This window comes from Mustelus asterias, chromosome 14 (assembly GCF_964213995.1).
Source record: "Mustelus asterias chromosome 14, sMusAst1.hap1.1, whole genome shotgun sequence".
Taxonomy (NCBI): domain Eukaryota; kingdom Metazoa; phylum Chordata; class Chondrichthyes; order Carcharhiniformes; family Triakidae; genus Mustelus; species Mustelus asterias.
Genome location: NC_135814.1, coordinates 94,482,966 through 94,771,323, shown reverse-complemented (window position 1 = coordinate 94,771,323; position 288,358 = coordinate 94,482,966). Strand labels below are relative to the sequence as shown.

The following is a 288,358-nucleotide window of genomic DNA, read 5'->3' as shown; positions in this document are numbered from 1 at the left end:
CTGCACCGACTCTCCGACAAGAGCACCTTAGCCAGGCCCTATGCCCGTAACTCCGCATATTTACCCCGCCAACCCACCTAACCTACGCACCTTTGGACTGTGGGAGGAAACCGGAGCACCCAGAGGAAACCCACAGGGAGAAGGTGCAAACTTCACGCAGACAGTCTGATGCACATCAATTTAGACACGAGGCTCGAACCTTCAGCAAATGAAGGCTTTTATTAACTATTAATGAAGCTATCAGAACTTTAGTACACTATCCCAGACTGAAGGGGTCCCGGCCAGAGCAGGGACTCTTATACCTCTCCCAGGAGGCGGAGCCCGACTGGGATGTGCCACAACAGTAACAAACACAGGTGTAACAACCCCACCCTAACCCAACAGCAACAGCAGTACAATCCAACAGTAACATATGTACATCCTTGTAGTACTGGCCAGCCCTGGCTCAGTACTATCCAGTGGGAACCAACGATGGTTCACCACACAGTCACCTGAAGCTGGAACTGAACCTGGGTCCCTGGCATTGTGGTGCTAATCACTGTGCCACTGTGCCACCCTAAAAAAAAAGCAACGCGGCTCCAGGAGTGATGCTGATGTTCAGGACAGGTGGTGGGGCGGGGGGTTTGGGGGTGGGGGGGGGGGTGGGGGGGGAGGGGCGGGGGGGGGGAATGTGTGGAGGGAGGAGGGGGGAGGGAAGAGGATTAGAGGATAGGATGCCAAAAGAGTGAGGGCCTGAATTGGTGAGCAGGGAGTTGTAAGCCACGGGGGTTTCCACAGTGAAAATTGTATAAACAGAAGAAAGCGTGCATTTAAAATAGTGGAAGTACATCGAATGCACTGCACAGAATCAGGCCATTTGGCCCAACTATTCTGTGCTGGTTTTCATGCTCCACACACGTCCTTCTCCCATTTAATTCACCTCATTTCAGCCTCCGAGTAGATCCCAGAAAGAGAAAGAACAGTAAAACAGGGAAATGAGAATACTGGTCCCAACAGCTCTTGTATACTTTAAATTGGAACACCAGTAAAACGGGGAAATCTGCCGCAATTCTCCCAAAAGCGCTGAATTGGCGGGAAAACTGTTCTAAATCCCAACTGTTTTGTCAGTTCAGCTTCTCACTCGAATCTCCGCACTCTGCGCACTGCAGAGGTCCCAGTCGTGAGTCTCGTTAAAAACCCAGGGGAGATGGGGCCTATTCGCGTCGGAGTTTGACAGTTCTGGAACTCTGCGCATCCGCAGTGGCCCCGATCTGTCAGACTCCCCGTTTGCTGCCAGCTCAATCGCTGGCCAGCCCAGGACCCCCGCAGGGCTGCCCCTCCAGCACCCCCGCCCCCACGGCCCAATCGCAGCTCCCGCAGCAATTCCTGGCCAGCCCTCACCCACCCCCCCGTTCCAGAGCGCCCCGATGTACAGCCCACCCACCCCCAGCAGTGGCAATCCCCCCACCCACCTCACCCCGGCAGACCCCCCCCCCCCCGCCAACTGATCCCCCCCCCGTGGTCAGACCTCCCCCAGAGGCAGACCCCTCCCGGCAGACCACCCCACCCCCAGCCCTCCTTCCATCCCAGACCGATCCTGTCTGTGGAGTGGCAGTGGGACCCCCCCACCCTCACCGATCGCCCCTAGGCCCCACCCACTATAGGCCCCACCCACCCCCTTGGTACTGCCTGATGCCCAATGGGCAGTGCCAAGGTGCCCCCTGGGCATGGGCACTTTGCCCCTTGGGCAGTGTCAGGGGACCCAGGCTGCCACTGCTAGGGTGTCCATGCCCAGGGGGCACCACCCCCCGCTGCCTGGCCCCCTGGGAGACCCCGATTGCCCTCTCCTTCATTCCGGCGGGGTCTCCCGGTAGTTCCCCGAATGTGGGGAGCTAGTCTAAACCCCGCCGGAATGAAGTACTCCTGGCGGGGTGGGAGATTCAAACGGGACCCAAAAGTTCCTGATAATTAGATTTAAAACATATTTTAAATACATTTATAAAGATTCAAATTACTTACCTGCTTTCCAGTCGGTTTCCAGCGTGGTCTGACCGGCGACTGTTCGCCGGCTCTGGAAGATGTGCATGCGTTCCCAGCACATGCGCAAATCCCAGTTCAATGCCAGCGACGCACATCTTCCACCCCGACCCGCCAGAAAAGTTGCAGCTCGCGATGGGCGAATCACGGTACTGGTCCCAACTGGTCTTGTATACTTTAAAATGGAACGCCAGTAAAACAGGGAAATGAGAATACTGCTCCCAACTGCTTTTTTCCTTCTGGGATCTTTCTATTCTTCTTTCTCTTTGGTACTCATCCAGCTTTCTTCTGAAATCACCTGAGCTATGTCCTCCAGCCATGTCCTGTGGTATAGCACCTCCGATGACTTCAGGATGTCCCCAAAGCAATACTTTATCTCTGTGTAATAACTCAGGAAACCTGAACAAGAAGGAACAACATTTATTTGCAGAACATAAAGTGAAGCCCCAACTGGTTTACACGCTGGTCCCTTTATGTACTTTACGTTTGCATTTTTCAGGTTACGGATCAGCTTCCTGTACATACATTGCAGCTGTGACAAGGACACTGAAGATGTTGATAGCTCCAGTCCCCACAACCCTGCTGCTGATCGGTTTAACAATATTCTATTTTTTATCTAATAAATGAGGCACGAATATGTTTAAGTTTATTTATTAGTCACAAGTAAGACTTACATTAACACTGCAATGAAGTTACTGTGAAAATCCCCTAGTCGCCACACTCCGGCGCCTGTTCGGGTTACACTGAGGGAGAATTTAGCATGGTCAATGCACCCTAACCAGTACGTCTTTCAGACTGTGGGAGAAAACCGGAGCACCATGCAGCCGGAGTTTGCATGTCCTCCCCCATGCAGACACGGGGAGGACGTGCAAACTCAGCACAGACAGTGACCCAAGCCGGGAATCAAACCCGGGTCCCTGGCGCCGTACGGCAGCAGCGCTAACCACTGTGCCACCGTGATGCCAAAAGAATTAATGGCAGAGCTTGCAGGAGTTGTAAAAAGCTGGGAAATGGAACTGGAAGAAAATAGACTTCGATGACAAGAGCGTCCATTGTAGCATTAAACCTAGGCCGCATCCTGTCCTCTCAGGCGAATTCGAGAGACCCCCATGCTATTTTGTTTCAAAGAAGAATTGGATCCTGGCCAAGATTTATCCTTCAGCCAACATCAGTGAAGCACATTATTTGCTCATTATCACATGTTTGTTGGGGCCTGTATTTGCAAATTGGCTGCCACATTTCCGACATTGCAACATATCACCACAAGACGTCAGAGAGACGGTACGTTATAGACAGTAAAACTACACGCCCTGAGGTGATGAAAGTGCGATCTCGATGCAAGGCTGTCTTTATAGAGGGATGCGTTTGCAATTTATGCATTTTATCTCGGAATGGAAGATTAATTTAATCCCTGTAGTTACTGTGATTTAATTTTCCGCATCTTTTATTGCTGGCATTCACTAATTTCACCAAAGTGGAGATGAGCCATGAAAACTGGGCAGCAGTCACGAATGAGCTGTCAGTGAGTTATGAGCTGCTGTGTTTTTATGTACACGGAGCCATTAACACCGTGGAATTAGAACCTTGCCCTTGCAGGACAGTGCACCAAGCGGCAATAAGTCTATTTACTTGTCCACTCGATTTTGTATCAACAATGTGATGCCAATTGAATTGGTTAATTTAATGCAGTGCAGAGTCATCACTTATACCAAAGATTATGTCCTGTGCAACCCCATCCGTTCGAGTACAGATATACAACCCAGCTAGCACCCAGCTAGGATAGTTTGGCATCAAATATATGTTGACTAGAACTACAAAAATCCCAGTTAGAACATAGAACAGTACAGCATAGGAACAGGCCCTTCAGCCCACAATGCTGTGCCGAACATGACACCAATTTAAACTAATCCCTTCTGCCTGCCCTTGGCCCATGCCTCTCTATACCTTGCATATTCATGTGCTTATCTAAAAGCCCCTTAAACACCCCTATCCTATCTGCCTCCACTACCACCCCTGACATAAGACCATAAGACATAGGAGCAGAATTAGGCCACTTGGCCCATCGAGTCTGCTCCACCATTCAATCATGGCTGATATTTTTCTCATCCCCATTCTCCTGCCTTTTCCCCATAACCCCTGATCCCCTTATTAATCAAGAACCTATCTATCTCTGTCTCAGTGACCTGGCCTCCACAGCCTTCTGCGGCAAAGAGTTCCACGGATTCACCACTCTCTGGCTGAAAGAATTCCTTCTCATCTCTGTTTTAAAGGATCGTCCTTTTAGCCTGAGGTTGTGCCCTCTGGTTCTAGTTTTTCCTACTAGTGGAAACATCCTCTCCACATCCACTCTATCCAGGCCTCACAATATCCTGTAAATTTCAATAAGATCCCCCCTCATCCTTCTAAATTCCAACGAGTACAGACCCAGAATCCTCAACTGTTCCTCATACGACAAGCTCTTCATTCCAGGGATCATTCTTGACCCTTTCTAAGGCCAGCACATCCTTCCTTAGATACGAGGCCCAAAACTGCTCACAATACTCCAAATGGGGTCTGACCAGCGCCTTATACAGCCTCAGAAGTACATCCCTGCTGCTCTTGTATTCTAGCCCACTTGACATGAATGCTAACATTGCATTTGCCTTCCTAACTGCCAACTGAACCTGCAGGTTAACCTTAAGAGAATCTTGAACAAGGACTTCCATGTCCCTTTGTGTTTCTGATTTCCTAAGCATTTTCCCATTTAGAAAATAGTCTATGCCTCTATCCCTCCTCCCAAAGTACAGAACCTCACAGTTTCCCACATTGTATTCCATCTGCCACTTCTTTGCCCACTCTCCTAACCTGTCCAAGTCCTTCTGCAGCCCCCCTGCCTCCTCAATATTACCTGTCCCTCTACATATCTTTGTATCATCTGCAAACTTAGCAACAGCGCCTTCAGTTCCTTTCTCCAAATCGTTAATGTATATTGTGAAAAGTTGCGGTCCCAGCACTGACCCCTGAGGCACACCAGTAGTCACCGGCTGCCATTCTGAAAAGACCCCTTTATCCCCACTCTCTGCCTTCTGGCAGCCCGTTCCAGACACCTACCACTCTCTGTGTAAAAAACGTGCCCCTCGCATCTCCTTTGAAGTTTCCCCTCTCACCTTAAGTGCCTGCTCCCCCTGATATTAGACATTTCAGCTCTGGGAAAAAGATTCTGACTGTCCACCCTATCTGTGCCTCTCATCATTTTCCACCAGGTCTCCCCTCAGCCTCCGCCGCTCCAGAGAAAACAACCCTGATTTGTCCAGCCTCTCCTGATGGCCCACAACCTCTAATCCAGGCAGCATCCTGGTAAACCAAAAGAGAAAATGCTGGAAAATCTCCGCAGGTCTGGCAGCATCTGTAAGGAGAAAACTTTGACAAAGGGTCACCAGGACTCAAAACGTCAGCTCTTTTCTCTCCTTACAGATGCTGCCGGACCTGCTGAGATTTTCCAGCATTTTCTCTTTTGGTTCCAAATTCCAGCAACTGCAGCAATTTGCTTTTATCCAGCATGCTGGTAAACCTCTGCAAACTTAGCAACAGTGCCTTCAGTTCCATCCTCCAAATCGTTAATGTATATTGTGAAAAGTTGTGGTCCCAGCACTGACCCCTCAGGCACACCATTAGTCACTGGCTGCCATCCTGAAAAAGACCCCTTTATCCCCACTCTCTGCCTTCTGGCAGCCCGTTCCAGACACCTACCACTCTCTGTGTAAAAAACTTGCCCCTCACATCTCCTTTGAAGTTTCCCCTCTCACCTTAAGTGCCTGCTCCCCCAAAGCCTCCACATCCTTCTTGTAATGTGGTGGCCAGAATTGAATGCAATACTCTTAAGTGTGGCCTAACCAAAGTTGCCAATAGGACTAAGCCATCCTATTTTTGTCCTTTTCATTAACCTGGTCTTTCTGCATAGAAATACATACAGTAAGAGTTTCAACAACACCAGGTTAAAGTCCAACAGGTTTATTTGGTAGCAAATGCCATTAGCTTTCGGAGCACTGCTCCTTCGTCAGATGGAGTGGAAATCTACTCTCAAACAGGGCACAGAGACACAAAATCAAGTTACAGAATACTGATTAGAATGCAAATCCCTACAACCAACCAGGTCTTAAAGATACAGACAATGTGAGTGGAGGGAGCATTAAGCACAGGTTAAAGAGATGTGTATTGTCTCCAGACAGGACAGCCAGTGAGATTCTGCAAGTTCAGGAGGCAAGCTGTGGGGGTTACTGATAGTGTGACATAAACCCAACATTCCGGTTTAGGCCATCCTCATGTGTGCGGAACTTGGCTATCAGTTTCTGCTCAGCGACTCTGCACTGTCGTGTGTCGTGAAGGCCGCCTTGGAGAACGCTTACCCGAAGATCAGAGGCTGAATGCCCATGACCGCTGAAGTGCTCCCCCACAGGAAGAGAACAGTCTTGCCTGGTGATTGTCGAGCGGTGTTCATTCATCCATTGTCGTAGCGTCTGCATGGTTTCCCCAATGTACCATGCCTTGGGACATCCTTTCCTGCAGTGTATCAGGTAGACAACGTTAGCCAAGTTGCAAGAGTAGATACCGTGTGCCTAGTAGATGGTGTTCTCACGTGAGATGATGGCATCCGTGTCGATGATCCGACACGTCTTGCAGAGGTTGCTGTGGCAGGGTTGTGTGGTGTCGTGGTCACTGTTCTCCTGAAGGCTGGGTAGTTTGCTGCGGACAATGGTCTGTTTGAAGTTGTACGGTTGTTTGAAGGCAAGAAGTGGGGGTGTGGAGATGGCCTTGGCGAGATGTTCGTCCTCATCAATGACATGTTGAAGGCTCCGGAGGAGATGCCGTAACTTCTCCGCTCTGGGGAAGTACTGGACGACGAAGGGTACTCTGTCCGCCGTGTCCCGTGTTTGTCTTCTGAGGAGGTCGGTGCGATTTTTCGCTGTGGCGCGTCGGAACTGTCGATCGATGAGTTGAGCGCCATATCCTGTTCTTATGAGGGCATCTTACAGCGTCTGGAGGTGTCTGTTGCGATCCTCCTCATCTGAGCAGATCCTGTGTATACGGAGGGCTTGTCCATAAGACCATAAGACCATAAGACATAGGAGCGGAAGTAAGGCCATTCGGCCCATCGAGTCCACTCCAACATTCAATCATGGTTGATTTCAACTCCATTTACCCGCTCTCTCCCCATAGCCCTTAATTCCTCGGGAAATCAAGAATTTATCCATTTCTGTCTTGAAGACGCTCAACGTCTCGGCCTCCACAGCCCTCTGTGGCAATGAATTCCACAGACCCACCACTCTCTGGCTGAAGAAATTTCTCCTCATCTCTGTTCTAAAGTGACTCCCTTTTATTCTAAGGCTGTGCCCCCGCGTCCTAGTCTCCCCTGTTAATGGAAACAACTTCCCTACGTCCATCCTATCTAAGCCGTTCATTATCTTGTAAGTTTCTATCAGATCTCCCCTCAACCTCCTAAACTCCAATGAATATAATCCCACGATCCTCAGATGTTCATCGTATGTCAGGCCTACCATTCCTGGGATCATCCGTGTGAATCTCCGCTGGACCCGCTCCAGTGCCAGTATGTCCTTCCTGAGGTGTGGGGCCCAAAATTGCTCACAGTACTCCAAATGGAGCCTAACCAGTGCTTTATAAAGCCTCAGAAGTACATCCCTGCTTTTGTATTCCAAGCCTCTTGAGATAAATGACAACATTACATTTGCTTTCTTAATTACGGACTCAACCTGCAAGTTTACCTTTAGAGAATCCTGGACTAGGACTCCCAAGTCCCTTTGCACTTTAGCATTATGAATTTTGTCACCGTTTAGAAAATAGTCCATGCCTCTATTCTTTTTTCCAAAGTGTACAACCTCGCACTTGCCCACTTGTCCATAAGGGATGGCTTCTTTAACGTGTTTAGGGTGGAAGCTGGAGAAGTGGAGCATCGTGAGGTTATCCGTGGGCTTGCGGTACAGTGAGGTGCTGAGGTGACCGTCCTTAATGGAGATGCATGTGTCCAAGAATGCAACCGATTCCGGAGAGTAGTCCATGGTTAGTCTGATGGTGGGATGGAACTTGTTGATGTCATCATACAGTTGTTTCAGTGATTGTTCACCATGAGTCCAAAGGAAGAAAATGTCATTGATGTATCTAGTGTATAGCATCAGTTGAAGGTTGAAGCAATGCCATCATCGTGGGGGATGCTGGTGTAGAGTGCCGAGACGTCCATTGTGACGAGGAGTGCTCCTGGTTCAACTGCTCCATGTGTGTTGAGTTTCCGTAGGAAGTCCGTAGTGTCGCGACAAAAGCTGGGGGTTCTTTGTACAATGGGTTTCAAGATGCCCTCGACATAGCCGGAGAGGTTCTCGCACAGGGTCCCATTGCCTGATACGATGGGATGGCCGGGTGTGTTTGCCTTGTGTATCTTTGGGAGGCAGTAGCGATCTCCAACGCGGGGAGCACGTGGGATGAGAGCACGGAGGGTGCTTTGAAGGTCCGGATCAAAGGTCTTGATCAGAGTGTTGAGTTGACGGGTGTGTTCTTTGATCGGATCTGTGGGTAACTGTCTGTAATGTTCCTCGTTGTTCAGTTGTTGGTACACTTCTTTGCAGTAATCCGTTCTGTTCAGTATGACGATGGCCCCTCCTTTGTCTGCTGGTTTGATGACAATGTTGCGGTTGGTCTTGAGAGTGTGGATGGCGTTGTGTTGTGCTTGGGTGATGTTCGGTGCTGTCTTGTGAGTGCGGCTGATGAATCTGGTGTTGACTCACCTCCTGATGGCTTGGGCATACATGTCAAGTCGAGGGCAGCGGCCTTCTGGAGGAGTCCAATTTGACTCTTTCCTCTTCGGATGCACTGCGGATCTCTGTCGGCTGTTCCGGTTCATTGGCTGGCTCATTGTGTTCACTGTTGGCCTCTTGGTGTTTGTGGAAGAACTCCCGCAGCCTCATTCGCCTGATGAATTCCTCTGTGTCTGCTGCGAGACTGATGGGGTCTATTTTGGTGGTGGGGCAAAAATTGAGCCCTCGGCTGAGAATTTCGATTTCATCTGGTTGAAGTGTGTAGTCTGAAAAGTTGACAATGGACTTCCCTGCAGTGGATCTTCATGCACAGGTTCGAACAAGACTTCTTCACCGCACAAGATCTTCAACCGATGCTATACACAAGATACATCGATGACATTTTCTTCCTTTGGAGTCATGGTGAGCAATCACTGAAACAACTATATGATGACATCAACAAGTTCCATCCCACCATCAGACTCACCATGGACTACTCTCCGGAATCGGTTGCATTCTTGGACACACGCATCTCCATTAAGGACGGTCACCTCAGCACCTCACTGTACCGCAAGCCCACGGATAACCTCACGATGCTCCATTTCTCCAGCTTCCACCCTAAACACGTTAAAGAAGCCATCCCCTACGGACAAGCCCTCCGAATACACAGGATCTGCTCGGATGAGGAGGATCGCAACAGACACCTCCAGACGCTGTAAGATGCCCTCATAAGAACAGGATATGGCGCTCGACTCATCGATCGACAGTTCCGACGCGCCACAGCAAAAAACCGCACCGACCTCCTCAGAAGGCAAACACGGGACATGGTGGACAGAGTACCCTTCGTCGTCCAGTACTTCCCCAGAGCGGAGAAGCTACGACATCTCCTCTGGAGCCTTCAACATGTCATTGATGAAGATGAACATCTCGCCAAGGCCATCCCCACACCCCCACTTCTTGCCTTCAAACAACCACGCAACCTCAAACAGACCATTATCCGCAGCAAACTACCCAGCCTTCAGGAGAACAGTGACCACGACACCATACAACCTTGCCACAGCAACCTCTGCAAGACATGCCGGATCATCGACACGGATGCCATCATCTCACGTGAGAACACCATCTACCAGGTACACGGTACCTACTCTTGCAACTCGGCCAACGTTGTCTACCTGATACGCTGCAGGAAAGGATGTCCCGAGGCATGGTACATTGGGGAAACCATGCAGACGCTACAACAATGGATGAATGAACACCGCTCGACAATCACCAGGCAAAACTGTTCTCTTCCTGTGGGGGAGCACTTCAGCGGTCACGGGCATTCAGCCTCTGATCTTCCGGTAAGCATTCTCCAAGGCAGCCTTCACGACACACGACAGCGCAGAGTCGCTGAGCAGAAACTGATAGCCAAGTTCCGCACACATGAGGACGACCTAAACCGGGATGTTGGGTTAATGTCACACTATCAGTAACCCCCACAGCTTGCCTCCTGAACTTGCAGAATCTCACTGGCTGTCCTGTCTGGAGACAATACACATCTCTTTAACCTGTGCTTAATGCTCCCTCCACTCACATTGTCTGTATCTTTAAGACCTGGTTGGTTGTCGGGATTCGCATTCTAATCAGTATTTTGTAACTTGATTTTGTGTCTCTGTATGCCCTGTTTGAGAGCAGATTTCCACTCCATCTGACGAAGGAGCAACGCTCCGAAAGCTAATGGCATTTGCTACCAAATAAACCTGTTGGACTTTAAACTGGTGTTGTTAAAACTCTGACTGTGTTTACCCCAGTCCAACGCCGGCATCTCCACATTAGAAATACATAGACAGTGCTGTGCCTATCGTCCAACCAATTAGTAAACAAATCATCTTAATCTCATTTACTCACCCTGTTCCCATCTCTTTTTAACCCCTTTCCCTTCGTTGACCCATTTGATCCCATCTAGAATGTTGACACGGTTCCCACCTCAACCATTAACCCTGGACGTGAGTTCCACACCCTCACAACCCTCTATAAAAAGATGGTGGGGTGCGGATGGGATGAGATTTTCACTGAGGTTCCTTCAACTGCGCTTTGAGCACCCATGACCACTAGCATCTGGAAGGACAAGGGCAGCAAGCTCACTGGGACACCGCTACCTGGAAGTTTCCCTCCGAGCCCCACCCATCCTGACTTGGAAATATATCGCTGTTCCTTCACTGTCACTGGGTCCAAATCCTGGAATACCCTCCCTAACAGCACCGTGGGTGTACCTGCACCACACAGACTGCAGCGGTGCAAGAAGGCGGCTCACCATCACCTTCTCGGGGCTAATTAGCGATTGGCAAGAAACACTGGCCTAGCCAGCAACGCTCATCTCCTTAAAAGACTAAAACAAAAGGGGCGGGGCCTGTGCGGATAGCTGCCAAGATAATGGGCGGGGTTTATCGGCCATTCCCACTGGCATGATCTTCCGCATAATCCGGCAATCGGCCATCTGCTGCCTCAAAACATGTTGTGCGGATGTGTGGGGGCGGTCAGGGGGTCAGGGGGCAGAAAATTCCACCCAGTACTTGCGGTGGGGTGGGGTTCCCAAGCAGCACTCCTGCCTCTTTAGGTCCCACAGAAATAATTTCGAACCTACCTTACTTGGGGTGAGGTGCACAATCGCTCTGCTTAACTCAGCCCCAAAATGGTAATGGGGTGTCCTGTTTGTGTCACGGGACTCTATAATTTCCATGTGAGCAAGTCCTCTGAAGATAGTGCTGGGGGATCGCTGACATTTCGGGGTCAGCAGGTGATGGTTTTGACCCCGCTAGCTGCCCTGGTCGCTACTGGGGAGGACCCCTCAAGTTAAAGTCCGACCAGCTGCCTGACTTCATACCTGATGGATGGCCACCTCAGCAAGGTGCTGAAGGCCTCCTGTTACCCATGGTAACCATCCTACATGCTCCTCCTCACCAACAGGGAGCACAAAGAAGAAGTTTTATTTGGTTTCCAGTAAGATAAACTAAAAAATAAATCTTCTCAAATCGAAACAAGGATTGGGGTTCAACGATATTCAACGATATTCAAGGGTGTTGGTGAGGCCGCAGCTGGAATACTGTGTGCAGTATTGGTCCCCTTATTTGCGGAAGGATATATTGGCCTTGGAGGGAGTGCAGAGAAGGTTCACCAGGTTGATACCAGAGATGAGGGGTGTTGATTATGAGGAGAGACTGAGCAGATTGGGTTTGTACTCGTTGGAATTTAGAAGGCTGAGGGGGGATCTTATAGAGACCTATAAGATAATGAAGGGGCTGGATAGGGTAGAGGTGGAGAGATTCTTTCCACTTAGAAAGGAAGCTAGAACTAGAGGGCACAGCCTCAAAATAAATGGGGGTCAGTTTAGGACAGAGTTGAGGAGGAACTTCTTCTCTCAGAGGGTGGTGAATCTCTGGAATTCTCTGCCCACTGAAGTGGTGGAGGCTACCTCGTTGAATATGTTTAAATCACGGATAGATGGATTCCTGATCGGTAGGGGAATTAGGGGTTATGGGGATCAGGCGGGTAAGTGGAACTGATCCACGTCAGATCAGCCATGATCTTATTGAATGGCGGGGCAGGCTCGAGGGGCTAGATGGCCTACTCCTGCTCCTATTTCTTATGTTCTTATGATATGCATTATTCATAGAATCATAGAATCCTACAGTGCAGAAGGAGGATATTCGGCCCATCAAGTCTGCACCAACCACAATCCCACCCAGGCCACATCCCCACAATCCCATATACCCACCCTAGCTAGTCCCCCTGATACTAGCGTCAATTTATCATGGCCAATCAACCTAACCCGCACATGTTTGGACTGTGGGAGGAAACCGGAGCACCCGGAAGAAACCCACGCAGACATGGGGAGGAAGTGCAAACTCCATACAGACATTGAACCAAGGCCGGAATTGAACCCAGGTCCCTGGCGCTGTGAGGCAGCAATGCTAACCACTGTGCCACCGTGCCGCCTCCATTGTATGCAAATCGCAGGATTTGGCACCATTCATTCTTTGGATCAAAGTTAAAATCGAACAACTTTAATTTAACAACAACAATTGAGGTAATGGTAGAGGCGGGTACAATTTTGTCTTTTAAAAAGTATTTAGACAGTTACCTGGTTAAGGTGGGTACAGAGGGATATGGGCCAAACGTGGGCAATTGGGACTAGCTTAGTGGTAAAAACTGGGTGGCATGGACAAGTTGGGCCGAAGGGCCTGTTTCCATGCTGTAAACCTCTATGACTCTATAACTCAATTCTGTTATCAGTGTTTTTGGAATTACCTGACCCGAGGTCACACTGGATCTCAAAACAAATTTTGTTCAGCTCAGAGACGGCCAAATTATATTTTGATTTCCTTTGTGTGACTGAAGTGTTGAAAATGTTATTAGTCTTCAATTAATGAGTGTTAAGCATTCCTGGCTCGTTTCCGGGAGACCAAAGCCTTCTGAGTTTGGGTCGTCGTGGTTTTTTTTTAGTGAATGATTTATTTGAAGTTACTGTGTTGTCTCAGTATCGCGGCATTTGGAGATAGAAGTGGTGGCTCTGAAGTCATCAAAGCAATGTTAGCATGGCTCTCTCTCTCTCTCTTATTAATTTGTGAGACAAGACTATCGCTGGCTGGCCAGCATTTATTGCGTATCCCCAGTTGAGAGTCAACCACATTGCTGTGGCTCTGGAGTATATGTAGGCCTGACCAGGTAAGGACGGCAGATTTCCTTCCATGAAGGACATTAGTGAATCAGATGGGTTTTTCCGACAATGGTTTCATGGTCATCAGTAGATTCTCAGTTTCAGATTTTATTTTTCATTGAATTCAGATTCCACCATCTGCCGTGCTGGGATTCGAACCTGGGTCCCCAGAACATTAGCTGAGTTTCTGGATTATTGGTCTAGTGATCATACCACTAGGCCATCGCTGAAATGGCAGGATATGACCCATTGAATGTGGAGACTGTTGGGATGGAAGGTGAGAATAAGGATGTTCCCCATAACGGTTCAGGACGGAGGGAGAGTTGCAGGAACAATAGGAATCATAGAATCATAGAATCCTACAGTGCAGAAAGAGGCCATTCAGCCCATCAAGTCTGCACCGACCACAATCCCACCCAGGCCCTATCCCCATAACCCCATGCATTTACCCTGGCCAGTCCCCCTGGCACCAAGGGGAAATTTAGTATGGCCAATCCACCGAACCTACATATCTTTGGGCTGTGGGAGGAAACCCACTCAGGAGCTCTGCTGTGGAAAGCTGCATCTTCAGATCAGATGTGAACGGAGACAGAGAAACTGGGAGAACGGGAAGAGAGATGGATGAGAGGAAAGTGAATGGGATAAAGGATTCAGAGGGGAATTCATATCCGAAAGTTATTGAAGCTTTGCAGTCCATCCACCTAAAAGAAGAACGAAATCACCAGGTGAAGTGAAGGATGGGGTGAAACCACGGACTGAGACACCTTTCAAATAGAGGGAGTTGGTGCTGTTGCAATGCTGCTGGAGAGAGGTCGGGAGACTGCACTCTGTTCTCTATCATTTGACTAAATTGGTGGAATTCTTCGAGGACATTACGAGCGTGGTGGACAATGGGGAACCGGTGGATGCGGTATACCTGGATTTCCAGAAGGCATTCGACAAGGTGCTGCACAAAAGGTGATAAGATAAAGGTGCACGGCGTTACGGGTAATGTATAAGCACGGATAGAGGATTGGTTAACTAACAGAAAGCAAAGAATGGGGGTAAATGGGTGTTTTTCTGGTTGGCAATCAGTGACTAGTGGTGTGCCTCAGGGATCAGTGTTGGGACCACAATTGTTTACAATTTACATAGATGATTTGGAGTTGGGGACCAAGTGTAGTGTGTCAAAGTTCGCAGATGACACTAAGATGAGTGGCAGAGCAAAGTGTGCAGAGGACACTGAAAGTTTGCAAAGGGATTATAGATAATCACAAAAAATTGGTTTGCGGATGCAGCAGGTAATTAAGAAGGCAAATGGAATTTTGTCCTTCATTGCTAGAAGGATGGAGTTTAAAAACAGCGAGGTTATGTTGCAGCTGTATAAGGTGCTGGTGAGGCCACACCTGGAGTACTGTGTATTAGGGAGTGGGATCTTGTCCGAGCTTGCGCACTGCTCCTTATTAATGCTTCACTCTATCGACATGGAAGTAGCTTAGCAAAAGCGAATTCTCTCGAACAGAAACACAGAGAATAATGGAAAATCTCAGCAGGTCAGGCAGCATCTGAGGAGAGAGAATAGAGCTGACGTTTCGAGTCTGGATGGCCCTTCCTCAGAGCATCCACAGTACTTTGCTTTTATCTTGGAATTCTCTGAATTCTGCCCCAATGTCGTGCCTTGCTTAACTTCCACAATATGACTCTTTCCATTTCCCTGTGCCAGTTGTCCTTCCAGCCTCTTAGACTGGGATCACCTAAAGTTTATTTATTAGTCACAAGCCGGCCTACATTAACACTGCAATGAAGTTACTGTGAAAATCCCCTTGTTGCCACACTCCAGTGTTCGGGTACACTGAGGGAGAATTTAGCACGGCCAATGCACCTAACCAGCACGGCTTTCGGACTGTGGGAAGAAACTGGAGCACCCGGAGGAAACCCACGCAGACACGGGGAGAACGTGCAGACTCCACGCAGGCAGTGACCCAAGCTGGGAATTGAACCCGGGTCCCTGACGCTGTGAGGCAGCAGTGCTAACCACTGTGCCACCGTGCTGCTCGTTAAAGTACTCAACCAAATCGCCACTTAGTGTGAATAATAACCTCTAGCTGCAGAAATTGAAATAAAGAAATCCAGGAGGGAAAAAAAGCAACTTACATTAATGGAGACCTCTCGCTACCACTGGCTGTCTCAGAGCTCTTTCAATGAAATATGTTCAGAGAGTATCATTACCATGGCAGCCAATACACAAACTGTAAAGTCCCACAAACAGCATTGTGATAAATAAGCAGAGAATCTGTTTTGGTGATGGTGACTGAGGGTTAAACAGAGGCCATGGAGCCAGAGATACCCCCCTCCCCACCCCCTCCCCACCCCCAACCACCCCCCTCCCCACCCCACCCCCAACCACCCCACCCCCAACCACCCCCACCTCCAATCACCCACCTCCCCACCCCACTCCTAACCACCCCCTTCCCACCCCACGCCCAACCATTCCACTCCCCACCCCACCCCCAACTACCCCTGTCCCTACCCCACCCCCAACCACCCACCTCCTCACCCCACCTCCAACCACCCCTCCCCCAACCACACCCTCCCCACCCCACCCCCAACTACCTCCCTCCACACCCCACCCCCAATCACCCACCTCCCCACCCCACTCCTAACCACCCCTACTCCACGCCACGCCCAACCATTCCACTCCCCACCCCACCCCCAACTACCCCTCTCCCCACCCCGACCACCCCACCCCCAATCACCCACCTCCCCACCCCACCCCCAATCATCCCCCACCCCACCCCCCACCCCCACCAGTCCCACCCCACACTCTTCTTCAAAATGGTGCCATGAAACTTTAATATCCACCTTAAGGCGATGGGGCTCCGATTTAATGTTCCGGAACCACCGAAGTGCAGCACTCCCTCAGCACTGCACTGGGAGTCTCAACCTTGATCTTTATGCTCACCTCATATCACAGAATCATAGAATCCCTACAGTGCAGAAGAAGGCCATTTGGCCCATCGGGTCTACACCAACTCTCTGCTAGAGATTCTTACCCAAGCCCTATCACCGTAACCCCACATACTTACCCCACTAATCCCCTAACCTGCACATCTTTGGACTGTAGGAGGAAACTGGAGCACCCGGAGGAAACCCACGCAGACATGGGGAGAACGTGCGAGCTCCACACAGATAGTGACCCGAGGCTGGAATTGAACCCGGGTCCCTGGCGCTGTGAGGCAGCAGTGCTAAACGACACTAAGCTGGGTGGCAGTGTGCGCTGTGAGGAGGATGCTAAGAGGCTGCAGGATGACTTGGTCAGGCTGGCTGAGTGGCAAATACTCGGCAAATGCAATATCATAGAAACATAGAAATCATAGAAACCTTACAGTGCAGAAAGAGGCCATTCGGCCCATCGAGTCTGCACCGACCACAATCACACCCAGGCCCTACCCCCATATCCCTACATATTTTACCCACTAACCCCTCTAACCTACGCATCTCAGGACACTAAGGGGCAATTTTAGCATGGCCAATCAACCTAACCCGCACATCTTTGGACTGTGGGAGGAAACCGGAGCACCCGGAGGAAACCCACGCAGACACAAGGAGAATGTGCAAACTCCACACAGACAGTGACCCAAGCCGGGAATCGCACCCAGGTCCCTGCAGCTCTGAAACAGCAGCGCTAACCACTGTGCAACCGTGCTGCCCTAATATAATGTGGATAAATATGAGGTTATCCACTTTGGTGGCAAAAACAGGAAGGAAGATTATTATCTGAATGGTGACAGTTTAGGAAAAGGGGAAGTGCAACGTGACCTGGATGTCATGGTGGGATAATCACTAAAGGTCAGCATGCAGATACAGCAGGCGGCGAGGAAAGCTAATGGCATTCTGGCCTTCATAGCAAGAGGATTTGAGTATCGGAATAAGGATGACTTGCTGCAGTTATACACGGCCTTGGTGAGGCCACACCTTGAGCATTGTGTGCAGTTTTAGTCTCCTCATCTGAGGAAGGACCTTCTTGCTATTGAGGGAATCCAGCGAAGGTTCACCAGACTGATTCCTGGACATATGAAGTGAGGCTGGATCGACTGGGCTTGTACTCACTGGAATTTCGGAGAATGAGAAGGGATCTCATAGAAACATAAAATCCTGATGGGACTGGGCAGGCTGGATGTGGGAAGAATGTTCCAGATGTTGGGGAGGTCCAGAACTAGGGATCAGAGTCTAAGAATAAGGGGTAAGCCATTCAGGACTGAGATGAGGAAGAACTTCTTCACTCAGAGAGCTGTGAACCTGTGGAATTCTCTACCACAGAAAGCTGTTGGGGCCGGTTCGTGAGATATGTTCAAGAGGGAGCTGGACGTGGCCCTTGTGGCTAAAGGGATCAAGGGGGAGAAAGTGGGAGTGGGATACTGAAAGTGCATGATCAGCCATGATCATATTGAATGGTGGTGCAGGCTTGAAGGGTCGAATGGCCTACTCCTGCACCTATTTTCTATGTTTTTATGTTTCTAACCACTGTGCCACCATACCACCTCAAATGTCCGCAGTGGGGTTTGCTAACCAGAGGCAGGAACTAAGTGTTTTTATGTGGAGTTACAGACGGTGGCACAGTGGTTGGCATTGCTGCCTCTCAGTTCCAGGTTCACTTCCAGGTCACTGCCTGTGCGGAGTCTGCACATTCTCCCCGTGTCTGCGTGGGTTTCCTCCGGGTGCTCCGGTTTCCTCCCACAGTCCAAAGATGTGCGGCTAAGGTTGATTGGCCATGCTAAATTGCCCCTAGTGTCAAGGGGATTAGCAGGGTAAATGCATGTGTTATGGGGACAGGGCCTGGGTGGGATTGTGGTCGGTACATACTCGACGGGCCGAATGGCCTCCTTCCAAAATGTAGGGATTCTATGATTCTAGGTGCAAAAGGGATCGTTTAGTTGCCTTCCCTGTAACAATCAGCTAACTGAACTGCAGGTATTGTGTAATGTTATAATATAATGAGCAAATCTTTCTTCCTGTCATGAGGCAGAGCTGCACGGGAACTCTGCCAACATTATGGTGAAGATTGCTGTTGATAATCGAGGCCTCACGAAGCAAACACCTCTGGAAAATTATTGAGGTGAGACTGGAATAGATGGTGAAAAATGATGCAGGAGGTTGAGATGGTTATATGAATCACTGGAGCTTTGCTCTCGCTATTATTGATGTTGCCTGAATCTCGTCAGCATCCTATTGCCTTGCTCTAAGTGTCCAGCCTTTAGCTATTCTCATGGAAGTTTAGTGTCTCTGTAATCTCCCTCCCGCCCGGCAGAGCACAGAGCCCCTGCAATTCTGAGCTGTGGGCACCCCCAGTTTCCTCCTCTGCAATGTCCAGTGGGGAGAGGAGAGGGGAGAGGTGGAGCAGAGGGGGAAGTTTGATTTGATTTGAATTAATTTATTGTCGTCACATGTATTGGGATACAAAGAACAACAAAGAACAAAGAACAATACAGCACAGGAACAGGCCCTTCGGCCCTCCAAGCCCGCGCCGCTCCCCGGTCCAGGATTGAATCCTGAATCCAGGATCCCCGCCCAATTTTCCAGCCTATCTACATACTAATATCCTATCCACCGAGCTGTCCCTCACAGCTATGATGCTTTGTTCATCACAACCTATTAACTCACCCCAACCCCCCCATTCCAGACCATGTGATCTCCAGGGAGAGGCGAAAACCCAGAGTGAAAACCCCAGGGCCAATATGGGGAAAAAAAAATCTGGGAAATTCCTCTCCGACCCCCTGAGGCGATCGAAACGAGTCCAGGAGATCACACTGGCCCTGATCGGAAAATGCTTCCCAACCCTATTCATTTCCACTTCCACGAACACCATATGAATTCCCTGCCCCCGAGACAGGTTCCCAACTATCCGCAGTCTCGCTCTGTACTGGCACCAGCAATCATAGAATGAAGCATAGAATGATCATAGAATGAAGCCTTGAAACGAGAAACAAAGAACAATTAGCCCGCGCCGCTCCCTGGTCCAAACTAGACCACTCTTTTGTATCCCTCCATTCCCACTCCGTTCATATAGCTGTCTAGATAAGTCTTAAACGTTCCCAGTGTGTCCGCCTCCACCACCTTGCCCGGCAACCCATTCCAGGCCCCCACGACCCTCTGTGTAAAATATGTCCTTCTGATATCTGTGTTAAACCTCCCCCGCTTCACCTTGAACCTATGACCCCTCGTGAACGTCACCACCGACCCGGGGAAAAGCTTCCCACCGTTCACCCTATCTCTGCCTTTCATAATTTTATACACCTCTATTGAGTCTCCCCTCATCCTCCGTCTTTCCAAGGAGAACAACCCCAGTTTCCCCAATCTCTCCTCATAACCAAGCCCCTCCATACCAGGCAACATCCTGGTAAACCTCCTCTGTACTCTCTCCAAAGCCTCCACGTCCTTCTGGTAGTGTGGTGACCAGAACTGGACGCAGTATTCCAAATGCGGCCGAACCAACGTTCTATACATCTGCAACATCAGACCCCAACTTTTATACTCTATGCCCCGTCCTATAAAGGCAAGCATGCCATATGCCTTCTTCACCACCTTCTCCACCTGTGACGTCACCTTCAAAGATCTGTGGACTTGCAATACATTGCAAAGTATTGTTTCTTGCACGCTTTACAGGCAAAACATATCATTAATAGAGTACATAGGGGAGAAGGAAGGGAATGGGTGCAGAATATAGTGTTACTTCATAGTTAGTGTGTAGAGAAAGATCAACTTAATATGAGTTAGGTCCATTCAAAAGTCTGATGGCAGCAGTTCTTGAGTCGGTTGGTACGTGTCCTTAGACTTTTGTATCTTTTTCCTGATGGAAGAAGGCGGAAGAGAGAGTGTCCGGGGTGCGTGGGGTCCTTGATTATGCTGGCTGCTTTTCCAAGGCAGCGGGAAATGTAGGCGGAGTCAGTGGATGGGAGGCTGGTTTGCGCGATGGACTGGGCTTCGTTCACAACCGTTGTAGTTTCTTGCGGTCTTGGACAGAGCAGGAGCCATACCAAGCTGTGATACAACCTGAAATAATGCTTTCTATGGTGCATCTGTAAACGTTGGTGAGAGTCGTCGCAGGCATGCCAAAATTCCTTAGTCTTCTGAGAAAGTCGAGATGTTGGTGAGCTTTCTTAACTATAGCGTTGGCATGGGGGGACCAGGACAGGTTGTTGGTGATCTGGACACCTAGAAATCTGAAGCTCTCGATCATTTCTACTTCATTGATATAGGGGCATGTTCTCCACCATGCTTCCTGAAGTCGATGACTATCTCCTTCGTTTTGTTGACATTGAGGGAGAGATTACTGCCATCACACCTGTTCACCAGATTCTCTATCTTTTTCCTGTACTCTGTCTCGTCATTGTTTGAGATCCGACCCACTACGGTGGTGCCATCAGCAAACTTGAAAATCGAATTGGAGGGGAATTTGGCCACACAGTCATAGGTGTACAAGGAGTAAAGCAGGGGGCTGAGGACACAGCCTTGTGGGGCACCGGTGTTGAGGATGATCGTGGAGGAGGTGTTATGGCCTATCCTCACTGATTGTGGTCTGTGGATTAGGAAGTTCAGGATCCAGTGATCCAATGGTGTCATGGAAATACAGGCAAAGATATGATAAATAACAGCCATTTGTTAATGTATTCTAGACACAGGGAAATAAAACAGATCACAACACAGATGATTAATAAAAAGGATAAGAAATTTATGCTGAACTTTAACTTTTCTTTACTCTCTCATTTGAGTTTATATCTGGAAAGATATTGAGTGTCTGTCTGCATGTTTGCTTTGCATTAAACATCGGCTGTGTGAATATTTTCATCACAGTATGCAATTTAAACTAGTTTTAATTTTAATATTTATTGGCAAACATCAGGAAGGTACTGATCGGACTGCCTATCCCCCCGTGTCGCTGTTTGCCTCATCGCAGCTGTTAACATACTGAAGAGAGTTGGGATCAACAGAATGAATGTCTGCCTGTCAGAGGCAGACAGGAAAGTTATCTCTCGCATAAATGAGGCAAAGAATGGGCACCTTGCCATGAAGTGCAAATGAAAACCACTTTACGTCTTGCAGGCAGGTGCAAAACAAACTTCTATTTTTGCTCTGACAAGTTTTTAGTCTAATAAAAAGACCTACCCACGAACGTATCTAAAACCCGGCCTTCTCGTTGCCATAGTGATGAAGCCTTTGCCACCCACTGTAATGGGGTTACAGGCTAATGTTGCACCGTACATTTTCACAGGAGCGATTAAACCATTTGATTTAACTTTACAATTCTCCAAACGCGCTAGACTTTTACTCCTCTATGCATTTATTGTTTTTTTTCATTCATTCGTGAGACATCAGCATCGCTGGCTGGCCAGCATTTATTGATGTGGAGATGCCGGCGTTGGACTGGGGTAAACACAGTAAGAGTTTTAACAACACCATGTTAAAGTCCAACAGGTTTATTTGGTGGCAAGTGCCATTAGCTTTCGGAGCGCTGCTCCTTCGTCAGATGGAGTGGATATCTGATATCTGATATCAGGTGTAAGAGAGAATGTCCGGGGTGTGTGGGGTCCTTAATTATGCTGGTTGCTTTTCCAAGGCAGCAGGAAGTGTAGACAGAGTCAGTGGATGGGAGGCTGGTTTGAGTGATGGACTGGGCTTCGTTCACGACCCTTTGTAGTTTCTTGTGGTCTTGGGCAGAGCAGGAGCCAGACCAAGCTGTGACACAACCAGAAAGAATGCTTTCTATGGTGCATCTGTAGAGGTTGGTGAGAGTTGTAGTGGACATGCCAAATTTCTTTAGCCTTCTGAGAAAGTAGAGGCATTGGTGAGCTTTCTTAACTGTAGTGTCGGCATGGAGGGACCAGGACAGGTTGGTGGTGATCTGGACACCTAAAAACTTGAAGCTCTCGACTATTTCTACTTCATCCCCATTGATGTAGACGCATGCCCTCCACCATGCTTCCTGAAGTCGATGACTATCTCCTTCATTTGACATTGAGGGAAAGATTATTGTCGCACCAGTTCACCAGATTCTATGTCTCTTTCCTGTACTCCGTCTTGTCGTTGTTTGGGATCCAGCCCATTGCAGTGGTGCCATCCAAACTTGAAAACTTCCTTATTGCAACTCACTGCTTCTTGTTACTTATCCAATCCTGAAGAGTTCCAAGTTGTACTTGGGGTAAACATGTCCCCTCATGCTTTCTCCCCACCCGCCCCCCCCCCCCCCACCACCCACCCCTTCCACAACCTTACCCAAGTGCCAGTCTCCAGAGGGCAAGTTGACGCACGGGTTCTGTTTCACAGGATTTAACTGGATTTTAGTTACGTTCATGGGTAGTTCATGGGTAGGATTCAAATTGGGGTGGTTTAAAGGGAAAGGTTGTTGAGCATGCATACAGAGATGTTTGGTGCATTGACAGGTTTGCCAGAAAGTCTATGCCACTCTCAAAGAGGGTGGAGGAGTCTGGCTCCAACTTGACACCAAACTCAGAGCCCATCCTTTCCAGGGCACAGCCTGCTGCATGGGAATACCTGTGGACCCAGCCACGATGCAGCATGCAGGTGCGCTAATGCCTCTGCTTCCATTGCAGACCAGGCAGAAGACACCTAGGCTGGAATTTTACCGGCCCACCCGCCATGGGGATCGGAGCGGGCAAGGGGTGGACCATGGAAAGGCCCATTGACCTCAGGTGGGATTTTACAGACTGAGGCCATTAACTCTCAGGTTGTTACTGTGCAAGTCTATTCTTTTTGTACAATGCAGGTTCAGACTGGTGCCATCATGGCTGCAGCTACCAGCACTTGGTGGGGATCGCAGGCTCTCCGGACAATGTGTGCTCCAGCAGATTCCTGGAATTGCAATGCCTTGGGGAGTGTCAATGACTCCTTCTGAACACAAACCCACTGATCTACCTCAGGGTGACGACATTCGTGCTCCCACCACTTCCACTCCGCCAGTGCCTCAGCTGCGTCTGTGTGTCAACCAGTGGCTGCTGCCACCTATGCTGAGGTGGTAAAGCCCAGCTCCAGGGCCTCTAGGCTCTGATCTAGTCTGGGTCGTACTGCAAAGCTGTCTGCCTGCCATCTGCTCCAAAAACCCCAACCGCATCCTCCAACCATACACCAGCCACTGGGGTGGCTCCGCAGAGAAGCAGTAGACCGGGCAAAGGCAGGTATTAAGAGAATGGAAATTTGCACATTCTCCCCGTATCTGTGTGGGTTTCCTCCGGGTGCTCCAGTTTCCTCCCACACTCCAAAGATGTGCAGGTTAGGTTGATTGGCCATGTTAAATTACCCCTTAGTGTCGGGGGGATTAGCAGGGCAAATATGTGGGGTTACGGGAATAGCGGCTGAGTGGGATTGTGGTTGGTGCAGATTCACCACCTTCTGCACTGTTGGAATTCTATGATTCTATAAGAATGTCACCTGCTCTTCATCACAATAGTACCAGACGGCAGGTGGTGCCTCAGTCAATCATCTCACCTGAAAGGTGACGACGGAATGTTACCACCATTCACGCCGACGGGATGTTCCCCATTCTGCTGCAATGAACGGAGATTTGGCCGGGTGCCAAATTCTCCGACCGCACTGCAGCGGGAGCGTGGGGTGAACGGCCGGTAAGGTAGCACCCGGCATCACCAACAGTGCAGCATCCTCTCAGTACTCCGCAGGGGAGTCTGCCAGCCTCCATCTTGATGCTCAGGAGTGGAATATGAGCACACGGCCTTGTATCTCAGAGGTGAGAGTGCCACTAACTGAACCGTGACTGACACGAGCCATGAACCATTATCTCCCTGCTAGGGTGCAGGGAGGGGCTTCAGAGGCATGTTGGCCTCGTTGGCATTCTTTGCAGGATATCTGTGCCCAACACCCAGTGTAAATGCAATCGATAACAGGGCACGTCTCAGTTAATCCAAGGCATTAATGAAGTCCATCGTAAGGTTTCGCTCCCCAAAAGCACTTGGAGGATTTAGTGTGCTTTGACTTGTTTGCTTTAGTCTGTTATGAAATAAATCTGAACAGTCTGTATGAAATTGGAATCTGATGGTCAAGGGAAACCTTCTGACTCTTTTGTCATCTCCATGGCAATAGCTGGAGATAGTTGTTGACTGTACTTGTTGTAATAATTCTTGTTCACCAGTTAAAGGAAAAACAACACATTTATTTACAGGTAAAGGCTATACAGAGGCTTGCAGCCTCATGGCTGCAGCCAGCTCCTGAGAAGGTTCTAGAATAGAAACCCGAGCTCACCAGGGTGATTCCCCTACCCTGCACCCTGATTGGCTCCCCGGGTCATCTGACCCTCACTCTGCAGGCTGATCCTTGAAGGGACAATCACCACAACGGAACCTCAGACCAATCTACTTCAATGCTTGTACAAAGGAATAAAATAAGAACATTTAACTTTGCTGGGTGTTTTCTACAGGCCGTCCAATAGTAACAGGGATGTTGAGGAGCAGATAGGGAAACAGATCCTGGAGGGATGTAATAATAACAGGGTTGTCGTGATGGGAGACTTTAATTTCCCAAACATTGATTGGAATATCCCGAGGGTAAGGGGATTGGATGGGGAGGAGTTTGTTAGGTGTGTTCAGGAGGGTTTCCTGACACCGCATGTGGATAAGCCTACAAGAGGAGAGGCTGTACTCGATCTGGTACTGGCTAATGAGCCTGGACAGGTATCGGATCTCTCAGTGGGGGAGCATCTTGGGGATATTGATCATAACTCTATCTCCTTTACGCTAGCATTGGAAAGAGATAGGATCAGGCAAGCTAGGAAAGTGTTTATCTGGAGTAAGGGGAAATATGAAGCCATCAGGCAGGAGATTAGAGGCGTAAATTGGAAGGAGGTATTCTCGAGGAAAAGTACCGAAGTAAGGTGGCAGATTTTCAAGGAATGTTTGTCTGGAGTTCTGCATGACAATGTTCCAATGAGACAGGGAGGTTTTGGGAGGTTACGGGAACCGTTGTGCACGAAAGCTGCGCAGAACCTAGTCAAAAAGAAAAGGAAAGCATACAAAAAGTTCAGAGAGCTAGGCGATGATAGGGATCTAGATGAGTATATGGCTTGTAGGAAGGGACTTAAGAAAGAAATTAGGAGAGCCAGAAGGGGTCACGAGAAGGCCTTGGCAGGTAATATTCAGGAGAACCCTAAGGTGTTCTATAAATATGTGAAGAGTAAAAGGATGAGATGTGAAGGAAGAGGACCTATAAAATATGAAGGTGAGAAAGTCTGTACAGAACCGGAAGAAGTAGCAGAGGTGCTTAATGAATATTTTACCTCGGTATTCACGGTGGAAAAAGACCTGGGTGGTTGTACTACAGGCTTGAGGTGGACTGAAAAGATTGAGTATGTGGACATTAAGAAAGAGGATGTGTTGGAAATTTTGAATAGCATCAAGATAGATAAGTCGCCGGGACCGGATGGGATGTACCCCAGGTTACTGTGGGAAGCGAGGGAAGAGATTGCAGAGCCTCTGGTGATGATCTTTGCATCGTCGATGGAGACGGGAGAGGTTCCGGAGGATTGGAGGATTGTGGATGTGGTTCCTATATTCAAGAAAGGGAATAGGGATAGCCCAGGAAATTACCGACCGATGAGTCTAACCTCGGTGGTTGGTAAGTTGATGGAGGAGATCCTGAAGGACAGGATTTATGAACATTTAGAGAAGTTTAGTATGCTCAAAAGTAGTCAGCACGGCTTCGTCACAGGCAAATCGTGCCTTATGAGCCTGGTGGAGTTCTTTGAAAATGTGACTAAACACATTGACGAAGGAAAAGTGGTAGATGTGGTTTACATGGACTTCAGCAAGGCATTCGATAAGGTCCCCCATGCAAGACTTCTCGCGAAAGTGAGAGGGCATGGGATCCAAGGGGCTGTTGCCTTGTGGATCAAGAACTGGCTTGCCTGCAGAAGGCAGAGAGTGGGTGTAGATGGGTCTTTTTCTGAATGGAGGTCGGTCACCAGTGGAGTGCCCCAGGGATCTGTTCTGGGACCCTTGCTGTTTGTCATTTTCATAAATGACCTGGATGAGGAAGTGGAGGGATAGGTTGGTACGTTTATCGACGACACGAAGGTTGGTGGTGTTGTGGATAGTTTGGAGGGATGTCAGAAGCTGCAGCGTGACATAGATAGGATGCAAGACTGGGCGGAGAAGTGGCAGATGGACTTCAACCTGGATAAACGTGTAGTGGTCCATTTTGGCAGGTCAAATGGGATGAAGGAGTATAATATCAAGGGTAAGACTCTTAGCAGTGTAGAGGATCAGAAGGACCTTGGGGTCCGGGTCCATGGGACTCTTAAATCGGCCTCGCAGGTAGAGGAGGTGGTTAAGAAGGCATATGGTGTGCTGGCCTTCATCAATTGAGGGATTGAGTTTAGGAGTCGGGAGATAATGATGCAGCTTTATAAGACCCTCGTCAGACCCCACTGTGCTCAGTTCTGGTTGCCTCATTTCAGGAAGGATGTAGAAATTATTGAAAGGGTGCAGAGAAGATTTACAAGGATGTTGCCTGGATTGGGTGGCATGCCTTATGAGGATAGGTTGAGGGAGCTCGGTCTTTTCTCCTTGGAGAGACAAAGGATGAGAGGTGACCTGATAGAGGTGTACAAGATGTTGAGAGGTATAGATTGGGTGGATTCTCAGAGGCTTTTTCCCAGGGCTGAAATGGCTGCTACGAGAGGACACAGGTTTAAGGTGCTGGAGCGTAGGTACAGAGGAGATGTCAGGGGTAAGTTTTTCACTCAGAGGGTGGTGGGTGAGTGGAATCGGCTGCCGTCAATGGTGTTGGAGGCAAACTCGATAGGGTCTTTTAAGAGACTTCTGGATGAGTACATGGGACTTAATAGGATTGAGGGTTATAGGTAAGCCTATATATAAGCCGAGGTAGGTAGGGACATGACCGGCGCAACTTGTGGGCCGATGGGCCTGTTTGCGCTGTAGTTTTTCTATGTTCTATGTCTCCCATGGAGACCACAATGCCACAGATACTTTATATCCCTGTGAGGTGGGCAGTATAAAATCTAGCGCTCAGGAGAGCAATCCTCAACCAAGAAAAGGCCCCACCTCAAATGCTTTCAGCATGCTTAGTCTGCTCATTCAAATGAGCATTGCTGCAGTCACTGATGTACTAACTGCTAAACAGAGACTCTGATCAGCTGCAGCTTTTAAACCCACCCTGACAAGTGTGCCCATGACAAAACGGATTCCCCATATGGGGGTGATCCTGACTCAAAAGGTGTATTATTGCCTTCAGAGCATATTATGGCCATCAAGCAGGTCGTTAATACTCTCTATTACATCTGTAATGGCACAGTGGCACTGCTGCCTCACAGGGACCCGGGTTCCATTCTGGCCTTGGGTCACTGTCTGTGTGGAGTTTTCACCTTCTCCCCACGTCTGCGTGGGTTTCCTCAGGGTACTCCGGTTTCCTCCCACAGTCTGAAAGACATGCTGGTTAGGTGGATTGGCTATGCTAAATTGCATTTAGTGTCCCAAGATGTGTAGATTAGGTGGATTAGCCACACTAAATTGCCCCTTAGTGTTCAAAGATATTTAGGTTAGGTGGATTTGCCATGCTAAATTGCCCCTTAGTGTCTAAAGACATGCAGGTTACGTGGATTGGCCATGCTAAATTGCCCTTTAGTGTCTAAAGACATGCAGGTTAGGTGGATTGGCCATGCTAAATTGCCCCTTATTGTCCAAAGACATGCAGGTTAGGTGGATTGGCCATGCTAAATTGCCCTTTAGTGTCTAAAGACATGCAGGTTAGGTGGATTGGCCATGCTAAATTGCCCTTTAGTGTCTAAAGACATGCAGGTTAGGTGGATTGGCCATGCTAAATTGCCCCTTATTGTCCAAAGACATGCAGGTTAGGTGGATTGGCCACGCTAAATTGCCCCTTAGTGTCTAAAGACATGCAGGTTAGGTGGATTGGCCATGCTAAATTGCCCCTTATTGTCCAAAGACATGCAGGTTAGGTGGATTGGCCACGCTAAATTGCCCCTTAGTGTCTAAAGACATGCAGGTTAGGTGGAGTGGCCATGCTAAATTGCCCCTTATTGTCCAAAGACATGCAGGTTAGGTGGATTGGCCACGCTAAATTGCCCCTTAGTGTCTAAGGACATGCAGGTTAGGTGGATTGGCCATGCTAAATTGCCCCTTATTGTCCAAAGACATGCAGGTTAGGTGGATTGGCCATGCTAAATTGCCCCTTAGTGTCTAAAGACATGCAGGTTAGGTGGATTGGCCATGCTAAATTGCCCCTTAGTGTCTAAAGACATGCAGGTTAGGTGGATTGGCCATGCTAAATTGCCCCTTAGTGTCCAAAGACATGCAGGTTAGGTGGATTGGCCGTGCTAAATTGCCCCTTATTGTCCAAAGACATGCAGGTTAGGTGGATTGGCCACGCTAAATTGCCCTTTAGTATCCAAAGATGTGCAGGTTAGGTGGATTGGCCATGCTAAATTGCCCCTTAGTGTCTAAAGACATGCAGGTTAGGTGGATTGGCCATGCTAAATTGCCCCTTAGTGTCCAAAGACATGCAGGTTAGGTGGATTGGCCGTGCTAAATTGTCCCTTAGTGTCTAAAGACATGCAGGTTAGGTGGATTGGCCATGCTAAATTGCCCCTTAGTGTCTAAAGACATGCAGGTTAGGTGGATTGGCCATGCTAAATTGCCCCTTAGTGTCCAAAGACATACAGTTTAGTTGGATTAGCCATGAGAAATGCGTGGGGTTATGGGGATAGGGCCAGGGTGGGTCTGGGTAAAATGCTCAGTCAGAGAGTCAGTGCAGACTCGATTGGGCCGAATGGCCTCCTTCTGCACTGCAGATTCTCTGAATTGAGATTACCAAAGCACGGGTGCGGATCCGGCCGTTAACCCTGTCCGTATACCGTATTATTTGAAAGTGGCGTGAGGACGACAGAAACACTGCCCGTCAGCATCAGGTCTGTGTCCAGATGCGGAAATCCCTCCTGTTCTTGGGAGCGTATCATTCAGCCCAAAGAGTTACATCCATCGATACTGTTTTAAACGCTCGGATCTGGGCACACGGAGAAGGAACACTTTGCACAAAGTCGGTACCTCTTTAATCAAAAATATCTTCAGGGTTTACGGTGAAATTCAAATTAATTCCCTGGGCATCGTAAATATAAAGTAACGTTACCCAGCGATAAATTGTCTTTGGAATATCCGGTACATCTTTTATACACAAGTGAGAGTGACTCCTCGCGAGGATGATAAATTTCCTGCCATAACCACTTGATGTGCTCCAGTAATTGCATCCCATAAAACAGGATTTCTTTAACGCGGTTTTTAAAAAAAATCATGTCGTAAAACCCACAACCCGTGAACTTGAACTTTCACGCATTCCCTGTTGCTGCGCCAAAGATAATGGTTAGTGAAATGTCAGCACTGAGCTAAAATTGATGAATGCCAGAACCAGTCGGCCTCTTCAGCGAAAAGCTCCAGTCTAACTTTGAAATCATTTTTATTGTATATGTTGCAGAACTTCTGACCATGAAATAAGGAGATAATCTGTTACTCCTTGACAACTGGGATCCCTTTATTACACATCATTCTTTGGATTTAACACATCCTGTCCTGGACGCTAAAGCATGAGTTAAGTAGTTATTCTTCTACCTGCGAATCGTTGCTGTAATATGGAATAAATTATTTCCAGTGGGTATTGAATCCTAAATGATTAAGGACTGAAAAAGAAAGGCTTGCATTGCAAGATGTAGACCGGTTGGAGACTTGGGCAGAGAAATGGCAGATGGAGTTTAATCCAGACTAGTGTGAGATAATGCATTTTGGAAGGTCAAATGCATGTAGGAATTATACAGTGAATGGCAGAACCCTTGGGAGTATTGACAGGCAGAGAGATCTGTCCACCAATCACAAAGTGGCAACGCAGATGGATAAGGTCGTCAAGAAAGCATACGCCATGCTTGCCTTCATCGGTTGGGGCATTGAGTATAAAAATTGGCGGGTCATGCTGCAGCTGTACAGAACCTTAGTTGGGCCTCATTTAGAATATTGAGTACAATTCTGGTCGCCACACTACCAGAAGGATGTGAGGCTTTGGCGAGGATACAGAAGAGGTTTATCAGGATGTTGCCTGGTATGGAGGGTATTAGCTATGACGAGAGGTTGGATAAACTCGATTTGTTCTCACTGGAACGACGGAGGTTGAGGCGTGACCTGATAGAGGTCTACAAGATTATGAGTGGCATGGACAGAGTGGATAGTCAGATGCTCTTTCCTAGGGTAGAAAGGTCAAGTACTGGGGGCATAGGTTTAAGGTGCGTGGGAAAAAGTTTAGAGGAGATGTGCGAGGCAAGTGTTTTACACAGAGGGTGGTGAATGTCTGGGACGCGCTGCCTGGGGAGGAGGTGGGAGCAGCTACGAAAGCGGCATTTAAGGGGCAACTGGACGAATACATGAATAGGATGGGAATAGAAGGATACGGACTCTAAGTGCATACAGTTTTAGCTTAGGCAGGCATCATGATCGGCGCAGGCTTGGAGAGCTGAAGGGCCTGTTCCTGTGCAGTACTTTTCTCTGTTCTTTGTTCTTTCTGTGGCTCCTTTCAGAACCTCAGGATGTCCCACTTTACAGCCAAGGAAGTATTATCTGAAGCATAGTCACTGTTGTAAAGCAGAAAGTGTGGCCGGCAGTTTGTACACATCAAGGTTCCCACAATCAGCCCATCGACAAAGGTCAGGTCATCTGTTTCTTGAGGTGGTAGTGAGGGATACCTATTGGCCACGAGCCAGAGGAGAACTTCCCTCCTGTCCCTAGAAATTGTGTTGGAGGATTTTCATGCACGTGCCCGGGGCAGCACAGAGGCCTTAGTTTAATGTCTGACCCAGATTAAACAACACCTCACACTCATCTCCCATGGTACTGCACTGCAATGTCAGCTGCGATTTTACACACAAGTTTCTAGACTGGAGCTTGAGATCACGGCCGGGATCCTCTGATCTCGGATGCCTCCATCACCGCTGCCAGTGAGAATGGAGAATTTGACGCTCAACCAAATTGTCATTCACCGCAGCGGGACTGGAGAATCCCAGCCGCGGGCGAGGTGGGAGAATTCCGACCCATAACTCAGAGGTGAGAGAGCTACCCACTGACATGTCCTTCAATCAGCCAGCAAGTAGGGTCAGAGGATATATTCCACATCACCAGTTGTTCAGAATGGCAGATGAAGATTGAACGATAATAATTAAAGTTTGTTGTGTGAATGGGCAGGACTTTACTGCTGCTTTAGCCCATTCTGTGGCGGGAAAATGCTGTAAAATCAGCCGTAACGCAGCTAGCGTGAGTGGCACTGGTTTTGGCGACTGACATGATTTTATGACACCCGCATTTCCGGTGCAGTCAGTCTCTCGACAGAAATGGGCGAGAGGCTGGTTAATTTATTTAAATTTCTGTGTTTGTTGATTTCCATGTGTTTAGCGAGCGCAGCATTGAATTGTCCGGGCTCACTTACCTTTATGGCCTCGCTGGGAGAGGTTCTCTCCGGCGAGGAAAACACCTCCCCATTAACGGGGAACATTCGTGTTGGCCTCACCGGTGGAACTGGAGGCCATTGAGGCTCCCCACCCGCCCTCCCCCCCCCCCCCCCCACCCCGGAGAGACTGAGGGCAAGGTGGGGGTACCCCTTGGGCAGTGCCAGCCTGGTACCTGTGCAAATCAGCTAAGTTTATTTATTATTGTCACAGGTAGGCTTACATTAACACTGCAATGAAGTTACTGTGAAAGTCGCCACACTCCGGCGCCTGTTCGGGTACACTGAGGGAGAATTTAGCACGGCCAATGCACCCAACCAGCACGTCTTTCAGACTGTGGGAGGCAACCGGAGCACCCGGAGGAAACCCACATAGGGAGAAGGTACAGACTCCTCACAGACAGTGACCGAGCCGGGAATTGAACCTGGGTCCCTCGCGCTGAGAGGCAGCAGTGCTTACCACTGTGCCACCGTGCCATCTAGCTGCTGGCAATGGCATAAACTAATATGGGTGGCGGGGTGGGGGCGAGGGGGTGCATTAGAGTGAGTGCCCCGCTCGAGTTGTACTGGAAAAATGCAAGGTTGGCAGCCAGTGCTCGCTCGGAACATTATCAGTGGCACAATTTTGACAGTGGGAACGAATGAAGCAGACTTAATCGTAGCATTTCTGGTAATTATTCTGTTTGGACTGATTTCAATTCAAAAGTGGGCTTTTGACAACAAAATGGCTGGGTTTCACTGTGAGCAGTTGTTGTTTGCACTCAGCACAGACAAGGCCATAACTTGATCACAAAGTGCTGAAGGAAATATCTGCCTCTGCTAAACTCGTGACTGAGGTAAACATTTCTCCCGTCCAGTCTTTAATTAGCTCCTTTGCTTGTTCGCACCTGTGGCAGAGTGGGTGCCCGCTTTACAATGGCGGGGCGTGACTGCTGATTGAGCTGTAATCTTGTGCTTTCCGTGAGACCAGCACCACTATTATTAATGTGACATCTTCTCCACAGAGCGCAACAGGTACTGAAGCTGTGATCTTTGGAGCAACCCCACCCACCCAGCACACTGCACAAAGTCTTTCCACACTGCTGGCAACAGTCTTCAGCCCACACTCACTCATCCTTCCCGGAGCTATCCTCATTTTCCAAGTCTCATATGTGGTTTCACCTCGATCACCAAGATGCCGCAAAATCCTGAGATTCCAGAGTCCTCTCACAAGATCTTAAGTGAGACATCAAAGGACAAAGAACAGAGAACAGTACAGCACAGGAACAGGCCCTTCGGCCCTCCAAGCCTGCACTGATCATGATGCCTGCCTAAACTAAAACCGTATGCACTTAGAGTCCGTATCCTTCCATTCCCATCCTATTCATCTAGTTGCCCCTTAAATGTCGCTATCGTACCTGCTCCCACCACCTCCCCGGGCAGCGCATTCCAGACATTCACCACCCTCTGGGTAAAAAACTTGCCTCACACATCTCCTCTAAACTTTTCCCCATGCACCTTAAACCTACGTCCCCGAGTACTTGACCTTTCTACCCGAGGAAAGAGCATCTGACTATCCACTCTGTCCATGCCACTCATAATCTTGTAGACCTCTATCAGGTCGCCCCTCAACCTCCATCGTTCTAGTGAGAACAAATCGCGTTTATCCAACCTCTCCTCATAGCAAATACCCTCCAGGCCAGGCAACATCCTGGTAAACTCTTCTGTACCCTCTCCAAAGCCTCCACATCCCTCTGGTAGTGTGGCGACCAGAGGGATGTAATCGGCCATTATTCTCCCGAATTGGGACTGAGGACCCATGCCAGCAGGAACACCAGAGTGTTTTCTGCTGGCACTGGGAGCATCTGTCAGGTGGGATTCTCCCAACCGATGGGTGCAAATTCAGGCATCCTAATCAGGTCACCGGTCAGACCGGCTTTTCAGTGATCAGGCCACCAAGGAAATAATTAGTTTCACTTCATCTTTTGCAGACAGCTTATTCCCATTGAAGAAACCACAAGCTGTTGATCAGGCTTAGAGTTTATGTAAGCATTGCAGTTAGGAACAATGGGGTACTTGAGATGCATTCAAGCGTGAAGAGAAGGGTAAATAAACACTCCAGGCTGAGTGGAAATCCATTAAGCTGTCAATGCGAGTCTATTTCAAAGCACTGCACTATAAAATTGACATAGATCATAATTTTTCAATGGAGAGTTTCAAAGGTTTCAGCTTGCTAGGAAGGCTCAGAGGCTTCAAATAAAAGCTGTGTGCATACATTAAGGCTGAGTGAGTACATAGCTGTGCAGAATGGAACCCCTCCCAGGTGAAATTGACATTTCCTCTCTGTCAGAGGACTTCATAGGGGATTGCTCACACCTGCAGCTTCTGACAAGGAGAAAAGAAAATCTCTGCTGCAGAATGGAGGGTTGCACTGGGGGGATGGAGATTAAATGGACCTGGCCACTTCAGCATTTTAACAGCTGACAGGCAGGAATGCAGATGTTGATCACAGGGCTGCCTGAAATCACCATGCCAAGGTGATTTTCAGGTCAGTCAGGGCTAGCAGGGGCAGTCCCACCATGACACCTCCATCCCCAGAGAGAGTGGCAAGGTCAACCCCTTGCCTCAGCCTGAGTCCACCCAACCCCCAGGACCCATGAGGGACCCTCCCTCTGCAGCCTGGCACCGGGGCAGAGGGGCAAATGGCCACTGGGGCTACCTCCTCGACCCTCCTCAGGGCTCAAGGTGCCAGGCCAGGTTGTCAGTGCCAGAGTACCGGGCGGCAGTGCATCATTGGCACTGCCAAGGCATGTGGCCTGAAGGGGGGAGGGACCTGAGGAGGGAACGGGGCCTGAGTAGAGGTCTGAGGGGGGAACTGAGTTGGGGTCTGAGGTAGGAGCGGGGTGAGGGGAATCGGGTTGGGTCAGCCTCATGCCTGCATGGTGTGGAGGGCGGGGGGGAGGGGTGATCTGTTATTTGGGGTGCAGGATGCCCTTCTTTGCTGAAGGATTGGGGTGCTCCTCTGGACCCTCGGGGTTCAACACGTCCGGTCCACCAGTCAGGATTGGTACCAAAGCCCGCCCAAGGCAGCTCTCTCTGGGGAGATGCATGAACGGTGGGAGGGAACTGAATCGGGTCCAAATCAGATGGTAAAGAGTACATTTGGATATTTATCCGGTTCCCTCCCACTCTGGCTGGGAACCCAATCAGGGCCGGTGTGGCGGACCCGGAGCATCGGAACGCATTTGGCGCATGGTGCAAAGCCCCTTTTCCGGCCGACCCCCGATTCTCTGGGCTAACCCGATTCTGGTCGGGAGTTAGTGGGCCCAGAGGATGGCGGGCGTAATTTTACCCAGAAGTTGCATCTCTGGCCATCGGTTCACAAGGGTTGACATGTCTGCTTCCTCGATTAAACACAGGTACAAACTGCTTACTCAGTATCTCAGCCCTGACTCCTGTCTCCACTGACATCTCCCAACCAGCCCCACCTCTCTTCTGACAATCTTTTAATAAAAAACTCATCCAAAATTGGCACCTCTGACAGTGCAGCACCCCCTCAGTATTGCACTGAGTGTGTTAACCCAGAATACATGCTCAAATCTTGGAAGTGGGAGGTTATATGAACATACGAACAAGGAGAAGGAGGAGGCCATTCAGCCCCTTGAGACTGCTCCACCATTTAATAAGATCATGGCTGATCTGATAGGAACCTCAGATCTGCATTCTGCCCAAACCCTGATAACCTATCATCTCCTTGCTTACCAAGAATCTATCCACCTCTGCCTTAAAGATATCCAGAGAGTCTGCTTCCACCCCTTCTCGGGCACAGAGTTCCAGAGACTCGCAATCCTCAGAGAAAAACTTTCACTCCATCTCCATTTTAAATGGACGACCCCTTATTTTTAAACAGTGACCCCTAGTTCTAGATTCTTCCACATGGGGAAACATCCTCTTCACATCCACCCTGTCAAGACCCCTCAGGAACTTTTTGATTTGATTTGATTTATTATTGTCACATGTATTGGTATACAGTGAAAAGTATTGTTTCTTGCGCGCTATACAGACAAAACATACCATTCATAGAGAAGGAAAGGAGAGAGTGCAGAATGTAGTGTTACAGTCATAGCTCAGGTGCAGAGAAAGATCAACTTAATGCAAGGTAAGTCCATTCAAAAGTCAGACCGCAGCAGGGAAGAAGCTGTCCTTGAGTCGGTTGGTACTTGACCTCAGACTTTTGTATCTTTTTCCCGAAAGAAGAAGGTGGAAGAGAGAATGTCCGGGGTGCGTGGGGTCCTTAATTATGCTGGCTGCTTTGCCGAGGCAGCGGGAAGTGTAGACAGAGTCAATGGATGGGAGGCTGGTTTGCGTGATGGATTGGGCTACATTCACGACCTTTTGTAGTTCCTTGCGGTCTTGGACAGAGCAGGAGCCATACCAAGCTGTGATACAACCAGAAAGAATGCTTTCTATGGTGCATCTGTAAAAGTTGGTGAGAGTCGTAGCTGACATACCAAATTTCCTTAGTCTTCTGAGAAAGTAGAGGCATTGGTGGGCTTTCTTAACTATAGTGTCGGCATGGGGGGGACCAGGACAGGTTGTTGGTGATCTGGACACCTAAAAACGTGAAGCTCTCGACCCTTCCTACTTTGTCCCCATTGATGTAGACAGGGGCATGTTCTCCTTTACGCTTCCTGAAGTCGATGACTATCTCCTTCTTGTACGTTTCAATCATGTTACCTCACACTCTTCTAAGTTCCAGTGGATACAAGCCTAGCCTGTCCAACCTTCCCTCATAAGACAATCCAGTCATTCCAGGTATTAGTCTGGTAAACCTTTTCTGAACTGCTTCCAATGTATTTATATCCTTCCTGAAATAAGGAGACCAGTATTAAAGTCATAGAGTCATAGAGGTTTACAGCATGGAAACAGGCCCTTCGGCCCAACTTGTCCATGCCGCCCTTTCTTTTTTAAAACCCCTAAGCTAATCCCAATTGCCCGCATTTGGCCCATATCCCTCTATACCCATCGTACCCATGTAACTATCTAACTGCTTTTTAAAAGACAAAATTGTACCCGCCTCCACTACTACCTCTGATAGCTTGTTCCAGACACTCACCACCCTCTGTGTGAAAAAATTGCCCCTCTGGACACTTTTGTATCTCTCCCCTCTCACCTTAAACCTACGGCCTCTAGTTTTAGACTCCCCTTTGGGAAAAGATATTGACTATCTAGCTGATCTGTACCCCTCATTATTTTATAGACCTCTATAAGATCACCCCTCAGCCTCCTATGCTCCAGAGAAAAACGTCCCAGTCTATCCAGCCTCTCCTTATAACTCAATCCATCAAGTCCCGGGTAGCATCCTAGTAAATCTAATACTATACTGTATTCCAAATATGGTTTCACTGGTGTCCTGTACAACTGAAGCATAACCTGCCTACTTTTGTATTCAATTTCTCTCACAATAAATGATAACATTCTATTAATTTTCCTAATTACTTGCTGTACCTGTATACTTTGTGATTCATGCATTAGGACACCCAGATCCCTCCGCACCTCAGAGCTCTATAATCTCTCCCCATTTAGATAATATGCTTATCTTCTGCTTATGCTTATTCTTCCAGCCAAAATACTCCATTTGGTGGACCTTTGCCCACTCATTTATCCTTAACTTTTTGTAGCCTCCTTATGTCCACTTCACCACTTACTGTCTATCTGTTTGTCATCAGCAAATTTGGCAAACATCCCTTCAATCCAAATCAATTGTATAAATTGTAGAGTTAAGGTCCTAGCACTGAGTCCTGTGGTACACCAACCTGAAAAATACCCATTTATGCCTACTCTCTGCTTCCTGTTAGCCAGCCAATCTTCTATCCTTGCCGATATGTTGTTCCCCATACCATAAGCTTTTATTTTCTGCAATAACCTTTGATTTATCAAATGCCTTCTGGAAATCTAAGTACAGTACATCCAATGGTTCCCCTTTATCCACATCATGTGTGACTCATATAATCATAGAATCATAGAAACCCTACAGTGCAGAAAGAGGCCATTTGGCCCATCGAGTTTGCATCGACCACAATCCCACCCAGGCCGTACCCCCATATCCCTACATATTTACCCACTAATCCCTCTAACCTACACATCTCAGGACACTAAGGGGCAATTTTAGCATGGCCAATCAACCTAACCCGTCCATCTTTGGACTGTGGGAGGAAACCGGAGCACCCGGAGGAAACCCACGCAGACATGGGGAGAATGTGCAAACTCCACACAGACCGTGACCCAAACCGGGAATCGAACCCAGGTCCCTGGAACTGTGATTCCTTCAAAGAACTTGCCTCTCAGCATGGACCCGGTTCTGAGCGCTGACTCTGGGTCCTAGTGCTGGCAGCAGCAAGCACTGTTGCTGGTGGGGGATGTTCTGGAAACTCTCAGAACTGGCAGTGCTGCAGCCTCAGGATTTGTCAAGCAGCACTGTCTGGGGCTACTGCTACATGGGTTCTGGGTGTATGTGTGTAGGTAGTGAGGGGGGAATGGGGGGGCTGTGTTGCCATTCCGGGGGGGGGCGGCTGTGGGGGGGATATGGAGAGTGTGTGTTGCTGGAAGGCTGTGGGCGGGATACAGGGAGTGTGTTGTTGGGCTGGGGGCAAGTAGAGTTCCCCAGCTTTTCCATCTGTCTCTCCCCTTGCCCCAGCCTCCACCCCCGCCCCTCCCCGCTTCTCCAGATTGACGAGATGGCTTTTGCACTGGAACCCATTGATCTTGCTGTCCTTTTGGTTGCTGCTGGAGCTGAGGAGGAGGAGCAGGAGGATGAATTGCGGGCAGAGGAGTCACAGGCCTTACCACTCACAGGAGGAAAGGGAGACGGCCGCTGGAGGCAGGATGTGGCTGCCAATCGCCCCGGGGGGTGGGGGGTTGGGCGTGGGGCAGGAGAAGGAGGGAGCGGAGACCCCGGCAATTCCGCACGCAAGTGTCCTTTGAGCAACGTCGGACATCACATGCTGCCGATGGCTCCGGCTCCAAAAGGAGACAGTGCGACACCTGTGCCATTTGCCACAAGACCTGGCAGCACGGGGCACAGCCACCTTAAAGTTTTATATCACCAGGTCCTTCCAGGCCACCGATGGTGATCTTTGCGGCATCTCACAATCATCCGTCCACAAGTGTGTGAAGGAGGTCACAGATGCCCTGTAAATTTGACCGGGGCCTAGGCCCAACAGGAAGCCGGGCTGCAGGATTTGAGGCCATCGCGGAGATGCCAAATGTGCAGGGGGCGATAGACGCCACCCACATCGCCCTCAAGGCCCTGGTGAAAAATCCTGGAAGATTCATGAATAGAAAGGGCTCACATTCCGTCAATATGTGACCATCAACTGCATGTCTGCATCAGACACCCTGGCAGTGTACATGACAGCTTTATATTGAGGAGCTCAGATGTCCTGGAGGCCTTCAAGGAGGAGCCTAGGGTGCAGGGATGGCTCTTGGGGGTCATGGTGTACCCGCTTCGGACTTGGCTGATGATGCCTGTGTGGAGGCTTGAGATGGAGGCAAAAACCCGATGTAATGAGGCCCACCCAGTCAATAGTGGAGCACCCCATAGGACTCCTCAAAATGTGGTTCAGGTGCCTGGAGCGCTCTGGTGGGGCCCCCCAATATAGCCCCCTGATATCGCCCTGCATTGTGGTGGTGTGCTGTGCCCTACACAACCTGGCACAGCAGCGAGGAGACCTTTTGGACGAGGAGGAGATGTAGGCCGATCAGCCGGGCGTCGCTGGAGAGGAGGCCGCCCAGGAGGAGTTGGAGGAGGTAGAGAATGACGACCACCAACCCCACCCAGGTGCTGGAGGGCTGGTGGCAGCAATGATTAGACATGCGAGGGCGGCTAGAGAGGCCGTGATCAACATACAGTTTAGCAAAGAGAGGCCTGTGTTGCTGCACATTGGTTCCAGCAAGTGCCCTCTGAGACTGGGTGACGCTCTACAGCCCCTCAGCCATGACCCTCTGTGAGTGGGCCATGTTCTCTAGGACTTTTGCCATAGCCCGCTGTGTCTCAGCACTTTCCCGCTGGGTCTCCTGCAAGCTCTCGAGCCTCTCGGCCATGAGCCGCAGAATCTTGAGAAGTTTGTTGAGTCCCTCTGTTGTGGCCTGCTGTGACTAGGCCATCACTTGGAGCCTGCCACTCACGGTGAGGATCTCCTGCCCCAGGCTTTCCACTGCAGAAGCCACCCTTGCAGTGTTGGCCTGGGAACTCCGCAAGACAGGCAATAGCTGGTCCACCTGAAAGCTTTGGGACTCCTCCCAACAGCCTCGCAGTCGGTCCAGTGTGGCCCCGTCAGCCCCTCCTGCATTCCTTGGCTCTGTTGCTGCATCTCCAGCAACTGAGGGAGAGGTGATCTCAGAGGCCCAGCATGTAGCTTGGGGCCAGCTGAGTCCTCGCCTCCAGCAGGCTCCCGCTAGCCAGAGTTCGCAGACGTTCTCTCCTCCACCCGATGTACACCAGCAGATGTATCGTACTCACCAGAGAGTGACCCAGATGCCTCGCCACTAACCTGACCCACAACGTGAGAGTCTCTGGGATGGTGAATTGCGAGGTGGAAGCTGACGCAAAACTGGTGCCAGCCTCGGAGATCCCTTCACCGGCTTCCTCCGAGCAGTCTTCCGAGTTGCCATTGGGAGGATGGGTGGGAACAGCAGTGGGGGCCGCAATGTCAGATGGTCCAGGCGCGTCTGGGTTCCCTTCCTGCAACACAGGGCACAGAGTTAAGTGCAAGGGAGGGAGAGGAATCTGGGCTGCATCCAACTTACTTCAGATATCTCAAACGAGCGGAGGATTGGCAGGTGCTTACTTCTATGATCCAGCCCGACCATGCTGTCTGCATCCTCTCCTCTTCTCTCAAGCTCCAGTGCCCGCTCTTCAAAGGGGGTGAGGACCCAGATCTCAGGCACGCCACCCCTGTCTTCGCCCTCTCCTAGTGATTATGGCCATTCTTCTCCTGTGGGGAAAGAAGGAGTCATGTAAAATCTGATGGCATAAGTCCTGGATGGTATCCGGGGGTGGCCCTCAAAGGGGTGGGGGGAGGGAGAGAGAGGGCCATGTCACTCAGCAATGGGGGCCAGGAGGTGATGAGGGGGCTATGTGCGAGCAGGTCCCGGGTGGGGGGAGGGTGTTGTGCAAGGGGGTCGGTAACATTGGGGGGAGTCCCTGATGTCTGTGGGGGAGAGGAGGAGGTTGTATCTGCCCAGGGAGGGTCGGAGGGGTGGGGGGGGAGGGGTGGTATCTGTATGGCGAGCCGCTGTTTTTGAGCTTCTTCTGTACATGCACAGTTTGAGGCTCCGATCTGAGTTGCTGGCTGTCTGGTGAATTAAGCCCCGCCCACTGCCTCTAGTGGCTAGAAACAATCCAACCCATTTTCTCAATGTCTAAATCCATAAGATTGGGAGTAAAAACTCATCCGAAAAACACACCTGGAACTCTCCCATTTCCACGATAGCTTGACACTGAGAATTATTCTCGTGACCCTCTGTGAGTGGGCCACGTTCTCAAGGGCTATTGCCATAGCCTGCTGTGTCTCAGCACTATCCCGCTGGGCCTCCTGCAAGCTCTCGAGGCCCAGCCTTTCCACCGCAGACACCACCCTTGCTGTGTTGGCCTGGGAACTACGCAAGACAAGCAATAGCTGGTCCGCCTGAAAGCTTTGGGACTCCTCCCAACAGCCTCGCAGTTGGTCCAGTGTGGCCCCGTCAGCCCCTCCTGTATTCCCTGGCTCTGTTGCTCCAGCAGCTGAGGGAGAGGTGATCTCAGAGGCCCGGCATGTAGCCTGGGGCCAGCTGAGTCCTCTCCTCGCCACGCCCCCTCGATCTACGCACCCCCCTCAACCTCCTCACCTCCCTTAGCCTCTTCGCCTCCCTCAACCTCCTCAACCCCCTTAACCTCCTCAACCCCCTTAACCTCCTCAACCCCCTTAACCTCCTCAACCCCCTTAACCTCCTCAACCCCCTTAACCTCCTCACCCTCCTTAACCTCCTCACCCCCCTTAACCTCCTCGCCCCCTCCCACCTCCTCGCCCCCTCCTCGCTCCCTCCCACCTCCTCGCCCCCTCCTCGCCCCCTCCCACCTCCTCACCCCCTCCCACCTCCTCGCCCCCTCCCACCTCCTCGCCCCTCGCAATGTATAAGACATTGGTAAGACCACACTTGGAATACTGTGTACAGTTCTGGTCACCCTGTTGTAGAAAGGATATTATTAAACTAGAACGAGTGCAGAAAAGATTTACTGGGATGCTACCGGGACTTGATGGATGGAGTTATAAGGAGAGGCTGGATAGACTGGGACTTTTTTCTCTGGAGGGTAGGAGGCTTAGGGGTGATCTTATAGAGGTCCACAAAATAATGAGGGGTATAGATCAGTTCGATAGTCAACATCTTTTCCCAAAAGAGGAAGTCTAAAACTCGAGGGCATAGGTTTAAGGTGAGAGAGGAGAGATACAAAAGGGTCCAGAGGGGCAATTTTTTCACACAGTGGGTGGTGAATGTCTGGAACAAGCTGCCAAAGGTAGTAGTAGAGGTGGGTACAATTTTTTATTTTAAAAAGCATTTAGGCAGTTCCATGGGTAAGATGGGTATAGAGGGATATGGGCCAAACGCGGGCAATTGGGACTAACTTAATGATAAAAACTGGGCGGCATGAACAAGTTGGGCCAAAGGGCCTGTTTCTATGCTCTATGATCTCCCTCAACCTCTGCACCTCCCTCAACCTCTGCACCTCCCTCAATCTCTTCACTTCCCTCAACCTCTGCACCTCCCTCAACCTCTGCACCTCCCTCAATCTCTTCACTTCCCTCAACCTCTGCACCTCCCTCAACTTCTGCCCGGTCGCTATCTCTCTCCTCCTTTTGTAAAGCACCTTAAACCCGATATCCTTCTGAGCAAGTTTGCCACTTAACCCTCCCAATATGCAGTTACGTGGCAAATTTCCACCGTTAGTGTTTGCCTGCTCAGCATTGTGAAGCACCCTGGGACATGTTGCTACTTTTGAAGTTGCTATCTAAATGCAGGTGCTGTTGTTTTTGACAATGCGGGTCGGGATGGAATTCCACCCCGGGATACGAGTCTAATTAAAGGCAGTGATTACAAAAGGGTGACTTAATTCCTGGACATGATGTAACACTGCAGCAGGTTGCACTGTGAATGAAGGGCAAATACACAAAGCATCAGGTTTTTTTGTGCTGACCTGGCATTTGCCTGAAGATGAGTAGCTGAAACCTGTGACATGCCCCATAAGGAGCTGGCGAATGGAACTCGAATGGAATCTCAATTCTGCAGAACCTGTAGTTCAGCAAATTTCATCTTGTTTTATTGAATAGTTGACTGCACAACCTCAGGCAAAAGGAAGCAGTGTAAAGGTTACACGGCGAGTAGGAAATATTGTGAACTTAACACAATTAATTTATATTCATCAGGAATTGTTCCTTGATGTTACAGCCTGCGTCAGTAGAGCACTTTCAACGTGGCAAAATGCACTCCACGGGAGCAGACACCAACGGAATCTGACACAGAAGAGGTGACCCAAAGCGTGATCAAAGAAATAGGCTTTAAGGGTCATCTTAAAGGAACAGAGAAGCCAAGTTGTGTATGAAAGGAGGTTTAGGTTTTGTAGAAACAGAGTTACATAGAAACTAGAAGCAGGAGTAGGCCATTTGTCCCTTCGAGCCTGCTCCGCCATTCATTTTAATCATAGCTAACCATCAAATTCAATATCCTAGAACATAGAACATAGAACAGTACAGCACAGAACAGGCCCTTCGGCCCACGATGTTGTGCCGAGCTATATCTGAAACCAAGATCAAGCTATCCCACTCCCTATCATCCTGGTGTGCTCCATGTGCCTATCCAATAACCGCTTAAATGTTCCTAAAGTGTCTGACTCCACTATCACTGCAGGCAGTCCATTCCACACCCCAACCACTCTCTGCGTAAAGAACCTACCTCTAATATCCTTCCTGTATCTCCCACCACGAACCCTATAGTTATGCCCCCTTGTAATAGCTCCATCCACCCGAGGAAATAGTCTTTGAACGTTCACTCTATCTATCCCCTTCATCATTTTATAAACCTCTATTAAGTCTCCCCTCAGCCTCCTCCGCTCCAGAGAGAACAGCCCTAGCTCCCTCAACCTTTCCTCATAAGACCTACCCTCCAAACCAGGCAGCATCCTGGTAAATCTCCTCTGCACTCTTTCCAGCGCTTCCACATTCTTCTTATAGTGAGGTGACCAGAACTGCACACAATATTCCAAATGTGGTCTCACCAAGGTCCTGTACAGTTGCAGCATAACCCCACGGCTCTTAAACTCCAACCCCCTGTTAATAAAAGCTAACACACTATAGGCCTTCTTCACAGCTCTATCCACTTGAGTGGCAACCTTTAGAGATCTATGGATATGAACCCCAAGATCTCTCTGTTCCTCCACAGTCTTCAGAACCCTACCTTTGACCCTGTAATCCACATTTAAATTAGTCCTACCAAAATGAATCACCTCACATTTATCAGTGTTGAACTCCATTTGCCATTTTTCAGCCCAGCTTTGCATCCTATCTATGTCTCTTTGCAGCCTACAACAGCCCTCCACCTCATCCACTACTCCACCAATCTTGGTGTCATCAGCAAATTTACTGATCTACCCTTCAGCCCCCTCCTCTAAGTCATTAATAAAAATCACAAAGAGCAGAGGACCCAGCACTGATCCCTGTGGCACTCCGCTAGCAACCTGCCTCCAATCCGAAAATTTTCCATCCACCACCACCCTCTGTCTTCGATCAGACAGCCAGTTACCTATCCAATCGGCCAACTTTCCCTCTATCCCACACCTCCTCACTTTCATCATAAGCCGACCATGGGGGACCTTATCAAACGCCTTACTAAAATCCATGTATATGACATCAACTGCCCTACCTTCAACACACTTAGTTACCTCCTCAAAAAATTCTATCAAATTTGTGAGGCACGACTTGCCCTTCACGAATCCGTGCTGACTATCCCGGATTAATCCGCATCTTTCTAAATGGTCGTAAATCCCATCTCTAAGGACCTTTTCCATCAATTTACCAACTACCGAAGTAAGACTAACCGGTCTATAATTACCAGGGTCATTCCTATTCCCTTTCTTAAACAGAGGAACAACATTCGCCATTCTCCAGTCCTCTGGCACCATCCCCGTGGACAGCGAGGACCCAAAGATCAAAGCCAAAGGCTCTGCAATCTCATCCCTTGCCTCCCAAAGAATCCTAGGATACATTTCATCAGGCCCAGGGGACTTATCGACCTTCAGTTTATTCAAAACTGCCAGTACATCCTCCCTCCGAACATCTATTTCCTCCAGCCTATTAGCCTTTAACACCTTCTCTTCCTCAAAAACATGGCCCCTCTCCTTGGTGAACACTGAAGAAAAGTATTCATTCATCACCTCGCCTATCTCTACTAACTCCATACACAAGTTCCCACTACTGTCCTTGACCGGCCCTAACCTCACCCTGGTCATTCTTTTATTCCTCACATAAGAGTAAAAAGCCTTGGGGTTTTCCTTGATCCGACCCGCCAAGGACTTCTCATGTCCCCTCCTAGCTATCCTAAGCCCCTTTTTCAGCTCATTCCTTGCTAACTTGTAACCCTCAATCGAGCCATCTGAACCTTGTTTCCTCATCCCTACATAAGCTTCCCTCTTCCTTTTCACAAGACATTCCACCTCTTTCGTGAACCATGGTTCCCTCACTCGGCCATTTCCTCCCTGCCTGACAGGGACATACCTATCAAGGACATCCAGTATTTGTTCCTTGAAAAAGTTCCACTTTTCATTAGTTCCTTTCCCTGACAGTTTCTGTTCCCAACTTATGCCTCCTAATTCTTGCCTAATCGCATCATAATTACCTCTCCCCCAATTGTAAACCTTGCCCTGCTGTACGGCCCTATCCCTCTCCATTGCAATAACAAAAGACACCGAATTGTGGTCACTATCTCCAAAGTGCTCTCCCACAACCAAATCTAACACTTGGCCCGGTTCATTTCCCAGTACCAAATCCAATGTGGCCTCACCTCTTGTCGGCCTATCCACATATTGTGTCAGGAAACCCTCCTGCACACACTGCACAAAAACTGCCCCATCCGAACTATTTGACCTACAAAGGTTCCAATCAATATTTGGAAAGTTAAAGTCCCCCATGAGAACTACCCTGTGACCCCTACACATATCCATAATCTGCTTAGCAATTTCTTCCTCCACATCTCTATTACTATTTGGGGGCCTATAGTAAACTCCTAACAACGTGACCGCTCCTTTCCTATTTCTAACCTCAGCCCATATTACCTCAGTGTGCAGATCCCCCTCGAAGTGCCTTTCCGCAGCCGTTAAACTATCCTTGATTAACAATGCCACTCCTCCACCTCTTTTACCAACTTCCCTACACTTCGTGAAACATCTATACCCCGGAACGTCCAACAACCATTCCTGTCCTTGTTCTACCCACGTCTCCGTAATGGCCACAACCTCGTAGTCCCAAGTACCAATCCACGCCCCAAGTTCATCTACCTTGTTCCGGATGCTCCTTGCATTGAAGTAGACACACTTCAACCCACCTTCCTGTCTACCGGTACCCACCCTTGACCCTGATACTTTTCCCAATACCTCACCACCCTCACTGACTTCTGGACTACAACTCCTTTTCCCACTCCCCTGACAAATTAGTTGAAACCCCCCTGAAGAGCCGTAACAAATTTCCCTCCTAGGATATTGGTGCCCCTCTGGTTCAGGTGCACCCCGTCCTGTTTGTACAGGTCCCACCTTCCCCAGAATGTGTTCCAATTATCCACGTATCTGAAACCCTCCCTCCTACACCATCCCTGCAACCACATGTTTAACTGCACTCTCTCCCTGTTCCTCAACTCGCCATCACGTGGCACCGGCAACGTACCAGAGATGACCACATGTTTTGTCTTGGCTCTCAGCTTCCAGCCCAGCTCCAGAAATTCCTGCTTTAAATCCCCGTCCCTTCTCTTACCTATGTCATTGGTACCAATGTGTACCACGACTTGTGACTGTTTCCCCTCCCCCTTCAGAATCCGGAAAACACGGTCTGAGACGTCACGGACCTTGGCATCCGGTAGGCAACATACCATCCGTGAGTCTCTTTTGCTGCCACAGAACCTCCTATCTATCCCTCTAACTAACGAGTCCTCAATAACTATTGCCCTCCCGCTCTGCCCCTTACCCTCCCGAGCCACAGAGATGGACACAGTGCTGGAGATCCTCTCACTGCGGCTCACCACTGGTATGTCATCCCCCTCAACCGTATCCAAAGCGGAATACTTGTTGCTAAGGGGAACAACCACCGGGGATCCCTGCACGGACTGCTTCCTCCCAGCCCCTCTCACCATCACCCACCTATTTTCATTCCTCAGAGTAACTGTATCCCTAAAGCTTCTGTCTATGGCCATCTCTGCGTCCCTAATGATCCTAAGTTCATCCAACTCCAGCTCCAGTTCCCTAACACGGTTTTGGAGGAGCTGCAGATGGGTGCACTTCCCACAGGTGTAATCAGCAGGGACACTGTCGTCGTCCCTCACCTCAAACATAGTGCAAGAGGAACATAGCACTGCCTGCACACCCATCCCCTCTAGATACCTTGCCAGTACCAGGTAGAAACAGCAAAAATGAATTAAACTCACCCCTGCTCACCCTTTCTGCCCAAGCCCTGTGAGCTAAAGCCTTATAGCTCACACTCTGCTTCCCACGCACTCCACTGCCCGCTCCCGACGCTGCCTGCTGTATACTGCAGCCTACCTTTTATACTTCGCGTGCTTAAAAAACCCTTCCCAGGCTCCTTAGCAGCCCACTTCCAGTTTTCACTTTAAACTTAAAATACTGCTGCAAAAGTAAAGGCCAAAAAATCCTGATCCCCCCCTTCCCCCCATATCCCCTTGATTCATTTAGCCCCAAGAGCGATATCTAATTCCTTCTTGAAATCAGACAACGTTTTGGCCTCAGCTACTCTCTGTGGTAGTGAATTCCACACATTCACCATTTCTGGGTGAAGAAATTTCTCACCTCGGTTCTAAAAGGTTTACCCCTTATCCTCAAACTATGACCCCTAGTTCTGGACTCCCCCACCATTGGGAACATTCTTTCTGAATCTATCTTATCTAACCCTGTTAGAATTTGATAAGTTTCTATGAGATCCCCTCTCACTCTTCTAAACTCTTTCTCCACACCCTAGCTATACTACACCCTCTCCTTTCCTTCTCTATGAACAGTATGCTTTGTCAGTATAGCGCGCAAGAAACAATACTTTTCACTGCATACTAGTACACGTGACAATAATAAATCAAATCAAATCAATGAATACAATCCTGAAGAAGGGAAAGGGTTAATGTTTTTTGTACTCAATGTATTTTGTACCTAAAAGGTTGAACTTTGTACCTGGAATGTATCACAAACCTAACGTTTCCTTGTGGCGAGTCATCCCTTTTTTATATTGCTCCTGGTAGTAGTATAAGCCATTTGTTCATGTCTTTCATCTTTTACTTTAGTATAAGCCATTTGTTCATGGTTCTCTCGCTTGTTTATATCATTCTGATAAAACAGACAGTTGAATATAGATGTTAGTCTTTCTTTCCCGGAGGCTTGTCTGTGATTTAAGCAGAGGAAGCAGCGGCCAAATGGTAGAGTGCGAGAATGGCCGTTTGAAGGAGGACTCCCACTGGGACAGTTGCACTCAGTCACTCAGTCACTTCAAAGGAAACGCTGCGGGAAGAGCAGGGGACCAGAGGTGACACCTTGACTGCAACGACCAGAAGAATTGTGCTTTATGACCCAAGGATACCAGATGGTCTCTAACCATGATCCAAAGACTATCAGAAGCTGTTAAAGGAACTATAATTTACGATCAAGGACTGTTAACTGGACTTTGCTTCATGACTTGTATTGGGAACCCTGATGTATAAATATCCATGCTTCTTGTGTTCAGTGAGAACTTTGGCTTCCGCTTTCAAGGGGTCAAGTTCTCCCATAAGCTTGTGAGAATAAAGTCTGACTGTATTTTGACTCATACCAGCCTATAGAGGTATATTTTCCGACTTCAATCCTAACCGACTTAATCTCTCTTCATATGCCAGACCTGCCATCCCAGGAATCAGCTGGTAAACCTTTGCTGTACTTCCTCTACACCAAGGACATCCTTCCTCAGGTAAGGACCTCAAAACTGCACACAATACTCCAGGTGTGGCCTTACCAATGCCCTGTACAATTGAAGTAAAACATCCCTATTCCTGTATTCAAATCCTCTTGTTATATAGGTACAGAATCACAAAACTATTATGGCGCTGAAGCAGGCCATTTGGCCCATCATGTCTGTACCGGCTCTCCAAACCAACATGATGACTTAGTGCCCCTTCCCTGCCTTTTCCCCCAGTACCTCCTGCATATTGTTTACAGAATTACAGAATTGGCACTGAGGGAACACACCGTGGAGTTAGGATTACGCAAGGTGCCAGAGTTGTATGGATGCAGAGTTCTTGGAGGATTGTCGGTGCTGGAGGTGGTTCCAGAGAGAGTCGGGTGAGGTCAGGGAGACCTTTGAAAAACAGGATCAGAAAAATCAAACGCAGTCTGAGCAGATACAAAAAAAGGTCTCATCCTTACTGCACAGGAAGAGTTAATAAATGCACACCCTGCCATTTATCCCCCTAAATAACTTAACGATAAGTTAAGGCCCAGAAAGTTATCAGAGTGAGGCACTGAATACTCGTAGCTGAGGCTTTGTGGAGATGGCTGGTTAACTCAGTTGGTTAAACAGCCAGCATATGGATCAGAATAATACCAACAACATGGGGTTCGATCCCTGTTCTGGCTGAAGTAGTCATAGGATCTGCCTTCCCGCCTTGTGCCATGGTAAAATCATGATGTACGTTGTGGGTCTCCCCGTGTCTGTGTGGGTTTCCTCCGGGTGCTCCGATTTCCTCCCACACTCCAAAGATGTGCAAATTAGGTGGATTGGCCATGCTGAATTGCCCCTTAGTGCCAGGGGGATTAGCAGAGTAAATACATGGGATTGCAGGGATTGGGTCTGGGTGGGATTGTAGTCAGTGCAGGTTCAATGGGCCAAATGGCCTCTTACAGCACTGTAGGAATTCTATGATTCTAAGCATCACCTTACTGAAAGCAGGTTCTGTTACGTTGTGTCTGCAGTGCCAGACAATGTGTTTCTTGGTGCAGAACCTGATACGCACATTGGAAAAACATCTACCACCTTTGATCAACTCACAAGATGTGCATGGAGTAACATTAAGTTGACTCTTCAGATGGAGATGCTGGTTCGTGAGGCACAGAAACATCTGAATTAGCAGCAGGAGTGGGCTGCTTTGCCCCTCGAGCCTGCTCTGCTGTTCAGTAAGAGGCCTGTGTCCTCAGCTGCTGGCTGGATGACTGACAGCAATCAAGAAAAGAAGCTCAACAATGTTCACCTTTGCTGTTTGTGGCTCCTTCACAGAAGGCCAGCATCGTGAATGTGACAGTCCCCTCAAAGGCAAATCTCTCCAACATGTTGGTATTCCTGAAACAGGGAGACTTTGCTGGCTTAGGGATGGTCGCAAACCTCAGGATTTTCGGAATGGTGAGGTCATCGGAACCAGACAACCAGCAAGACACCCGAAGTTCCACTCCGAGGATGCTCGCCGAGTATGTAAGGTGCTAAACGCTGATTATCACACCGGGGAAACAATAAAGATATTTTTTTTTAAAGTTTAGTCACAAGTAAGGCTCCTCTAGTAGCCACACCCCGGCACCTGTTCGGTCAAAGCACCTAACCAGCACATCTTTCGGACTGTGGGAGGAAACCGGAGCACCCGGAGGAAACCCACGCAGACACGGGGAGAACGTGCAGACTCCACACACACAGTGACCCGCGGTCGGAATTGAACCCGGGTCCCTGCCGCTGTGAAGCAGCAGTGCTAACCACTGTGCCACCGTGCCGCCAATAGTAATGACAGAGGAAGGTGGCAAGGTCACTTGCAAGCTGGCAAGCACCAACGTGATGATCAGTGGCTCATGAGGCTTGGCAACACGTGCCAAAGGTGAAAACAACAGCCCACAATGCCTGAAAACCATTCCATGTGCGGAACCCTGTGGCAGAAACGACCTCTCACCAATTGGCCTGCGTAGCCATCAGCACCAGAATGAAGCTGCCCCATCACCAGTGGATTGGATTCGCTACCCGTCCACCATCTTGCAACGATAGAAGGATGCTGACAATGTTGACTTGGTGTGTTTTTGATATTGACCGAGAGAAGGGAGAATCCTAGATGCATAACGACAATTAGCTGCTGAATATTTCATTTAAAGAGTTTATAATGATCTCACTGAGGCCCATGAGGTGGACCTCTTGGAGTATGAGCTCCCTGATTGAGGTAATGATTGGCTGCCCAATCAGGGAGTCTGACCTGTGTATATAATGAGGAGTGTCAGGTCTGCTGACTCTCCCGATTCAGACTCTGTACCTAAAGCGCTCTTAGGGGTGGAGGTATGTTTGTAAATAAAGGGGATCTGGTGAAGGGACACTGGCCTCTGAGGAGTTATTTCAGTGGCGACAAGGATGGGATCCAGGAGGTGCTGGTCTCTGACAATGGGATGTGTTTTTCCAGCCAGGAGCCAGGAGCTTACCGAGTTCATGAAGTTGAATGGGATTCGCCATATCAGGATGGCACCATCCATTGTCGAATGGTCTCGTGGTGAGTGGTCTAAACTTTCAAAGCTGGTTGAAAGAAACAACCTCAATGGACACCAAGTGCTCCCACTGGTTATTTGATGGTAGGAGAACACCCTATGCCACTACAGGAGTAGCATCCACAGAACAGTTCATGAGCAGACGACTCCGCACTAGATTGAGTTTGATCTTCCCGAACCTAGGGGGGGGGGGGGGGGGGGGAAGGCAGCAAGAAGTCCAGTGCAGAGGCCATGGCAACAGGAGCTGGGAGAGACAATTGGAGGCTGGTGAAAAAGTACTGGTAAAGAATTACGCCAAGAGTCCTGCTTGGCTCCCAGACTCTACGACAGGGCCGGTATCCTTCAAAATACACGGGGGGCGGGGGTGGTGAGACCATCCAGATAAAACATCTGGACTAGGTGCGGGATGCGGCCAAATGGGCCATCTAAAATGGCGATTTGTAAAGCACTCTGGGACAATTGGGCAAGAACTAAAACAGCAGGCTGCCGTCTAAAAGACAGAGATAAACAAGCTGCAACCCAGACAAGTGAATACACAGGATATGGGCCATCTCCAGGACAAAAGGGGACTTTCTGGTCAAACTGGGTTGTTTACCAGACATAAGGGCGCCGTAACCCCTTATTTGGGAGGGAGGTAAGTGTCCTACGTGCCCCCAGCACCTGCAGACATGGCCGTTGGAGACACACCCAGAGATTGGTGTGGCAGCACCCGATTGGACTTTATCGATCAGGGTGATCAAGTCCTGATCGATTGATTGGCAATGGCCAAAAGGAGAGCGAAACCCAATGGGGTATAAAGGGTGCTGCACAACCAAGAATCTCTCTCTCTGATCCCACGAATGAGCTACAACACCGGTGACCATCGCCAGCGACGACCAGCACAAGGAAAGCCGAGAAGGAAGGAAGACCAGAGCCAGAGTGCCAGACCAGACCAAAGGACCAGACTACATAGAGGACGACCGAGACCAGCGCACAGATAAAGGCCAATATCTGCTTGGGTACTTACCAGTCACGCAAAGTTGAGTCAAAGTCTAGTATTGGACTTGAACTTTAGTATTTTCTGTAAGATAACTTATTGTCGGTTGGGTGGGTGATAATTGATTGTGTGTTTAAATAAATATTGTTGTACTAACAAGAAGTCTACTCGCAATTCTTTGTCCACTGTATAAGGGTTAAAACAGACCGTGCGGCAGGCACAACAGGGCCTTGAATTTAATTATAGTTCATCCAAGAGCCAACTATGCCCAGTGGACCGAAAACCAAGGAGTGACCTCTTGGATTGGCCTCCCCGGCTCTCCGTAGCTCCTTAGTTATGACGTCGGAGTCTGAAATGGACACTGCGAATGAAGACACGGCTACTCCTTTGGTTCCTGAGGAATGGAGCGAACCGGAACTCTATCACTCACGCCGGAATAGACAAGCACCTGTTTGATACAGCCCATCCACGTCGGACGCTGAGTTGGAGGAACAGGATCCGGTGCTGAAACATCGCAAGAAACCCATGAGGCACAGGAACCGCCGAGGTTCCTCGGACTTGGGGGCGGAGGGGTTTAATTACCTCAACGTGGCCCATGAGGTGGACCTGTTGCCTGCCCAATCAGGGAGTCTGGCCTGTGTACCGGAGACTCTGCACCTAAAGCACTCTTAGGGGTGGAAATAAGTTTGTAAACAAAGGGAATCTGGTGAAGGGACACCGGCCCCTGAGGAGTTATTTCAGAGTTAAAATGTAAGCAGCAAGTCTTTGTTGACATTTTATTTTGTATTTTGTGGTCTCTGTCTTGCCTAATTTGTCCCATTTAATGGTAAAAAGGGACAACATTGCTAAACAAATCATCACCTCGCTAACACCTACGTAAATCTGTTCCGGGTGGAATGTGGGCCTTCTGGATTGGAGAATCCGTCTCTGTAAACAAATGAGAACATTGCTATTTTATTGCTGACTCTAACTAGGCAGAAAGCAGTCTTTGCTTCAGATTTTAATGTTCTTTTTTAACTTGTCATTTGGGAAATTGAGACAGGAAACGCATCCAAATTACCCGCACTGACACTAGAGGCTTAATGTTAAGATGTGTTTATAATTGGATAATATTGTCACTGCCAAGGAGTGAACATTTAAACTGGTTCCAAGACAAATTTTGGATTATAGCTTCCTCATTACTGCTTATAGTTTCACACTAAAAGTCTAAATTGGTGAGTTCACAGGGTGGCAATCAAACAGTTTACTCTCAACAACAACTTGCATTTACACTCCACATGGTAAAACATGCCAAGGCGCTTCACAGGAGATTTCATAGAATCCTACAGTGCAGAAGGAGGCCATTCGGCCCATCGAGTCTGCACCGATCACAATCCCACCCAGGCCCTATCCCCATAACCCCATGCATTTATCCTGCTAATCCCCTGACACTAAGGGTCATTTAGCATGGCCAATGCACCTAACCCGTACATCTTTGGACTGAGAGAGGAAACCGGGGCACCCGGAGGAAACCCACGCAGACACAGGGAGAACGTGCAAACTCCACACAGACAGTGACCCAAGCCGGGAATCGAACCTGGGTTCCTGGTGCTGTGAGGCAGCAGTTAGGAATCCAAAGTAATTACCCGCTAAAGCAGCTAGGATTTGGGTATTGGAGCAACAAATTAAGCAGAGCGGAACTTCCCATCCAAAGTGTAATAAACCGTCGAGAATAAGTTACCAGGTGCAGGATTTTAGACAGTTGAAAGTAAAAGACAGTTTTACGGAAACTCAAAGAATTAAGGTAGAAATTTTTTAAAAAGTTTATTTTTTAATTTATTTATTAGTCACAAGATTTACATTAACACCGCAATGAAGTTACTGTGAAATTCCTCTAGTCGCCACAGTCCAGCACCTGTTCGGGTTAATGCAACTAACCAGCACGTCTTTCAGACTGTGGGAGGAAAGCGGAGCACCCGGATGCAGACATGGGGAGAACAAGCAGACTCCGCACAGACAGTGGCCCAAGCCAGGAATCGAACTCGGGTCCCTGGCGCTGTGAGGCAGCAGTGCTGACCACTGTGCCACCGTGTGGGTTAGGTGGATTGGCCACACTAAATTGCCCCTTAATACCAGAGGGATTAGCAGGATAAATACATGGGTTTATGGGGATATTGGTGCTGGACCACAGAAGGAAATACTGAGGACAGATGACCAAAACGTTTGGTCTAAGAGGCAGTTTTCAAAGAAGTAAAGAGAGGAGGAGAGGGGCAGGGCCAAAGAGCTTATTGCCTAGGCTTCTGGCGACACAGTTTCAATGATGGGACAAAGAAAATCAAGTATGCACCAGGGAGCAGAATTGGAAGCATGGTCTTGCGCGGTTGGAGAGCAGAAGGGGATGACAGAAGGCAACACCCGTGGAGGGGGTTTGAACAGGAGAAAGAGAGTTTGAAATTCTCAGCGTTGCAGGACCAGGAGGTCAGCATGCACGTGGAACTTGCTGAGAGTCAGGATGGTGAACTTTCCTCAATCTCTCTTACGGTACTGAGGTTCGATAGCCAGAGATTCAGTTCTGAATACAATGGCCCTGGCTCGAACCTAGTCTGGCCATAAAGTCACGGTCATTGCAGCACAGAAGGAGACCACTCAGTCTGTCGAGTCCATGCTGGCCCTCTGTAGAGCAATCCAATCAGTTCCATTCCCCACTTCATTCCTGTAGTCCTGTCCTGGGGAGTGGGGGTTGGGGGGGGGAGGTGCTGGGAAGGGTGGGGGGGAGGAATAGCCAGAAAATCCCCCCCAATATTTTCGAGTGATTCAAAGTTGAGTAAGACACCAGCAGAAGGGGATGTAATCCAAAGAGACCAATCAAATGGATCAGTGAATGTCAGGATGCTTAACGCTCCAGTCATATTGTGAGACATTTCTTTCTGAATGACCCCCCGCAAGTAGACTTTGAGGAAGACCTTCAGTTTATCAAACTAGGGTGCACCCATCATAATATTTGGATTTTTGACATTTTAGTCAATGGTTTTTTGAAGCTTTGGGTAAATATTTTATGATGTTCCGCTCCCTCGCATGGCATGAGTCAGGGTTAGAGGGAATACATCCTGTCTGGGTGGGATGAAACAGGTATAATATCCAATCATGTACACTATGGCCATCTATTATTAATATACTTACAAATTCAATTTTCCACAGCCCACTCCTTCACTTTCTTTGATTCCTGCTTCTCTTGGCTTCCGCTCACCTGGGACATTCATTTTGTACTGGAATGCATCCTTTCCTCCCAGATGTGGAGATGTTGGACTGGTGTGGGGCACAGTAAGAAGTCTCACAACACCAGGTTAAAGTCCAACAGGTTTATTTGGTAGCACAAGCTTTCGGAGCGCTGCTCCTTCGTCACCTAATGACTTCATCACTCGTTTTTTTGGCAGTGCCAATTTCTCCCCGTAATAAACCGGATGGACAGAGGGTGAAACCCCAAATTCTTCCAATAATTTAGTGAAAAAAACACAGCCTGATCTTGAGAGTCCCTTTAATGAAAAATAAGCCAGAGGATTTTAAGGCAATGCACTGTAACCATGGTTACAGTTTGTAATATATATAAATGATTTGGAGGAAAATGTAACTGGATTGATTAGTAAGTTTGTGGACGACACAAAGGTTGGTGGATTTGCAGATAGCGATGAGGACCATCAAAGGATACAGCAGGATATAGATCGGTTGGAGACTTGGGCGAAGAAATGGCAGATGGAGTTTAATCCGGACAAATGTGAGGTAATGCATTTTGCAGGTCTAATACAGATAGGAAATATAGAGTAAATGGCAGAATCTTAAGAGTATTGATAGGCAGAGGGATCTGGGTGTACAGGTACACAGGTCACTGCAAGTGGCAATGCAGGTGGAGAAGGTAGTCAAGAAGGCAAACGGCATGCATGCCTTCATCGGCCGGGGCATTAAGTTTAAAAATTGGCAAGTCATGTTGCAGCTTTATAGAACCTTAGTTAGGCCACACTTGGAATATCGTGTTCAATTCTGGTCGCCACACTACCAGAAGGATGTGGAGGCTTTGGAGAGGGTACAGAAAAGATTTACCAGGATGTTGCCTGGTATGGAGGGCATTAGCTATGAGGAGAGGTTGGAGAGACTTGGTTCGTTCTTACTGGAACAACAGAGGTAGAAGTCTACAAGATTATGAGGGGCATGGACAGAGTGGATAGTCTGAAGCTTTTTCCTAGGGTGGAAGAGTCAATTATCAGGGGGCATAGATTTAAGGTGTGAGGGGCAAGGTTTAAAGAAGATGCACGGGACAAGTTTTTTACACAGGGGGTGGTGGGTGCCTGGAACCCGCTGCCGGGGGAGGTGGTGGAAGCAGACACGATAGTGACGTTTAAGGGGTATCTGTACAAATACATGAATAGGATGGGAATAGAGGGACATGGTACCTGGAAGGGTGGGAGGTTTTAGTTCACATGGGCAGCATGGTCGGTGCAGGCTTGGAGGGCCAAAGGGCCTGTTCCTGTGCTGTAATTTTCTTTGTTCTTTGTTTCTTCTTTGTTCTAGCCCATCTACTGGCTTTGCAGTATGTTTGAAGAAACATGGGGCACTTCTGGTGTTCCACCAAACATTGAAATCCCTAAACCAACATCATTAAAGGAATATCTGGAATTAGGAATCTACTGATGACCATGAAACCATTGTCAATTGTCGGAAAACCCCATCTGGTTCACTAATGTCCTTTAGGGAAGGAAATCTGCCGTCCTTACCTGGTCTGGCCTACATGTGACTCCAGAGCCACAGCAATGTGGTTGACTCTCAATTGCCCTCTGAAATGGCCCAGCAAGCCACTCAGTTTCAAGGGCAACTAGGGATGGGCAACAAATGCCGACCCAGCCGGCGACACCCATGTCCCACGAATGAATAAAAATAATTAGTTGGTCATTATCACATTGTTGTTTGAGGGATCTTGCTGTGCCCACTTGGCTGCAATTGCAATGAGATTTTAACGTTGAGCGGGTGATCAGATGCCATATGATCAAATGGACAGCATTTCAATAATACATCATATCTCATTGTCAAATTTGGGGAGCCAGCCTATGTTTTATGGCAAGGCTGTTCTGGTGGCCATGAAGGACATGGAGCATCATCAATAGATTACCCCGTGGGAGAACGAGTTTCCCTACTGAGTGAGTATCAAATGAGAGATGAGCAGAGGGAGCTTAAAGAGTGTGCTCTCAACGCAGACAGGTGTATTGTAGGTCTGGAGCGGTAAGCCATGGACGTGGCCTTTTCTTTGTGTTAAATTAAGGGGTGTGACACCAGAAGATAGGCCTTGGCAAGATTATTACATTGGGCGGCATGGTGGCTAGCACTGCTGCCTCACAGCGCCAGGGAGCCAGGTTCAATTCCCAGCTTGGGTCACTGTCTGTGTGGAGTTTGCACATTCTCCTCGTGTCTGCGTGGGTTTCCTCCGGGTGCTCCGGTTTCCTCCCACACTCCAAAAGATGTGCTGGTTAGGTGCTTTGGCCATGCTAAATTCTCCCTCAGTGTACCCGAACAGGCGCCGAAGTGTGGCGACCAGGGGATTTTCACAGTAACTTCATTGCAGTGTTAATGTAAGCCTACTTGTGACACTAATAAATAAACTTTAATTTTACTTTTTGGTGATGAGAGTAAGCAGGATTTCTTTCCTCCTTCTCCTGGCAACCTTCATCCTTAAGGACCTCTCTGATAAGAGAAAAAAGCCTCTCTTCAGTAGACTTGAACCCTATGGTGTAAGTGGAGAAGAGTGGGCTCAATATGTGGAGTTCATGTGATACTTCTTCCGGCTAATAATATTGAGGGAGATAAAAAACAGGAAGTGGGTGTGGAGGCTGGTGTAATTGTCTGGTGGTCCCGAGTAGTTGTCCCTCATTGAGAGTGGTGTCTGACACTCATGGAGCTACAGAATGGCTATCCTGGAGTATTGAAAGTGAGAATGCTGGCCAGGAGTATACTGCTGGCCTGGCCTTGACTCGGATTCACGGACATGGACTTAATAAGACCTTAGAACAATCAAAAGCTCCCTCCCTCAGCCTCTCTGCACCCATGGGAGTGGCCTGGCAGCTCATGGGTGCGAGTGCACGTGGACTTCATCAGGTCTTTTGTGGGCTCCATGTTTTTAATCCTGGTAAATGCACACTCAAAATGATTGGAGATACACAACATGAGCTCCACTGCCTCCCACAGCACGATCGAGAAGTAGCAGCAGAGTTTCTGTATGCACGGGATACCAGAGACGTCCTGCTGTCCAACAATGGAGCTGCCTTCACCAGTAACCAGTTCCAAAATGTCATGCTTTCCAATGGCATCAAACATATTAAAACAACACCTTATCACCTGTCATTAAAGGGACTGGCGGAACGGGCAGTGCAAACATTTAAAACGGGCCTGATAAAACAGCCTGTGGCATCCATAGAGACCAAACTGGCAGGTTTTTATTTACTCGAGAACCACCTCACAATAACAGGAATGGTTCCAGCAGAACTGTTACTGAGATGTTGGCTTAGTACGAGACTAAGCCAACTATTCCCAAAGCTGGCGGGGAGAGTGCAGTCCAGACATGAGGAGCAGAAAATAAATCACAACTCTGCAAGAACATGAGAGGACATACAGAGCGGGTGTGCTAGTTTACGTGAGCAACTTTGGGGTTGGTCCCAGATGGGTCCCTGGCATCTTAATGGAAAAAATGGGGCCTGTATCCCACAGGATGCAGGTCCAGGGTAAAGGTTGTAAAGAAACACCTGGATCACCTCAGGAGCAGAGAGTCCAGCCCGGAGCAGGGAGCCCACCCCAGAGTAGGGAGCCCACCCCAGAGTAGGGAGCCCACCCCAGAGTAGGGAGCCCACCCCAGAGCAGGGAGCCCACCCCAGAGCAGGGAGCCCGCCCCAGAGCAGAGAGCCCGCCCCAGAGTAGGGAGTCCACCCCAGAGTAGGGAGTCCACCCCAGAGTAGGGAGTCCACCCCAGAGTAGGGAGCCCACCCCAGAGTAGGGAGCCCACCCCAGAGTAGGGAGTTCACCCCGGAGCAGAGAGCCCGCCCCAGAGCAGAGAGCCCGCCCCAGAGTAGGGAGTCCATCCCAGAGTAGGGAGTCTACCTCAGAGCAGAGTCCGCCCCAGACTAGAGAAGGCCCCAGAGTAGGGAGCCCACTCCAGGGCAAGGAGCCTCCCCCAGAGCACCCCAGAGGCGAGCCTTGGGGAGATTATTACAGGTGGGTATCATAGAATCATAGAATACCTACAGTGCAGAAAGAAGCCATTCAGCCCATCGAGCCTGCACCAAACAGCAATCCCACCCAGGCCCTATTCCCATAACCCCACATATTTACCCTGCTAAACCCCCTGACACAAGGGTCAATTGCTCCAGCTACAAGTGCCAACCTAGGAGCTGATGGCCAAGTAAGGTGTGTTTCTAACATGTTGGAAATCATTCATGGACATGCCAATATCAGCCACTCACAAGCTGCTGCCTGTCCAAAGCTGACACATCCTGGGGCAACGCTTCTTCCTGCCTCTATGGGGCAGTGTGGAGCCACCTGTCTCCGCAACGCCCGTCCCTGGCTGTCAATCATCTTGAGGCCACGCCCCAGACAGCAGGCCAGCAGCCGGGCATCGTCGCTGCCTGTCAATCATTCAGACCCCTCCCCGGGCTGTCGATCATCCAGAGGCCCCGCCCCCTGGACTGTCAATCACCCAAGGCCCCGACCCAGCTGCCAATCATTATCAGACCACGCCCAGACAACAGATTCGGTCCGGCATCGCCGCTGCCTGCCACCCAGAGGCCCCGCCCCCGGGTCTACCATCCACCGCCACGCCCACCCCGGTTGTCAATCATCCTCAGGCCACGCCATCGGTTTGGCATCGCCAGTGCCGAGCAATCACCTGAGGCCCCACCCCCGGTCTGTCACTCACACCGATGCCCCGCCCCCGGCTGTCACTCGCCAGTGGGCCGCACGCGGGCTGTCACTCACACGGAGGCCCCACCCCCGAGCTGTCACTCACGCCGGTGCCCCGCCCCCGGGATGTCACTCACACTGAGGCACCACCCCCTGCTGTCACTCACCCTGAGGCCCCGCCTCCGTCTGTCACTCATCCAGAGGCCCCGCCCCAGGATGTCACTCACCCAGAGGCTCTGCCCCCAGGTTGTAACTCACCGTGGCCCCGCCCCCGGGCTGTCACTCACGCAGTTTCCCCGCCCCTGGGATGTCACTCACATGGAGGCCCCGCCCCCAGGCTAACACTCACCCTGGCCCCGCCCCCGCTTCCTCTTTGATGTTTTGGCGGGAGTGCCGGCGGCCCGGGTCAGGGAGTCGGGATGGCGGAGCCGCGGGGTCGGGGTGAGGGCTGGAGTCGCACCGCCGGGGCTCTGGCCGCGCTGGAGGCGATGCTGCAATGCTCAGCCTGGTAACTGCACAACTCCGAGCGGCGGCTGGGAGAGACAGTGGGACATAGGGGAGGGGGGGTCGGGGGGGGACATAGGGGAGGGGGGGGTCGGGGGGGGACATAGGGGAGGGGGGGGTCGGGGGGGGACATAGGGGAGGGGGGGTCGGGGGGGACATAGGGGAGGGGGACATAGGGGAGGGGGGGTCGGGGGGGACATAGGGGAGGGGGGTCGGGGGGGCATAGTCGGGGGGGGGCATAGTGGAGGGGGGGTCGGGGGGGGCATAGGGGAGGGGCATCGCGGGGGGACACGGGAGAGGGGTGTCGCGGGGGGCATAGTGGAGGGGGGTTCGGGGGGGACACGGGAGGGGGGGTCGGGGGGCGCGTAGTGGAGAGGGGGTCAGGGGTGCGTAGGGGAGGGGGGTCGTGGGGGCGTAGGGGAGGGGGGGTCGTGGGGCCGTAGGGGAGGGGGGGCATAGGGGAGGGGGGGCGTAGGGGAGGGGGGTTCGGGGGGGCCGTAAGGGAGGGGGGTCGGGGGGTGCGTAGGGGAGGGGGGTCGGGGGGGAGTAGGGGAGGGAGGGTGGGGGGGAGTAGGGGAGGGGGGTCTGGGGGGTGGGGGGGGCATAGGGGGGTGGGGGAGGGGGGGTCGGGGGCATGGGGAGAGGGGGGTCGGGGGGGCATGGGGAGAGGGGGGTCGGGGGGGCATAGGGGAGGGGGGGTCGGGGGGGCATAGGGGAGGGGGGGTCGGGGGGACATACGGGAGGGGGGGTCGGGGGGACATACGGGAGGGGGGGTCGGGGGGGGCATAGTGGAGGGGGGGTCAGGGGGCGGGGAGGGGTGGGTGTGGGGGCGTAAGGGAGGGGTCGGGGGGGCGTAGGGGTGGGAGGTCGGGGTGGAGTAGGGGAGGGGGTGGGAGGGCATGGGGGAGGGGGGTTTGGGGGGACGCAGGAGGGTTGGGTGGGACCGAGGGGGAGGTTGGGGGGGACATCGGGGAGGGGGAGGTGGGGGGGGACATGGGGGAGGTTGGGGGGGAGGGGGAGGTTGGGGGGGACGGGGGGTTGGGGGGCATAGGGGAGGGGGGGCATAGGTGAGGAGGGGTCAGGGGGCATAAGTGAGTGGGGTTTGGGGGGGACATAGGGGAGTGGGGCATAGGGGAGGGGGCTGTCGGGGTGGCATAGGGGAGGGGTGATTGGGGGGGCACAGGGGAGTGGGGTTTGGGGATATAGGAGAGGGGGGGGGTCGGGGGGCATAGGGGAGGGGGCAGTCGGGGGTTCATAGGGGAGGGGGGAGTCGGGCGGGCATAGGGGAGGGGGTAGGGAGGGTTGTGGGGGAGGGGGGACATTAGGGAGGGGGTCGGGGGGGACATAGGGGAGGGGGGTTTGGGGGGGACATAGGGGTTGGGGGGGACGTAGGGGTGGGGGGTTGGGGGGGACATAGGGGAGGGGGGTTGGGGGGGACATAGGGGTTGGGGGGGACATAGGGGAGGGGGGGTTGGGGGGGACATAGGGGTGGGGGGACATAGGGGAGGGGGGGGCTGGGGGGACATAGGGTAGGGGGATTGGGGGAGATGGAAGGGAGGGATGTTGGGACAGAGGTGTGGGAGTGTTGAGGGGAGGGAGGGGACGGGAGTGGTTGTGGGGGGGAGGGAGGAGAGGTGGTTGGAGGGGAGGTGGGTGTTGTGGGGACCGGAGGGAAGTGGGGGTGTTGGGGAGGACCGGAGGGAAGTGGGGGTGTTGGGGAGGACCGGAGGGAAGTGGGGGTGTTGGGGAGGACCGGAGGGAAATGGGGGTGTTGGGGGGGACCGGAGGGAAGTGGGGGTGTTGGGGGGGACCAGGGGGGAGGGTGGGTGTTGGGGGGGACCGGAGGGGAGGGGAGTGGGATGGAGGGTTGTGCTGGTGTTGGGGGGGAAACCAGAGGGGAGGGGAAGGGGGGGTTGTTGGGGGGACCGGAGGGGAAGAGGGGTGTTGGGGGGACCGGAGGGGAAGAGGGCTGTTGGGGGGAGTGGGGGGTGTTGGGGGGACCGGAGGGGCGTGGGGGTGTTGGGGGGACCGGAGGGGAGTGGGGGTGTTGGGGGGACCGGAGGGGTGTTGGGGGGACCGGAGGGGAGTGGGGGTGTTGGGGGGACCGGAGGGGAGTGGGGGGTGTTGGGGGGACCGGAGGGGAGTGGGGGGTGTTGGGGGGACCGGAGGGAAGTGGGGGGTGTTGGGGGGACGGAGGGAAGGGGGGCATTGGGGGGGACGGAGGAGTGAGGGTATTGGGTGGGACGGAGGAGGGGGGTATTGGGGGGACGGAGGGGAGGGGGTTGTTGGGGAGGACGGAGGGGAGGGGGTGTTGGGGGGGACGGAGGAGGGGGGTATTGGGGGTTGGAGGAGAGGGGGGTGTTGGGGAGGACGGAGGGGAGGGGGGTGTTGGGCGGGAAGGAGGGTGTTGGGGGGGACGGAGGGCAGGGGGGTGTTGGGGGGAGGGGAGGTGTTGGGGGGATGGAGGGGAGGAGGGCCTGATGGAGGGGAAGTGGGGGGACGGAGGGGAGGTGGGGGTGTTGGGGGGGACGGAGGGGAGGTGGGGGTGTTGGGGGGGACGGAGGGGAGGTGGGGGTGTTGGGGGGGACGGAGGGGAGGTGGGGGTGTTGCGGGGGACGGAGGGGAGGTGGGGGTTTTGGGGGGGACGGAGGGGAGGTGGGGGTGTTGGGGGAGATGGAGGGGAGGGTGGGCTGTTGGGGATGAGTGAACATACATGATAGAATTCTTTATCAAGATGAACAGTGATTCTGAGACCAGGGTCCTGACTTTCAATGAAGGTAACTGATGGTATGAGGCATGAATTGGCCATGTTGGACTGGGAAACATTGCTGAAACAGCACTGAAGGGAAGGACAGTGGACAGGCAATGACAGGCATTCAAGGAATGAATAGGTGAACTCCAAAAGAGTGGAAAGGGAACTGTGACCAAACCATGTCTTACAAGGGAAATTAGAGATAGTATTAGATTCAAAGATGAAACATGCAAATTGGCAAGAAAAAAACAATAGACCTGAGGATTGGAAGCAGTTTAAAATTCATCAAAGGGGTTTTACATCAAGGTATTGATTAAGGGGAAAATAAGAGTATGAAAATAAGCTAGTGCTGAACATAAAAACTAACTGTAAAAGTTTCTGTAGGTATATAAAGAGAACAAGGATGACAAAAATGAATGAAGGCCCCTTACGGTGAGAAACGGGAGAATTCATAATGAGGAACAAAGAAATGGCTGAGGAATTAAATCCATCTTTTGCTTCTGTCTTCACAAAGGATGACATGAATAATTTGCCAGTGAGGAGCTTTTCTTTGGTGAGGAGCTGAAGGAAATCAGCATTAGTAGAGAAATGGTTTTAACATAGAACAGTACAGCACAGAACAGGCCCTTCGGCCCACGATGTTGTGCCGAGCTTTATCTGAAACCAAGATCAAGCTATCCCACTCCCTATCATCCTGGTGTGCTCCATGTGCCTATCCAATAACCGCTTAAATGTTCCTCAAATGTCTGACTCCACTATCACTGCAGGCAGTCCATTCCACACCCCAACCACTCTCTGCGTAAAGAACCTACCTCTGATATCATTCCTATATCTCCCACCACGAACCCTATAGTTATGCCCCCTTGTAATAGCTCCATCCACCCGAGGAAATAGTCTTTGAACGTTCACTCTATCTATCCCCTTCTTCATTTTATAAACCTCTATTAAGTCTCCCCTCAGCCTCCTCCGCTCCAGAGAGAACAGCCCTAGCTCCCTCAACCTTTCCTCATAAGACCTACCCTCCAAACCAGGCAGCATCCTGGTAAATCTCCTCTGCACTCTTTCCAGCGCTTCCACATCCTTCTTATAGTGAGGTGACCAGAACTGCACACAATATTCCAAATGTGGTCTCACCAAGGTCCTGTACAGTTGCAGCATAACCCCACAGCTCTTAAACTCCAACCCCCTGTTAATAAAAGCTAACACACTATAGGCCTTCTTCACAGCTCTATCCACTTGACTGGTAACCTTTAGAGATCTGTGGATATGGACCCCAAGATCTCTCTGTTCCTCCACAGTCTTCAGAACCCTACCTTTGACCCTGTAATCCACATTTAAATTAGTCCTACCAAAATGAATCACCTCACATTTATCAGTGTTGAACTCCATTTGCCATTTTTCAGCCCAGCTTTGCATCCTATCTATGTCTCTTTGCAACCTACAACAGCCCTCCACCTCATCCACTACTCCACCAATCTTGGTGTCATCAGCAAATTTACTGATCCACCCTTCAGCCCCCTCCTCTAAGTCATTAATAAAAATCACAAAGAGCAGAGGACCAAGCACTGATCCCTGTGGCACTCCACTAGCAACCTGCCTCCAATCCGAAAATTTTCCATCCACCACCACCCTCTGTCTTCGATCAGACAGCCAGTTACCTATCCAATCGGCCAACTTTCCCTCTATCCCACACCTCCTCACTTTCATCATAAGCCGACCATGGGGGACCTTATCAAACGCCTTACTAAAATCCATGTATATGACATCAACTGCCCTACCTTCATCAACACACTTAGTTACCTCCTCAAAAAATTCTATCAAATTTGTGAGGCACAACTTGCCCTTCATGAATCCGTGCTGACTATCCCGGATTAATCCGCATCTTTCTAAATGGTTGTAAATCCCATCCCTAAGGACCTTTTCCATCAATTTGCCAACCACCGAAGTAAGACTAACCGGCCTATAATTACCAGGGTCATTTCTATTCCCTTTCTTAAACAGAGGAACAACATTCGCCATTCTCCAGTCCTCTGGCACCATCCCCGTGGACACCGAGGACCCAAAGATCAAAGCCAAAGGCTCTGCAATCTCATCCCTTGCCTCCCAAAGAATCCTAGGATATATTTCATCAGGCCCAGGGGACTTATCGACCTTCAGTTTATTCAAAACTGCCAGGACATCCTCCCTCCAAACATCTATTTCCTCCAGCCTATTAGCCCGTAACACCTTCTCTTCCTCAAAAACATGGGGGAATTGGGGAAATTGATGGGATTGAAGGTGGATAAATCTCCAGGTCCTGATAATCTTCATCCCAGAGTACTTAAGGAAGTGGCCCTAGAAATAGTAGACCCATTGGTGGTCAATTTCCTAAATCCTTTGGACTCGGGAATGGTTCCTAGAGATTGGAGGGTAGCAAACGCAAGCCCGCTATTCAAAAAGTGAGGTAGAGAGAAAACAGGGAACTATAGACCAGTGAGCCTAACGTCAGTGGTTGGGAAGTTCCTAGAGTCCATTATCAAGGATTTCATAGCATTTGGAAAGCAGTGGTATAAGCAGACAGTCAGCATTTGATTTACAAAAGGGAAATCATGCTTGACAAATCTACTGGAATTCTTTGAGGATGTCACTAGTAGAGTTGAGCAAGGAGAACCAGTGGATGTGGTTTATTTAGACTTTCAGAAGGCTTTTGACAAGGTCTCACATAGTAAATTACTCTGTAAAGTTAAAGTGCCTGAGATTGTGGGTAGTGTCTTGAGATGGCTAGAAAGCTGGTTAGCAGACAGGAAGCAAAGAGTTGGAAGAAACTGATCTTTTTCTGATTGGCAGGCAGTGACTAGTGAGGTAGACCCCAACTGTTCACATTATGTAATGATTTGGACGAGGGAACTAAATGTATTATCTCCAAATTTGCAAATGATACAAAGTTGGTGGGAGGGTGAGCTGTGAGGAGGATGCAGAGATGCTTCAGCGTGATTTGGACATGCTGTGTGTGTGTGGACATATACATGGCGGATGCAGTATGATGTGGGTAAATGAGGCCGTCCACTTTAGTAACAGACATAGGAAGGCAGATCATTTTTTGAATGGGTGTAATTTGAGAGAGGTGGTTACTTTGGAGTCCTCCTGCGTCACTCGCTGAAAGTAAGCGCGCAGGTATAGCAGGCAGTAAAGAGGGCAAATGGTATGTTGGCCTTCATAGCGAGAGGATTTGAGCATAGGGATGGGATGTTTTACTGCAACTGTGTAAGGTGTTGGCGAGGCCACACCTGGAATATTGTGTGCAGTTTTGGCGTCTTTATCTGAGGAAGGATGTCCTTGCTTAAAAGGTTATTCACTTTGGAAGAAATAATAGCAAATTGGATTATTATCTAAATGGTAAGAAATTACAACATGCTGCTGTGCAGAGGGATCTGGGGGTCCTTGTGCATGAGACGCAAATACCCAGTCTGCAGGTGCAACAGGTGATCAAGAAGGCAAATGGGATGTTGGCCTATATCGCAAGGGGGATAGAATATAAAAGCAGAGATGTCTTGCTGCATCTGTACAGGGCATTGGTGAGGCCGCAGCTGGAATACTGTGTTCCGTTTTGGGCCCCCTATTTGCGGAAGGATATATTGGCCTTGGAGGGAGTGCAGAGAAGGTTCACCAGGTTGATACCAGAGATGAGGGGTGTTGATTATGAGGAGAGACTGAGCAGATTGGGTTTGTATTCGTTGGAATTTAGAAGGCTGAGGGGGGATCTTATAGAGACCTATAAGATAATGAAGGGGTCGGATAGGGTAGAGATGGAGAGATTCTTTCCACTTAGAAAGGAAACTAGAACTAGAGGGCACAGCCTCAAAATAAAGGGGGGTCAGTTTAGGACAGAGTTGAGGAGGAACTTCTTCTCTCAGAGGGTGGTGAATCTCTGGAATTCTCTGCCCACTGAAGTGGTGGAGGCTACCTCGTTGAATATGTTTAAATCACGGATAGATGGATTCCTGATCGGTAAGGGAATTAGGGGTTATAGGGATCAGGCAGGTAAGTGGAACTGATCCACTTCAGTTCAGCCATGATCTTATTGAATGGCGGGGCAGGCTCGAGGGGCTAGACGGCCTACTCCTGCTCCTATTTCTTATGTTCTTGCTATAGAGGAGTATTGCCAAGGTTTACCAGGCTGATTCCTGGGATGGCAGGTCTGTCATATGAGGAGAGATTAAGTCGGTTAGGATTGTATTCATTTGAGTTTCGAAGGGTGAGAGGAGATCTCACAGAAACTTATAAAATTGTAACAGGTTTAGACAGGGTCGATTCTGAAAGAATGTTCCTGATGCTGAAGGAGTCCGGAACTAGGCGTCATAGTTTGATGATAAAGGATGAACCTTTTAGGACTGAGATGAGGAGAAATTTCTTCACCCAGATGGTGGTGAATGTGTGGAATTCACTACCGCAGAAAGTAGTTGAGGTCAAAAGGTTGTGTGATTTCAAGAAGGAATTAGGTAAAGCTCTTTGGGCTAAAGGGATCAAGGCAGGGTGAAGGCGGGATCAAGGTATTGCATTTGATGGTGAGCCGTGATCAAAGTGAATGGTGGGGCAGGTTCGAAGGGGTGAATGGCCTACTTCTTTTAATTTCTATGTATGTTTCTGTGCACTAAGATAGTCTCATGGATTGGAAGATAGCAAATATATATTCAAGAAAAGAGGGAGGGAAAAATAGTGAACTGCAACACCGAAGAGGGAAATGCTTGAGCCTCTTAAGTATGTGATAATAGGGCACTTAGAAAATCATATAATTAGAGCCAACACGGATTTATGAAAGATAAATTGTGTTTGGCAATTTTTTTTGCGGGTATAACTTGAAGAATAGATAGGGGGGAACCAGCTTGGTGCAGTGTACTTGGATTATCCGAAGACATTTGATAAGGTGCCATACAGTAGCTTTGTTACACAGGATTGTAACTCATGGGATTGGGGGCAATTTGGCATGGATAGAGCATTGTTTAACAGACTCAAAACACAGTAGAAATAAATGGATCATATTCAGGGTGGCAGCACGTCATTGGTGAGTTGTTGTAAGGACTCCAGGCTTGCTGACTGTACGTAGCTTAGCAAAGTAAGATGGGAGGAGTACACACAGAGGTTGCAGAGGAATACAGACAGGTTAAACGAGTGGGCAAGGAGGTGACAGATGGAGTATAATGTGTGAAAATACCTACTTTTGTAGAAAATTGGGAAAGCTGAATATTTTTAAAAGGTAGGAGTTGAGAAATATTGATATTCGGAGCGGTTTGGGCATCCTCTTATAAGCCACAAAAGTTAACATGCAGGTACAACAAGAAATTAGAAAGGCAAATTGTGCACCAGGTTTTATTACAAAATGGGTTGCAATATAATTAATTATCAGCAAGTGTTCAATTTGATAAGGGTTTTGGTGATTCCACACCTGGCACAGTGTGCATAGTTTTAGTCTCCTTAGTTAAGAAAAAAGATACTTGCTTTCGAGGGGGCAGCATGAAGGTTCACTCAATTGATTGATGGGATGAGAAGGCTCTCCTGTGGGGGAGGATGGAGTAGTGGTGGATCTGCATACTGTTGAGTTTAGAAGAATGAGAGGTGACTAATTGAAGATCTTAAGTTGTCCGGGGCTTGACAGGACAGATGTGAGATACTTGTGTCACTTGGCTGGAGAGTCTAGAGTTGGGGGGGGGGGGGGGGGGGGGGGTCACAGTCTCAGGATAAGGAATTGACTATTGAGCTGAGGTGAAAGTTGTTATTCAAGAGGCTTTAGCATTTTCTACACCAGAGAGCCAAGAATACGCAGAGATTGAGTATATTTGAGATAGACATCAGTGGATGTTTGGGCACCAAGGGAATCGAGAGATATGGAGATAGGATGCTTAAGTCAAGCTAATGCAAGAGTTGAGGCATGACCTTACTGAATGGTGGGGCAGACTCGTGGGATTGTGTGGCCTATGTGGAAGGAGGCCCTTCAGCCCATCAAGTCTGCACCAACTCTCTGAAAGTGCATCTTACCAGGCCCCTCCTTTCCACCCTAGCCCTGTGCATTTACCATGGCTAGTCACTCCAACTTACACATCTTTGGACACCTAAGGGGCAATTTAGCATGGCTAATCCACCTAACCAGCACGTCTTTGGACTGTGGGAAGAAACCAGAGCACCCGGAGGAAACCCACACAGACACGGAGAGAATGTACAGACTCCACACAGACAGTCACCCGAGGCTGGAATCGAACCCGGGTCCCTGGTGCTGTGAGGCAGCTGTGCTAACCATGGTGCCACCCAATTCTTGTACAGATCCTTGTGTTAAATTACCACGGCCGGAACAAAGAACCCGTTTGATCTGTGTTCTGGAGCTTGCTGCAAGTCCTGTAGCTTCTCTGCATGGTTTAATTTCCCCTCCCAACAAATACTTAAAAAAAACTCCAAAGCATAATTTATTGTCAGATTTTTATATGCGTTTCCTGTGGTGTATTTTCTGCTTTTGATAGCTGTTTGAGTCTTGCACGTGGAGAGCAACAAATATGTCATTTATTTTACAGTATGTGTCTTGATTATTCTCCCTTTCAGCTGCAAACTCCTGCAGGAGCCTGTCTGTCTTGGAGGCTGTGAGCATATATTTTGCCGGTAAGAGCATTAGTGTAGGTGGGGTTGTCAAAATCTGACTTCTGTCAAATAAAATTGCTACGAAGAATGCTGTTGTCTTTTTCACGTTATTTTGTAACACTGGGTGGAATTTTACCGGCACAACCGCCCGAGGTTCGTATGATCCCACCCGAGGCCAACGAGGAATGCAGTTCTCCGAGCCTCGCTGGCCCCCGGAATCGGGGCGGGCGTGCCAATAAAATTCTGCCCACTGTGTAGGACAGCACGGTGGCACAATGGTTGGCACTGCTGCCTCAGCGCCAGGGACCTGGGTTCGATTTCCCCGCTTGGGTCACTGTCTGTGTGGAGTCTGCACGTTCTCCCCGTGTCTGCGTGGGTTTCCTCTGGGTGCTCCGGTTTCCTCCCACAGTCCGAAAGACGTGCTGGTTAGGTGCATTGGCCATGCTAAATTCTCCCTCAGTACTCGAACAGGCACCAGAGTGTGGTGACTACGGGATTTTCACAGTAACTTCATTGCAATATTAATGTAAGCCTACTTGTAACAATAACAAAATAAATTTTAGGAGCTGCTATTAGCAATGACAGTGAGCTAAGTGATCCCACAAACGACGGATCAGGACAAAGCTCTATAACCCTGGCGTGTCCAGTCACACATGGTGGACAATTTAGTAACTAACAGAAGGAGGGGACTCGGTGAACATGCCCCATCCTTAGTGACTGCAGAGCCCAGCAAAAGAAAAGGCTGAAGTATTTGCAGCCATCTTCAGCCAGAAATGCTGAGTGGATGATCCATCTCAACGGGCTGAGGCCCCAGGATCATAGATTCAGACAATTCATTTCATTCCACATGACAACTGAGTGCAGAGAATGCAAAGGCTGATAATATCTGGCTGTCGTGTTGAAGAATCATATTCCCGAACTAGCTGGATTTTTGCCCATGCTGTTCATCTTTGCCCAAGTTGATCCAGTTTATGGCTTTCTGACAATTCGGAAAGGTGCTCAGGTATGTACCTGCTGTCCACAAGATGCTGGGCAAACGCAATCCGGCCGATTACCACCCGGGAAGTCTCCTCCCCCTTATCAAAAAAGTTGTGGAAGTTGTCATCAAACAACATTTACTCAGCAATTACATGGTCATCAGTGCTCAGTTAAGGTTATTTTTTAAGGACTACTCATCTCTGGACCAGAGGTGAGACTGACTACTCCTGACGTTAAGACAGCATTACTCCCAAGTGTGGCACTAAGAAGTACTAGTAAAATTGAATCAGTGGAAATGAGGGGGAAATTTCTAAAGTGGCTGGAGTTGTACCCAGGGCAAAGCAAAATGGACGCCAATCACCTCCGCCCTAGAACATTGCTGCAGGACTTCCTGAGGGGTTAGGTGGCTTGGTGTGGTTGATAAAAAATGTATTGAGTTACTTTGAATATGTTATAGAATCATAGAGTCCCTACAGTGCAGAAGAGGCCATTCGGCCCCAGAGTCCACACCGATTCTCTGACCCAGTATCTTATCCAGTCCCTCTTCCCTGTCCTATCCCTGTAACCCCACACACTTATCATGGCTTATCCATCTAACCTATACATCTTTGGGTAGAAACCGGAGCATCCGGAGGAAACCCACGCAGACACGGGGTGAATGTGCAAACTCCATAGAGACTGTCACCAAAGGCCAGAGTTGAACCCGGGTTGCTGCCGCTGTGAGGCAGCAGTGCTAACCACTGAGGCAGCAGTGCTAACCACTGAGGCAGCATGGTGCCACCGCCTTTGAGTCTATGTAGTTCCTGCTGCCCTCATAAGGGACATGTCAACTCGTGAAATAGATTTATTTTTCTGTGAATTCATGAATACTTGCAGTTTTCAACTTGCGAAATGTATTTTCACAACAGTCTGCCTCATTCCTTTGCCTAATCACCCGTGTTATCTCTGTTTCTGCTGCATCTTGAAGCTGGCATGCTGCTTTGGGGATCTGCAAGGAATAAAATACATATTACCTCGATTTGTATTAAGCCAGGAATCTTCAAAATTTTCTGTGTGGAAAACCTCGATCAATATTGATGCAAATGTGACCCTTTGCCATGATCCGCACGCACATCTAATGCTCAAAGACAGGCGACTTTAACTTAGCAGCTGCGAGACATAAACCTTGGGTGGTGACGACTCTTTAGCCAAGGGTGGGAGTAGGTACGTGAAAGGCCGTTTCTCATCTCCAGAGGCCTATATCGCCAATGGAGGAAACGTGCTGGCAAATCAAAAGATGTATCACGGTTATTTAAAGTATTGTCAAAGTGCAGCCATCTTTGCCATTGCCAACACTTCTATATTTGAAAAGTAGATGGACATGCGCTTCTATAGTACCTTTCATGGCCTCAGAATCTTGTAAAGATCTTTACAGCCAATTAAGTGCTTTTGATGTGCAGTCGCTTGTACTGTAAAAATAATGAATTGATATTGATAAATGGCTTTGATTTTATGGAACTATCTGGACTGTAGCCATTTATTGCTTTTATTTCAGCATTACTGGGGTGGGGAGGAGCTGGAATAGCCTAAGCCTGGGGATAGCGAGATCGATTAACAGCTCTGTCTTGGACCTTTGATGAAGGGGATGTATCATTGATTGGATGGAATCTTCTTTGTCAGTCACGATAATTGTAGCTACAGAAAGATATTCAATGCCTCTTTATCTATCCATCCATAATAACCCGAAAAACCCCATATGGCAGTGGCCAGTTAATTCTTGATTTTATTTGTTTGCTCTGAGGATATAGACAACAGTGACAAAGCAGTAATTATTATCGCATGAAGGGTCAGTCGCAGCGAGCGAGACTGGGATCATGTTGCATGCTGGTGATTTGGTTGTTTCACGTTTCAGAGAGAATAAAGTAATGGATATTTCACTGTTTCCTGCTCATCTGTTTGGTATAAATGAAAACAGTTGTTTTGAAGGCTGGGTACTTGATAGGAATGATAATTCCGTCCGTTGCAGAAGGGAGGTTAATCGTGTAGCCAGTGTTTAGAGCCATGCTCCCTTGTGTATTGCTATTACTTACCGAGATGGTGAGAGAAATGTGCCCTTTGATTTGCAGGGGCCCTGAGGTGGAGTGTCCAATGACACTGATTCCAAGAGATATCTCGCTTATAATCTCAAAAATGTGATCATCAGAATTGTGAAAGCAAGCTACTCTTCATTCAGCTGACTGACCTTAAAGTGAAACATTATAGATTACTGTGCCATACCTGATCAATTTGACATTGCCACTTCAGCTGTATCGTGGTATGTTGCCCAGTAAAAGCACGTGGTTCTGTAATGAGGACGTTGGTTTGGTGCTCTCTCCAACATTCCTCAAACAAAAAGGAATGATCTGATTGCGTAGAAGGCAGTCATCACTTTTCCATACAGTCATCCTCTGATATGAAAACCTTTGAGATGCTTCTGAGACTTGATAAGGTGCTATACAAATGCAAGCCTGTCTTAACATTGTTATAATTAAACATGGTTTAGAACAAAGAAAATTACAGCACAGGGACAGGCCCTTCGGCCCTCCAAGCCTGCACCGACCATGCTGCCCGACTTAACGAAAACCCCCTATCCTTCCAGGGACCACATCCCTCTATTCCCATCCTATTCATGTCCTTGTCAAGACGCCCCTTAAAAGTCACTACCATATCTGCTTCCACTACCTCCCCCGGCAACGAGTTCCAGGCACCCACCACCCTCTGTGTAAAAAATCTGCCTCGTACATCTCCTTTAAACCTTGCCCCTCGCACCTTAAACCTGTGCCCCCTAGTAATTGACTCTTCCACCTTGGGAAAAAGCTTCTGACTATCCATTCTGTCCATGCCTCTTATAATCGTGTAGACTTCTATCAGGTCTCCCCTCAACCTCCGTCGCTCCAGTGAGAACAAACCAAGTTTCTCCAACCTTTCCTCATAGCTAATGCCCTCCATATCAGGCAACATCCTGGTAAATCTTTTCTGTACCCTCTCCATAGCCTCTACATCCTTCTGGTAGTGTGGCGACCAGAATTGAAGACTATATTCCAAGTGCGGCCTAACGCAGGTTCTATAAAGCTGCAACATGACTTGCCAATTTTTAAACTCAATACTCTGGCCGATGAAGGCAAGCATGCCGTATGCCTTCTTGACTACCTTCTCCACCTGCATTGCCACTTTCAGTGATCTATGTACCTGTACACCCAGATCCCTTTGCCTATCAATACTCTTAAGGGTTCTGCCATTTAATGTATATTTCCTATCTGTATTAGACCTTCCAAAATGCATTACCTCACATTTGTCCGGTTTAAACTCCATCTGCCATCTCTCCACCCAAGTTTCCAACTGATCTATATCCTGCTGTATCCTCTGATGGTCCTCATCGCTATCTGCAAATCCACCAACCTTTGTGTCGTCCGCAAACTTACTGATCAATCCAGTTACATTTTCCTCCAAATCATTTATATATATTACAAACAGCAAAGGTCCCAGCACTGATCCCTGAGGAACACCACTTGTCACAGCCCTCCATTCAGAAACACATCCTTCCACTGCTACCCTCTGTCTTCTTTGACCGAGCTAGTTTTGTATCCACCTTGCCAGCTCACCTTTGATCCCATACGACATCACCTTCTGCACCAGTCTGCCGTAAGGGACCTTGCAAAGGCCTTATTGAAGTCTATGTAGACAACATCCACTGCCCTACCCTCATCAATCATCTTCGTCACTTTCTTGAAAAACTCGATCAAGTTAGTGAGACACGACCTCCCCTTCACAAAGCCATGTTGCCTCTCGCTAATACGTCCACTTATTTCCAAGTGGGAATAAATCCTGTCTCAAATAATCCTCTCCAATAATTTCCCTACCACTGATGTAAGGCTCACCGGCCTGTAATTACCTGGATTATTCTTGCTACCCTTCTTAAACAAAGGAACATCATTGGCTATTCTCCAATCGTCTGGGACCTCCCCTGTAGCCAGTAAGGATAAAAAGATTTCTCTCAAGGCCCCAGCAATTTCCTCCCTTGCCTCTCTCAGTATTTTGGGGTATATCCCATCAGGCCCTGGGGACTTGTCTACCTTAATGTTTCTCAAGACCCCCAATACCACCACCTTTTTGATTTCAACATGGCTCAAACTATCTACACATCCTTTCCCAGACTCATCATCCACCAAGTCCTTCTCTTTGGTGAATACTGACGCAAAGTACTCATTTAATTCCTCGCCCATTCTCTCTGGCTCCAGGCATAGATTCCCTCCCTTGTCCTTGAGTGGGCCAACCCTCTCCCTGGCTACCCTCTTGCTCTTTATATATGTACAAAAAGCCTTGGGATTTTCCTTAATCCTGCTGGCCAATGCTTTTTCGTGACCCCTTTTAGCCCTCCTTACTTCTTGCTTAAGTTTCTTTCTACTTTCCTTGTATTCCACACTTGCTTCATGTGTTCCCAGCCTCTTAGCTTTGACAAATGCTTCCTTTTTCTCTTTGACTGGGCTCACAATATCTCTCGTTATCCAAGGTTCCTAAAACTTGCCATACCTATCCTTCATCCTTACAGGAATGTGTTTATTTATCATTTAAATCCGATTCCTGTCTGTGTAGGCAATGTGCGTACTCCGATGACAAAGTTAGGATGGTTTATTCTGCCCTCAGTAAGTTCCTCAATACCAGAAGGACAGTTTTAAAAAGCCCATTACTTTATTTAACCTGAATAATTCCATTGGGGATTCCTTTATTTTCCTCCTTGTCCATCTGTCTCTCCCTCACTTGTTTCAAGCACGCACACGTGTATATTTGCCTCCCACTTGTTCTTCAAATTGTGATGCTATACCTGTCCACTTACTACTCCAAATATTGTCCACACTGCGAAGGCTAATGCATCTGTCCTCCCACTGACTGACTTGCCGAGTATTCCTTGTGTTTTCTGTTTTTAAAAAAAAAAGATTTCCAGCATCGGCGATGTTTTGCTATTGAATATTTTATGTGAATGGGCATGAACTGAAGTCTGTTTTGTTTTGCAGAGTTTGTGTTGCTGATTCCTTTGGGAAGGGCTGTCCAGAATGTCACACTCCAGCCTGGGTGAAAGACCTGCAGCCAAACAGACAGCTACACAGCATGGCCAACCTGTGCAGCCAACTTCGAGCTCTACTGGATGACAGAGGCTCTCCAGGTGAGGCTAGAACTCAAGAATGGTGTTTTGCCATTGACAGTGTGTCTGACAGTTTGCCACTGACTTATTACTGAAATAAAACAAAGTGTTGGAAAGGTTTAGCAGCATTTGTGGAGAAAGTTAATTTTTTCAGTCAACTATGACTCCTTCCGTTCCGAAGAATTGTCAATTAGACTCAATGTTAACCCTGTTTCTCACTCCACAGATGGTGTTTTTTTTTTTCCAGTGCTTTGGGTTGAAAATCCCCTGTTCATCCCCTCTCCCCGCGCACACCATCACCCCCTCCCCGCACGCACTCGCCCCTCCCTCCGCACACGGCTGCCCCCTCCCTCAGCAACAGTACCCCCCTCTCTCACCGTGCACACTGACCCCTCTCTCTCTCTCTCTTTTACCAACTATTGAAGGCTGAAGAAAAGTAGGAAAGGGACCACCTCTTCGGCCCTGTGCACCGAATTCCAGCTGTACCTAATCCCCAGCTACTCACTTTGTCCGTGTCTCACTTCGGCATAACCTCACCATTTGTCCCATACTCCAGAGGGACAAGATTCCCTCAGAATTATTTAAACCCTTTTGTTCCATTCTTCACTGCAACTGCAAGGAATTATCTATTGGAAACATGTTGGTGGAGGCAGGGGTTTGGGGTTAGACAGCTAACTGAGAGTGACGCTTGAATTATTTATCCCGATTATCTTAGCTTATGGGCGTGTTGTGTGAGAACATTCCAACCTCTCTGTTCCAGTGGGGACTGGTCTATTCGGCATTGTGGCGTTTGCTTTATTTTCAGTGTTTAGCTGGTTATGAGTATCACGCTGGACAGTGATGAATGGTGGACTGCCATCGTCTAATTATGTGTCCTGAGCTGATGGGTGGTTGTGTGAAATGATGTGACACGAGGTTTCATTTCACCTCATGTTACAAGAAATGAAAATACCCCGAGTCTGTGTATGGATTATGTACATTTCCTGTAAATGAGCAAACATTTCCTGTGTCCCTGTTCCTTCCAGTCAGGGAATATGTTGTACATGAAGACATTTATCACAGTTGCGTTTGAAGAGATATGGCACTGATTTTATAAGGGATTCAGGAATGATGGCGATGAGCCCCAAAGTGGCTGATCTTAACGTCAGCGATTCATTTAATTGCCAGCTTCTGGACTCCCCCTCCTGACACCTGGCTGAATTGAAACCCAGGCCAGCTAGCTGGCAGGGATAGGACTTGTGCAGTTGGAGGCTGCAGTTGGGGATCTGTGGGAATCGCCCCTGCCAGTCCAGAAACTGGAAGTGATCTGGGTGGGTGCAGATATGTTTGGGGTGGGGGAAGGTGGAGAGGCCCTACTGGAGATTCAATGGTGATAGGGTCAGGGGAGGCTGGTGCTGTGGAAGCCCATGGACTCCTTGTGGAGCCTGGGGAGCGCTCCTGCTCCTGTCTGCAAGGAGTTCAGATATTTGGTTTGACCTAAAAAGAGGGCAAGGAGTTCAGACGCAAGTGTATTTTTGAAATTTACCAAAGCTCAGCTGCCGGGTTGCAGACAGTACGAATCTCCCTCTATCGTTCAGTTAAGGTCATGTCAAGACACTGATGACATCATTGGGCCACTACTTTTGAATGTTAAGTGGGAGTATTACCCGACTTGAAACTCTGCAAAGATAAGATGACAGGGTAGAAATGTCAATTACGAGGGGACCTCGGTTTAAGGTAAAAGGGGGTAAGTTTAAAGGAGATGTGAAAGGCAAGTTTTTTTTATACAGAGAATGGTAAATGCCTGGAATGCACTGCCAGAGGAGATGGTGGTAGCAGAATCAATAGCAATATTTAAGAGACATCGTGACAGATACATGAATAGGGCAGGGAACAGCGGGATATGGGTCATGTAGAGGCAACAGGTCTTTAGTTCAGAAGGGCATTGTGTGTCTGCACAGGCTTGGTGGGTCGAAGGGCCTGTTATTGTACTGTCCTGTTCTTTGACACTGGAGAGTGACCTCAGCTGGTTGGTGGTTTTGACTCAATGCCTCCTTTGCATCATTTTCGCTGGGTGAGAGATGTTAAGGTTAAGTCTTATGTTTCTGTGTTGAGTGCCCTACTGCAGACAGGGCTGTCAGAAATTCACATCGCAATCAGTTCTCTACCTCCTCTGGAGCACAGTTTTTCTCTCTCGATACATTCTGCCTTCCGATTTAAGTTTAAAGTATCGGCAGTGACTATTGTGACGGAAGATGGATCATATCATTGTTCCTTTTCCCACCAATGATTGGCCACGGCTGCTGTAGAAAACTAAAGCTCGGCTCTGTTTAAGCAAAGCAAGGAATGGAAGGCAGAACGTTGGAGCTGAGCGCTGTCGAAATGATTTAAAGTTTATATGTAGTGGAACCTCTAAACAATGTTGTTCTTCATTAGATTTTATTAACAGCTTGTAGCCTTGAATAATTCAGAACTGACTACTTGGAGTAATTGTTGTACATGGAATATAGATTTGTTTTTAATGTATTCCAGCATGGCAACCAGAAACTCCAATCATCTTTTAATAACATAGATAGCACTTCAGGCATTATTCTCCCCCGATCATTTCCTTCCTCCCTTGTGGGAAAGAACATTCAATTTTTGTTCTCTTTCCTGCCCATAGCCCACATCTGATATCAGCATCTCTTGTGGAATGAGAGAAATGGACAGTATTGCTTGGAGCATTGTTCCAATCCCCATAGAGATGGGTAATTTTTAAAAACGAGATCAATTTCCAAATGTGTGATAAAAAGAACTGAAAGATAAGATTTCATCTTTTAAGACTTTTACTGTAACAGACAAACTAAAATCGACACAGATCAATCATTCAACAGGTAATTAACAAACCAGACTAAAGGAAAAGTAATTTCGTGTTAACTAACTAACTAACCAACCAACCAAATTATACTTTTACTCTGTGCCATTCTGACAGATGTGTAACATTACTGGAACAGTCCCACAGTCACTTCAGTTCTCCAGCAAAGGTTAATTTCTCCCAGGTTGAAACTTCCATTGTCCTTCGACAGTCGTTCTGCTCCGCCCGAGTTTTCCAGGCTATGACCAGCAAAGCATATCTCAACAACCCCCCCATTCCCTAAATCTTAAAGAACTCTGCCTGTTTTGTTCCCTTCCTCGTGAACAGAAACCAAACTCTCACCAGCATCCTGCGTGGCCGTTAACACAAAGCAGTTCCCCTGTTTTTCTGCAACTTCAGCTTATTTGTTTTTGCGTCTCAGACGGCAGCTGCCCATTTCCTGTGGGAATCAGGTACTAAAACTGTCACCCCACCTCAATGGGCTTATATTTCAGTTCCTCGCTCTAAGACGGAGAATGAGGGGAGATCTAATAGAGGCGTACAAGATTATGAAGGGGATAGATAGGGTGAACGGTGGGAAGCTTTTTCCCAGATCAGAAGTGACGATCATGCGGGGTCACGGACTCGAGGTGAGAGGGGCGAAGTATAACTCAGACATCAGAGGCATGTTTTTTTTACACAGAGGGTGGTGGGGGCCTGGAATGCGCTGCCAAGTAGGGTGGTGGAGGCAGACACGCTGACATCGTTTAAGACTTACCTGGATAGTCACATGAACAGCCTGGGAATGGAGGGATACAAACAATTGGTCTAGTTGGACCAAGGAGCGGCACAGGCTTGGAGGGCCGAAGGGCCTGTTTCCTGTGCTGTACTGTTCTTTGTTCTTTGGTAACTGGGTCACATAGACAGTCCTCTGAATTCAGGTGTTTAAAAGGGACATTTTAAAACATGAACGCCTTGTAAAGTCCAGTATTCATGGCAATGTAGCAACAAGAATAGACCTTTGAACATGTTCTGCCATTCATTTGCATCATTGTCAGTTTGTACCTTTGTTCCATAGCCCATAGTTATCTATAACTTTTTAAAATGATCAATTTCAGGCTTGAAAATTTTGATTGACCCAGCATCCGCAGCGTTTTGGGGAATGAGTTTTCAGATTTCTGCTGCCCTTTATATGAGAAAACGCTTCATGATTTCATGCCTGAATAGACCAAGGCTAATTTTAAGATTGTGCTCTCTTGTTCTGCACTCCCTCACTGGAGGGAATAGCTTCTTTCTATCGGTCCTATTGAATCCTTTTTATCATTTTAAACGTCTCGATTCGATCATCCCTCACCTTATAAACACAAAGGAATACATGTCGTGTCTATGCAACCCATCCTCGTAACTTAACCCTTTCAGTCATGGTACCATACAGGTGAATAAACTGTGCTATACTCCTTCCAAGGCCACTATATGTTTTCTGAGATACATAGTAACCCTACCGTGTCTGCACCGACCACAATCCCACCCAGGCCCTATCCCCGTAATCCCACATATTTATCCCGCTAATCCCTCTAACCTACGCATCCTGGGACATTAAGGGGCAATTTAGCATGGCCAATGCACCTAACCCGCACATCTTTGGACTGTGGGAGGAAAGCGGAGCACCCGGAGGAAACCCACGCAGACACGGGGAAAACGTGCAGACTCCACACAGACAGTGACCCGAGGCCGGGAATCAAACCCAGGTCCCTGGAGCTGTGAGGCAGCAGTGCTAACCACTGTGCTACCGTGCTGCCCTCATTACCCAAAACTGTTTGCAGTATTCAAAATAGGACTGAACAAAATGCACACAGCTAAAGCCTCACTTACGAATTGGAGCCCCCCCTTTTGAGAGGAAGACCAACATTTCATTAGCCTTTTTCATTACTTTTTACACTGGTGCACTCACTCTAAATGATCTCTTGTGTACAGACACTGAAATCTCTTTGTTCTCACACAGTTCCCAGTCTCTGACCATCCCAATATTTTGCTGCTTGGGTCTGAAGTAGAGGGCATCACACTCCCTCTCGCTCTCTCTCTCTCTTTTCTTCACATCCCCCCCCACCCCACACACACACACACACACACACACACACACTGAACTGCAAATACACAGCTTTGTTCACTCACTCTATTTCCTTTTCTAACTTCTTGCTCTTATTTACTGTACCTTGTACCTTGATGTCTTCCACCAAACTCAGCTATCCAGCTCTGTGTTCCTTCACCTGCGGAATTTGATTTTATCCTGTTGCATTTCAGTTGAATTTTTAACTTTGCCTGCGGAGTATTCTTATTGAAGCTGCATGTTTGTGTCTCGGTTCCCTTCTGCCTCCCTGCTTTAGATTGTTCAGCACTTGGAAGCACCCTCCAATTCCCCTGTGGGCTCGCCAGCCTTGATGTTTGGGTAGGCGTTCAGCAACACTCAGGATAACAAATAGAACAACTTTTCTGTGAATTCCCTTTCATCTCCTGGAACTATACTTTAAGCTGCTGATATTGTAGCATGCCATCAAAGGCTTTTTCATCCTTCCGAGAGTGGCAGAGAATAGCACAACAGTAGACCATTTTTGTTTAAAGTTTGCTCTGTGCAGAAGATGTAAAGTAAAGTTTATTTATTAGTCACAAGTAGATTTACATTTACTGTGAAAATCCCCTAGTCGCCACACTCCAGCGCCTGTTTGGGTACACTGAGGGAGAATTTAGCACGGCCAATGCACCTAACCAGCACGTCTTTTGGACTGTACAAGTGAGTAACTAATATACATTTATTTATAACAATCCAAGATTTAAATGGTTGAGTTCTAATGCTAATTCTATTCTTTGGAATCATTTTACATATATTCATGTAATTAAAAATATGTTTCTTACCTTGTTTAAACAATTTTCTGGAGAATACGAAACACGCTCAATTTCACATAGCCCAACTCCAGTCACAGCCTTTCTTCAAAATACCCCGAGAAACAAAAGCGGTTGCTGCTATTCCATGCATATTTTGAGTAGCTATTGATTGCATTGAAAAAAGTAATTGGCAGGCACGTGTGTAACTGAACATATCGCAGTCTGCATTCGTTCAAAAACAGCTGATTCCTGTCCTGACAAGACTGATATATCAACTAAAATGATGTTGAATCAAGCTTGTCTCGAGGTTCGGACTGGAGTTTAAATCCACCTTGAGGTGAACAGTTAAAGGGTGGGGCGGGGTTGTTGCATTGGGTAGGTAGGGCGTTGGGGGTGGGGTGGTGTGAGGTGAGGATGATATAGAGAGGTTGCCAGCAGCTGACGAATGCATGGCCCATTCCCATCTGCTGCCTTCCAAGTCAGTGGTGGGAAGGTAGTTTTGGGAAGGTCTCACAAGATACTGGAGTTGTTGATTTGATTTGGTTTATGATTGTTACATGTATTAGTACACAGTGAAAAGTATTGTTTCTTGTGCGCTATACAGACAAAGCATACCGTACATAGAGAAGGAAAGGAGAGAGTGCAGAATGTAATGTTATAGTCATAGCTAGGGTGCAGAGAAAGATCAACTCCCTTATGCTCTGTGACTGAATGTAGAAGGCTAGCCACCCAACCTAACCCCAGAAAACAAAACACTTGCAGCTTTTTTTTTGAATGAGCAGAAATGCAGCCCTGGCATCTAACTCCGTTCACCAACTATGGTCTCCATCCTTTTCCACTGTGGCCAACCATTCCAGAGATGTGCAGGTTAGGTGGACTGGCCATGCTAAATTCCCCCTTAGTGTCAGGGAGATTAGCAGGGTAAATTCATTGGGATACGAGATAGGGCCTGGGTGGGATTGTTATTGGTGGGCCGAATGGCCTCCTTCTGCACCATAGTGATTCTATGAACCTTCCCAGCGCGTTTCCTTGAACAGTACCTTTAGCAGTTCCTTTGTCAAATTAATGCTTCGACCCAAACCCTAGCTGCTTTGGCGGGTAATTAATTTGGATTCTTAACTGCTGCCTCACAGCACCAGAGACCCAGTTCGATTCCCGGCTTGGGTCACTGTCTGTCTTGGGTCTACATCTGCAGAAATGGTGATACAGTTGCTGCAGACATGGCTAAGCACTGCAGCACACAGAGGCTTGCACACTCTCACAAGGCCATTTGGGGGTTTGGCAATGTGAAGTGGAGCTGTAATTACCGAGATGTTTAATGTTCTATGTACCAAATATCCCAGAGTCATGAGATAGCTTGTAAAAAAAGATAACTTAACCTCTACAATATCTTGCACAGGGCAACACGGTGGCGCAGTGGTCAGCACTGCTGTCTCACAGCGCCAGGGACCCGGGTTCAATTCCCGGCTTGGGTCACTGTGTGTGCGGAGTCTGCACATTCTCTCTGTGTCTGCATGGGTTTCCTCCGGGTGCTCCGGTTTCCTCCCACAGTCTGAAAGACGTGCTGGTTAGTTGCATTAACCCGAACAGGTGCCGGATTGTGGCGACTAGAGGAATTTCACAGTAACTTCATTGCAGTGTTAATGTAAGCCTTACTTGTGACTAATAAACTTTTTACTTTAATTCTTTGAGTTTCCATAAAACTGTTTTTTACTTTTACTTTCAAAAGTCTAAAATCCATCACCTGATAACTTATTCTTACCGGTTTATTACACTTCGGATGGGAAGTTCCGCTCTGCTTAATTTGTTGCTTTCACTTGTGAGCACCACTATTTGACTGTTCTGCTATAGTGAAGCATTTGCCTGGATCAGTATCGGCCTGGCTCCCTCAATCTTGCACACTTCAATTCGATCTTCTTCAAAATCTATTTCTGAAACCGAGATGATTAAACCTTTCCTGGGAGAAGGTCAGTTGCGGTGTGTTTTAACGTGGCTTGTACTCAGAATTTCCACACATCCCTGCATTAAATGTAATTTCCACATCAGCCGATTTGTTCCCATTTGTTTTCTAATTGGATATTTTCTATTATAAGACGCAGCGAAGCGTGGAACTGCGAGGTATTAAAAAAAAACTGAATTTAAATTCTTGTTCAATTTCTTTTTAATCGAAATGTTATTAATTTTGCAGGCAACAAGACTAAGTGAGACTAACATTTTTTTTGGGAGGCAAATAGGGGCTAAATTATATTTTGTCTACGTTTTCCACTGTGTGTCTGCAGAGCCAAATGCTTTTGCATCTCAGTGCTACCAGTTGGATTCGTCATGTTCATTCAAATCATTTCTTCTGTGGTATCTGTGTCAGCGCCACCTCAGTTATGAAAGCACTAGTGAGCAATGATGTGGCACTGCTAAAGGGTGTAGAGGTTCTGGGTGTGTGACAAGTTTTTGAGGCACGGGCAGTAACATTTTTGTTTTGTTACTATGGCTGCACCTCGGTGTCGCATGGAGAAAATTATTGTTGTTTCTCGTGTACCACTGCGCAATTAAATGGATTACTCTTTCAGCGCTCTGGCCTCCAAAAGTCTCTCCACCGATGATGTCTCCACAGATAATCATAGAATCCCTACAGTGCAGAAAGAGGCAATTTGGCCCTTCGGGTCTGCACCGACCACAGTCCCACCCGGGCCCTATAACCCCATGCATTTACTCTAGCTAGCCCCCCTGACACTAAGGGGCATTTTAGCATGGCCAATCCACCTAACCCGCACATCTTTGGAATGTGGGAGGAAGCCAGAGCACCCGGAGGAAACGCACGGGGAGAACGTGCAGACTCCACACAGACAGTGACCCAAGCCAGGAATCGAACCCGGGTCCCTGGCACTGTAAGGCAGCAGTACTAACCACTATGTCGCCCAGTGCTCTCAGACCCGCTGAGATTTTCTAGCATTTTCTGTTTTTCTTCCATGGGTCTGTGGTTCAGTTCTGCCACAGAATGGTCAGCAATTTTTGAATGTGTTCTAACTACCCACACTGATCAGAATGAGTTTTTCCCATGCAGGTACAAGGCCTTTCACCACCCAATTTGAACACTTTTTAGCGTAATCCAATTGCTGGATTATCTCACAAATGTGTACAAACCCTTTACCCTCAGAGTAGGGGTAGGAACTATACTGTAGCAAGAGGATTAAATGATGCCATCATTTTAGTAGCTTCTACAAAATGTGATAACATTTTGTCACAAAGTTTTGAATTCAGGAAACGTATGGTATTGTATGTTGAATAGCAGATGACCGAGGGGGAGTTTGTGTGATGAGGGCTGGTAAATTTAGTTGGCGAGCAGTGGTGTGAGTTTTAGTTAACACATCACGGTGGAGCTCTCCTTGAATGGCTCTTCCCTCCTGAGTATTTTCTATTAAACTGACATTTCGTGTACATCTGCAGAAATGGTAATACAGTTGCTGCAGACATGGCTAAGCACTGCGGCACGCACAGGCTTGCACACTCTCACAAGGCCATTTGGGAGTTTGACAACGTGAAGTGGAGCTGTAATTACTGAGATGTTTTATGTTCTGTGTACCAAATATCCCAGAGTCATGGGACAACGTTGTTTATAAAAAAAAAAGAACTTAATCTCTACAGTATCTTGCACAGGGCAACACGGTGGCGCAGTGGTTATCACTGCTGCCTCACAGGGACCTGGGTTCAATTCCAGCCTTGGGTGACTGTCTGTGTGGAGTTTGCACATTCTCCCCATATCTGCATGGGTTTCCCCCGGATGCTCCGGTTTCCTCCCATAAAAAGATGTGCAGGTTAGAATAACTGGCTAATACAAAATTAGAATAATTGCCCTTCGTGTCCAAATATATGTAGGCTAGGGGGATTAATGAGGTAAATATGTGGGATTACGGGGTTAGGCCTGGGTAAAGATGCTCTTCATGTGGAGATGCCGGAGTTGGACTGGGGTGAACACAGTAACAGTTTTAACAACACCAGGTTAAAGTCCAACAGGTTTATTTGGTAGCAAATACCATTAGCTTTCGGAAAACAGCGCTCCGAAAGCTACTGGTATTTGCTACCAAATAAACCTGTTGGACTTTAACCTGGTGTTGTTAAACTTCTTACTGTAAAGATGCTCTGTTAGAGAGTAGGTGCAGACTTGATGGGCCAAATGGCCTCCTCCTGCATTGTTGGGGGATTCTATGATTCTGTGATCTCAGGATTACCTTAAGTGCTTAAAACCAATGAAGTACGTTTGAAATGTTATCAAATGTTGCAATGCAGGAAACATGAGAGCAAGGTTCCCCAATCCGCAGTGAGATAATGACCAGATAATCTCTTCCAGTGATGTTGGTTAAGAGATAAATGTTGACCAGGACGCAGTTCTGTGGGATCTTGGGCATACGCCCGAGAAGCCAGATGAGGCTCATCCGATTAAAAATTTGACAGTTCTGTTTTTCAGGTGTGGGGATTGCAAAGCTTGATTACCTCATGCTCGTTTGGGGTGATGGAGGCAGCAAACATCCTGCTGCATGATTGCGACATGCAGCCCAGTGCTGAACACGCAACTGGCTGACTGCATGTTCAGTAGAGGGCTGCATGTGTGGGAGTAGCTCGCATGTGTCTTCCAGCCTGCACGGTGTAAAAACAGTCTGCACCTCTTGAAGAAGTGGTGCATTCAGGCTGCAGCAGCTGCTTGAATTGTCTAAAAGTATTTCGGGGAAAAATAGAAGGCCACCTAGAAGGCTGTTGAGTTTTACTTTTGGGGAGAATGCAAATGGATTCGCAGGATGACATCGAGCAACTCTGGATCTTGATGAACCAACCTTGGACCACAGTGACAATATTAGAAATTCAGGTCCTTTTAAGAGTAAACCAGTTCACCCTTCAGAGTTAAGAAAGCCCACCAGTGCCTCTATTTTCTCAGAAGACTAAGGAAATTTGGTCTGTCCACTACGACTCTCAACAATTTTTATAGATGCACCATACAAAGCATTCTTTCGGGTTGTGTCATATCTTGGTATGGCTCCTGCTCTAAGACCGCAAGAAACTACAAAGGGTCGTGAATGAAACCCAGTCCACCACTCAAACCAGCCTCCCATCCATGATCTGTCTACACTTCCCGCTGCCTCAGAAAAGCAGCCAGCAGAATTAAGGACCACACGCACCTCGGACATGCTTTCTTCCGTCGAGAAAAAGATACAAAAGACCGAGGACGCGTACCAACCGACTCGAGAACAGCTTCTTCCCTGCTGCCATCAGACGTTTGAATAGGCCTACCTCGCACTAAGGTGATCTTTCTCTACACCTTAGCTATGACTGTAACACTACATTCTGCACTCTCTCCTTTCCTTCTCTATGTACGGTATGCTTTGTATAGTGCGTAAGAAACAATATTTTTCACTGTATCCCAATACATGTGACAAATCAAATCAGAATGCTCGTTGGAACCTGTGTTTAAGAGCTGGGTTTTTCCCCAGTAGAGAGTTGTTTCTGGAGAGGGAGAGGATCCAGAAGAGAAGAGTGGAAACTGATATTTGTACAGGACTGCAGTATCAGAATAAAACAGTTGTGAATCAGAATGTCTTCTGCTGCCTTAATTCGATAACTGGAGGTGAAATAGTGGGTGGGCTAGCAGACCAGAGCTTCCAGGTTCTCTGATATGGCATTGGAGACCTTAATACAGCAGGTGGAAATAAGGAGAGGAGCTCATGTGTCTGCAGAAGTCCAGGCAATCTGTGAGGCAGACGGCAGAGGAAATGGGAGCAGGTAGCTGAAGGTCAGTTCACGGAGTCTAGACTCAAGAACCTGGCTGCAGTGCAGCAAAATGTTTGCTGACGTCACAGAGGTGGTCAAGGTCAGTGAATCCATCTTCAGTTGCCATTTCCTATCCACTGCACCACCAGCTTCACACGCTGCTCAATATATCAGCCACCCATCAGCAATATCTAGCATCCAGGGCTTGTGCTGAACATTCAGCATGCTTCACCTCTCCCTTGCAAACTTGTCAATGTCGCTGGCCTCATTAACACATTTTTCTCAGCTTTCACAAAAATCCAGCTACAGGCACGTTTCAACACACTGCTGCATCTTTTCCCACTCTCCTGTAGGATAAGGTGGTCCATAATGTGGGGGGGGGGGGGACATGCATGGCTGCATCACCCTTGGAGAGGGTGGTGTTGCAAATTATTGGGCTGATAATGACTGAGGTCATTGGAAGTGATGAAGACATCCATACTGATGATATGTTCCTGCCTTATGGACCTTCTCAAATCCCACTGCACCCCCACGCTGCAATCTAAAATGAAATGGAAGCTGTAAATTTACTCAAACCCACCTTCTCGAGGAGAACTGGGGATTGGCACCCCTGTGCGCTCTCAGTGACTTGTGGGGTTCCGCAGGGATCTGTGTTGGGACCTCAACTGTTCACATTATACATTAATGATTTGGACGAGTCAATTGAATGTATTATGTCCAAATTTGCAGATGATACAAAGTTGGGTGGGAGGGTGAGCTTTGAGGAGGATGCAGAGATGCTTTAGCGTGATTTGGACAGGCTGTGTGTGTGGGCATCTGCATGGCAGATGCAGTATAATGTGGATAAATGTGAGGTTATCCACTTTGGTAGCAATAATAGGAAGACAGATTATTACTTGAATGGGTGTAAATTGAGAGAGTTGGATACTCAACGAGACCTTGGAGTCCTTGTGCATCAGTCGCTGAAAGTAAGTGCGCAGGTACAGCAAGCAGTAAAGAAGGCAAATGGTATGTTGGCCTTCATAGCGAGAGGATTTGAGTATAGGGATTGGGATGTTTTGCTGCAATTGTACAGGGTGTTGGTGAGGCCGCAACTGGAGTATTGTGTGCAGTTTTGGTGCCCTTATCTGAGAAAGGATGTCCTTGCTATCAATGGAGTGCAGCGAAGGTGTACCAGGCTGATTCCTAGGATGTCAGGTCTGTCATATGAGGAAAGACTAAGTCGGTTAGGATTATATTCACTGGAGTTTAGAAGAATGAGAGGGGATCTCAGAGAAACTTATAAAATTCTAACGGGGTTAGACAGGGTAGATTCAGAAAGAACGTTTCCGATGGTGGGGGAGTCCTAAACTAGGGGTCATAGTTTGAGGATAAGGGGTAAACCTTTTAGAACTGAGATGAGGAGAAATTTCTTCACCCAGAGAGTGGTGAATGTGTAGAATTCACTACCACAGAATGTAGCTGAGGCCAAAATGTTGTCTGATTTCAAGAAGGAATTAGATATAGCTCTGGGGGCTAAATGGATCAAGGGGATATGGGGGGGAGGAGGGATCAGGATATTGAATTCGATGATTAGCCATGATCAAAATGAATGGCAGAGCAGGCTCGAAGGGACAAATGGCCTACTCCTGCTTCTAGTTTCTATGAGCAGCAAATGCTTGGCCTTGTCAGCAATGCTGTCATCCCACGAAAGAATAGAAGAGACTTGACATGAGGCTTTATGCGGTGCTCTGAGCTCATTCTTTCCAGAGTAGAAGTGGAGACTACTTGTGGACCCAGCCATGATGCAGTGTCTGATGGCTGATTTATTTGCTTCCATTGCAGTTCAAGTAGATGTCCGGCTTCTCAGTGCTGTACTGGAAGCTCAGACTGAGGCCTTGTGCCATCCAGCCCAACTTTGTGTCTTACAGGCTCAGATTGCTGGCATCATGGCTGCGGATCCTAGTGCTGAAGGGTGTTTGCAGAGCAGTCCATCAATCTGTCCTCTTAACAGATTATTAGGATTACTGAGGGGCACTGCTGCGGGGACTTTGTGGAGCAATAAACTCTCAGAGTGCGCTCTGAGTGACAGCATTTGTGCTCCCACCACTGCCATTTTGCCAGTGCACCTGCTGATGTCTCTGCAAGCCAGCCCAGACAGTGTCAGTCCATGCTGTGTGTTATTGAATTACAGTGGAAGACATTCTGACTCGTAACTGTTTTATTGTGATTCTGTAGACCTGTACAACTACCAGTTTCCACTCTTCCCTTTTGGACCCTCTCCCTCACTAGAAGCAACTCTCTATTGAGGAAAATCCCAGCTCTTAAATACAGGTTTCAATGGTATTACACGCTCTCAACTCACTCTGAAGCATGAACCTGGTTTTCTAAAGTGACCTGAATTTCTAACACTGTCACTGCAGTCCGAGGGTAGTCCATCAAGGTCCAGAGCAGCTCAATGTCATCCTGCAAGGCCGTTTGCATTCACCCTCCCCAAGTGAAACTCAACAGCCTTCCAGCAGGTATGCTGTAGCCATAGCCACTCTCAGCTGATAACATTGGACAAGTCAAGTCAGATGCCAGAATGAAACCTGGCTTGATAAAGCCTTCCTTTTTTTTTAGAAACCGTGGACGGAAGTTACTGAACAAGTTCACAGGAGTCTGCTGATGAACTTTTAACTCAACAAAGAAAATATTACAAAACAAAATGAGCTATTTAACACCAGACAAAAGTTGTAAAAATCTCAATACAAACACAAGATGATCATTCAGATATTCACTTCCTTCACTACAGCAATATCTTTATAGGCACAAACATTCAGAAAGATATAACAATTTACAATATCTGTTTTATGCTCTAATATTCAGGGTATCCTTTGACAATGTAACAAGCAAAGGAGATGATGGGTGTCCTGTAGATGTAATGTATCTGGATTTCCAGAAGGCATTTGATAAGGTGCCACATAAAAGGTTAATATACAGTGTAGGATTCAGGGGGTTGGGTGTTAATATATTAGCTTGGATAAAGAATTGGAGATAGCTAACCAAAGAAAGCAGAGAGTGGTGATAAATGGGTCTTTTTCTGGTTGGCAAGGTGTAACTAGTGGCGTGCCACAGGGTTCAGTCCTCAGGCCCCAACTACTTATAATCTATATTAATTACTTGGATGCAGGAATAGAGGTACTATAGCCAAATTTGCAGATGGCACTAAAATAGGTGGGAAAGCAAGTTGCGATGAGGAAATAGAAAATTTACAAATGGATATGTGAATGGGCCAAAATTTGGCAGATGGAATTTAACGTGGATAAGTGTGAGGTTATCCATTTTGACTGGAGGAATAAAAAGGCAACTTGTTGTCTAAATGGAGAGAAACTTCAAAATGCTTCAGTGTAGAGGGATCTGGGTGTCCTTGTGCATGAATCAAAGGTAATTAGTATGCAGGTGCAGCAGGTAATAAGGAAGGCAAATTGAATTTTGGTATTCGTTGCTAATGGAATAGAGTATAAAAGTAGGGAAGTGCTGTTGCAACTAGGGCATTGGTGAGACCATGTTTGGAGTACTGCGCCGGAACACTAAACAAATTTGAAGAAGTGATAGGTTTTTAATTAGTAGCAGGATGAGGGGTTATGGGAAGTGGGCAGGAAGATGGAGATGAGGCTGGGATGAGATTAGCCTTGATTGTATTGAATGCCGGAGCAGGTTGAATTCCTTACCCCTTACCTCTTATGCCCGGAGTAAATATGAGATGCATGTGATTTAGGCAATCTGCGGTCAGGCACACACACTGCAAAGGAAATGACAGATGTGACCAAAGCAGATTCCATAGATTTTTCAGCACCTAGATATTGTGAGCCAACCAGTCTCCCTGAAACCTTGTCGTTCTCACAAAGGTTTCCGATTCTCCATGTTTGGAGGTCCTGCCTCGGAATTCTCTCCAGATGTCGCTAAACATGGCTGGCTTTAACAAGCATCCACTTCCAGGGTTTCACCCTCACCTTCTGAGAATTCTTTCCCCGGATGTCCGAGTACACTCAAGCTTCACCTTTCAAGCACTATTTCAGAATCTTGGGCTAGCCAAGCAGAACAACACTGCTGTAAAAGGCCAGCAGTAAGGGCTCACCAACCTTCAACTGCCTCTTTGGATCTTCGGGGCTTTTCTCAAGCCCACTTCTCTTCAGGTTTGCTCCTTGTAGCTCACTCTTCAACACAGGGCCTACTCTCTGTTCCTTTCTTTCAGCTTGACTTCTGGGACCTCTTTCTGATCTCTGTTTTTGTTCCTGCCTGAGATTTCTTTCTGTAAATGGTGCTCTGGGTCAGGTCACCTGAACTGCATTTTGAGCCGTTTTACTTCTTTCCTAATGTGCAGGTAGGGGCAGTACCTGGCTTGAAGACGTGAGAACCCAGAACTGTGCATAGGTGGCCATTTCCCAGCCTGCGCCACATGCGCAAAAGGGTTGATGGGAACTGGAGTTCCTGACTTCCAGCTTCAGATTTCAGATAAAAACAATTAAGATAATTCAGTTTCCTGCATGACGGGCATTAAGGCTGTGGAATTCAGTTTTGTAAATGTTGGATAAAGTTTTGTTGGAGTGGCTTTTTGGAGGGGTCTTTTATTTCAAGATTTTCATAGAATCATAGAAGCCATTTGGCCCATCGAGCCTGCACTGAAAACAATCCCACCCAGGTCCTATCTGTAACCCTGCTCGTCCCCCCCTGACACTAAGGGGAAATTTAGCAAAGCCAATCCACCTAACCCACACATCTTTGTACTATGGGAGGAAACCCACGCAGACACGGGGAGAACGTGCAAACTTCACACAGACAGTCACCCGAGGCTGGAATTGAACCTGGGTCCCTGGCGCTGCGAGGCAGCAGTGCTAACCATTGTGCCGCCGTGCTGCCCTGGCTAAGAGAATGTGATGGATAAAAAGTGTGCGGGGGGGAGGGGGTGGTTTGTGAAGGTATGGGCATGTTTCTGGAAGAACTGAAGTCAAATCAGTAGCTAACAGACAGCCCTGCTAGAGGTATGCAGTCCTCTCTTCTCTCCTCATCCCCTTCCTTCTTGCTGGACGCCCCTTCAGTCCTTCTGGTCACCTCCTCCTGTCATGCTGTAGATCAGAAGGGACGGCAGCAATAGTCTCCATTATTAAAAGCAGGCTGAAAGTTTCTTTTAGAATTCATTCAAAGGATGTGGCTATCGCTGGCTGGGCCAGCATTTATTCTCCATCCCTAATTGCCTTTGAGAAGGTGGCGGTGAGCTGCCGCCTTGAACTGCTGCAGTCCATATGGTGTGAATGTTACTACGTGTCAGCCCAAGCCTGGATGTTGTCCAGGTCTTGCTGCATTTGGACGTAGGTTGCTTCAGTATCTGAGGAGTTACAAGTAGTACTGAACACTGCAGTCATCAGCAAACATCCCCACTTCTGACTTATGATGAACGGATGATCATTGATGTGCAGCTGAAAGTGAGTGGGTCTAGGATGCTACCCTGAGAAACTCCTGCAGTGATGCCCTGGAGCTGAGATGATTAACCTCCTTTGTGTCAGGTATGACTCCAACCAACAAAGGGTTTTGCCCTCTGCTTCCCACCGATTCCAGTTTTACTAGGGTTCCTTGATGCTACGCTTGGTGAAATACTGCCTTGATGTCAAGGGCAGTCATTCTCTGGTGTTCAGCTCCTTTGTACATGTTTGAACCAAGGCTGTAATGAGGCCCAGAGCTGGGTAACCCTGGCTGAACCGAGATAGGGCATCAGTGAGTAGATTACTGCTAAGCAAGTGCTGCTTGATAGCACCTTTGATGACCTTGCATCACTTTATGGGTGATCGAGAGTAGACTGATGGGGCGATAACTGGCTGGGTTGGATTTTTCCTTTTTCTTGTGTGAAGAACGCACCTGGGCATTTTTCCACAATGCAGATGCTAGTGTTTTAGCTGTACTGGAACAGCTTGGATAGGGACTCAGTCTGGAGCACGAGTATTCAATACTATTGCCGAAATGTTGTCAGGGCCAGTAACCTTTGCAGTATCCAGCACCTTCAGCCATTTCTTGATATCACATGGAGTGAATTGAATTGGCTGAAGACTTGACATTTCTAACACTGAGGTCCTCCAGAGGAGGCCAAGATGACTTATTCACTCGGCACCTCTGGCTGAAGATTATTGAGAATGCATCAACCGTATCTTTTGCACTGATGCGCTGGGCTCCTCCACTATTGAGGATGGAAATATTTATGGAGCCTCTTCCCCCAGTGAGTTGTTTAATTGTCCACCATCACTCACAACTGGATGTGGCAGGGCTGCAGAGCTTGGATCTGATCTGTTGGTTGTGGAATTGCTTAAATCTGTATTTGTTGCTGCTTACGCAATTAGTCATGTGTTGTAGCTTCATCAGGTTGACACTCGGGCTTGGTAGTTATGGTAGAGTAGGGGATGTGTCAGGCCAGATTCATGGCCCACTGTGCTTCATGGATGACCAAGTCTTGAGTTGCTAGATCTGTTCAAAGTCTATCCTTTTTAACACAGTGATAGTACCACGCAATGCAATGGAGGTTATCGATGTTTTCTTTGTAGCGGTTGGATACAACTTGCTAGGCCATTTCAGAGGGTGTTTTAAGAGTCACATGTCTGGAGTCGCATGTAGGCCAGACCAGGTAAGTGCCATTAGTGAACCAGATGGGTTTTTACAACAGTTCACAACGGTTTCATGGTCATCATTAGACTTTTAATTCCAGGTTTTTCATCAAATCTGCAATGGTGGGATTCAAACCCAGGTTTCCCAGAGCATTGTCCTCGGTTTCTGGATTACTAGTCTAGCGACAATACTACTGTGCCACTGACTCCCACATGAAGTATTAACATTCCTTTCAGCATACAAAGTAGAAACTCGCAGGCCTACAAACGCCACTGGCCTCTTCAGAAAAGTGCAGCACCAATCCCTCCAACTTCAGCAACTTTTGAGAGCTCTTTCAGCAATGTGGGAACAAAAGAAAGATGAAAGCAGGTCACCTGTAAGTCCCGCAGCCATGCTGTTAAATAGGGCTGGTGAGGGGAGATCTCTTGTGTTCAGCTGAGTATGTTTGGGAGGAAGATAAAAGCCACCTGCAAGATCCAAAATGGCAAGTGGGGCATCAAATCAGTGTTATGCTTATGATTTGCCCATTTTGCTTCAGGCATGGGCATAGCTTGTCCACACTCTAGCCTTTCCAGATGTGGCACGCTCGTGGAGCAACCCATCAACCACCAGTTTTGAGACTGTAGGCTCCTGTAGTGCCAACTCCCATGAATCCCAATTTTGCTGCCAGCACTCCAGTACTGCCCTGGAGTGTCAGCCTAGATGAGGATGTGTGTGTCTTTGGGTTTGAACCCTCGGCCTGAATCAGAGGTGGAATTGCTACTTTTAAAGTCCTGGCTAATGCCTTTTTCATTTTACGAAAAAATTTCCTCCCATTGATTACAATGTAGAGTTATATCGAACTCTCTATAGTGTTTGAGATTCAAAATCCTTATGGCCTTACTGCTTGACCCCTGTCTTTACGTAGCTGCTATATCGAAGACTTCCTTAGATGTCTCTAGCAGCTGCTTCTTCAGCTCTTGATGGTTCAGAACGGTGTTCACAGCTTCCTTTATGCTTCGTCAGTTTATTCCGAGACTGCAAACAGCCAAACATAATATTCTGAGCTCAATGCTGAGCTAGTCCCAGAAAGCACGAATGAGGATCTGAATGACATTTGAAGATCATGTAAGTTCACGTGCTCTAATAACTGACCAAAGTGTACAGTTGTAACTGTGGACTAAGCAGTATCTTTTCATGGAAATGGAGTCCTTTCTATCTGTTTCAATTTAACTTTTTCCGAGAATGTCCCAATAATGTATATAATCTGCAAAAATATGGTTTCTGTCTGGTAGAACAAGGCCCTGAGAGCATGGGAGAGTATCATAGAATCTCAACAGCGCAGAAGGAGGTCACTCGGTCCAGCGAGTCTGCACAACCACAATCCCTCCCAGGTTCCATCCCTGCAACCCCACATATTTACCCTGATAATCCCCCTGATACTAGGGGCAATTTAGCATGGCCAATCCACCTAATCCGCACATCTTTGGACTGTGGGAGGAAACCGGAGCACCCGGAGAAAACCCACGCAGACACGGGGAGAACATGCAGACTCCACACAGACAGTGACCCAAGGCTGGAATTGAACCTGGGTCCGTGACGCTGTGAGGCTAATCACTGTGCCACTCCACGATTAAAACTAATGCTGCAAAGGACTTCGGGAAGTTTGAATAATTTGCTTTATTTTAACCAGCGCATGTATTATGAGTTTGATTATTGTACCGTTATCTTGTACCATCTCTGTGCTGTTTTTTTCTTTTGCCTGTAAATGCATCTGATTTCATAGATTTAGCCTGTTCTTGTTAGCCTGGTGATAATTTTGATTGTGGTGGCGATTCTACATATTCTTCACCAGGTATTTTACTCTGATCAAGGGTTAGTTATTAAGTCTGCACAGAGTGAGTAAGAATCCAAGTCTAATTTTGTAAAGGGCCTGATGCACTTGTGGAACAGTTATAAATATGTGTGTTGGTAGGTGTGGCAAGTCTGAAGAGACCATTTGAGCGTCTTGTGTTTCTTCTGTTGCTTAGATGTGTTGCCCTCAGTCATCCGATTGGTTTGATTATGTCAGACACATTGGGCTCCATTTTAACTACGTGTAAGTAGGTGTGTTGAGAAAGAGTTAAATTTAATCTCTCCTCCTTCTTGTCCTTGTATTGTTTCTTGCGTGCTATACAGACAAAGCATACCGTTCATAGAGAAGGAAAGGAGAGAGTGCAGAATGTAGTGTTACAGTCATAGCTAGGGTGTAGAGAAAGATCAACTCAGTGCAAGGTAGGCCTATTCAAAAGTCTGATGGCAGCAGGGAAGAAGCTGTTCTTGAGCCGGTTGGTACGTGACCCCAGACTTTTGTATCTTCCCGACGGAAGAAGGTGGAAGAGTGTGTGTGGGGCCCTTAATTATGCTGGCTGCTTTGCCGAGACGGTGGCAAGTGTAGACAGAGTCAATGGATAGGAAGCTGGTTTGTGTGATGGATTGGGCTACGTTCACAACCCTTTGTAGTTTCTTGCAGTCTTGTCATTTTCCACAGCTGAAGAATGGTGGAAGTTAAGAGCCCTGTGAATATTGCAAATCTTTCTCAGGTTGCTGGGGGATGGGGCAGCGGAATGCTGCTTTGTAAGGAAAACAAATTTGAGCTAAAATGCTAAAGTAAAAGCTAGCCTGGCTTATAATACTCCAGGGAAGCTCTCGGGTAGCGGTGTGAATCAAGATAATTCGGATTGTCACTTAGTCGCTGAGCAATTGCACAGAATCAATGGTACAGCCGCAGAACAGTTTATCATTTTATTTTTAACGAGTTTGCCACAGACCTTTTCTACATGTGGAACTCGGCTTCTGTCATTTTCATTTGATCCCATTTTGATGCTTTCGAACTAGCAGAAATTGCACACCACAGGATTGGGTCTTTGCCAGAACTTGATTGCAGGCTAGGATTTGATTTTTCGCCATGTTCCGTTTCACACGCCGTGCTCACCTGAGGAACACGCAGTAGTTTTCCACAGCCGATTGTGTTGTGACAGTGAAATGCAAATGTGTCCCGCTCCACTTATTGTTCAGAACAGTCGCTGCACAAATCTTTTGCATCTCTTTACAGAGTTACAGAGGGAACAAGTGTGTCATTAGTGATAACTTGTCTAGTTATCAAGGTGATTTTCATTGTTACTCTGCTATTCTTCTCTCTTGTTGTTGCTGGCTTTGTGCGCTCTTTCAGTGAAGGAAACAAATTATGATGGGTTTGAGCAAAGTAATTTAAGTTTGAACAATTGATGTACTCTAAGCTCCATTTTGACAGTCAATTTTTTTTTTAGTCCCATGACGCTGTAAACTCTCAAAAGATGAAAATAAAAAGCCACAATATTGACATCTCGCTGAAATGCCGAAATCTACTTGATTTTATTCATTGCTTTAAACTTGAGGGTTTCGACATACCATGCTACCATGGAATCTCATTTGATTTACTGTCACATGTATCAGTATACAGTGAAAAATATTGTTTCTTGCACTGCACAGACAAAGCATACCGTTCACAGAGAAGGAAAGGAGAGGCTGCAGAATGTAGTTTTACAGTTATAGCTAGGGTGTAGAGAAAGATCAAAATATAAGAGAGGTCCATTCAAAAGTCTGATGGCAGCAGGGAAGAAGCTGTTTTTGAGTCGGTTGGTACGCGTCCTCAGAATTTTGTATCTTTTTCCCGGCGGAAGAAGGTGGAAGAGAGAATGTCCGGGGTGCGTGGGGTTCTTGATTATGCTGGCTGCTTTGCCAAGGCAGCGGGAAGTGTAGACGGAATCGATGGATGGGAGGCTGGTTTGCGTGATGGACAGGACTTCGTTCACAACCCTTTGCAGTTTCACGTGGTCTTGGTCAGAACAGGAGCCATACCAATCTGTGATATATCCGGATTGGATGGTTTCTGTGGTGCATCTGTAAACGTTGGTGATAGTCGTAGCAGACGTGCTGAATTCCTCTGCATGCTAAATTCCTCTACAGACGTTTAATTTCCTCTCCACAACTTGCTCTCCTACCTATCTTTGTGTCATCAAATTTACCATTCCATTTGCCTTCTGAATTGCTTGCTGCACTTGCATGATTGCTTTCAGTGACTGGTAAACAAGGCACCCAAGGTCTTTTGTATGTCAACATTTCCCAATCTACCATCATTTAAATAATACTCTGCCATTCTTTTTCTCTGTCCCAAGTGGGTAACTTCACACTAATCCACATTATACTGTCATGCATTTGCCCACTTAATCAACTTGTCTAAGTCACTTTGAAGCCTCTTAATATCCTCTTCACCACTCACATTCGTACCTGGTTTTGTGTCGTCAACAAACTTGGAAATATTACATTGATTCCATCATCCAAATCATTGATGTATATTGTGAATAGCTGGGGCCCAAGCACTGATCCCTGCGGGACCCCACTAGTCACTGCCTGCCACTTAAGACCCATTTCTTTCTATTCTCTGTTTCCTATCTGCTACTCAATTCTCATTCCGTGCCAATATATTACCCCCAATCCCATGTGCTTTAATTTTGCACACTAACCTCTTATATGGGACTTTATCAAAAGCTTTCTGAAAATCAAAGTACACCACATCCACTGTTCACCCTTATCTGTTCTGCAAGTCACACCCTCAAAACGTTCCAGTAGGTTTCCTTTGATTTCCTGGATGATTTCCCATTTCATAAATCCCTGTTGACTTTGTCTAATTCTGTTGATATTTTCTAAGTGTCCTGTTATCACTTCCTTTATCAAAGACTAGTGTTTTCCCTAGTGGTGACATTAGGCTAACCGGCCTATAATTCCCTGCTTTCTCGCACTCTCCTTTGCCAAATAGCAGGGTTACATTTGCCACACTCCATCTGTGAGTTGAATCTAGAATCTACAGACTTTTGGAAGATGATAACTAACACGTCCACTATTTCCATGACCACCACCTGTAGTTCCCTGGGGTGTAGATTATCAGACCCTGGGGATTTATCGGTTTTCAGCCCCATTAATTTCTCCAGCATTTTTTTTTAAGCAATGCTAATTTTCCTCAATTCTCCTTTCTGACTGGACCCCTGGTTCCTTAGCTTTTCTGGAGAGTTATTTGTGTCTTCCTCCATGAAGACAGAACCAATATAGTTGTTTAATGGCTCTGCCATTTCCTTGTTCTCTATTATAAAATCTCCCATTTTGGACTGTAAGACATTTGTCTTAACTAATCTTTTTTTTAAATATACTTAAAGAAGCTTTTACAGTCCTCTTTTATGTTACTTGCAACTTCATTCTCATACTTCATGTTTTCTGTCTTAATCTCTTGGTCCTCCTTTGCTGAATCCTGAACTCCTCCCAGCCATCGGGCTTGCTACTTTTTCTAGAAACTTTATATGACTCTTCTTACGATCTAATACTATCCTTCATTTATTTTATTCACCATGGCCGAACCACTTTTCTCTGTGTTTTTGTGCCAGAAAGGAATGTACAGCTGTTGCGATATATGTTTGGTGCTATAGTTGTTTAGAACCTTTGTGAGATCACACCTGGAGTACTGTGAAGAGTTTTGGTCTCCTTACTTAAAAATATATAATTACATTAGAAGCAGTTTAGAGAAAGATTCACATGACTGCTTCCTGGGATGAAGAGGACATATTGGCTCTGTATCCATTGGAGTTGAGAAGAACGAGTGCTGATCCCGAGGAAACGTGACAGGGTGGATGCTAGGAGAATGTTCCCCCTTACGGGAGGCATTAGAACTTACGGACATGGTTTAATAACATGGGATCTGCTACTTAAGGTGGAGATGAGAATATTTTTCTCAGGCGGTTGTTGGTCTGTGGAATTCTCTTCCCCAGGGGGCAGTGGAGGCCGGGTGTTTGAATATTATTTTGATTCTTTTGATTTGATTTATTATCGTCACGTGTATTAGCATAAAGTGAAAAGTATTGTTTCTTGTGCGCTATACAGACAGAGCATACCGTTCATAGAGAAGGAAAGGAGAGAGTGCAGAATGTAGTGTTACAGTCATAGCTAGGGTGTAGAGAAAGATCAACTTAATGCAAGGTAGGGCCATTCAAAAGTCTGATGGCAGCAGGGAAGAAGCTGTTCTTGAGTCGGATGGTACATGCCAACTGTGATACATCCAGAAAGAATGCTTTCTATGATGTATCTGTAAAATTTGGTGAGAGTCGTAGCTGACATATCAAATTTCCTTAGTTTTCTGAAAAAGTAGAAGCGTTGGTGGGCTTTCTTAACTGTAGTCTCGGCATGGGGGGACCAGGACAAGTTGGTGATCTGGACACCTAAAAACTTGAAAACTTTTCCACTTCGTCCCTATTGATGTAGACAGGGACATGTTCTCTCCTATGCTTTCTGAAGTCGATGACAATCTCCTTCATTTTGTTGACGTTGAGGGAAGATTATTGTTGCCGCACCAGTTCACCAGATTCTCTACATCATTCCTGTACTCTGTCTCGTTATTGTTTGAGATCTGACCCACTACGATGGTGTCATCAGCAAATTTGAAAATAAGGCTGATTTAGATTTTTGATTGTTAAGAGAGTCAGGGTTTATGGAGATAGACAGCAAAGCAGTGTTGAGACCATAATCAATTCAACCACGGCCTTCTGACATGCAGGCTCCAGGGACGGCTTACTCCAAGTCTTGTGTGTTCTTGGTGCTTTTTATGTTGGTATCTTGTGCTGGCTCTTGAAAGTGCAATGGTAAAAGGTAAAGAAGCAATTGCGAAATTATCTTTTGAGTGAGACATTAAACTGAGGCCTCATCTGTTTCAAATGGGCAAAAAAGATCCTGTTTAGAAGAAGAGCAAAGAGTTCCCCTAGTGTACAGACCAATATCTAGTCCTGAAACCAATGCTACTTTAAAAAAAAACAGAATGTGGACAGTTATCTCTGCTATTTGCAGGACATTTGCTGTGTGCAGATTGACAACATTCACATTACAACAGTGCCTACACCTCAACAGTAAGTTTATTTATTAGTGTCATAAGTAGGCTTACACTAACACTGCAATCATAGAATGCTACAGTGCAGAAGGAGGCCATTTGGCCCATTGAATCTGCACCGACCGCAATCCAACCCAGGCCCTATCCCCATAGCCCCATGCATTTACCCTAGCTAGTCCCCCTGACACTAAGGGGTAATTTGGCATGGCCAATCCACCTAACCCACTCATCTTTGGAGTGTGGGAGGAAACCGGAGCGCCCAGAGGAAACCCATGCAGGCACGGGTAGAACATGCAAACTCTATACAGACAGTGACCCAAGCAGGGAATTGAACCCGGGTCCTGGCACTGAGAGGCAGCAGTGCTAATCGCTGTGCCACTGTGCCGCCCTTAATAAATTTTCATTTCCTGGCCGGGTATCAAACCTGGGCCGTGGTGGCGAGAGCGCCAAATTCTAACCACTAAACCACCAGGGAAGATCGGGTTGTAACGTTTTTTTTTAAGTGCGCCCTGCGGTTGTAAAAGGTGCCTTAGAAATGCGAGTTCTTTGTTTCCTTCCATGGAATAATTGCCTTCGTTGCCTTTTCAAATTGAAATGTTGCAACAGTTGCGGGGGTGAATTGTGGGAAGAGAAAGGGATGGATATCCCAATGGGGTTTCCTGCATCTTGGCACAATCACTGATCACTGCCCAGTTAGGGACATTGGGAGAGTGGTTGGATGTGATTGTGATTGATTAAGCACTTAGTTCAAGATGGCAGTTAAGCACTAATTGCTGTGATGCATCTCGTGTTTGAACGCTCTGTGTAAATGTGTGATTAGCTCGGGTACGAGGCAACATCCAACAGGGTTTTTAGGGCATGTGAGCACAATTCCCCCAGGGCAAGCCATACAGGAGAGAAAATGGGAAGGAAATGAATTTGAACTGTAAACAATATTAACGCTACCCTCACTTGAGTTTCTCTCATAGTGGGTGGTTTAATGAAAGCTTAGCTAAAAGCTGAATCTAACATTTGGAAGATTAAGGGGTGATTTGGTCAAAGTTTTCCCCGATATCGGGAACAGATAGGGCTGATAGAGACTATTTCTACTTGTTGGGACTGTGGGAGGGGGGGGTGCGCACAGTCAAGACATTAGAGGCAGACCCTCAGGAGTGAAATGGGGAAACATTTCTACGCACAGAGGTTGGCAGAAGTTTGAAACTCTCTTCAGCAAATGGCAATTGATGTGAGATCAATTGTTGATCATTTTAAATCCGAAATGGATAGATTTTTATTAACTAAAGGTATTGAGGGATACAAGACCATGAGGTTCGGCTGCAGATTATCCACAATCTCATTGAATAACGGGAACTGTCCTGAGTGGGTGAATGGCCGACTCCTGTTCCTGTCTTCCTCGTTTGGTTGTAAGTTGCTGCTAAACGCATTGCAAAAGAAAAAAAAACGCCCCCGCTCTGCTTTCTTAGTTGATTGCAAACGGCAGCTTGCTGACAGCTGCTGTTTTTTGTCATCTGAAAGTGCAGCAGAAAAGGGGGGGCTCTGTACAGATCCCGGTTAGGTTTCCTAGCCGCGGAAGCGCAGCAGCTGGAATGAGCTAGCTCAGAAAGACCAGAGTGAGCTATTTATGCAGCGGCACCGAGTTTAGGCATCTGTGTACCCATGGCACAATTTATTTTATATTCGTGCGCCAGAACAATGAATTGAGGTGAAGGCCCCTCCTCCTACATCCAGTTCACTGCTTCCATTGTGGCAGCTCCCTGATTGAGTGGAAATGATAACTTTGTCGGGTTGTAGTTGGGCAGAGAAGTGTTGGTTTAATACAGGTGTTGGTTTAATTGGACTCCTTTCCTTTGTAGGCACGAGCCACCCCAGCAACTGATCTCCTTTCAAACCCCATTGTGAGAAATGACCCGTATCGCGTTTTAATTGTTTAAAAAAAAACGCGATTCACTTCAGCTGTGCTGATCTCATCTTTATCTGCTTGAGAGGCTAAGCAGTTCATATTTTTGAAAAGATCTTTTATTTGTGCGTTATTATTTAATGTGCAGAATTACTGTAATTATTGTAAGTAATTAGCAGGACTTGTCTGCTCAAAGCCAAGCATTTAGTGCCTGGGACAATGATGATACAAGTTGCCGATTTAAAGCCAGCCTTTCAAGATTGGGCTTTCAGTGTGTAGTTGAAGCACCTTTGTTTGATGTAAGATGTCATTTGTTGGAAGAGAATTGAATTCAGTAAAGCTGTCTGCGAGCCTGTTTCATATTTTTGCCTCACTTTTTGAAATTGAGAGACAAATGAGATTACTTCAATGTATTGAATGTTCGTTTTCTTTACTTTGATAGCAGCAAAAATTTTAGGGATGGTTATAACGTGAACAGTTCATTTTCCATTCTCCCTCACATAAAGCCTTCGAGTGCAGTAATTTTGGGACATAATTATCAGTTTTGAAAATGAAAGGTTGCAGTCTTTCCAATTTGAGTGTTTTTCTTTTGCGTGTGAATCAATCCAGAACAAGTTATTATAGTTGTAGCACACATTGGCAGCATTTCTCCATGGTTTACTGGACAAGGGTATGTACGACATTTAAAATGTGAATTTCTAAGGGAGAGTGCAGTAATTGCCCCATTCTTCTTCTTGATGTTCCTTTTGTGATTGCTTTTGTTAAGTTGCATTGTTACTTTCACTGATCTGTGATTGTGCACCCCTTAAATTCCTTTGCTGCTTTACCCCATTTAGGCTGTTCCTCTCCCCCCCCCCCCCCAAGGCCTCCTTATCCAAGGGAGTGAGAGAATAAAAGCTTGACACAAATGTGATGGAGAGAGAATAGCTTCTTTACCTTTCAGCTGGGATGAGTTGAATGCTTCAAGTGCTATTTTCTGTTGTCTATTCTACTTGTGAGGCAACCTCTTAAGCTGGTGAAAATTTTCTACTGTTGAAGCAATGCTAAAATAGCAAAGAACACAAGCAGGAGGGTCAAGCAAGCCAAGGAGAGAAAAAAGGGGGCAAGGTTTGACGCAGACAGAACAAAATACAAACAAACTTTTTTTTAAAAAGACCAAAATAAATGGCAGTAAAGAGGGTTATTTGCCCTACCACGTTGCAAAATTTCACGCACCACCTACTCAGAGAAAAAGGAAAGACTGAGTGAGGAGTCGGGCTCCAACTAAAATATAGTGACCCCCAACTTTGGAGAGAGTTTAGAGTGAACCTGGGTTGTTCATTGAAACAGTTAGCAAATAAAATTTATTGTTTACTTATTAGGGCCACAAGTTGGCTTACGTTAACACAGTAATGAAGTTACTGTGAAAATTCCCCAGTCGCCACACTCTGGCGCCTGTTCGGGTACACTGAGGGACAATTTAGCATGGCCAATGCACCTAACCAGCACGTCTTTGCAGTGTGGGAGGAAACCGGAGCACACGGTGGGTTTCCTCCCACAGTCCCAAAGCCATGCTGGTTAGGTGCATTGGTCACGTTAAATTCTCCCTCAGTGTACCCGAACAGGTGCCGGAGTGTGGCGACTGAGGGATTTTCACAGTAACTTCACTGCAATGTTAATGTAAGCCAACTTGTGACTAATAAATAAACTTCCAACGCATGCAGACCCCGCACAGACAGTGACCCCAGCCAAGAATCGAAGCTGGCGCTGTGAGGCAGCAGTGCTAACCACTGTGCCACCCGATCAAAGCTCATAAATTGTGAGGCAAAAGCTAGATATTCTGTTGTACGTGAATACTGGGAAAATTAGCTATCACTCTCTCTAAGACTACATTTGGATCACACACAATTTGACTCCACTGCCCTGTTGGTGCATTGTGGAATAGTGCAGATTGTGTTGACTGCTAATTACTGGGTATAATCATAGCCTTCAGGTTGCTTTTCAGGTTGAGTCTTGCAGCTAAAAGTAATTGAGAGATATAATTTCACTATTTTAAATAATGGAACACTCACTTATTATTGTTAAATGTGGTAAGGAATACACAGTCCCTAATTTGAATTTTTAAATCCTGTTTTAGACATGTGGACTTGATTTATGGATCAAGTTCAGCATGAAATAGGAAAGGCAGGAGGAACTGTTTAACTAAAATGTGGTAACTATACTGAACATGCCTGTGGCATGTGCGGTGGACAAGAAAGCTTAATTGGCTTCAAGAAGCAACAAGATGAATTCTTGCCAACATATAGGATTCATGCTTATTAAAACACTCAGCAGGAACATGCAGTGGAAAGACTGGATTTATAGACCTACGGTTTTCTTTCATACGATGCTATGGTACCACTCTTTTTAGGTTCACTTACTGTCAACAAAAAAATAAAACAACACACTAATACTAGCATTTTGCATTTTTGTCCTCTCCACTTTGTCAAAAATTGTTTTTGGTCCTCTTCCCCTCATCCTTTACCTGGTGAATTTAAAGATTCAATATTCTTCGGGCGGCACAGTGGTCAGCACTGCTGCCTCACAGCCCCAGAGACTCAGGTTCGACTCCCGGCTTGGGTCACTCTCTGTGTGGAGTCTGCACGTTCTCCCCGTGTCTGCGTGGGGTTCCTCCGGGTGCTCCGGTTTCTCCCACAGTCCAAAAATATGCAGGTTAGTTGGATTGGCCATGTTAAATTGCCCCTTAGTGTCAGGGGGGGGGACTAGCTAGGATAAATGCATGGGGTTATGTGAGATTGTGGCCAGTGCGGACTCAATGGGCCGAATGGCCTCTTTCTGCACTGTAGGATTCTATGAATATTGGCTTAGATCAACATAAAGACAGTTAAATGATCAAGTGGCTGAGTCAATGCAGAGAAAAAAAAACTTGGTATATTTTAACCTCACTGATTTTTGATTTTTCAAAATTGCTTGGATCCAAGAACGGTCCCAGCAGATTTGAAGTTAGTGAATGTAACACCACTATTCAGGAATGGAGGAAGAGAGAAAGCAGGGAACTACAGGGCCAGTTAGCCTGGGCCAGTTGTCAGGAAAACACTGGAATTTATTGTTCAGGAATTATTAACAATTCGTTTAGAAGATCATAATATGATCAGACAAAGACAACATGGTTTTATGAGAGCAAAAATCGTGTTTGCTAGGTTGATTAAAAATTTTGAGGATATAACTAGGAAGGTTGGTAAAGGGCAAGCATAGATGTAATGTTCTTGGATTTTCAAAAGACATTTGTTCAGGTGCCATAAAAGGTTAATAAGCAAGGTAAGATAGAATTGGAGGTAATATATTAGCATAAATAGAGGATTCGTTAATAAATAGGCAGCATAGAGTAGGGATAAGTGGAGCATTTTCAAGTCAGTCTGTAATAAGTCAAGGATTAGTCCTGGGGCCTCAGCTATTTACAGAAAGGGACCAAGAGTTTGCCACCGATACAAAGCTCGGGTAGGACCAAGGATGTACCAATGCAAAGCCCTGTCCCCCACATCCTCAGGATAAGGGGCCAATCATTTAAAACTGAGATGAGAAACTTCTTCACTCAAGTGGTTGTGAATCTTTTGGAATTGTTGACCCTAAAGGGTTGAGATTTTTGATCTCTTAGGGCATCAAAAGGCATGGGGAGCGGGCACAAATTGAGGCAGGAGATCGGCCAAGATCGTACTAAGTGGCAGAGCAAGCTCGAGGGGCAGAATAGTCTACACTTGCTCCTATTTCTTATGTTCTTGTAGCACCTTTCACAACCTCAGCATGTCTCAAAGAGCTTTACAGCCAAACAAATACTTTTGATGTAAACTCATCGTTGTAATGTAGGAATACGCAGAGGGACCTGGGTGTGCAAGTCCACAGATCCTTGAAGGTGGCGTCACAGGTGGAGAAGGTGGTGAAGAAGGCATATGGCATGCTTGTCTTTATAGGACGGGGCATAGAGTATAAAAGTTGGGGTCTGATGTTGCAGATGTATAGAACGTTGGTTCGGCCGCATTTGGAATACTGCATCCAGTTCTGGTCGCCACACTACCAGAAGGACGTGGAGGCTTTGGAGAGAGTACAGAGGAGGTTTACCAGGATGTTGCCTGGTATGGAGGGGCTTAGTTATGAGGAGAGATTGGGTAAACTGGTGTTGTTCTCCCTGGAAAGACGGAGGATGAGGGGAGACTTAATAGAGGTGTATAAAATTATGAAAGGCATAGATAAGGTGAACGGTGGGAAGCTTTTCCCCAGGTCGGTGGTGACGTTCACGAGGGGTCATAGGTTCAAGGTGAAAGGGGGGAGGTTTAACACAGATATCAGAAGGACATATTTTACACAGAGGGTGGTGGGGGCCTGGAATGCGCTGCCAGGCAAGGTGGTGGAGGCGGACACACTGGGGACATTTAAGACTTATCTAGATAGCCATATGAACGGAGTGGGAATGGAGGGATACAAAAGAATGGTCTAGTTTGGACCAGGGAGTGGCACAGGCTTGGAGGGCCGAAGGGCCTGTTCCTGTGCTGTTTTGTTCTTTGTTCCTTGAATACAGATTGAGAAGAAACCTTTTTTTCCCCCTCAGTGCAGTAGTTTTCTCTGGCCTTGTGTTTAGGCCTACCGTAGACACAATTACACCTTTAAGTGCTGCAGTGGAGAAGGCTAAAATTGGACTGACTAGAAAGCTGGACTCTCTGGCATTGCAAAGGGAGGAGTGGGATATAGAGACCTTGAGGTAATGATTCCTTTTGTCCTAACCTTGCTTCTGGGGAAAAGGGGATTCCTCAGTGCAAGATGCAGGAAACTTGGAGTTTTGTGTCTGAAAGTAGGTACTAGATTTTGTTTTGGATATACCACTTATTGAAAATTACATGCAAAGTATTTGTTTTTTTAAATCATTTTCTAATTTCCTTCTTGATTTTAGCTGCTAAATGTGATCCAGCTGGACCAGAAATTAGGCCTGAAGGAGTAACTGGTAAAAAATGGCAAATGAGGACGTGGTTCAGTCCACGCAGTAGAAAAATGAGGTATGTGCTGGATATGAATGTTACGAAGAAGGATCAGAAAGCGAATCCAAGCTCCAATTTCAACGGGGCATCACCTTCTGTGTTTGAATTCTTGTCTTCGCCTTCCCCTCCACATGACTCTCCAAAGAGGAAACCTCCGGCCAAGTCAAAACAGGCAGTGCGGAAAAGATTGGCTGATGCCAATAAAGATTGGGGCTTTGGAAAGAAAAGAGGCAAGAAAATGGGACGGGAAAATGACAGCCCTGGAGAAATGGATTGTGATCGAGTTGTCTCATTTTACAGCCAGCCAGTGGTCTTCAGCAGTCAGGGACAAACAGGTCCAGCTGAGATGGCTGAGGATTCGCTTGCAGTTCCACTGGCTGGCAGTCTGATTGGCACCAGTGCAGAGTCTTCAATCAAAAATATGATTGACGATCCTCCTGAAGCATCTTCCACTGTGAAGGATTCCAGTTGCAAGGATGTTTCTCTTGGACAGTTGGATCAAACTGTCAAGAAGAAAGGGGACACTTTTTCTCTCGTCCCTGTGCCAACAACCATCTTCAATGCTAAGAGATCAAGGACATCGTCAGATTCAAGCAGCAAAACTCCTTCAAAAAGGAGCAGAAAAGAAATCCAGCGTTCTTCTTGCTTTGAAAGACCACCCACAAGTCATAGTGCGAATGTATGTGAGCCTGCTAAATTCTCACAACCGGGATCTCCAGCTACTCCAGGGCTTAGATCAGAGTTGACTGAGAATATTAATGGGACGCAAGCCTTCTCTTCAGAAAACAACTGTAGTACACCATCCAGCGGACGCAATAGTCAGAGAAAGCAATGTGCAAAACAGAAATCTCCTCGAACTCCTCGAACACCACTACCTACCTTTAAAAACCAGCCGCCTGGAAGTTGTGCAATGACTCCGATCTCTCCTCTTACTCCCACGATGAAGAGAAACCACAAGGGTGAGACTCCACTTCACGTCGCTGCCATAAAGGTACAGTACACCAATAAAAGCTGACACTTGGCAAAAGCATTCATTTCAGAATTGCTTTCATTTTACTTCTGTTCTGAACCTCCCATAGCAGATTGTCAGTGCGTCATTCCAGATCATCTTTGGGTTTCTGCTCAAACTCTGAACACTGGCATAGAATCTACAGTGCGGAAGGAGGCCATTCGGCCCATCGAGCCAGCATCAACAACGATCCCACCCAAGTCCTATCCCTGTAACCCCACATATTTACCCTCCTAATCTCCCTGACACAAAGGGGCAATTTAGCACGACCAATCAACCTAACCCGCACATCTTTGGATTGTGGGAGGAAGCCCATGCAGACACGGGAAGAACGTGCAAACTCCGCACAGACACTGACCCGAGGCCGGAATTGAACCTGGGTCCCTGGCGCTGTGAGGTAGCAGTGCTAGCCACTGTGCCACCATGCCGCCCTGGCATGAACCAGTTGGTTCAGATAGCCTGTCTCTCTGCTGATTACAGCAGAATTACAGAGGGCACTGAAAAGTCAGAAGTGAGGGGAGGACTGCTGTGGCCTGGAAACGTGGGAAGGGAGATGATTAGACCCCGGGGTTCGGACCATCCTGCTGGCTATGCATCATTAGAAAATCCACTCTACTTTAGTCTCTAACATCATCCAGTTCCCATAATAGGACACTAGACCTGAAACGTTAACTGTTTGTCTCTGCACAGATGACTTGCCCAATTTGCTAAGTGCCTCCAGCACTTTCCATTTTTATTTCAGATTTCTAGCATCCACAGCATTGAACTTTTCTTTTTAAATATATTGGTATCTACTTGGCCATCGGGCAGTACCTTTCATTAGGATTTTATCCAATTTCTGTGACTTGACAATTTAAATTTGCAATTTGTTTAAATTTGACAGTAGTCATATATTTACAGATGGATGAAGAAAATTTGGTTAATTTGATGTATGCCACGGGTGTGTGGCTGAAAGGTAGTGTAGATAATTTAAAATGGAATATTACAGCTTTAGGTCGCTGTGCTTTGTCACTGTCTTTGTGACTAGTGCGCTGAAGCAGCTTCCATTTGGAATAGCGACAGTAGAAGAAAGACTTGTATTGTTTTTATTTATTCGTGGGACATGGGTGTCGCTGGCTAGGCCAGCATTCATTGCCCATCCCTAGCTGTCCTTGAGAAGATGGTGGTAAGCTGCCTTCTTGAAATGCTGTAGTCTAATTTTCAGTAGCACCTTTCAAGACTGCCCACCCAATGTGCTATATAGCTAATTAATGTATATTCACTGTTGTCATGTGGGAAACAAGGCAACCACAAGCACAGCACGATTCCACAAGCAAATCAATAAACAACCAGATAATTTGCTCTCCGTATTGCTTGAGGAATTAGCCAGCGCACAGTTGTGAATGCCCCGTTCTTCGAAAAGGTATCACGTGATCTTCAACTTCCACCCGAGGGCAAACAGTTGCTAGAATTTTACTGGCACGCCCGCCCAAGGCTCATAAAGCCCCGCCCGAGGCCAATGGAGAATGCCGTTCTGTGAGCCTCGCCTGCCCCGATTTCGGGGTGGGCGTGCCGGTAAAATCAGGGCCAGTGTCTCTTGGTTTAAAGTCTCATCCAAAAGTTAACACCCTCCCTGTCAAAGCAGAACTCCTTCAGGATGCCGCTGGAGTAAGATAGCACTGGGCTGTGCGTTTGAGGTTTGCGGCAGGTCTGTTGGTCAACCGCGGTTAGGTCAGGTAGGGTCAGATACGTCGCCCAGTAACATAACCTCATCCTGAGCTCGGTGACAGACGAGCGGAGAATTGTAAAATTGTGAATTCACTGAATGACATTTAGTGAAATGTCAGCAAATTCCTGAACTGCCTACATGGGGGAGGGGGGGTGACATTTTATTGTTGAAGAAATGAAAAGAAAATGACCCCCCTTCAGTTGCCTAGGAAGCTGATGCGTTCACAAAGTAAACTTGTCCCAAATTCCCTGCAGACACTTAGAATCTTTGAGCAGTTCTGCTACTCATTCAGTTTATTGTTATTCATTTATTCATGGGGTGTGGGCATCATTGGCAAGGTCAGCATTCAGTGCCCATTTCTAATTCCCTCAGAAGTGGTGGTGAGCTGCCTATTTGAATCGCTGCAGTCTGTATGATGAAGTTACTCACTCGCAGTGACGATAGTCGGGTGGTCCAGGATTTTCACCTGGCAACACTGAAGAAAAGGCAGTATATTTCCAAGTCAGGATGGTGGGTGACTTGGAGATGGTGTTGTTCTCAAGATTCTGCTGCCCTTGTCTTTCCAGGTGCTGGAGATTGTAGGTTTGGAAGGGACTGACAAAGGAGCTTTGGCAGGTTGCCACTCTGCACCTTGTAGAGTTATGTATGCTGAACCCGTGTTATATTAGTTTTGCAGGGAATCAATAATTAAGGTGGCAGATGGTGTGGCAATCAAGTAGGTTGTTCTGTTTTGGATAGTGTTGAGTTTCTTCAATGTTTTTAGAGTTGTATTCAAACAGGCAAGTATTCCAACACATTCCTGACTTGTGCCCTGCAGGTGGCGGAGCGGCTTTGAGGGATTAGAAGGTAAGTCATTAGTTATAGAATATCCAACCTCTGACTTGCTGTTATGGCCACTATATTTATCTGCCGGGCGGCACGGTAGTTAGCACTGCTGCCTCACAGCACCAAGGACCCTGAGTTCAATTCCGGCCTTAGGTCACTGTCTGTGCGGAGTTTCCACGTTCTCCCCATGTCTGCGTGGGTTTCCTCTGGGTACTCCGGTTTTTCTCCAACAAAGTTTAAAGTTTATTTATTATCACGAGTAGGCTTATATTAACACTGCAATGAAGTTGCTGTGAAAATCCCCTCGTCGCCACACTCTGGCGCCTGTTTGGGTACACTGAGGGAGAATTTAGCTTTGCCAATGCACCTAACCAGCGCATCTTTTTTGGTCTGTGGGAGGAAACCGGAGCACCCAGAGGAAACCCATGCAGACACGGGGAGAACATGCAAACTCCACACAGACAGTGACCCAAGCAGGGAATCGAACCCAGATCCCTTGCGCTGTGAGGCAGCAGTGCTAACCATTGTGCCAACGTGCTGCCCGAAGTCCAAAGATGTGCAGGCTAGTTGGATTAGCCATGGTAAAATGCACAATGGTAATGTTAGTGATCATGAAGGGAGATGGTTTGACAGCCCCTCGTAGGAAATGGTCATTGCTGGCATTTGTGTGGCATGAATGTTATTTGCCACTTTTAAGCGTGTATATCATCCAGGTCTTGGGTGAGAGCACAATCTTTTCATTGTTGCAAATGAACTGAAAACTTTGCAATCATATTGAATCTTCTGACCTTTGATGCAGGAGAGGTCATTGATAAAGCAGTTGAAGATGTTTGGGACTGGAATATTTCCCTGAAGAACTCTGCAACGTCCTGAGGTTTTTGTGCTGCATAGGACCCCAGTCAGTAAATAGGATCCCCCCAATTCCAATTGCAACTGTTTACACCCCGGTATTGGAGCAGGAGCGAGGGGCCATGAAGTTGTCTCCTGCTCCTATTTCTCATGTTCTTATGTGGACGGCATGGTGGCACAGTGGTTAGCACTGTTGCCTCATAGCCCTAGGGACCCAGGTTCAATTCCCGGCTTGGGTCACTGTCTGTGTGGAGTTTGCACGTTCTTCCCATATCTGCGTGGGTTTCCTCCCGGTGCTCCGGTTTCCTTCCACAGTCGAAAGATATGTAGGTTAGGTTGATTGGCCATGCTAAATTGCTGCTTAGTGTCAGAGACTAGCAGGGTAAATACGTGGGGATGGGGCTATGGGGATAGGGTCTGGGTAGGATTGTTGTCAATGCAAGCATGATGGGCTGAATGGCCTCCTTCTGGACTGTAGGGATTCTCTGGTAAGGATTAAAAAGCTGAATGGATCTGAGAGCTGAAAACAACAGGTGGATTTTGTTTAATATAAAATCTTTTAAATGACGTTACAGTTTGCTAAATTATTCACTGTATATTACCTTACCAAATGTGGGGTATTAAAAATGCATCTGTGTACAAACAGATTATGTACATAAACGGAGTGTGCTGTATTATTTAACCAGTGTAATGCTAGGGGATTTTCACGGTAGCTTCATTGCAGTGTTAATGTAAGCCCTAGGCATTAATTAATCAACTTTAAACTTTTAAAGCTGATCCAGCCATTTTACTGTCTTTTAGGGTGACATTACGGCGGTGGAGCAGCTATTGGAGAATGGAGCTAATCCAAACATCAAAGACAATGCAGGGTGGACACCATTGGTATGTACTTATTATGTGTTTTCTGCATCTGATTTAAAAATCTAAACTAGTTCAAACAACTTGTCAACTAAATGTGAACCGTGAGTTGCCAGTCAGATAGGTAAGTATCTTTTCTCATCAGAATTGCTGTAACTTACGGCTTAGATGCCTGTGAATTACCTGTCTGCTGTTTTAAGGGAGATGCTTATGTCTCAGTGCAAGCCATGATGATTCTGTTTCAGTCTCACTACCTTTCTCAGGTGGAAGCAGTGGCAAGTTTCCCTGGATTGCGATACCTGACACACAGCTTCAAACCTTTTATAATGGGTTAACCTGAGGCTTATCATTTTAACTCCACTTTCAAATGGGCAGCATGATGGCACAGTGGGTTAGCACTGCTGCCTTGCAACGCCAGGGACCCGTGTTCGATTCCCGGCTTGGGTCACTGTCTGTGTGGAGTCTGCACATTCTCCCCGTGTCTGCGTGGGTTTCCTCCGGGTGCTCCAGTTTCTGTCCACAGTCTGAAAGACGTGTTGGTTAGGTGCATCGGCCGTGCTAAATTCTCCCTCAGAGTTACCCGAACAGGCGCCAGAGTGTGGCAACTAGGGGATTTTCACAGTAACTTCATTGCAGTGTTAATATAAGCCTACTTGTGACACTAAAAATGAACTTTAAAACTAGGAACTAAGTCCAGACTCCCCGCCTCCCTTGAGCAATGTTCTCCCCGTTTCTAACGGAGTTTGAGTCTGCAGGCACTGTTGCAGCTTTTGCTAAATGAGAAAAGTATATGAATGCAACACCAACAATTGCTCGAGTTAAGGGATGAATTCAGTGTTGTGGTTGCTGTTCGTCAAAGAGCTACAGAGGGTGATGTACCATGACAGGTCACTAGCTGGTGGTAGCCAAGCAAGGCAAACATTTTTTTGCTGCATTGGATTCTGCTTTTTGTAGATCTGGGTTTAATCAGTGCTTGAAAATGCATGTTGCACTGTGTAAATTACTGTGCCCTTTTTTTGCACAGGTTAAATTGTGTCCTTCACAATTTGATTAATTGGCTTTTACAATTCATTTGCATTTGACTGCCTCAAAATACAGTAATTTGCAGAACTTTTCAAAGATTGTACTGTTAATTATACAAATTATTTCAATGGAAACCTTGCTGTTAAATAACAAATGCATTAACATTTAGCTGGGAACTACTTAGTGTTCCTGAAGCTTTACTGTTAATGCCAATCAGATATTATTTGGCCCCTAATTCATCTTCTGAACTCTCATTTTTCTTTCACGCAGCGAGTTTATAAAATTGGGACAGTTGCATTCAGAGTAATGTGTGAACAGGTGTGTGTCGGCAGGTTCTCCAGGGGGAAGGAAGCCACAGTATTCCTGTTCTTCCCGCAGTGCAGTGCAGTGGATAGCTGTGCCTGGAGTGTTGAGTAGGAATTGGCAGCAGATCATAAATTGCACGGAATGAAGTGACAGATTTTGTGACCCATCAGAAATCCAAGTAAAGTTAAAGTAAAGTTTATTTATTAGTCACAAGTAAGGCTTGCATTGACACTGCAATGAAGTTACTGTGAAATTCCCCCTAGTCGCTACACTCCGGTGTCTGTTCGGGTCACTGCACCTAACCAGCACATCGTTCAGACTGGGAGGAAACCAGAGCACCCGGAGGAAACCCACGCAGACACGGGGAGAATGTGCAAACTCCACACACTGAATCAAGCTGGGAATCGAACCCAGGTCCCTGGTGCTGTGAGGCAGCAGTGCTAACCACTGTGCCATCGTGCCGCATATGATGTTACATATGATATTACATTATATTCTGCATTCCCATTAAGCCCAGATCCGTATCCACTAGCATGAAGTGTGAAGAGTAGCAAAGTCTTGAAATATAAGGAAAATTACAATATAGTCCCAAAAAAATAAATTTTTGTTAAATTGCACAACCTGCAGCAAAAGGTAATCACTTCAACATCATTCAGATTGTTCATCAATGCCTGGATGTCATAAAAATAAAAGATATTTATTTCACACAGTGCTGTCAAAGGAAGATAGAACTCCTTTCAATGCAGGTGGTGGGAACATATGAGAACAAGGGGTTTGTTATTGAGGCTCAGCTTGGTTCCACATTTTACTGCATGCCTATCAGCAACGGCTGCATCTAAATGAGTTTGATGTCTATCTTGATATAGGTGATTAGCTTATTGAGAGCACTCTGGGCGAGCAAGCCACACTCAGCTTTCTTTTAATCCTCAAAACATTTCCATTTGCAACAGAATCACGTGAGAGACCAACCTGATCAAAAGCTGATCAAAAAAAATGTTTGTTAAATATTGTTTTGCATCATTCAAGCCACTTGAAAGTTGGAAGGTGCTTAAGAATCATTTTTGCCAATTGCTCTTCTACATGCAGAGAATGAGTCTGCTTCCGGCAGGCCTGTGGTGTTTCCTCTGTACATTACAGTATAATTAAGCAGAATGTATAGCATGGTAAAGGACCATTCAGTCCAGCTGACTTATGCTGGTGTTTATGCTCCACATGAGGTCCTCCAAACTGTCCGTCACCTAGCCCTTCGCAGCATATCCTCCTGTTCCTTTCTTCCTTATACTTATCGAGCTTTTTGGTTAAAGAAGTTCATTTAACTATTACAGATTCTACACTGAAGTCTGGCAGTGTTTGTCCCTGTGTTTCGCGCCGACCAACCATGTCTGTGAAAATGCCCAGGTTTTTATCCTGGACTCCTCCGACCGAGATGATGGCGAGCAGGAATTAAGACCATAAGAATAGGAGCAGGAGTAGGCCATTCGGCCCCTTGAGTCTGCTCCACCATTCAGTAGGATCAGGGTGGCTCAGTGATTCGCACTGCTGTCTCACAGCGCCAGCAACCCAGGTTCGATTCCCAGCTCTAGTCACTGTCTGTGCGGAGTCTGCACATTCTCCCCGTGTCTGCGTGGGTTTCCTCCGAGTGCTCCTGTTTCCTCCCACACTCCAAAGGTGTGCAGGTTAGGTGGATTGGCCATGCTAAATTCTCCCTCAGTGTAACCGAACAGGCGCCGGAGTGTGGTGACTAGGGGATTTTCACAGTAACTTCATTGCAGTGTTAATGTAAGCCTACTTGTGACACTAATAAATAAATCTGATCAGACATTCTTCACGTCCACTTTGCTGCCCTTTCTGCATAACCCTTGATTACCGTACTTCATTTGAATGTATGCGTGGATTGCACAGATTGCCCCATTACCCAATGGAGCTCTGATCCAACTTGCTGTCCCTGCTGGTTTAGCATTAGAAAATTTTATTTGCTACGTACCTCTGCATCTTGTGAATGTTAACAAAATTTATGTACTTTGTAGCTCCAACGTGTTCTAGTTGAACATAAATAGTGCTTTTCTCTCAAATGTTTGGGAACCTTCCAATGGAAGAGTCTTTAATCCATCGCTTGGCTGCTAAGTTCATTCATCTGGCCCCATGTTTTACTTATCTGACTTGATGTTGACATTGTGATCTTTACGCACATCTTTCTTCAAGCTTTTAATGAATGGCTATGTGTTTGCAGCATGAAGCCTGTAACCATGGACACTTGGAAATTGTAGCGCTGTTGCTGAAGTTTGGCGTTCTGTTGAACACGCCGGGATACCAGAACGATTCTCCCTTGCACGATGCTGTCAGGAATGGGCATGTGGATGTTGTCAAGCTGCTGATCTTGCACCGAGCCTCTCAGGATGTGATGTGAGTAATCAACACTCGGTCCAATCAGCAGCCGCGGGTTATATCTAGCTCAGTATTGCCAAAGAAAGTATTTCGTCTTGATTAAATAATGCTGTTAAAGGAAATTGCAGAATCTGTAATCAGGAATATACTTCATAATCGACTGAAAGAATTTGCAAAGGAAATTGTCCTAAAGATTAAACCACCTTATTCTAAGAGGTTTGGTGATGAATTTACAGTAACACTATTCTAATTCCAGAATATTTCTTGCGTTCAGAGGTGCATCATTGTGCAAAATGAATGAAGGTGGAATTTTGGGTGTTTTGCGATTGTAATTCAGCTGAGGAGCTCTGTTGTTGCCCTCATAAATCTGCAGAGCAGTTTTGAATGCTTTCAGCAGAATCCTGACACAGGAATTACAATGTTAAATTGTCTCTCTAATGTCTATTAGTTTATGTAATGCTTTTAGACATAACTTTCACTTTCTGGTCATCGAAAAATAAATTGTTGCATTACCCTTGCCCTGGCGAGAGTTTGAATTCACTTATTCTAATTACATTGTCAGTGGCAGCTACAACAAACGGGGATGGTAATAGTTGGCCATTGCATTGTCTGTGATGTTGTTTAATGTGTGATAGATTCAGTCTCGCTTCATTAATTTGCATTTTGATAGGTGAATTTGTAGCCACGTACTAGAAGCTCAACGTTATATATAAATATATGGTGGGAGGAACCATGCCAAGTTAAATGTTGGGCGGCTAATTCTTTCTCTCTTGAGACCATAATCTCAAACACCAAACTACCTCTTGAGTCTTCCTATCGCTTATTTTCAACCTTAATTCTCAAACCCACACAGTCGGGAGGACAGGGTGGGACTGCTGTCTCTCAGCGTCAGGGGCCCAGCTTCCATTGCAGGCTTGGGTCACTGCCTATGTGGAGTCTGCACTTTCTCCCCGTGTCTGGGTGGGTTTCCCCCAGGTGCTCCGGTTACCCCTCAGTCTGAAAGACAGGTACATTGGCTGTGCTAAATTCTCCCTCGGTGTACCCGAACAGCTGCTGGAATGTGGCGACTCGGGGATTTTCACAGTAACTCCATTGTAGTGTTAATGTAAGCCTTACTTGTGACAATAAATAAACTTAAAACTGAAACACTTCAACAGTTAATGTTCTCTGGCACTAATCCTCCTCTTCTTACCATTTATTTTCATTTCCGCTCCACCTCCAGCATACTCAGGGATGATCTCTGAGCCGAGGAAGTAAGGAAGCACGAAGACTGCAACAAGGGCAGCTAGTCGCAGAGAGTGAGCTTGGGAATTTGTTGAGTGAGGAAATTTGAAGGGTTAATCTCTTTCTAAAATCTGGTCTAGTTTGTGTTTTGAATTTAAATATGATTTACTGTTAAAGTTTCTTTCTGTCTCAGGGATAAACAAGCTCAGTACAGGAGAGGCAGTTGAAGTTAGTTAATTAGGAGGCTAGTTTGAACTAGATTCTCCAGCTAGCAGCACTGACTATTCTCTGTAGAATTTCAGTTAGTATAAATAGAGGTGGCCTTGCTACTTTTATTCTGCATCATTCACCAGCAAATCAGAATGTTGGACTCACTTTCCCTGGGTAGCATTGTCTGAGTCACGTCACACGCAGCTGAATAACCCAGGCTCAATCCCTTCTCAGCATTGCCTTGTGTAATGTATGTTAGTTAACTAGCACTGTGTGGCTGCAGCTCAAGTTCTGTCCTCGGGCTGCAGTCCTCGTTTTAGTAAAATGGATCTTTGGGCCACGTTATCCAGATGATTTTCCTAGAACTTCCTCCTTTGCAAACTTTGTTGCGTTGCCACATTTGTTGTTTTCTTATCCTTTTCCAATATTCCCAAGATTCCGGGCCCAGTTCAACTAGACTTTTTGGGGGGGTCCAAGGTTCAGTGTAAACAACCACTCGGGGTATTTGCTGTCTGGCTGCAGTTCTGGATCTTTGCCTTGCTTGTAAATGTTAACTGCCACAGCATCCATGGTCAAACTGACAAGGTCCTTACAGACCTCGGGACCTTGCAGTGCATCTTTAGCTCCCATCTTACCCTTCCCTTTAACAGCTGCTTTCTTAGCATACCCCCGTTCACAGTGGCTGTGCGGACTGGGTCACACTGCAGCAATGTGCCGCTCACCGAGCGACAAGCCAGTAAGCAGCCGCTCGTGTGTGAAATCAGCACTTGTGAAGACAGCAGCTCGTCACTGAGTGCAGCAAGCCACAAAGTGTGAGCTTGGGAATTTGGTGAGTGGGGAAGGTGCTGCTGTTCACATAAGTAGCCACCTTAACTTTGCATTTAAAAGAGTGCAGAGAACGGCAAACCAAAGTTTAAAAGAGCTAGGGGGCTCAGTTTGTGGACCAACTGCGTTCTGAGAAAAATTCTAAATGTTTCACTTCAGGGAAACAGGAAAGTCATTGAAGAGTATTTTGCTCATTTATCTTTCAATTCAGGATTAATTTAATAATGACTAAGGTTTTATTATGAGCACTAAGGTTTACTACTGTTGGTAAACCTTAACAGGCTCAAGGTTTCTTGTCTGCAGTTTGTAATAAATAGGCATGTTAGTGCAGCTCGGCAAGAGTGATGGTTCATCAGAGGTATGCAGCTTAAGCCAACTCCATGGCACCATGAGTGGCTCAGCTGCACAGGAGGGGAGGAAGAAGAGTGGAAGAGCAAAAGTGGTAGAGAATTCAGTAGTTAGGGGAACAGACAGGCGTTTCTGCGGCTGTAGACATGACTCCAGGGTGGCCGAGTCATGGATGTTACTGAGCAGCCACAGAGCATTCTTGTGGGGGAGCCTGAACACTGAGGTTTTGCACTGAGAATCATAGAATCCTACAGTGCAGAAGAATCGTAGAAACCCTACAGTGCAGAAAGAGGCCATTTGGCCCATCGAGTCTGCACCGACCACAATCCCATCCAGGCCCTACCCCCATAGCCCTACATATTTTATCCTCTAATCCCTCTCATCGACGCATCTCAGGACACTAAGGGGCAATTTTAGCATGGCCAATCAGCCTAACCCGCACATCTTTGGACTGTGGGAGGAAACCGGAGCACCCGGAGGAAACCCATACAGACACAGGGAGAACATGCAAACTCTGCACAGACAGTGACCCAAGCCGGGAATCGAACCCGGGTCCCTGGCGTTGTAAGGTGGCAGTGCTAGCCACTGTGCTGCCCCTTGTAGTCAACATTGGTACCAATGACGTTGGCGGAAATACGTTCTGAAAGGAGATTTTAGGGAGGTAGGGAAGAGATTAAAGCAAAGGACTTCAAAGGCAGTATTTCCAGGATTACTTCCAGTGTCATGTGCAAGTGAGTACAGAACTAAGAAGATGGAGCAAATGAGCACGTGGCTGGAAAGCTGGTGTGGAAGGAAGGGCTTTGGGTTTCCGAGGTGCTGGGACTGGTTCTAGGGTAGGTGGGACCTGTACAAGGCAGGTGGGTCACACCTTAGTTGGAATGGGACCAATATCCTCACTGGGAAATTTGCTCGAGCCGTTGGGGAGATTTTAAACATGTTTGACAAGGGAATGGGAACCAGAGAAGGAATTCATCTAGGAGAGAAACAGAACTGGTATTGGTAGGAAGAAAAGTAGTAAGCAAAATCGGAAGGCAGTGGAAATGAAGGCCAGCATTAAATAGCGTCAACATACTAAAATAGGAATTAGGAGGAGCAGTAGGCCATTCAGCCCCTCCGGTTTACTACTACTGTTAGTAAGATCATGGCTGATCTGATTTTGGCCTCAACTCCACTCACCTTCCTGCCCCATGACTCTTTTGTCATTCAAGAATCTTATGCAACTTGACATTAAGAAATATTCAGTGACCCAGCCTCCACTGCTCTCTGAGGAAGATAATTCCACAGCCTCAACTCTGAGAGAAAATAATTCTCCTCATCTCTTAATTGGCGGATCCTTTAATTTTAAACGGTATTCCCTAGTTCTAGTCTCCACCACAAGAGTAAACATCCTCTCAGCATCTACCCTGTCACGTCCTTTTGGGATCTTGTATGTTTCACTAAGATCACCTCTCATTCTTCTAAACTCCAGTGGTTATAGGCCCAACCTTTCCTTCTAGGATAACCCTGGAATCAGTCGAGTGAATCTTCTCTGAATTGTTTCTAATGCAATCTGTCTTAAAGTAAAGAGACCAAAACTGTATACAGTACTCTAGATGTGGTCTCACCCATGCCCTATACAACTGTAGCAAAATATCCTTACTTCTATATTCCATTCCCTTCGCAATAAGCAATAACATTCCATTTGCCTCCATGCTAGCTTTTTGTGATTCATGGTACCATGTCACCAATATCCCGCTGTACCTTAGAATTCTGCAAACATTCTCAATTAAATAAAGTACCGTTTTGCTTATTTTTCCAGTGAAAGTGGACAAATTCACATTTTCCTGCATTATACTACATTTTCCAAATTTTTGCCCTCACACTTCATAGAATCCTAAAGTGCAGAAGGAGGCCATTCGGCCCATCGAGTCTGTACGGACCACAATCCCACCCAGGCCCTATCCTGTAACCCCATGCTATTCCCCCTGACATTGTGGCAATTTAGCACGGCCAATCCACCTCACCCACATATCTTTGGACTGTGGGAGGAAACTGGCGCACCCGGAGGAAATCCGGGGAGAATGTGCAAACTCCACAGACACTGACGTAAGCCGGGAATTGAACCCGGGTCCCTGGCACTGTGAGGCAGCAGTGCTAACCACAGTGCCACCATGCCATCTTAACCTTCCTATATCCATTTATGGATTCCTTGTGTCCTTTTCACATCTTACTTTTCTATCTATCTTTGTGTCATCAGCAAACTTAGCAACCACACATTTGATCCCATCATCCGAGTCATTCGTCTAGATGGTAAATAATTGAGGCCCCAGCTCTGATTATTGTGGTTCTCAACTCATTAGATCTTGCCAACCTGAAATTGGTCCATTTATGCCTATTCTCTGTTTCCTGTGAGCTAACTAATCCTCTACGCATGCTAATATGTAACTATAAGCTCCTATTTTGTGTAGTAACCTTTGATGTGATGCCTTTTGGAAATCTGAGCACATTCACAGGTTCCCCTTTATCCACGCTGCTTGTTACTCTCTCAAAAAAACTCTAATAAATTAATCAAACAAGGTTTCTGTTTCGCAAAACCATGTTGACCTTGCCTGATTGCATTGAAATTGTCTTTTAAATGCCCCACTATAACCTCCTTAATAATAGATTGCTGGATTTTTCCTATGACAGATGTTAAGCTAACTGGCCTGTGTTCTCGTGCTTTCTGCCTTCCTCCTATCTTGAATAGTGGAATTATATTTGCTATTTGCCTAATGGAACTTTTTTTTATCTGATGAGAGTTTTCCAAAATCTGGGGAATTTTGGAAAATTAAAATAAATGCATCTACCATCTCAGCAGCTATTTCTTCTAAGAACTTAAGATGAACTCCGTCAGGACCTGAGAACTTGTTTTTAGTTCTAATAATTTTCTGAGTATTCTTTTCCCTTGCGATTGTAATCGATTTAAGATCCTCCTTCCCTTTCACCTCTTGATACACAATTTATTTCTAGGATGTTATTTGTATCCTCTACACTTCAGACTGGTGCAAAATATCTGTTCAATTCATTATCCACCTCCTTATTTTCCACGATTAATTCCCCAGATGCACCTTTAGAAGACTAACATTCACTTTACTTTTTTCCTGCATAAATATCTGTAGAAACTCTTACAATCTGTTTTCATATTTCTCGCTAGCTTTCTCTTGTGCTCTATTTTCTCCCTCATTTTAATTTGGCCATTCTTTGTTGGTTTTTATATTCTGCCCAACCTTCTGATCTGCCACTAATTGTTCTATGCATTTTTTTTCAATTTAGTACTATCCTTACTTTCTTAATGAGCCACGGATGGTACCTCCTTCCCCTGGAATCTTATATTCTCACTGAAATGTATGTTTGCTGAGTGTTATGAAATATCTTGGCTGAGTGTTACGAAATGTCCACCAATGCATCTCTACTGACTTATCCCTTAACCTAATTTTCCAGTTGACTTTGGCCAACTCTGTCTTCCTAATTTTGTAATTGCCCTTATTTAAGTTCCAAACACTAGTTTTAAGCCCACTCTTCTCTCCCTCAAATTGAATGTGAAATGTTATGATCACTATTACCTAAACCTTTACTTTGAGGTATTTAATTAATCCTGTCTCGTTGCACATTAACAGATCTAAAATAGCCTGCTCTCTGGTTGACTTTAGTATGTGCTGTTCTAAGAAATTGTCTCAAATTACAGAATACAGAAAAATGTTCAAAAGACAACTCTTCTGTTTGAAATATACTTGCTTGTTCTTCCACCATTGCACCTTCCAGGTGCTTGCACCTTGACACTTTAACATTCAGACTTAGATGCATTTACCAGGGCTTCAATCAGCCCTTCTACATGCAATTTGTGTGTTATTTCCCACATTCTGGTGTTAAGTTTGGCTGCCACCTCTGAATCAGGGGCTGGATTCAAATTCCACTCCAGAGACTTCAGTGCAGGTGTTCAGCTGACAGATCAGTGCAGTACTGATGGAAGGCTGCATTGTTGGAAATACTGTCTCTGTCTTATGTTAAACTCAGAACCCATCCCTTCTCTCAGGTGGACAAATAAACCTCATGCCACTACTCGGTTAAGAACAGAGGGGTCCGCCCAAGTGTCCTGGCAGGTAGCTATCTCTCATCTCATGCCACCTAAAACAGATTTGATCTGATTGTTATTTGTGAGGCTTGGCTGTGTGCGGTTTGGTTGCCATGTTTCCTACATTGCAACAGTGGGTTTTGTGTTCCTTTTAACAAATTGGGTATCCCCCGTTTTCCTACAGAGCTTGCAGTGATTTAGGGCTAACCTGTTCATCCGAGGGAGGAGAATTGAGGTTGCTATGTAAGCATTTTGTCAGAAAGCACGGAGCAAGACCTTGCCCTCAGGATAACAACCGTACTTTTCATCAACTATTTTGTTCCTTTAGTTCCTTTTCAGTGATCTACCGAAATGGAATTCATAATGTCATTTGTATTTGAATGTAAAATCTATTCAACTTTTAATACCTTTTCATCCTCCATTTTGTTTTTAGTTCTCCAGTTTATAATTGAGCTTCTGTTGGTGCCAGTGAGAATTCTTTAATGTTTTGTGAAGAGTGGGGAGGGATGGTTAAACAAATTTACCTCTGTCAGCCTGGCGCGGTCATTGATATTCAGAAGAGTTAGCCTACCCTTGTATTGATTCCTCGTAGACATGTACTTGTCAGGGTAAAATTGATTTGATTGTTTTCTCAAACAATGTATGTGGATTTCTCTCCGCAGAAGCATCCCAGATTGTTTCGCTGGGTAATTAGATAAAAGGTAGCTGTCCTCCTTTTGCCAGACTCTTAATGAGACAGGTTTAATTTGTTCTGAGGGTATAAGTATCTGCTGAAAATCAGTTATGAGCACCAACCTTTGGTCTCCAGGAAGTGAGCTGTGATCGACAGCTGCGTCTTTCGAGATGACGCAAGATCTGTTATGGAAGCTGTTGACCGATGCATTAGTTTACATAATTCAATCACTCAGTTCCTGAGCTGTTGTCTCTACAGCCTAAGTGATCACGTATGGCAAATAACTTCAACCACAAGGGGATGAGCTATGAGGATTCTGATCTCAAGAGTTCGGAAATATTAGTAGGAAGAATCAAGGACTGTTTTTATTTACTGATGTGCAGTTTGCGTGTAGTAAACTCTCTGCAACTTTTAGGCTGAGCTACGTTGTCTGTCAGGGTGTTGTTGTTTGCTAATTGGAACGATCTGGAAGACATGGTTAGTGGGCTGAACTATTTCTTGCTCCAGTAGATTCAATTGATTGTTTCCCTGCAGCACGCCAGCCAATACAACATACACAAGATTAACTTTTGGTTGAAAGGGATCTCAGACTTGTCTGTGATAGCTTGCTTTTTGTACCAAAATAGGACTGAGTAAAAGCTTAAATTGTAACAACAAGCTTGGTAAATATTAGCATGCAATACTGTCTGGTGTTACTGTCCCGAATATATTATAACTAACTTGTATCGCTAAAGGTATTTTACTGTGGCTCAGGGAGATTCACCAGTATAGGAGCTAAATGCAGACCTGGTTTGGACACTCTTGGTTTACAAAAAAAAAATCACAACAAACAAATTGATGTTGTGCAGAGGATATTAAAAAAACGGAGAGAAAACAAAACTGCAGTGTCGAAGCGGGGAAACGAAACATTGAAAAGTGAGTGCAGGTAGTTCCATCAGTTACAATCACCATTGTAATCTGTATGGTGTTTCAGCTGCATTCCTTTAACCTTACTTCTGTTATAATGGAAAGTTGCAGATGTATATGTAATATGTAAGCTCATTTGAAATGGAAAGGCGCAGATTTTGAAATTGGGGAGGAAAAAAAATCATACTTTCAGGCAAATCAATTATTTTAATACATTTTAGATTTACTTTAATGCAGAATTTGACTTAGTGCTTCAAGGTGAATTGCCTGTAGTTAAAGAGTTTCACTGGGTGGTATGTGAAAGCAATCTCAGTATTGATTCAATTTTTTTTTTGCCCATTAGAAAAAGGACCTGGTTAATGCAGATTTAGTCAGGTTGATTTGGAGGGTTCAATGAGAGCCTCCATTGTCATTTCAGGAACTGGTGGCCCAGTGGTATTATCACTAGACTATTAATCCAGAAACTTAGCTCATGTTCTGGGGTCCCGGGTTTGAATCCCGCCGCGGCAGATGGTGGAATTTGAATTCAAATAAAAAGTATCTGGAATTAAGAATCTGATAACCGTGAAACCATTGTCAATTGTTGGAAAAGTCATCTGGTTCACTGATGCCCTTTAGGGAAGGAAATCTGTCGTCCTTACCTGGTCTGGCCTACATGTGACTCCAGAGCCACAGCAATGTGGTTGACTCTCAATTGTCCTCTGGAATGGCCCAGCAAGCCACTCAGTTTCAAGGGCAATTAGGGATGGGCAATAAATGCTGGACAGCCAGCGACGCCCATGTCCCATGTATGAATTAAAAACAAAGGTCGATTGTGATTGATAATCCAGCAGGGGATAAATACATCACCTGAGAAAGTCATGGTAACGTGTAAGATACTGAAAGGAAGTAGTTAATTTGCTTAATTTCTAGTGTTCCTCCACCACTGCACTCCGTCCCCCCAACACTTCCATAAACAGATCTAAATTTACTCTGAATGCATTCCTTAAAATTCCCTTTCACTTTTTGAAATTTGTAATTATTTTAATCACATGGAAACCATATAAATCATAGAAGGGCTAAAATTATTTCTGTTGGTGTGCAAATGGCTGTCGCAGTTTGGTCAGCGGTCTGATATTGGAGAAACGATGGATTTTCTTTCATTGAGAAACCAATGTAACAAGGTTAATAAATGTTTAAACATATTTCTAGATAAATCAAGAGCTAGTGCTTAGTCTTTTAATTTCCGTTTGACTTTTTATAAAGCTTGAGTTGTTGAGGTGTGTTGGGCCGGAGAGCTTATTGAATCCAGCAGGTTTAGCGCACGAGTTGAGATTTCCATTTGAGGTGAGGGGAGATATTGAGGTCAGGAACGTTGATGGATGCCCAGAAACAATGGGTGTAGTCATCAATATGTAAGAGGTCATAGAGGTTTACAGCATGGAAACAGGTCCTTTGGCCCAACTTGTCCATGCTGCCCAGTTTTCAACCACTGAGCTAGTCCAATTGTCCACGTTTGGCCCATATCCCTCTGTACCCATCTTACCCATGTAACTGTCTAAATGCTTTTTAAAAGATAAAATTGTAGCTGTCTCTACTACTACCTCCGGCAGCTTGTTCTAGACACTCACCACCCTCTGTGTGAAAGAATTGTTCCTCTGGACCCTTTTGTATCTCTCCCCTTAAACCTATGCCCTCTACCTTTGGGAAAAGATGTCTACCTGATATCTACCTGATCTACGCCCCTCATTATTTTATAGACCTCTATAAGATCACCCCTAAGCCTCCTACGCTCCGGGGGAAAAAAGTCCCCAGCCTCACCTTATAACTCAAACCATCGGGTCCCTGTAGCATCCTAGTAAATCTTTTCTGCACTCATTCTAGTTTAATAATATTCTTTCTATAAAATGTGACGTTTCGCTTTTCCTCAGATTTGGACAATGGGGTTATTTTTTAAAAAAGTTTTTTAAAGTTTATTTATTAATGTCACAAATAGGCTTACATTAACACTGCAATGAAATTACTGTGAAAATCCTCTAGTCGCTACACTCTGACGCCTGTTCGGGTACACTGAGGGAGAATTTACCATGGCCAATGCACCTAACCAGCACATCTTTCAGACTGTGGGAGGAAACCGGAGCACCCGGAGGAAACTCACGCAGACACAAAGACAACATGCAGACTCCACACAGACAGTGACCCAAGCCAGGAATTGAACTCGAGTCCCTGGCGTTGTGAGGCAGCAGCGCTAACCACTCTGCCGCCTCAGGAGAGTGGTGAGTTCCCTCTCTGAACTGTCGTAATCTTTGTGATAGTGGTGTTCCCACAATAGTATGAGGTAGGAAATCCAGCGCATAAACTCAGGAATGAAGCCTAGATGCCATTCTACTCCAGAGGAAGTTAACAGTCAACTACATAATAGGAACTGAAGTCAGTTCGAGACGAGGTCATGTCAGAGTGACAGACACCCTTCCCTGAAGAACACTAATGTACCGTCAGGTTTTTCAGATATTTTGTGGTTACTTTTCTGGTGCTAGCTCACATATGACTGAACTTATTGCTTTCTGTATTGAAATGGTGAGAATTGAACTCGTAACTGATGCTAGGTCACTCGTCCTCGTACACTTTAGCTATGTGTGGGAACTTCATTTGCAGAATTTTGGAGAAACCAGATTTTTACTGTTGTTGCAACTACATGAAGATGACCAAGTGGCACCGCATTGGCCATTGCATCTGGGTCCACGTTGACTCAGTGCAGAGGTGACCAGAGAATTAAAGTAATAATGACAGAAAATACTCTGCGTATATCAAAAATAAAGCATCCCGTTGCCTATCCTTCCCCTTAACTTTTTCCACTTGAAGCTCTAATATGTTGTTCATAGATGTATAATTTCCTCAGATTCAGCCAATCACGGTATCTCAGAAAACCAATCAACCAGATTTTTGTTTACAATCTCTCTTGGGTTACTAATTAGTCCTGGCGTTCTACAAATTACATGTTAATGTTGGGTTGGAATAATACTTCTAGACCTAGGGGCTAGATTCCAAAATGCATCTGTAATCATTCATCACTGCAGTTGCTCATTTTGGTTGCAGGGCTCTATATGTTCTTTTCCGTAGGCAGTATATTTTGCTCTTGCCTTTATTATTATTGTCCAAAAAATTCAAATTGGAAAGTCAAAATTACTCTGAATCAGGATACAACCTAAAGAAATTTGAAAACATGACATTTTTCTAGTCCTTGATTATTAAATTTATACCGGAATCATCGGCCATGAAGATGTTTACTGTATTCTTCCTACTATATATTTTAGTATAAGTGACTTTGATGCTGTTTCCTCTGACGTCAGTTCCACCATTATAATCAGGCAGGTCACTGAGTATTTCACCCAACTGTTTCACTAATGTGCTTCATTTCCCAGACATGGGCAAGCCTGCATGTGATTTCAGTCCCCTACCTATGTGGGTTAACTCTTAACTGCCCTGTGAACTGGCTGAGCAAACCACTGTACTGTGTCAAAGCCTTTTCAGAAAATACAACAGTGGTTCAAAAGTAGGCCCATCATGATCATCTCAGAATGACTGGAGGTGGGCAAAGATGCCTTGATAAGTGACGCCCACATTTCTGAGAATGAATGAATGAATTAATTAATTAAATTAAGAGCGAGTGTAACAGTACCCTTCTCCACCTCACAATACTGACTTCCTTGGCTTTTTAATTCCCCCAGTAAGATTGCATTGTCTTCACCTATTTGAGCCCTTTACTTAGTCATATAAAAGCTTAATGTGGCAGTTATACAAGCTTGGCATAAGGAGTACTAATTGTAATGAAAGGGATTACTGGAATTGGCAGCTATACAAGTTTGGCATAAGGAATGCTAATTGTAATGAAAGGAATTAACTGGAATTCTCATCCCTCGCAATTTGGTGGAAAGCTTCTATTTTAAGCAGCTCTGCTATGTTTGTACATTTTCAAAATACGACATTTCTGGATAAAAGCAAATTACTGCGGATGCTGGAATCCGAAACCAGAAGAGAAAATGCTGGAAAATCTCAGCAGGTCTGGCAGCACCTGTAAGGAGAGAAAAGAGCTGACGTTTCAAGTCCAGCTGGCCCTCTGTCAAAGCTTTGTCCGTGGGTGCTGCCAGACTTGCTGAGTATTTCCAGCACTTCTACTTATACAATCTGTGTACCCATTTGGTGCACAGTTAGGCAATTTTAATTAAACTTTGTCTCATTAGATGCGTCATTTTTGCTGCAAATACAGAAAGGAATGGAACAAGCCAGCTAGCAAAGGTTGTATTTTAACTGCTGCTGATTTTATTGTCTTGTTGCAATGGGGAAGCGACTTATTTTGTTGGGAAGGATGAGGAGAGGCGATATGAAATAAAGGGTACATTCGTAAGCTGAATAGAGGAGCAGAGGAACCTTGGTAAATGTGCACAAATCATTGAGGGTAGTGGGACAGGTTGAGAGGACAGTTAATAAAGTGTGCAGGATGCTGGGTTTTATTGTACAAATACAAGACAGTTATGATAAACCTGCACAAAACACTGGTGCAGCCTCAGCCGGAGCATTGTGTCGGGCCCCAGGCATCACACTTTGGGAAAGATTTGAACGGATTAGAGAGCTTGCAGAAGCGATTCATGCGAATCATGAATTTCTTGTAATTTCCTGAATTGTATTTTCCAAAAGATTATTTTCTTCAAAATGTGCCATGAGAATGATTCCAGGGAAGAGGAACTTAAGTTGTGTAAATTGGTTGGAGCAGCTGAGGAGAACCACTTTCCTCCACTACTGACGCTCAGTGGCAGCAGTGTGTGCCGTCTACAAGATGCACTGCAGGAACTTACCAAGACTCCTGAGAGAGCACCCCCAAATCACTCACCAACCTGATTTGGAAATATGTCGCTGTTCCTTCACTGTCACTGGGTCAAATTCCTGGAACTCTTTCCCTAATAGCACGGTGGATGTACCTACACCACATGGACTGCAGCGGTTCAAGAAAGTGGCTCACCACCACCTTCTCGAGGGCAATTGGAGATGGTCACTGAATGCTGGCCTAGCTAGTGACATGCACGTCCCATGAATGAATTAAAAAAAGGAAGTCAAGGTTGCGCGATTTGTTACAGATATTCCTAATCATGGGGGTCTGGACAGAGTAGATGGAGAGTAACCGTTCTCAGTGGTGAAGGGGTCAGGAACCAGAGGACACTGATTTAAGGTGATTGTCAGAAGAAGCAAACTTAACTAAAACACAGCAAGTGGTTAGGATCTCGGATACAGTGCCTGAGTGCGGTGGAGGCAGACTCGATTGTGGTTTTCGGAAGAGTTATTGATGATTATTTGAAGAGAGAAATTTGTAAAACTTCAGGAAAAGGCCAGGTGGTGGGGCTAGGTGATTGGCTCTCGTCAGAGAGCTGATACAAACCTAATGGCAGCACGGTGACACTGTGGTTTAGCACTGCTGACTCACAGCGCCAGGGATCCAGGTTCAATTCTGGCCTTGGTCGCTGTCTGTGTGGAGTTTGCACGTTCTCCCCGTGTCTGCGTGAATTTCCCCCAGGTGCTCCGGTTTCCTCCCACACTCCAAAGGTGTGCGGGTTAGGTGGATTGGCCACGCTAAATTGCCTAGCTAGGGTAAATTTGTGGGGTTACTGGAATAGGGCCTAGGTGGGATTATGGTCGGTACAGACTTGATGGGCTGAATGGCCTCCTTTATGCACTGTAGGGATTCTATGATGATGTTCGTTCCTTCCTTCTATCTGTTAACTCTGCTTCCCGATGTTGCATTTTGGGCACTCAACAAAAGGTGGTCTCAATGTCAGCATACTTTTGATATTTCATTGTTTCGAAAGCTGATCTTGGCATTACTTTGACTCCTGTTTGCTAACATAGAACACTCTCAAAAATTGCTAAACTTTTTTTTTGCAAATTATAAACCCAAATACTTCTGATTTAATGTCCCAAAGCTTATTTTCTGTATCCTTCAAAATGTGCCAATCCAAGCATTTAGCATGATAATTGTGTGAACATTGCCAACTCATGCATCAAAGCCAGCGCAGAGACTTTGCATTATCATAAGCTTGTTATATTACATTCTGCACTAAATCATTGAGGAATTGATGCCATTTTTGTGTCGGAAAATACTGACATTGGAGCAGGAATTGTGTCCCTGCACATGGTTTAGGTAAAAAAAAAGGCACCAGTGAATTATAATTCCGAACACTTGGCATTTAATTAGCACACATTATCAGATTGATAATAGCAGTTTGAAGCCATACAGGCCTGTGATAGAATTATGACCTTCTACATTATCATTTATTGTTCACCTATTCAAATATTTCTGTTGTCAGTCAGTGCATGACGGATTCAGCAACACTTTGGCCCAGAAATTGAGCTGTGTTAAGAACCCCCATTTCACAGGTAAAAAGTGACTATCTAGGATCCAAAATGGATACATGCATGATTCTGATAGGAAGACTGCAGCACTCAACCCTTGTGTTGGAGGGAGCGCTCATAAGAGTTTTGCATGCCAGCAAGATGTAAAGGAGAGAGAGACCACACGGGTGGTGGTGTATCATTATCCGTAGGACGTGCTTGCCACTTTGGAAGGCAATAGTGAGTCAGAGAGCACCTGCTGACGCAGTGATAACCACCTGTGATTGGCTGAAAAGCTTCACTCATTTTTCAAATAGCAGTCAATCTATCAAGTGAGGTCTGCTCAGTCTAATTACGATTCGGAGTGGGGACATTCAGGCCTGTATAGTTCAGTGGTGTACACCATACAGTTGAAGCTCTTTCAACCCCTGTGGTTCATTGAGACTCTTTGACTGCTCCTGAATCTGGGAATGTACCTCCATAAATGGTTAACCATTGACGTTTCCATGTCTCAAGGTATTTACTTGTTTACGAGCCTGTAATTTTACATTGAAAATGAAAACAGTACACAAGATCCTGACAGAGACTCCAATTCCTTCAAAAAAAGAGGATTTCAACAAGATAATTATCCGTACAGGCATGTTTGTACAAGTGAACAAGTACTGATCAATTTGTGTACTGCCTTGGCCTTTGGGTCCCATGGCCGGGGTCAAAAATGAAATGAAGCAAAGGGCTCCACTAACTAAATCCGCCACTGGCAGGAGGAAAGCAAAAAGGTAAAACTACTTAGAAGTTTACTTTAGGGGTGGCACAGTGGTTAGCACTGCTGCCTCACAGCGTCGGGGATCCAGGTTCGATTCCCGGCTTGGGTCACTGTCTGTGTGGAGTTTACACGTTCTCCCCGTGTCTGCGTGGGTTTCCTCCGGGTGCTCCGGTTTCCTCCCACACTCCAAAGATGTTAGGTGGATTGGCCGTGCTGAATTGCCCCTTGGTGTCAGTGCCTAGGATGGGGTTATGGGGATAGGGTCTGGATGGCATTGTGGTTGGTGCAGACTCGATGGGCCGAATGGCCGCCTCCTGCACTGTAGGATTCTATGATATGATTCTATAACAGATATGACTTCTGTTCATTATTCCTTATTTGTCCAAGTGACTGTTACTGGATTATTGTTTCTCAAAGCTTTCCACCATCCAGGTTAAACTGAGTGACCTGCAGTTGCTGAGTTTATCTTTGTCCCTTTTTTTTTTGAACAATGTTGTAATATTTGCATTTCTCCAGTCCATCAACTTTAAATACAGCCAGCCGTTCTAAGACCCCCTCTTTATAATTTTTTTAGCCCACCTATTATCTTATGTGTGCGAAGGTGAATGCACTTATTTTGCCACTTCTCTTGACCCCATTGCATATTTTGCATTTTACTTCATATATGTACAATGGATGTGGAAAACGGCACTAAGTTTGTACTAAAAGGAAATTTATCAGAATGGAACTAGGGTTGATGGGATTCAGTTATGTGAGGAGACTTGAGAAGCTTCATAACTGGGAGAGTAAATGTGGCTCCTTATTTTTTACATCTCACGGACCATGATTATGGGCGGCACGGTGGCACAGAGTTAGCACTGCTGCCTCAAAGCATCAGGGACCCTGGTTCAATTCCGGCCTTGGGGTGACTGTGCGGAGTCTGCAAGTTTTCCCCGTGTCTGCGTGGGTTTCCCCAGGGTGCTCTGGTTTCCTCTCACCGTCCAAGTATGTGCAAGATAGGTGGATTGGCCATGCTAAATTGCCCCTTAGTGTCCAAAGCTGTGTAGGTTAGGGGGATTAGCAGGGTAAATGTGTGGGGTTACAGGAATGGGGTGGGTGTGGGTAAGATGCTCTTTCAGAGAGTTGGTACAGACTCGGGGCCAAATGGCCTCCTCCTGCACTGTAGGATTCTATGATTCTAAGATCCACTGATATAATATATCAGTGTATAAAATTATGAAAGGCATAGATAGGGTGAACGGTGGGAAGCTTTTCCCTGGGTCGGTGGTGACGTTCACGAGGGGTCATAGGTTCAAGGTGAAGGGGGGGAGGTTTAACACAGATATCAGAAGGACATATTTTACACAGAGGGTCGTGGGGGCCTGGAATGTGTTGCCGGGCAAGGTGGTGGAGGCGGACACACTGGGAACGTTTAAGACTTATCTAGACAGCTATATGAACGGAGTGGGAATGGAGGGATACAAAAGAGTGGTCTAGTTTGGACCAGGGAGCGGCGCGGGCTAATTGTTCTTTGTTTCTCGTTTCAAGGCTTCATTCTATGATCATCTTGCTGGTGCCAGTACAGAGCGAGACTGCGGATAGTTGGGAACCTGTCTCGGGGGCAGGGAATTCAGATGGTGTTCGTAAAGCAGAAGTGGAAATGAATAGGGTTGGGAAGCATTTTCTGATCAGGGCCAGTGTGATCTCCTGGACTCGTTTCGATCGCCTCAGGGGGTCGGAGAGGAATTTCCCAGATTTTTTTTTCCCCATATTGGCCCTGGGGTTTTCACTCTGGGTTTTCGCCTCTCCCTGGAGATCACATGGTCTGGAATGGGGGGGTGGGGGTGAGTTAATAGGTTGTGATGAACAAAGCATCGTAGCTGTGAGGGACAGCTCGGTGGATAGGATATTAGGATGTAGATAGGCTGGAAAATTGGGCGGGGATTCAGGATTCAATCCTGGACCGGGGAGCGGCGCGGGCTTGGAGGGCCGAAGGGCCTGTTCCTGTGCTGTATTGTTCTTTGTTCTTTGTTTGTTCTTTGACCAGCAATATCGAAAATGATCATGCAGGGCTTACAGCAAGGTTCTAGTCTTAAGGAACCTCTAGGTGAGTTCTAGCATTATATATCGGGATAGGGATTTGGGGTCACGAGTCTCTGTCACTCAGAGAAGCATCTGCCGCTCCTTTCTGTAACGACTAAGAGAATCAAGAGGAGAGAGCACACGGTTTTGCCCCCATTGAAGAGCTACAGCACAGAAATGACCACTCAGCTCTTTGTGGCTGTGGCAGTTCTCTGCAAGAGAAACACAAGTAATTCCATTCCCCTACCCTTTCCCTGTGCCCCTGCAAATGTTCTCTCTCCAGCTGCTGATCCAATTCCCCTTTGGAAATCACAATTAAATCTGCCTCTACCACACTTTCCATAGAACCCCTTCAGTGCAGAAGGAGGCCATTCGGCCCACCGAGCCTGCACCAACCTACTGAAAGAGCATTCTACCTCGGCCCACTCCCCTGCCCTGTCCCCGTAGCCCCATGCATTGATCATGGTCATACCACCTAACTTGCACATATTTGGACAGTGGGAGAAAACCGGAGAGAACCCACACAGACATGGGGAGAATGTGCAAACCACACACAGACAGTGACCCAAGGCCGGAATCAAACCCGGGACCCTGGCACTGTGAGGCAACAGTGCTAAGCACTGTGCTGCCACTTTCATGCTGTATATTCCAGATTGTAACCATTCACTCTGTAAAAGATTATTCTCCTCCTGTCACTGTTGATTCTTTTACCAATCTGCTCAAATCAGTGTCCTCCGATTCTTGATCATTCTGCCAACAGGAGTAATTTTTCTATGCCTACTCTGTCCAGGCCCCACATGACCTAGAACACCTCTATCAAACCTCCCCTCGGCCTTCGCTTCTCCAGGAAGAACAACCCCAACTTCTCCAATCTATCCACATGACTGAAGTTCCTCATCCTTGGAACCATGTTTGTAAATCTTTCCTGCACCTTCTCCAAAGTGCGGTGCTCTGAAATGGACACAGTACTCCAATTCAACTTGAGTTTTTGTAGAGATTCTTCCTTGCTTTTGTACTCCACATCTCCATTCATAAAGCCCAATACCTCACATTGCCTTTTTATCCACATTTTCTCAACCAGCCTTGCCACCATCAATGATTTGTGCACCTATGCACCCAGGTGTCTCATTTCTGCACTCCCTTTAGTTTGACCCTTTTATTTTATATTGCCTCTTCTAGCTCCTTATACAAAATATACCACTTCATAAAGTTTATTTATTAGTCACAAGTAAGGCTTACATTAACGCTGCAATGAAGTTACTGTGAAATTCCCTTAGTCGCCACACTCCGGCACCTGTTGGGGTCAATGCGTCTAACCCGCACGTCTTTCAGACTGTGGGAGGAAACCAGGGCACCTGGAGGAAACCCACGCAGACATGGGGAGAATGTGCAAACTCCACACAGACTGAACCAAGCTGATAATCGAACCCGGGTCCCTGGCGCTGTGAGGCTGCAGTGTTAACCACTGTGCCACCGTGCCGCTATGATACTTCTCTGCATTAAATTTAATCTGTTACGTGTCTGCCCATTCCACCATCCTGTCACTGTCCTCCCCCACTGTTCACACTAATTCCAAGTTGTGTGTCGACTGCAAAATTTGAAATTGTGTCCTGCACGTCCAAATCTGGGTCAATAATGTGCATCAGGAATAGCAGCGGTCGTCCTACCAGCTCTGGGAACCCACTATATCTTCCTCATCCTGAGAAACATCTGTTCGCTAATCTCTTTTCTGTCACTCAGTCACCTTTGTATCCCTGCTGCCACTGTCCCTTTTAGTCCACGGGCTTCAGCTTTGCGACGAGTCTATTATGTGGCATTTCATTAAACAGCTGTTGGAAATCCATATTCACCATATCAACATGACAGGCTTCATCCAATTTAAGGTTCCACTTAGTGCACGCACCAAGGAATTTCATCAATACAAAGGATTTCCACTTGATGTGAAACTGTTTGTGACCACAGGCAGCACATCATGCAGATCTGTGTCTGCTATCCTGGCAACAATCACAACTCTTTCATTCTCCATCGGCCCTCTTGTCATCTTTATTCCAACAAGGCCTCCAAGTTAAAGGGTGGTTTGTGGGCAACAAGTGCACGTTCAATAGGCAGTTAGGAAGGCAAATGCACTGTTAGCATTCATGTCAAGAGGGCTAGAACATGAGCAAGGAAGTACTTCTGAGGCTGTATAAGGCTCTGGCCAGACTCCATTTGGAGTATTGTGAGCAGTTTTGGGCCCCGCATCTAAGGAAGGATGTGCTGGCCTTGGAGAGGGTTCAGAGGAGGTTCACAAGAATGACCCATGGAATGATGAGCTTATCGTATGAGGAACGGTTGAGGACTCTGGGTCTGTACTTGTTGGAGTTTAGAAGGATGAGGGGGGATCTTACTGAAACTTACGGGATACTGCGAGGCCTGGATAGAGTAGACGTGGAGAGGATGTTTCCACTAGTAGGAAAAACTAGAACCAGAGGGCACAACCTCAGGCTAAAGGGACAATTCTTTAAAACAGAGATGAAGAGGAATTTCTTCAGCCAGAGAATGGTGAATCTGTGGAACACTTTGCCGCAGAAGGCTGTGGAGGTCAGGTCATTGAGTGTCTTTAAGACAGAGAAAGATAGGATCTTGATTAATATGGGGATTAGGGGTTATGGGGAAAAGACAGGAGAATGGGGATGAAAAAAAATCAGCCATGATTGAATGGCAGAACAGACTCGATGGGCTGAGTGGCCTAATTCTGCTCCCTCCGTCTTATGGTCTAAGTGCATGTGGCTGTGGTTAAGTTTATCGGAGGGCCTTGCTGCTGTAAAGGAATTTCTTAGGCACGCATGCAGGGTCCTCAGACAACGCTTCCACCACACGGATCATTTGGGAGCAGCCTCATCCACTTTAGGCCCAGGTAGAGGAGAACTGGACATCCAAAGTGGTGGCCATTGGCTGCATACTGCACAACTTTACCATCGAGAGGGACCAGCTTTTACAGTCACCTGTGCACCAATAGACTGGCGAAGAGAGGAGGCAACCAAGAGAGCCCATTTCTGACCACTTCATATTTCTCTGCATTAAATTTAATCCGTTATGCACTTGCCCATTCCACCATCCTGTCTATCACTGTCCTTCCCCACTCTTCACACTAATTCCAAGTTGTGTGTCAACTGCAAAATTTGAAATTGTGCCCTGCACACCCAAGTCTAGGTCAATACTGTGCATCGAGAATAGCACTGGACCTCGTACCAGCTCTGGGAACCCACTATATCTTCCTCTCTCTGAGATCAACTGACTGAGGGGCTAGTCATGAGCCACAACTTCCAAGTCCCCATTCATTTGCAGTCCCTCACTCCTTACCCATCTCCTTACATTCATCATCACATTCTTGATTTGATTTATTGTCACATGTATTAGTATGCAGTGAAAAGTATTGTTTCTTGTGCGCTATACTGTCAAAACATACCGTTCATAGAGTGCATAGGGGAGAAGGAAAGGAGAGAGTACAGAATATAGCGAGAGATCAGCTTAACGTATGGTGGATTCAAAAGTCTGATGACAGCAAGGTAGAAGCTGTTCTTGAGTCGGTTGGTACGTGACCTCAGACCTCTGTATCTTCACATTATCCCCTCACTCAACCCTTTTTTACTTTTCCTTAATTTGACTGCAAACATTAAAGCTGCTCCAAATCCAAATCAAAAGACAAAGTTATGAAATCCATAATCTCACCATTCCCTCAGTTGCTGTCTGTTCTTTTCCTTGGCCTATCCTGATGCTCCCACGAGGTGTTTCTCTTGTGGTTGAAACTCGAGAGGCGGAAGATGGTTGAGATTCCACTGAGGCGACTGCAGATTGCCTTGGAGAGTGATCGCGAATGGTTCTGGACCCACCGGGCTCAGACTGCACCAACTTAACTTGAGCTGTAGCAGCTCTGAGCTGGTTGTCAGGCAGTAGCAAGGGCATTGGCAGAATGGCAAGTGTGGGAACAGTTGTGCCGTCACTTTGACTGATGCTAACAGCTTCCTCTTCCACGGAGCCACTGCCACTATCCAGGCTAAATTTAGCATGGCCAAATCACCTAACCTGCACATCTTTGGACTGTGGGAGGAAACCGGAGCACCCGGAGGGAACACACACAGACACGGGGAGAACGTGCAAACTCCACACAAACAGTGACCCAAGCTGAGAATCAAACCCGAGTCCCTGGCACTGTGAGGCAGCAGTGCTAACCACTGTGCCGCCCCATAATTAATAAATTAATTATATTGATTAGCACTGCTGCCTCAGTGCCAGGGACAATTCCATCCGTGGGTGGCTGTCTGCGTGGAGTTTGCATGTTCTCCCCATGTCTAAGTGGGTTTCCTCCAGGTGCTCTGGTTTCCTCCCACAGTCCACTCCATCTGACGAAGGAGCAGCGCTCCGAAAGCTAATGGCATTTGCTACCAAATAAACCTGTTGGACTTTAACCTGGTGTTGTTAAAACTCTTACTGTGTTCCTCCCACAGTCCAAAGGTGTGCAGGTTTGGACATGGTAAATGTGTGGAGTTACAGGGACAGGGCAGGGGAGAGTGCCTGGGTAAGATGCCCTATCAGAGATTTGCTGCAGACTCAATGGGCTGAATGTCCTCCTCCTGCATAGGGATTCTATGATCAGATAGACAGCTGAAGGATATTGTTTAATGAAGTACCTGAGCACATATAAGTGGGGACAGCTGGGACACGGGAAGTATGAGATTGAACAACATCAATAAACTCCTAGTAAAGAAAAGCGCTCTGTCCTAGTCTTTGGTTTCACCATTCTATTAACACTGGTAGTAGAGGATCGTTGGCCAAAAGGTGAAGATTGGAAACTAAGATTTAATTTCAGATAGGCTATAATTTTTTAATATTATTTTATTATTTATGAGTCACGGGTAGGCTTACATTAACACTGCAATGAAGTTACTGTGAAAATCCCCTAATCGCCACACTCCAGCACCTGTTTGAGTACACTAAGGGAGAATTTAGCATGGTCAATGCATCTAATCAGCACATCTTTCGGACTATGGGAGGAAACCGGAGCACCTGGAGGAAACCCACGCAGACACGGGGAGAATGTGCAGACTCCACACAGACAGTGACCCAGGCTGGGAATTGAACCCAGGGCCCTGACGGTGTGTGGCAACAGTACTAAGCATGGTGCCACCATGCCGCCCAATATCAACCAGAATGGTTGGAGAAGAATGGTTGAAGCCAAGTGTAAAATACCAGGGTATAATTTTCTACCCTTCTGAGAAGCAGAAGCTTGTGACCGCTGGAAGGATCAAGTGGATATTTTGACACAGGTTACGTCGTTACTAAGGAAAAGGCAAGGTATAGCCTCGACACGTCCCTTCCCAACAGGAGCAGGATCAGGTGCAATGCATTTTTCAGAGCTACAGGCTCATTGTCTGCACACCGAGGAAGATATGGGTGAGCTATTAAAATTTGTGGTCAAAATTTATCAGAAAACTAATCTGTCAGATGATCATGAAGCATGGGACAGACTTTGATAAATCGAGACGGATGGGTTGTTATTTTGTCAAATAATATATCATGGAATTTAACGGATTATATACTGCATTGCAGAAATTCTGTTTGGAGATCTCTAATAATTTGCTTGCTTTTCAAATTGTTGGATTGTGATAAAGCATCGAACATTGAGGGGCTCCTGGTCTTGACTGGAGTGAGATTCACAGAAATGGTTATGCTTTTGGAACAGATGTCTGAAGCTTTTTAAAACAATTTTGGGGAAACAATCATTTCCAGCTACTTTCATGGCACCAATGGAACATTTAGCGGTCACACAAAGGATGAAGGATTTAGCATTTCGAGACGGTTTAGATATTTACCCTTTAGGTAGATCTGACAGGTATTTGGTAAACAGGTGTTTCAGATGTGACTTGAAATATAACTTTGCGGTGAGTTGTCTGGAACGGAATTTACGGCGTTTTTGAAATGACGCATGACAAGAAAGGTTTGGAAAGGGAAGATGTTGATCTGGATAAGTCAGAGGAAAGTATGCTGCTCACCTTGAGCTTTAGTCTGGTAATGGGTGTTCTCGCAGTGTACTATTTTGCAGCTATAGCAGGTAATAAAGAAGGCGAATGGAATCTTGGCATTTATTGCTGAAGGAATAGAGTATAAAAGTAGCAAAGTGTTGCTGCAATTGTTGAAGGCATTAGTGAGACTGAGACCTGGAGTATTGTGCACAACTTTTGTCCCCCTTACTTGAGGCGGGATGTAGTGGCATTGGAGGCAGTTCAGAGGAGGTTCACTAGATTGATTCCAGAGATGAAAGGTTTGTCTTATGAAGAGAGATTGAGCAGTTTAGACCTATACTCTCTGGAATTGAGAATAATGAGAGGGGATCTAATTGAGGTATATAAGATAATAAAGAGGATTGACAGGGTAGATGTAGAGAGGATGTTGCCGTTTGTGGGGCAATCTACAATGAGAGGTCATAGTTTTAGGATAAGGGGCAGCAGCTTTAAAACAGAGTTGAGGAGAATTACTTCTCTCAAAGGGTTGTGAATCTGAAGTTCACTCCCCGGAACGTGGTGGAAGCTGGGACATTGAGTAAATTTAAGGCAGAGATGGATAGGTTTTTAATTAGTAATGTGTTGAAGGGTTATGGAGAACGGACAGGAAAGTGGAGATGAGATCAGCTATAATCATATTGAGGAGTTGGATTGCCGCCTACTGCTCCGAGCTCTTATGTTCTTATGACTCATTCAGTTGTGTTGTATCAAACACTTGGTGCACATCACAGCATGTGGAGTGGATTGGTTAAAGTGTTACTGGATTCTCTAAGTAGTAAAGACCAAAATATGGTTAAAGAATATGACTTAAGTTCATATTCATGTTACTTACTTACGTTCGGAAACAATATAAACATTGAGTGTTGATTCTGTGTAAAATAGCCAGGATAAATGATTTTATTAGCACAGACGTAGAATCCAGTGAAATATCCTTCCTATTGAATATGCTATCTATGACAAAAAGATTTTGGGAAATCTGTAGATTTAAACTACACAATGGGGACATTATTCTATCCCTTTAACAAGGCCTAACATTTCTAATCATGAAGTTTAAGCATTCCTTACATCAGAAGAAAGGATTTTAAAGAAAGAAAAATTAAACTACATCTGCAGTTTGCCCATCCATCTTTTCATAGGTTTAAAATCCTACTAAATTTGATTTGATTTTGATTTGATTTATTATTGTCATATGTATTAACATACAGTGAAAAGTATTGTTTCTTGCATGCTATACAGACAAAGCATACCATTCATAGAGAAGGAAAGGAGAGAGTGCAGAATGTAGTGTTCCAGGGGTGTGGAGAAAGATCAACTTAATGCAAAGTAAGTCCACTCAAAAGTCTGACAGCAGCAGGGAAGAAGCTGTTCTTGAGTCGGTTGGTGGACCTCAGACTTTTGTATCTTTTTCCCGAAGGAAGAAGTGGAAGAGAGAATGTCCGGTGGGCGTGGGGTCCTTAATTATGCTGGCTACTTTGCCGAGGCAGCGGGAAGTGTAGACAGAGTCAATGGATGGGAGGCTGGTTTGCATGATGGATTGTGCTACATTTACAACCTTTTATAGTTCCTTGCAGTCTTGGGCAGAGCAGGAGCCAAACCAAGCTGTGATACAACCAGAAAGAATGCTTTCTATGGTGCATCTGTAAAAGTTGGTGAGAGTTGTAGCTGACATGCCAAATTTCCTTAATCTTCTGAGAAAGTAGGGGAATTGGTGAGCTTTCTTAACTATAGTGTCGGCATGTGGGGGGCCAGGACAGGTTGTTGGTGATCTGGACACCTAAAAAGTTGAAGCTCTCGACCCTTTCTACTTCGTCCCCGTTGATGTAGACAGGGGCATGTTCTCCTTTACACTTCCTGAAGTCGATGACGATCTCCTTTGTTTTGTTGGCATTGAGGGAGAGATTATTGTCCCTGCACCAGTTCACTAGATTCTCTATCTCACTCCTGTACCCTGTATAGCTTCCGTATAAAGATTGACAGCTGGATAAAATACCGCACCACACTGAGTGGGCGGCACAGTGGCTAGCACTGTTGCTTCACAGCTCCAGGGACTTGGGTTCGATTCCCGGCTTGGGTCACTGTCTGTGTGGAGTTTGCACATTCTCCCCGTGTCTGCGTGGGTTTCCTCCGGGTGCTCCGGTTTCCTCCCACAGTCCAAAAATGTGCAGGTTAGGTTGATTGGCCACGTTAAAATTGCCCATAGTGCCCTGAGATGCATAGGTTAGAGGGATTAATTGGTAAATATGTAGGAATATGGGGGTAGGGCTTGGGTGGGATTGTGGTCGGTGCAGACTCGATGGGCCGAATGGCCTCTTTCTGTACTGTAGGGTTTCTATGATTCTATGAGTGTTAATACCTTCAGGAGAAGAAAGTGAGTAAGATTATTCAAAGACAAAAAAATTCCTCAAAGTTTTCATCATCCTGCAGTTGATTAAAAGAAGTTTGTAAACCCTCAACTGATGTTGATCATTCAATTTAAAGATCGCATGAAGCACAGCACACGCGTTTGTAGTGAATTGTGATCACAGCAAGGATTGGAAACAGTGCCAACTCTTATTAACATTTATTCTTGTGCTGCATGATTCTGAGGTGCAGACATCATGTTGTGTTTTAGTCATTAAAGATTTAACACAGAACTATAATTTCTTCCAAAAGCATATTGTCACCAGTTCAGGAAAATTTACTTCTCTTCCAGGGAGTGATTTCTTCAAACTGTTATCAGCAAAGCAATCAACCTTGCAAGGTGAATAATAAACCGGTCTGATAATCACAGTAGGTCCTGGAGAGGTTTTGAAAATTACAGATGATCAAGGCATAGTACTAAGGCAAAAGCAAAATACACGGATGCTGGAAATCTGAAATAAAAACAGCTGTTTGTGTTATATATTAATGATTTAGACATGAACGTGGGGGGACGATTGGGAAATTTGCAGACGAGACAAAGATTGGCCGAGTAGTGGATAGTGTAGAGGATCGTTATAATCTACAAAACAATATCGATGGGTTGGTGGAGTGGGCGATAAAGTGGCAGATAGATTTTAACACCAAGAAATGTGAGGAAATGCATTTAGGGAGGTCAGACAGTTATAAGCAATACACAATAAATGGGGATGTACTAAGAGGGGTACATGAAGTGAGAGATCTTGGCGTACAAGTACACAGGTCCCTAAAGGCAGCAGTTCAAGTAGACAAGGTTGTGAAGCAGGGATATGGAATGCTCTCCTTCATTGGCAGAGGTGTAGAATATAAAAGAAAGGATACAGGGTGGGATTCTCTCCAAATATTTCGAAGTGTCGAATTTGTGTCAAAACTGGAGTAAACCCCGCCGTTTTTTTCAGTGAGATTTTCAAATTGAATCTCCCTCGCTCTGTGCACTGCAGAATGCACGAACGTGAATCACGCGAAAAATCAGAGGGTGGGGTCTATTCATGCTGCAGAGACTGGCATCATAGTGCTGAGCGGGCCACTGTGCTTGCGCCGATGTGTCAGCATGGAGATCTGTGCATGCACAGTAGCCCTGCACTGCCGGCCTTCCGAACATTGGCCAGCTCATTGCTGGCTAGCCCTGCAATGCCCTATCACTGGCCGTGTGAACCCCCCTCCACCGGATGTGTCCGGTACCAGCCTCGATCTTCTTCACACCACCCCCCACCCCCCCTCCACAGAAGGCCAAGTCCCCCTCCCAACCCCCCGCATATCTAGCTGCAATGGCTGGCCTCCCTCCCTCCGTCACCAATCCAAGGGCAGATTGGCAGCAAGACCCCACCAAGGCCCTGTCCCCTTGGCACTGCCCAATGCCTGGTGGGCGGTTACAAGATGCCCCCTGGGCATTGCCACTTTGCCCCTTGGGGCAGTGCCAGGGGGCCAGGCTGACACTGCCAAGCTGGCACTATCCGAGGACACCCCAGACCCTCTGGGGGAGCCTCCATGGCCCCCTTCACTCCAGAGGGGTTGGGCCGCCAGCTCCCTGCAAGTAGGGGGCTGTTGTAAACCCTGCTGGAGTGAAACACCCCTGGCAGGGGGGAGGGGAGACTCTAGCGGGCCTGGAGACTTCAGTCCTGGGCCCGCTAATGATATTCGAATGTCCATTAGAATAAATTATACAGCTCTGCGCCGATTGCTGGTGCAGAACTGACGGTGCCGGAAATCCGGCAGCCAGAGACTCGCGGAAGCCATGGCGCCCAGCGGGGAGCCAGCTAACCGGCCTCCGTTTGAGTTTCCCGGTCCGCTGTGCTGCTAAAGCAGTGGGCTGGGCGAATCTCCCCCATAATATTGGAATTGTATAAAACACTGGTGAGACCACAACTGGAATATTGTGTCTAGTTCTGGTCCCCATGTTACAGGAAGGACATAATTTCTCTGGAGAGAGTGCAGAGGAGATTTACAAGAATGTTCCCAGAGCTGGAAAGGTGTAGCTATGAGGAGAGATTGGATAGGTTGGGGTTATTTTCCTTGGAGCAAAGAAGGCTGAGGGGTGACTTGACAGAGGTGTACAACATTATGAGGAGAAGAGATAGCGTGGACAGGATAAAATTGTTTTCCTTGGTGGAGAATTCTAGAACCAGGGGACATAGATTCAAGATAAGTGGCAGTCAGTGTAGAGGGGGCAAGAGTGGGCGGCACGGTAGCACAGTGGTTAGCACTGCTGCTTCACAGCTCCAGGGACCTGGGTTCGATTCTCGGCTTGGGTCACTGTCTGTGTGGAGTTTGCACATTCTCCCCGTGTCTGCGTGGGTTTCCTCCGGGTGCTCCGGTTTCCTCCCACAGTCCAAAGATGTGCGGGTTAGGTTGATTGGCCATGCTAAAATTGCCCCTTAGTGTCCTGAGATGTGTAGGTTAGAGGGATTAATGGTTAATGTGTTGGGATATGGGGGTAGGGCCTGGGTGGGATTGTGGCCGGTGCAGGCTCGATGGGCCAAATGGCCTCTTTCTGCACTGTAGGGTATCTAAGAACGTTTTTATGCAGAAGGTGGTGGGTGTCTGGAATTCACTGCCCGAGTTAGTGGTGGAGGCAGAGACCCTAAACTCTTTTTAAATGTACATAATCTGCACCTTAAGTGCTGTAAGCTGCAGAGCTAAGGTGCAGGAAGATGGCACCTGGGTGTCCTTGGGCTGGCATGGACAAGATGGGCTGAACGGCCTCCTTCTGTGCTGTAACTTTTCTATGGGCACTGCAAATGCTCAGAGGGTCTAGCAGCATCTGTGGAATGAGTAAATGAATCAAAGTTTCAGGTCAGTGGCCTTTCAGTGAAGAGTAGGATGGGACAGAGTACAGGACTGTTGTTGCATACGAATCATATTAATTTCCTGACAGGCTAAATTAAAATTCCCCTCCACGTTGCACGGAGCCAAGGCAGGTAGATAGAGTTAAGATGCAAATCAGCCATGGCATCATTGAATGGCAGAATAGGCTTGAGGGGCTGAATGTCCTACCCATGTTCGTGTCTCTCTGAGAAGAAGTTGCAGCCTCTGACAATGCAAGAGAGCGGATTTAATAAGCGTATAGCTGAAACATGCTGAATTGATAATAGTTCTTGATGATTCAGCTCCCTCATACTGTCCAAAGCTATAATTCTCTCATGCCATTGTTCCTAACCATGTCATTTGAACTCAATTTAAACAGGGGAAAATAACGTATTAAATACTTCCGCTTTTGTCTTCCAACTTTTCTTTCGGAAACGAGCTAAAAGCCGAATTGACTGCTTTTGATCGTCATCCTTTTAATCTCCTCCTCCACATCCTATTCCTCTTAAAGCACACTCTGATGTACAATTTTTTTCTCGCTGGACACTGCAAAGAAGCGATTTGTTTATAACCGTCAAATCTTTGGAAAAGGATTCTGATGGTGAGGCCTGCTTTTGCAGAATTGGCACCCACTTGATCCAGCTGCAGTAGACGCTCTTCAGGGTTAAAGAATTTCACTGGTTTCTTTTAAATCTAGCTCCCTTGAGAAAGAATTGAAAAGTCAAATGAAATGTTATAGACCACTGGACCTATTAATTGGCCGCCTGGCAACAGAAGGCATTAATCTCGCAACAAATTCGCTTGTTATTCTCAAACCACACAATATCGACCACATTTCATACTCTGCTTCACATGCTCAGGTGCTGAGCAGTTTGAAATTCCCTTGCTTGTTCCTGTTAGCACTGGCCTAAGTGCCCAGCAGCATTTCTTTCAGCTAGTCCCCCTTATCCCCGTTTACAAATTGAGAATGCTGTTGCTTAGGATGAGTTTCCTCCTTTGATCTAATTTATTACCTTCCTATCTCAGCTCCTCATTAGTGTAGTCGTTAGTATCCCCGCCTATCATGCAGCAGACCGGGGTTCAATTCCCCGACGGGGGGGTGGGGGATCTTTCCGTCTTTCTTACGGACGGCACGGTGTTTAGCACGGCTGCCTCACTGCTCCAGGTTCGATTCAGGCCTTGGGCGAGTGTCTGTGTGGACACTCTCCCCGTGTCTGCATCGGTTTCCTCCCATGGTCCAAAGATCTTAGAATCTTAGAAACCCTACAGCACAGAAAGAGGCCATTTGGCCCATCGAGTCTGCGCCGACCGCAATCCCACCCAGGCCCTACCCCTATATCCCTACATATTTACCCACTAATCCCTCTAACCTACACATCCCAGGACACTAAGGGGCAATTTTAGCATGGCCAATCAACCTAACCCGCACATCTGTGGACTGTGGGAGGAAACCGGAGCACCCGGAGGAAACCCACGCAGACACGGGGAGAATGTGCAAACTCCACACAGACAGTGACCCAAGCCGGGAATTGAACCCAGGTCTCTGGAGCTGTGAACCAGCAGTGCTAACCACTGTGCTACTGTGTCGCCCCATGTGCATGTTAGGTTGATTGGCTGTGCTAAATTGCCCCTAGCAATTTGCTAGCGGTGTAAATATGTGGAGATGGGGCCTGGGTGGGATAGTTGTCAGTGCAGGCTCGATGGGCTGAATGGTCTCCTTCTGCACTGTAGGGATTTTATGATTCTATCTCTGGTTGGTGTACGTTCACAATGAAATTGTATTCACACCATGTTTGCAGCGCGAGGCATTGCGTTCTTGTGCTGACCTGCTTAGGAGATGTTGTGTTCCACAAATAATTCAGGGTCACACATTATCGGCACAGCCGAGGCCTTTCATATTGCAGCTTCACACATGAAGGATGTTCCAATGTGCCAGACAAAATTATTTTCTTTTAATTTAAAGTGGTTTGAGGAAATAGCTTGATAAAAAATAATTAATATGTATATATTTTTAATCCTGCTCGCACAGTATCGGAATGTCAGGTTGGACTATGCAGTTGGGCATAATAGAAATTCTGATCCATTTGTGCAGCTCGGATCAAGAGAAGCCAGTTTCAGCTCCCAGTGTCGACACTAAAATTCAAATCGGTAGATATGAATCTTTCATTTTTTTCGGGGAACTTGCACCTGATTTATATTGCTTTTGATAGAATCTTGGTTCCTAGCAATAAAGTACTGAACAATAAAATCAGTGCATCTGTAGCATGTTGATGTTGAGCTTGTACGAGACATTAGGTTGCAGTTGAACTCTTCTGTACAGTTGGGGCACTCGTTATAGGAAGTAAGTAAAATGAAAGGAAGGACCTTAATTTACGTCCTCGCCATATCCCAAAGCACTTCAAAATTAATGAATTACTGTTGACATGTAGTCACTGCTATTTTTGAGGTGTACGCACAGCATATTCCCAAAGATGGCAGTTGGATAAGTAACTAGATAATCTGATAAAAGCAAATCATTGTGGATGCTGGAGCCCGAAACAGAAAGAAGAGGCTCTGATGAAGATGCATCCAGACTCGGAACATTGGCTCTATTGTCTCTCCACAGATGCTGTCAGACCAGCTGAGGTTTTCCAGCATTTTCTGTTTCTGACCCGTGTGATTTGTTCTGATTACATTGACTGAGGCTCTGTTGCTTGAATGGGGAAATTTCCTGTTACTCTTTGACTTGTGCGTTCAATGTTTTGCATCTGTCTGAGTGAACAGAAGGGGCCTCGGTTTAGAGTGTGAGGGGCTAAGATCTCAGCGTGTCTTTTTTTTTAATAATGTAGATAGAGATATGCTCATTGATATCCCTGAGTATTTCAAACTGGACAATCACCTAAAACGACTGAGTCTGTGACCCCAAACAAAAGAAGCTACCTGATTGCATCATGGAAACTCGCACATCTTAACCCCTGAAGAGCCAAAGACCAAATTTAAAGAGAGCTATACAAAAGCATTTCATAAATAGGATGAGAATAGAGGGATAGGGTCCCCGGAAGGGTAGGGGGGGTTTTAATTCAGACGGGCAGCATGGTCGGTGCAGGCTTGGAGGGCCGAAGGGCCTGTTCCTGTGCTGTAATTTTCTTTGTAAGCCAGGCTGGCCAACAACTGTCTGCTTGTCTGTGAAGATAAAAGGCCCCACAACCTTCTTTTCAATTCTTCCTGGTTGAGACATTTAACATTGTGCGGACCCAGACGACTGGTGCACGTCCTTTATCAAAGACAGCGTGGTGAAGTGGGAGTCATGTGACATGGGCCTCTGGCTTGTCGAACCAGTAATATTGCCTTGCTGAACTGCAAAATCTCAGTCTGTGGTTGATCATCTAACTAATAGCCTCACAGAAGAGGAGCGCTGGCCCAAGATGGCCCATCTCTACCCTGATTCTGCTCAGAATTCTGTATCATTGACAATAAGACTGATATCTCTTCATGCCAGTCTTATCCTGTGACGTCAACACCACCAGATAAGTGGCAGATATCCAGCATCAGTTTTCAGCTCAACGACCACCATGCAGGGATACCTCATTGGACTTTGATTCTGGACTCTGGAACATATGTGAAACAATATTTCCTTTCTGTGGTCTATGCACTCTAAATCTTTTCTCTATCCATCTCTTTACTGTCAGAGTGTGGAGGCAACATTGTGACCCTCCACCCTTGTTTTTCACTGAGTATAAATAAACCAATTCTTTGAGTTCATCCTATTGATTAGTATTGGAATTATCTGTTATAAACCGTTACGGAAGCAGAAGCTATGTATTTGTTTTGAAGTAAATTAGAACTTAAAAATACTTAAGATTATACACAGTGTGCAGAAATTTGCAATGGATCTAGACGATTTGTGGAGAAAAATATCGGCAAAGATTTGATGGGCTAAATCATAGAATCCTACAGTGCAGAAAGGCCATTCGGCCCATCGAGTCTGCACCAATCACAACCCCACCCAGGTGCTATCCCCATAACCCCATGCATTTACCCTAAATAGTCCCCCTGACACGAAGGGGCAATTTAGCCTGGCCAATCAACCTAACCCGCACATCTTTGGAGTGTGGGAGGAAACCGGAGCACCCGGAGGAAACCCACACAGACACGGTGAGAATGGGAAGATTCCGCACAGACTGTGACTCAAACCGGAATCAAACCTGGGTCCCTGGTGCTGTGAGGCAGCAGTGCTGACAACAGTGCCACTGTGCTGCTAAATGGCTTCTTTCTCTGCTGTAGCATTCTACGTAGAGGATGATCTTCTAACAATTCAGTATTATGTGTAGATTTCGCATTTCATTTAGACTGAAAAGTGTCAGCAGTGGAATTTGTCCCTCCAACCTGGGATTGTATTTGCATAGGATATTTTAAATGGTACAACATTGAGGTGAAGTGCTAGTGGCTCATTAAATTAAAAGCCAATTACTGAGGATGCTGGAATCTGAAACAAATGCTGGAAAATCTCTGCAGGTCTGACAGCATCTGTCGGAGAGAGGACAGAGCTAACGTTTTGAGCCTGGGTGACACTACATCAGAAGAGAGTAGTCAGTGGTCAGCAGTGGAAACAATTTGAGGCAATTCATTCAAAGCATCAGGCAGCATTAAGGCTTATTGACTAAGCAGGTTTTTCGTGCAGTATGTGCTAAATAAGGCTTGTGTCAGAACTGCAATGCTGGTGTGGAGGGTGGAGCTTAGACTATGGCATGACTAAGTGCTCAGTTCTGAATTTGGTGCAGACTGAAGCCGTCATTCTTTGTGCATACTTTACTTTGTCCAGACAGTTATTTTATTACTCCGATAGAATTGTTTTGAAAATGGATTCTAGAATAGTGAGATCATAACAACTACCCTAACATACTAATATCCCAATTAGTCAGTTCTGAGGAGGAATATTGGTCTCAAAATGTTAACTGTTTGTCTCTCCATAGATGCTGCCAGACCTGAATTTTTTCAGTTCTTTGTTTTATTTCACATTTCCAGCATCTGCAGTATTGGGGAGACGATGGCCTAGTGATATCAACACTACATTATTAATCCAAAAACTCAGCTAATGTTCTGGGGACCCAGGTTCAAATCCCACCATGGAAGATGGTGGAACTTGAAGTCAATTAAAAACATCTGGAATTAAGAATCTACTGATGACGATGAAACCATTGTCAATTGTTGGAAAAACCTGGTTCACTAATGTCCTTTAGGGAAGGAAATCTGCCGTCCTTACCCGGTCTGGCCTACATGTGACTCGGGAGTCACAGCAATGTGGTTGACTCTCAACTGCCCTCGGGCAACTAGGGATGGGCAATAAATGCTGGTCAGCCAGCGATGCCACTGCCCCAGAAATGAATTTTTAAAAATTTAGTGTTTATTTTGGTGTTTAATTCAATGTCACTTCTCATTCAGGGGTGCCTAAGTTCTGCTCTCCACTCTGGCGAGACTTTTGTTCTGTCTCTTTCACCTTTCCTTCCTGGTGTTCACCAAAATTCACTTTCACTGCCCCATCTCCTTCCTTGGTGACTGTCTCCCCTGCTCTAACCTAACCCCATGTGGATTCCAACTGAAATTCCATCCTTGTTTCAAATTCGCCCAGGATTACGGGTATCTCAGGTGCGCTTACATTCCTTGGAGTGTTCCACCCTCATCCCGAGATCCACACTTAATGCTAAGAGCTGCCACATGTACACACTAGACCTCTCTCTCTCTCTCTCTCTCCAGCAGCACCCAGTTCCCCTATCTCAAAGCTGTCCTGGTCCTTAGTTTTATTTCATTCTTCATCTCATTAGCAAGAGATTCTTTTGCTTCCTTCCAGGTGTTTTGGGTCTCGACCAACCCAAGCTCCAACACCAATACCCCTCCAACACCAATACCCCTCCAACACCAATACCCCTCCAGAGGCTTCCTCCTCTTCCCTCCCCTCTGACTCCATCTCTCGCCGTATGTACACTATACTGTCTGATCTTCCCCTCTCTGATGCTGAATGATCTGTGCTCAGCAAAAGATCCACTTTTATCCCTAGCGCTCCTTCCTCAATGAAAAAGCAGTTCCAAAGAAGGGTCATATTGGACTCAGCATTAACTCTGTTTCTCTCGCCACGGAAATTGCCAGACCTACATACCAACACTCTGGTTTTATGCCAAATCATCATCCTTTGGTTCAGATTTAAAACATTAACTTGGGCATGCACGGTGGCACAGTGGTTAGCACTGCTGCCTCAAAGCGCCAGGGACCTGGGTTCGATTCCCAGCTTGGGTCACTGTGTGGAGTTTGCACGTTCTCCCCGTGTCTGCATGGGTTTCCTCCGAGTGCTCCAGTTTCATCCCACAGTCTAAAGATGTGCAGGTTAGGTGGATTGGGTATACTAAATTTCCTCTTAGTTTCAAGTGGACTAGGTAGGGTAAATGCATGGGGCTATGGGGATGGGGATAGAGATTGTGGTCGGTGCAGACTCGATGGGCTGAATAGCCTCCTTCTGCACTGTCGGATTCTATGCACGGTTTAGAAAATGGTAGATTTGGTAAACGTTCTCTCGACTATTTCCTAAGTGTTGTGCCACTCTAATTGAATATCAATAAATTATCACGATGGCGTGTGAATTGTTTGCAGTTTCTTAAAATCATAGAATCCCTACGGTGTAGAAGGAGACCATTCGGCCCATCGAGCCTGCACCGACTCTCCGACAGGGCACTTTACCCAGGCTCTATCCCCCGTAACCCCAAGTATTTAACCTGTTATTAATTCCCCTAACCTATACATCTCAGTACACTAATGGCCATGCTAAATTGTCCCATCAACCTAACCTGCACACCTTTGGAGAAAACCGAAGCACCCGGAGGAAACCCACACAGACATGGGGAGAATGTGCAAACACCATACAGACAGTGACCCGAAGTTACAATTGAACTCAGGTCCCTGGTGCTGTGAGGCAGCAGTGTTAACCACTGTGCCACCCTGGGAATTTTGGGAATAAATTAAATGATATAAAAGGAGGTTTTGAACGTCCAAACTTGGGTAATGGAATCAATAAAGCATTCTAAGATCCTGGGCAGGAAGAGGCCAGTTGGCGCAACAAGCCCGTCTAATGCTCATGATTGCTGGACCATTGTCGCTAAACATTTCTTCCCTTTTCCTGAACTGCCCCTCACACCCTCAGCATTAAAATCTCTTGAGAGGTAAAGAAAAACAGAAAATAATAGGGCCAGTGAGGGAAAAAGAAAATTCCTCTAACCCTCTCAGACAATTTTTTAAAAAAATAGGAGTTACGTGGACCTTGCGTTATCTTGCACAGTTAAACTCGTCTCCCCCCACCAGTCCACTCATCTCTTATAATCTTACACAACGCCTGCATTATTTGTCTGTCAGGTCACCCCTATGTCAGTGTTTCTGTTCAGTAAGTAGACCAAGTTCTTTGAGCCTATCTGAGTAACTCCGCGTCTTTAAACTAGGAATCATTCTTGCAGCTTTCCTTTGCACCAATTCCAAGGCCACTCTAATCACCTACCGTACATCAGGACCAAAACTGGGCTTTATAATCTCTCTGCAGTCTGACCAGTGACCTGAACTGCATTAAAATGGTGTCCTTTAATTTAGACTGAGTAGTTCTATTAATGCAACCCAATACTTGTTAGCTTTAGCTGCTTTTTTTCAATTTGGTTATGACTTTTCATTGATCTTTGCACTGAGGGGCGGCACGGTGGCAGAGTGGTCAGCACTGCTGCCTCTCAGCACCAGGGATCCAGGTTCAATTCCCGGCTTGGGTCACTGGAGTTTGCACATTCTCCTCGTGGGTTTCCCCCGGGTGCTCCGGGTTCCTCCCACATAGTTCTATGATGTGCGGGTGAGGTGGATTGGCCATGCTAAATTGTCCCTTAGTGTCAGTGGGACTAGCTAGGGTAACTGCATGAGGTTATGGGGATAGCGCCTGGATGGGATTGTGGTCGATGCAGACTCGATGAGCCGAATAGCCTCCTTCTGCACTGTAGGGATTCTATTTAACACCAAAGAGGCAGCCATTTGACCCATGTGTCCATTCCAGCTATTTGGAAGAGCTATCCTTTTTTGACCGCCACTCTCTTGTCCCATACCCCTGAAAATATTTCCTCCAAGTATGTATCCATATTCCATTTTGAAATTAACTATTGAATCTACTTATCATAGAATCCCTACAGTGCAGAAGGAGGCCATTCGGCCCATCATGTCTGCACCGACCACAATCGCATACTTCTCCCATCTTATCAGGCAGTCCATTTCTTCTTGTGGCGGAGTGAACATTTTGAGCTGTATAATTCTAGGGTGGAAGTTCTGGCTGCTGCCACTGTGATGTTTCTCAGTAGTACTCACTGCAACAAGAAAAAAAAAATGACTGACTGTCTCCACAGGAAATTTCAGACTGGGTTTGAGTTCTAGTTAAGACAAATTGAACACAGTCAATAGAGGCAACAGGATTGATGGCCAGCTGCTTTGTTCATGTCTTGCTTTATTCCATGTAATTTATCAATCTCTTAACAGTAACACACTGCTCCCATTATCTAGTCAATGCCATTGCCTGCTCTGGGAATGAGTGTACAAAGGTGAATGGAGAGTTTAACTTTACACAAAATGTGGGGGTTATGCAGGCCGGACAGCCAGGGGGAACAGCAGATGGTGGTGTCAGGTTCAAGAGGAGAGCCAGATAGTTTCTTGGAAAACAGAACAATTTTTGGCTAGTAGAAGAGTTTTTTTATTATTTGAGACTGCAGTGGCCCTATCCAGTCCTGCACATTGTGTTCTTAAATGGTAATCACAACAGTTTGCTTTGAAGTTTGAAAACTACCTGCAAAAAAATCTGTATTACCATTAATAAAGCACAAAAAACCTGCAGGGTTTTCTATCAATTCATTTTTATCTGAATGCATCAGTTCACTTGCGTGTTTTTCTTCTTAAATGATCTGCTTTTATTTCGCTAACAATTTTTACAGATTATGTTTAAAATAACCTTGTTTACTTGTGATTTTGTGTTTGCCTGTGGTCAGCAGTTTTCTTAGTTCCTTCAATCAGTTAGTGTTGTTATGATCTCTGTAGAGGCAGATAGCCTTTAAAGACATTTGAATTTCCGTTGACCAACTAAAATGATCACACAAGATTTCAAGTTTTTAAACTTTTACTGTAATTAACTAAAAGTGACTTTGACTAAACACTCTTTTGTAGGTAATTCAAAACTACAGAAAGGAAACTCCCCATTTAACTTTTAGCACAATTAAAGGTCTTTTGCTATGGCTAAATTTTACATTACCCCTAAAGTAGACAGTTCATTCTCCCGGAACCGGTTCCAAGGTATTCTTTGCCCCAAGGTGGCTGCTTTCTTTTCCCTTTCCCAGCTGGATAACTTCTCATCCCAGAAATGAGTTTCACTGTGAGTGTTACTCTGGAAATTATTTCCCTCTAGCCCAACTTAGGTGAATCTTCCAGCCTCCTTTACACAAACTCAATGTTAAGGACAGGAGAGAGACAAGTAGACTGTACTTATTTCCTCTCACAAACTGTCCATAAGCAGAAGATGTTTTGAATTATTTTTAAAGTGTGCTGTGAAAATAAGGGAATTTAAAATGTGATCCAATTTACTAACAACTCGCAGTAAACTAATGCTATGATCAACTCAAAGTTAGTTTCACGTTTATAACCAAGAGGAGTTTTCACAATTTTCCACTCCACAACACACATGCACGTCACATACCACATTCATACTCTCAAAAAATAGAGTTGTATAACTATGCATAGCAACAGTACAAGAACCACAGAATTAAATATTGGTTCACGTGATTTCCAGAGTCCGAGAAGTCAAAGTCCAGAGTGTGTTTCCTTCATGGCTGAGTTCAATGCCAATGTGTTTCTGTTTGAAGGTGACCATTTAAGAATCTTTGAAACGAATGGAGCTGGAACACGATGGGCTTTCTGTGCTTACAGCGCTTGGCAGGTGTTAATCAGAAATGTCTAAAAATCAAGCAGGCTTCAAGGAGTTGAGAGATGGTAACTGACTACTTGCTCAGCCAAGTGGCTGGAGTGCTTTCCAGTTGATGTTAAAATAGCAGTCAGTTAAAGATGTAATGCTAAGACACACCAAAAGTAGAGAGGCTTGGGTCATGTGACTTGGCCCATGAATTGCAGCTAAACAATCAGCTTCAATGCTTCTGGTCCGAATTCCATTGTTCCCTCAATGGTCCCCACTTGAAATGGACCTGTACAGTCCCAGGTACGAGAGAGTCTTAACAGCTCTGCACACACAAACAGTTTCAATTTCTCTCTCTCGTAGTAGTAGTTCAAGTTGGGGAACCAGTTTGTCTGCACCCCCTGTGCTTTTGTTGATTACAAGGGGTTTGTACAATTGAAGTGTAAGATCCAGAGGCTGAGAGAAGAATTCCTTTGGCCTTGTACTTCTAGTGGAAGTTCTCAGAACCAAAGGCCAGTCATGTGACTTGTAGCAGCCATCTTTTTTGGTTCAGCAGAACGTCCATTTTTTAAACGGGGGAAAAATAGTTTTGGTTTTCATATGGACCTAGCATTCGTCTCTTAAATCTGAGTGTGAGCTCCCACTTGTATTTTACCTGGTAATCATTTGGGTCAGCATTTTCTCTGTGCCAGGTGAAGGACTAGCTCCCTCTATCTCCTCTTTTCCTTTCAGGTAGCTGTAGACATCGGGGATATCTTAGAAGCCCTGCAACTGGATACTGCCATGGTTTCATATGGACCCTTTCCTCCCATAAAGCCCACCTCCGTGGCTGGGAATCACATGGGCATTGTATCCAGATGAAAATATGAATTAGCTGTCCTCTAGACCCCCAACTCCATTATATCTTGGAATAGCACAGACAGTTCAAAGTATTACTGTTTATAAAACTTGACATTCCTCCCTGTGACATTTGGAGACTAACAGTCTACCCACCAGTCAGCACAACTGACATGGCAGTCTTATAAACTGTATATTTATAATGGTACGTAGAAACAATTGAAAGTATATGGAAGCAACTTGATAAAAATAGAAGTACTATCAAAGTGGTTTTAAATATTAGCTGTCGTGCTTTTAACCTGTTAAATCCCGTGTGGCACTTGTGCTCTTCAATGAGTCTATTCTCAGCAATAACACATTGTGCTGAAAGATTGTACCTCTCTGAAACAGTATCATGAGGAATAATCAGACTTGGAAATCTGGGGCCGTAATGATGACAGAAGGCAACATTGAATGAAAGTGCTGGAAATCTCCACTGGGTGATCTTTTAAAAATCAAACAGGTATACATGGTCTTTGAGAAATGATCAGTAAGAAGCAAGTCCGAGGCTGTTAACACCCTTCGGGGGTTTGGATGTCCTCATAAATGGTTCACATTTTTGTCTTTGTAATGTGTGTGCCATCATCTAACTCCCTTCAGTGTACCTCAACCTTGTTGCCTGATTCAGGCCACTGTGCAAACATAGGACCTGATTTTATCATCGCGTTGCCTCTGTTTTCGGGGGTGAGGTGAGTAGTGCCGGTTCCCCCTTTACCAAGACCCGAAAATGGCCGCGATCGGGACCGTGCCTGAAACGGGTGCGACGGCCATTTAAATGCACTTGCATGCATTTAAATTGACTTCACGGGCTGCGTGCCCAACTTTACTGGCACTTTCCCTTTACCAGCGCATTTGCCCATCCAGAATCGGCACGAAACAGACATGTTCCATAGAAGCCTGATTCGGGCGCTCCAGTTAGTGAGAGGGTAGGTGCCTAGCAGCCAACAGCTCTCTGCTTGAGATCAGTGAGGGGAGGGGGGGTCCGCTGCCACTCTGCCTGAGATCGGTTGGGGTTGGGGGGGGGGGGGGGGGGGGATAAGATGGTCAGTAATGTTGTGAGGATGGGGCAATGTCTGTGGGGGCCAGGGGGCGGCATTATCTGGCCTGGGAGGGATGTGGCAGGTGAGCAGCATTCTTATCATGTTTTTTCCTGCACATACGCTGTTGGAAGCGCAATGGAAACGCATGTGATTGGAGCTGCCGGATTTCGGACGGGTTAAGCCCCGCCCACGGGCTTCTGCAGCGCGATCCGGAATCGCTGATATTTTTTCAGGCAGAGTGCGTATGGGGACGCCGGAGAACAGGTCTAAAAGTCGGATCAGTTGAAACTCCCAGTTTCAAGTCTGCCCAGCACTTTGAATCAAAATGGTAAAATAGGGCCCTAAGTTTCTGATCTGTGGTGCTCACAAGGTCCATACAAGCTCAGGTGTTAACGAGTCATTTTTCTTGCTGAAGAATCTGTCTTGTTCATCAACGTGTGCATCTATCAGCCACTTTTCTCCTCTAATGTTGCAGATTATTTTTGACATTTTAAATTCCCTTATTTCTAAAGCCTGTTGTAGCACTACATGATGACCAGTTCAAATTTACACAACACTCTCTGCGCTCATTGGAAGATTAATTTAGTTATGGGTGATTGGATGCACTCCTCGTTTTGCCTTGTCGCTCTGGCAGGGCACATAAAGTAAACAGACAAGACAGATACCAGGGCTCGCTTGCTGAAAGGACATCTTGCCAGTAAATTCTTAAAAAAGCTTTCAGCCCGATGATTTAAAATGGCTGTAACGTATAACCTTAATGAAGGGTAAACTCATAATTTTGAAAATAATTCCTAACTTTGGATATTCGGGATTGTTCAGGAAGGCAAAAAGCTGGTTCCATCGATGTCGACTGCGATGAGATTCAAATGAGGGCATTAGATTCGTTCCACTGTCATGGAGCCTGGCATAACACGATCCTAGTCTGGACTCGGTGAATAACAGCCAGATTGAAATGCTGGTCCAAGTTGTGGAATGTGTGAAGCGTCCCTTATGCATGTCAGTTGATGAGCAGGCACATTAGAGGGAAGGATAAAATTGATCGTCCTCTGGGTGAGCCTAAGCTTTGCATATATACTCATGCTCCTGCTCTTTCCATTGGTATAAATAACCCAAGTACAATTTGAGCTGCTGTGGTTCATAGACTCTGTAGACTGTTAGCTGTAGTGTTTAAGTAGACTCTTGAGTAAAAGACTTTGTCTGCTGTAAGTTCTCCCCTATCTCCAAATTACAGTGGTATCTCAGGAATTGAGATGTAGGGACACATGAGGCAGCATGTCTGGTGAGTGTTAGATGCGAAGGGAAAATGCATTGCAATTAACTTCTGTGCCACATTCCAAATAAAACTTCTTTACATGATGAACATTTCATCTATAGTTCGAGTACTTTAGAGGGGTCGGTTTTTGTCCAGTGTGTGCAGGAAGGCTTCCTGACGCAGTATGTAGATAGACCAACAAGAGGCGAGGCCACATTGGATTTAGTACTGGGTAATGAACCAGGCCAGGTGTTAGATTTGGAGGTAGGTGAGCACTTTGGTGACAGTGACCACAATTCGATTACATTTACTTTAGCAATGGAAAAGGATAGGTATATACCAAAGGGCAAGAGTTATAGCTGGGGGAAAGGAAATTATGATGTGATTAGGCAAGATTTAGCTGGCATAGGTTGGGGAAGGAAACTGCAGGGGATGGGCACAGTTGTAATGTGGAACTTGTTCAAGGAACAGCTACTACGCGCCCTTGATAAATATGTACCTGTCAGGCAGGGAGGAAGCAGACGTGTGAGGGAACCGTGGTTTACTAAGGAGGTTGAATCTCTTGTGAAGAGGAAGAAGGAGACTTATGTTAAGATGAGACGTGAAGGCTCAGTTAGGGCGCTTGAGAGTTACAAGTTAGCCAGGAAGGACCTAAAGAAAGGGTTAAGAAGAGCCAGGAGGGGACATGAGAAGTCTTTGGCAGGTAGGATCAAGGAAAATCCTAAAGCTTTCTATAGGTATGTCAGGAGTAAAAGAATGACGAGGGTAAGATTAGGGTCAGTCAAGGACAGGAGTGGGAAGTTGTGCGTGGAGTCTGAAGAGATAGGAGAGGCACTAAATGGATATTTTTCGTCGGTATTCACACAGGAGAGGGACAGTGTTGTTGAGGGGAGTACTGAGATGCAGGCTGTTGGACTGGATGGGATTGATGTTCATAAGGAGGAGGTGTTAGCAATTCTGGAAAGGATAAAAATAGATAAGTCCCCTGGGCCGGATGGGATTTATCCTAGGATTCTCTGGGAGGCTAGAGAGGAGATTGCAGAGCCTTTGGCTTTGATCTTTGTGTCGTCATTGTCTACAGGAACAGTGCCAGAAGACTGGAGGATAGCAAATGTTGTCCCCTTGTTCAAGAAGGGGAGTAGGGACAACCCTGGTAATTATAGACCAGTGAGCCTTACTTCTGTTGTGGGCAAAGTATTGGAAAGGATTATAAGAGATAGGATTTATAATCACCTAGAAAGGAATAATCTGATTAGGGATAGTCAGCACGGTTTTGTGAAGGGTAGGTCGTGCCTCACAAACCTTATTGAGTTCTTTGAGAAGGTGACCAAAGAGGTGGATGAGGGTAAAGCGGTTGATGTGGTGTATATGGATTTCAGCAAAGCGTTTGATAAGGTTCCCCATGGTAAGCTTTTGCAGAAAATACGGACACATGGGATTGAGGGTGATTTAGTGGTTTGGATCAGGAATTGGCGAGCTGTAAGAAAACAGAGGGTGGTGGTTGATGGGAAATATTCATCCTGGAGTTCAGTTACTAGTGGTGTACCGCAAGGATCTGTTTTGGGGCCACTGCTGTTTGTCATTTTTATGAATGACTTGGATGAGGGCGTGGAAGGATGGATTAGTAAATTTGCGGATGACACTAAAGTCGGTGGAGTTGTAGACAGTGCAGAGGGAAGTGGCAGGTTACAGAGGGACATAGATAAGCTGCAGAGCTGGGCTGAGAGGTGGCAAATGGAGTTTAATGCGGAAAAGTGTGAGGTGATTCACTTTGGACGGAGTAACAGGAATACAGAGTACTGGGCTAATGGTAAGATACTTGGTAGTGTGGATGAACAGAGGGATCTGGGTGTGCATGTGCATAGATCCCTGAAAGTTGGCACCCAGGTTGATAGGGTTGTTAAGAAGGCGTACGGTGTGTTAGCTTTTATTGGTAGAGGGATTGAGTTTCGGAGCCAGGAGGTCATGCTGCAACTGTACATCTGGTGCGGCCACATTTGGAGTATTGCATACAGTTCTGGTCGCCGTATTATAGGAAAGATGTGGAAGTGTTGGAAAGGGTGCAGAGGAGATTTACCAGGATGTTGCCTGGTATGGTGGGAAAATCGTATGAGGAAAGGCTGAGGGGCTTGAGGTTGTTTTCGTTAGAGAGAAGAAGGTTAAGAGGTGACTTAATAGAGGCATACAAGATGATCAGAGGATTAGATAGGGTGGACAGTGAGAGCCTTTTTCCTCGGATGGTGTTGGTTAGCACGAGGGGACATAGCTTTAAATTGAGGGGTGAGAGATATAGGACAGATGTTAGAGGTAGGTTCTTTACTCAGAGAGTAGTAAGGGCGTGGAATGCCCTGCCTGCAGCAGTGGTGGACTCGTCAACGTTGAAAGTGTTCAAGTGGTTATTGGATGAACATATGGATGATATTGGAATAGTGTAGATTAGAGGGGCTTTAGATTGGTACCACTGGTCGGCGCAACATCGAGGGCCGAAGGGCCTGTACTGCGCTGTTATGTTCTATGTTCTATCTATCGCATCAGAGCTTGTATCTTCCTGGCAAGTTCCATTAAGCATTGCTTTCTTAAAACAATGCTTCATTTATTATGTGCTCCGTATCAAAAAGAAATTTTGTTGTTAATTTATTTTAAAAGTTGGTAAAGTACCAAGTAACTTTAATAACACCATGCTTATTTTATAAAGGCAGCTTTCGATAATGTTCCATACAAATCGCAAGGTTGTGGGTTCAGCACCAGGCACTATAATCAAGGCCAACACTCCAATGCACTACTGAGGGATGAGACATGAACCAATGTTAGATGTTGCATCTGTATTATTGGATGAATGTTAAAGATCCCATCTCACTGTTCCAAAGAAGAGCAGGAGAGCTCTCCCCAATGTCCTGTCAACATCCCTAAAACAGATACCTGGTTATCATCACATTGCTGTTTGTGGGAGTTTGCGCTGCGCCTTCCTACAACAGTGACTACACTTAAAGCATGGTTGTGCAGTGCTTTAAGATGTTTGGTGATGGTAAGAGGTGCTCTATAAATGCATGTTCTTTCCTTTCTTTACAAGTCTTATTGGTTGGATTCAGTAGATTCTGCTTTGCGTTATGGATACCTTAAATGAACTTTGGAACCACAGGCTCTTTTGGTAATCTGGTTCGAGTGGAAATGAGGGTCGGTTTAGCTCAGTTGGTTGGACACCTCTGCTGCCACCTCTGCTGGGTCTGCCCTGCTGGAGGTCAGGACATATCCAGGGATTGTGACGGTGGTGTCTGAAACATTGTAAGTTATGATTCTACTTGTCAGGCTGTGTTACTTGACCAGTCTGTGAGGCAGTATTTGCAGGATCAACAGGGCTAGGTTAGCTGTTGTCCTTTCCTGTGTCTAAATCAACAATGGGTGGTCTGTACATTTCAGTCCTGTTAGAATCTGCAGAGGTTTGATACAACTGAGTAGCTTGCTTAGTCCTTTCAGAGGGCAGTTGAGAATCAACCACATTGCTATGAATCTGGACTCATGTAGGCCGGACCAGGTAAGGATGGCAGATTTCCTTTCCTAAAGGACATTAGTGAGCCAGATTGGTTTGTATGACAAAGGACAATGGTCACCATTACTGAGGCTAGTTTTTAATTCCAGGTTTATTAATTGAATTTAAATTTCACCAGCTGCTGTGTTTGGGTTTTAACCCATGTCCCCAGAGCATCAGTCTGGGCCTCTGGCTTACTAGTTCAGTGACATTTCCCCTATTCTGCTACTTCTCCAGATGATGCTTTGGAATGTTACATTTTAAAAACTGAAATACCCATTGTAGTGCCACTTTCAAAAATGCAATACCTGTTACATCTGTGAATTTGGTGGCCCAGTCAACAATTTTAATATGTAGTAGGTAGGTAGCGCCTGGGCATAGCGGGTTGTTGTAATGTCCCAACTATGTTGGGGATTGTGGGTTTTGCACAAAAAGAAAAGATGTGGTTTGTATAACATAGGTTCAAACTAACAACAACAGATTTATTCTCCGAGCTCTTGCCTATACAGAGTACAAACTGAAAATAAAACAGCAGTCTGCGCAACACCCTAATGACATCATCAAATCATGCAATCAGCTCTTAAAACAATCATGCAACCCTTTTAGACATCGAACAGTTGTTCACCTTTAGCACATGGCAACTTAGCAAGGAAGATCGCATATTTGGAAAGGGGGCCAATCTTTTAAACCAACCAGCAATATATGAAAAATAGCCTGACTCTACACAGTTCCATTCAACTTTTTCATTACCAATGTGGACATAAAGATTTATAATGAAAACTGTCTGTATTGTACTTGTCAAGATGCAGTTCCACAAGTTTACATAGTCAGTTCCCATTCTACTGCAGACGTAGGCAATTATAATAGAAAGTACAAGGAAGTGCTTCAAAATGTGAACAGAATTAAATGGTTGTCCATGCTTTCCTGTCGTGCTCTGACCTTTGACTCCCCCTAGGAGATCAATTTGTATTCCATTAAATTTCTCGGCTTCATTTCGGATCTGTCATTCTTTGATGTGGAAGCTCCCTGCCGATACTCTCTCTTTTGTTTTTCGTGCCACATCATTTTTCCTACCTGCATTCGTTTTTCTTAAAAATGTAAAACTCCCGAAAGGCACAGATTGACCACAATGCTGATTGCCAGTGTTCCTGCTACATAAAGCTGCGATCAACAAGAAGGACCTGCCAACGCCGGGTTTCTGCGTTCAGTTTGTGGAGTGCAGCTGACCTTTATGACGGAGGTTGGCTTATCTCAGTCGAGCCTTCCAACTGCACTCGACAGGGTTGATCTTTTGTGCTGCAATCATCACGGGTCCCATTATTCTCTGGCTTTGTGATCCTTACTGGGGAGGTGTTGGTGTGGTGGTATTGTCACTGGGCTAGTAACCCACAGACCCAGGGCATGATCTGGTTCAAATCCTGCCACGGCAGCTGATGAAATTTGAATTCAATAAAATATCTGGAATTAAAAGTCCAATGATGACCACGCAACGATTGTCAGGAAAACCCCATCTGGTTCACTAATGTCCTTGAGGGAAGGAAATCTGCCTTCCTTACCCGGTCTGGCCTACATGTGACTCCAGAGCCACAGCAATGTGGCTGACTCTTAACTCCCTCCTGAATTGTAGGGCAGTGAGGAACGGGCAATAAATGTTGGCCCAGCCAGCAACACCCACATCTGCAGGATTTGTGGAATGAATAAAAAAAATTATGGAGATATAATTCTTCCTTTATGATTTATAGAGTTACATAATTAAGAAAGCAAATGATGTAAATCTCCTTGAATTGCCTTTTAATAGCTTTCCAAGCACTAACTGAGTCAACAAGGAGTTGCAGAGACTCTCTGGGGTTTGTGACATGTCTGGCTGCAGACAGCACAAATCTTACTACATTAACTCTGCTCTGTTTGCGCGTGGAGTTAACATGGATAAGGGAAGGAAGCACAAGAGACTGACGAAAACTGAAAATAAACCACAACTAAAATCTTTGTTGGAAGGTTTTTCAGTGTTCAAGGTGTTCTATGCTTCAGACAAATGTTTGATCTGCAGGAGAATCGAGGGTTAAGTGGAGGGGGACAGACAAGAAATAGGAGTTACAGCCACGATGACATCAGCCATGATATTTAACAGTGGAACAGGCTCGAGGGACAGTTTGGTCTACTCATATTTCTTATGACTTTATCATCTTTGAGCGGAGCATTAATGATTTTTAATTCCAAATGCATTGTTAATTATTTCACAAATCCTGCAAAATGCTGACTTTGTTCTTTTGCCTGTGGAAGTATATCTTGTTGTCAAATTTGGGTGTAAGGTGCCGTTTTCACCCCGTTGTGGAAGAGGTGGTCTGCACTGGACAATGGGTGGAGCAGGGTGAAAGGTTTAAGGTTTTTATTCAAGCTCCAGCAAGGAAGTCTGCCGGCCACTAGGGGCTCACTGACATCCCGAATTACAAAATACAATGGCAATTATACCCTTTGGCTCAACTACTTCACATTTGCCAATCAACAGTGTACATTTATTTTAAAAATTATCTGTCTGTTCACAACTAATAATTGGGATTACATGATGTATAACATACACGTACAGTAATCAATTACAACTTGAACATGTCTATTTAATTATAATATCATCAAACACATATTTCTTTCTACTTATCTACTAACTGCCAAACACAAGTATGATCAAAATATGTTGCCCAGTGATGTATCTACTCCTCTACCCATCATTCGTTGGTTTTAGTGGACATGCACAATGCAGCTGCATGGTGTACACTTGGTTTCTTGTGTGCGTGTTGTGTGAAGAAAGTCTGATATAATTAATACAGTCATGATCCTTGACTCTTATCTCTGACTAAGGCAAATGGTTTGTAATCAGATGTCTCTCTGTCTTTGAGAACGTTAGCAACTTATGTGTCCCTTTCAATTACAATGGTGACTGGACTTCAGAATCACTTCACTGGATGTAAAGTACTTTGGGAAGCCATGAATAGTGCTAAATAAAAGCAAACTTCTTTCTTTGAAGCAAATGTGTTGGAACAAAGTCTCTTAATGAAGTTAGAGAGAGTTACTTGCTGATGTAAACTTGAACATTAAATGATGTAGATAAATTGAACATAGAACATCACTTCAAGTCAGGGTAGTTGGACAAGAGGGCATGATTTAAACTGCTGAAAGGCAAATTCTAGACCATAGAATTGTTAATATTTAATGGTAACTATTTCAGTAAGAAGTTTAACAACACCAGGTTAAAGTCCAACAGGTTTATTTGGTAGCAAAAGCCACACAAGCTTTCGAGGCTCTGAGCCCCTTCTTCAGGTGAGTGGGAATTCTGTTCACAAACAGAACTTATAAGACACAGACTCAATTTACATGAATAATGGTTGGAATGCGAATACTTACAACTAATCCAGTCTTTAAGAAACAAAACAATGGGAGTGGAGAGAGCATCAAGACAGGCTAAAAAGATGTGTATTGTCTCCAGACAAGACAGCCAGTGAAACTCTGCAGGTCCACGCAACTGTGGGAGTTACAAATAGTGTGACATAAATTCTGATTCTAGGATCGCATGATAAAGACTCAGGAGGAAAAAAGCAGAAATATTTATGTGAAATAGTGTGACATAAACCCAATATCCCGGTTGAGGCCGTCCTTGTGTGTGCGGAACCTGGCTATCAGTTTCTGCTCAGCGACTCTGCGCTGTCGTGTGTCGCGAAGGCCGCCTTGGAGAACGCTTACCCGAATATCAGAGGCCGAATGCCCGTGACCGCTGAAGTGCTCCCCAACAGGAAGAGAACAGTCTTGCCTGGTGATTGTCGAGCGGTGTTCATTCATCCGTTGTCGCAGCGTCTGCATAGTTTCCCCAATGTACCATGCCTCGGGACATCCTTTCTTGCAGCGTATCAGGTAGACAACGTTGGCCGAGTTGCAAGAGTATGTACCGTGTACCTGGTGGATGGTGTTCTCACGTGAGATGATGGCATCTGTGTCGATGATCCGGCACGTCTTGCAGAGGTTGCTGTGGCAGGGTTGTGTGGTGTCTTGGTCACTGTTCTCCTGAAGGCTGGGTAGTTTGCTGCGGACAATGGTCTGTTTGAGGTTGTGCGGTTGTTTGAAGGCAAGAAGTGGGGGTGTGGGGATGGCCTTGGCGAGATGTTCGTCTTCATCAATGACATGTTGAAGGCTCCGGAGGAGATGCCGTAGCTTCTCCGCTCCGGGGAAGTACTGGACAACGAAGGGTACTCTGTCCACTGTGTCCCGTGTTTGTCTTCTGAGGAGGTCGGTGCGGTTTTTCGCTGTGGCGCGTTGGAACTGTTGATCAATGAGTCTAGCGCCATATCCTGTTCTTATGAGGGCATCTTTCAGCGTCTGGAGGTGTCTGTTGCGATCCTCCTCATCCGAGCAGATCCTGTGTATACGGAGGGCTTGTCCGTAGGGGATGGCTTCTTTAACGTGTTTAGGGTGGAAGCTGGAGAAGTGGAGCATCGTGAGGTTATCCGTGGGCTTGCGGTACAGTGAGGTGCTGAGGTGACCGTCCTTAATGGAGATGCGCGTGTCCAAGAATGCAACCGATTCCGGAGAGTAGTCTATGGTGAGCCTGATGGTGGGATGGAACTTGTTGATGTCATCATAGAGTTGTTTCAGTGATTGTTCACCATGAGTCCAAAGGAAGAAAATGTCATCGATGTATCTAGTGTATAGCACCGGTTGAAGGTCCCGTGCGGTGAAGAAGTCTTGTTCGAACCTGTGCATGAAGATGTTGGCATATTGAGGTGCAAATTTGGTCCCCATGGCTGTTCCGTGTGTCTGGATGAAGAACTGGTTGTTGAAGGTGAAGATATTGTGGTCCAGGATGAAGCGGATGAGATGTAAAATTGCATCTGGAAACTGGCAGTTGTTGGCGCTGAGCACTGAGGCCGTTGCAGCAATGCCATCGTCATGGGGGATGCTGGTGTAGAGTGCTGAGACATCCATTGTGACGAGGAGCGCTCCTGGTTCAACTGCTCCATGTGTGCCGAGTTTCTGTAGGAAGTCCGTCGTGTCGCGACAAAAGCTGGGGGTTCTTTGTACAATGGGTTTCAGGATGCCCTCGACATAGCCGGAGAGGTTCTCGCACAGGGTCCCATTGCCCGATACGATGGGACGGCCGGGTGTGTTTGCCTTGTGTATCTTCGGGAGGCCAGGTTCCGCACACACAAGGACGGCCTCAACCGGGATATTGGGTTTATGTCACACTATTTCACATAAATATTTCTGCTTTTTTCCTCCTGAGTCTTTATCATGCGATCCTAGAATCAGAATTTATGTCACACTATTTGTAACTCCCACAGTTGCGTGGACCTGCAGAGTTTCACTGGCTGTCTTGTCTGGAGACAATACACATCTTTTTAGCCTGTCTTGATGCTCTCTCCACTCCCATTGTTTTGTTTCTTAAAGACTGGATTAGTTGTAAGTATTCGCATTCCAACCATTATTCATGTAAATTGAGTCTGTGTCTTATAAGTTCTGTTTGTGAACAGAATTCCCACTCACCTGAAGAAGGGGCTCAGAGCCTCGAAAGCTTGTGTGGCTTTTGCTACCAAATAAACCTGTTGGACTTTAACCTGGTGTTGTTAAACTTCTTACTGTGTTTACCCCAGTCCAACGCCGGCATCTCCACATCATAACTATTTCAGTATCATTGAATATGTACAAAAGGTTATGATGAAGCTGCACAAAGTGTTTTGTGCAGCTTTATCATAACCTCCTTGCTTTTGTACTCCACCCCCTCTGTACAAATATTAGACACCATTTTAATTTTCAGAGTGGTAATCCGCCGGGTATGGTTGTCAAGTCAGATGTTAAGAGATATTCACATCAGGACATTAATGAAAAACATTGGACTGAGCAAGAAGGTGAAAGAAAGCAATGGAAAGCCTATTATTGGAGGACTGAATCCTTTGTAATTGGTGGGGAGGGGTGGTCAGTTAGTGTTCCACTTTGTGTATTCACTTGGGGGCTATTGCATCGCCCAAGCATGTACCGACTGCACTTGTCATTATTGGAAGTCTGAGATCTGACATTTTCCAGTCTCTGAATATTGCAAATAGAAAGTAAATTGATATCTAGCCACCGATACAGGCAGTTCAGCATTAAAACTGAACTGTACAGCTATACCATTTCCTCGCCTGGATATTTTATCCAGGATGTTTTCTTCTATCCCTGAGCTCCATAAGCTTTTTTCACACTAGACCTCTTTGAAATGCAGCTTTTGCAGCCAGCATCTATTTTCTTCGATTTTATTTTCTTCAAATACTTCATTCAAACAAACACAAAAAAACTTCTTGAGATTTGATTCAGAATTGAGCCTCTCAGTCAGCAAACGAGATCTGGAAAGTATTAGGCAGGCTCGCTGGGAATTTATATTGCTTACAGAATATTAATGGCTGGGAGAATGGTAGAATACTGTTGCTGAAATGGATTCGCAGATGAGATCCTCCAAATCCAGAGGCTCTTTGACACTTTATTTTCTTCGTCAACTTCCACTTTTTCTTTCCTAACAGTACTGACTCCTCGTTATCATATGCTTGTACAGGCCCAGTACAAGTGGTGTTCCTGCATATAGGTAGACTTCTGAGCTGGACAGTATGTTGGGGGCACAAGGAGGGCGCCGGGCACAGTTGCCCGAAATTCCTCTGATCTGCTACGACTTCACTAGCGCTGCCTCACTGGAGATCCGGCAGAAAATAGGATTTGCGTGAGTCTCCTCCAGGTGGTTTCCTCCTACAGTCCAAAGAAGTGCAGGTTAGGTGCATTGGCCATGCTAAATTGCCCCTTAATGTCCCAAAATGTGTAGATTAGATGGATTGGCCATGATCAATGCGTGGGGTTGCAGGGATAGGGCAGGGGAGAGGGATACTCCGTCAGAAAGTTGGTGCAGACACAATGGGCCAAATGGCCTCTTCTGCACTGTAGAGATCCTATGATCGATTCCATGATCAATTAGTTTTGACAGGGAGCATATCTGGGCTCCTAATCCATACTTTTCAGCTAACTCTAATAATGACACTTTCAGTCGTGTAGCAAAGCAGCAACAGCTCTGAGGAATTTCCCAACCAGTGAGTTGTAATGACTTGATTGGACTTCATGCTAAATGCAGAAAGTATAGGGGAGCATAATTAGAATGGCTGAAGTGACCACATTGCTGAAATTGACCTGCTAAATCATGCAACATGAACCTCTGAAGAGGGTGTTTAATAAAAGAGGCTTTATGAACCTTTGTTACACTCCTCTGGGGAGCAAAGTTGGTGCCTTTTGCTTCACACTGTCACGTTTATTTTAAGTTTTCCCAGTGCATAGCTGGGCAATGCAGTTTTCTTCTGGAATATTTAACTCTTGCTATATATTGTTGAGAGAATCTTGTTGATCGGTTGACATTTTACTGTAGCTTTGAAAGTACTATGGTGTTAACGTAGTGCTGGGATGAACTTTGTTTGAGTTGACAGTGTTGGATTGACTTGATTGGTGCCAGTGCATATTTTAGTTGGGAGAATATTTTACAATCGCTAGAAAAGCAATACATGTTTTTCTTTTGCATGGTAATCTGTGCTTGACTAACTTGTACATATTTATATTTATTAACAAACTTAGAAAATAGATGCCATCTGTCATTATTAGAGTTAGCTGAAAAGTATGGATTAGGAGCCCAAATATGCTGATCATGGGGAATCGATCATAGGATCTCTACACTGCAGAAGAGGCCATTTGGCCCATTGTGTCTGCACCAACTTTCTGACGAAGTATCCCTCTCCCCTGCCCTATCCCTGCAACCCCACGCATTGATCATGGCCAATCCATCTAATCTACACATTTTGGGACATTAAGGGGCAATTTAGCGTGGCCAATGCACCTAACCTGCACTTCTTTGGACTGGGAGGAAACCAGAGCACCCGGAGGAAACTCCTGCAGACATGAGGAGAAAGTGCAAACTCCAAAGGGTCACCCAAGGCCAAAACTGATCCCTGGCGCTGAGAGGCAGCAGTGCTAACCACTGTGCCACCGTGCTGCCCATGATCGGGAAAGAATCCTCCACTGAGATCTTTTTGTCGGGTTCAGATTTCTGATCCGAGACAGCAGCTACTATTGAATCAAGCCCAGGTCTTCTAAGATACTTCAAGTGTCTCTTGAGCTTTGCAATATAAAGTTTAGGATAGGTTCTGACATTGACATATCCTGATCTGGAATGAAGAGTCCCTGAATATTCCATTGCTTCAGAAGTTTAGCTGTGTGTAGCCTGATCTAAATACTCCATGTTATAATTAAAGATCTGTTGATGGATTTATGCTGTTGGAAATGTTAGCACGGGGCATTTTGAGGCATTTTGCATGCAGTGTAGGTATTGAGCTTCGCAATTTGTATTTGGTATAATAAGGTGCCTTGAGCACAACGTCTAGCAAGCATTCCTCCTGGCCCTGTATGCTTTTCTACTCACGGGCCACATTTCTGTATTGAAGATCCCAAATGTGGTGTCAATATGTTGGAAGTTTTCTGCTGTAACCCTGCACTAATAGGACCTCTGTTGCAACTCTCTCAACCTTATTTTCTTTCAGACCACAGTTGAATGTATAATCTGTCAGCCAGGTTTATAAACCAATCCCATCAGACTACTATCTTTCAGACTAGAATGTGGATTGTAATTAAAAAGCTTACTCCACTTTAGAAAACGTACAAAAACCATTAGACTGAAAAATATGGCAGCTTTAATTCTTGGGTTAAAAGTAATGGCTAAAATATTGTAATTTTAAAACTGAATATTTGATAAGATTACTGTTTGCATGAACTATTTAATTAATGTCCTTTAATATTCTTTGTTCTGCCGTAAATGTATTTAGCTGTATTTCTTATAACAACATGCAAATTGGATATTTAAATTGGGCATAGAATTTCCCAGTAGGAAATTGAAGCCACATCTTGATTAAGTGGCCCTTTCACTTGTGAATGCCACTTCTTATAAAACGCACAGAATTTATTGACGATAAAGCTTCATACTCCACAGGTACAAAGGATGATCGAAAGCACACGTGTAATGAGAGTAGTGTATGTGTTAAAACACAATTAACACTCCAGTGATTTCTGTATTGAAATCTAATTTCTGATTTCATTTGATAGTTGCCTCCAATAGTTGGTCATCTGAATCCTTCGAGCGTTCCCTCCTCTGTATCAATTATTCTCTCTGTATGAAGCCACTCATGAGTTTTTAATGGTGGAGAATTTACAGCGCCAGGTTGGGGCTTTCCAACAGGCCCATGCCACTGTTTATGCTTCACCCGAGCCTCCCACCATGCTACACCTTCAAACCCTATCCTCACATCCTTCTGTCCCTTTCTCCATCCAGCGTTTCCCAGACTTGATCATTCCACCTTGTATTGTGTGGCATCTCATAATCTGGATTTGATTTATAGATTTATTTAATTCGGATGTTGTTTGGGAATGTGAATGTCTTGAGGAGATGTATTTTAGAACAAGGGGTAATTTTTAAATGAACTGTGTGTGGTTAGTAATTCATATATTTAATTGTGTTGGAGTATTATAGTCCTATTTGTGTGTATTTGTCTTTTCTTTAATTTGATAAATAGTCTTCAGTAATTGTGACGATATGACTGGGCTGGGCTGTGTGTGCATCAACCACGAGCAAGAACATTGTGCCCAGACATGGACCGACATCATCAATAAGGCTTCATATCCATGGCCAGCCAGGCCATTCCCAAGGGTGCAGTGGGATGTAGCAGGCAATCTTTGCTACACTTGGCACTGCTGACAGTGCACGACTAGCTTCTCAATATCAGCATCAATGCCAGGCCACTGCACATAACTCCAGCCAAGTACCCTCATCTTAGAGATGCCAGGATGAGTGCTGCATAATTCACTTAGGAGCAGCGCTCTGCCTGGTACAGGAATGACCGCTCTTGCTCCCCAGAGTATGATGCCGTCCTGACAACTCCATTCGTTCTTGCGGGTAAGGAATGGTTTCATTTCCTCAGAAACTGGCTTGTCTACGCATCCTGTAAGTAATTTGTGTCTTGAGCAGAAGTGGCTCTCGATTGGTCCAGTTCCTGATCTGCTTCGCCGAGACTGGCAATGTGCTAAAAAATTTAATTCCATGATGATTTCTTGCGGTACTGGAATACATGTGGTACTTGGATGGTTGGACATTTTTGAACTGCAGTCACCTACATTGAACACTAACATCAAAAGATTATGTCGATACTTTTCAACTCACTGATTACCTGAAGTCATTGTATCAGCCGATGGAACTGTATTCACAAGTGCTGTGTTTCAAATCTTCACTGCTCTGTGGTATTAAACGTGTTAGAACTGTGCCTTACCACCCAGCATCAAATGGACTAGCTGAGAGAGCCGCCCAAGCTTTCAGGTCTGGCCTAAAGAAACAGTCAGGAGGTACCTTGGAGACCCAAATCTCCCAATTCCTCAACTATCATATCACTCCACATGCAACCACAGGAGTTCCACCAACAGAACTGCTAATGAGACGCTATCTCAGAATGAGGCTGAGCCTTGTGTTTTCAAATTTGCCGGGGGGGGGGGGAGAAGCCAGCCAAAATAATCAGAAAGTAAGCCATGATTCACATAGTACAGCACGATCATTCATGGTAAATGAAGCGCCAGACGTGAGAAACGTCGGCAGTGGATCAAGCTGGATTCCTAGAATTATTGTCTCTTAAGATTGGGCACCTTTCACACCAAGTGGAGGTGGAGGGATGGATCGTTGGTGAACACGTTGACCACTTCAGTAGAGAGATGCTCCAGTGGTCAGTGCTGCCATCAAGAAATGTTTTTGCGGCACAGAGGGACCTGATTAACCTGTTATCGACAGGACTGATGTTTCCATGGAAACAAGTAGTGATGAATAGCCTGTGCCAGAGGTACCTGTTATTGCAGTTTCTGTTAACGTTGATCCTGTTGAAGCATCTCCGACTGCAGAATTACACCTCTCTGCAAGGAACAGGAAAAACCCCTCAAATAATTGATTTCTAATTGCCCAACTCATGTACATAATGTTTAATTAATATTTAGGACTGAGTGAATTGATTATTGAAGATTGTATAAAAGACTTCGAAAGGGGGGGAGAGAGATGTAATGATTGTCCCTTTAAGGTCAACACAGCAGAGTAAGAGTCACATGGTCTGTGAGATCTATTTGGATTCAAGTGAGGAATCACCCCATGGTTCGAGAGGCTTGTAGGCAAAGAAACATTTTGGGAGTTAGAAACATTTTGGGAACTAGCTCCAGCCACGAAGTTGCTGCACAATTCTTACTGATCAATACCTTTTCGTGTTCACTAATGTGTGTGTGAAAGTGCATCTTTACAGGGGAGTAGGCAGGAGAAAAGCTACTGCATGTAGGTGCAAATGTTTTTCCAGTCAAGGGTTGAGAATGCTGGATGATCAAGCATCGTTGATAAATTCTCTTTGTGCCCGGGAGGTAATGCAGTAATGTAGTTGCATTAAATGATCTGATGAAATGTATACATTAACCTGAATATACAGTAGTGTAGAAAATGGGCCATTAAAATGATTTAAATGTCCTCTGTGAAAATGGTTCTGGTTTTTGAAAGTTGAAAATCAATTGCAAATTCTCCGGTGAACAGTCCTCTAAGTGCCTTTAACAGCTTACTTTTAAATATCCATCATTAATTTCATTCTCCAGGGAAGTTTGCGGGAGAAGCGACAGTCTCCGGGTGGAAAGCTCCATCCACCTATTGCTGATTTTATTTCTGTCTAACCGAGCAGACAGTCCGCAGAATCATAGAATCCCTACAGTACAGAAGGAGGCCATTTGGCCCATCGAGTCTGCACCAAACACAATCCCACTCAGGCCCTATTCCCGTGACACGACCTATTTATCCTGCTAATCCCCTGAAACGAGGTCAATTTAGCATGGCCAATGCACCTAACCTGCGCACCTTTGGACTGTGGGAGGAAACCGGAGCACCCGGAGGAAACCCACGCAGACACGGGGAGAATGTGCAAACTCCACACAGACAGTTAACCGAGGCCAGAATTGAACCTGGATTCCTGGCGCTGTGAGGCAGCAGTGCTAACCACTGTGCCACCGTGCCGCCCCAGTCCAGTCATGCAGCATTGAGCATAATCTGGCTCAGAAGTATGGGCTGGCATTATTCAAAACCTGCCACTTCTGTTTGTGCTTTTGGAATTGTCCAGTTTCCGAACGTTTGCCACCCTCCAGCCTTTTACAGTTTTACTATCCGCAGAATTTTGGAAAATTGTAGTCTACATGATTTCATCTCCGGTTTCTTTCTGGATTTTTGGAATCTTTAAGATTTAGTGTTTTGTTTGATAGAACGGTTAAGGAATTTTCTGAAGCATAGGGCGTCGCTGGAGGAGTTTCCCCAGGTTGAGGGTGCAAAGCACTGAGGCTGCCGCCTTCTTCCAGTAGCCTTGAAGGATCCTTTACATTCACTTAAGTGGGCAACTAGAGCCTTGGGTTAATAATTAAGAGTATTGGCGGGGTATGGCAAAGATACAAAATGAGTACTTTGCAGTGGTCTTTGCTGCTTGACTGTCAGAATTCAATTAATTTATTTTAAGTTTTAGATGGCACCAATACCTTAAAATAGATAGGGCAGCTCATTGGATGATATCTACTTGAGGGTCCACCGGGAGATGGATGGGACAGATGTTGTACAGGTACCTGAGCCGTATCTTTAATAGCTCACTGGAGTTTGAGCTATTCCCTTACACCAGAAGGAAGCTTATGTAGTTCCAATCTTTAATAAATGGTGATGTATCTGATAGAGGTAATAGGAATAGAAAAAATGCTTTTGGGAATTATAGAATCCCTGCAGTGCAGAAGGAGGCCATTCAGCCCATGGAGTCTGCACCGACAACAATCCCAACCAGGCTCTATTCCCGTAACCCCACATATTTACCCCACTAAATCCCTCTAACTTACGCATTCCTGGACACTAAGGGGCAATTTAGCATGGCCAGTGCACCTAACCCGCAAATCTTTGGAGTGTGGGAGGAAACCCGAACACCCAGAGGAAACCCGAACACCCAGAGGAAACCCATGCAGACACGGGGAGAATGTGCAAACTCCACTCGGACAGTAACTCAAGCTGGGAATCGAACCCAGGTCCTTGGAGCTGTGAGGCAGCAGTGCTGACCACTATGCTACCGTGCTGCCCTCGTGAGGGATGTCCGAGGCAAAGGCTACTTCAGGGACACCCAAAAAGATTCAAATGAAGGAGATCATTTCTTCTTTGATTGTATATTTTCAAGAAGTCATCAGTGAATGAGTGAAATACATTGGATATTGGTAAATGTTTAACTTCGTAAACTATAGCATTATACATGTGAGCAAGCCAAATATTAAACGTGCAAACACCCTTCAGGGAAAGTATTAAAGCAGGAAAGATCTGGGCATTCTAGCATGTAAATCTCTCAAGATTTGTGACCAGTGCTATGGAAGCAATATCTAGGGCAATTGATTAAATGACTAGCATACTAATTTGCTCAGTTATTCTCTTTAACATGGTTTCACAGCCAATATGTGATATAATGTAGCTCAAGGTTGTCGATTCAACTTTTTCTTCTACTTTGAATCTGCCAATATGCCTGGTGTAATGCTGGGTCAATGCCACTGTCTTGCCTTTCAGAATCCTGTCAGGGTGGCACAGTGGTTAGCAATGAAATCATAGAAACCCTACAGTACAGAAAGAGGCCATTCGGCCCATCGAGTCTGCACCGACCACAAACCCACCCAGGCCCTCCCCCCATATCCCTACATATTTACCCACTAATCCCTCTAACCTACGCATCTCACGACACTAAGGGCAATTTTTAGCATGGCCAATCAACCTAACCCGCACATCTTTGGACTGCCTCACAGCTCCAGAAACCTGGGTTCGATTCCCGGCTTGGGTCACTGTCTTTGCATATTCTCCTCGTGTCGGCGTGGGTTTCCTCCGGGTGCTCCGGTTTCCTCTCGCACTCCAAAGATGTGCGGGTTAGGTTGAGTGGCCATGCTAAATTGCCCCTTGGGATGCATAGGTTAGATGGATTAGTGGGGTTAATATGTGGGGTTACGGGGATAGGGCCTAGGTGGGATTGTTGTAGGTGCAGACTCGATGGGCCGAATGGCCTCCTTCTGCACTGTAGGGCTTCTATGGTTTCTAAGGTCATATCTTACGAGCTCACAGTGATTTCTGGTTCCCTGTAGTTTTTTTTGCATCCATTCATGCGATGTGTGGCAGCACTGGCCAGGCCAGCATTTATTGACCATCCCTAATTACCCTGGAGAAGGTGGTGGTGAGCTGCCTTTCTGAACCTCTACAGTCCACATGGCATAGTTAAAGCCACAGTGCTGTTACAATTGAGTTCCAGTTGGTGCGATATTGGGTGGAGTAATTGTAGATTGGTGTTTGTAAAATACTAGGGAGAAGGCATTGCATGCACCCTTTAAAAGATGATGCTTTTTCTGTGCTTAGAGAGTTTTTAAAAAATGCAAGTACATAAGGAGCCCCAAACTAAAATATTTATATTAGAAGGCCAAACAGCAGTTTTTAACAAGACAACAGGCTTTTGAATTTAGCCAATCAGTTTGAATTAGGCACTTAGATACCAAGAACCTATTAAATTTAAATCTGATGGTTTGACAAGCTAGGACCAATCCTATTGTGGGAAATATTGATACGTAATCACAGGTATAAAAGAAGAGGGCAGTGGGACAAAAAGGAGCGAGTACCTGCCGCAGCTCAAAGCACCATCTAGATAGCAAAGAGGAAAGGAGATCCAGACAGAAGAATCAACAGAGAAGGCCCAGAATATTCCGGAAGAGAGAAAGCCTATTGTAATTTAGAGAGTGACTAAAATTTTATTTTTATGAATGAGTGGGAATTGTATTTATTTCAACAGCATTCCATTAGAATCTTGTTTTATTCGGGAATAGTTAATAGAAGGGATTTATTCGGTTTGTTAATAGTTGGTTAACTTGTTCACTGTTAGTTCGATAAATAACTTGTTACGTGTTGATTTTAGAGTGAGTGTCAGGGATTTATTTTGTATTTAACCACTAGGAGTGGCTGAAGAGCAGGTCACACCACTTCACACTCACTTTTTACAGATTATAGGGCGAGGTGCTTCTCTTTGGGGGTTTTGGTGTTAGTTCTCAGAGGGGGGGGGGGGGATCAACCTCCGCTTTATAACACAGGATTCTGACCCAAAGTTGATCGATGTACATAACCTGCATTGGAACCAGCCTGTGGTGGTACAGTGTCATTCCTGAGAGCTATCGTCTTCCTGCCTTCTTTGTCAGTTGTGGCTGATGGATAGGGCTCATGCCTCTTGCGTCAGAAGCTCGCTATCACCCCTGGCACTTGAGCACAAAATCTAGGCTAGCACTCCAGTCTACTGAGAGAGTGCTGCACCATTGGCAATGCTGTCTTTCAAACATAACATTAAGCCAAGCCAAGGAGGATGTTAAAGACCCCACGTTAGTGTTTCAAAGAAGAGCTGGGAATTCTCCTTGGTTCCTGGACCAATCTTTATCCCTCAATCAACATCACTACAAACAAATTATCTGATAATGGTCACATTGCTGCTGGTGGAAGCTTGCTGAGCACACATTGGCTGCTTCATTTCCTATATCGCAACAGTGAGTATGCTTCAAATGTACTTCATTGATCAATTGTGAAATGCTTTGGACAACCTGACTTTGTGAAAGGCATTACATAAATGAAACTCTTTTTTTTCCTTCGTGCGTTAGGCCGGTGCTTCCCTGACGTGATCCTGTTTCAATCCCTCAGACTTTGAGAATTGTTCAGTGGTTGGGTCAGTGGAAGGGTGGTGGTTCAAGTTGCTGAAAAAAAGCAAAGTCTCACCTTTTACAGGCTGTGGTTGTTGCAACAATCGGCTTCAAAGAACAGGCAACAAAGCTGCACCCACCAACAGAAAAAAAATGGACATTTGAAGGGGCCTCACAACTGTCAGAATTCAGTCCAAGCTCCATGCCTGCCATTGCTGTCAGCCCCAAAGTCCCGTCCCACGTCCCCACAGTTTGGGAACCCCTGCATTAGGTGCAGGGCTGCTGGTAGAGAAGAGGCAATCAAACAAGTTTTTAAAAATAGTGGAGACTTTTGGAAAGCAGCAGATTTTTTTTTAAAGCAAAGAGCTAAATGATTGTATAACTGGGGGACAGTGAGAGTATTTAATTTGAGAGTTTGAACGTAAGGATATCATTACTAAGGCTGGAAGCCTTCCCTGATGAGGAGAAATAGAATTGAAGAAGAATCCCAACTGCGTCAGAGCAACTGAGGAGGGTTGCGAGTTACCCAACTAAACAGAGCACTCATCTGTGAAAGACATGCTGGTTAGGTGCATTGACCATGCTAAATTCTCCCTCAGTGTACCCAAACAGGCGCCGGAGTGCCTGTTTGGGTACACAGTAACTTCATTGCAGTATGAATGTAAGCCTACTTGTGACACTAATAAATAAACTTCAAACTCTTATCCTCAGCTGTCCTGGGGAACAGTGCTCCGAAAGATGCCTTTTGTGCCTAATGAGAGAATCGGACCCAAAACCTTCTCTGAGATGTCACCACTCTGTCCATGGAAGTGATGTTATTGTCTGTGCTGGCATTTTTTCCATCGGGATGATATCAACCTCGTGTGGAGGATATGTGTAACATTTCACACTCAGCTGTCCACCATCGCATCAGGCTGGTGACCCTATATGTCACGCTGATTATTTTTAATGGTATCTTGTGGAAGATTGACAGTTAGGAATGTGGAACGATCTGGCGAATGCTGCGTGAATTTATTGGCTGGCTGTTCTGTTCTCATTTAGATATCCGCTTCACTTTTTTTCTTAAAAGCTTCATTAAATCAATAATTTGCCGGCAGCTTTTCTGGTCTGCATAGACTAAAGGCAGTCTTGCACTTTGTTTTGGCCTTCGGGCCTATGTTGCCTCGTTGCACACAGCAGCAAGTCATTCAGGGACGCACAAGTATGCAGCTGCTCTAAGTTGCAGTAACTCGTGCAAGCGCTACTGATCTGGCCTTTCTCTTACTGAGTAAAAAATGCCCACTTCACATGGGTCCTTTTAAACTAATTGCAGATTGTAAATAGCCTGCGTACAAATACTTCCTAGTTTTCTGCCCCATTGTGCAGCACAGTGCATTCATCAAAGTGTAATCATTGCCTTCCAATACAAAACCATCAGGGACCAGGTGCTGCCCAAACATTTGAGGAGATTGAATTCTATTCGGGTCATTGGTTCCCAGGTAAATGGAGTATTTAGTCGTGTTTTAACTCCCTTTAGTTCAAACCTAGCTGTAGGAATAACAAATGCTCAGCCATCTGTCTCCACACCATAATATGGTTCACCATTTAAAAAAAAAAGTAAATGCTAATTAAGTCAACAAATGTATTATTCTCAGGAGGTGCGTGTTAGAAAATGTACTTTATTAGAGGAAACAGTCAACCAGTAACCTCAAATCCCCTTCCTTCTTGGCAATCCAGAATGCCATATGGATTTTGTAACAGTAAAAAAAAAGGCAAAAGCAGAAAATAAGCACCTCAGTTTCCTAAAAACAGGGAACTTGGGGTGGTGTGGGGGTGAGTGTGAAGCAGTGAGCGTGTGAAATGTATAATCTGGTTCTTGTCCTGTTCAGAAGCTGACAGGCCCACGTCCACATTTACAGCCTTCACAATTTTCCATCGCAATGGAGCAGTGGTTTCTGTGCTGGTCTGACAGAGTAAACAGTTGCTGGGCAGCTGTCTACAAATGTTAATCACCATTGCTGGCCTGGGGGGGGTGGGTGGAGGAAAGAAGCGAGCAGCCTCATCACAAGGAGAGGGGAGAGCTGCTAAATGTTTCTTCCAAGTGCCTCGAGTGAGTACACTGATGATGTGCACAGAGTTCTGAGTCGCGAGACGGCAGTAAATGAGCTGCAAGTCCCGTGATGCCTTGCTACGCTTTAAACAATTACATTTAATCTGAGTGGAAGGCATGAAGCATTTGGTAATGTGCCAAATCTCTGTTCATTAGCTGTTGAGGGGCTTTCAGCTACGTGAAACAGTGTTAAATTAATTATTATAATCATAGCCAGCAAACCGCATGAGTCATTTAATAAGTTTTAACTGTTACAATAAATTTGAATGAAAAGCGTATGTTAGAATTTCAAGCCATGGCATATTAGTAATCTAATCAGTGAAGCATGGTCGCTGTGTAAAACTCATTAAGGAGCTCTTACAGTATGTGTCAAAAAGTGTTGCCATGCGTCCTGCCTCTAATATGTATGCAAGCATTATTCTATGGTTTTTTTTTGGAGTGTTCATAGCAGTTAGTATCGTTTAAAACATTGGTGACTATTTGCAAGTAGATTTCCTTGCCCTTTCATGGGACCCAGTTTCGGTAACATATATACTAGGTTTTGGTGATTGTCTGATTTTAAGTTTATAAAAATAGTGCATTTTCAAACTTTGAAACCGGACTTTTTTTTGTTCATTCGTGGGACATGGGCGTTGCTGGCTGGCTAGCATTTATTGCCCATCCTTAGTTGCCTTTGAGAAGGTGGGGGTGAGCTGCCTTCTTGAGTCGCTGCAGTCCATTTGCTGTGGGTTGACCCACAATGCCATGAGGGAGGGAATTCCAGGATTTTGACCCAGCAACTGCAAAGGACTTCTGGTATATTTCCGAGTTAGGATGGTGAGTGGCTTGGAGGGGAACTTGCAGGTGGTCATGTTCCCATGTATCTGCTGCCCTTGTCCTTCTAGATGGAAGTGGTCATGGGTTTGGAAGGTGCTGTCTAAGGATCTTTGGTGATTTGCTGCAGTGCACCTTGTAGATAGCACACACTGCTGCTACTGAGCGCTGATGGTGGAGGGAGTGGATGTTTGTAGATGTGGTGCCAATCAAACGGGCTGCTTTGCCCTGGATGGTGTCAAGCTTCTTGAGTGTTGTTGGAACTGCACCCATCCAGGCAAGTGGGGACCATTCCATCACACTCCTGACTTGTGTCTTGTAAAATGGTGGACACACTTTGGGGAATCGGGAGGTGATTTACTCTCCACAGTATTCTAGCCTCTGGCATGTTCTTGTAGCTGTGTTTATGTGGCAAGTCCAGTTTCTGGTCATTCTAACACCATTGAATGTCATGGGGTGGTGGTTAGATTGTCTCTTATTGGTGATGGTCATTGCCTGGCATTTGTGTGGCGTGAATGTCAGTTGCATCTTGTCAGCCCAAGCTTGGATATTGTCCAGATATTTAATTTGAACATGGACTGCTTCAGTATCTGAGGAGTCGCAAATGGTGCTGAACATTGTGCATCATCAGTGAACATCCCCACTTCTGACCTTATGATGGAGGGAAGGTCATTAATGAAGCAGCTGAAGATGCTTGGGCATCGGGCACTACCCTGCAGTGATGTCCTGGAGCTGAGGTGACTGACCCCCCCACATACACATACAACCACAACCATCTTCCTATGTACCAGGTAAGACGCCAATCAGTGGAAAGTTTGCCCCCTGATATCCATTGATTCTTCTTTTGCTAGGGCTACTTGATGCCACCCTTGGTCGAATGCGGCCTTGATGTCAAGGGCTGTCACCCTCACCTCACCTTTGGAGTTCAGTTCCTCTGTCCATGTTTGAACCAAGGCTGTAATGAAGTCAGGAGCTAAGTGACCCTGGCGAAACCCAAACTGGGCGTCACTGAGCAGGTTATTGCTGAGTAATTGCTGCTTGATAGCACTGTTGTTGACCCCTTCCATCACTTTACTGATGATCGAGGATAGACTGATTGGGCTACTTCTGTACTTTCCTTATGTACAGGACATACGTGGGCAAGTTTCCACATTGTTGGGTAGATGACATTGTTGTAACTGTACTGGAAGAGCTTGGGGGGGGAGGGGGGGGCTGGGGGGGCAAGTTCTGGAGCACAAGTCTTCAGTACTATTGCTGGAATGTTATCAGGGCTCATTGCCTTTGCAGTATCCAGTGCCTCCAACCGTTAATTGATATCACATGGAGTGAGTCGAATTGGCTGGAGACTGGCATCTGAGAGGCTGGGGACCACTGGAGGAGGCTGAGATGGATCATCCACTCGGCACTTCTGGCTGAAGATTGCTGCGAATACTTCAGCCTTACCTTTTGTACAGATGCGCTGGGCTCCTCCGTCATTGAGGATGGGGATATTTATGGAGCCTCCTCTTCCAGTGAGTTGTTTAATTGTCCGCCACCAATCACGACTGGATGTGAAGGATTGCAGAGTTTAGATCTGATCCATTGGTTGTGGGATCGTTTAGCTCTGTCTATTACTTGCTGTTTTTGCCATTTGGCATGCAAGTAGTCCTGTTTGGTAGCTTCACCGGGTTGACACTTCATTTTTAGGTATGCGTGGTGCTGCTCCTGACATGCCCTCCTGCACTCTCCATTGAACCAGGGTTGATCCCCTGGCTTGATGGTAATGGTTGAGTGGGGGATATGCCGGGCCATGAGGTTGCAGATTGTGCTGGAGTACAATTCCGATGCTGTTAATGGCCCACAGCGCCTCATGGATGCCCAGTCTTGAGTTGCTCAATCTGTTCGAAGTCTGTCCCATTTAGCACGGTGATAGTGCCACACAACACAATGGAGGTTATTCTCAATGTAAAGGTGGGACTTTGTCTCCACAAGGACTGTGTGGCGGTCCCTCTTGGCAATACTGTCGTGGACAGATGCATCTGCAGCCGCACATTGGTAAGGATGAGGCCAAATATGTTTTTCCTTCTTGCTGGTTACCTCACCACCTGCCGCAGACCCAGTCTAGCAGTTATGTGGGAAGGAGAAAAAAAAATAGTAGTGCTGGCACATCAGACACTTCCTTTTATCTCATGATTAAAAATGTAGTTGGTCAATTCTATCTTGTAATTCCCAACTGTAACTTCCAACACGTTCATTGCTTCAAAATCTTTGTCAGCAACCTACCTTGCCTCGGGCTATTCTTGCCATATCCTGAAGCAATGCTTGCTTTTCTCTTATTTCCCCTGTGAATAGCAAGTATCTTTCTACAGTCTTCCAAATTATTGTATTTAGTGCGAGTCCATGACAGAAAGAGGTTTTGTGGGATTTCACTCTGGAGTTGTTTAGCCATTCTATATCATGAATTTAGTTCAAACGATACATTGCTTTCTATTTCATTTCTTTTTCATTAGTTGCCTATTTATTTTCTTCTCCAGTCACAATCCGGATCAAAGATACGCTAGTGTTTTAATGCTGTCATCAGAAATGATCATTCTGAAAGTGTAAAACCCAGGTATGGATGCAATATTCTCATCCCAAGTATCGTCGGCACAGCGGTTCAGTGGTAGCTTTCTCACCTCTGAGTCAGAAGATAGTGGGTTCAAGCCCCACTCCAATGTACCACCTCAGAGACCATAGTCTAGGCTGATAATCTGTGCAGTGTTGAGGCAGTGCTACACTGTTAGAGGTGCCAGTTTTCGAGCGCAGTGTTTAGCGGAGGGCCTGACTATTTTCTCAGGTGGATTTAAAGGATCCCCTGACACTGGTCTTTCTATGACTATAACATTTTGTTCTGCACCCTCTCCTTTCCTTCTCCCCTACGTACTCTATGAATGGTATGCTTTGTCTGTATAATGCGCAGGAACAATACTTTTCACTGTATACCAATACATGTGACAATAAATCAAATCAAGAGGAGCTGGAAAGTACTCGTGTCCTGGTCAATATTTATCCCTCAGCCAACATCGCTAAAAAACATTATGTGCTCATTAATGTCATTATAGTTTGCAGGATTTTGTTGTGCATTAATAGACTATTGTGATTCCAATGTTAAAGCTGTGACCATGCTTAAAAAGTACTTCAGAGTGTATTACAAGCAATGAGGTTGTGAAAGTGTTCTGTATCAATTCAAGTTCTCTCACTTGCATGCACACACATGTAAGAGAGAGCGCGCGCGCGCACACACACACGCACACACACGCACATATATGCACACGCACACAGTGGAATAATAGAAAAGTCTAAGGACAGGGTCCGCCTGCCAGAGGCCATGACGGGGGGTTGCCATCGGTGAACCAGGAGATTCTGCTAAGTGTCACTGCTCTCTCTGGTACGACAAATGCTGATTCCATTGTGGAAATGCTCAGTCCCAATGGTGCGCTGGTGCTTTTTAAACTATTTTAAATGTATTTTTATTTATCTTTTCATGCATTATGTTCAACTTATGCAAATATTACATTGTCCTATTTGGGGTAATAGGTCGGACGCCTATTTTACTGTACACCATTCTTCTTTCTATGCTTTGCATAATGTAATCTGTCGGTCCTCCTTTATGCTTGTTCTTCTAAGAACAGAAAGCGTTTTTCTATCATTTGTGTACAGTCCCATGTGCCCTAAAGCTAAATTTAAAATCAGCCTTGAGTTCATGTGCAGGCTTTAGCTTCCAAATCAAATGCTTCGCTCGCTTTGTGCATATTCCACCCAGGATTTCACAAGGCTTCAGAAGTTTGGAGGTTATAAAATTCAGAACGCGACAGCATTCATGGCCCAGGTCAAGAAACATGCAGAACTGATCCATGAATCACTGCCTTCCATTTCCATCGGGAAGGCGGCTATTTATGGTGAGGCCAACGTTTTCCTTCCTTCCTGAAATTTGAATTTGCAGAGAAGCTCTGGAAGTAGCTTATTCAGAGAGAGCAAAAAGGTATCATCGGTGAATACCTTGTAGCTGTATATTTTTTGCTCTTGATCTCTATCCAGCTCTGTGCTCGAACTGATCTCAGTGCTGTAGGGGATAATCAGTTCCTGCCAAGTGGAGGTGTGGTTCAACAAAGTGTCGGATGTAGCTCCACTGAGAATCCTGTTGCTGATCAGACCACTTGTGTTGTGTGCTGTTTACAAGTGTGAAAAAAGCGTGAAGGAGCCCACTCCTTCCTATTTCTTTAAGGCTGAGCATAAGGATTTCATGAATACATTTGAAAAATATTGTCACTTCCCAGTTAAGCAGCAATCAATTCTACCAGAAAAAAAAGTTTAATGGGGTACTTTGAAATTAAGTAAAAATGTGTTGGTAAGACGGGTTAGCAATGGAACCACAAACAACTGGACATTTCATAGAATCAGGAGGCCACTCGGCCCATGCAGTCTGCACCGACCACAATTCCACACACAGGCCCTATTCCCGTAATCCCACATATTTACCCTGCTAATCCCCTGACACTAGAAGCAATTTGGCATGGCCAATCAACCTAACCCGCATATCTTTGGATTGTGGGAGGAAACCGGAGGAAACCCACGCAGACGCGGGGAGAACGTGTAAACTCCACACAGACAGTGACCCGAAGCCGGAATTGAACCCAGGTCCCAAGCGCTGTGAGGCAGCAGTGGTGTAGCCACTGTGCCACCGTGCCGCCCCGCGGCAGTTTGTGCTTTTGATTATTTGAGAAGCAAAAGCACCCCTTGAATTTGTTTTCTCAGCGTTTGTCTTTGCTGTTCTCCAATGAGCTTCACTGGAGATTAGAGTGCAAGTTGTAAACAAAATCACGAGTTGGTATTTGTAGCGAAATCACAATCTTCTGGAAATAACGAGGAGAGATCCTCGGCTTGGCTTTGTGGTGGCAGTTTAGAAAGTTTGAGATTTCAAACTTTCACACCGGGGCTATATTGGGTTCTTTGTCATCAGTCGTTGTTCTGCCCGAGAGATGAGATGTCAAAGGTTTATTATCTGATGAAGGGCAGCGAGTTTTCCCAGTGGTCTGGTCAGCATCCTTTATGACAACTCCATAAACAGATTCATTATCTGTTCAGCGCACTTCTGTATTTGGGACTTACCGGAGCACAAAATAAGTGTCACATTCATCTGGGATTACAAAGCAACTTGCATGTGAAACACTTTGGGATGTTTGATTTGATTTATTATTGTCACATCTATGAGTATACAGTGAAAAATATTGTTTCTTGCATGCTATACAGACAAAGCATACCGTTCATAGAGAAGGAAAGGAGCGAGTGTAGAATGTAGTGTTACTGTCATAGCTAGGGTGTAGAGAAAAATCAACTTGGTGCAAGGTAGGTCCATTCAAAAGTCTGATGGCAGCAGGGAAGAAGCTGTTGTTGAGTCGGTTAGTATGTGACCTCAGACCTTTGTATCTTTTTCCCGACGGAAGAAGGTGGAAGAGAGTATGTCCGGGATGAGTGAGATCCTTGACTATGCTGGCTGCTTTTTCGGGGCAGCGGGAAGTGTAGACAGAGTCAATGGATGGGAGGCTGGTTTGACAGGAGTTATGCTTTCTTAAACATGAGGCACTCCAAAAAACCGTTACCTTATTTTTTTCTCCACCATCAGTGCTCTCTGAACCCATCGCAAATGGTGAGGTTTTGGAACCTTAACTTTGTAACGCTGAGCAGATCCAGAGACTGAAGCACTAGCGTGGTAAATAGCCAGTTGTTTACAGTTCCATTATTAAAGCAGCCAAACTTGAAATTTTTGTTTGGTTGCAAAACACCCTTTTTCACCCTTAATGGAATTGATTGAAAATTAGCTGTGAAATGTTAGTATTTTTTTCATATATTTTGCAGCTTTAATTAAGCAAAACCTTCTGTTTAACCTTGTTCAGTTGACTGTAGTCAATTTATAACTGTAGTGCAACCATATGACAGTGAAGGCTACTGTTAATTAGACCATTAGCACTTTTCCATCTCAGATGAGTGGAGGTCAAATTCACAGGTCCCAAGTGAGCCCTTAAAAAGTCACACTGCACATATAGTGAATAGCAATGATATTGTTTAATGCCTTCAAGGATATTGGCTGTGGCAGGAATCTGGGAGAAACTCAGGATGATGTGGCTTGCGTATGGATTAATATCAAACCTGTAATCCTAATCAGCTTTAGTAGTGAAGTAATTTGATGAGTGCGTACTTTTAAAAAAAATGCAAGCCAGGGCAGAAGCAATGTGGAAATGCTGCGGAAAATAACCTTGATTAAAGTTAACCTTCGTTCAAACCAGCTCCATTATAAAATAGCCCACTCTGCAATGTTTGCCAGGTTGCGGCCAAAGCTCTTTGTAGTGCAAAACCCGGTAACGAAAGAAGCTGAGCTTTCCAACTCCCCCAGCAGAACCCATCAGATTGCTGAGAGATCAGAGGTGGAAGTCAGGGCAGTATTGATCTGGATGGCTCAGTGTGACATTTAGCCTTCGTGATATGGTAGTTCGGTAGTGCTTGTGACAAGGGTTTGTGACCTAAGTTCCCACTATGATAAATTGTAAAATTGAGTTCAACAGATCAGGTAATTTGAGGGCTAGAGTAACCATGAACGTTGCTTGATTGTTGTAAGAAGCCACTTATATCCTTCAGGAAAGGGAACCAGTTCCGGCCTTCACATAACTAGTCGGATACTACGCGAATGATTACAAGTTGCCTCTGAAGTGGCCTAAGAATAGGCAATGAATGTGGCCTTGCCAACATCACCCACATCCTACAAACCAGCCTTTCAGGAACCCCAGCAATGTATATTAAATGATGTGGAGATGCCGGTGTTGGACTGGGATGGGCACAGTAAGAAGTCTTGACAACACCAGGTTAAAGCCCATCAGGTTCATTTGGAATCACGAGTTTTCAGAGTTGCTCCTTCACCTGAAGAAAATTCACCAAATGAAACTTTTTTAAAAAAGTAATGTGTTGTCCTAATTTCTTGGTTTCAAATCCTGCCGCAGCCACCATCCTTGAAGACATTAATCTGCGTCTTTGCTATTCACCACATGCAGTGGGACTTTCCAGGTGTTATCTGGTTGGAAAATTGCACATCTGTGTGATACTGAGTGATACAAATTTCTCTTGTTATTTTCACTGCACGACTGAATCTTCAGCGTGATGATATAAAGCTCAAAGTGCTTTTTCTGGGCACAACCAAAGATTGGAAGAATGATAGAACCAGAGGGACATTTGGAGAATAGTTTTACGTGGGGAGATTGCATCGTCTGAAAGGATGGAGGAAACGGGTTCAATAATAACTTTCAAAAAGGAAATGTATGCTTGAAAATTTTTTTTAAAAGCATGGCTATGGGGAAAGAACAGTGGAGAGGAGCTAATTGAATAGTTATTTCGAAGAAATTACACAATGAGCCGAATGGCCGCCTCGTGCTGTATGATTTTATGAAAATCTGCTCAGCATTTGTCACAGTAAGGGCCACCTAAAGCAAACATTTCATTCCTCTGCCTAATCCAGTCCCCATACAAACCTGTTACACACAGGTACTTTTATGTCGATTTTTTTTCTCTTGAAGGAACCTCAACAGGACGGCACGGTGGCACAGTGGTTAGCACTTACCTCACAGCACCAAGGACCCGGGTTCAGTTCTGGTCTCGGGTGACTGTCTGTGTGGAGTTTGCAGGTTCTCCCCGTGTCTGCGTGGGTTCCCCCCAGGTGCTCCCGTTTCCTCCCACAGTCCAAAGCTGTGCGGGTTAGGTTGATTGGCCATGCTAAATTGACCCTAGTCTCAGGGGGATTAGCGGGGTAAATGTCTGGGGCTATGGCAATAGGGCCTGGGTGGGATTGTGGTTGGTACAGACTCAATGGACCGAATGGCCTACTTCTGCACTGTAGGTATTCTATGATGTCTGATGTCCAAAGCCTTACTGCATTTTGATGTAGAGAAACAAATTGGAAATAACATATGTAATTATGCATCATCATTCATTTCTGTTAGTTTAGATCTTAGATTTTCAGGGTATTCTGAAAGCTCTAGAACTGTTAACCTGAGACAAGCAAGTATGCCTATGTTTTGCTAACTAATTTTAAAGGGGGAGGTTTAAGTCTATAAGAGGAATATTGCTTGAATTGGAACTCATAGCGAGAGGTTAGCCATTAAGAATTGCATCTTGTCTTGCTTAAGTATTGTTCAATTGTTAAAGGTTAAGCTAATTCATTTGTTGTTAAATAAAATTTGTTTGGATAAAAACTTCCCATTGTGTCAGGAGAATTGCACCTGGAGTGAAACATCATATCCTCACCATGCCAAAATAGCAAATTGTTGGGGTCCAGTCTAACTTCTGTCCTTACAGAAGAGAGGGAGACAGATGTTGAGAGAAGGGTCGGGAGACGTAGAGAGATGTTGAGAGAAAGATGTAGCTAGTGAGAGGGAGAAAGAGAGATGTTTACAAAAAGGTATTGAGAGCTGTTACTGATGTTTTTCGGAGTCATCATTTCATAACTTGGCATGGGACGGGGAGTGAGAGGTCTTTTCAGTTGTTAAAGTTCAGCTTTCTCCTCTTACAGTTGATGGCTGCTAATTGACATTTGCTTTTTGTATTTCTGACTTGTTATATTTTTAATGGTTAATAAACTTTTTGAATTCTCAATTTAATGCGCACTTTGTTGCCATGTGATTACGTTTCTAGAACCTGGTATGAAATCTTGCAGCAGATAGATTCTTGATAAGTAAGAGGGTGAAATATTATCGTGAGTAGGCGGGAATGTGGAGTTGCCGTTACAACTGGGGGAGCAGACTCGAGGGGCCGAGTGGCCTACTCCTGTTCCTAATTCGTATGTTTAAGGTGCAGCACTAGCTGTCTCTCTCTCGCTCTGCTCTCGCACTCTCAGATCCTTGCAGTCTGGCTTTCTATTAGATTCTGGCATACCTCATGAAGACCCTGTAAATCGATACTGGGCTTACCATGCCCTGTTCCCCTCTCAAAGCCCGTGAATCACATGAACCTTGTATTCAGGTAGGAATGCTGATCAACTATCTTCTAAACTCCTAAATCCATTCTGTCTTGAATTAAATGGACAGTTTTAAGTATAACCATTTATAAAACCTGACACTTCCCTGGGAGACTTGGAGACAAACAGTCTCGCCACAGTCATCACAGATGCCCTTGTCATTTTCCACAGATGTGAATGCCTTATGCCGCCTTCTCAGTAATGCAACCTGTGGTCCCCTTTAACAACCAAGGGATCCACGTTTCTTGTCAAGCAGAACTCAGAACAGGTCACCCTAAATTAAAGAAACACTCCTAAAAATAATCCTACATCCTTCCTATCTGAAACAGCTTCATCACATGATGATGCATATTGGCAAAGATCTATGAGAGGTAAAAGCAGATTTCTTTCTGGATAAACAATTGTTAGATTGCCTCTGGTTGAGCTGCCAAACCATACAAGCCAAATGTATTCGGGTCCCAATACAAATCAGTGCTGCTGGGGCGCTGCAAATGATTGGGGGGGCCTTTAGGCTGGAAAGAGGAACTCAACTGGTGGGATCCTTTTCTGATCACTTTTGTGATTTCTGTTTGATAAGAATTGATTCCGCCACTCCATAGACTTGGCTGTGTCATCCTGCCATATCATAGACTTCCCAACACTCAAGAATGCACTCAAAGAAGAACCTAATGATGACTGATGCCCACGGTACCACAAGTCACTCACCTTCACTAGCGGCTAGATTACTTTTGGAAAAATTGCCACTCTTACACCCTCTTGTTTTTGTATGTCTATGGACAATGCTGTACTTTCATTATTAATAACTTTTCTCTGCCATCTACTAGGTTCCTTTCAAAACTGACTCTTGTTAGAAACAAGCTGCCTATTCTCCATGTGTTCAGTGTTCATAAATTTAAGATTTCGTATGTGTGAGGCACTGAACAGTTTAAGAACAATAATTAGACCAGGTTTCATTATAGGATATATTGGATTTCTTGTGTCTGGAGAAAGGTAAGATCTCTCTCAAATTATCAGGCTGTTAAATTGCTGTTTTTACATCAATGTAGAATGATTTCAGATGTATGTTATTGCAAATCCGTAATATTCCTCCGTAATTAGGTTGACAATCTCATTCCAGAACGCACTTCACAGGAGAGGTGCGGGACCAATTTAGGAGATATTGTTGAGGTCTTGTACTGAGTGCAGTCAAGTGTGAAACCATGTTTTGAAAAAATCCCCCGTCTCGCATTTAGGAAGTTTGTATACATGCGCTTAACCTCTTCAGTCACTGGGAAGAGTGTGATGTACACCAGTTTAGCGTATTGATGCCAACAGTATATACCATCCAGGTACACGTGTGAGACCTGTGTCTCAATTTTACAGCAAGTTTGGCCATTTGGCTTAACCAGTCCATTTTGGGCGGCTATGCTCCGCACAAGCCTCTACTCGCCCTTTCCCACCAACCTTATTAGCATTCCACTTAAAAGTATCCATGTTATTTGCTTCAAATATTTAACATTCTAACAACTCTATAAGGTTTCTCCTGAATTCTGTTGGTTTATTAGAGTCATAGAGGTTTACAGCATGGAAACAGGCCCTTCGGCCCAACTTGTCCATGCCGCCCTTTTTTAAACCCCTAAGCTAATCCCAATTGCCCACATTTGGCCCTTATCCCTCGATAACCATCTTATCCACGTAACTATCTAAATGCTTTTTAAAAGGCAAAATTGTACCCGCTTCTACTGCTACCTCTGGGAGCTTGTTCCAAACACTCACCACCCTCTGTGTGAAACAATTGCCCCTCTGGACACTTTTGTATCTCTCCCCTCTCACCTTAAACCTATGCCCTCTAGTTTTAGACTCCCCTGCCTTTGGGAAAAGATATTGACTATCTAGTTGATCTATGTCCCTCATTATTTTATAGACCTCTATAAGATCACCCTTCAGCCTCCTATTAGTGACGTTCTGGTATTTATGGCTCCTAATTGTATTCTCCCCATAAATGGAAGCATCTTCTCTGTTTACTCTTTTTTTACCCCTGAAGTATTCTTAATTCATAAAACTTGTAAAGGTGCATTTTGCAACAGTTCAAATGTGACATTACATTAAGTGCAGTAATACAGTGCATTAGGTGCCTCTCTATTCTTGCCATTGCAGGTTATATTACAATGCAGATTTGCATTTCATGTCAAGCATTCTCTGGTGCATGTAGCCCAAGAGGTTTTACATGGTTTCCAGTCCCTCGGCACACAATGCCAGGGGTCTCAACGTAGTCACCTTGCCCCATTGAGATGCTGCAGCCGCTGCCCCAAGCCCCTCTGAACGCACAGTCCTGGACCTTGGAATGTGCCAATCTGCCACATTCCTTCATTTCTTGCGCTGGAAGACCAGCAAGCTTCAGGCAGGCCAAAGTGCATCTTTCGCATAGTTGGTGGTCCTCCAACAGCAGTCATAGAATCTCAGAATCCCTACAGTGCAGAACGAGACCATTTGACCCATTGAGCCTGCACTGACTCGCTAACAGAGCATCTTACCCAGGCCCACAACCCCACCCTATCTCTGTAACCCCACACATTTACCCCACTAATTCCCCTCACCTACATATCTTGGGACACTTGGGCAAATCATCATGGCCAATCCACCTGAACTGCACATTTTTAGACTGTGGGAGGAAACCAGAGCACCCGGAGGAAACCCCCACAGACATGGGGTGAAGGTGCAAATTCCACACAGGCAGTGACCCAAGCTGGGAATTGAACCTGGGTCCCTGGCACTGTGAGACAGTAGTGCTAACCACTGTGCTGCCCCAGCCATCGATAACAGCTGCTGTTTATCTTGTGCATTCTTGGGAACAGCCCATGGAGTACTGAGTCCTGCATTACAGAGCTGCTGGGAATTAACCCAGTAAGAGTTTTAACAACACCAGGTTAAAGTCCAACAGGTTTATTTGGTAGCAAATATCATAAGCTTTCGGAGCGCTGCTCCTTCGTCAGATGGAGTGGAAATGTGCTCTTAAACAGTGCACAGACACAAAATCAAGTTACAGAATACTGATTAGAATGCTGCTTTCTTGCATGTTTGTAGAAACTTGATGTCTGTGTCGATATGCGCGATCTTCTTGGAGATCCTCTCCACTTGGAGCTGGCAGTTTGTGCTGACATGAACCACTGCAGCTCTTTCCAGACCTGTGCACAGGCACATTCCAGAAGGAGTTAGGCGATAGTCTCTTCCCCACGGCAACTGCCTCAGGGCAACATGCAAAGGCAGTGAGACTCCGAGCCTGCAGGAAGGATCTGACTTTTCACCACCAGCCAAGTATGAGTGCTTGTTTAAAGTTCAGGCGATAAGCAATTCTGCCAAATGACTCTGACACATTGCTCAGGAAACCATTTTGTCGTGTCTACTACATCAAACACTTCCACAAATAGTGTGGATCTTGACATGGGATTTTCTTTTCATCCTATTGCCAGCTCTGTTCCAGAATTAATTAAGTTAAAGCTGCCTAAATGAATCCATTGGTTGGCACTGAGTACAATCTCCAGCAGTTCAATTTCACAATGGCACTGTGGAGATTTTCCTTTTAAATGTGGTTACTAAAATTTTCAGAGTACAAAATGCTTGTTCATAAATGGCACAAACCTATTCTTATGCCAAACTGTGTACTTGCGCTAGCTTTTGATAATCCTGATTTCTTTACCCTGCAGTGACATTTTCTTGTTTGTGCTGGGCATACGTTTTTCCAGAGGTTTTGAATGCTTTTGTAAATTCTCATTGGGATCACCGTTTTGCAATGAGAAGCCACCCTGAGTAGATTGGGAAATGTGGGAATAGTATTTCGATCTTAGCTGACTGCCAAAAAGCCCATATCTTTTGACATGTATGCAATTAATTAGTTTCCATTGACCAGACAGAATTCAGTCTAGTCTTAAACCTTGTCGTGGAGTGACATTTGCAATTTTCCAATCCAGCGACACAGTACTATTGAAAATTGTAACTAACACGTTTATAATTTCCCTACTTGTTATCTTTTAATACCCAAGAATTGAAACTTCTTGATCCTGTAGAATTATCTACCTTCTGTCCCAATATTTACTCAATTGCCTTTTCTTTTAAATGTTAAATCCAATAACTTGTTCACCTTAGCTTGTGCATACATAGGGGTTTTGAGTTTGCCAACTGGGAACTCTAAGAATTTCTTGAGTATGTCTTGCAATTTTAGAGCATAGTGGAAGAATTGGAGGGGGCACTCTTAAAATTGTATAAATATGTCAAAGCAGTATCTCGGATGCTTTTAAGAACTAACTTCTCCTGTTTCTATGTTCCATATTTATCATTGCATAATCTTGCAATGATAAATATGGAACATAGAAACAGGAGAAGGTATTTCAGTAACATTATGGCTTATGGATAACCGTCCAGTTTTACTTTATGGAAATTTAGTGTCCTCCAAATGTTAAATCGGTACTATGCTGAGCTGCTCAATTCTCTGCTTTCTGTGCTCGGTGTCTGAGATGGTGAATGTGCCTTTTCGAGTCTTCACTCAGTATGAATGAATTAGAACGAGCTGCCAGAGGTAGTAGTAGAGGCGGGTAAAATTTTGTCTTTTAAAAAGCATTTAGACAGTTACATGGGTAAGATGGATATAGAGGGATATGGGCCAAGCACGGGCGATTGGACTAGCTTAGTGGTTTAAAAAAAAGGGGGGGCAGCATGGACAAGTTGGGCTGAATGGCCTGTTTCCATGCTGTAAACCTCTGTGACTCCCAATGAGTTGAGTATGTAGAATTATCAAACGTGGGTTTTCCAAAGCTATGAACAATTGAGCTGTGGTTAATCACATTTCATGTGTTTGAGGGATAAATCTGGTGTGTCAAATTGCTGAAATGTTCACCGTTAAATTGCCTCCTCAGCAACATCTTTGGATTGCGGCCTGTTGATTATGCAAATTCTGAAGAAATGATAACAGCTCTGCAGCACTCCCCTAAAGATGAAGATCCAGTTGCTGAGCCCTGCCTTGCAGTATGTATTCTGAGATGGGATGCAATCCTTTTAGTGTTTAAGTATTTTTCTCTCCTATTCATTATTGTTAATTGTCTTTAACGATCGAGACATCTTTTATTACTGCAATATTCTATGGGATAAACCTTTTAATGGATGCTTAGATGAAAATTTTAGCTCCTTTCAGCACTAGTGTTGTCTAATTTATTTTCATCAATTGACTGGTGTACAGTGATAGGCTTCTAGCATAACACCCAAGTGGCCGTGTTGGTATGAACATGTACAGTGACTGTACACTGTTCTATCCGAATGGATGCCACAGACAAACTCAATCTCCTCTTGATGTCCGCGTTTATTTTGGCAGTGATACTGAACAATGAATTAAATAGGAACGGGTGGTGGGAATATATTTTCTTTTTGGATTGCACTTTGTTGAAGTGCCTGGTCCCGTTACATTTGTTTGACCGACAACATAACGGGGCCAACGTGGGCGTGCAACATACAGGGAACACTAGGTGGGGGGGGGGGGGGTTTCTCAAACCCTACTTCAACGTCTTGTAGAGGAAGAAACTCTCAATGCAGTTTAAAGAGTACTTGGATATGCATTTGAAGAGTTGTAACCTTCTGCTCTGTGGAGCAGGAAAGTAGGATTAGGCAGAATAGCTCTTTTCCGGCTGTCACGGTTACAGTGGCCCGCGTGACCTCCTTGTGTGTCGATTAATTTCTGTGTTTCTTTGTTTCTAGTAGATATACTGGCTGATTTAGTTTTTTTTCCTCTTCCTCCCCAGGCCCTAGCCCAGGTGTTGTGCAATAACTGGGATCAGATAATGCCATGTAAACAAGGGCTGGAGCGAGGCGTAAAGCTACATTACGTTTTGGGATTACTTAGTCAGCCATTGGGGGCAGCTTTGTTTCCCAGCTGATATTTAAAACACAATTAGCAGCATTATTGACCCAATTACTAAGGGAGTAATAATTGCTGCAGTTGGACTGTAATGTTTACAGTCGATCTTCTAATGAGTAGCTGTACTTAGTACTCATTCACTGATTCTTTGTTCTGAGAAGAGTTAAATTAGTACAAGCATGCTTTTTGCATGCTTAAATCTGTATCGGGGCAGGTATCACTGATGCCGTTATTTGTTATGTGTGCATGGTACTTCGTTTCTGGAAGCTTCCGTGTCTCTGTATAGATTGGGGTCGACACAGTGGTTAGCACTGCTGCCTCACAGCGCCAGGGAACCAGGTTCAATTCCGGCCTCGGGTGACTGTGTGGAGTTTGCACGTTCTCCCCATGTCTGCTCTAGTTTTCTCCCACAATCCAAAGATGTGCGGGTTAGGTTGATTGGCCATGATAAATTGCCCCTTAGTGTCAGGGGGGTTAGGAGGGTAAATACGTGGAGTTACAGAGTGGGTCTTGGGTGGGATTGTTGTTAGTGCAGGCTCGATGGGCCAAATGGCCTCCTTCTGCACTGTAGGGTTTCTATGATTCTATGTTTATCTTATTTGAGGCTAACCTGCTCCTTGTCTTTCCAACGAGTAGGTAACTGCGAGCCAGCGAAGAGATGGACCTATAGTATTGCTGGGAAGTGAGCTCCTTTCAGCTAAGAAGAATAAACTTGGCAAGTTGGCAAAGCTGCTGAAAGCTGGGAACTGCGCTGAATTTAACACCTCAGGTATGTTTCCATGCATCGGCATTCCAAATGCTAACTCTCGCTAACGGGACAAAAATGCACAAGGATGGAAATGGCAGCAGTTTCTATTAATTTCCTTAAAAGGTTTTGGAAATCAGAAAAAATGTTGGAAAGAATACAGATCAGTACTTACGTAATGGTGTGCGAAATAATTTGAGTTCCACAAACATGTAAAAGAGGCAACAGGATCACCACTGGAATGGCTGTGCCATCCAGCTCTGCTGTCAAGTGAATTTCCATGGTGATAATTGTTAAGTGAACAATAGCTCCATAACTCCATGAAATGCTGTTTTAGAAGGAAATAATTGGCAAGAGTTTGGAGAACCACTTCTGGATCTGTGAGCAAATTTCACAGGAGAAAGAAAGATGGGCAGAAGGGAGTAGGGAGTAAAGAGAGAGTGAAGAAGAGAAGGCAGAAGGCCAGGTTAAGTTCAGAGTCGCATAACAGGAGGATGATGGGAGGGGATACCTTCATCACCAAGATGTTTAGAGCATGCAAGATCTCACAAGGCTGATGGGAATAAGACTTATGAACATATCAAAGTGTCTGCACCCTCCACCTCAGTCAAAATTGTGCTCTCTTTTGAAGAGGTGAAGTAGATAAAAAGGTAAGGGGGTGTGGGGGGAGAAAATTCTTGGGGGATGGGGGGGGACGAGAGAGAGAGAATTCTGGCAAAATTCCCCCCACCTTACGCGTGATCGAAATTAGTCCAGGGGATTCCACTGGCCCTGATAGTAAACTGTCTCTTTGTGAGAGGTGATCTCTATCGCAGCCAGAAAAACCCCCACAGCTCCCATATGATGGAAAGAAGAGGGAGGTTCTATACACATTTGTATTATGAATTATAACTCTGCTGGATTTATGGAGATAGTGGTGGTTGCTACTTTTCAATAATAATGTTTGCTCAGGATAAATCAGATAGATCAAGATAATGTACCTATGGGACAGCAGAATGAGAGGCATGATTGAATATAGTTGTAGCGATAAACCTGTTGGAAACACTAGAGTGGGTTACAAAACCTTCCATGCCAGTGAGAATATCATTTATTATTATTTATTAACAATATAGATAACAAATAGTGTTTACTTTCTGATACAAAAGCAAAGAACAAAAGCAAGGGAAAGGCAACAAAGAATTTGATAAGTCTATCGTGGCATATATAGTGTTGTAGTGTCAGACAGGAGGGAATATCTTGAATGCCATACTGCAGGAGTTAGCTGGGCAGCAGTGGTTAGAAGGCCCAGTGGGGGAGATATCTGGGGCAAAGAGGTTAGACTGCAGCTTAAGAGATGAGAATGGCTGAATTTTTAGCATGAAGGGGAAAGTTTAAGGGAGATGTGCGGGAGAAGTTTTTCACAGAGGGTGGTGGGTGCCTGGAATGCGACAAAACATTTCTCCGCTTACTTGCGGAGGTTTTGCTGAAATCACAAAGCGGAAGTTTCCACCGAATTTTGGATTTGCTGCTATCCCCATTCGAGATTTGCGCACTCCTCTTACCATTGGAGGTGGTGGAAGCAGACACATTAGCAACATTTAAGAGGCATCTGAATGGGTACATGAATAGGGAGGGAATAGAGGGATACGGTCTGAGTTGGGGCAGAAGGTGTTTTTTTTTAGTTTAGTTAGGGCATCTTGATTGGCAACGGCTTGGAGAGCCGACGGGCCTGTTCCTGTGCTGTACTTTGCTTTGTTCTATGATCAGGTAAATCATTCGATCATTCAGAACAGCAAAGGATCCAGCATGAGTGTGGCACTGATGGTGAACCAGATCCATTGTTGTGTTCGAACATTGAGGTTGCCAAGACTAGTGACTTTGGAAGTCAGCTGAAAGATTTTGATTGTGTTTGATTAAAAAACAACCAGAACATTTTAAAACGTTCTTAAGATTAGGAAACAAATCGCGGAGATGTTTTTTCATTTATGGAAGATTAAGTTCAAAAAACAGCTATTTTGGTAAAGAGAGATGAGTTAAAGGCATCACAGGCCCCTTACAAATGAAAATAAGGAAAGACTGGCATGCTAAATAATTAGTTTGCATCAGCATTTGCAACAGGGGAAGCATGCTGGACATACCAACGAAACTAAGATGCGCAGGTTAAGTGGATTGGCCATGCTAAATTGTCCCTTAGTCTCCAAAGATGTGTAGGTTAGATGGATTGGCTGTGGTAAATTGCCCTTTAGTGTCCAAAGATGTGCAGGTTAGGTGGATTGCCCATACTAGTGCCATGCATAGGCTTATGGGGATAAGATCCGGGTTTGGGGTGGGAGGGGGGGGGGGGGGGGGGCGGGTCTGGGTAAGATGCTCTTTTGGAGAGTGAGTCAGTGCAGGCTTGATGGGCCGAATGGCTTCCCTCTGCACTGTAGAGATTCTAATATTGCGTCAGGGTGGAATTAAATGAAGTTAAATTAGTCAGGTAAAATGATAGGCAGACATGATCCTTATTTCTTGTCCTGCCTTTATTTTGATGTTACAGTAGGATAAACAGGATACGGTCAAGACTAGGCGTAAGTCTACAGACGATACCTCTGTCGAACCAACCCTCTGTATATGTTCAGATCTCCTGCTTACTTTCGTTAACTCCATGATTTGGTTATAAGTTTGCGCATTGTCTTATATCTTGCATCATTCTCTTTTCTGTTTGCGCTTCCCTCAGCAATCTCACTTCTGGCCTGAAGTAAAAGCGTTATCAAACTTCTAATTTAATAAATTGCTGAGGTGAGCATGGCCTTTGCCTTCTGATTTAATCATGCACACATTTTCATCTGCCCCAACCCGTCCTTTCTGCTCACTTTCAATTTAACTCCTTACTTCCCCTTTCTCAAATTCTTTGCTTGTTACTTGTTCTCTCTCAATATATTCTCCTCTTTCGTCCGCCAAGCTCGCTTTCCTGCTCTTGTTATTCCTTGCACCTTCCCCATTCTTTGTATCTGATGTTTTGGCATCCAATGCCTCGGGCTATCAGCAATACCACTAATATTACTGATCCCTTCGGAACAGCCCTGTCCAAGTTTGAGTCTTCACTTGTGGCATTCTCCTGCCATCCATGATTTCTGAAAACCTTAATCTCTACCTCAAGTCTTGTTATTATCTTGTAAGACGTGCATGATGTGTTTCAGTCCTGTGGTTATGGATTTCAGTGACAATAGTTGGCGGGGGGGTGGTGTTGCGATGTGCGATATGTGGATTGGCCTTGTATAGCTTTGTTTTCCCCTGGCATCTCTATTTTGTCACATTATGGTAGTGGAAGGAAAGCAGGTTTTACCTCCAATTTTTATGCTTCCTTTCACTAGCCTCATGCAGAATGTCATCTGCATGATAAGGTTGTTCCCACCCTGTTGCTAACTAGGTAGATGGGCAGCAGTGGTCAGAAGTGGGAGAGATATTTGGGGTCAAAGAGGTTAGATTGCAACTTAAGAGGTGAGATTGGCTGAATTTTTAGCATGAAGGGGAAAGTTTAAGGGAGATGTGTGGGGGAAGTTTCTCACACAGAGTGGTGGGTGCCTCGTATGCACTGCCAGAGGAGGTGGTGGAAGCAGACGCATTAGCAACATTTAAGAGGCATCTGAATAGGGAGGGAATAGAAGGATACGGTCCAAGTTAGGGCAGAAGGTTTTTTTTAGTTTAGTTTGGGCATCATAATTGGCATGGGCTTGGAGGTCCGAAGGGCCTGTTCCTGTGTCGTACTTCTCTTTGTTCTATGATTGGGTAAACTGATTGACAAATCGTTACAAAATGTTACACAATATTTCTCTTTACCTTTATAAAGGTAGTATTAATAATAACGTTATCAATAGGGTAGGGTAGGGTAACAAAGTTTGCGGATGACACGAAGGTGAGTGGGAAAGCGAATTGCGTGGAGGATGCGGAAAGTCTGCAGAGAGATTTGGATAGGCTAAGTGAGTGGGCGAGGATCTGACAGATGGAGTATAACGTTGACAAGTGTGAGGTTATCCACTTTGGAAGGAATAATAGTAAAATGGACTATTATTTAAATGGTGAAAAATTACAACATGCTACTGTGCAGAGGGACCTGGGGGTCCTTGTGCATGAATCGCAAAAACTCAGTTTGCAGGTGCAGCAGGTGATCAAGAAGGCAAATGGAATGTTGGCCTTTATCACGAAGGGGATGGAGTATAAAAGCAGGGAGGTCTTGCTGCAATTGTACAAGGTACTGGTGAGGCTGCAACTAGAGTACTGTGTGCAATTTTGGTCCCCTTATTTGCGGAAGGATGTATTGGCCTTGGAGGGAGTGCAGAGAAGGTTCACTAGTTGATACTGGAGATGAGGGGTGTAGCTTATGAGGAGAGATTGAGTAGATTGGGCCTGTACTCGTTGGAGTTTAGAAGGCTGAGGGGAGATCTTATAGAGACATATAGGATAATGAAGGGGCTAGACAGGGTAGAGGCAGAGAGATTCTTTCCACTTAGAAAGGAAACAAGAACTAGAGGACACAGCCTCAAAATAAGGGGGAGTCAGTTTAGAACAGAATTGAGGAGGAACTTCTTCTCTGAGAGGGTAGTGAATCTCTGGAATTCTCTGCCCATTGAAGCAGTGGAGGCTACCTCGTTAAATATGTTTAAGTCACAGGTAGATAGATTCCTGATCAATAAGGGAATTAAGGGTTATGGGGAGCGGGCGGGTAAGTGGAACTAAACTACTATCAGACCAGCCATGATCTTATTGAATGGCGGGGCAGGCTCGAGGGGCTAGATGGCCTACTCCTGCTCCTATTTCTTATGTTCTTATAATAGTTCAGAAGCAAGCAGAGTGGAAGAAAGTAGAGTAGCAGTCAGAAATTGCACCTGAGATGCAATGGATAAAGGGAAAACTAAAAGATAAAAGTAACTTATAAAGAAGGGAGAGTGATGGGAAACATGCAGCTGAAAAGCGGGTTGAAGCATGTGGCCCAAATGAGCTTCATACGACACATGGAATATTCGAAACAAATTGAATGAATTGCAGTTGCAAATTAAACTTGGAGAGTATGATACAGGGTAGTAGGATGGTCAGGATTGGGAACTGAACACACCAGGTTATAGGGTCTGGAGGAAAAATAGTGCAAATGGTAGAGGAGGGGGGAGTAACCTTTGTAATAAAGGATAAAATGAGAGGTCACACAATGCCAGGTTATAGTCCAACAGGTTTATTTGAAATCACAAGCTTTCGGAGCGCTGCTCCTTCATCAGGTGAAGTGACGAAGGTGCAGTGATTTCAAATAAACCTGTTGGACTATAACCTGGTGTAGTGTGACCTTTCATCTTGTCCGTCCCAGTCCAACACCGGCATCTCCACATCGTGTAATAAAGGATGAAATCACTTCAATAGTAACAGGATATATTGGATGTAAACAGGCAGTGGAGACTTCATGGTGGAATGAAGAAATGGAAAGAGACTTATGACAGTAGTCGGTGTTGTCTTTAGGTCCCCGGTAGCAGCATAAATGGAGGAGAGCTTAAACAAACATGTAGTGAAGGCAGAGTGGGGAAATTTTAACTTTCATATAGATTGAGACTAGCAGACCAGCACATGTCGGAAAGGTGGTGAATTTCGTAATTGCATCCGGAATAGATTCTTTGAGTATATCCTCAAACCAACAAGGAGACGTGCAATATTGGATTTAATAAGAGGACAGATTTAGCTAGCAGCCTAACAGTGCGTGAATGTTTATCTAATAGCTATCATAATGTGATCAAGTTCAATGTAGTATTTAAAAGGGAGAAGTGTGAATAGCTACTAAGATTCTGTAATAAAAACTGAAAGTGCTGGAAATACTAAGCAAGTCTGGCAGTGTATGTGGAGAGAGAAACAGAGGTAATGTTTCATTACAGATATGATTCCTCTTCGGAACTGAAGCATGGTGACAAGTAAGATGTGCATGGTATGTTTCCTGTGGATTGTGGATTTCAGTGACAGTGGTGGTGGGGGGGGAGGGGGTGGCGCCCTGTATAGATTTGTTCGTCCACTGCATCACTATTTTGTGGTCATGTTATGGTGGAAAGAAAACCGGTGATGGGTTTAATGCTGTTGAATAGGGAAGGCGGAGGAGGGACGGGGTAATCATGGCGAGATGAGATGATGAAACCGTCAGGGTACGAAGACTGATGAGCGGTGATGGTTGCTTTGTTTTTTTGTTTTGTTCCTTTTCTGCAACCAGGGTTTCTCTGTCCTCAGCCTCTCATTGGAACTCGATGCAAACCTGAGGAACCGCACCTCACCTTTCCGTTTGCCACTTTACAGCCTTCTGGACTCGACATTGAGTGAAACTATTTCGGACCACGAAGCCTGTTTTTTATGGGGGCAGGGTTTTTTTCTTTGCATATGCTGATCTTTAACCTCATTGTTCCTGTCTTTGCTCTCGGATGCTGCTCATGCTGATGCTGGACAAATCTTTTGTTTTACTACAAACATCACCACGTCCTTTGCCTTTTGTTCCATGAAGTATTTTGTCAGTTGCTCTCTCCTGCCCTCCAGCCGAAACTAAAGAGGAAGAACTCGACTGGCGGTAAAATGATGGCAGGCATCCTGAAATGGAATGAACTTGAGATTTAAATTATGCCATAGAAGTTGCAAATATACATGTTAAAACAATCCTAAGCTGATGTGTTGACACTGTCAGTGCAAGCCCACTCCAGAGATCAGTTGATTTGCAATCTGCAGCCCTTTGCCTCAGTTGTGTCAGTTTGAATGGTTAAATATCATTGTTCCAGAAATAGACACTTGCTCGACAAGTTGAGGTCCTTTACTAAAATAAGCTATTGTATAGTACAAGAATATTGAGCAGGCTATTACAACAGGAGAAACAAAGCTGTTGTTACAAGTTGTGCCTAAGAGTGATGTGCCTCTTTTCATGTTAGTCCCATCAGACCTATTCCTGACTAAATGAGTAGCAAATGAGATGCATTGGCTACAAAAGGATTGAACAGCAAAGAATTGAAGGATTAAGAGGATTACCTGCAAGGTTAAATAACATTTCTGACCTGCCTCTTCGTACTGGTGGCAGACTGGAAAGAGCCTAATTGTTCTCTCCGTGTAGTTCAGGACCACGTTTGTATGTCATGGTGGTGAGATATGGACAAAAGATTGAAACAAAAAGAAAAGTCCATGCTCTCACTGTCCCTTTAACCCCTCGAGCTTCAGTGCTATTTTGTGGCACTTTATCAAATGCCTTTGAAAAAACATTTGTGCAACTTCAACTGCACTGCTCTTGTTAACCCTCTGAGATTTCATTGAAGCATTGGTCAGACATGGAATGTCTGATGTCTGTAATTTATTAACCCATGCTCTTCAGAGTGACAGTTCCATCTTGGATTATTGTTATAGAAGCGTGCACATCACTGACATTAGGCTGACTGGCATGCATGTCATTAACTGCCTTATCTGTCTTCCCTTTTTTGCATGAGGGTGTAATAGCTGCATCTTTCCGGTTCTCCGCTGCCACTCCCATATGTAAGGAGACGAATTAAAAAACTGTGGCCAAGAGCCTCCTCTATCTCTTCCCTTGTCTTCCCCAGCAATGCAGGGTGCATCCAACCTGGGCCAGATGACTTTTCTACGAGCAGTGGTTAGCACTGCTGCCTCACAGCACCAGGGACCTGGGTTCGATTCCCGACTCGAGTCACTGTCTGTGTGGAGTCTGCACGTTCTCCCTGTGTCTGCGTGGGTTTCCTCCGGGTGCTCCGGTTTCCTCCCACAGTCCAAAGATGTGCAGGTTGGGTTGCTTGGCCGTGCTAAATTGCCCCTTAGAGTCCCGGGGTGTGTATGTTAGAGGGATTAGCAGGGTAAATCTGTGGGGTTTCAGGGATAGGGCCTGGGTGGGATTGTTGTCGGTGTAAACTTGATGAGCCGATTGGCCGCCTTCTGCACTGTGGGGTTTGTATGATTTCTATGATTTACTTTGAGGACTGCCAATCTTTTCAGGGAAGGAAATCTGCTATCCTTACCCGGTCTGGCTACACGTGACTCCAGAGCCACAACAATGTGGTTGACTCTCAAATGCCCTCGGCAACTAGGAATAGGCAATAAATGTTGGCCAGCCAGTGATGCCCATGTCCCACGAATGAACAGATAAAAGTATCTCTTTATTTTTATCTGAAGTAACTTCTCTCTCTCTCTTTCCAACCCCCCCACCCCCACTTCCCCCATTTTTGTGGCACCATCCTTCGAACTTTTAAAGAAGAAATCTTTTGATATGTAAACATAAAGAAATCAACACTCCCTTGGGCAGAAATGGATGTGTAACTGGCAAATTCATTTCAATATCGCTGAATGCGAGGAGGTACATTTTTGCAGGAAAAATAAGAATGCCATATATTCCTTGGAAAATAAGAATTGAAATATGGTTGAAGAACAAAGGGATCTCAGTGTAGAGGTCCACAAATCACAAAGTAGTGAGACAGGCTGGTAAAACCATTAAAACAAAGATGTAGGGTTCATTTCCACGGGAACCATTCAAATTCAGTGAAGAGACAGCGAGTAATGTATTTAAGTTTTCAAATGATACCAAACTAGGTGGAAAGGTAAACTGTGCAGAAGACACAAAGATTTCAAAGACATGTACACAGGGTAGGTAAGTGAGCAACAAGATGGCAGGTGGAGTATAATGTGGGCAAGTGTGAAGTTATTCATTTTGGTCGTAAGAATATAAAGGCAGAATATTTTTTTAAAAGGTGAGAAACTTGTAGGTGTTGATGCTCAAAGAGACTTGGGTGTGCTTGTACAAGGAACGCAGAAAGTTAGCATGCAGGTGCAGCAAGACGTTCGGCAGGCCAATGACAGGTTGGCCTTTATTGCAAGGGGATTGGAGTGCAAGCATAAATAAGTCTTGCTACAGTTGTACAGGGTTTTGGTGAGACCACAACTGGAGTACTGTGTGCAGTTTTGGTCTCCACATTGAATTAATGATGTACTTACACTGGAGGAAGTACAGGATTGGTCCACTAGTGATTGTTTCACTCAATTGGTCCCTTGGAATAAGGGAGTTGTCCTGCGATGAGAAACTGAGTAAATTGGGCTTAAATTCTCCAGTTTAGAGGAATGAGAAGCAATCTCATTGAGACCTACACAATTCTGAAGGGGCTTGATTGGGTGGATGCTGAAAGATTATTTCCATCAGCCGGGCAGGGGCACAGTCTCAGGTTATGGGGGCGATCATTTCAGACCGAGATGAGAAATTTCTTTGTTCAAAGGGTCATGAATTTTTGGAATCCCAGAGGGTTGGGGCTGCTCCATCGTTGAATACATTTAAGGCTGGAGAAGACAAGATTTTTGGGGTCTCGGGGAATTAAGGGATATGAGGAGTGGGTGGGAAAATGGAGTTGAGGCCCAAGACCAGCCATGATCATATTCAATGATGGAGCAGGCGCAGTGGGCCACGTGGTCTACTCTTCCTCCTGTTTCTAATGTTCTTTAAAGCAGAAATTATATGTTTAACATGGATAGATTTTTGATTAGCCCACACTTGGGATACTGAGCACAGTTCTCCTCTCCGTATTGGACAGGAATATACTGTGCATTGGAGAAAGTAAAAAAGATTTATGAGGACGACAGCAGGATTGACAGGTTATACTTATCTGAAAAGATTGAACAGGCTGGGCCTCTTTTTCTCTATAACAGAGAAGGCTGAAGACTGACCTGATGGAAGATCTTTAAGGTGATAACAGGGTTTGACACGGAAAACGGAGGGAGGATCATAGAATCATCGAAACCCTACAGTGCAGAAAGAGGCCATTTGGCCCATCGAGTCTGCACCGACCACAATCCCACCCAGGCCCTACCCCCATATCCCTACATATTTACCCGCTAACCCCTCTAACCTACGCATCTCAGGACACTAAGGGGCAATTTCAGCATGGCCATTCAACCTAACCCGCACATCTTTGGACTGTGGGAGGAAACCGGAGCACCCGGAGGAAACCCACGCAGACATGAGGAGAATGTGCAAACTCCACACAGACAGTGACCCAAGCCGGGAATCAAACCCAGGTCCCTGGAGCTGTGAAGCAGCAGTGCTAACCACTGTGCTACCGTGCCGCGTTTAATGTGGAGTCCAAAATTAGAACCTATAAGTACAAGCCAGTTATTAATAAATACATTAGAGAATGCAGGAGAAGCATTTGTACCCAGAGACTGATTCGAACCTTCAATTCACTACCACAAGAAGTAATTGAGGCAGATAGCAAAGGTGTATTTCGCAGGAAGATAGATGTGAGCATGCAGGGGAAAGCAATAGGTAGGGTTACGTGAAATGAGGTGGGGGGAGGCTCGTGTGAGCGTGGACCAGCTGCATTGAATAAATTATTTCTATGCTCTAAACTTCATGCCATGTAGGAATTATCCACTGAACAAAACCTAATTGAAGGAAATTGGTTTTCCCCATTACCCATATTTAAAATTTGATGGAGTCCACCAAGAAATTTCCTTCTTTATGAATATTTTATTTTAAGGTGATTATGATTAAATGTGTATAAAAATGCAGATCAGTTCCTAAGTTCCATTATAATAAACTTTAGGAAGTGTGAATAAATCATGGCGTTAAATCACCATTCTGTTAAGCGTGAAATGTTTTCAAGTAATGCGTGAACAGCTCCACTTCAGTTTGACTTGCAATTCTGAAAGGACAAAATTGTCGGTCCATTCCAACATGTCGAGTTCAAACAAAATCTCCAATTAAAACATGGCTGCAGATTTTCTTCACATCAGTGACATTAGATTCAGAATGCTAAAACAGGGAGATTAACAGGGTAAATACGTGGGGTTATGGGGATAGGGCCTGGGTGGGATTGTTGTCAGTGCAGGTTTGATGGGCTGAATGGCCTCCTCCTGCACTGTAGGGATTCTATCAATCTATGAATAGCAATATTATGCATCTTCCAATCGAATCCAACCTACACTTGGAATTCTGTGTACAATTCTGGTCACCCTATTATAGAAAGGATATTATTAAACTAGGAAGAGTGCAGAAAAGATTTACGAGGGTGCGACCGGGACTTGATGTTTTGAGTTATAAGGAGAGGCTGGATAGATGGAGTTTTTTCCCTGGAGCGTAGAAAGCTGAGCGGTGATCTTAAAGAGGTCTATAAAATAATGAGGGGCATAGATCAGCTGGACAGTCAATATCTTTTCCGAAGGGTAGGGGAGTCTAAAACGAGAGGGCATAGGTTTAAGGTGAGAGGGGAGAGATATAAAAGGGTCCAGAGGGGCAATTTTTTCACACACAGGGTGGTGAGTGTCTGGAACAAACTGCCAGAGATAGTAGTAGAGGCAGGTACAATTTTGTCTTTTAAAAAGCATTTAGATAGTTACATGGGTAAGATGGGTATAGAGGGATATGGGCCAAACGCAGGCAATTGGGACTAGCTTAGAAATCATCATAGAAATCATAGAAACCCTACAGTACAGAAAGAGGCCATTCGGCCCATCGAGTCTGCACCGACCACAATCCCACTCAGGCCCTACCCCCACACCCCTACACATTTACCCACTAATCCCTCTAATCTATGCATCCCAGGACACTATGGGGCAATTTTAACATGGCCAATCAACCTAACCCGCACATCTTTGGACTGTGGGAGGAAACCGGAGCACCCGGAGGAAACCCACGCAGACACGAGGAGAATGTGCAAACTCCACACAGACAGTGACCCAAGCCGGGAATCGAACCCAGGTCCCTGGAGCTGTGAAGCAGCAGTGCTAACCACTGTGCTACCGTGCCGCTTAGGGGTTAAAAAAAGGGGCGTCATGGACAAGTTGGGCTGAAGGGCCTGTTTCCATGCTGTAAACCCCTATGACTCAGTGACTAGGTGAAATTACTCAATGGACAATTTTTTTCTTTCGTGATTGCGAGTTATTAGACTGGGATTGCAATTGGTCTCAGCCTCATAAGTCACCGAGATTTCAATGAAGGGTACGTCACCCTGAATCAACCGAGCAGGCTGCAAAGCCATGGTCTTGAATGCTAGGCTGGATAATACAAACATTCCTAATGCAGTTGCTTCAATTCACTGATCTCCATTAATGTAACCTTACATTGCTGTGGTTCATTTCATTGCTAGTCAAAATATTGAAGCTGAAATGAATCAGCATTGCTACTTTCTTGCTAGATAACAGTACAAGGACTAGGGGACACAGTTAAGGTTTTGAGCAAGAGGTGCAGGGGGATTAGCAGCGAGTGGTAATGACCTGGAACTCGTTGCCTACCAGGTTATTGGAAGGGGAAACAATGAGCTCTGAAGAAAATTGGATGGCCACTTAAGGGAAATAAACTAGCAGGGCTGCTGCGATAAAGTGGAGGAACGGGTCTGACTGGATTGCTTTACAGAGTTAGCATGGGGCTCCATAGGTCAAATGGCCTTCTATGAATAACTTCGACTCTACTCATGTGCAGACTTCACAACGTTAACCATGGCTCAGTTGGTAGCATTCTGGACATCGAGTGAGAAGGTCGTTGGTTCAAGTCCCACCCCAGCGACTTGAACACAAAGACTAAGCTGACACTCTAGTGCATTACTGGAGGAGTGCTACACTGTGGGAGCTCCCATCCTTCAGTTGAGAAGTTAAACTGGAGCTTACTGTTGGCGCTCTGAGGAAAACTTAAAAGATCACAGCACAATTTCAAAGGAGAGGGAAATTTCCCCCGGTATCCTGGTCAATATTTATTCCTCAAATGACAAAATTAAAATAATTATCTGGTCATATCTATAAGGATGTTCCCAATGGTGGGGGAGCCCAGAACCAGGGGTCACAGTCTGAGGATTCGGGGTAGACCATTTAGGACGGAGATGAGGAGACATTTCTTCACCCAGAATGGTAAGCCTGTGGAATTCATTACCACAGGAAGTAGTTGATGCCAAAACATTGAATGTATTCGAGAGGCGGCTGGATATAGCACTTGGGGCGAATGGGATCAAAGGTTATGGGGAGAAAGCAGGATTAGGCTATTGAGTTGGACGATCAGCCATGATCGTGATGAATGGCGGAGCAGGCTCGAAGGGCCGAATGGCCTCCTCCTGCTCCTATCTTCTATGTTTCTATTTATCACTTCCCTGTTTGTGGCACCTTGGGCCAAAGACTATAGAAATCATAATCACTGAAACATTACAGTGCAGAAAGAGGCCATTCGGCCCATCATGTCAGCACCGTCAACAATCCCACCCATGTCCTATTCCCGTAATCCCACATATTTACCCAGCTAATCCCTCTAACCTACGGGACACTAAGGGGCAATTTAGCATGACCAATCTACCTAACCCACACATCTTTGGACTGTTGAGAGGAAACCGGAGCACCCAGAGGAAACCCACGCAGACGTGGGGAGAATGTGCAAACTCCACCCAGGTAGCGACCCAAGCCGGGAATCGAACCTAGGTCCCTGGAGCTGTGGGACAGCAGTGCTAACCACTGTGCCGCCCTATGAGGACCAATGTCCATAGGCTGTGAGCGAAATGGCTGCAGTATTTCATACATTAGAACAGTAACCACACTTCAAAAGTACTTAGTTGGCTGTGACTTTGGAATGAGCTAAGGTCATGAAAAAAGCTATAGAAATGCAAGACTTTTTTTTGTAATGGTGTTGAATGTCATTCAGAATGCTAACAAGCTGGATTGAGGAAAGAAGTTGAAGCATGAGATATTTTGAGAGATGAGTAAAAATAGCAATCGAACACACGTTTTTTACGAGTTGTTATTTACCATGTAAGTTACACTAACAAAATGCCTAACTCAATTTTTTAAGAACAAAGTATCACCTTTGAAAACTTCTAAATCTAATTCATTGTAATTCAGACTTGGCCTGCCAACTTTTGTTAATACCAAAATTCCCTCCAGTGAGAAGTTGACAATTATACGTAGGTTATATTGGATGCCAAATATTTGATGTAGGAAAATTTAACATATAGATTTACACCAGAGTTATGAAAGGGTTAGGGGCATGCTGTTAAATATTTTATGGCTCCAATCTCTTGATTTAATACGTTTCTGAATAGAAATCTTGTGGCGATGTCTGATATTCAAATTCCTGCGGGCTTGCTGCTGAAAAGTAACTCAATCTAGACGCTTCACTAATCTGCAGACTCGAAGGAAACTATTCTTGAAATTAATTATCATGGGCAGATATGCTACAATAGAACTAACAGCCTCTGGCTTCTCCTTCCAGAAGTGGACTATCGCACTAGATATAGCGAATACGGGTTGTACACAGAACAGGAAAAGTTGAGATTTATCAGTTTGCATGGCTTGCTTTCTTTGCCCCAAGCCCCAGGATTGTGACACTTGTTATGGAGGACTGATAATGTTTATTAAGATTTGAATTCCAATTCCCAGTGACAGATTCAAAGGATCACACAAGATTTCACTTTTTAAGACTTTCATTGTAACAAATTAAGAAAAACATTGATTAAACAATACTTAGTAGGCAACCAATACACTAAACTATAGACAAGGTAATCCCCTCTTAACTTCCTAACATGACTGGAACCCCACATTATGCTTGTAACTTATACTGCACTCTACAGAATGATGGTCTTTACAGAGCGAGTCCAAAGTCACTCACTGCTACTAACAGGCTCGCTTCTTTCTATTTCGCTGATCGTTACATCCAATGTCCATAGAAAGTAGTTTCCCTCCATGTTCTGAGTACCCACAAGCCGACTTCCAACTGAATGGTCTGTTCCAGTGGCTCCTTCTCCTGCCTTCACCAGGGCGAATCTTCCGGTGTCCTTAAATCTCCATCTCTCCCCCTCTCTTTGACTGGAGAATGAGCTCCCACTCACATTCTGCCCGGTGGCTAACAGAGGACACCCTATCTCCCTCATGATCTCTGAAGCAAGGACAGCTGCTCTTTCCTTTCTGTTGAGGCGTGAATTGCAGTCACTTGAGTTTCTGTAGGACTTGCCCTGGGCCCTCTAAGTCGCATAGGATTACCATCAGGGAGAACCAGTAGGAGGTCAAATACTCCTCTCCCATTTTTCTATTTTGCCTTGAACTAAAGAAGACAGTTAGCAAAACAGTCTTATAAAATCTCGCATTTATAATCACTTGAGTATCTTTTGGCAAGTTTTCTTCCCTCCCCTAGCCCTTTAGGTTTTGGCACTCACTGCACCAATTGATCTTTTGTTGTTGCACAAACAGTGTGTTGTCAACTGTGTATTTAACTGTGGGAGATATTGCAGTTGAGCCTGATGGTGTCCTCATCCGGTGTCCGTATATGGGCTTTCCAGCCTGGATCACTGGGTCATAGTTACCCCTTTTCACTTGGCATGCCTCACAGCGCCAGAGATCCGGGTTCAATTCCAGCCTCAGGTCACTGTCTGTGTGGAGTTTGTATGTCCTCGCCGTGTCTGCGTGGGTTTTCTCCGAGTGTTCCAGTTTCCTCCCACACTCCAAAGATGTGCGGGTTAGGTTGATCAGCCATGCTAAATTGACCCTAGTGTCAGGGGATTAGCAGGGTAAATATGTGGGGTTGCAGGGATAGGACCTAGGTGGGATTGTGGTCGGTGCAGACTTGACGTGCTGATTGGCCTCCTTCTGTACTGTAGGGATTCTATGATTCCACGCAGCACATAAACAAAATGCTGGAAATCTGAAATAAAAAAACAAGAAGTGCCACAAAGTCTCAAAAGGCCAAGCAGCATCTGTGGATGGAAACCCATGCTAATGGTTTCAGTCGAGTGACCTTTCATTAGAAACCAATTGTAGAATCCTATTTCTGCACTGTGGGAGCAGCAAACCTGTCCCAGATTGGGACGTTTGGTTTGTGTGGCTTGGCAGTCACGCTGTAAATCTTTAATGATAAATGATGCATTTTCCCCTGTTCTGGTTTGATGTGAATTCGGTCTGATTTATTATCATTATTGCAGTTTATTTTGATGTATTAAATTTTGAATTCACTTTTCTTTAATTCAGTTGCTACAGTGACAACTTTTATTATATAGTGCCTTTAACGTAATAAAACACCCTGAGGCACATTGCAAGAGTGTTATTGGGCAAAATTTGACATTGAGCTCTTCAGACAGTTGAGTAAAAGTTTGGTCAAAGAGAAATTTTAACGAGCGTCTTGTAGGTAGGGTAGAGACATGCAGAGAGGGGCTGAGGCGGTTAAGATGTACAATGTCCACAAGGAAGCAAAGAACATTTCGGATGGGCCAGGGTACAAACTTGTACACTCATTAGTGGCACAGGGAGAAGGAGAGGATATTCTGTCTTATGAAGCTTTGTGCCACACCACGCCGCCTTGATTAGATGTCACCCAAGCTGAGCTGCTGCTTTCATCTCTTACCTCCTGAAACAATGCCAGTCGCTGTTACACTCAGAGAAAAATCCCTGCTGTCTGTCCAAATGATCTTTCCTTGAATATATGGGCCACAACACAGACGGTGGTTAACTGAAGGGATCCTGTTGGCAACTTCAGAAGAGCATTGGCACATCCTGTAGAATTGGGCAGATAGAAGTTGGATGGAATGTACTGCAGAGAGAACAGTAGATGATATATTGTGAGTGAAAAAGAAATGGACACAGTTTGAATTTTAGGTTCCTTTATAAATGGGAAATAATTTGATAGTAACCGCTACGTCAATGACATATTTAGCACACAAAAGCATTTCAAGGAACTTCGACAGAGGCGTAATCAATAAGTGAACTAGCCAAAGAAGAGGGTGTTAGAATCCTTGATGGGTTTGGTGTATAAAGCAAATGGGTAATCCTGAATGTATACAAATCATTAGTTAGGCAGCTTTCAGAATATGGTGTCCATTTTGTGAAGCCTGCTTTAGGAAGGACCATAAGGTCATGAAGAGAGTGCAGGAGAGATTCATAAAAGATGAGACAGTCGAAAAACCGTGGACTCTTCAATTGAACACAAAAGGCCAAGGAGGAAATCTGGTCAAGATGTTGAAAGAGTATGACGTGTTTTGATAGGTGGGGTGGGCAAACACATTTTTCACCATGAAGCACAATCCACGTAAGCTGTCAGGGAGAAAGTGGGTAAGTATTTGAGGAAAAATAAAAGGGAAGTGGTGGGGGGGGAGAACTAAATGATTAGCTCCTTCAGAGAGCCGACACAAATGTGATGGAACAGTTGACCTTCTATGCTGTAGCGACCTATGAAATATTCGTGTTTTATAGTTCATAATGTAGTACTAATTAATTTTGCAGGCGCTCCATAAATGGTTTTTCAGACGTTACAACATCGTTATTTTATCTTTGGGATCGATGCCTTTCCCTGTGTTTTGAGATCCATCTATTCTTTTCCATCCCCTCCGGCAGGTTTTCATTCAGATCGTTTTTGACTCCCCATTGTATGAAGTTCATGGATTCGTGCCAAGGCTGCAATCCCTGAAGTACTTGCATTATGCACTGATCTTGTATCGGTTCCAAAACTGCGCTGTCATCTCAAGAAAGATGAGAGAACTAGAACACAGGCACTAAAGGGAAGTGTCTTGAGGATTCCTTATAGAGTTAGCACAGATCACAGCCCCAGCTCCTGCAGTCGCAGTTCCAGAGGGGCTGATCTCTGTATAAAACAGACTGGCTTATGTTCCAGCCTCCACAAGCAGCAGCAGCACCCAGGGTTGAGGCTGTCATAGAATTCCTACTGTGCAGAAGGAGGCCATTCGGCCCATCGAGTCTGCACCAACTCTCCAACAGGACATCTTACCCAGGACCTATCCCCGTAACCCCACATATTTACCCCTCTAATTATCCTAACCTCTACATCTTCGGACACTAAGGATAATTTACCATGGCCAATCCACCTAACCTGCGCACCTTTGGAGTGTGGAGGAAACCCACACAGACACGGGGAGAACATGCAAACTCCACACACACAGTCACTCAAGACTGGAATGGAACCCAAGTCCCTGATGCTGTGAGGCAGCAGCGATAATCACCGCGCCACCATGCTGCCCTTTTTCGTCTGTGGGCAGACTGAGCATTGGCGTGGTGGCTCAGTGGGTGAGCACTGCTGCCTCACAGCGCCAGCGATCTGGGTTTGATTCTCGGCTTGGGTGTCTGTGTGGATTCTGCACGTTCTCCCCGTGTCTGCGTGGGTTTCCTCCGGGTGCTCCGGTTTCCTCCCACAGTCCGAAAGACGTGCTGGTTAGGTGCATTGGCCATGCTAAATTCTCCCTCAGTGGACCCGAACAGGCGTGGGAATGTGGCGACATGGGGATTTTCACAGTAACTTCATTGCAGTGTTAATGTAAGCCTACTTGTGACACTGATAGATAAACTTTAAGATTGACACCCCCCCATCCCCAAAGATGAGACTCCTTGGACCTTTGTCAACGTTTGGGATGATCTGGCACCCTGAAAGTGGTTGTTTGCCACAACTGACGCAGTTGTCCACTTGTTTCTGGGCGCTACTGAGTCTGTCTCCATGATGAGAAATATCAAGCAGCAGTGGACTTCAAGAAACCATTGTGTGATGGGACTTTCTGATTCCACTGGTGTTGTGTGCGCGCGCCTGCGTGCAGTGCTACCAGTAGAGCTTGCAAACAGTGACCGTGCCAGGTATTCACAAGTTGATGGTGGTTTCCAATCAATGTTGAATTGTGTGTGTGTTTTACAGTTGCATATATCTTGTATTACTGTCGTCTTTATGGATTCACTGCCAAGAATTGTGATCATCTCCTTTTCAGTTGCCAGTTTTAATATTGGCAGGTGAATGCAGAAAATTCAGTCACACATCACCATTTAATTAGGTAATGTAATGAAACATGCATCGAGGTTTTTAAGGGTCTACATGTCCTTGATGCGATTCCACTTGGTAGTCATGGCTACTTCACTTTATCGTTTATGAATGGACAAATCCTATTATCTGAGCTATCAGAGCCTGAACTGCAACCTGAAGTCCATTGGGAAAGAAAGATAATGATTTATTATGTTAGAGTCTGTTTGAAAGTATTTTTAACCAAGCGTTTTGATTTCCTATTTGCTTTTAGTGACGCACGTTATTGTTCCCACTAACCACGCTCTCTCTACCATGGAATGTTTGATGGGGATCATCTCTGGCTGCTGGCTTGTGGATTTTCAATGTAAGTAGACCATTAGATTAAAATAATTGCACTCTTAATTTGCATCAATACTGAGTTATTAACTGGGACAGCGAGGCCAGAGATTACACAGGGATGCTTGAATATGTTGATGCTTTGATATTGGGTCAAATTTTAAGAACACTTGAAGTAAATCACTTGCGCTTTAGGAGAATTAACAAATCATGCGTTTCCTACGTTAGCATCTACCTGCTGCCTGTTGTTTACTGTGAAGTAACCCAAATTCCCCACACTTACCTGCATGATTTTGTGATGCCCTTGGCCAGGTTCTGATCTGTGCTTGTATTTCACCTGTAACTGCTGTGCTTGAGACAGAACCTACCCTGAGCAGATAACAAAAAGTGACTTGTTTTTTTATTGAATTGAACTTGTTGTGCTAGCTTCTTATTTAAAGACCAACTCTTGCTTATCATTTTCAGTTTTCTCATCTAAGCTCCTGGATATGATTCTGAGTCTGCTAGCAGCCCTTCAATGTCTTGCTCAAGTTGGCCATTCTTCGTTTGTGACCCGAGACATGCTGTTTGGCTGTGGAAACCATCATGGCTATAGTTCTCCCTGTCATCCACAGTAGAAAAGACCCTTTCCTGACTCTGTTTTTTGGCACGGGTCACTGGAAAGCAATCGACATGGGCTAGTCCTGACTATTTCTTTTTTAACCCCTCGAGTGCAGTTGAGGCCAATTGTGGTGCCAGTTGTAATGATGCGCTTGTTCAGTCAGCACAAATGAAGAATTGGAGTCGCTTTTCTGCTCAGTTTGACCTAATGATCAAGAACTACCACACACTTTCCATTGCAGGCTTTGAGGCACAAGGCACATTTATATTGAAGTTGCTCCTTGGAGAACTACACAAAATAGATTCTGGAGGTGAAAAATCTAGGTTTTATGCCATATGAGATGATAGTGGGTGGCACAGTGGTTAGCACTGCTGCCTCACAGCACCAGGGACCTGGGTTCGATTCCCAGCTTGGGTCACTGCCTGAGCGGAGTCTGCACGTTCTTCCCGTGTCTGTCTGGGTTTCCTCCGAGTGCTCCGGTTTCCTCCCATAGTCCGAAGACGTGCTGGTTAGGTGCACTGGCCATGCTAAATTCTCCCTCAGTGTACCCGAAAAGGTGCCGGAGTGTGGCAACTGGGGGATTTTCACAGTAACTTCATTGCAGTGTTGATGTAAGCCTACTTGTGACACTAATAAATGAACTTAAACTTAGCTTAGAGATGGGATCTGCACCTGTTAAACCACTGAGCACAAATGATTGAAATCAGCGGAGCAGGTGGCAGCTTGTAGGAAGGCAAGGAGTTCCCTGCAGAGGATTCACATGCGGATTTTGCTGGGGAAGCCAATAGAAGAACGCTGATGGGTCTGAAAATTGAAAGCTTGGTGCATTGGGAGGCCAGTCAGAAAACCTGCGGTCGATGTCCGGGAACGTGTAGAGGCCCAGAGCCAACTTGGCACCGAGATTTCCACTGACTTTGGTGCCCATCCTTGCGGGTTGAAAGCGGTAGCCAACTTTGTTGCATACTTGTGAACTCAATCACGATACAGACTCGGGCGGCCAATGTCACAGCTTCTATTGCAGCACAAGCAGCCACGGTGTCGGAATGCAGCAGCGAAAGCTCAGACTGCTGCCATTCAAGCTGAGAGTGCTGCCATCATGGCTGTGGATTTCAGTGCACAAAGAGGATTGCAGGGTCTCTTAGCAGTCCAATAATCAGTCCTCCAACCCACTACTGGGATTGCCTCTTCAGGGAAGTGGCAATAGCTCTGTGGAGTATGAACCTGCTGTTCTTTCTCAGGGTGACAGCATATGTGCTCCCACTGCCAGCACCCTTGTTGTTGTCTGTCAGCCACATAGTCCAGGCTGCTGCTGCCTGGCCAAGGTGGTGAAGTCCACTGTTGGGCTGCCTTGATCAAGAGCTACTGGACTGTGTCTTCCAAGGCCATCTGTAGCCTCCTGCGATGTAAGTCAGTATATTTCTACCAGCCATGCTGCAGCCACTGAGGGTAACTCTGCATAGGGACACTGAGGGGAAAGGGCACCCAGAAGACAAGCCCTATGGGGTCCACAGAGACGACCAGTTGACTTTGGTAAACAATATGGCATAATTGTGTTGTTAAGTTGCGTGTTTATTTTGAGGTGGTATTTCCATTGCGGCCAGCTGGCTGCTCTTGCGATGGTCAATACTAGGGGGAGGGTAAGGTATGAAACTTTTGGTGAATGGGGATTTGAGATTACGGTTACTGGTGTCACACTGGGTGGTTCATTATTGTCAACCCAACAGAAAAGAGCTGTCCACATTGCTTCCTCTGCTCCCTCAGCCGCTCACCATATGACTGATGACAAAGGATGTCCCCTCCTGGCGAGGTTGCGCAGCATGCAGCAGACCATGCTGAATCTTGACCCTTACTCTACTGAGTACAGCAGGCCTTCCCAGGCTGTAACAACATTGTTTCAGCAGGACAGTGGTTTGTGCTATCATATTTCATGTGGCTTTCATTGTATACGTGCCGTGCGCTAGTCAGCACCTTTATTGTCCGGTAACCACCCTTTGGCATCGTAACTCCTTCTGGATGCTGTGCTTTGACCTACATGATTCACAGCGTTCAGTCTCATACCAGCTGGATGCTCAACAAATGGGAGCCTTTTCACTCCTGGTGTAGCACAGAGCTGGCATGCTAGAAATACTGAGGCAAGGTGTAGTCAGTGGCACCCTGCACTGTGGGAATTTAAGTTTTAACGTTTAAAGTTTATTTATTAGTGTCACAAGTAGGCTTACATTAACACTGCAATGAAGTTACTGTGAAAATCCCCTAGTCTCCACACTCCAGCACCTGTTCGGGGACACGGAGAATTTAGCATGGCCAATGCTCCACGCCAGCACGTCTTTTGGATTGTGGGAGGAAACCGGAGCACCTGGAGGAAACCCACACAGACACAGGGAGAATGTGGAGACTCCGCACAGACAGTAACTCAAGTTGGGAATCGAACCCAGTTTCCTGGCACTGTGGGGCAGCAGTGCCAACCACTGTACCATCCACACATTCCTGCCATCCTATTGAAGCCATGGGCAAGAGAGACTGAAAAATATTCAATTCTCTGGAGTAAAGAGACTCAGTAACCCCCCCCTGTGCCAAGTTGATACTGAGTTCACATGGAGATTTGGAAAGTTAAAGAGATGAGACAAGTAGAGTAGCAAGAGCAATGCAGGTATTGGTAACCAGAGTGTGACAGGAAGGAGCAGATAAACATGACCAGAGTTGGGAAACTAACAGATGGAGGAGGGTGTGGGTGACAGGAGACATAGAAATCCAAAGATAAAAGTTGAGGCAGTAGGAAAGTGTGTCGATGTGGATAAGGAATATCTGAGTGGGACAGGAAGGGACAGAGAGTTTAACAGTAAGTGCATCAGAAAGTTAGGTCCATGTCGTAGAGCTTAATTAAAAAATAAAATTGAGATCACTTCATCTGAGAATGAGTGGAATACCTATAATAAGATAGCAACACAAATAAAGATAAATGGCTTTGATTTAATCGTCATTACAGAGACATGGCTACGAAGGTGATCAAGGTTGAGAAATAGTTACTCCAGACTACACAACATTTTGAAAAGACATGCAGAATGGAAAAGGAGTCGCCCTGATGGTAAAAGATGACATGAGAACAGATGTGAGAAAGGATCTCGGCTCAGCAAATCAGGCAGCAGCATCATTGTGGATTGTGAATAGGAGCAGCGAGGGTCAGAAAATGCTGGAGGAGTCGTTTTTAGACCCCTCCGCGGCAGTTATACCATTGGACAGAGCATTAAACAATTGATTATTAGAGCTTGTGACTAATATTGTGGGAGACTTCAGTCTTCACAGATTGGACCACTCACAGTGGTTTGGAAGATCAATTTAGAATCCATAGAAGAATCCCTACTGTACAGAAAGAAGCCAGACAGCCTATCAAGGCTGCACCGACTCTCCCAAAGAGTATCCCACGCAGACCCTCCCCTCTGCCCTATCCCCGTAACCCCACGCCCTTACCATGGCCAATCCACCTAACCTGCAAATCTTTGGACTGTGGGAGGAAACTGGAGCACCCGGAGGAAACCCACGCAGACACGGAGAGAATGTGCAAACTCCACACATGGCCGGAATTGAACCCAGGTCCCTGGTGCTGTGAGGCAGCAGTGCTAACCACTGTGCCACCTTTGTAGAATACTTTTGTGACAGTTTCCTGGAACAGTGTGTTGTGTAATCAGCTGGGGATAAAGCTATTTTAGATCTCGTACTGTGCAATGAGGCAGGGTTAATTAGTAAGTCATTGTAAAAGATCATTTGGAAAATGATTATAATCCGATTTAATTCCATGTTAAGTTTGAAGATGACATCCTCCAATCACAAATAAAAATCTTAAATAAATCCAGCTATGAGGGGAGAGCTGGCTAAGGTTGATTGGATAAATAGACTAAAAGGTATTATGGTAAATAAATAGTGTGGAATATTAAAATTTGAAACATTCACTGAATATATATATATTCCATTGAAAAACAAAGATTCATTCGTGCTTTAACAAGGAGGTAAAGGCTAGTGTTAGATTAAAAGAATAGATTTGTAATTTTATAAAAATGGTAGTTAGTCTTAGGATTGGGAATGTTTACAAACCAGCAGAGGGCTACCAAAAAGTTGATGTTAAGGGAAAAAGTAGAATGAGAATAAACTAGCCAGAAATATAAAAATTGTAAGACCTTTTATAAATGCGTAAAAAGTATGTGTGTGGGTAACTAAAGTAACTATTGGTCTCTTAGAATTGAAGTTGAAATTTATTTATTAGTCACAAGTAAGGCTTATATTAACACTGCAATGAAGTTACTGTGAAATTCCCCTAGTCGCCACGCTCCGGCACCTGTTCGGGTCAATGCACCCTAACCAGCACCATCTTTCAGACTGGGAGGAAACCGGAGCACCTGGAGGAAACCCACGCAGACATGGGGAGAACATACAAACTCCACACAGACAGTGACCCAAGCCGGGAATCGAACCTGGGTCCCTGACGCTGTGAGGCAACAGTGCTAACCACTGTGCCACCGTGCCACCCAGAGTAGAGTATCATAGAGAATGAGGTGAGCAGAGACATTGAACAAATATTTTGTGTCTGTCTCCACAGTGGAAGACATATGCCATATATCAAATATAGAGAATGGATAGAGAATTGTTTAATGGTCGGGAAGGAAGAATAGGGATAAATGTAGCAGTTTTAAGTTGGCAGGCTTTAGCAAGTGGAATGCCACCCAGCCCTTGGACTTGAGCTATTTGCAATCTATATTAACGACTTGAACTAAGAGACAGAGTATAATGTATCCAAACTTGTTGACAATATAAAGCTAGCTAGGAATGTAAGCTATGAGGAGAATATCAAGAGGCTGCAGAAAGATATAAACAGGTTAAGTGAGAGGGGCAACAAGTTTGCAGGTGGAGTATAAAACAAGAAAGTGTGAGGTTATTCATTGTCATCAGAAAAGAAAAGCAGAATATTTTTTTAAAAAGTATGAAACTTGTAACTGTGATGTCCAGAGGGACTTGGGTGGACTCAAACAAGGGCCACAAGAAGTTAGCAATGCATGTATGGCAAGCAATTAAAAAAGCTAATGGCATGTTGGTCTTTATTGCACTGGTTGAGGGGGCAGGGGGATTGGACTACAAGAATAAACAAGTCTTACTATAATTGTATGGGACTTGGGGGAGACCACAGCTGGAATACAGTGCAATTTTGGTCTCCATATTATGGGAAGGATATACTTACAATGGAGGTTCATTAAAATGGCCCTAGGAGTGAGATGGTTGACCTATGATGAATAAATTGGATCTATATTCTACACCGAGTTCAGAATGAGGAGAAGCGATCTCATTGAATCATTCAGAATTATGAAGGGGCCTTGACAAGGTAGATACTGGGACACAGTTTCCCCTGCTTTGGTAATCCAGAACAGCTTGTTGAGTGGGGAATGGAGGGGAGGGGGATCACAGTTTCAGGATATGGGAGATGAGGAGAAATTTCTTCATCTAAAGGATTGTGAATCTTTGGGATCCTCTACCTCAGGGGGCTATGGATTCTCAATTGTTGAATACATTAAAGTTGGGGTTAGACAGAATTTTGGTGTCTCGGGGAATCAAAGGATTTGGGGAATGGGCAGGAAGGTGGAGTTGAAGCCCAACACTAGCCTTGATCATCATCTTGAATTGAGGAATTCTCCTGCTCCTATATCTTGAGTTCTTATGCAATAGCGGATGGTAACCTGAAAAGTATTGCAAATATCTCCAGCCTGGAAGATGCCAGGCACGTAAAAGTTCTTGGCCTAGCCAGTAGCACCACATCCCAGGGTGACATGGTGGCACAGTGATTAGCATTGCTGCTTCACAGCGCCAGGGACCTGGGTTCGATTCCAGGCTTGGTTCACTCTGTGCAGATTCTGCATGTTCTCCCCCGTGTCTGCATGGGTTTCTTCCGTGTGCTCTGGTTTCCTCCCACAGTCCTGGTTAGGTGCATTGACCATGCTAAATTTTCCTTCGGTGTACCTGAACAGGCACAGGAGTGTGGCAACTAGGGGATTTTCACAGTAGCTTCATTGCAATGTTAACGCAAGCCTACTTGTGACACTAATAAATAAGCTAAACTAATCTTAAAACTGTCACCTATGTGGCCACTGGCAATGTGGCCTTTGCTATGTGCTTTGAGGTTTTAGTTGTGGCTGCAGCAGGTAGCAGATCTCAATGAGGATGTCCTTACTGAACAATAGACACCTCACACATTATTTCTCATTGGGTTCAGATAGAAGAATCCCTGGGTACTCTGGGCAAGTACTCTCCAATTGAGAGCCCTTCCTCCGCCTGCCTCTCTTCGCAACTTGTCGTCTCTATTCATTCTTTAAGCTATGCTGTATTCCAACAGGAATGCCTATGAGTGCACCCATATCTGGGTGCAACTGCTTTGTGCAGAAGCCTTGAAGTCAGCAAAAGGTCCTTCAGCACCTGTCGCGCCATTCTCTAAGTTTTTGCAGCTTGAAACAACTATACAGAAAGCACCAAGACACTTACCAAAGATTGTAAGTGATTGATGCTCCCTTCAAATAGTGCTGCTGGCCGTTTCTGCCTACTGTTGAAGGCATGGGTTTAGATGTGCAAGGTTAAGAGAGGCATTGGTTGAAGTGTTGAGACCAAATCAATCCATGTTATTGACTCCATAATCTGCATGCCCTGCATATGTTCAGCGGACATTGACTGCACGGACTAACATCTACACACACACGGCATCTGCCCCACAAGTGGGCACCCGCACTGCCTGTGCACGTTCCAGCACCCAAAAAAGCATGCGCTAATGAACCTAAATTTCCCGGCCTTTTGTGGAATTATTGTTTCACTGGCAGGACGTGTGATTAAGTATCTGTGTCTGCTGTGACTGAGGAAGGAGAAATAATAAATTAGAATAATGAATTGCCAGGTTGTATTAAGTGTTTGATGTTCAGTCATCTGGGCCATTGTGTATGCACTTGCAACAATCCCTCCGCTGCTTTTAGACTTAGAACTGCTCTAGTATTTCTCATTGTTTTTCTCTTCGATATTTTTTTTTCTACACCAGTGGCATTGGCCTTTGACAAACGAAACTGCACACTTGGCAGTGGAGAAAAAAAATTGTTGAATTTTGCAGCAGCAGTGGTTTCGGTCCCCCTCCGTTGTCAAAGGGAATTGGTCACATTCTATATAGTCCGAATTCAAAGTTCCGAGCGCGGTGAAAATAGTTACACAATACCTCTGGGTTCAGGTAGATCACATGGGCAAATGGGGACTGCAGTGGAGGCCGCCAATGACCGCTGTCCACATGGGAGAGAGGCAATGTTTATATCTATTCCTATGCTCCTTGATTTCTGCTGTCTCACTCTGTCATTCTGTGTTCATTTTAAAAATTAACCAGCTCCCTTTTCTTTTAGTGAGCTTGCTTGATTTTTGAAGCATTCTTGTTTTATATCTCCTCTAACATTTCCCGTTCTCAGTTCCGCAATAGAGTTTAGTCAGTTTTGTTTTATTCATTCATGGGATGTGGGCATTGCTGGCTGTTATTGTCCATCCCTGAGGGCATTTCAGAGGTGAGGTGAGAGTGACAGCCCTTGACATCAAGGCTGCATTCGACCGAGTGTGGCATCAAGGAGTCCTAGCAAAACTGGAATCAATGGGTATCAGGTGGCAAACACTCTTCTGGTTGGAGTCATACCTGGTACATAGGAAGATGGTTGTGAAGGGTCAGACATCTCAGCTCCAGGATATCTCTGCAGGAGTCCCTCAGGTCGTGTTCTAGGCTCAACCATCCTCAGCTGCTTCATCGATGACCTTCCCTCCGTCATAAGGTCATAAATGGGGATGTTCACCGATGATTGCACCAATGTTCAGCACCATTCGCAACTCCTCAGATACTAAAGCAGCCCATGTTCAAATGCAACAAGATCTGGACAATATCCAGGCTTGTGCCGACAAGTGGCAAGTAACATTCGTGCCACACAAATGCCAGGCCATGACCATCACCAATAAGAGACACTCTTAACTTCTGCCCACTGACATTCAATGGTGTTACCATCACTGAATCCTCCACTGTCAACATCTTTGGGGTTACCATTGCCCAGAACCTCAACTGGGCTCACCACATAAACGCAGTGGCTACAAGAGCAGATCAGAGGCTAGGATACTGCAGCGAGTAACTCATCTCCTGACTCCCGAAAGCCCATCCACCATCTACAAGGCACAAGTCAGGGATGTGATGGAAAATTCCCCACTTGCCTGGATGGGTGCAGCTCCAACAACACTCAAGAACTTGACAGCATCCGGGACAAAGCAGCCCGCTTGATTGGCACCACATCTACAAACATCCACTCCCTCCACCACCGACGCTCAGTAGCAACAGTGTGTACTATCTGCAAGATGTACTGCAGAAACATCCTGAGACAGCACCTTCCAAACCCATGACAAAGGCAGCAGAAAACCACCACCTGCAAGTTCCCCTCCAAGCCACTCACCATCCTGACTTGGGAATATATCATCGTTGCCTTGCAGTCACTGGGTCAAAATCTTGGAATTCGCTCCATAACGGCATTGTGGGTCAGCGAGCCAAGAAGGCAGCTCGCCACCACCTTCTCGAGGGCAACTAGGGATGGGCAATAAATGCTGGCCCAGCCAGCGATGCCCATGTCCCACAAATGAATTAAAAAAATATTAAGAGTCAATCACATTGCTGTGGATCTGGAGTCACATGTAGGCCAGACCAGCTAAGGACAACAGATTTCCATTAGTGAAGCAGGTGGATTTTTACAACAATCGACAATGGTTTCATGGTCACCATTAGACTTTTAATTCCAGATTTTCTTTTACTGAATTCAAATTTCACGATCTGCAATGGTGGGATTCAAACCCGGAGCATTATCCTGGGTCTCTGGATTACTAGTTCAGCAACAATGCCACGACGCCACTGCCTCCCCATTCCCACTTAATTCGTTAATTAATTCTATTGTCATAACTGCTGCCATCTTTTTTCCTTGTGTCGGCCGTGGCTCGGTGGTAGAGCTTTCCCCTCTTAAGTCAGAAGAAAACGGGTTCAGGCGCCTCCAGTGGATGTACAATTTTAGGCTGATAGTCCAGCGGGAGTACTGCATCATCTCGCACAGATGGGATGCTGAGCTGAGGCCCCATCTGCCCTCTAAATTGGACACCAAAAAATCCTATGGAACTATTTGAAGAACAGCGACATTTGACCCCATATCCAAACCACTCTTTATCCTTCAACCAACATCACAGACACGCGTTATGTGGCCGTTATCTCATTACTGTTACTGGAACCTTACCATGTGCAGATGAACTGCAGTGTTCATTACATCATTACACTTACGTGATTACTGCAGTGTTCATTGCACTTTTATGTGATTACACTTCAAAAAGTACTTGGACAAAAGCAAAATGTTGTGGATGCTGGAAACCTGAGATAAAAATGCTGGAAATTTGAGGAATATCATCTCGGATCAATCATGATCTCATTGAATGACGGAGCAGACCCGATGGGCTGAATGGCCAACTTCTGCTCCTACGTCTTATGGTCTTGAATATTCAACATGTCAGGCGGCATCTGTGGCGAGAAAGAGAGTTAACGTTTCAGGTCGAGATTATCTTCCAGTTCTGAGGAAAGATGGAAATGTGTTGGGTTTAAGACCGTGAAACAAGAGGAAGTGGTAGGAAGAACAAAAGGGTTCATGATCGGGTGGTAAACAGGAGAGATTAGGTAACAATAGACTTCTGTCTGCCTTCAGTTTTGATGAAAGGTCGTCGTGACCTGGAGTGTTAACTCTGTTTCTCTCCATAGATGCTGCCTGGCCTGTTGAGTATCTCCAGCATGTTTTATTTCTCTTTTAGTCAGTACTCGTTTGACTATAGAGTGCTTTGGGACATCCGGAGGTTGTAAAAGGCACGTTTGTTCTTTCTTGTGTGCTTTGGATCCTATCTCTCTGTCTCGTCCTGGCCATTAGAATTTCACTGATTGAACCTACTGATGGCTGAGAAATTGCAGTGACGAGTTAAATCTCTCATTTCAGTGTGAGGTCATTGAACCTGCTCCCATATATCCGCGAACATTTCCATTATGCTTTCCCCTGCAGTGCCTTAAAAAAGAGGAAATAATGATTATCCGTATGAAAGAGAATCTTGTGCAGTGTTCAAGCTATGATGGTGTAAGCTGTGTAATCAGTGCATGAACATTGAAATAGGGAACCTTAATTAAGGCAACTGGAGAGCAAAATAGTGAAGTGCTCTAAATTTTCGAAGATATATTATTCCGATCTATCCAATCAGCTCAAATGTACGTGGCCTCTAGGCAAATCTTTATTTCATGATCGAAGAAGTTTCAGTGTGGCATTTTCAAGCAAATAATTTTTTTTTTGTAACTTTGGAAGTTATACTTGCTGATAATTGCAATGCAAAGTGCTGCTGATCCAATTTGCCACCTGTTGATCTCAATCTATGTCTATGAAATGTGGCTGTCATTAGGATATTCCATTAATCAATGGCTTTATTGTGATGCTTCGGCTCTGGGTAACGACCAGATTTTTTTACTGGTGCTTTCTGCAGTTGCATGACGCAACCTTCTTCATTCACTGGCCCAGGTAAGGAATGCTAGTGACTGCAATGGGAGCAACTCCTTCTCTCTTAGCTTACACCTAAAATTTATTTGCCCCTCACTGCCTGAAGGTACTGATTGCTTGTGGAGATGTGTTTTTTTTTAGTTTATTTATTAGTGTCGCAAGTAGACTTACATTAACACTGCAATGAAGTTACTGTGAAAATCCCCTAGTTGCCACATTCCGGCAGCTGTTCGGGTACACTGAGGGAGAATTTAGTATGGCCCATCCACCTGACCATGTCTTTCGGACTGTGGGAGGAAAACGAATCACCCGGAGGAAACCCACGCAAACCCAGGAGAATGTGCAGATTCCATATCGACAGAGACCCAAGCCAGGAATCGAACCCGGGTCCCTGGTGCTGTGAGGCAGCAGTGTTAACCACTGTGCTACCGTGCCACCCAATTATGATACCACAGCCTGCCATACATCGTCCAAAGAAAGCCTGGGTAGAAGTTATTGACAGATTATCGAATTGTTGGAACCGTTCTGGGGTCACCTCACTATAGGAAGGATGTGATAGCACTAGAGGGGGTACAGAGAAGGTTCACCAGGATGTCACTGGGATGGAGCATTTGAGATATAAGGAGAGACTGGATAGGCTTGGATTGTTTTCTTTAGTAAGAAGTCTCACAACACCAGGTTAAAGTCCAACAGGTTTATTTGGTAGCAAATACCATAAGCTTTCGGAGCGCTGCCCCTTCGTCAGATGGAGCAGAGAAGGCTGAGGGGAGACATGATTGAGGTGTATAAGATTATGAGGAGTGTGGACAGGGTGAGTAGGGAGCAGCTATTCCCTTGGTTGAGGGGTCAATCACGCTGGGGCATAGTTTTAGGTTAAGGGGCAGGAGATTCAGAGGGGATTTGAGAAAATACTTTTTCACTCAGAGGGTGGTGGGAATCTGGAATGCCTGGGAAGGTAGTGGAGGCCGGAATCCTTACAACCTTTAAAAAAGTATTTTGATGAGCACTTGAAATATCACAACATGCAAGGAAATTGGACGAGTGCAGGAAAATGGGATTCGAGCACCTTTAGTGGTAGATCTTGTCGGTGCAGACTCGATGGACCAAAGGGCTTTTCTGCATTCTATGACTCCATCTTTGATTTTTTTGATTTTATTTATTATTGTCACATGTATTAGTACACAGTGAAAAATATTGTTTCTTGCGCACTGTACAGACAAAACGTACCATTCATAGAGAAGGAAAGGAGAGAGTGCAGAATGTAGTGTTACAGTCATAGCTGGGGTGTAGAGAAAGATCAACTTAATGCGAGGTAAGTCCATTCAAAAGTCTGATGGCAGCAGGGAAGAAGCTGTTCTTGAGTCGGTTGATACGTGACCTCAGACTTTTGTATCTTTTTCCCGACGGAAGAAGGCGGAAGAGAGAATGTTGGGAGTGCGTGGGGTCCTTAATTATGCTGGCTGCTTTGCTGAGGCAGTGGGAAGTGTAGACAGAGTCAGTGAATGGGAGGCTGGTTTGCGTGATGGATTGGGCTATATTTACGACCTTTTGTAGTTCCTTGCGGCCTTGGGCAGAGCAGGAGCCAGACCAAGCTGTGATACAACCAGAAAGGATGCTTTCTATGGTGCATCTACCCTTATTTGACACCAACATGCATGCAGATGTGAATTGCTCTTGACCCCTTTTGACCTTCCTCATCTTAACCCATGACTGTTGAACTGAAATATTACACCCCTAACACCACCACAACTAAGATTAGTTAACTCAGCACAGACCAGGAAACAGACCTGGGAATCCTGGTAGCCACTGAGGAGCCACATTGGTCAATGTTATCCAACTGCAGATGTAAAGCCCTTCAGAATAATGTATCTGAATGGTTTTTTTTCATTCATGGGATATGGGAGTCACTGGCTGGGCCAGCATTTATTGCCCATTCCTGAGGGCATTTCACAGTCAACCACATTGTTGTGGCTCTGGAGTCACATGTAGGTCAGAACAGGTAAGGATGGCAGATTTCCTTCCCTTAAGGACATTAGTGAACCAGATGGATTTTTACAACAATCAACAATGGATTTGTGGTCACCTTTTAATTCCAGATTTTTATTGAATTCAGATTTCACCATCTGCCGTGGTGGGATTCGAAGCCGGGTCTCCAGGGCATTATCCTGGGTCTCAGGATGACTCGTCCAACGACAATACCACTATGCCACCAACTCCCCAATTGCAGACTCTAATTGCTGTTCACTATTTCTTTTGTCCCTTTCATTTTTACAGAAAACTGTTTTACTGAATCCGATTGAAGTTGCCAGAACAAAGAGAAATTTCTGTGCTGCGTGTTCTCAATTATTAGAAAATGGATCCATGCTGACCAAATCCCTTTCACTTAAGATGCTTAACAGCTATCAGCAATCTTTAGCCATTCTATCTTAAGCTGGATTCAAAGCTATATCCCATGGCTTAAAGTCCAATATTCCAGCTGACAGCACTCTTCAGGGACCTGAATGTTTGCGACTTGACAATCTCGCTGTGGTCTTTTCTCCCCCGTGGATGTGCGTTGCTCAAAGAAATTAAGGCCAGTAAACTCAAAACAGGTCAAAGCACCTGAAGCTATTGTAGTTATACATAGCACATGTGTGCCTAATTCCAGGAAGCAATTAAGAATTTGCCAGTTAGATTTTGCATACTTTAATTACTTGGGTCTTCGGATTGGATTTGATTTAATCAGTTATGAAAAATCGTGGTTCAGATGGTAATTTAGAAATGCTTTCACCGGAGAGTTACTACATATTGCTTTCTTGAAACTGGATTTTAGTGCACGCAGATTCATCACCAGGTGCTTAGTTCGGCTTATAGCTGTCTGCTGTGGGTAAATTGCATGTCGTTCAAATGGAGCAGTGGCAATCTTGAGTTTGATCCAAAAACAAATTAAGAAAGTGGCGGGGGTGGGGGGAGAACGACCACTGTTTTGTAATGGACTGTATGTCGTCTGAGTATGTCCGCTTACCCTTTGCCTTGTCCAGCCCTACGAAAACCAACGAAAATGTTCCGTTTCAAAATGCGGATCACGGGATTAGCTGAAAAGCTCATTTGAATTTTCATCTGTTGCCTAGAATAAAGCAGCGAAGCTTTAAACATTCCTGCCTTACCTCAGTTTGGAGGTTATTTAAAGTGTGATTTTTCCCAAACCCCAAAAGGATGAGATTATCCTTTAAGTTGACTTTTTGGGTAATAGTATCAAAGAATCCCTACAGTGCAGAAGGAGGCCATTCAGCCCATTGAGCCTGCACCAACAACAATACCACCCAGGCCCTATCCCCGTAACGCCACATATTTACACTGCTAGTCCCCCTGACACTATGGGGCAATTTATCATGGCCAGTGCATCTAACCAGCACATCTTTGGACTGTGGGAGGAAACCGGAGCACCTGAAGGAAACCCACGCCGACACAGAGACAATGTGCAAATTTCACACAGACAGTGACCCAAGCCGGGAATCGAACCCAGGTCCCTGGCACTGTGAGGCAGCAGTGCTAACCACTGTGCTACCGTGCTGTCCATCACTGATTTTTAGAAGAGCTGTCAAGCATGTACTAAATAAAAATAGATTGCATTGAAATACCTCACCAAGAGGGGCCACTTTGCACGTGGTCAAAGTTAGCACCCTCTGGACCAGCTAAATGGAGAAAGAGATGAAGAGGACAGCTTCAGCTAGAAGAGTGGTTCCTGAATTACCAATACATAAAAAAGCATTCTGAAATGTTCAAGTGAGCAGCAAGAAGTTCCTTTCAAGAAATTACTTTCAAATTAACCGGCCAGAACTTGAGTCAAAATAATGGAATGCTAGGTATTGTTTCTGGGTAAGCGGTGCAGCAATTTCATGTGTGGAGCAGAGAGGTGGTTAAATTCCATAAGATGCTATCCGAGTTAGCTTTATGAAAATGACATAGCTAACATTGGAATGCACTGCGTGCCATTGCTGTAGATACCAATTATTATGTTTATCGCTAGTAATTAGTAGCTTAGGTACCCTGGTAGTTTAAGTAATTAGTGGTTTAAGTCCAAAGATGTGCGGGTTAGGTGGATTGGCCAGGCTAAATTGCCCATTAGTGTCAGGGGACTAGCTAAGATAAATGCATGGGGTTATGGGGATGGAGCTTGGGTGGAATTGTAGTCGGTGCAGACTCAATGGGCTGAATGGCCTCTTTCTGCAGGATTCTATGATATCCCTTTTAACGATGTGGTAAGTTTTAATTACCACCAATCAACCCTCTCTGGAACTGAAAATTAACTATTACAGAGGAGTTTCCTTCTTTCAGGGTTCGAAATTTTAGGGACATATTTTTAAACTTCAATTATTTCTCTTTCTTTTCCTTTTTGTCTTTTTACTCTTAATCTGTTCTTTCTTTCCTTTGTAGATCCCTTTCTATACCTGACATAACATTGAATTCACCCTCCCTCTGTCTCAGTGCCACCTGTTTATTTCCTAATCATTCAGTCTGATTAAGACGTTAACCAGCTTCCCTTGTTATACTATTGTCAGCTTGCACTTTAAACAACTTTGTGGGCAAACATTTTCTGAGCAGATGCCATTAGATACCCTGCTACAGCAATGTTCTGACCTAACAGTTTAAAGAAGATACTTGGCCAACCTGTCTTTTTTCTTATCATTCTGCAGACGATGCATAGAATGGTGGGTAAAGACCATTAGTCATTTCCATGAACCTGTATAGTGATTGTTAGTGGGTTCTACCATGGTGGCCATCTTAACTGAGTTCATTCCTGCCCACATTGGGTGTACTCATTACTTTCCAGAACTTTTCTCCCAAAGGCTCCCTCCTCAACATCACAAGCCAATGTCATAGAGGTCTTTTCTGTGTTTGGACGAGTAAATGCTGATGACTAATGGAATGTGTGATCTTACTGATCTCTATGGCTCATGAGGGAGAAGGTTAGACAAGAGCCATTGAAGCTCTGATATTCTGACTCTCCCTGTGTAATATCTAGCTGTATTTCTGAAAACCTTGGTGTTTTTGTCTCCCACACTACCTGGCAAATTATTTCAAATATTTCTTGCCTTTTGAGTAACAAAGTTCTCAAAGTCCCATGCTCCTGGAAGCCTTTCAAGAATAGAGCTAATTTATTGGTGTATACATGGGTGCCTATCATGTTCTCCTGGCATCTCAGAAGGTGGAAAACAGACATAACATTACTACTGATAGTAGGCAGGTTTCTATACAAGTAAAATGATTAAAACAAGAAGGCACAACAAAATAAGAAACGGTGCAGCACTTAAGTTCATAAGATATAGGAGCAGAATTAGGCCATTCGGCCCATCAATTCTGCTCCGCCATTCGATCATAGCTGATGTGCTCCTCATCCCCATTTTCCAGCCTCCCCCCCCCCCCCCCCCCATAACCTTTCAACCCATTACCAATTAAAAATCTGTCTAACTCCTCCTTAAATGAACTCTCTGTCCCAGCATCCGCTGCACTTTAGGGTTGCAAATTCCACAGATTCACAACTCTTTGGGAGAAGTAGTTTCTCCTCAACTCTGTTTTAAATTTGCTACCCCTTATCCTAAGGCTGTGACCCCTCGTCCTAGAATGCCCCACAAGAGGAAGCATCTGCTCCACGTCTACTTTATCCACACCTTTTATTTTCTTGAATACCTCAATTTGATCTCCCCTCATTCTTCTAAATTCCAGAGAGTATCAGCCTAAACTGTTCAATCTCTCTTCATACGACAAACCCCTCATTTCTGAAATCAATCTAGTGAACCTCCTCTGAACTGCGTCCAATGACGCAACATCTTTCCTCAAATAAAGGGACCAAAACTGTGCACAATGCTCCAAATGCGGCTTCACCAATGCCTTGTATAGTTGCAACAATACTTCCTTACCTTTATATTCTATTCCTTTAGCTATAAATGCCTGCATTCCATTTAAACTTTTCAAACACCTATTAGCATTTCTTGGACCACCTACATGGATCAGTCTGTAATCTTATACCAGAGTCATCAGTGCTTCCACAGACCCTGAACATCTTTACCAGAGCTAACAATTTTGACTTATTACCACATCGATGTACAGGCTTGATTGTTTTGATGTGGACAAACTAACTGACCAACGAGCCAATAACACGGAAGGTAAAGTGTTTACTGTTTGGGATCCCTGGTTTTCCATGAGTATTTCTTCATGCCTAATCACAATTAGAAATTGGCCATCGAAGAGTCGATTACCATTTCAAACAAGCTGCTCCAGTCATCGAAGCAAGTTTATCATCTTTGATTTCACAGAACCCATAGAATCATAGAACTCCCACAGGCCATTCGGCCCATCGAGTCTGCACCAACAACAACAATCCCATCCAGGCCCTATCCCCGAAACCTCACATTTTACCTTGCTCATCCCTCTAACATACATATCCCGGGACGCTAAGGGACAATTTAGCATGGCCAATCCACCTAACCCATACATCTTTGGACTGTGTGAGTAAACCGGAGCACCCGGAGGAAACCCACGCAGACAATGGGGAGAACGTGTAAACTCCACACAGACATTGACTCAAGCCGGGAATCGAACCCAGGTCCCTGGCGCTGTGAGGCAGCGGTGCTTGCCACTGTGCCACCGTGCTGCCCCTGAGCACTGCCCCAGTATCTTCACCAATGTCTCCAGTCTGCAGTGAGTGTTGAAACTGAGAGCAAGAAGCCCGGTTTAATTTTGACCGTTGCTGTGTTTTGTACAGGATAAAACCATGAATTCTCTACTTGTTGCATTCTTTCATTTCACTGCCACGGTACTAAAGAAGTGACATCTCGATCCAAAATAGCATTGAGGCCTGAACGAAACCTAAATGGAGAAGAGTTAGATGGTAGCCCTGACCACTATTGGATGCCTGCTAGCTATCTTAAAACATATATTCCCATCAGAAGAGATCACAAGATGTTTTCGAGTTGCCAAGTGATAGGAACGTGGCCACATTATGTATTGCCCTTCAATTCTTTCTTCTACAAACGGTGTTTCTGTATTCGTTGCCAAGCTGCCGTTCTCGGATCAATTATTCAACTTTAGCTCCTAACTAACCCAAATGAAAACAGAAAATGGTGGAAATGCTGAGTTCTGGCAGCATCCGTGGCAAGGGAACAAGTGAACGTCGCAGGGCTAGGACCTTTCTTCAGGTCTTAGACCTGAAATATTTGTAACTCTGCCTCTCTTGAGCTGACCTGCCACCTGACCTGCTAAGCATGTCCAATATTTTCTGTTTTTAGTCCACATTTCTGGCGTTGGTCCTGTTTGGTATTTTTACACCTTGTTCATTTCACTCTATTCGACGGTTCCTTTGTGCTGCCCTGCTTTAAAACCTGTCCAATCTATTTCTGCCGTTGTCAGCATTCGCTGTTGGAGCGAGAAATGAAAAGGGCAACAGGAATTAATAGGAAATGGTCAGAAAGTAAGAGGGAGAGAGCTAATTCCTTTGGAATCTTTTAACTTTGGTTTATTCTGGCTGCCTTGTATGAAAAGCAAGTATTAGCTGAAGCTATGCCACCCTGTTCTAGACCAGGTGGGATAGTGTTGATTACATTGACCAATTTAATTGGCTATTTTGTATTATAAAGAGCAAGGATTCAATTCTCCAAAAACTCAAGTCGTTAAATTGAAGACTGAAGGGATTCAATTTTTTTTGCACTATAAATTTCAAAAGTGACCCTATTTATTTCCGAGGGACTGGCCTTTATAAATATTCCACAGAAAGAGTTTTTTTCTTTGATTTCCCATGTGGCTGAAGCGGGCAATTTCTTTTTGACTAATGGTATGTCTGTTTGTCAATCTGCATCCAAATCTGGATTATTTATTATTGAAACCCCTGATATCCAGAGGGTCAATTCGGGCCTTAGCCAACTAAGGATCTGATTGTTATCAATTCATTTAATAATCACCTAATATTGAATACTGATCAGTTTACCATCTATAGGCAAGTTGTTGCCACCCCTGAGCTATGGTTTTTGCCCAACAGGTTGTTACACCTGGGAATTTATCATTTCTAACATTCCTGCGACAACTACAGGAACAAACACTTGGTAAACAAACATTCACACAGCAGGTCACCAATTATTTACTCCAACTGTTAATTTGTAATGACTCTGAAGTTGTTAAATAACTCATGGAGAGGAACAGATGCCTCCGAAAGCTGGGGGCTTTTGCTACCAAATAAACCTGTTGGACTTTAACCTGGTGTTGTGAGACTTCTTACTGTGTTTACCCCAGTCCAACGCCGGCATCTCCACATTATGGTTTTTGCAACATCTTGACCCCCCCACCGCTAAATCCTCCATGACTAGCTGAACATTGCACCTTCTGCCCTATCTAAAATACTCAACTCCCTCTACCCACCGCCCGTATTCCTATCTTGCACACAGCCCCGCTTGCCCATCATCCTGTCCTTTCTGATCTGTATTGATTTCTCATTCCCCAATGCCGCCAATTGAAAATCCTCAGCCTCCCCTTTAAATTCATTTGTGGTCCTGTTACTCCCTAATTTGGTAAATACGTCCCCACCCACACACACACACACACACACACACACACACACTCTCCTGCCCAGTTGCTGCTTCTCTGACTCTGGCCTCGTGTGTGTGTGTGTGTGTGTGTATGCCCCACCCATTCCCTTCATCCCACCTTTGGCATTGCACCTGCAGCTGCTCCATGCTTTGTAATTCCTGGCCTAAACCCCTCCTCTTGTCTCTCCACCTTACTGTCCTTCCCTTCAGACCCTACTTAAAACTCACCTCTTGACCAAGCTTGTAGCCACCCCACTTCAACATTGTCCAATTCCAACCTCGGTGAAATACTCTGGGACTTTGTTCCGTGTGGAAGCCGCAGTACAACTGAAGCACATACACCGGCAAAGGGCACAAGCAAATTACTCAACATGAATATATAATAAATGGTCCCTGAAGGGAGTTACCATTGATAACAAACCCATTTATGTGATTATGTGGAAGTGCTGGAGCCCATCTGTTCCTCTCCATGAGTTATTTAACAACTTCAGAGTCATTACAAATTAACAGTTGGAGTAAATAATTGGTGACCTGCTGTGTGAATGTTTGTTTACCAAGTGTTTGTTCCTTTAATTGTCGCAGGAATGTTAGAAATGATAAATTCCCAGATGCACGGTATTCCACCAGGCTCAATTTGGTGGAGGGCAGTGAAGAGGGGGTGGGGGAATTAATTGGATTTGGGGCCAAAAAGAAGCCTTTTCATGTTGACTGATGAAGCAGCTTGCTGCAAATAGTCTGAAGTGACGCCACGTAGTTTGCTTCATACAGAGTCACAAGTAATTCTGAACAACAGCAAAGTGAGTTATTTTAAAGGTTGCATATGGTGATACAGTAAGTCCCAACCAGAATAGAGATGGTTGGGGAGACTCCCCTGCCAATCACTCCTGAAGATCACAGTATAATTGAATCAATACTCCAGCGACCCAGGGTAATGCTCGAGGGACCCGGATTCAAATCCTACCACGGCAGATGATGAAATTTGAATTCAATAAAAGTCTGGAATTGAAAGTCGACTGATGACCATGAAACCACTGTCAATTACAGTGAAAACCCATTTGGTCCACTAATGTCCTTTTAGGAAAGGAAATCTGCCGTCCTTACCCAGTCTGGCCTACATGTGACTCCAGAGCCACAGCAACGTGGGGTTGACTCTTAAAGCCCTCAGGGATGGGCAATAAGTGCTGGCCCGGGCAATAAGTGCTGGCCCAGCCAGTGACGCTCACATCCCACGAACAAATAAAAAATAAATTGACTGGTGTGTTGATTTTCCACACACCCATTTGTATTATCTAACTATCTCTGGACTTTTTAGGGAGCTCAATGAACATTGATTTACTTGAGTCTTTGGGATTTCTACCACGTCATAAACTTTATGAAAGATGGAAGTTAATTTGTCTATTTCAAAGTCTTATGAACGTTTACTTTGTTCAGTGTGTATTTCATCTAGACCTTCTGCTTTATTGTTTTTCATTTATTGCTTTTCTTTCTTCTTTCATGATCTTTGGGCCATCTAAGCTTTTCTTAATTTGTTGGCTTTTCTTCTTGTCAGTTGTCCTCAAGTCTTGTATATATTCGGTTCATCTTGCAAACTTGGTCCCTTTCCATTATAACTTTCTCGCCCTCCTTTACTCTGGGGCTGCTGAGTGAATTTCAGTCAGATAAGATTTGATAAAACAATAGTCTGCGTTTCAGAAAAAGTTGAGGTTTCAAGTAAAGAAAAAATTGCTGAACAAATGTAAAGCAAAGTAGCAATAAATTATTGAGTTAAATAGCAATAAAAACGAGCAGAATGCTGAAGGGTCAGTGTATGCCTGTGAACACAAACACAATACATTAAGAGCCATGCCCTTGCCTTTTGCATCCACACACAAGTTTCCTTGTACAGGAGTCTGTTGAACCTACTCCACCATTCAATATAGAGTCATAGAGGTTTACAACATGGAAACAGGCCCTTCGGCCCAACTTATCCATGCTGCCCTTTTTTTTAAACTCCTAAGCTAATCCCAATTGCCCGCATTTGGCCCATATCTCTTTATACCCATCTTTTATCCATGTAATTGTCTAAACGCTTTTTAAAAGATAAAATTGTACCCACCTCTACTACTACCTCTTGTCAGGTTGTTCCAGACACTCACCATCCTTTGCGTGAAAAAATGGAGACTTTTGTATCTCTCCCCCTCACAAACCTATGCCCTCTAGTTTTAGACTCTCCTATCTTTGGGAAAAGATATTGACTATCTAGCTGATCTATGTCTCTCATTATTTTATAGACCTCTATAAGATCACCCCTCAGCCTTCTACGCTCCAGAGACAAGTCCTAGTCTATCCGGCCTCTCCTTATAACTCAAATTATCAAGTTCCAGTAGCATCCGAGTAAATCTCTTCTGCACTCTTTCTAATTTAATAATATCCTTTCTATAATAGGGTGACCAGAACTGTACACAGTATTCCAAGTGTGGCCTTATCAATGTCTCGTACAACTTCAACAAGACGTCCCAACTCCTGTATTCAATGTTCTGACCAATAAAACCAAGCATGCTGAATGCCTTCTTCACCACTCTGTCCACCTGTGACTCCACTTTCAAGGAGCTATGAACCTGTACCCCTAGATCTCTTTGTTCTATAACTCTCCCCAATGCCCTACCATTAACTGAGTAAGTCCTGCCCTGGTTCAATCTACCAAAATGCATCACCTCGCATTTATCTAATTTAAACTCCATCTGCCATTCGTCAGCCCACTGGCCCAACATGATGATGGCTGATCATCCACTTCAGTGCCTTTTTCCACTACACTATCCCCATATCCCTTTATGGGGGAGAAAACAGTCATCAATCATGAAGGAAAGGGTGCAGGTGACTCTGACCACAGGAAAGGCTTGGATATTGGAGGACTCGGCCAGTAATCAGGGCAAGGTGGCAAGAATGCAGTGTGACTGGAGGGAAAGAGGGAGAGTAGCAGCAGTCACTGCGTCTGTTGCGGTATTAACATTTAGTCTCTCTCTATTTTTTGCTAATGGTATCCCAAGCAGTACAGACAGTACTGCTAGCCAATAAGAGTGTAGCACAGTATTCACTGCTACTGACACTTACCTCCCAACAAATACATGGTCAGGAACATTGATCAAGATTTTGCAATTTAATGAAATGATGCTTCGCGTCTTAGCTTAGGTCAACAGGACTTCAGCAAAGAGAATGACAAGGTAGCAGATCTGAAACACACTAGACTTCAGTAGGATCCCCCGAGTTTCTGGTGAGCAGATGATCCTGGGCCAGGTAATCGCTGACCAGGGGTCCAGAAGGAGGGACTGAAATGAGGCAATGGATACGATTCAACATGAATAGTTTTGAAGTAAGCAAATGTAGTTATCAGCAGTTAAAGCTTTAAAATAAGTTATTAGAACCTTCCTCAGCATGCTGGTGTGTGAAAGTAACAATCACAAAGTTAATGACTTCACATGTTGGGTAAGCAAAAGTGTGATAAGAAGTTAGTTAAATTATAACTGCAATCTGTATTGTTGTCAGTGTCAGGATTTTATAATGTTAGGTGATAACCAAAAGATATAAATATGTTTCACAGCCTTGATACCATATTATGATCACTCATCCCTAAAGCTTTTACAGCAAGATTATTAATTAACCTTTTATTGTTACATAATACTGGATCTAAAATAGCCTGTTCTCAGTCGGTTCCTCACTTATTGCTCTAGAATGCTCCCTCACACACTCCAGAAATTCGTCTTCCACAGCCTTGATGCTGTTTAGCTTTACCTAATCTATATGCAGTTTGAAGTCACACGTGATCACTGTATGATCCATACTACATGCTTCTCTAATCTCCTGATTAATACCAAGATCCAGATTACCACTACTGTTCAGTGGCCGATAAACAACTATCAATGTTTACTGCTCTTGCTGTTTCTTAGCTCCACCCAAATAGATTCCAATACTTGTTCGCCCAATCTGAGATCCTCACTTACTAATGTACTGATCCCTTCCTTTGTTTTCCGTGCAACATAGAATCCCTGCAGTGCAGAAGGAGGTCATTCGGCCAGTCGAGCCTGCACCGACCACAATCCCACCCAGACCCTGTCCCCATAACCCCATTTATTTACCCTGCTAATCTCCCTGACATTAGGGGCAATTTTATCATGGCCAATCAACCTATCCTGCACATCGTTGGACTGTGGGAGGAAACCAGAACACCCGGAGGAAACCCATTCAGACATGAGGAGAACGTGCAAACTCCATACAGACATCACCTCTCTTTTTCCTTTCTGGCTATCCTTCCTAAATGTCAAATATTCTTGAATAGTCAGTCCACTGTCTTGGTCGCCCTGCAGCCATGTTTGTGTAACGGCAATTAGATCTTGCCCATTTACCTCTATTTCTGTCTTTATTGTCCATGCTGTTTGCGTTTGGATAGAGTGCCACTAACTTGGTCTTTTTGACATTATTCCACATTCTAAGCTTAGTTGATGCTTGCCTTTACTTTGCCTGCCTTCTAATTTCACTTGCTACTTTTCTACTTCCCGAAACAACTTTAGCTCCTTCCGATTTGAGCGACACGCCCATCCCCCTCAGGTTCCCGTTTCCCTGGCGAGCTGGTTTAAACTCTGGCCAGCCGGACTATCAAATCTCCCTGCAAGGACATTCGTCTCAGTGCTGTACATCTTGTACAGGTTCCACTGAACCCAGAACCAGTCGTGTTGCCTCAGAAATCTGATGGCCCTCTGCCCTACACCACTTGATGTGGAGATGCCGGCGTTGGACTGGGGTAAACACAGTAAGAAGTTTAACAACACCAGGTTAAAGTCCAACAGGTTTATTTGGTAGCAAAAGCTACACCACTTGTCCAGCCATGTGTTCAACAAGGTCTCCAATAAGCCCTATCCTTCCTCCTAGTTATAGAATCCCTACAGTGCAGAAGGAAGCCATTCGGCTCATTGAGCCTGCATCGACACCGATTCCACCCAACCCTACAGATTTACCCTGCTAGTCCCCCTGACACTAATGGAGAATTTAGCATAGCCAATCCACCTAACCTGCACATCTTTATATTGTTGATATTTTTGTATTGATAAGACATTTTTGATTTTAGTCACCAAAATATTTTTCATCCCCTCTCTTTGCTTTTGTAATCTCTCCATTTAATTTAATCTCAGCATTTAGTCTACTTCTTTAGGCTTTCAGTATCTAATATAAATTTCCCTTTTTTTTAACCTTGACCTTGACATTCAGGGTGCTGTAGATCTGGGAGACCCACTGTTCCGACACTGACTTACCTTTAAGTAGCAATTTCCAGTCCACCTTTTGCCAAATCACAGCTTACCTGAAGGAAATTGGCCTTTCTCTAATGTAAAAGTTTTGTTCCTGCTCTAATTCTGTCTTTTTACAAAACTATGCGAAATCTCACTGAATTGTGATCACAGTGCTCTCCCACTCATACCCCTTGCTCCTGCCAGATTCATTCCCAAAACCAAGTCCAAGACTGTCCCTCCTCATGTTGGACTTGCTTCGTATTGATTAAAGATAAAAGTTACCCTAAATCTGGTTGCATAACAGCTGGTTAGGATTTGGAATGCACTGGTTGATGAGGGAGAGGACATAGATTCAACAGTCACTTTCAAAAGGGAATTGGGCAAATAATTCAAGGATGAAAGAGCAGGAGGAGTGGAGCTAACCGAATAGAGCAGACTTGATGGCCTGAATAGTCTCCTTCAGTATTGTACTATTCTATTGTTATATGCCTGAAAAGGCTTATCAAATGCTTCAAAATGCTGTGGTTAGGTCAAATATTTATGCTACCTTATTAAATCTATCACCTAAACAGGTGCTGATTAAGCCATTGTGGCATCAGATATTGGGGTGCACAAGAACATCTCATTCGCTTCCTCCCAACAACCAAATAATGTGCCAATTGATATTCTATCGCCATAAAAGCAAAGGCGCGTAGGTTCTCTTGGGCAGTGCAATTGGATAAATTCCTGGCCTTATTTCAATCGAGGAAAGAATTTGTTTTGATCTGACATCTCTCCACTGCTTTATGGCACCATATGTTAGTGTGACAAAAATGGCCATGATGGCTTATTTATTGCATTCTTTCTTGCCGGTCACACTGCACGGAATTAAAATTGGTTTCTACTCGCTGTTGCTCAGGCTGTAGAGAAGGCACATTGCAGTCTGGATCTGTGTCAGGACAAGGTCTTGGTATCTATAGTTTGATTGCTGTCATTGTCCTTGGATGCAGATGTGTGTTGCAGCTCATTCAGCGTGTTTGGGACTGATCAAGAGTATTCCATTCAGTTCACACATCATGCGTGAATTGTTTTTTAAGGACTATGCTTTGATTGACTGCTATATCTTTGTTGGAAGCACCATTCACATTTGAGGAAAGAGCAGGGCTGTGATTCTGTGTGGATGCTTTGGCAGGCATCTCTGCTGCTGGAAGCTACAGCTTGTAGATTTATGTTTGATTGCCAGCCATCAGAGGTACTGTACAAGCCTGCAAAAATATACGCGAAATCTCATTGAGACTCCAATGCAGTACTAAGGGAGTGCTGCACTGCCAAAAGGTGATGTCTTTAAGATGGAACGTAAAACAAAGGCCCTGTGTTCTCTCTCAGGTAAATGATCCCCTTGCACTATTTCAAAGAAGAGTTGAGGAATTCTCTTCAGTGTCCTGGACAATATTTATTCCTCAAATTGCTTATATGTACGTATTACCTGGTCATTGTTGCTTGTGTGATATTGCTGTGTGCAAATTGGTTCCCACACTTCCTGTGTTAAAACAATGACTACAAAAGTACTTCACTAGTTATTAACTGCCTGGGAATTTCTGTGATACGTGGCAACTAAAACAAACCTGCTTTTTTTTAATTTGGGGATCTGTCTTGCACTCATGTTTAGCATAGAAACAGAAAATGCTGGGAAAACTCAGCAGGCCTGGCAGCATCTGTGGTGAGGGAAACGAGAGTTAATGGCCAGAACTTCCTGGCTGTTCACGCCGGCAGGATTGTCCCATCCCGCTGCGGTGAATGGAGACGTGGCTTGTGGCCAAATTCTCCAATGTTGCTGCAGCGGGAGCGTGGCATGAACAGCTGGTAAGATCATGCCCGATTTTCCAAGTCCATACGACTTCTCTTCAGAATGCTCATGTTTTGTGGTTTGTTATTGACAGTTTGAGGAGATCCATAAAAGCTTGTAATTAATGTAAGTGTGCTGCTGCTACTAAGTATTGGTCCTTCTATCCGTTTTGGGTTCACTAAACGTATGTAGTGATTGTAAATCATGATTGACCTTGCCTGACCCTGCTGAGTGCTTCCAGCATTCTTTGTCTTCATCTAATTAGCAATAGATCAGAGGTGTGATGAGGAGAATTTTTTTTAAGTAGCGTGTTATAATGATCTTGACTGTAATGTCTGAAAAGATGGTGAAAGTAGATTCAATAGTAACTTTCAACAGTAGTAACTTCGATAAGTGTGATCACACTTATTAGAAGTGTGATAAATGTCTCCATTGGAAAGGTGATATTTGCAGGGCTATAGGGAAAAGAGATCATTTAGATTATTGTTTGAAAGAGCTGGCGCAGACATCATGGCTGAATGGCCTCCCTCTGTGCTGTATGATTTTCGAAAGAGGGTTGACGTTTGACCAGAGAGTCAGGATCACCTGTCACCGTGCAATATAGCCTGTAAGCTGGGATATGTTGCTGAGGCTCTCTGCTCAACCTGAGTCTTATACCATTCAGCTCGGTGAAGGGCAGGTGAAGGCATCACATACGCTGATTTGCATGGAGGATGCGAGGTCAGTTTAAAAGAGTGACAAGGGTTAAAACCCAACCATTGACGACAGTCGGCATTTTGTTGACAAACGCATCTTTAATAATGGGTCAGCGCATGACATTATTCCCTTATGCAAATAGGTAAATTGGACTCTCTCCATGTGTGCGTTCGCGCAACAAATTATTCTCACCCAGGTCTTGATTAATTCCATTGTTGACATGGCTAATTTTTCAGAGAAGCTTTAGTGTGTATAACAGCTGTGGAGAGGTATAAAAATCCTGCTTCACTCTCTGGGGAGATGAAAACAATCCGCGGTTTTCTTTACTCAAGGAAATCAGGTTTTAACTTGAATTTGTTATGTTTTTACAGACTTCAGGTAAACAATGTGTTTTAGTTTTGGGCTAGTTTCCTCAAATTCTTTTAAACTGCATTTAGAAAATGCCTTATTACAAACTATTTGGAATTTGCTCATTGGCGATTTTATAATTGAATGAAAACCCATTTGTCCTGTTAACATGGACTTTATATTTTAGATATAAAACATTTTCTCTGCAACCATTCACTGAAGAATATTAGACTTTCGGTAACTTTCAAGGGCCTAGTTTGAAATTTTATCTCTTATACTTTGTCACTTTGCTTGATGTTCTCCCCAGAACAGTCCGTCAGTTATCACTTTAGTCAGACGAAAATTCTGTATCCAAGATCTCCGCATTTTCGACATTGTACAGTAACTTTTTCTTTATTCATTTGTGGGACATGGGTGTTGCTGGCTGGCCAGCATTTATTACCCATCCCTAGTTGCCCAAAAGCAGTCAAGAGTCAACCACATTGCGGTGGCTGTGGAGTCACGTGTAGGCCAGACTCGGTAATGGCGGCAGATTTCCTTCCCTAAAGGACATTAGTGAACCAGATGGATTTTTTTCCGACAATTGACAATGGTTTCAGGGTCATCAGTAGATTCGTAATTCCAGATTTTTTTAATTGAATTCTGCTGTGGCGGGATTCGAACCCGGGTCCCCAGAACATTAGCTGAGTTTCTGGGTTAATAATCTAGCGATCATACCACTAGGCCATCGCCTCCCCAGTATGTACTTGTGTAGAATACTGTACTGCCCAAGGGACCCTGAGGAAAAGACGGGAAAGTATCAGAAAATGCTGGAAAAACTCAGCAGATCTGACAGCATCTGTGGAGAGAGAATAGAGCCAACGTTTTGTGTCAGGGTGACCCTTCGTCAGAGCTGAAGGCAAAAAAATTCAGACAAGATTTATACTATGAGGGTGGGGCGGGGGAGGGGGGAGCTGTAATTAGACAAAGGAAATGTAAATGATGATGATAAAGGCTGAGAATGGTGCTAAAAGTGTCCATTAAGAGATCGGAATGTATGAATGGCAGAACAGAGATGCAGAGTGTCAACGGACAACCTGAGGAATGTGGCAGTTGGCCCGGGGTTTGGAAGGGACGAGATGGAGAGCGAGATTTCAGGGGTGGGAAAAATAAAAATAACAATAAGGCATAATAAGAATGGATGAACAAGATGAAAAGAACAAATGAAACAGAATAATTGGAAATGGGGTGAAGGTGGAGGAGAAGGTTCATGCTTTGAACTTGTTGAATTCAATCTTCAATCAGGAAGGCTGTGAAGTGCCCATTTGGAAGATGAAAATATCAGAGTTGTCCATGGCTCCATTAATTTCAGTCAACTCCTGATAACCAGAGGGGTTGTTGAGTCAACTTGCATTGTATGAAGATAAATAACATGTTGATAATGCCAGTTCAACAGCCTCTATTTTGTGGTTTGTCTGCTGCAAGGCTTGGTTGTAATCCAAGCTTTGCCATTTTGCAATCTGCTGATTGATTGTCCTATCTAACTGTGGCATATTCATGTATAAGTATTTCAAAACAGGTGATGGCAAAAAAAAGACACCATTGCAGGTACAGCTTTGGAATAAATGCTTGTCTTCTTTTGGCAGTAAGGGGACAAAAGCTCTTTGCACAGAATAGTTGTCATGGTCGTTTAACCATGACATATGCTTGCTGTGCTTTGTCTTTCCTTTGTATACTGACAGGAAAAGCACAACTGTGTGGCTAAGTATTAGGGAGAATTGCTTCCATTTGCCATTAATGCTCGTTAACAGCGATGCTTTTCTTCCCCATTGCCAAGGGGTGACAGCTTGCCTGGAGAACAGTGACAGAGTTGCTGAAGACGACTATGAGATAAGCAGTGTAAATGGTCCCAAACGTGGGCGACTCAACCAGGAGCAGCAGGTAACACAAGTCTGCTTTTCTCTGATGATGGATATTACAATGCTACTTGGTGTCACAACACCATTGCTGCTTTTTAAACTGTCAAATTGTGACACTTGTTTTCTTTCAACTCACATTTTGCAGCATTCTTGTAAAGTTGATTTTTTGATCACTGTGCTTTTAAAAAAAAATCAAAACTCTGCTTGCTATGAGAATGATTTTAGGTACCATAGCACCAGCGTCTGTTTATATACATTCCCTAACAGATTGAAAATATCTAATGAGCTGTTTTTTTCCCCTCTAGCATTGGAAATTGCGTTGAGTATCTCTTGTTTCTGATGTGGAATCATGGTGCCAGTTTAATGGGCAGCACACTGGTTAGCACTCCTGCCTCTCAGCGCCAGGGACCCCCAGGTTCAATTCCCGCCTTGGGTCACTGTCTGTGGAGTTTGCATATTCTCCCCGTGTCTGCATGGGTTTCCTCCTACACTCCAAGGATGTGCGGGTTAAGTGGATTGGCCATGCTAAATTGCCCCTTAGTGCCAGGGGGACTAGCTAGGATAAATGCATATGGGGATGGGGCCTGGGTGGGATTGTGGTCGGTGCAGACTCGATGGGCCGAATGGCTTCTTTCTGCACTGTAGGAATTCTATGAAAATGGCAGCGGGACTTGGACAACACGGTTCCATCGAACTGTCACTTGTACTCAAACAGTGCGGTGTGATTCCCACTCCGAGACCATCTCATCCAATTGTGGTGTGGTATCATTCCAGGCCAGTGCTTCACTGTACTTGAGGCTATCTAGTGGACTGTGTGCGAATTGACAGGAATTGTTTAGAATCATCTGAAGATAAAACCAATACAATAAAAAGTACATACAAAGCGCTGGGATCAATTTCCACAGGAACAATTCAGAGAGGAGCAGTTAGATTGATCTTATAGGGGACCTATGTTAAATTACACTGTGTACAATGCACATTTTTTTTTCTGGAGCTCCATGTTAGAAAAGGATTAGGCCCTGGAGAAAGTTCTGGCATCATCCTTGCAGATCTCTGTTGCACAGAGAGTTTATAACAATCAATAAAGACTGCAGACTGACGTGCCTTTCTCCAGAAAAGAGAAGACTGAGAGGTGAAGGTTTTGAAGTGATGAAGGGGGTTCAGTGCGGTAGATGTACCCACTGAACCCACTTTTGGAGAGTCCAAAACTAGGGGCCCTAAATATAAGGTAGTCACTAATAAATCCAAGGTTTAAAGGAGATGTATGAGGCAAACGTTTGACACCGAGGGTGGTGGGTGCCTGGAACTCGCTGCCGGGGGAGGTAGTGGAAGCAGATACGATAGTGACTTAAGGAGCGTCTTGACAAATACATGAATAGGATGGGAATAGAGGGATATGGTCCCCGGAAGGGTAGGGGGTTTTAGTTCAGTCGGGCAGCATGGTTGGTGGGGGCTTGGAACAGGCCGTTCCTGTGCTGTAATTTTCTTTGTTCTTTGTCTTTGGAATTCAGGAGAAACTTCTTGACACAGAATGATTCTAATGAGGAACACTCCACCATGTGGAATGGTTCACAGAGGCATGGAAACAGGCCCTTCGGCCCAACTTGTCCATGCCGCCCAGTTTTTAACCACTAAGCTCGTCCCAAATGCCCACATTTGGCCCATATCAGTCTATACCCCTGTAACTGTCTAAATGCTTTTTAAATGAAAAATTTGTACCCGCCTCTGCTGCCTTTGGCAGCTCGTTCCAGACACTAACCACCCTCTGTGTGAAAAGAAATGCCCCTCTGGATACTTTGTTGAGGTGAACGAGATGCATGGATGCATTTAGGTGAAGGTTAGATAGGTAGATGAAAGAGCAAACAACTGACAGATGCATTGGTAAGATGAGATTAAATAAAATGAGAAACTGGTCATGTGGAGCCTGAAAACTCGCAGAGGCATATGTAAACAATTTTGATTTTGTTTTGTAATTTTACACCGTTCAGTTTGAATGACTGGATAATTACATTTTTTTAATAAAAAAAAACAATTTTGAATTATCAGGGGTCATCTGCTTATAGGAGAAGCTACTACACTACTTATTTTTTGTTCTTTCACAGGATGTGGGTGTCGCTGGCTAGGCCAGCATTTATTGCCCATCCCTAATTGCCCCTTGAGAAGGTGATGATGAGCTGCCTCGGACTGCTGCAGTCCATGTGTTGCAGGAACACCCAGAGGAGGGAATGAGGGAGAGAATTCCAGGATTTTGACCCAGTGACAGTGAAGGATGGTGTGTGGCTTGGAGGAAAGCATGCAGGTGGTGTATTTCCACGTATCTGCTGCCCTTGTCCTAGGTGATAGAAGTTGTGGGTTTTGAAAGTGCCAACAAACGAACCTCGGTGAGTTGCTGCGGTGCGTCTTGTAGATGGTGCCCACTGCTGCCACCGTCGTCAGTGGTGGAGGGAGTAGATGTTGAAGGTGGTGGATGGGATTATAATCAAGCAGGCAGTTTTGGAGAGGCATTCGTCCAGGCAAATGGAGAGTATTCCATCACATTCCTGACCTGTGCCTTGCAAATGATAGACACGCTTTGGAGAGTCAAGAGGTGAGTTACTCACCAAAGGATTCCTAGCATCTAACCAGTTCTTGCGGCCACAGTACTTGTATGGCTAGTCCGGTTCAGGTTCTGAGGTAACCCTCAGGAGGTTAATAATGGGGGATTCAACAGTGGTAATCCCATTGAATGTCAAGTGGAGACGGTTGGATTCTCTGTTGTTGGAAATGGTCGTCGCCTGGCATTTGTGTGGCGTGAATATTACTTGCCACTTGTCAGCCCAAACCTAGATATTGTCCAGGTCTTGCTGCATACTAACATGGATTTCTTCAGTATCTGAGGAGCTGTGAATGGTACAGAACTCTGCGCAGTCATCAGCGAACATCCCCACGTCTGACTTTATGATGGAGGGAAGGTCATTGATGAAGCAGCTGGTTGGACCTGAGCCACTACCCTGTGGGGCTCCTGCAGTGACATTCTGGAGCTGAGATGATTTGCCTCCAACAACCACAACCATCTTTCGTGCTAGATATGACTTGAGCCAATGGAGAGTTTCCCCTGCCCTGTTCCCCGTTTTGTTAGGGCTCTTTGATGCCATACTTGGTCAAAAGATGCCAAGGGCTGTAACTCTGACCTCACATCTGGAATTCAGCTCCTTTGTCCATGTTAGACAAAGGCTGTAATGAGTTCCTGAGTGGCCCTGGGAGAACCCAAACTGAGCGTCACTGAGCAGGTTATTGTTGAAAGTACTTGACTGTCGACTGATGTGGTGGGAATTGGCCAGGTTGGATTTGTCCTTTTTATATACAGGGCATATCTAGTCAATTTCCTACACTGCTGCGTAGATGACAGTGTTGTAACTGTACTAGAACAGCTTGGCTAGGGGTTAACCATGTTCTGGAGCACAAGTCTTCAGGACTATTGTCAGAATATTGTCAGGGCCCATTGCCTTTGCAGTATCCAGTGCCTTCAGCCATTTCATGATTTCATCTGGAGTGAATTGATTTAACTGAAGACTGATATTTGTGATTAGTGTACAGTGAAAAGCATTGTTTCTTACGCACTATGCAGACAAAGCATTCTGTACATAGGAAAGGAAAGGGTGCAGAATGTAGTATTACAGTCACAGCTAGGGTGTCGAGAAAGTTCAACGTAATACGAGGCGGCACGGTAGCACAGTGGTTAGCACTGCTGCTTCACAGCTCCAGGAACCTGGGTTCGATTCCCGGCTTGGGTCACTGTCTGTGTGGAGTTTGCACATTCTCCTCGTGTCTGTGTGGGTTTCCTCCGGGTGCTCCGGTTTCCTCCCACAGTCCAAAGATGTGCGGGTTAGGTTGATTGGTCATGCTAAATAAATTGCCCTTAGTGTCCTGGGATGCGTAGGTTAGAGGGATTAGTGGGTAAATATGTAGGGATATGGGGGTAGGGCCTGGGTGGGATTGTGGTCAGTGCAGACTCGATGGGCCGAATGGCCTCTTTCTGTGCTGTAGGGTTTCTAAGATTCTTTCTAAGATTTCTAAGATGGATCATCCATTCGACATTTCTGGCTGAAGATTGGGGTGAATGCTTCAGCCTTATCCTTTGCACTGATGTGCTGGGCTCCTCAATCATTGAGGATGGAGATATTTGTGGAGCCTCCTCCTCCAGTGAATTGTTTAATTGTCCACCACCATTCATGACTGGATGTGGAAGGACTGCAAAGCTTCATCTAATCTGTTGGTTGTGGGATTGCTTAACTCTGTCTAATACTTACTGCTTTTGCTGGATGGCATGCAAATAGTTCTGTGTTATAGCTTCACCAGGTTATCACCTCATTTTTAGGTACGCCTGGTGTTGCTCCTGGTATGCCCTCCTGCGCTCTTCATTGAACTAGGGTTGATTACCTGGCTTGGTGGTTATGGTAGAGTGGGGGATATGTTGGGCTATGAGCTTACAGATTGTGGTTGAGCACAATTCTGCTGCTGTTGATGGCCCACAGCGCCTCATGGATACCCAGTTTTGAGTTGCTAGATCTGTTCAAAATCTATCCCATTTAGCACAATGGGAGTACCACACAACACGATGGAGGGTATCCTCCATGTGAAGACAGGACTTTGTCTCCACAATGATTGTGCATGATCACCCCTACCAATGCTGTCATGGGCAGATGCATCTGCGGTGGATAAATTGGTAAGGATTTGGTCCCTCTTGCTTTCCTTGCTAACTGCTGCAGACCCAGTCCAGCAGCTACGTTCTTGAGGACTCAGCTAGCTCAGTCAGTCATGGTGCTACCAAGCCATTCTTCATGATAGACATTGGAAACCCCCCACCCAGAGTGCATCCACCCGGAGTGCTTCTTCCAGTGGAGGAATACTGATTTGTCGGCAGTAGATAGTAATCATCAGGAGGTTTCCTTGCTCATGTTTGGCATGAGCCTTCGTGGGTCCATGTTGATTGCTCCCTCCCGCTGTATGTTACAGTGCTGTCACCTCTGGTTGGTCTGTCCTAGCAATAGGACAGGACAGACCCAGGGATGGTGATTGTGGTGTCTGGGATATTGCCTGGATTCTGTGACCATGACTTGCCAGGGCTGTTGCTTGGAACAGCTCCCACAACCCCCAGATGGGTAAGGGGGAACACTGCCGGGCCGACCAGGCTGTGTTTTCCATTGCTGTTTCCAGTTGATGGCGGGTGATGCGTCTGGTTTCAATCCTTTTTCTTTTATGCATTCGTGGGACATGGGTGTCACTGGCTGGCCAGCATTTATTGCCCATCCCTAGTTACCCTCGGAGGGCAGTTGAGAGTCAACCACATTGCTGTGGCTCTGGAGTCACAGGTAGGCCAAACCAGCTAAGGACAGCAGATTTTCTTCCCTAAAGGACATTAGTGAACCAGATGGGTTTTTCCGACAATCGACAATGGTTTCATGGTCATCAGTAGATTCTTAATTCCAGATACTTTTTATTGAATTCAAATTCCACCATCTGCCATGGCGGGATTCGAACCCAGGTCCCCAGAACATGAGCTGAGTTTCTGGATTAATAGTCTATCAATAATACCACTAGGCCATCGGCTCCCCATTTTGATTCAATTGAATGAGTAGTTTGCTGGGTCAGTTCAGAGGGTGTTTTTTTTGTTGCCCATGCCTAGTTGCCCTTGAACTGAGCGGCTTGCTGGGCCATTTCAGAGGGCAGTTGAGAGTCAACCACATTGCTGTGGCTCTGGAGTCACATGTAGGTCAGAGCAGGTAAGGACGGCAGATTTCCTTCCCTAAAGGACATTAGTGAACCAGATGGGTTTTCCTGAAAATCGGCAATTGAAGATGAATTTGCTAAATTTATTTTCCGTCGGTTGCCGTGGTGGGATTCGAACCAATGTTCCCAGTGGCCTGGATGACTAGTCTGGTGATATTACCACCACACCACTGCCTCCGCTAAGAATTATCACTGGAGCAATTTGAACACCTCCTAGAGTAAAAATGATCCATCTGAAGCAGTGCTGGATTTATGCTTGATCGTTTGGGTTGCATGATTTTGCGGATGATAGCTGGGCAGCCAATATTTAGTGTCAATAACTTTCAAAGCTCTATATTTGATTAGGTCTGGCACAGGCAACTTCATGCTAAGCTGAAAACCAAATAGGATGAAGAAGGAAATTGTTGCTTGTGGGATAAATTGCTGAATAATGGAAATTGAGGCCAAGTTTAAAAATTGTAATGCGACTTGGGCAAATATGACCAGTACAGTCACTTGTGTGTTGGTCCTCAAATTTCCATTCTGTTCATTCGTTTTAATCATTGAGGATATCGAATGTAATTATGTGGATAATTAAAATGCTTAAACAAGAAGGATATAATTAAGCGATCTGTAGAAACCTGACACCAGGCCAATGACTGGGGATGGGCTAGCATTTTGTATTTTGAAATCTTGTACGGTATTGATACTGGAATAATTACAGAGTGAAGAGTATCTTCTTTAATCAAGAGTTGAGATGGGGATAATTTGGTTAGAGTATACACTTGGAGCAGCAATAGTTGTTACAGTAAATGCATTTTTTTAAACAAAATGCTGGTAGGTAAATAACTGGCGAGTAACTCAACTCCTGACTCCCCAAAGTCTGTCCTACATCTACAAGGCACAGGTCAGGAGTGTGACGGAATACTCCCCACTTACCTGGGTGAGTGAAGCTCCAGCAACGCTCAAGAAGCTTGACACCATCCAGGACAAAGCAGCCCTGCTTGATTGGCACCACATCCACAAACATCCACTCCCTCCGTCACCGACGCTCAGTAGCAGCAGTGTGTACTATCTGCAAGGTGCACTGTAGCAATTCACCAGAGATCCTTGGACAGCACCTTCCAAACCCATGACCACTTCCATCTAGAAGGACAAGGGCAACAGATACATGGGAACACCACCATCTGCAAGTTCCCCTCCAAACCACTCACCATCCTGACTTGGAAATACGTTGCCATTCCTTTACAGTCGCTGGGTCAAAATCCTGGAATTGCCTCCCTAATGGCATCGTGGATCAACCCACAGAACGTGGACTGCAGCGATTCAAGAAGGCGGCTCACCACCACCACCTCGAGGGCAACTGGGGATGGGGCAATAAATGCTGACCAGCCAGCAACGCCCATGTCCCACGATTGAAGAAGAAAAAACCTAATTCTTCAGAAGAGAGGTTAACAAAATTGATCTGAGCATGTTTTGGGCTTGGCCTGATGGAAGCCTTTAAGATTCCACACAGAGAATATGCTCCATGTGTGAGTGAGACCAGTAAAATGATCATTAGTGAGGAATTCTGGAGAAACATCTTCCTCCAGAGAGTGGTTACAATTCGGAATTTGCTGTCATCAGGAATTGCATGGATGCATTTAAGGGATGCGTGAAGCTGGATAAATATTTTAGGGGAAAAGGAATAGACGGGCATGTTCGAGAGGCTGAGATGGAGTTGGCAGGAGGAGGCTTGTAAGTGATATAACCACAGTGCAGGCTGAATAGCCGTTTCTGTGTTGTAAATTCACACTCGTTCAATCTTAAATCCTGAATATGGTGTTAGCTAGAAAGCTGCCCCCCCTCTGTCATCTTCCTCATTGATATTTGTTCCATGTTACTGGCACAACCTGTTCTTTTGTGTGTGCATTGTTTATATCCTCCTGCCTGGAACAGTATTTTATTGAAGTTACAATTATTACAGCTGATCCTCTTACTCTAGATTTGTTAGGTAGTTCTATGATGATGAATGTGGGAACTGTTGATGTTATTTCAGTAAATGTATCCGACATTATTCCATAATCTAACAGTTTATTTCTGAGAGAGTGTTAATACCTGCTGCAGATCCTCACTGTGTACAAAGTTTATTTATTAGTCACAAGTAGGCTTACATTCACACTGCAGTGAAGTTACTGTGAAAGTCGCCACACTCCGGCACCTGTTCGGGGACACCAAGGGAGAATTTAGCATGGCCAATCCACCTAACCAGCATGTCTTTGGACTGTGGGAGGAAACCAAAGCATCTAGCATGTGGGAGGCTTTCAAGTGTAAGTTGATAGGGATTCAGGACCGGCACAATCCTGTAAGGATGAAGGATAAGTATGGCAAGTTTTGGGAACCTTGGATAACGAGAGATATTGTGAGCCTAGTCAAAGAGAAAAATGAAGCATTCGTCAAAACTAGGAAGCTGGGAACACACGAAGCAAGTGTAGAATACAAGGCAAGTAGAAAGAAACTTGAGCAAGAAGTAAGGAGGACTAAAAGAGGTCACGGAAAAGCATTGGCCAGCAGGATTAAGAAAAATCCCAAGGCTTTTTATACATATATAAAGAGTAAGAGGGTAGCCAGGGAGAGGGTTGGCCCACTCAAGGACAAGTGAGGGAATTTATGTGTGGAGCCAGTGGAAATGGGCGAGGTATTAAATGAGTACTTTGCATCAGTATTCACCAAAGAGAAGAACTTGGTGGATGATGAGTCTGGGATAGGGTGTGCAGATAGTTTGACTCATGTTGATGTAACCCCCCTGCTGACCACTATATGGGGCTACTATTTAAATATTCAACAGGATCGCGAATTCCTAGCGGTTGATGTTGATTTGGCTAATTCCCTGTTTACCCATAAATGTCAGTACTGTAATCGGAATATCAAAAATAAATTTAATAACAAATATAATTCACAGACATAAAACAGTGAGCTCTGATCTATAACCGTTGGGGCCCATCCGTTGGTGCACACATGGGGAAACTCGTCCTCAGTAACACACTTGTAGATACTGTTCCAGTTGGATTGTACAGTCCCCACCAGTTACTCACGACACACACACAGTCCAGAAGAGAGACACGTGTGGAAGATGATGCTGTAGGAGGCAGAGGTGCCACGACCTATCCGTGCAGCAACGCAGGTCCAGTGCGCTGAAGGCTGTCCTCGGCAGTAATGAACAGAACAGGCAGGGGAACGCCTGGCTGCCTCTCACTCCAAACTGAATTCTCACTGCCTGGGAAAAGCTCCTCTTCAAAATGTGGCTCTCTCTCGCTGCACCCTCCCTGCCTTACTCTGCAACTGCTTCACTTCCTGGCGCCTTTTTTTTCTTCCTGCCCCCAGAGCAATCCGATTGGCCCAGCCCACATCACTCAACAAACAGCATCCTGTTCAGCAAACAGGACACTGAAACCCACAAGGGACAAAGAACACTTGTAAATGTCTTCCCCACAAATCCCCATTTTTCTCAGTCCCTTACATTGAGATGAAAAAGGAGGAAGTATTGGGGTTCTTGAGGAGCATTAAGGTAGACAAGTCCCCAGGGCCTGATGGGATATACCCCAGAATACTGAGAGAGGCAAGGGAGGAAATAGCTGGGGCCTTGAGAGAAATCTTTGTATACTCACTGACCACAGGGGAGGTGATGATGTGGAGATGCCGGCGTTGGACTGGGGTAAACACAGTAGGAAGTCCAAAGATGTGCGGGTTAGGTTGATTGGCCAGGTTAAAATTGCCCCTGAGATGCGTAGGTTAGAGGGATTAGCGGGTAAATGTGTGGGGGTAGGGCCTGGGTGGGATTGTGGTCAGTGCAGACTCGATGGGCCGAATGGCCTCCTTCTGCAATGTAGGGTTTCTATGATTTCTATGAAGTCTCACAACACCAGGTTAAAGTCCAACAGGTTTATTTGGTAGCAAAAGCCACGAGCTTTCGTGGGGGTTAGCGTTCTCCAAGGCGGCCTTCACGACACACGACAACGCAGAGTCGCTCCAAGTTCCGCACACATGATCCTCAACCGGGATCTTGGGTTCATGTCACACTATCTGTAACCCCCACAACTTCACTTGGCTTGCAAAATCTCACTAACTGTCCTGGCTGGAGACAATACACATCTCTTTAACCTGTGCTTAACGCTCTCTCCACTCACATTGTCTGTACCTTTAAGACTTGATTATCTATAAAGACTCGCATTCCAACCATTATTTTGTAAATTGAGTTTGTGTCTTTATATGCCCTGTTTGTGAACAGAACTCCCACTTACCTGACGAAGGACCAGCACTCCGAAAGCTAGTGGCTTTTGCTACCAAAATAAACCTGTTGGACTTTAACCTGATGTTGTGAGACTCCTTACAGGGGAGGTCCCAGAGGATTGGAGAATAGCCAATGTTGTTCCTTTGTTTAAGAAGGGTAGCAAGGATAATCCAGGTAATTACAGGCAGGTGAGCCTTACATCAGTGGTAGGTAACCTATTGGAGAGGATTCTTCGAGACAGAATTTATTCCCACTTGGAAATAAGTGGACGTATTAGTGAGAGGCAACATGGTTTTGTGAAGGGAAGGTCATGTGTCTCCAACTTGATCGAGTTTTTCGAGGAAGTGACGAAGATGATTGATGAGGGTAGGGCAGTGGATGTTGTCTACATGGACTTCAATAAGGCCTTTCAGTAAGGCAGACTGTTGCAGAAGGTGAAGTCGCATGGGATCAGAGGTGAGCTGGCAAGGTGGATACAAAACTGGCTCGGTCAAAGAAGACAGGGTAGCAGTGGAAGGGTGCGTTTCTGAATGGAGGGCTGTGACAAGTGGTGTTCCTCAGGGATCAGTGCTGGGACCTTTGCTGTTTGTAATATATATAAATGATTTGGAAGAAAGTGTAACTGGATTGATAAGTTTGTGGACGACACAAAGGTTGGTGGATTTGCAGATAGCGATGAGGACCATCAGAGGATACAGCAGGATATAGATCATTTGGAGACTTGGGCGGAGAGATGGCTGATGGAGTTTAATCCGGACAAATGTGAGATAATGCATTTTGGAAGGTCTAATACAGATAGGAAATATACAGTAAATGGCAGAACCCTAGTGAGTATTGATAGGCAAAGGGATCTGGGTGTACAGGTGGCAATGCAGGTAGAGAAGGTAGTCAAGAAGGCATACGGCATGCTTGCCTTCATCGGCCAGGGTATTGAGTTTTAAAAATTGGCAAGTCATGTTGCTTTATAGAACCTTCGTTAGGCCGCACTTGGAATATAGTGTTCAGTTCTGGTCGCCACACTACCAGAAGGATGTGGAGGGTTTGGAGAGGGTACAGAAAAGATTTACCAGGATGTTGTCTGGTATGGAGGGCATCAACTATGAGGAGAGGTTGGAGAAACTTGGTTTGTTCTCACTGGAACGACAGAGGTTGGGGGGGTGACCTGATAGAAGTCTACAAGATTATGAGAGGCATGGACAGAGTGGATAGTCAGAAGCTTTTTCCCAGGGTGGAAGATTCAATTACTAGGGGGCACAGGTTTAAGGTGTGAGAGGCAAGGTTTAAAGGAGATGTATGAGGCAGATTTTTCACAGAGTGGTGGGTGCCTGGAACTCATTGCCGGGGGAGGTAGTGGAAGCAGATACGATAGTGAGTTTTAAGGGACGTCTGGACAAATACATGATTAAGATGGGAATAGAGGAATATGGTCCCCGGAAGGGTATGGGGTTTTAGTTCAGTCAGGCAGCATGGTCGGTGCAGGCTTGGAGGGCCGAAGGGCCTGTTCGTGTTCTGTAATTTTCTTTGTTCACCCAGAGAGAACATGCAGACTTCACACACGCTGACCCAAGCTGGGAATTAAGCCCGGGATCCTGGCGCTGTGAGGCAGCAGTGCTAACCACTGTGCCACCGTGTCGCCCAGTGCATGCTTCTAGTACGAGTTGAAATGCGTTGTAATGAATCATTGTCCCATGCCATCACGTGCTTCTAATCGCCTCTTTACTATGTTTCCTTTTTTTTGCTGACCGTTAGCTGCCCAAGCTGTTTGATGGCTGCCACTTCTATTTCATGGGGCCATTCAAAAGTTGCAAGAAGGAAGAGCTTGCTCGCTTGGTCAAGGCCGGTGGGGGCCAGGTCCTTGCCCGGCAGCCCAAGCCGGACAGCGACGTGACTCAGAGCATCAACACCGTGGCTTACCATGCATTCCCTGGCTCCGATCAGTCGTTCTGTACGCAGTACATCATCTATGACAAAGACAGCAATTACAAGCCTGAGAAGGTGAGATTGGGCAAGGTGTGGACTATCCATTCTACATGGCTGATTGAATGTGTGAAATCATTTGAATTGCTCTTGGTTCCTGAGCACTAATGGAATTAGAGCTACATCTGGAGCTGATTTATTTTATGAAAAGAAGCAAAACAATGCTATTGATTGAAAATTATGGGGAAAAAATGCTGTAAAATGGAAAAGCAGCTCAGAGAAGATGTGAATAACATTAAAATTATGGGTCAAAATTTGGTTAAACCAATCACTGTAAAAATTGCTTTATAATGACCTTCCTCTGCTAACTTCACTTATACTGTGTCACATTAAGTATTCATTACGCTAAATTAAGTTCGTTCAATAAAAAGATTTATTTTATATCTTGCTCTACACGTTTTTCACACTCAATTTGTTTTAACATGAAATGAATAATGAAATACATCTGTTTAACTTGAATCCGGACGTGCTGTGTGGCAGCATTTGTAGGTATGTGTTAATCCTTCAATTTTTAACATGCTAGATATCAAATCATGTGCTTTGTAATGAGGGTTTGTCCCAGAGTTATATCTGTCCGCCACTCGAGCTCTTGCCAAATCACTGAAATGTAAAGCCATTTAAATAAACCAATAAAATAATCCAATAAAAGCTGTGAAACCGCTCTTGATTTACTCAGGTCTATAATTTTAGGATAATTGGGATCATCATTGTGGGCCACTTCCACTCAGGATGGAGAGTTCCTGCAGGCAGCCTTCCACCTCCAGCAACTTACTGGATAATTATCAATAACATTGTCAGCTTAAGCTGTGTTCAGTCGTCCAGGGCAGTGAAAAGTCTTCCAACTTTTTAAAGTTATGAATTCAATCAACACCTTAGAATCAGAAGCCATGAAAGGAGGCCATTCAACCCTTTCATGTCTGTGCTGGCACTTTGAAGGGGCTGTTGAATTAATCCCACGTTCTTGCTCATTCCCCGTGGCACTGCAGATTTATCTTCTTTGAAGATGCATCCAATTCCCTTTTGAAAGTTACTATTGCATCTGCTTTCATTCTCCCTTTCTGGCAGCACATTCCAGATCATTGTGACGTGCTATGTATGTATGATTATCTCTCCTCTGATTCCTTAGCCAGTTATCTTAAACCTCTGCCCTCAGCTTACTAACCCAGCTGTCAGTGGAAACGATGGGTGGAATTCTCCCACCCCACCAGTGTTTGCTGGCTGGCGGGGCGGGGTGGGTGGTTGGGATGCAGTGAGTCTGGCGGGAGCCAAAAAGTCAGAAACCTACTGACATAAAATTCCATTGCAATTCTCCCAATGGCGGGTCGCTCTTCCTGCTGGTGGTGACACAAACGCCATTTGCATTCATTTACATCTCATGAATGCTCATTAGAACAGCTGCCCGGGCATCCCATCGGGCCTTTCAGTCTTGCGTCACGCCAGCGAGAAATTACATTGGTGTCAAGATTGCTAATGAGTTCACGAGGCGGTCCTCAGTTCGCCAGAGATTTTGGGGTGGATGCAACAACTTTGTGCCATAGTGCTGCACTGCATCTGATGCGCTGTTCCCCCTCTGCTGGGGCAGACCAGTTCCAGCCTCCATTTCTATGTTGAGCTGGTCTTCCATGGACAGCACTGTGCTGGTGGACCCATGGACCTTCCTGTGTCACCGTCTCGGATCAGTACTATACCCGGGGTTGGGGAGTAAAGGGTTCTTCTTTCTTCCCAGTGTCTCAGAGGAGTGTCTATCTGTACAGCACTGTGCTGCGGGATCCGTACAGCCACCACAGCAAAGCTCCGAAGTTCGACTGGGGGTGGAGTGCCAGATGATGCTGCGGGGTGGTATGGCCAACAAAGATGGGGGGTGCAATGTGGAAGGAGGCCTGTGCAAGAAGGAGGGAAGGGCAAGGGTTCACAATGGCACTTGAGGGGGGCGGGGGGGGGGGCTAGGAGATGGATGAAGATCAATAATGGGAGGCAGAGGGAAGCAGGACCCCAACAAAGCTGCATGAAAAGCTCATAGGGAGTCAAAGGGATACACTTGAGGAGTACAGCAATCTCCTTTCCCCCGTGTCACACAGCAGTATCTATCTGGACAAGGAGGAGAGTGGATGGGTGAGTGATCACAATGGCACAAAGGAGCAAGGAGATAGGTGAAGATGATGAACAATAGAAAGGGGAGGGAAGCTGGAGCCTGACAAGCCTGCATGAGAAGCTCATAATGTGGAGATGCCGGCGTTGGACTGGGGTAAGCACGGTAAGAAGTCTCTCAACACCAGGTTAAAGTCCAACAGGTTTATTTGGTAGCACAAGCCACTAGCTTTCGGAGCGCTGCCCCTTCATCAGGCGAGTGGGAGTTGTGTTCACAAACAGAGCATACATAGACACAAACTCAATTTACAAGATAATGGTTGGAATGTGAGTCTTTACAGGTAATCAAGTCTTAAAGGTACAGTCAATGCGAGTGGAGAGAGGGTTAAGCACAGGTTAAAGAAATGTGTATTGTCTCCAGCCAGGACAGTTAGTGAGATTTTGCAAGCCCAGGCAAGTCGTGGGGGTTACAGATAGCGTGACATGAACCCAAGATCCCGGTTGAGGCCGTCCTCATGTGCGGAACTTGACTATATACAAGAGGATCAAAGGGGATGCCATACTGTGAAGATTCCAGATGCAGTGGGTAGAGGTCCAAACGGGGAATGGGCACCTCGCAGGTGATGGGCTCAGGAGGGGAAGGTGGCTGAATGGAGGTACAGGCTTTCTCATGAGGCTGCTAGCCCCTCTCTGGGTTGCACGATCTGGTGAAGACTGGTGGGCTGGAGAGTGATGCGAGTGTACTGGACTGGTGTTTAAACATGGCGCCGAGACCTTCGAACCCATTAGCTGAGAGTGAGCGGATGAATCAGCTGCCGTCCTGTCAGGAGAGTCAGAGGGGAGCTCGTTGTGCATACTAATGAGCTTCCATGCTCAGAATCTGACGCAACCTCGCTATTCTGGTCAGCGGGGGAGGTGCTGCCAAAGCTGCCCACCATTACACTTCGTCTCCAAATAGCGGAATTCCACCCGATATCTCTTCATTTACTTCACCAACACCCTTCATAATTTCAAACACCTCGATTAAATCTCTCCTTCACCTTCCCGCTAAGGAGAACAGCTTTTCTAGTCTCCATGTAATTGAAGTCCCTCATCTCTGGTATAATTCTAGGAATTTTCCGAAGGACCCTCTGTAGGCCCTCCCCATTCTTCTTAAATTGCAATGCTAAGAATTGGACCTGATACTCTAGCTAGGGCCTAGATAGTGATTTGTAAAGGTTTAACACCACTTCCTTGCTTTTGTGTTCCAGGATCCCGTGTGCATTTTTAAAGCAGTCTTGTACACAACCCAGGTGTCTATTCCTGCATTCCCTTTCAAGTGTACTGCTTTAGTCCACATTGCCTATCCTTGTGATTCCCACAGAGCGTTATCCTTGCAGACATTTGCTTCTGGGGCTCCTCTCTGTGGGCTCCGTTCCAGACCTGTCCAAAAAGCTCTTGTGGACGAGAAACATTAACTCTGCTTCTCTCTCCACAGATGCTACCAGGCCTACTACGTTTTTCCAGTGTTTTCGTTTTTATTTCAGCATCCCGCAGTATATTGACTTCATTTTATGTCCAAAAAAAGTTTTGGGTGTAACTGAGCCGTTGCCGTTTTGTACATTCTCTGGTGCATTGCCATTAACCAATGCAACTTGTAGTTATGTTGCACCAGCCAGGCAATTTCAGCATGAAGTAGTGGACTTTGACGACCCAGATTTAGAAACTGTTCCAGTTCCCAAAAGTGAATTGTCATGAATCATTGCTTTTCTCAGGAACAGCACAGTGGTTAGCACTGCTGTCTCACAGCGCCAGGGACCCAGGTTCGATTCCAGTCTCAGGTCACTGTCTGCGTGGAGTTTGCACATCCTCCCCATGTCTGCGTGGGTTTTCTCCAGGTGCTCTGGTTTCCTCCCACACTCTAAAGATGTGCGGATTGGGTTGATTGGCCATGCTAAATTTCCCCTTAGTGTCAGGGGGATTAGCAGGGTAAACGTGTGGGGAATGGGGCCTGGGTGGGATTGTTGTTGATGCAGACTCGATGGGCCGAATGGCTTCTTTCTGCACTGTAGGGATTCTATGCCCAGTATAAGCATGAAGATGATCCAAATTTTATTTTAAATGGACACAGCAGATTTTAAGATGGCCGACAACATGTCATGTCACTTGGGCACAATCGGCTCCAGGCGAGACCTGAAACTCAAGAAAATGTCTCATGAAAATACGAGCGATCCCAGCTATTTGTGGAAATCTCCAGCCCTTTTTGTTAATATAAGCTGTAAATAACCAAGACTATGAAAAGCCAACTTCCTCTCACTGAGCAACAGAGACATGAAACTCAGTGGGTATTGGACAAACATGAAATGAGTCTCGCTGACCTTTCGTTGTATTGTGATGGCTCCTCTTCTCAAACACAAGACCCTGCTGTCTCAAAACGCTCAAATGTGAACGGCCGTGACCCAGGATGGGTGTTGACCCAACTCACTACGTCATTTGGGAAAGGTTTTTGGACTCTCATATTGGTCACATGGTTAAAGCAGCCATGTTTGTGCCTGCTTTTGAAAAACTCCAGCAGAAGATATTCTGGTTAGGGCAACACTTTGAGAGATATTGAGAGAGGGGCTGCGCAGCACGGTGCACAGTGGTTAGCACAGCTGCCTCACAGCGCCAGGAACCCGGGTTTGAAACCCGGCTTGGGTCACTGTGTAGAGTTTGCACATTCTCCCTGTGTCTGCATGGGTTTCCTCCAGGTGCTCCGGTTTCCTCCCACAGTCCGAAAGGCGTGCTGGTTAGGTGCACCGGCCATGCTAAATTCTCCCTCAGTGTCCCCAGACAGGCGACGGAATGTGGCAACTGGAGGATTTTCACAGTAACTTCATTGCAGTGTTAATATAAGCCTGCTTGTGACACTAAATAAACTTTAAAAAGCCATCTGAAATATCATTCAAAAAAAAACCCCCATCAAACCAGCTGCAAGCCAACCAAAGAAGAAAGTGGGAGAATAATTCTCTTCCAAGCTGTCCCAATCTCAGGTTTACGTGAAGGCCAACCTCCTGGAAATTCAACTGCAAGAAACCTCACAGCTTACTGAGAATCCTTTACTTTCACTTGGACCTCTGCTCCTGCTACAGCATCAATTCCGATTTTAAAAAAATACCTCCTACAGAAGAGACAAAGAATTTCAGCTTGTAACTACTGTTTTTTACCCTACAGGGCAGAAGGAGGCCATTCGGCCCATCAAGTCTACACCGACCATAATACCAACCGGCCTCTATCCCTGTAACCCCCTGCATTTACCCTAGCTAATCCCCCTGACACTAAGGGGCAATTTAGCATAGCCAATCAACCTAACCCGCACATCTTTGGAGTGTGAGAGGAAACCGGAGCACCCGCAGGAAACCCATGTAGACACGGGGAGAATGTGCAACCTCCACACAGACTGTGACCCAAGGTCGGAATTGAACCTGGGCCCCTGGTACTGTGCTAACCATTGTGCCCCATGATATTGCGAACTCTTCTCATTTTCTCTCAGCTCTTCACTTATTAGGCACCAAGAACATTAGAAAGGGGAAAAAAAGGTTGACGTTAAGGGGGAAGTTGGTCATGTGATTATACTTCCCAAAATATGCCCAGCCAGAGCTGGCAATCCTGATTGCCTTACTGTACCCTGAAAAGCAGATTTGATATGGTTTGGTGGGCAGTCGGTTTTGAAGAGCGGTTAGATTATTAAGAGCCTGAGCTATTCCTCTGGCTATGTGCCCATCAGACGGCGCACTGATTCGGGAAGCTGTCTAATGCAGAGCTCATTTCTTTTATTGCATGGCTTGCAGTGTTTTGTTTTAACACTTAAAACTTTGCTCCTATTTAATGAGACTGTGCTTTACCTCCAGGGTACTGGAACTTTTGCCTCACCTCCTCTAAAGGCATTGACCCTGCCGGACCGCATCCCATTTCCAATCCTCCTTCCCACCCCAGTCACCTCGACCCCTTCTGTACCCAAGAGGTAAGCGCAGCTGATGGGCAGCTTAACCACGATGTCAGCTGTGGCTCAATGGTGCGCTTCTCACTTCTGAGTTGTGGGTTCAAGTCCCTCTCCGGAGTGTATAATCCAGGCACCAACTCCAGTGCAGACTGAGGAGTGCTGCATTGTTGGCGATGCAACTTTCCAATGAAATATTGAACCAAGACCCTGTCTGCCCTCTTTGGTGGGTGTAAAGAAAAATGCCCCACGGCACTCTCTAGAAGATGATTTGGGAGTTCTCCCTAGGCCTTGGCCAACATTCATCCGGCAGTCAACATCACTACAACAGATATCTGGTCATCGTCACATTGCTGTTTGTGTTCAAAATGGCTGATGTGTATCCCAAATCACACCAGTGGCTACACCTCACGGTCATTAAATTGGTGTCAAATGTCTTGCAACATCCTTAAATCGTGAACAGAGCTGTAGAGATGCAAGTTTCTTCAGCAAGGCCTTTGGGTCTCGTCCAGAGATACCAGTCTAAAGCAAGAATAATGGATAATTTCCCGCAACTCTATCCTCGATCTCTCCTTAAGTCTGAAGTTAGCTGAAGTGCCCTGACTGGTTTTCCATCTGAGATCACTCAACTCGGTGCAGATCAGGTATCCAACCCTAACCCTATCAAACTTCGAACCTTCTGGACTCGATGACTATCATGACAGCAATGTCCCAAGTTTCTAAAGGAGTAGATCAAGCAGCTCTTAGACTCATGCGGCATGAGTAACTTGGCTTATAACAAGAGATGTCTTGTAGAGGTGAACAGGCTTCTGCGAGTCGAGGCCTATTCCATTTAGCACAGAGTGTGCCAGATAACTTGAGTAAGCTGTCCTCGGTCTCCACAAGTACAATGCAATGGTCACTCTTACCAAAACTGTCATGGACAGATGCATCTGCAACAGGCAGATTGGTAAAGGTGAGGTTAAGTAGGTTTTTCCCTCTTGACTGTTCTGTCACCACCTGCCACAGGCCCAGCCTAACAGACATGTCCTTCAAGGCTCAACCAGCTTGGTCAATAATAATGCTGGACAATGAAGCCCTCCCCACCCAGAATACATTGTTGCTACGCTCAATGCTTCTTCCAATTCACCAGCTGTGAGAGGGGTAGTCAGTAGGAATTAGCCAGACATTTCCTTGTTTGACCTGATGCCAATTAACTCATTGGGTTCTGGAATCAATACTGAAGACTCCCAGGGCCACTCCCTCCAGTCTGCATATCATTCTGCTGCCACCTCTGCTGGATCTGTCCTGTCAGTGGAACAGAACCTATCCAGGGATGGAAATGGAGGGAGTCTGGAGCATTAGCTATAAGGTATGATTCAGTGACTATGACTGTGTCAGGCTATTGTTTGACTAGACTGTGAGACAACTCTCTCAATTTCGGCACAAGTCCGCAGATGTTAGTAAGAAGGACTTCTCAGGGTTGACTTTGCCATTTCTGGTGCCTAGGTCGATGTCAGTTGGTCTGTGAGATTTAATTATTCTACTTTTCTGTAGCAGTTCGATAGCATTGAGTTGCCTGCTCAATCATTTCAGAAGGCCAATTGAGAGTCACCCACATTGTTGTGGCTCTGGAGTCACATGTAGGCCAGACTGGGTAAGGACAGTAGATTTCCTTCCCTTAAGGACATTAGTGAACCAGGTGGGTTTTTACGAACAGTTTTTTTTCAGATTTATTTATTATTTGAACTGGAATTCCACCAGCTGCTATGGTGGGATTTGAGATCATGTCCCTGGAGGGTTAATTTGGGTCTCTGGATGACTCATCCAATAACGTTCCAGCTATGCTGCAGTTCCTATTCTCCACATGAGCCTCCTCCCACCCCTCATTTAATCCTAGGGCATCATTTTCTTCATGTGTCTATTCAATTTCCTTTTAAATACATCGATGCCATTTGCCTTATCTACATCTTCTGATAGCAAGTTCCACATTCTCAGCACTCTGGACAAATACGTTTCTCCTGAATTCTTGATTCGATTTTGGGAAGGCGGTGGCACAGTGGTATTGTCACAGGACCAGTAATCCAGAGACCCAGGGTAATGCTCGGTGACCCAGGATCGAATCCCACCACGGCAGTTGGTGAGAGTCGAATTCAATAAAAATCTGGAATTAAAAGTCTGATGATGACTGTTGTGGGGTAAGTTGAGATGGCCAGTACTGTCTTCAACCACAGACAATACAAAACTCACGAGGCAGTTATCTCTGGATTAATACATTGAATGTATTCAAGAGGCGGCTGGATATGGCAATTGGCGCGAATGGGATCAAAGGTTATGAGGAGAAAGCAGGATTAGGCTATTGAGTTGGACAATCAGCCATTATCATAACGAATAGTGGAGCAGGGTGGAAGGGCCAAATGGCCTCTTCCTGCTCCTATCTTCTATGTTAAGACGTAATATTTATTTAAAAACAAAAACACAACAAGCAGCTGCTTAAAGATCACCAAAAGGGTTAAGTACCTCCGAAATAGAGTGACAGAACCTTTCCAATGAATCTGCCATATACAGTCAAAAACAGATCGATTATAGTTTTTCTTATTAATTATTCCTGCCTTACATTCGTTTAAAGTCAATTACATTCAGCAAACATACATCAATAATAATCCCTGACATACACCTCAGCCAATTGCATTTTACCATCCAGCATAATATCTCATTTGTCCATTTAATCTGGATGCTAACTCCCAACTTGGCTAAAGTCACTTCCTGGCTGCCTAGACGCTTGCTACAAGGGTCAAAATGGATTTTCCCACTGGATAATTGCCAACCTGGATGAACACGTGATCCTGCATCCAGGCCTAACCTTTTCCTGAGTTTGGACAATGAATGAACCTATTCATAATGTTGCAAGCTATGTTTCCCTCATGAGAAACTTTCTGATATGAATTTCACTAACTACAGGGTTCCCAGGCCTTTGGCTCTGAACTCTTCACCTTTACCATCATCCCTTGTGGCAACCTGCTTTTGGCAGAAGTGAGCAATGATTCAACAACACTTCAAATACATGTAAAATATCAATACATATATGTTTTAAAATCATAATTCCTTGTTTAATTATCTTACTACATCCACATGTGTAAACTATTTGTTTCATTAGCTTATTAACTTTATTTCAAGAATCATTTAACTCTGGTAACATTGTTGGTGTCTTATATATTCTATCTAAAACCTTTATTGGCTGGTTAATAATTTCCCTCTTCAATAACATTGTCAATTGTTGTAAAAACCCATCTGGTTCACTAATGTCCTTTAGGGAAGGAAATCTGCCATCCTTACCTAGTCTGGCCTACATGTGACTCCAGATCCACAGCAATGTGGTTGACTCTTAACTGCCCCTCAGTTCAAGGGCAATTTGGGATGGGCAATAAATGCTGACCCAAACAGCAATGTCCAGGTCCAATAAATTTTTTTTAAAACTTATATTCCTGACCACTGGTTTTGGATTCCTTTCAGGTGAAAACATCATTTCTATATCTACCCTGTCAAGCTTATTGCTAATTCTCAGGATGCCTAACAGGTCAAAGTTCAGCCACTTCTGGATGAAAGGACTTCACTCTTGTCAATCTTTCCTGATGAGAATATCCCCTCAATTCTGGTATCATCCTTGTAAATCTTTTCTCCTCCAGTGACCCCTATGATCTTTTCATAATACGGGAAACGGCTCACTTGGCAACCTTCAATTCATTTTTGACAAAAGATCATTGATTTGAAGCGAGAACTCTGTTCCTGCCTCCCCGAGTGCGGCCTGATCCAACCCTTTCGATCCTGATCTCCAATCATTTGCTGAGCAAAGATGAGGCCGAGAGGTGTATTCTTTGTAAGTGCATGAAGTATTTATAGTTTTTGTTTGAACTATGCTTGGAGTGGTGGAGTGTACAGAATTGGCCAATGTGCGCGCACACACACACACACATACACTTAGGAGTTGCCAAGATCAGCCAAGTAAATTCTGCATGAGATTTAACTTGACATGCTGTACTCCCATGTCACAATCAATTTTCGTTCTCGACTGTGAAGAATTTTATGAAATGCTGCATTGAGATATATGAAGTTGTCTGTCTGTCCAAGGGCAAACCCATCCCTGGAGTTCTTTTTGCCGATATATTGACCCACATTTTTTTTGGTTTCTTGGGAATGGCCATGCATAGTTATTGCATCTTCAGGTCTGACCTCTTTTTGCCTTTAGTCGACTGACATTCTTCCAGCAAACACTCAAATCAAACTAAAAGAAAGAAGTGGACCTGACTAAATAGCAAATGTGGATTTAGTTCACGACATGATGTGCCACTTCTATCTTACATAACAGCTCGCCTTGCCAAAGGCGAGCAGCTGCCCAGCACCAACACCGGTGTAGGCTCCTGAGTTTCTGTGGGGACCACAGAAACAACCAAACCAAGTGAGCCTAAAACCTGGGTCAGTCGGATATTTGAGGTGCATCGAAATAGTGGGCAGGCATACACAGTGCTTAAGAGTGTCCGAACTGAGATTTCTGGAAATCTACTCCTGGGTGGATAGAACATCCTCAATTCTCATCACAGCCATGCCTACAGCTCCCTGAGTTGTCATCTCTGGAATTTTCTTCCTAAACTGGGCAGCCTCTCCATCCTCCTTTGAGATGTTTCTTGCGACTCTGTCAAAATTTGTCCTTGGCCGTTTTGACCTTAAATGAACCCAGTTTCTTTTACCTCCCTTCCCCATCACTTGAGGAGGGTGTCAGTTCTATCCCTCTGGCTTGCGATTAAGCCAGTCTGTTCACAACCTTGACTTTAAGAAGAGTTTTGGGGCCCACGTCATCACTAAGACCGTCTCGTCACTCCTGTCTTAGCTCACGCACTGCTGAAATTCTGATCCGTGCCTTTGTGGTCTCTGTACTTTGTTACTCCACTGCAGCCCAGACTGATCTCCCACATCCTAATCTCCTAAACCCTGCTGCCCATGCCTTATCTTGTGCCCAAGTTGTGCCCCGATCACTCCTGTGCTTGCTACACTAACTCATGCTCAAGTCATGTCTTGATTTTAAAATTTTCATCCAATCTCTGTAACCTGCCGCAGCCCCATAACCCTCCGAGATACCTGTGTTCCTCTAATTCTGCCCTCTTGAACATCCCTGATTTTAATCGTTAATGGCCATTGGTGGTTGCATCTCTTGTTGCCTAGGTTCTAAGCTCCGGAATGTCCCCCTCCCTAAACCTCTCCACCTCTCTTTCCTGATTTAAGATGTTCCTTAAAACCAAGCTCTTTGTCCAAGCTTTTGGCCAATTGTGTTAAATTGCCTTGTGTGGCGTGATGTCAAATATTGCTCTACAAAGCCTCTTGGGACATGTTACCATGCTAAATGCACTGTATAAATATACACCATTGTTGCTAAAGTTGCTGGTGTGGCCTGAATATCTGTCAACTGAAAAGGACGTAGAAACTAGAAGCAGGAGTAAGTTATTCAGCCCTTCGAATCTGATCCACCATTCATCTTGATCATGGCTGATCATCAAAATCAATATCCTGATTCCACCTTCACCCCGTATCCTTTGATCCCTTTAACCCCAAAATTGCAGCGTTAATGTAAGCCTACTTGTGACAATAATAAATAAACGGAACTGAAGAACTATATCTAGTTTCTTCTTGAAATCACACAATGTTTTGGCCTCAATTCTGTGTTAGCGGATTCCTCAGATTCACCACCCTCTGGGTGAAGAAATTTCTCCTCACCTCAGTCCTAAAAGGTTTACCCCTTATCCTCAAACTATGATCCCTGGTTCTGGACTCCCCCACCATCAGAAACATTCTTTCTGAATCTACCCTGTCTAACCCTGTTGGAATTTTATACATTTCTATGAGATCCCCTCTCACTCTTCTAGACTCCAGTGAGTATAATCCTAACTGACTTAGTCTCCCCACGTATGACAGACTTGCCATCCCAGGAATCAGCCTGGTAAACCTTTGCTGCACTCCCTCTATAGCCTTCCTCAGATAAGGACACCAAAACTGCACACAGTACTCCAGGACAAGAGTGAAAAGCATATAAGTATGATTACGGATTGTCCAGACTATAAGAGATATTGCACTCTGTTCCTTGTCAGTGAGGGTTGAAGAGCTAAGATGTGTTTTATTCTTTCTTGATGGTGTTCCTTGCCCATCACAATATGGGATGCCACTGAGTGGGAGATTTATCAGTGCGAGGCGCGCCCAGGCCAGATACAGCAGAAACAGGGTAAAGTTTCTTCTCTGTGAGTGTTCTTCAGAACCACTGTCAGTAGAGTTCTCTTCACCACCTGAGTGTGACATTTACCTCATCCACTATCTCGGAAACCTTCTGGAACAATGCGGACAGTTAGCGTATTGATCTGGAACAGAAGTCTTTTCAAAAAGCTGAATATGTTCAGCAGACCATAAGACCCCCTGCAAAGTTGGGATCCGATTGCTTCTGAGTTGTTGTGCCCTTTGGGATGAATCTCAGAGTGTCAGCCTGCTCTGAATGCGCAATCTTAAATTGTTTAAAACGGGAGAGGAGCTTGCGGATGCTGTGGTATTGAGCCGTCTGTACAAATCGATGCATTGTTTGTTTAGGAAAGTAAAAGGCGATTAATGGATTGGCTTTAAGCATAAGTGATGCATTCAGTATTCGAAAGAACATTGAGACATCTTAGTCCATTGAATCAATGGGAAAGCCTCTATCTGAAACTGTCCTTATTGTCTCTTGCACAGACTGCCTTAACATTAAACGATAATGGCTGCATTAAACGATAAAAGTGTTGTTTCCTGGATCAAACGATTCCAATAACTACTCACTGATTTTGATTTCTTTTCTATGTGGAGTAACTTTCCATTGGGTATCGTAGCAAAATCCAGATTAGTGATGTCCATGCAATTTCTGTAATCTATAAATCCTGAAACCTCTTCAAAGAATGCTAATAGGTTTATAAAACATGATATTCCGCTCTCCTTTGAGAAGTCTGAAGGGACCATTCAATCTGTGTCTGATTGTGTGACATCTACCACTTGTTTCATAGGGGACTGTGTGGTTACTGAGAGCAGGCAGCACGGTGGCACAGTGGTTAGCACTGCTGCCTCATTGTGCCAGGGACCCGGGTTTGATTCCCGGCTTGGGTGACCATCTGTGTGGAGTCTACACGTTCTCCCCGTGTTTGTATGGGTTTCCTCCGGGTGCTCCAGTTTCTGCCCACAGTCTGAAAGATGTGCTGGTTAGATGCATTGACCCGAACAGGCGTCGGAGTGTGGCAACTAGGGGAATTTCACAGCAACTTCATTGCAGTGTTAATGTAAGCCTTACTTGTGACTAATAAATAAATTTTACTTTATATTTAAATCTATGTTATCCTTAAAATCTGTGTACATTTGTGAATATAGATGGGAGGACTGTGTTACAGTCAAAATGTTTATGTTTAATGAATGTTTTGTTATTAAAAGCTAACTGGCAGCCCAGTGACTCTGTTCCTCCACTTTTCCTAAAAAAAAAGTAAAAGTTCTGGTCTTTTGAGTCAGAGTTCTGTTCCTGGATCTTCCTGGACTGTAGTAACATCAGCTGGGATCGTAACACAGAGAGGTTTAAGAGGAGATTTGATAGAATGTGTTCAGAATTAAGACAAGCTCTGATAGAGCAAACTACAGGAAGCTGTTCATTGTGACAGGGTGGTTACTAACCAGAGATTACTAATATTTAAGGTGTTTGATAAAGGAATCAGCTGATACATGAGGATTTTTTTTTTAATGCAGCGAGCTGTTTTGATCTGGAAAGATTGGCTCAGTACTAACATCTGAAAATAAACTCGAAACACACTGGAAGGGAAGGTATTTCAAGTCTACAAGATTAATTGGATCGCTGTGCCAAGAGGCTGGAACAGTCACAATGGCTGCATCAATTTATGATTCTGTTAACCTGATCTGAATCTGTTAGGTTACCACATTTGGGGAGACAGCGATGTAGTGGTAATGTCACAATGCGGTTAACCCAGGGGCCCACTCGGATGCTCTGGGGACACGGCTTCAAATCCCACCGTGGCAGCTGGTGGAATTTAAATTCAATTAATAAAAATTTGGAATTGAAAGCTGTTCTCAGTAATGGTGACCATGAAACCATTGCCGATTGTTGTAAAAACCCAATGTCCTTTAGGGAAGAAAATCTGCCGTCCTTACCGTGTCTGGCCTACATGTAACTCCAGACACACAGCAATGTAGTTGACTCTTAAAATTCCCTCTGAAATGGCCCAGCAAGTCACTCAGTTCAAGGGTAATTAGGGATGAGAAACAAATGCTAGCCCAGCCAGTGACACCCACATCCCGTGAAAGTAAAAAAAAAATCCTCTTTGTGAATGCCAAAAGTACCCTTGATAAATTGGAAATACTTTCCCCATCCTTATTTATTCACACATTGAGGGAAGGATGAATGCAGAGCCTGTCTTTTCCTTAATCTAGGTTTATTCCCAAAACTGCAGAGTGAAGGCACAGATTCTCTTGTTCCCCCTACACCCAGTGTGAACTGGTTTTTGTACATTTGTAATAATTTCCCAATCTTTCCACAGTTGGTGGCAATTGCTCTCAATTACAAACCAAAAATGCATTACATTGCAGCATGATTCTAACATTGACATTATCCACTGTAGGCAAGATATGAATCTGTTTTGAGTTCTACATTTTCATTGGGGGTGCAGTATCTGATGGATTTTTACTGTAAGCAATGTGTATTTGGGGAAAGCTGAGTGTTAATCACTGAGTTTAAATGTAATTGCAGTGTGCGTTTGTTTGGGAATCTGGGAGCCGTTGGAACATCTCGGGTTGTTTGCATACACCGAGGGCAGGCTCTGGGATTTGGGAATTCTGGGAAGTTTGCACAGAGTGAATATCCAGCAAGGCTGGGGATTGGATTGTTTTGGATCATGACAGTTGGGATTGGAGCTGAGATTAGCATTACTGACGCTCTTTGAAATGGGTGTATGGTTCCCGTAGGTTCCTCAGATACCATCCCGGCTCACAAAACCCAACATTTGCTCCGCTGTCCCTGTACCTCCACATCTCCAATCTGCCAAATTTCTTCAAAGCGTTGGCACCTCTCAAATCTTTCCTACAATTCCTCATTTTAATCTCCAGTCAGCTTCCCCCCCTCCCCCGCCCCTACCATCTAAACAGCCTTCAAAAGAGTCACAAATGTCATCATCCATCTGCTCTCTCCTTCCTTTACCTCTTTTGACACGAGTCATCACGCCATTCTCTTGCAAAGCCCCTCTCCCATTCTCCAGCTCAGTGGAACTGCACTTTCTTGGCCTTAGTCGCTTGTACTTATCCAATCATAGTCAGGGCATCTCTCGCAGAGGCTTCTGTCACCACCCTTGACAGCGGCACCTCCAGAATTCCTCAAGGATCGAACCTTGATCCCCCCCTCCCTTTCCTCATCTACATATTTCTACTTATTGAGATGACCTTCCGATCACCACATTGACAATTCCCAGCTCCGTCACTTCTCTGGCTCTCCACTGTATCTCTGTTGTCACAATGCTTAACTTATCAATTGCCTTTGGGAAATATAACATTATATATAAATAACGTCTACCTAACTGTTGAGTTGATTGGCCATGCTAAATTGCTCCTTAGTCCTGGGATGCGTAGGTAAGAGGGATCAGTGGGGTAAATACGGGGAGGGGTTGTGGGGATGGGGCTGGTGGGATTGTGGTTGGTACAGACTCGATGGGCCGAATGGCCTCCTGTTGCACTGTAGGAATTCTATGATTCTAATTGCTTGCATTGCCATGCTGTAATGTTAATTTTTGAATGTTCCATGTTAATGGCTTACTTTCCTTGTGCTGTGAATAGTGCATATTTGTGTGATTAATCCATCCAAAACCCAAAACCACATGGTTTCTGTAAGGTTCCCTGCTAGCATTAGACTATCACAATTAAAATCTGTTTGTAGGTGGCTGCCTGGACATGTTTAATATGGAGAACAATATTGTAATATTTAACAATACACAGTTATGTGCAGACACAGGTATTCACCACATTCTGCCCACTGTGCACTTTTGGGCTTAACAGAAGGTGGCATTTCTGGTCTGAATCAGCATCACACTGAGAGAGGTTTCAGAAATGTTAGACACCCAGTTGCTAAGCATTCCTATAAACTGAGAGGGTTATAAGACAATGGCATGGGACTGGGACTAAGTGGCTAACTGGTTCAGAGAGCCAGCATTAGAACAATGGCTGAATGGGGGGTGCGGGTGGGAAGTGGAACTGAATCTATCTCTCCCAGGATACAGACAAGGTAAGTAAATAAGTTTATTTATTAGTCACAAGTAGGCTTCCATTAATACTGCAATGAAGTCACTCTGAAATTCCCCTAGTCGCCACACTCCGGCGCCTGTTCGGGTACACTGAGGGAGAATTTAGCATGGCTAATGCTAACCAGCACGTCCCAGTGTGGGAGGAAACCGGAGCACCCAGAAGAAACCCACGCAGACATGGGGAGAATGTGCAAAGTCCGCACAGATGTGAACCAAGCCAGGAATTGAACCTGGATCTCTGGCGCTGTGAGGCAGCAGTGTTAACCACTGTGCCACCATGCCACCCAACAAGACAACCTCCATCTGTGCTGTCAATGATGAGTGAGGGGCCATGCTGAAGACACCAAGATGGGGCGGCGTGGTGGCACAGTGATTAGCACTGCTGCCTCACAGTGCCAGGGACCGAGGTTCGATTCCTGGCTTGGGTCACTGTCTGTGTGGAGTTTGCACGTTCTCCCCGTGTCTGCGTGGGTTTCCTCCGGGTGCTCCGGTTTCCTCCCACAGTCTGAAAGACGTGCTGGTTAGGTGCATTGGCCATGCTAAATTCTCCCTCAGTGTACCCAAACAGGCGCTGGAGTGTGGCGACTAGGGGATTTTCACAGTAACTTCATTGCAATGTAATGTAAGCCTTACTTGTGACTAATAAATAAACTTTAACTTTACAGCTGCTATGAGCAGTGCAGTGTCACACAGCAGTGGCTCTCATAGGAAGCTCAAAGCACAATGGGGTGTGCTCTGTAAGATGGGAATCCCAGCTATTGGGACTTTATGTTGGCATCTTGAGTGTATTCGCTTTCAATCCACCCTTTTGACATCTTCATAAACACCAAAGTGTTTAACGCTCTGAGGCCACCACCTTACAATCAATTATTGGAGAATATCAGAGCCCAAAATAATGTACGGGTCATGGCCCGAATTTGTATTCTCCAAAAGCTCTGTTTTTTAGTCAGAGCCTTCATATTTGTCAGCTCTTTCTGTCTGCACCAAGTGAGTGAACTCTCAGTTCACGGACAATGGATTGCGGTTTAAACATCTTAATGTGTGACGGTTAATCAGTCTGTTGTCAGGGAGGCTATTACCTTCTGACATAAAACCAGTTAAGATGCTCAGAGTCTGCTCTTTTTGCTGTTTGCACATATTCCCGTGTGTGCTGAGCCCACTGAGGTATTCTTCCTTCAGCAGCTGCGCTTGTACTGTTCAAGGTTGCAAGCCATCCGCTTGAACAGGCAGTGGAGCTTTAGAATTGCATGTGCTTCACATCAAACCAGAGCACAATACAGCACACAAAGAGGCCGTTTGACCCATTGGCCCTGTTCTAACCCTGAGAAAGGGCTCCACAATTAGTTGCTCTTCCCTGCTCTTTCCCCATAGTCCTGTGCATTTTTCCTATCGTGTACTTACCTAATTCCATTCTGAAAATCATTATTGAATCTTCTTCCACTATCCCTTTTTTAGGTAATGCATTTCAGATCATAACTCGTAAAAAAATTCTCCTCATCTCATCCCTAGTTATTTTGCCAATTAACATAAATCTATGACCTTTTGGTGACTTACCTTCCTGCCAGTGGGAACAAAGCTTCTAATTTACTCTGACAAAACTGTTAATCATTGTGAACACCATTCATGATTCTCCCCTTACCTTATTCTGCTTTAAGGAGAACTACTCCAGCTCCGTCAGCCTGTCATCTTGCCAGCCTGATATCATTCCAAGTCCCACAATGTGTAGGTTAGGGGGATTGGCCATGCTAAATTGCCCCTTACAGTCCCACAATGTGTAGGTTAGGGGGATTGGCCATGCTAAATTGCCCCTTACAATCTCACAATGTGTAGGTTAGGGTGGATTGGCCATGCTAAATTGCCCCTTACAGTCCCACAATGTGTAGTTAGGGGGATTGGCCATGCTAAATTGCCCCTTACAATCTCACAATGTGTAGGTTAGGGGGATTGGCCATGCTAAATTGCCCCTTACAGTCCCACAATGTGTAGGTTAGGGGGATTGGCCATGCTAAATTGCCCCTTACAATCTCACAATGTGTAGGTTAGGGTGGATTGGCCATGCTAAATTGCCCCTTACAGTCCCACAATGTGTAGTTAGGGGGATTGGCCATGCTAAATTGTCTCTTACAGTCCCACAATGTGTAGGTTAGGGGGATTGGCCATGCTAAATTGTCCCTTACAGTCCCACAATGTGTAGGTTAGGGGGATTGGCCATGCTAAATTGTCCCTTACAGTCCCACAATGTGCAGGTTAGGGTGGATTGGCCATGCTAAATTGTCCCTTACAGTCCCACAATGTGCAGGTTAGGGTGGATTGGCCATGCTAAATTGTCCCTTACAGTCCCACAATGTGCAGGTTAGGGTGGATTGGCCATGCTAAATTGTCCCTTAGAGTGCCAAGATGTGTAGGTTAGGGGTAAATACATGGAGTTAGGGGATAGGGCCCAGGTCAGATGATCTGTTAGAGGGCTGGTGCAGACTTGATGGGCTGAATGGCCTCTTCTATAATGTAGGGATTCTATGATTCTGCTAAATTTTCTCTGCACCTTCTAGGAACATAGGAAGAAGAGTTAGGCCATTCAGCCCATCAAGCCTGCTCCACCATTCAATATGATCGTCGCTGATTGGACACCTCCGTAAAAATTGAAATCCTTCCTTGACATTCTCCCAACTCCAACATTACCCTCCCTCCCTGACCCCCTCCCCCATCCACCCCGCCCCTTTAATTAAGATGCCACCTTTTTGGGGGAAACGGGTTCTGTGGCTAGCAGTTACCCTCTATTATCTCACAGAGCGCCCATCCTACATGTATAAATGCAGATACTATCAGCAGGGGAACTGTTTGAGCTCAGCGTGATCGTAGCCAAGCCTTTGTTCTTTTACATCCTCTCGTGGGCATTGCTGGCAAGGCCAGCATCTGTTACCCATCCCTAATTACTCTCAGGCTGTGTGCCTTGCTAGATCATTCAGAGGGCCGTTCGGAATCAAACACATTGCCGTGAGTCCAGACTCCCATGGGAGGGTCTTGTGGCCGACTAACTGTACTCCCTAATAATCGTGAGGCAACTGGAGGTCAGTCATGCTCAGTTGTGTTCGGATCTTTATGGAGGCCATACTGCAGCAGGTTCATTCCCAACTCATGAGTGTCGTACTATCCAGGCCCCAGCGAGGCCATTCTGTGCCAGTTGCCGTCTCACTGCTGTCAGAGGCAGGGAAGGAGGGGGATTCCTCCAAGGAACAGGGCTGGTGGGCAGCAGCCAACTGGTGGCTCCAAACCCCCATCCTCCTGGCTGCATCGTCTGCCAGACTGATGGCAAATCTCCCTCCCCTAAAGAGCGTTAGATGTGAGACAAGCGGGCAGCACGGTGGCACAGTGGTTAGCACTGCTGCCTCACAGCGCCAGGGACCCAGGTTCAATTCCCGGCTTGGGTCACTGTCTGTGTGGAGTTTGCACATTCTCCCCGTGTCTGCGTGGGTTTCCTTCGGGTGCTCCGGTTTCCTCCCACAGTCCGAAAGACATGCTGGTTGGGTGCATTGGCCATGCTAAATTCTCCCTCAGTGTACCCGAACAGGCGCCGGAATGTGGCAACTAGGGGAATTTCACAGTAACTTCATTGCAGTGTTAATGTAAGCCTACTTGTGACATTAATAAATAAACTTTATCTTTATCTCCTGGGTGTATTTATTGAATTTAAATTCCACCAGCTACCGTGGTTTATTGCTCTGGTGATATAACCACCATCCTCCCCCCAACCTGAGGCTGGTCTGACCTGGTGAACACACACAAATGATCAGGAGTGGGAACCCACCCAGATTCCTGTCCTTAACCAGAGGGTCTTTGAAAGAAGTGAGTATTGGCATCGCTGTGCTGGCCAGTGAGCAGGGGGAGTGTTACGGCAGAATGGACAAGAGTCCATTCACTCCAAAAGGTGCACACTGGTTAAACAGACACCTTACAAACGACCAAAGTCATGGTCAAAACTGCAGAAGTTTTCTTTCGCTGATAAAAGCAGGGTCGTCGCTGTAGCGAAACTGTAGTTAGTGGAGAGGAATGCAAATTATGTGCAGAAAATCAACCTCCGCTCCGTTATGATCAGGGAATAGACGGAACAGTTTGCAAATAGAATTCAAGGTAACTCAATTTTTAAAAAAATGTCTTGCAACCTCAAGAGAACACAAAGTGGTTTCCAGCCAATGATGTAATTCTGAAGTGTAGCACTAACGTGCAGAGAAATATCTTGCTAATGGCAGTGTGATGATGTGTTGCAGATCTGCTTTTTATTGAGGATGTTGGTTGCAGGATAACTATTGACCAGGACAACACAGGAGGTACTCCTCTACTTTTCCCTGGATGGTTTCCTGGAATCTTTTACCTGCAACCTCGGAAGGCAGACACCGCCTCGATTAAACAACTCAAGCAAAAGCTAGTAGCTCCAACAGTGCGGCACTCCCTCAGTAGTGCACCAGGCTGCCAACCTCGGTTTTGAGCTTGAGGGATGACACGGTGGCACAGTGGTTAGCTGCCTCACGGCGCCAGGGACCCAGGTTCGATTCCCGGATTGGGTGGCTGTCTGTTTAGAGTTTGCACATTCTCCCCGTGTCTGCGTGGGTTTTCTCCGGGTGCTCCGCTTTCCTCCCATTGTCCAAAGATGTGCGGGTTAGGTGCATTAGCCATACTGAATTGACCCTTAGTGTCCCGGGATGTATAGGTTAGAGGGATTAGCGGGGTGGGGATAGGCCTTGGGTGGGATTGTTGTCGGTGCAGACTCAACGGGCTGAATGGCTTCTTTCCACACTGTCGGGATTCTATGATTCTATGACATCTTTGGGGTGGGTTTCGAACCCGCAATGTTCTGGGGCCAGAGTGCACTGCCGAGTTTAGCCTTAACACACTAACGCATGGGCTGTTTCCCGCAGATTGAATGTTCTAGCTGGACTAAAGGACCAACAATTCTCTTTCCACTACAATGGATGTTTTTCTGCTGAATTCACAGATTAAACTGCACGCGTGTAGTGTCAGCAAATCTGACCCTTGGGAATGTGATTTCATTAGCTTTGAAGAGATGGGAGCTATCTACTGATTCTTTAACTGTTTCTGAACTAACAAAGCATTTAGCCACAATAAGGGGTGGAGAGTGGGCATTTATTCACATGTTGGAATAAACTGAGAGCAGCTAGTTTAATGAGAAGGGCTCTACAAAGAGTGGACCTAGATTGGTCGAATGTCTTGTACAATCTCAAGGCTTTGGCAAGTGCTTGGCAGCCAATGAAGTACTTTAATGTAGTTTGGTCACTGTTGTATTCCTTTCTGAGCCACCGTGTACTAATTCCATTCTGAGTGTGTAGAGGTCCAAGGGCAGACTGTAGCCCTGATAGAAACATAAAAACATAGAAGATAGGAGCAGGAGGAGGCCATTCGGCCCTTTGAACCTGCTCCGCCATTCATTACAATCATGGCTGATCGTCCAACTCAATAGCCTAATCCTGCTTTCTCCCCATTACCTTTGGACCCATTCACCCCAAGTGCTATATCCAGCTGCCTCTTGAATACATTCAATGTTTTGGCATCAACTACTTCCTGTGGTCATGAATTCCACAGGCTCACCACTCTTTGGGTGAAGAAATGTTTCCTCATCTCCGTCCTAAATGGTCTACCCCGAATCCTCAGACTGTGACTCCCGGTTCTGGTTCCACCATTAGGAACATCCTTCCTGCATCTACCCTGTCTAGTCCTGTTAGAATTTTATAAGTCTCTATGAGATTCCCCCCTCATTCATCTGAACTCCAGTGAAAACAATCCTAACCTAGTCAATCTCTCCTCACACCTCAATCCCACCATTCCCGGAATCAGCCTGGTAAACCTTCGCTGTACTCACTCAAGGGCAAGAACATCCTTCCTCAGACAAGGAGACCAAAACTGCACACAATACTCTAGGTGTGGCCTCACCAAGGCCCTGTATAATTGCAACAACACATCCCTGCTCCTGTACTCGAAACCTCTCGCAATGAAGGCCAACATACCATTTGCCTTCTTTACCGCCTGCTGCACCTGCATGCTTACCTTAAGCGACTGGTGCACAAGGACACCCAGGTCCTGCTGCACACTCCCCTCTTCCAATTTACACCCATTCCGATAGTAATCTGCCTTCTTGTTTTTACTTCCAACATGAATAATCTCACATTTATGAGCATAACTGTCCCCTGTTCATACAAAACAACTTCTCAATGGTACTCTCCTTCCCGCCATCAACCAGTCTATCCTCCCTCCTCCAATCAGAAGCCTTTCTCTGCGTTCTTTACCAACATCTTTCTAAGTGAAGCTGCTGTTAGCTGGGACTTCAATGGTGGCGAACACACCCGTTTCTGAGTCAGGGATATGGATGGTGGTAGAACACAAACATAAGAGCAGAGGAGGCCATTCAGCCCCTCAGGTCTGCTCTACCATTCAATAGGATTGTGGCTGATCTGATTGAAGCCTCAACACCAATTTACTGCCTGCCTGACCCTGACCACTGACTTCCCCCGTCAAACAAAACTCGGTCTAACTCAGCCTTGAACATATTCAGTGACCCAGCCCCCACTTCTCTCTGTGGGAGACAATTCCACAGACTAACACCCCTCTGGAAAAAGAAATTCTTCCTCATCTCCATCTGAAATGGAAGGCCCCTTATTCTGAAACTGTTATCCCAAGTTCCATGCTCCTACGAACAGGAAACACCCTCTCAGCATTCACACTGTCACCCCTCACAATCTTATATGTTTCAGTAGGAACAAAGAACAGCACAGGAACAGGCCCTTCGGCCCACCCAGTATGTGCTGAGTAATTGACCCTTCAACCCTGAGGAAAAGACTTTGACTATCCACTCTGTCATAATCTTGTAAACCTCTATCAGGTCCCCCTCATCCTCCGACGCTCCAATGAAAACAATCCCAGCTTGTTCAACCTTTCTTCATAGTCCATATCCTCCAAATCAGGCAACATCCTGGTAAATCTCTTCTGCACCATTTCCAATGTATTAACATCCTTCTGGTAGTGTGGCCACCAGAATTGTCCACAATACTCCAAATGCAGCCAAAGTCTTATACAGCTGCAACATGATTTTCCAATTCCTATACTCAACACCCTGACCAATTAAGGCCAGCATGCCATACGCCTTCTTGCCCATCTTGTCTACCTGAGTTACAGGGATCCTGGAATGAGTGTATTTACAGGGGATCCCCAGGAATCACTGTATTTACAGGGGATCCCCAGGAATCACTGTACTTACAGGGGATCTTGGAATCACTGTATTTACAGGGGATCCTGGAATCACTATTTACAGGGATCCTGGAATCACTGTATTTACAGGAGATCCCTGGGAATCACTATTTACAGGGATCCTGGAATCACTGTATTTACAGGGGATCCCCGGGAATCACTGTATTTACATTGATCCCAGAATCAGTGTATTTACATGGGATTCCCGGAATCAACGTATTTACAGGGGATACCCTGAATCACTGTATTTACAGGGGATTCCCGGAATCACTGTCTTTGCAGGGAATTCCCAGAATCACTGTGTTTACAGGAGATCCCTGGGAATCACTATATTTACAGGGGATTCCCTGAAACACCGTATTTATAGGGATCCCTCGGAATTACTGTATTTACAGGAGATTCCCAGATTCACCGTATTTACAGGGGATTCCCGGAATCACCGTATTTACAGGGGATCCCCGGAATCACTGTATTTACAAGGAATTCCCAGAATCACTGTATTTACAGGAGATCTCTGGGAATCACTGTATTTACAGGAGATTCCCACGAATCAGCATATTTACAGCGATTGCGGAATCAGTGTGTTTACAGGAGATCCCCAGGAATCACTGTATTTACAGGGGATCCACAGGAATCACTGTATTTACAGGGAATCCCAGAATCACTGTATTTACAGGGGATCCACAGGAATCACCATATTTACAGGGATCCTGGAATCACTGTATTTACAGGAGATCCCTGGGAATCACTGTATTTATAGGGAATCCCAGAACCACCGTATTTAAAGGGGACCCCGAAATCACTTATTTAAAGAGGATTCCTGGAATCAGTGTACTTACAGGGGATCCCGGGGAATCACTGTATTTACAGGGGATTCTCAGAATCACTGCATTTAGAGGGGATTCCCTGAATCTGTATTTACAGGGGATCCCCGGAATCACCGTATTTCCAGGGATTCCCGGAATCACTGTATTTACAAGGGATCCCCGGGAGTCACTGTATTTACAGGGCATCCCCAGAATCACTGTATTAACAGAGGATTCCTGGGAATCACTGTATTTACAGGGGATTCCCATGAATCACTGTATTTACAGGGGATCCCAGAATCACCAAATTTACAGGGGATCCCCAGGAATCACTGTATTTACAGGGATTCTGGGATAGCTATTTACAAGAGTACCCGGAATCACAGTATTTACAGGAGATCCCCGAGAATCAACGTATTTACAAGGATCCCCCGGAATCATCTGTATTTACAGGGATTCTCTGGAATCACCGTAAAGGGATCCCTGGAACCACTGTATTTACAGGGAATCCCCAGAATCACCGTATTTACAGGGGATCCCCAGGAATCACTGTATTTACAGGGGATTCCCGAATCATCGTATTTACAGGGATCCTGGAATCACTGCATTTGCAAGGGATTCCTGGACTCACTGTCCTTACAGGAGATCCCCAGGGATCACTGTACTTACAGGAATCCCAGAATCACTGTATTTACAAGAGATCCCGGGAATCACTGTATTTACAGGGATCCCGGAATCACTGTATTTACAGTGGATCCCCAGGAATCACTGTATTTACAGCAGTCCCAGAATCATTGTATTTACAGTGGATCCCGAGAATCAGTGTATTTACAGGGGATTCCTGGGAATCACTGTATTTACAGGGATCCCGGAATCACTGTATTTACAGCAGTCCCGGAATCATTGTATTTACAGTGGATCCCGAGAATCAGTGTATTTACAAGGGATTCCCGGAATCACTGTATTTACAGTGGATCCCCAGGAAACACTGTATTTACAGGGGATCCCGGGGAATCACTGTATTTACAGGAGATTCCCAGAATCACTGTATTTACAGGGGATCCCTGGAATCACTGTATTTACAGGGAATTCCCAGAATCACTGTATTTACAGGAGAGCCCTGGGAATCACTGTATTTACGGAGGTTGAGGGGAGGGCTAATAGAAGTCTACAAGATTATGAGAGGCATGGACAGGGTGGATAGTCAGAAGCTTTTTCCCAGGGTGGAAGAGTCAATTACTAGGGGGCACAGGTTTAAGGTGTGAGGGGCAAGGTTTAAAGGAGATGTACGAGGCAGATTTTTTACACAGAGTAGTGGGTGCCTGGAACTTGTTGTCGGGGAAGGTAGTGGAAGCGGATACGGTAGTGACTTTTAAGGGGCATCTAGACAAGTACATGAATAGGATGGGAATAGAGGGATATGGTCCCCGGAAGGGTAGGGGGTTTTAGTTCAGTCGGGCAGCATGGTCGGTGCAAGCTTGGAGGGCCGAAGGCCCTGTTCCTGTGCTGTAATTTTCTTTGTTCTTTGACTCCCAAAAATGTCTGAGTGTTTACAGGGAATTCACTGGGAATGTCTGATTGTTTACAGGGATTCACTGGGAATGTCGCAGTGTTTACAGGGAGTGTGGTAATGTCTAAGTGTTTGCAGGGGATTCACTGGGAATGTCAGAGTGTTTACAGGGAATTCTCTGGGAATGTCTGATTGTTTACAGGGATTCACTGGGAATGTCACAGTGTTTACAGGGAGTGTGGTAATGTCTAAGTGTTTGCAGGGGATTCACTGGGAATGTCTGAGTGTTTACAGGGAATTCTCTGGGAATGTCAGAGTGTTTACAGGTAATTCTCTGGGAATGGCAGGGGGGTGGGGTCAAAAAATTATGTCTACAAGTGTAGAGGCTGGGAACGAGCTTGGGGCCAGGACAAGGCTGGCAAAGAAGAAGAGCACTCTGGGGGAGGATGACCTCACTGGGCCTGGAGGTCTGGAGTGCATCTACTTCAATGCAAGGAGCGTAGCAGGTAAGACAGACGAACTTAGGGCCTTAATGCTAACGAGGAATTTGGATGTGGTTGCAGTGACAGAGACTTGGTTGAAAGAGGGACAGGACTGGCAGCTGAATATTCTGGGGTACAAGTGTTTTAGGCGAGACAGAGGAGGGGCCAAAAGAGGTGGGGGAGTAGCAGTATTAGTTAGAGAGCATATTACAGCGGTGCAGAGGGAGGACAATTCAGAGGGGTCATGTAACGAGTCACTGTGGGTGGTGCTCAGAAACAGGAAGGGCGCAGTCACTATGTTGGGGGTATACTACAGGCCCTCCAACAGCCCAAGGGAAGTGGGAGAAAGGATATGTCAGGAGATACTGGATAGGTGCAGGAAAAATAGAGTTGTTGTAATGGGAGACTTCAATTTCCCTGGTATAGACTGGAAATCGCATAGGGCTGGGAGTCTGAATGGGGAGGAATTTGTCAAATGCGTACAGGAAGGTTCTTTGGAACAATATGTAGATAGCCCGACTAGAGAGGGGGCTATACTGGACCTAGTACTGGGGAATGAGCCTAGTCAGGTCTTCAAAGTTTCGGTAGGGGAACATGTGGCAAATAGTGACCACAATTCTGTTAGCTTTAGGATAGTGATGAAAAAGGATGAGTGGTGTCCCAAGAGTAAGGTGTTGGATTGGGGGAAGGCTAACTTTAGTGGGATTAGGCAGAAATTGGCAGCTCTTGATTGGGAGGGGCTGTTTGAGGGTAAATCCACATCTGGCATGTGGGAGTCTTTTAAGGAACAGTTGTTAGGGCTACAGGACAGGCATGTGCCTGTAAAAAAGAAGGATAGGAAGGGTAGGATTCGAGAACCGTGGATAACCAGGGAAATTGAGGGATTGGTCAAAAAGAAAAGAGAGGCGTATGTTAGGTCCAGGCAGCTAAAAACGGAGGGAGCTCTGGAGGAATACAAAGAAAGTAGGAAAGAACTCAAACGAGGAATTAGAAGGGCAAAAAGGGTCACGAAATGTCCTTGGCAGAAAGGATTAAGGAGAATCCCAAGGCATTTTATTCATACGTTAGGAACAAAAGGGTTGTCAGGGAAAAAATCGGACCTCTCAGGGACAAAAGTGGGGAATTATGCTTAGAGCCCAAAGAAGTAGGGGAGATCCTAAATGAATACTTTGCGTCGGTATTCACAAAGGAGAGGGATGTGTTGACTGGGAGTGTCTCGGAGGGGAGTGTTGACCCGTTGGAGAAAATCTCCATTACAAGGGAGGAAGTGTTAGGTTTTTTAGGGAATATAAAGACTGACAAATCCCCAGGGCCTCATGGAATCTATCCAAGGCTGCTCAGGGAGACGAGAGATGAAATCGCTGGGCCTCTGACGGAAATCTTTGTCTCGTCACTGGACACAGGTGAGGTCCCAGAGGATTGGAGGATAGCTAATGTGGTCCCGTTATTTAAGAAGGGTAGGAAGGATAACCCGGGAAATTATAGGTCGGTGAGCTTGATGTCTGTGGTAGGGAAGTTGTTGGAGAGGATTCTTAGAGATAGGATGTATGCGCATTTAGAAAGGAATAAACTCATTAACGATAGTCAGCATGGTTTTGTGAGAGGGAGGTCCTGCCTCACTAACCTGGTGGAATTTTTTGAAGAAGTGACTAGAATGGTTGACGAGGGAAGGGTCGTGGATGTCATCTATATGGACCTTAGTAAAGCGTTTGACAAAGTCCCTCATGGTAGGTTGGTGCAAAAGGTTGGATCTCATGGGATAAAGGGGGAGGTGGCTAGATGGGTGGAGAACTGGCTTGGTCACAGAAGACAGAGGGAGGTAGTGGAAGGGTCTTTTTCCGGCTGGATGCCTGTGACTTGTGGTGTTCCGCAGGGCTCTGTATTGGGACCTCTGCTGTTTGTGATTTATATAAACGATCTGGAAGAAGGTGTAACTGGGGTGATCAGTAAGTTTGCGGACGACACGAAAATGGCTGGATTTGCAGATAGTGAGGAACATTGTCAGAGGCTACAGAAGGATATAGATAGGCTGGAAATTTGGGCAAAGAAATGGCAGATGGAGTTCAATCCAGATAAATGCGAAGTGATGCATTTTGGTAGAACTAACGTAGGGGGGAGCTATACGATAAATGGCAGAACCATAAAGGGTGTAGATACGCAGAGGGACCTGGGTGTGCAAGTCCACAGATCCTTGAAGGTGACATCACAGGTGGAGAAGGTAGTGAATAAGGCATATGGCATCCTTGCCTTTATAAGACGGGGCATAGAGTATAAAAGTTGGGGTCTGATGTTGCAGTTGTATAGAACGTTGGTTCGGCCACATTTGGAATACTGCGTCCAGTTCTGGTCGCCACACTACCAGAAGGACGTGGAGGCTTTAGAGAGAGTGCAGAGGAGGTTTACCAGGATGTTGCCTGGTATGGAGGGGCTTAGTTATGAGGAGAGATTGGGTAAACTGGGGTTGTTCTCATTGGAAAGACGGAAGATGAGGGGTGACCTAATAGAGGTGTATAAAATTATGAAAGGCATAGATAGGGTGAACGGTGGGAAGCTTTTCCCCAGGTCGGTGGTGACGTTCACGAGGGGTCATAGGTTCAAGGTGAGGGGGAGGAGGTTTAACACGGATATCAGAAGGACGTATTTTACATAGAGGGTGGTGGGGGCCTGGAATGCGCTGCCGGGCAAGGTGGTGGAGGTGGACACACTGGGAACGTTTAAGACTTATCTAGATAGCCACATGAACGGAGTGGGAATAGAGGGGTACAAAAGAATGGTCTAGTTTGGACCAGGGAGCGGCGCGGGCTTGGAGGGCCGAAGGGCCTGTTCCTGTGCTGTATTGTTCTTTGTAATGTCCGAGTGTTTACAGAGAATTCTCTGGGAATGTCAGAGTATTTACAGGGATTCACTGGGAATGTCCGAGTGTTTACAGGGAATTCACTCGGAATGTCTGAGTGTTTACAGGCAATTCTCTGGGAATGTCTGAGTGTTTACAGGGAATTCTCTGGAAATGTCGGAATGTTTATAAGGAGCCCTCCCCACTCACTATCCAGGGTTGAATATATATTTGATGGTTTGTAGATTTATTTGGGTGAGGACTATATATTGCACGGGGTTCAGTGTTCGGTGAGATGAATCATCCATTCTGTGTTCAGGCAGCTGTGTGGAGGGTTCATTGAGACAAGCATCTTCCTTTGTGTAATTCCCTTAACTATTGCTGCAGATTTCACGGTATCAGGGCAGTTGCAGAGAGCCTCTGAAGTGTATTTTAAGTCGCATACGATGCCAGTGAATGCAGCAATGCCACACTCGACTGACTGCCGTGGTTACTCATCGCTTTTCTCTTTAGGTGTGGTGACATATGGAATAGTCTTTGCTTATTTTAACTGTTCCCTTAATGATTGGTTCCTTTGAACATTGTCTAACAGTCACGTTCTTCCCATTGCTGAGGTGCGCATCATGAGACAGCTTAATAGAGCATTTAGTCTTTACCTCACAGTTTTAATGTTCTGTTCTGGCATGGCTGCTTCGTTTTGCTCATCTAGATTTGGCTGGGTACAAATCCACCACGGTGCCCGCCCAGGTCAATCGGGCAGGATTTCCATCTCTCAAGGACATTAATGAACCAGCTGCATTTTTACAACATCCCATTAAATTTATTGAATATATCCTCGTAATTTGTCCTGGCAATTATTCAACAAAAATTTGACTCCGTGCACAGAACACATTAGGATGGGGTTGGCTGCGGAGATACCACTTTAACGAGTGTTTAGGGAGGGGCACTCCAGAGTTTTGGGATGATTAAGGAGGCTGAGGACATGGGGCACAATCTTACCGCCCGTTCACGCCGCGCTCCCACTGCGACAAGATCGGAGAATTTGGCGGCCAACTTCTC

General features: G+C 45.6%; 1 protein-coding gene across 2 annotated transcripts; it reads left to right on the top strand.

Moving 5' to 3' along the window:
* The first annotated feature begins 61,019 nt into the window (after positions 1-61,019).
* Positions 61,020-258,704, top strand: LOC144504090 (BRCA1-associated RING domain protein 1-like). 2 transcript variants are annotated; one of them, XM_078229262.1, is made up of 11 exons: positions 61,026-61,152; positions 70,468-70,524; positions 76,512-76,660; positions 108,441-109,516; positions 113,718-113,798; positions 117,334-117,506; positions 195,491-195,599; positions 197,119-197,251; positions 216,205-216,297; positions 245,967-246,070; positions 257,816-258,704. In XM_078229262.1, exons 1-11 carry the CDS (start codon positions 61,064-61,066, stop codon positions 258,149-258,151), a joined length of 2,400 nt encoding a protein of 799 aa, XP_078085388.1. In that variant the 5' UTR covers positions 61,026-61,063; the 3' UTR covers positions 258,152-258,704. The 2 variants fall into 2 exon arrangements, with proteins under 2 accessions (XP_078085389.1, XP_078085388.1); XM_078229263.1 differs by lacking the exon at positions 70,468-70,524 and having other exon boundaries at positions 61,020-61,152.
* Positions 258,705-288,358: the final 29,654 nt, after the last annotated feature.

Coding starts and splice junctions, on each gene's coding strand:
- LOC144504090 (XM_078229262.1), top strand. CDS start 61,064: ATGGCGGAGCCGCGGGGTCGGGGTGAGGGCTGGAGTCGCACCGCCGGG. Junction 70,525..76,511: donor TGTGAGCATATATTTTGCCG/GTAAGAGCATTA, acceptor TTTGTTTTGCAG/AGTTTGTGTTGCTGATTCCT. Junction 109,517..113,717: donor TTCACGTCGCTGCCATAAAG/GTACAGTACACC, acceptor ACTGTCTTTTAG/GGTGACATTACGGCGGTGGA.